Below are 288358 nucleotides of genomic sequence, written 5' to 3'. Positions count from 1 at the left end.
AACTTAGTATCTTGTACGTACAAGTTAGTATCTTGTTCGTACATCTTAGTATCTTGTACGTACAAGTTAGTATCTTGTACGTACAACTTACTATCTTGTACGTACAAGTTACTGTCTTGTACGTACAACTTATAGTATCTTGTACGTACAACTTAGTATCTTGAACATACAAGTTGAGTTGAACTGCTGTTCATCACCGCAGAATTGAGTCACCCGCCTGATATTTTTCGTAATTAAAGATAATCGGTCTACTTTGCATTGCTTCAAGCACGATCACAGGTTTATTAACTTATTTGACAATATTAAAAATACAAATATATATTAATGAGAACAATATCTTTTTCACAATCGTAATTTGAAGTCACTTGCATTATTTTGAAACTGACACTGTATAGTTCCTTTCGAGAAAACTGTATAGTCGTTTGTCTTATAGATAAGATACATTTAGTGATAAAATGGATATGAAACATCTCCGATTAAGTTTTATCTATTAAAAAGAGGAACAAACAAATTCGTAATTTTCTTTTAGTAATAAAAGTTAAATACTTCACAATGGTGTCATTATTGGAAATGTTTGAGCATTTATTTTACTTCAAAATAGTAGTATTGAAAATAATTAACTGCCTCCAAAAAAATCCTAGGCATTATGCCCTAATTCGAATGAGTTACTGATTGCACAGACAACAAAAGCAAAACAAATTATTTCATATGTGTTTTTGTGTTTATTAGACATATATAAACACATCAATAAGTGTCCAAATGATGATCATAGTAAATACTCTGTTATAAACATTTACATATATGTGTTCGGAAGGTATTCTTTTCTCCCTTTGGCTTAAACAAAGCTAACGTAATATACGTATAGCTTCATGCGATGCCATTGTGACAGTAAACCAGCCACAGCCTTTAATACCGAGAGTTTCAACAGTATACTATCTTGTACGTACAAGATACTAAGTTGAACGTACAAGATACTAAGTTGTACGTACAAGATACTATTGTACGTACAAGGTACTATCTTGTACGTACAAGATACTAAATTGTACGTACAAGATACTATGTTGTACGTACAAGATACTATCTTGTGCGTACAAGATACTAACTTGTACGTACAAGATAAATAAAACTTTGTAGTGGCCTTAATACGCCGCCGTAGTTAGGTAACTATGTAATATCAGAATACATTATATGTTTTCACTCATTCCAAGTCAATATCAATATTGATGGACAGATATTTACACATTTCTGACTAACCAAATGAGATAAATTATTCTACCATTGTATTATAATTTCAGAATAATTTATCACTCACAAATTTTAACTTTTTGACTGTTTTATTATCAATGTTATACATGGATGTTACTTTATATTCACATTTAAATCACAATGGTAAAAAAAACGAATAAATCAATACCCAATATGTAAAGCACAAAAAGTAGATTATATAATTTAAAAGTGCCGAAACAAGACAAAGTTAAATGATAAATGAATGAATGAAATAATTAAATTTTAATGATAGTTCAAGGCAAACGATGTTAAAGTTCATGCAGATTTCCATTGTTCTATTAGTAAAGTAAGTAATACGTAAATCACTGTTAGGAGATTATCTAAACGAAAATGGTATGAAAGTATGCTTACAGAGGTTAAATACGTCTGTTGGAAATATCTTCAACCGCATTATATCGTTTACAAAGTGTTTTCTAAAGCCAATTTTTAAAATAAGAGGAAAAATAATTGTTTGCAAGACTAAGGTTAGTTTTAACATATATACAGAACAAAATACTAGGAAGAAATTCTTGTTTGAAAATTTAGAAAAACAAAAACTGAACTGGTATATCGAAAATTGTTATATCAGATATAGGAATCGTGAACAGTATTGGGAAAATTCTTTGCAATATGTAAATGTTTTTAAGTTTATATTTTACTTCAAAATGGTAATAAATTACCATAATTAAATCCTTAATTATCCTTTAAATCGCTGCCCGAGTCGTTGGGGTGTCCAGACAGGTATTAACCGTACGTCAGCGCGTTTCTCCGGATACTCATGTTTTCATCACTTCAATTCAAGTAGATACAGACATTTATGGCATATTTAGCAAAAACTAAACGTCATGCAAAATAGGTTTTGAAATTAAACCATAATATGTAATATCAGGTTTGTAAAGACTATTATGACGTCCTTGGTCGTAGATTAAAAATATTACGGAATTTTTTAGTAAAATAACGAACTTCAGAAAATATTCTAGTTGGTCGCTTTATTAGTTTAAGTCATATTGATAGATAGTCATTGATGTCTCCACTATATGCAGTGTGTTTTTGTGATAATCTGTATATTTTAGGGGGCTGCGGTATGTTAGTGTTGTGTCTCTGCACAAGTGGAAAAATTTGCCCATTTTGTAGTGGTATCTCACTGAAGCATGTCTGGTTTTGTTAGAAGCAAGTACAGTACTTTAACAAGTTCCCCTGTATGTAGTTTTAACTTTTTTTAAGATATACGTATTGATAGACCGTCATAGTAAACGCTATTCTCACAGCAGGATGCTCTTTCTTTAGATATGTCCATATTCTAAAATGTCAAATATCATTCTTCCCACGCGTGACTATCAAAATGTCTTCAATGACCTTTAACTGACCTTGAGATTATTCAGGAAGTGCACCTCAAATTTCAGCCAATAATCAATATGCATGTTCTGTTGTAATATTTATCAGAGGTGCCAAATACTTCCTAGGTGATATAGGTATGCTGAGCGATAACGCAAAGAAATTGATTTCCTCACACAGGTGTATGGTGACCGCCGGATCCAATATATCAACTTTGTTATATAATTTACCTCACTTTATTAAAGTATGATCAACTGAAATGAAGAATGACTTTGCAAAACGATTAAAAGTCTAAGAAGCTTATCTGCAACAATTTTTTTGTAAGTATCATAAGTGTAATACGTGTTTTGATTATCCGGCTTAACATTACATAATAAATTCCAATTGATCAAACAACTAGTCTATGTAAAAATATCTATTAAGATTTCCCAAAACAGGCACCAAGCACTTCATTAATACTACACATCGCATACATGGGAGGCCGTCCTTACATGACCCTGGCTATTTATGAGACGTGATTAATCAAACACAGTAATAAGATTGATTTCGGTCAATTTTGTTTACCAAACAATCGTTATTTCAGCATTATATTTGAAAGAAACTACTGTTCATATTGCAATTGGTTACTGTTATTAGTGATCAAAGACTGAATACTCACTATATTATAGAGACACCTGAAATACAAAAAATGATATACTAAATGCAAACAATGAAGATATTGGTACCTCAGGGCCCTTAGAGTCATATCAAGTAGGTTGTTGTTCTACAGAGGTGATCGCTAAGACAGGATTTAAAATAATGATAAACATCTTGGAAAATAAAACAAAAACTTTTTATGGTGATAATGCAACTTACATGCAATTTACATAGCAATCATAATCACCTATTTATATCAACATAAATTCAGTTACTATAATAATTTCAAAATTGCTTTTGAAATATGATTTTATAGATCAATTTTGTGATATGTTTTGGTATGTGTTTATCTACTATTTAAATTCAAACCCATCAGGTACATTACAACCATTATCTTCATTTCTATTTTGTATGTTTATAATTGTTATTATTTGAACTATTTTGGAAACTTGAGTGAGCGCTCTCCTGGGTGAAAACAATTATAATGTTCAGGTTGCCAGCCGTCCTTACTTTGACAACTTTAGATTAAAGAATGAACTGATACTCCAAAAATAGTTTTAGTGTACGTGTTTTAGAGGGAACACAGTGACTGTTAACGTTCACTTTTGCATAACACCCTCTCTTATTCAGGAAGGAGGTACGAGGTCTATCTACAACTCATGATCTTCGAATGACAAAATCGTTAACCTGGACTAAAATAAACATTAATCAAACACAAGCTGAAACAAGTGCCAAACCTCTTAAATGGGTTGTTTTTATTTATGATACTTGGGTATCATTAACAATACTCACACAAGTTCTCTTTCGACTGTTGGTGACTAATTCTGATTTTGACCAGGAAGTCGTTAGAGATTTAGAATTTATGGCAAAGGAATGGTTAGTTATGTTATATATTAATAATACCGTTACGTCACATCGATTTACTGATAACAATAATTGACTGGAAGAAAAGGACATGACATTGGTTAATAGATTCAGTTAAAGCAAAATATATAAGCCAGCGTTTCATTTCACTTCATATTAAAGTGGATAAGGTGTTGTCAAGACACGTGCGTTCAGATTGGATACAGAATCGTGCCCATATTCTACGACGCAGGGAAGAATCATTTTGAAGTCTACTTTTGTCTTCTACGCTCATTGTTTTTTATTGTTTTTTTTTTGTAAATTATTGTGTTTCTCAAAAATGTTAATGTAAGTTACGTTAGGAGAAAAACAAGTTTTCACTATTTCCGCACGTTTGTTTCGAGAAATCGAAGTAGGCTCCTATAGTTGTTGTATATTTTCGGAGATAAAATGTTACTAGAATTATATTTGATTTAACTTGTTTGAATCTTTTAAGTATGTCTACGTACACGTGCCGATTATTTGGAAGTTGGGAAAATTGGTATTCGCTTTTTCAAATTACCGGTGTAGTATTGTCTGGATTCTTAGCATGAATTAATGACTTGACGTTACTACATTGATTCAATTTCATCAACATCAATTGGATGGAAAGCATGACCAAGAACCAATATTCGGTATGTGAACCATGCACAAATTTGAGACGATATATTTATATTGTTTAATTATTATATCATATTTATATGATATAAATATTTCATTTTTTTAATTTAATTGAGATAGTAATATAACCTAACTTACCAACATGTGTTTTGGAGTTTATGAACTTTACTGGAATTTACAATATTTTGCTTGTAATTATTGAATATGATTTTCCATACGATAGTTGCTTCTGTTGCAAATTGTACGATTGTATTGTTTCCGTATCAAGTAAAATAGGCAGGTTCTTTAATTTGCATTGAAAACAGTTTTATGAATTTGCCTTAATCACATGTATATCATATTTTTTCAGTAATATTTAACTTTTAAGGAATTACAAATTAATTCTACTTATCTGGTGTAAATCGGTCCCGTGGTAATTTGTTAAAATTTGACATTGATGTCAGTTTAATTCATGACGCTTTATATGTAAAAACAGATTAATTTTGGTTTTATTTTGATACATTAAGGTTATATGTTTGATATTTCGACGTTCTCCAAAATATAAATTGCGATGGTTTGCATACTTTTAAAAATGTCCTAATTTGTCTAAATCACTATTATGTCAAGGATTTAACTATATTGATGCTTTCCTCTGTTATGTCCTATCAATATAATCAAAGCCCTAAACTTTAAGGAAGAATATTGAAAATAAAACTGGACATGTAAAGAGTTCAAATACTGCCAACATAAGAAAGGTAATATCCATGGTTACAATGCAAATATATATATATGGAAATTATGAATTTGTATTGGTCCAAACACTAGGACAAACTATAAAAACTATCACCTTTTTATGCATTATTAACTTCACTTTCTTTTTACAAATTCATTACAAATACAAATCTGATGTATGTTTTCCAAAACTGAACATTTAGAGATTCTTTGTCTATAGCAGTATGTGAAACGATATTAAGAATACAAAATGTGCAACTATATTGAAAATCGCTTATTTCATCATATTACTAATTTATTTCTGAATATGAACTTGTTTTTGTGTCAGCATGATTGGTCTATTGTTTGTTTGATTAATTAATTAATTAACGTCCTATTAACAGCCAGGGTCATGTAAGGACGGTCTCCCATGTATGCGGTGTGTTGCTTGTATGTTCTGCAATGTGCGTGTTTTGGAAGACTGCAGTATATTCATGTTGTGTCTTCTTGTATAGTGGAACTGTTGCCTTTTTTATAGTGCTATATCACTTAAGCATACCACCGAAGACACCAAACAACACACCCCACCCGGTCACATTATACTGACAACGGGCGAACCAGTCGTCCCACTCCATGTTTGCTTAGCGTTAAGCAGGAGCAGAAACTACCATTATCATAAACTTTGGTGTGTCTCGGCCTTGGAACAGAACCCAGAGCCTTCATCACAGGGGCGAATGCTCAGATCAAGACCAAAAGTGAGGCCATAATTGGTCTTGTGACTTATGTTTTATTGGAAATTTTATTTCTCGGTTTTCTAACGGAAATATTTTATGAAGTGCTTTATCTATTTTCCTGCAAGCAGTTTTCGTTAATTCTGATTTCGTCTGTTGAATGGTGAATTTAATTTGCATACAATGAAATTTTTTGTTGGAATTGCAAACATTTCAAAAGAAAATATCAGCGACCATTCTTTTCTGAGAAACCATATATTATGTTTACTAGTACTCAAAAACGTTAAGAAAAATTATATTTGAATGTGTGTGTTGATTCTTCAAATTCATTTGTTATATAGATAATATAAATGCTTATTATCTTCCCATGTTTTTATAAAAAAAAACAAAGCAAACAAAACACCGATTTTATTATAAAATCCATTGTTTACCAACTTACATTAATAAAAACACTAATAATCAGTTCAACATGTAACTTTCAAAACAAAAAGGAAAGTTTCCTTAAAATTATATAATCACAAGAAAATACATATATCGATTTAAGATGAGATTACAACACCAAGCAAATACAAGATTTTCTGTGTAATATATGTTACAAATGAAGAATCACTTCTTTGTTTTGCTGTTTGGCGTAATGATAGTCATCTTACGCGCAATAATAAGGGAAACGGCAGAAAAATAAGCGAACCGCATTATGAAATCTGATATTTAATTTATTTTAATTAAATTGTTTGTATAGTGACATTAATCTGCGAAATCGGGACTAGATGGGTAAAATAAACTTACAATATCATACTAATTTTGATTTCTCGGTATTACGAGAGTGTTGGACATTTATAATGATAACACTGATTATGTATCTGTCACCTGGACCAGGAAGTTTAAATTCTAGCAAACATACCGTTATCTGGAGACCCAGGGCACTTATGTTTCAAAGTTATCTTTGATTGTTTGAACAATACCTGCTGTGCATTTCCCATAGAGTTGACATTAGATTGCTTTCGCTTGAATTCGAATGGTTGGTTTAATCCATGTTTCATGTCATTTGGGTATTACTTCGCTCTTAGCACGACGCTGATAACATTATTGCCGAAATAAAATTAATTTAGAGATTTGCATTGTAAACCCGAATTTAAGTCAATTTTATTTTCTCGCGTTTATTTTTTGTAGATTTAAAACATGCGGTTCGTTGACATCTGCATTGAAATATATTGTAAAAAGACGACACCCCTAGCCAAACAAAAACAGTTTTCTCAATTTTTCATCGATAGCAGGTTTGATGACGAGATATGTCGAACGTTTAGAACTATTCTCTCCGTTGGTTTGATTATAAATTAATTATAGCATAAGGATTTTATTAGGGGCATATTCAAATTTTGATTTGAACTCACGCCGCGATTTATTTCAGATTATTTTTGTCATATTTTTACTAAAAGTTAATGGTATTTTGATATTAATTATGTTAGTGATGAAATTGTATTCATATATCATCTTATAATAAGATATGTTGTTATAATAAAACGTTATCTGTTTCCTTTATATGTAATTGTTTTAATGTTTTATATGACGTTGGTTATATATAGCAATATCTTAATAAACAAAAACTAATTTCCCTGGCTCCAATATGGAATTGACGCCGTGTTATTTACATTTTATGATATGCGACACGTAAAAATATAAATGGATACTGATGTAACTTAAAATTTCATCTTATATTTATTTAGAACCAGTCTGTCGCTTTATAAAAAAATGATAGTCACAAGAGTTCATTCTAAAAAAATCGTCCCTTACATGAACGATAACCTCAAACTCATCCCAGTGGGTTTCACGAAATTGAGATTGCGTACTCGTAACTACACGTAGTTATCAGTGCATTGAAGTATTTGTTTGTATTAGATAACAGACTTTGATGGTGCACGACACACATCAGGGAATGTATTGACGATCAAACAAAAAGAATATATTATAGGAAAATGTTCCCGCTGTTTTGTGAACAGTTCATTACAGATATCACCTCTCAATAATATATCATCCAAGTACCGGGACTAGTATCGACATCTTTTAAACATGACAATATGGTACCTTTTTAACCGTTTGACTAATCTGATTGAAACGCAGATCCCTATCCTCACTGAATCTGATAAGGATCTAACAACATTTAATATGAGGTCACGTTCTGATGACATCTGAAATTGACCAATCAAATTACTTCCAAGACGGGACGATATAGTTTGAAATATACTATAGCTGTCAGAATCGTTTTCATATATAAAGTCATTTCGCCGAAAGTGCTCAACATAGTTACATATATATAAATTCTGCGATCCATTGTCGTTTGCAGTAGTAGTTGTAGCGGTAACATTAACGGTAACACATTTAAACTAAAGTACAGTGAGCAAAAGGTCATCCGAAAGTGACCTCGAATGGGATGTTGTCAGATCCTCTATATTGTAATCAAATTACAGTGTGACTCGCATTTTCCAGGGGTTAGTTTGGTAGAACTGACATCATATCAATTTTAGTGCAAATATATCAGTATGTTTGAACTTCATATCCCTTATTCTCACTTCGTTTTAAAGATTCGGGATTTGGCGCTGCTGACCTCTACTCCCTATTTGCTTCGGTTTAATAAAAAAAAATACACCTTCATCATCTAGCTATATCGCTGCAAACGACACTTCGTTCCGGCATAAACATGCAATATATAAAGTGAATGTGACTGCCCACTTAAAAGGATTTGCCAATTCCTGAATTCTATTTCTTCTCCTAAAAATACTTTCACGATTATGGAAGCAGAACATTGATTGCTCAACCCGAAAGGTTACCAGAGTGTTGGAATGTTGAGAGTAATTGCCGTCTATGAAAGGAGGCGAGAGGATTGAGCTGTATTTTGATAAGATTTGAGCTGTTATTATCATATTTGAAGACAGTATCAGTTATGACTTATTCGATCAATAATAAAAACAGTTTGTACGTAAAGATCTAAACGTGAGGTAAACTAAGGATACGTATCCACAAAGTCAATGGCTTTTTGTAACTTCACTTTTAATATTGTACGTATAAATTCATCAATAGCATGTGGCCTGTAAATGTTTCCCTGTGCATATAATTTGTTACTCAACTACGCCCAAAATTATTTTGCCATAAGTTTTCCACCAAGTCATTAGTTGTCGTTAGCCTATCAAACTTTTCTTATTCCACACGTGACCTTTTTGAACTGATCAGTTATCCGTAATGCTGAAAGCCAACCTTCTAGGATATTATCGCTTAACAATTTACTCTAATGCAATTATCTAGAATTCAATGGGTAGTTAGCTAGATTACTATTATAAAACAGGTGGGCTATTATATATTTTCACGTCTTTTCGTTGAAAGAAAGGAAGGGACTTCTTCTATCTTAAGAGAAATACAAGTGCGTCATCATTTTGCTTATAAATAGTTTCACATATACGTGATATATGGAACAGTACATTATACCTGAACTCTGGTAGACGGTCATTATTGATGTCCACCCACTCCGACACCCACCCACGGGTACCAATATTAATACTCTGAAATATGTAAACAGCAATAAAGTCCCTATCATCGTCATCATAAACTAAGACGTCCAGTTATAAAAGACTGTCTGATAATTCAGCCCTATGATATTATATATACACTTATACCTATCTTGACTTATTTAGGAGGGGACCTTAGAGTGGTAGTAAACTGTACACGTATAAACAGTTTTAGTTTCGAGACAGGAAAATACCAAACTTAACTTAAAAGAGTTACTGAAAACCTTAGAACTTCCCATCGGTAGGAATACGAGAATCATCAAACGGTTCCCAGATAATTGTTTTAAGATGTGAAGATGATCTGTTTAAGAATATAAGTCATAACTACAATCGTAAAGGTTCATAAATTCCAGAAGTCGTCATAACAACAGATTATGATACAAATGCAACACTATCCTCTCATATTGTTGGTCAATGCAATTACTTACAAAGTTTAAAAAAAAAATTATGAAATTAACACATCGAATAACTAAAGCAACATACATGTGTGAAGAATTCCGACGTCAAAATTAATGAGTTGCTGAGCTCTAGCGAAGGCCGTCATTTCATCATATGACATCCTCTAATCCTTACGTCATGTCAGTCTTTGTTGACGTCAGGTCAGCCAATGAACCTCGCTCCAAATTATATTTCACTTATGACATACGCGAAAATATTACATGGGCAAAGCCGCTTGATATCGGTGTGTTATGTGATTAATCAATGTTTGATTGATATGTTAATTTAAAGATGCTCCATCGCCGACAGATTTGTTTGTTTGTTTGTTTGATTAATTAACGTCCTATTAACAGCTATGGTCATGTAAGGACGGCCTCCAATGTATGCGGTGTGTTGCGTGTATGTTGTGCGAGGTGCGTGTTTTGGGAGACTGCGGTAAATTCATGTTATGTCTTCTTGTATAGTGGAACTATTGCCCTTTTTATAGTGCTATATCACTTAAGCATACCACCGAAGACACCAAACAACACACCCCACCCGGTCACATTATACTGACAACGGGCGAACAAGTCGTCCCACTCCCCGTTTGCTGAGCGCTAAGCAGGAGCAGAAACTACCACTTTTATAGACTTTGGTGTGTCTCGGCCAGGGGACAGAACCTAGAGCCTTCCTCACAGGGGCGAACGCTCAACGCAAGGCCAAAAGTGAGGCGGTGCCAATGAAGGCATTAGGAAAGATAAAGTCGGCCGACAGAGCAAAAATGATACCCATCATTTGAGCAATAATAGGTGTTTAATCGTGTGTATATATATATATATGTCTAATTAACACAAATAGTAACTCAAAATAATTAAATTTGCTTTTGATGCATGCGCAATCAGTACTGCATTCCATATAGGACATAGTGCCACGGAATTTTTCGGGATGCAATTAAATATTTTTGATATTTTATCTTGAAATTCAATTAGAAGCTCAAACTTTTCAATGGTGGTAATGGTGTAAAGTGAGTAACTTTTGCAACTTAAGAAAAATACTAAATTGTCCTCTCCTGTTTTTGATATGGAAAACAATCCATTTGTCAGCGGTGGAGCATCTTTAAACATATTCTCAGACAAGTCATTTACAGCAGTAACAAATACAGACATTAATTGACAGAAATTTTATTGTTTTAGCTAAACCCCTCCGGAAATTTGTTTCCTCATATATCAACACAAATGCCTGAGACAGTCCAGATGTCCGGCATGACGAATGGCCACGTGAACGCTGCCTATGTACTTGATGAGGACGAAGAGGATTCCGATGATTCTGCGACATCATCCAATGAAATGAATGATGACGTTTTCGACTCAGAACATGAAACGGAAGTAAAACCATCCGTGGTCACAGATCAAAAAGGTGACATGGCACGAAATGCATCCAAAAAAGAGTAAGTTTAAAGCGTATATTAGTAGGCAATATTATGAGTTTCTTTAAATAAACTTTTTCAGAAAATCTGAACCCATTTTTGAAAATCTACATTCAGATTTTTTTTTTTTTTTTTAAACTTATTTTGTTGAAAGTATTAGTTGTCTTTAATTATTTTCCAGTTTCCAACGTCAGAATTTTTTTTATTTGAAATTATTTTTTTAAAATATGCCTTGCGATGTATTCTTAAATTCTTGGTAATTACAAAATATACAAATGGCAAAAATGTTTTATTCTATATTTGAAATTCGAAAAATTGTCATTAAAGATATTTATTTCAAAAAATATTTTGTACCCTGGATTTATTCTCAGATAAGGTAACTAATATTTATTTCCATTCAAGGAAAACCATGTTCTGGGATGTATTTCGAACTGGTTCCGACGACAATATATCGAGTTCGGAGATAGACTGCTGGAACAAATGCACCGTCATCGCTCGAATCATCGTCCTCATCATTATGTTTCTGATTGTGCTGATATTTTCAGTATTGTCTAAACTCACTTTCGTCATGATGACGTCAAACATTTTCCCACCACGTAACAATACGATTGCATCTGCTCATAAAACGTTTAACGAGAGATTAACGTACCACAACGGTGGGGCGTTGAATGTCGCATGGATTTGGTCGTTCAATATGATACTGTCGGCGCCCTACTTCTTCACATTCTGTAAATACCTCTGGAGGATGTGTTTTAAGAAGACAGGGAAATTACAATGTGTGCCTCTTCTAGCCGTAAGTATAAAGATTATAATTTGACAGTATTATCCCTCATGTAAGGAAATACATCAAAATGAAATAATCCATTCACAAAATAATCAAAAAAAAATTATATGAATAAATGAATTAATTAATTTATATATCCATCAAATTACTCTTAATTTTACCCAAAAAAATGAAAAATTACAACTGGCAATCCTTTTATCTAGAACCAATCTAAGTGATTCGGAACCCCCATTTAAATTGTTTTATACAAAATTAGAGTTCAATTGCATAAGCATTCCTTAAACCTAGCAAACTTAATAAATTTTCAAAAGATTAAACGTATGCTAAACAGAACTAACGAAAAAATGAAGCCATGAGATATGCTAAAATATTGCTCGGTCGGCTGTGATTTCAAAATTTACTTCTCATTATTTTTGCAGTCAATGGTGACCGAGACGCTACACACGGTTGGCCTCTCATTCTTTGTTTTCCTTGTGCTGCCAAGTTTTGAACCAATCTCCGCTTGTCTTTTATGCATGAACATAGGACTTGTGCCTGGAATATTAAAGATATTTTACCCAGCGAGAACTGTCAAAAAGGTAGAGCCGAATAAATCAGTAGGATTCGCGCGGTTGATTAACTTCATATCGTGTGTGTTACATGCAGCGAGTTTGGCCTTCTGGGTTCAGTACGTATACCATGATCCAGTTAAAAAAGGAAGTCCTTATCTCATCGTAACTATGGTTGTCTCCCCTATATTCATCTCTGTTGTATATTGGGAGAATTATGTGCGGAAGGGCGATAAGGACTCCTCGGGACTGCCATATCTCAAACGGATGATCTCACGGGGACGTACTAAGATTGGACTACTGACCATGATGTGGAAGCTCGTGCTAACTTTCTCCGTCATGCCTTCGCTCCTGTTTGGGGTCAACTGCAATTCAACAGCATGCATTGATTCCATCTTTTACAGCTTTGAGGAGGGCGTTACGCCTATAATTCAGAACCCAATAGACGGCGACGGCGATTACATTGAAATGGATGGTGATAGGGTGACCGCCTGTTGGTACTTACCTCTTCTTATGGCAGTTGTAAATATCTTGTCCGACATAATCTGTTTCAAAGTGGCCAAAGCTGCTTGCAAAATATTGGCCCACAAGATAGGATATGCCCTTCCGGTTGCGCTATCGACACCTATCACTATTGCTTTGTTGTTTGGCAGTTTCTCCAGCACAACTGTATCCACTATAGCTGGGTGTACGATCCCCTTCCCAACATGGACAGGTGACGCGAGTATTGTGGTGGAACAGTTTGACTTCTTCAAGTATGCTATTATTGCAGGAGTCCTAGCGTACACCTCACTTCTTCTCATTACCAATCATGTATGGTCGCCAGGCAAGGAGAGGCTAGCTGCTACAGAGAAGTATGTGACCCTTCGTACAACCCTCTTTAATGAAATAACGCGCTTTGATTTTTTTCAAAATGCGTTTAACTTACACTTTGAAAGAGTTTTTTTTTAAATAATGATGTCATGACTTTTTTAATTTCATAGAATTTTATCCCGATACTCAATCAGAAAAACCAGATTTAATGTGAAAACGTTTAATCAGAATGTTTTCATGAAAGTGACTAAATAATTTTATGTTCATGTGTAACACTGCACATGACACTTTATGTTTAGAAAAATATACTCAGAAGAGTTAAACGTCGATGGTGTAGAATTACAGAACTGAAATCCACGCACTGTTCGAAAGATTTAGCAATTATCTTATACTGTTATTGTTATTAGCATGAAATATAAAAAAGACATTATTATGTACTTAAGCTTGTCTCTGTATTTGATTTCCAGAATCTTTGTAAAACCTCTCTACTGTGGAGCTTTACTGGACCAGTCACTGCTTCTCAACAGGCGACGCGTTGACGACGAGTTTAAATCAGTCAATGAAAAGGTAGCTTTACTAACCCGTAATGCCTTCTTGGTATCGATGTATAGAAAACATAAAAAAATATCACATAAAGTCAATATTGTGTACTAGTCCAAACTCTTTAAACATATCCGATGATTAATCGTTATGTATCAAAATCAAAATTACCACACAGATTGGAATTTGAAATCTGATAAAACAAGGACATAGTCATTCAGATCCCCCGCCAATGGAGATATCAAAGCTGAAGTAAGTTTGATTTAGAGACTTATGTGTATGAAAAAAAACCAGGAAAAAGGAAGTTGAGCTAAAGAAAGATGTAGTATAATTCAAGTAAAGAGGTCCTGCAATTGTTGAATCAGGTATACAGCCTTGACATTTATATTAGACTATATAAACAAAGATGGGTGGAGTTTTGCAAAGTAACATTTACCATGATATTTTCAGCAATGTTTCCATGGTAACGGAAAAAGTACAAAAAATGACAACCTAAAAATAGCAAAAGGTAGTACTAGACCATAAAAAGAATGTGTCTTTGAAGTTTCGTTGAAATATCTCTGCTGGTTTTAAAGTTATGCTCCGGAAATGAACCTGCTACAAAAATATGATATTTTCGGCAATGTGAAAACCTAAAAATAGCAAAAGACACTACTAGACCATAAGAACAATGTGTCTATGAAGTTTCATGGAAATATCTCTGCTGGTTTTAGAGTTGTGCTCCGGAAGCGATTCTTACACAAAAATCTGCCATTTTCAGCAATGTTTCCATGGTTACAGAAAAAAGTACAAAAAGTGAAAACCTTTAAATAGCAAAAGGCACTACTAGACCATAAGACCAATGTGTCTATGAAGTTTCTTGGAAAACTCTCTTCTGGTTTTAGAGTTATGCTCCGGAAACGAACCTGGTACAAAAATATGATATTTTCAGCAATGTTTCCATGGTTACGGAAAAAATGCAAAAAATGAAAACCTAAAAATAGCAAAAGACACTACTAGACCATAAGACCAATGTGTGTATGAAGTCTCGTGGAAATATCTCTTCTGATTTTAGAGTTATGCTCCGGAAACCATTCGTACGGACGGACGGAACCCATTTGTATATCTCCCGCCAACTTCGTTGGGCGGGGGATAATTATGCAAATCTCCAGAAAGTCAAAAGTTGAAAATATTCAAAGTTATGTAGGTTTTAGAATAAATGAGATTCTTTGCGATATGAAAAGTGACATCTGTAAGTTGTATCGTAAACTACTGCAAAATTTTTTATAAATTTTTGGTAGTCTATAAATTATGATTTGATACAGAAGGCACTTCTGATTATTGAATTATAATCATGATAATTGTGTGATTTCTAATCAGAAAGTAAAAGTGGACATCCCTATCCCGGATATTCCTACGGAACAGAAGACTGATGCCGGAGAGGAATGGTCCTTTCTCCGGAAAGATGACACACCGTACCTCTACCTCTGCGCAACTATGTGGCACGAAACGGAAGTCGAGATGACGCAGATTCTCAAGTCTTTGTTTAGGTAACGGTTGTGGTGACGTCACATACATTTTAATATTTGTTCGAAGTAATTGATCGCAAGCTATATGGCATGCTGATATGATATATTTTGCGAATATGTCAATTTTCCGAAATCCTCAATGTCTGAAAATAAAAAAAGGAAAAAAGTACCAATTTCATTGTTTTGACATTCGTGTTGTCTTCTAGATCACCAATATCATCTCGAGTTAGCAAAAATTTGTCCTATGATTTAATTGTTGACTTTGATATTCAGGATAAATGTATCAAATAAAATAAAAAAACGATGTACAATGAACTGTATTAAAGAACTTGATCAAGGTGTAAAAAGGTGTGCTGTATTAAAGGATAATTAAAAAGATAAAATAACTGCAATATGGATTACATAGAAATAAAGTTGGTTGCAACAGTTTAACCATCCAAATATACTGTTTTTAGAATGGACGATGACCAGTGTGCCAGACGACATCTCCAAATGTATCTTGGTATAAGAGATCCCGACTATTACGAATTCGAAGGTAATTATTAGTTGTTTTTTTTCAAAACGTTTTCTTATGATTAGAAAGAATGTTTTATGTAATGATATACAAACAGGGAGTATTTATTTTGTTTCTATGGCAAGGACACTGCATTATGTATTCATCATCAGACAAAGGACTCAGCATTAGCACTCAAAAGGGTTTACAAATATACTGTACGATGATCTGTTTAATCTTTTTTTACATGTACTACCATCAGAGTTTTTAAAGTGATTTGCATGTTTGTGGCATACGTTGCATAGATTGAATAACTTGTTTGATGTATAACGTATTTTCGTCCCTGGAATCATTAAAGTTTTAAATCTAGATAGTGTGATGAAATGGCTAGTTACAGAGGACTACGTCTAATCAGCATTGGGAAATAAACTAAGATGACAAATAATGGATGGTATTCCGTAGTACGTAAGGGAATTCGTAGATACTATTTAATATATGAAGCTAGCTACGAGTAATAATATATAACAATGAATGACGTCATAATGTAACAATAGATTACAATAGATGACGTCTATGATATATATATAATATGATATAAGAATGTGCTTTAACTCTGTTGATATAAACTTGTTACAGGTCATATCTTCTTTGACGATGCCTTTGACAGTCATGATGAAGACGGCACGGAGTATTATGCCAACGATTTTGTCAAGTTATTAGTCAATGTTATGGACATAGCGGCAAGGTAAGCTTTTATTATGAGGTTTGTCTCGATGAAAAGCTAACTTTCAAAACAAGAAATAAAAGATGAGAGTACAATACCAAACACATGCAAATTGTTATGTGTAATCAATGTTTAAAATGAAGATTAATTTCGCTGTCTTGACGTCTGCCGCAATGATAGTTTTATGAAAATTAACATGTAATTTGTTTTAATTAAATTTAAAAAGGATGACTTAATGAAAATTAATATCTTTTATATCAACAGTGCAGTTCATGGTAACATCATACATGTGCCCCCACCAACCAAGATTCCTACACCGTACGGAGGGCAACTAATCTGGAGACTTCCGGGAGGAAACAAACTTATCGCTCATCTCAAAGACAAGGCCAAAATACGTCACAGGAAGCGATGGAGCCAGGTAACTCGTGAAATCCGTCCTAAAGGCACATACGTCATAGAATTTATTTTGAATATTGGAAAAGGGCGGTTTTATCGCAATAATGGCAATAATGCGATATATCATTGTACATGGATATGAAATATCATTTCTTATTTGTCTGAAATTGAATTCAAACAATTTAAAATGAAACATGTTAATATGTATTGCTGAGTGTTTCATGATACATCACTGTTTCATTTAAACTATTCCATTTTCTATTAAAACCCTTCGGAAGGAAATAATATAAATGCTTAATATTGTTTTGAAATTAAGTGAACAATACGGTTTATCTCGCTGTTTGTGATCAATAAAGCATTCATGGCATTGCACTGAAAGAACACAGTGCTATATTTATATACATTCGAGGCAGAATGAAACACGGTGGTACCAACAAAATTACTTCGATATAAGATTAGTTCGTTATATACATATTGTAGATATAGGAACACCTTACCGGAGAAGAAATATTACGACATTGAGTTCGTTGTTGGAAGCGTCTTCGTTATAAACATGTTTAACTGTCACTATTTTGAAAGTTTCTAAAGTGTATATTGGTCATCATCAGGTGATGTACATGTACTACTTCCTGGGTCAGCGTCTAATGAACATCCCCAACAAATCCAGACGCCAGAAGGAGACTATAGCCAATAACACATTCCTGTTGGCCCTAGACGGTGATGTCGACTTTCAGCCGTCGGCGGTACAACTTCTCGTCGACCGAATGAAGAAGAATCCGAAAGTCGGTGCCGCATGTGGACGAATCCATCCTATTGGCTCGGGTATATAAAACCTATATGTATCAGCTATTGCCACTTGCTGAATAAATCCGGCAAATACAGTTACATGTGTCATCATTGTCGAATTTCATGAGGCAGATTAACCATTGTTTATAAACATCTTATGTGATTTACAATGCAACTTATGGTTGTGATTGGTACTATTACTTCCAAAACTCATAACCCAATACATCTTAAAAGCCGCGAACTTGATAAGCAAACGCAAAATATGTGATAGAACATAAAACTGAAAAAATACTACTAGACTATTCGTGCAAACGCTTACACTAAACGCGATACTCTTCACAAAGATTATTGTTGTATCAGCGAATATCTAACGACATTTTTCATTTCAAAATATTTTATTGTATAAATATAATATCATATAAGAATTATAAACATTATTATGATAAAGATGGTTAATATAATAAAGTACATTGTATTAACAATTGCATTGGATAACAGGCAAAGCTATACAAATCCTTTCTAAGACATGTGACGACATTTTCAATATAGAATGATCGCAAATTTGCATACTATTTTCTTTTTTACTCACAGGTCCCATGGTTTGGTATCAGAAATTTGAGTATGCCATCAGTCACTGGCTCCAGAAGGCTGCTGAACACATGCTCGGATGTGTATTGTGTAGTCCTGGCTGCTTCAGCCTGTTTAGGGGCAAGGCTCTCATGGACGATAATGTAATGAAACGGTATACCACACTCCCAACAGAACCAGCCCATTATGTCCAGTACGATCAAGGTAAGTCATATTTCTGAAGCATGTATGTGCAATGTTTATGAATAAATTACCATAAGATGTTGTCATTATTGTAGGTAATCTGGCTCTATATCGTTATCATTAATTTGGGTATGGGTGAATATATATATATGTTTGATATAGTCATTTAGTTTTAATTTATACGAATGTATTCATAACCAAGAGGCATAATTAGTCCTCATAAAAACTTCAATATGGTTTGATTTCGTAACTACACCAAAAAGAATAGCTGAAATAGCTGAAGCCCATGTATGATACATGCAGTCACTGAGAAAACAATACAAATTAAAAACTATTCGCACAACATTATAGCATGTATGTATTAGTGCATTGTATCTACCCCTGCGGGATGTTCAAAAACAAAAAATTTATACCTACCCGCAAGGGCAGATAACTCTGTAATCGGGTAACGTTGTAATACACAAAAACGGAATACTATTTATCAAATGTTTAAGTTATTTCACCATGTTTGTTTTACTAGGCGAGGACCGTTGGCTCTGTACTCTTCTACTCCAACAAGGATATCGTGTCGAGTATGTGGCGGCCTCGGATGCCTTGACCTATGCCCCGGAAGGATTTTACGAATTCTACAACCAGAGACGGCGATGGACACCGTCCACTATGGCAAATATCATGGACCTTCTAATGGACTGGAAAAACGTAACGCGGAAGAATGAAGATATATCTATGCTCTACATCTTCTATCAGATGTTCCTGATGGTGTCATCCATTTTGACCCCAGGGACTATTTTCTTGATGATCCTCGGCGCCATTACCACTGGCTTCCCGACTATCAATGTCTGGACTGCGTTTGCAGTCAACCTTGCACCTGTGATTTTGATGGTGATCTTGTGCTTCGTAGCGTCGTCCCAAACTCAGGTAAGTCAGGGTGGTGTTCCAAAATGAAACATGCAGCCATTATAGATGGTACTTTTCTGTCAACAAATTTTAGTTTGCTTATAAAATGTAGAATTTAAAGTCAAAAGCTTTGTCGAAGAATGGAATAAATGAATACATTTTTAGATATTCTGAAGAATACACATGCGCTCATCATGAGATATGTGGCCATTAATAGAGGCATGGGGACTTTATTTTAATGTATGAAATATTTTGTGAACAGTGCCTAGTCACATGAACATTTCTTAGGGCGGTTCCTTAACATAAAATTCCCCATGTGAAAACATTACAGATGATACGTGTTAAATAGTTTCCTAAGTTAAGAAATTTTAATGTTGGGAGCAGACACTGGATCGAAATTACATTATACGTATATTGTTGTGTGCCACTTACAGCTTGTAAAATGATAAAAAAAAATTAAACTGACAGTTTGAATAATTAGCTTGACAAAATATTTTGTGAATCGCAATATTATTAATTGTACATATACACACTTTTAAAACTTTTAAAATATCCAATTATAATTTACAACCCAACGATTATAATTTTCAGCTGGCGTATTCGGCTATCCTGTCCACAATATACTCCCTGTTGATGATGATTGTGTTTATCGGACTACTCAAGGAAGCTGCAGAAGCAGGGTTCTGTTCTGTCACCACTGTCTTTCTATTATTCGTGGCTGGTGTGTTTGTCCTAGCAGCATGTCTACATCCACAGGTTTGGGCTATTACATTATTTGCTTAAGATTTTTTATTTTCAAAACGTGATATATCGCCAAAATAACATACTCTTATCTTAAACCTACCAGGAAATAACCAAACTAAGTTCGTCATTTAACTTATGAAATAAACTATGGGTTATAGCTGTATATATGGATATACCAATGCTGCTAATGCGACTATATATGTTTACAGCAAAAATTGTTAGGAAGAAATGAATAGTTGCGGATTCTTGATAATTAATTATTTTGGGGAAAGCCGCATGTGATAGATTGATTCCTTTAGGCAAACCATGTAAACACCTCAGATATTGAATATTATATCATTTTAGGAGTTTTTCTGTGTACTTCACGGATTTCTCTACTTCCTGTCCATCCCCTCAATGTCCATGCTGCTCATGATCTACTCTCTTGGAAACCTGCACGTAGTTTCCTGGGGAACACGAGAGGCGAAGCAACCAGTGACGGCTCCGAAACCCGCAGAGCAAAAGAAAGATGAAGGGAGGCTAGGCCAAGTTAAGGACTGGATCAACAAACAAATGCCCGCAAGTGGGTCATCAGGGACCCCAAGCTCGGAATATGCGTTCTCGTTTGGGAATTTGTTCAGGTAAATATATTACATGTACCTTCAACTGATCGGTTTGACGCTTCATTGGTTGATTTGATAAACCTTGATCAACACGGCGATTTCGAAATCCCAAAACGACGTGGGTAAAGTACTATTTACCGTCGATTAGTCCCTCCTTCCGGTGGTTATTACGTCACGAAACTCGTCAATTGACGTGAGTCTCGTGACGTCATAATCACCGGAAGGTTGGACTAATCGACGGTAAATAGTACTTTACCCACGTAGTTTTGGGATCTCGAAAACCCCGTATTGGAAGCATGTTTTTTTAAACAAAAAATGCAGTATATGAGAACATGGCTTGTCGACATTTATGTAATTATATCTGTTACACAATCAGTGATTATTTAAATGTGTTTTTTATCATGATTACCACGATGTGTACACTGACACTTTCCTTAGACAAGTGACCAGGCAGCATAACTATAAAAACGTGTAAAGGGGGTACGAATTTTACCCGAAAAAATGTTAGACAACATGAAGCACATACTGATTTTGTGAGAAATATCCTTACATACTTTATTTTACATAACTTGTTGAATAAAATTGAGAATCGTTTTGGCAACAAATCTATTTTCATTTTAACAGGTGTTTCTGCTGCCCGACCAATAATCACAGTGAGGACGACAAGTTCAAGCAGATTCTGTTCCGCTTGGCCGAAATGGAAGAACGTATTACTGACGTTACACGTGTAAACTCCAGAAATGTTTCATCAAGCTACCTTCCGGAGGCCGAACCTGTGGAACAATCTGAAACTCCATTTTCTCAGGCGACAGGTCTATTCGAAGGAGCGGTTGAACGTCGTGAGTATTATATAATTGTGAATCACCTTCCAAGTTATTGAATGTTTTGATCAAACTACAGATAATAAATAGTAATATTCGAGTAAAGAAGGCATTTATTGTTTTTCATTACAGAAATACGTTTTGCTTAAATATTAAATATTGGTTTGTTGATTTTAGTTATCAGAATTTGCCGAAATGTTGTATACATATAAGATTCTGTAAACATTCACATTCTTCTTTTCCTAATTTGATACAATCAAGATAGAAAAAATACGTTATTTAAATCGACGTTTGGGTATCACACGGACGAGAAGTGGCCGAGTGGTTAACATGTCTCGTCAGTTTTCACTAGCAGCTCAGGTGATCTTATCCAGGTACTCCAGCTTTCTTCCAACTACATCATTTATAGATCTGGTATGTCCTTAACTGACCTTGGGTGGTAATATGTTTTTAAACTTATCAAACTAAACCAAAATGAATTGTATGCATACATTTTTTTTATGAAATTTTATTCACGTTGCAGACAATCCCATGTATCAACCACCAGTTGTTCCTAAAAGAGATGACTTAAGGAATCCTTACTGGATCATGGACAAAACCTTAAAGGATGGGGCCATCGATAGCATGGGCAAGGATGAATCGGACTTCTGGAGAAACTTTATCGACAAATACCTCTACCCTCTAGAGAAAGACGCTGAAAAGGAGAAAGTTATCGCAAACGAACTGATCGAGCTCAGAAATAAAACTTGTCTGGCATTCCTCCTGATAAACGCCCTCTTCGTAACTATCGTATTTGTGTTGACCGTGGTCAACGCTGCTGATAGCAGTCTCTCAATTCCTCTTCCGTGTACTGACGTAAACGGGGATGATCAAGGTAAAGTTGAACCAATCAGCTTTGCTTTCACAGTTGTGTTTGGAATGTTGCTTTTCGTTCAATTTATTTGTATGTTATTCCACAGACTGGCTACACTTCTACATATTTTGGCTGCAACTGAAATCAAAGCTAAGCGACGCATCCGGCAGTCGTTACAAGGTGATGATCAAGCCGAAAGATCTATCGGTGTCGATGAAGGTCTGCAACTCGTTCGTGACATGCAATCAGCTGCTATAGATGATGACGCACGTTCCATCGTGTCTGAATTCAGTACCACAAGTGAGCCTGAGGATGATGAACAAACCGTTCCGCAGACCAAAGGAAAACAACTCTGGAAAAAATTCGACCAAAGACGCCGTGAACAGCACAAGAGCACTCTTGGGAGAAATTTCCTTCGAAACTTCCAGAAACTTCAGAATGTTATGGAAGAGGATGACAATTTGAGCACAAGAGGCGTAGCTGAAGGAGCTGTTGATGAAGACGCAACAAAGATGAACGACATCCAGAAGAAATTCTCCCGTTTCGGTCGTCCGTCTTTATATACAATCACGAAAATGATACGGAACACATCTAATCGTGAAGAGATTAAAAGGCGTGGGAGCCAGTTGAATGCTAGAAATAAGTGGAAGATGGCTGTTAAACAAACGAAACTGAAGGAACTTATGGAAAAGGCCAGACAAGGAGCAGGGAGTTCCGGTCAATCGGGTGCAAATGGAGGTAATAGGTTCTCGGCGTTGGTAAATGCTGCTGTAATGAAAAGCCGAGAGGCCGAGCAGAGAAATAAAACATCAGAGAACGTCATCAAAGAGGAAGATGAGGACGACGTAAAAACAGATTCTGAAAAGCAAACAAATGCAGTTGTGCATTTCAACACCGATGCTGATTCGGAAAACGCTGCTCCTGATATCCAGGAACAATCTCAAGGTTTCAGTGGCCAGTCCACTGGACTAGAAAACGTCGACGTTCTGTTTTAAGGATGACAAAACATGTTATTGACGCATTCGTTATAGTGTAAAATATAGAATATGTGAGAAATAGAAGATTTTTTTTTGCAACAAAGATGAATATTTTTGTCAATATATATACTTTTTAACTTACACATTAATTCTGGTAGGAATCTAGCGAGTTATTGACGATTTCGATGCCTCTGGTACCTTGATTATGACCAGTTATCCTATTTCTGAGAATCTATGGACAACCTCTTATTACTTTAATACATCATGATTATCAAACTATTGACCTGGTCCCCTGCAGTTCAAATTTAATGGGTTTTGTCGTATTATGCAAATAATCTAATATTCCTGGCCCTGTTCCTAAAATTATATTATCATAATATAAAAAGAACAGTAATCCAACCCTGGTTATAATGTGATAATGAAATACTGTTTTACATTTATATTGTTATATGAAACTTTCATATGATTTATCAATATTCAATTATTGCTGTTTTAGTCATATGAATTGCTGTCATAACCAAGATCGTAAACTGGATTTCTTCTATCGAATGATATATATGTAGATGTATATGTAAAGTTTATATAAAATGTGATTTCTGTTGTGCAGCCGTTTGTAATTTTTCAGAACAAAAACTATTTTCTTTACTATCATTCATGATTTTCATTGTTGTACATAGTACATTATAATACATATTTTTTAAAACATTGTCATTGATGTATTATCATATATTTTGCTACTTTCCTTGTATAATCGTAGTTAGCGAAGAAACCTGTTTGTTGATTTCCCATCGCAATGAAATTATACACTAAACAGAAATAAGTGTTTGTGTGCACTCATTAAAAACTGTGATATATATTTTTTATGTTAATATACTGTACATGTACTTATTTTAAATTTCATTGCGTTTATTTAAGACCTACGCTGAAATGTCTTCTCTTACTCTGTACGTGTATGCTGAATGCACTAAGTTAGAACTCCGCTTATAAATCAAAATCCCCTCAGAGCACAAAAATATGAATGTGCTAAATACACGTACATTAGATAGTTAGGACTATATGTCACCTATGGAGACGAAAATGATTTTATTGTTAAGAGAGTTTTAAATTATGTATTGTTACTCTTATTTCAAATCCAATATGAGATGTCTATTATTGGTAAGTTTTTTCATATCTTATGCTACATTTTTATAATTAATTTGTTTCATTAACTAATAATGTGACCGTCGATTTTACATAAATAAACTTATCTATACATTTATTGATCTTCAGAAAAATCGATTGTACATGTAAATTCGTACTCAGAAAAATACAGATTAGATAATTCCGGCACATACTGCTTTAGTGTCAAAATCATTTCTAGTACATGTTCCAATACCGCATCCTTGATGCTCCAGGGGTTACTATCGCTGCTGTTATATCCATCGCTAGAATATGTCATAGCACAGCGGAAGGCTCGTTGTGTAACAACAGATGAGACAGGTAATTTAGTCCTTTCTTGTACATAAAATAATCAAATAATGGTACACTGTGGGGCTTTGAATGGGTATTGTTCCTTGATCACGTACACAACTTAAAAAATATAGTCGTACAAACATGTCTGACTAGATTTATTATCTCAATCCTTTTTAAGGATAACCAATAATAATGAGTTAAGTATTACGAACTTAAATATATGTTAATTGTACTATCGAGTAGTTATTTTTCATTATTTTATTTAGTACTAGGCGCTATTAAGCTAAATGAAAGCAAACAATTTAAACAAATAAAAAAGAAATATTTTTGCAACATCATTAAAATATAGTTTTTTTAATGAAACTATTACTATTTCATTTTTAGTATCGTTTTTATCTTGTGTTTATTACATGCTTACTAATTGTTGAAGTTGGAGGCAGGCCCTCCCTCACCAATATTTATCAGTAACAACGCTTTGCTGCTAAACTTAAAGTGTATACACAGACCCGTTTGCATCCAACGATTATGCATAATAAAAAAATTATCGAACTAAAAATTTATATAATATCTATGTGTCTGCATCTCAGTAATACTGTTTTGCAGCGACCTATCGTTCCGTTCCCATACCGAAAATATTTCCTAAGACGTTTATATTTTACGATGTAAAGTCATATTATTCTAATGTAAACTCGCTTGAAAAGAAATAGCGATGATAAATTATTATGGTTTAACTGCCCGCAAAATACGCAAAATTTGAACGGCACTCAAAACTAAGTTGTTTTTCACTTGTATTCATGACTTTGATGTGTGATGTTTTTATTTTTATATTGAATAACCTATGTTATTTAAATAACCATAAGTTTTGAATCAAATGGAAATAGTTATTCTTATTTGAAGAATATGCATATAGATCGATTGAACGATTGTTTATTGTATTTCTATAAATTAAGAAAAATGCGAAAAATGAACACGTGAATAGTTTGTTTTAGTCCAACTTTGTCCAATTCCATTAGATTTACTGACGTATGTGTCATTTTGATCATTGATTGATATATTGTTTTCTCTTTTCATTTCGTCTGTGTACACATTATTATTGAAGGCATTAAATTGTTCATTTATGTGAGTAAACAGACGTAGGCTTATTGTTCAGATGCACATACTTTATAATTCGCTTCGATTTGACGTGCATATTTATACAAAATGTGATAAAACCAGTTCCATTTCCGTTCATGTATTTCAGTAATAAAGGTTAATTAAAGTGTTGATAATCATTTTTTAATTTTCGTTTGTTTGTTATTCTCGCACACAAATGTGACCGCAATCGAAGCTTCCCCGCAAGGGAAACAATTGCAGTACGCAGATTGTCCTCGTTAGACATATAATAATAATAAAAATCTTCTATAACAGATACACACAGTGGGAAATGCGGCGTGTTAAAGTTACCTTCCTTTTTAAGTTCAATGGATTTAACCTGCATGAGGATAGAGCATGTATCACTGATATGTTTAATGGTATGGCATGCCAGTCATTGTTTTACACAAGTTATATCTTACAGGGATATTCAATGGGACATTGAAGGATAGAATATGTACTTGTATATATCAAATACATTTAAATACGTATTGAAACACAGCAATGACGTGCAAATTGGGGAAATAAGCCGATATGTGTAAATAAAAAAATAAGATTGTAAAAGAATAGAAAAGAACAGTTTATTCTACGTGTTATACACATAGTACCGTTTTTTTCTCCATATTGGCGCGCCTCATATTGACAAAAGTATAAAGGCATTTGAATCGCTATGATAAAGTATGGTAATACCGTCATACGTGTACATTGATATAAAACCTTCAATTTAATACTATACATTCCATACTGTTACTTTAATTTGTCTAATCATATACGTGTGATAGGAGCTATACCCGACCAATGTGTTATAAGTTAAATATGTGATTCGAACTTTGACTATTTTAAATAGCAAGAAGAAAACACATTGTGGGTACCAAATTATGTGTTTGTTTTTATAATTGCCATCGATTACTTATTTTTTTCATTATAATCAGCATATTTTCTAATTTTCCGAAACAGCAAGCTTGTTTGATTCTGGTAAAATAGTTTCCATACATGTGCTTGAGTAGGAATTACGCAAGCCATATACTTTGCAATATATATTACTTTTTGTCGACAGTACGACGTATGTTAGAAAAACAATTAAAGCATTAAACGTTGTGACATATCTTTCATGAACACGTGGGTAACAAATTGAAATAATAAGAATGTATTCATAAAACATCATATTGATTGAAACTTATTTCAATAGTTTTTTACATACATATGAAAACAATAATAACAGACAAGGAGTTACTAAGTCATTTACGATTGCAATTTGTTTATAATTAAAAAAGAATATTATTAAAGTGTAATGTAACACGAAATAAAACAAATCGTTTTATTAAACAAAGTTGAAGACAACCTTAATTTAATTTCAAAAACATGTTTACTGGTATAAACAAAAAACTAAGTGTCAATATAAAACATCCATACAACTTCATAAAACAATGTCATTACGAAAATAACACTTTGAAAAAGCTTTGTACATCCAACAAGTGATGTTCTAGCAAAAAAACGCTAAACATCATAAAATACAATATTATATTCAGACAAAAAACTAAAATGCCATAACCAAATATAAACAATCTGATTAAAATACAGATCCTTATTGTCACTACGTTGAATATGAACCTATATTGAACGGAGTGGTTATAAGGATCTGTATTTCAATCAGATTGCAAATATAAACTAAATACCGGAAATTATCCATGAAGCTAGCATAGGTATAACTAAAGGTATTGTTAAAACGAAACTACAGCTTGATACGGCAGCACTTGTGATGGATTCCAAAATGGCACCGACTCCGTCACTTTGTATGATGTTTATGCCTGTAAATGAATACATCATCAAATTAGCAAAATTTTATTAAAACTTTAGATTGATTAAAACGTCAGTCTAAATAGGCGGGGTTCATGCGCTTTAAGATTACACAAACTAACGGTACAATAATTGTGATTGTAAAAAGTATCCTATATACTGTAAAATCGCCATTGCTTCAAAGCTTCACCTATTTCGCCTTCATTCGGACACTGCTAACCTATCCACGCGCGAATACAAATAAAAATATGAAATTGACATGTAAAGTATTATAATATACCCTTGTATATGCATTTCGCTAAAATTACCGCATCGCGGACACTTGAGAATATTCAAGTTTAGAAATGATATGAGACGAGAAAATATCCAGGTTTAGAAAAAATATGACATGCATTTATTTTCAAGTTTAGCAAATACATGACAGGCGAAAATATGAACGTTTAACAAAAAATTGACACAGCGAAAATTTGACACGCTAAAACATCCCAGTTTGCAGTTTACCTACCATTAGAGGCCATGTCTGTAAGGGCGTCCACAGACGTAGAATTGGCGACACCACGACTTCCGTCCTTGACCAGGTATGTCGTGTACCCTGGAAACAAACAAATGAAACCTAGAAAATCTAGAAAATATGACATACTGCAAGCAAACCTATCATCGCTCGCGACTGCATTTTGTGTTTTTTGATCGACGTGAAAGCCTGGCCAAGTCTTAATGACATTTATACGCCAAAGGTAATGATACATAATGATAGCCAATGATAAGATGGTATGTAACTATGTTAAATTTAAATGAAAATGTTGAACAATTATCAAATAATTGAACGGGTTTTGACACAAAAAATTCTAGGTTCAACAAAATTACTTTAACACTTTTATAGCATATCATATCACGTAACCACGCGTGTAGGATTTTATTTATTACATAACTTTTGAATATATAGGCGACGTTTACACTTCCGATTCTATACAAGACAGTTTGTCTCATAAAAAACGTATTCGTCTACCGAGACAATTTGGCCATACGTAAAAATTACTCGTGATACAGTTATTACTTATTGTGATAAATAAGTGTATTGGAATGAAAGATGGAAGGAAGTTGGTGCTGGTATATTAGAACACAGCCTAACTGAGAGCACGAGGTATGATAAATGTAATGCTCATGTAGTGTATTTTGATGTTGACATCGGAAATATCACCAGATACCATCTGGTAGGGGAGGAATAAAAATGAGAACCAGAACGACTAAAGCGTGTTCACCATATTGTATTCCAGCGGAGGAGATAAGAGAGTAACTCCTTACATTTTAAAAGGCGTAGTGATAAAATTTTCAATGAGTACCTGAAATATAGTCTTTGCTAATAAAATGTCCTTATCAATGTCCTTGACTGGACAAACTATCGATATGTCATATTCTGTATCTGCACGTTACAGAGTTTTCTGTCTTTGCGGGTATATATTGATTGTGATGTGTTTCCGAGTGTAACGTCATACTTTTCAGAGAAAAGACGGAAATTTAGCTCACAACATAATTACGTCAGAATGGATACCTACTCGCAAGGGAGGTCACTCTGTAATGTCCAAAGACTATACATACCTAATCGCTTGGCGTCCGAGGACGTGTAGTATACACAATAGTCTAGTGCGAGTCCCGTTACAAAAACTGTTGAGATATCAGCGTCTTGTAAAATCTTATGAAGCCCTGTTTGACTGAATTTCCCATTGTCAAAGAATGCCGAATAGGAATCCACCTGCAGCATAGCAATAGATTATGTAAATATTGATGGCAAAACTCCTAATCAGTATCATTTGTTAAAATAGAATACGGCCATCCTTATCTCTAATGATTTTCACCAATTGATTGATTGCTGCTGTATAACATCTTTTTTTCCGGTTATAACCGCTTCTTTGAGCATATTCTCTTTCAGAAAATGACTCACCATTTTCCATAAATAACGTTTCTTAATTTTGACACATTATATGTACATCACTCTTTCCTCATTAAATATTTATTTAGTATTTACACTTTTTTTCACAGTGTGATAATTCACTTCCCTTCAAAAGAAATAATTATAGAATATTTTTTTTCAAAAATATGTGATTACTTATAATAAAAATAATATAGTACGGGAGACAACTCTTTTATACATAAAATAAACATATAATAGGAACATCTCTAGTTGATATCAATGTATTTTACATGTAATGGGAAAATTACACAAATGTTAAAAAGGATATTGTTTTAACTAAGTATTTAAAACTTTTTCTTCTTTCTTTTAATATAATTTTCCGTTAAAATCTTATAGCATTACATTGCTGATACTTATCTCATCCTCTCTAGATATTTCTCATTTCCCTTCATGAAATAGATAACGACAATACATATAATCTCATAAACATAAACGCCCCCAAGATTAGGACGCATTATCAAACGTGATGTAATTTGTTGTAAATATTATAACGGTAGAACTAATAACGTGCAGTTTATAGATTAACAACCTTAAGGTGATCCTTACAATTGTTAGACTGCCTCCTTTGTCAACATTTGTTTACCACTAACCCGCAGAAGACTTATCCCGAGCAACCTGATTAAACTTCAGATCTCTCCGTTTGATAGAGGATCTGACACAATCTCATTGAAATTTCACATTGTTGTGGCCTTTATACCAACAAATGCAGATTAAAAGGAATTTCTACACATAGCTATATCAATTAAAAACGACAATTCGTCCCAGTATACATATGAATTAAGCTTTGCTGTGCTCTTTTGGCGAGATGACTACATACATGAAAATGAATTACATAGCTCTATCAAACTATTTCGTCCGCTAAAATTCATTCCCAAGATTTAGGAATCAGTAATAATTCAATCGGCAAATTCGAAAGGTCACCAGAACATGACCCCTAATAGGCCATGGGCTAGGAGGGTCCCACATGCACCCCCCACCCCAAACCTTCGAACCAATATTTTTCTGAATTATGCATTTATGCCCTCATTAATGACCTCGATGATATCACCTGTGCCATTAATGGTTGCACGAGGGTCCACAAGATTGATGAATATTACTTCATACGAATTATGAAGTTATTTGCTAAAGAGAACCAATTCCACCATTGGAAGAATGTGCATCTAGTGTAATTTCCATTATGCCGGAGAAGTCTGAAACAGCATATACGTACGATATGTTAGAATCTGAAAGAGATCCCACATCCCTGAACCTGTTGTTCCTGATATGAACTCTGGTCATGGATGGGTCATAAAAGGCTAGAACAACACTGGTAATGCAGTGTCACATGATCTGGCTTTCGACGAATTGGATACTGATATCTCGAGTACTCTGATTCGGACTGCATATACCAGCTACCAGATATGCCGAGTCTCTTCAGTGGATAGGTCAGTGAGGCGAGAAAGCACGCACAATGATAATGGTTATCATTGAGAACCAGTGAAAGACATATTAGTGACATTGTAGTAACCATATGACATTTTGCTTATGTTATGCATAGGAAATAAACAATGAATATGCTCATTTTCAAAGACACAAACGCTTTGGGAACTGTTAATGATATTACAGAAACACATGTTAGCTTAGGTTACATTTGGTACGCTATCAGTAGGTGTTGTGTTATTTTTGAGACGCTGCTAATCTACAAAATTGAGGGTATAACAATAATTCTTTTTTTGCATTTCTATATATTTTTGTCGTTGTTTTTGTTTTTACTGATTGATAGGAGTTTAAATAACTGATTACGAGTAATAATTTGTTTTGGGGAACACTTCTGCTTCGTCAAGCCAAGTATGAAAAATTTGCTGAAAAATCACCATTTTTGAGCTTAAAAGCTTATTTTTTTATTTCTTCCGTACAAATCACTACACATATTGGATTATTTGGTCCTGATATGTATTTGTCGTTCTATTGTGGTCATTTTGATACCACATTTGTCTACTTTAGTTGAAAAATATTAGTGTTATGACTATTCTTAATTTTATGTGAAATTCGAGATGGTGGCCATCTTGATGACGTCATAACCGGAACCTATACCATGTTAACATTGGTTTTTGTTGTTGTTGTTGTTTAAACTGATTGATAAGTGGTCAAAAAACTTATTAGAAATAATAGATTGTTGTTGGGAAACATTTTTGCTGCGTCAAACAAAATATGAAAAATTTGCTGAAAAATCACCATTTTTGAGCTTTAAATCCGATGATTTCATTTCCTGCGTAGAAATCACTACATATATTGGATTTTTTGGTCCTGATATGCATTTGTTATTTTATTGTGGTCATTTTGATACCTCATTTGTCTACTTCGGTTGAAAAATGTTAATGTTATGACTATTTTTCAATTTTTAGTAAAATTCGCGATGGCGGCCATCTTGATGACGTCATAACCGGAAGTTCATCCCAACTTATGCAATGTTAACATTTGGATTTGTGATCAGTGGGTCATAAGGGTTTAGAAAAATATTGGTTCGGAGGTTTGGGGGGGGGGGGGGTGCATGTGGGACCCTCCTAGCCCATGGCCTATAATGGGAGGTTTACCAAACATAATACATATATATATCAAAATCAGGTTGCCTCCCGTGTTTAATTCATAGGATGTAACCAAACGAGATAACAACATAACTAAAACATCATGCACCTACATACGTAGTAAACCTACGTCACAGTTAAAGCCTTTTCTGATGATTACGTCACTGTCTTTACGCGTGAGTGTGTCGTCAAACTCAGCAGACGTAGAGTTGATGACGCAATGATCGGGCCACAACATCTGGGACACGTTGTAAGCTACAGTCTGACATGGGTCACAAATGTTGCCTGGTAGAAATAGTAAAAAATATCTGATAGTGCTGAATATTATTAGAAAGTTTATAATGCTACAAAAGTTTATCATTTTTCAAATTAGATTAATGAACGTACCACGTTGTATCTGATAACGTTTGTGCGGGACTACTGTTTCTATTCGTGATGGATTGATAACGTCAAACGAATATATCCCGCTCAAACTTCATTTTAAGCAGGAAGATTACAAAGCGTTGGGTTGCATTGCCACTGGAGATACTAGTCCTGCAAAAACGTTATCAGGTATCAGTTGGAACAAAAAATAGTCACATTAAATTCATTTTAATTAACATTCTACATGCACTTGAAAAATGTAAGCCACGTAAAAATGTAAACCTTAACCGAAACGTCTTTTATTTTTAAAACGTAACAGTGAAATCCCTAACGGTATTAACTTAACATACCGTTGGTATAACACTTATCATCAGTTGCTGAACTATATGAAATAGATGCATTGAATGTTAAATTTTATAGCACGGTTCGTTTTAAGTTTCCCGATGACGTTTTTTATTAACGCGTGGTAGATGAATATCGCTTTGTCACGCGGTAAACCATCGGAATCATTGTTTATAAAGAATTACATAGAAAATATTGCTTTCTTATAAAGGAGAAGGTATGTTAAAGGCCCATTACCTTTCCGGAGCAAAATATAAAGGTTTCTTAAAAACATTAATAACATCAGAAAATGCATACCGATGACCTAAAATAAGGTTACGACACCAAACATATGCAATATTTCATGCTTAATATATGAAAACAGTGGAGAGTTAATTTGCTGTTTTGCCGTCTGGCGCAGTGATAGTCAACTACCGCGCGGTATTTAGGACGACGGCGGGAAACATAATACGACCCGCGTTATGACAATAAACATTTTATTTATTTTAATCAAATCGTTCAGAAGATGATAGAGTAGTATTAACGGTAAGTTAATAATTTTTAAGACTCTACAAAATTATCGATCTTGTTTTACATTTCTATTTTAAAAATTAAAAGCCGTTTCGGAAAGGTAGTGGGCCTTTAAGACTCGAATATGGCCTCAAAATTAATTCTCCAGTAAAGAACAACATAGTTTGCCATATAACAGTTGAATACATTTGCTGACACATTACATCCCGAAAATATCCCGCCTGTGCCAATTATGTTCACTATGACGTCATCAACATGCAGTTTCCCGCCATTTTTCACAAAAATCCTTGAAAAATCATACTTTTTGAGTGGTTTTCTCTAAAAATGAATGTGGCCGCCTTCTTGGAGCAGAAAGAGATTTTCACACGTTGTGTATCGTGTATTTACGCATGTCCATGCAAAATATAAAGTTGTTCCAAGGTGGTGGCCAAATTCATTTCAAGCCTTTTCAAACCTAAAGATGATTAATACTAGCAAAATTTGGCAAGAAGAGGAAAATCATCAATTTGATGACGTCATAGGTGGAGCACATTGTGCACATGGTTATAAAAAGTTATGTTTTGACGAATGGCAAGTATGAGAGTATTTATGGATGTGAAATTGATGTGGATCAGAGTTAATATTTTTTAGGCCCGAACAATTAAGGCCAAAACTGGTCCTACTATATCTACTCCCTTGTTAATGTTGTTTTTTTTTTTTTTTTGAAACGTAGTTGGACTTTAACTGTCTTTTGCTATTTACAAATGTCTTTGTTTTAAAAGTTTAATTTTGAGCATTGATAATTTCATTGATTCTATAAGTATCACTATTTGTTAATGATACATATCATATAGATTTTTCTAAGTCATATTTGTTAATGATGATCTGTTTTTATTTGTTTTGGAAACGTAGAGGCCATAACTGTAGTTTGTTATTTGCTTACTAAGATATAAATATGCGTGTTTCGAAAGTTGAATTTCGATCATTGATAATTTCATTCATATCACAGAAATCTTTAGTTGATAATTTTAAAGTGTAAGTGACCATTTTTAAACTAGTTATCTGAGTGCCGTGTCGACCATATATATGAGATTTGATGTTGTTTGTTAAGTATGATACGTTACCCAAATGATATTTATAGCTCAACAATGGAGGTTTTTCCGAATTCAGAAAAAAGGTTGATTGATTTATGAGTTTTAACGTCCTATTGACAGCATTTACAGTTCAGGTAATGATATTTTCCTACTCCGTCGCCCTGTTATAGTGAAAATGTTGTCCCTTTTTCTAGTTCTATTGCAAAGAAGCAATGACATCGATTCAGAAAGAAAGCAAATACACAAGGATAACGAGAATCACTATTAACATATGAATGTAAAGGTCACACTGCCCCTGGTAAACCTGTTTTCAATAATCTAGCGATCATGTGCCACCTGGTAAATGGGCCGACCAACCAAAAGGAGTAGACCTCATTTTGATTGGAGACGAGATTGTGTCTATTTCAATAAGAATATACAAATACTGGAATTTGTCTCGCTATCCATTTCTCGAGTGTTTGATAAAATCTCTGTATCATTCGTACCGATTTCTTAAATGTCGTAAATAGCTCTAGATCGTCATGGTGGATAACGTGAAATCGACACCAGGGACTCGTTTCATGAGTGTTTGGAATTAGATGGCAAATCGTAAATGTAAATGCTTTACATAAGCCGTGCAGACAAAATATTTTCTTAAAGGGAATTGTATAAATAAAAAAAAACAGTTCCTTGTTTTCTCTTATGGCAAATCAATAGCGATTTTTGTCGGCGTGGATATTTCATACAACCATGAATTTGTTTTACGTTCTGTTAATGGTAAACAAGAACATATACACACACACCAGGGCTCAATTTCACGACCATTATTTAACTTTAAGGAACCCCTTAACTTTAAATCACCCCAATAGGAAAGCATTTCAGCAGTTAGGGAAAAATCTTACGTTAAGGGGTCTTCCCTTAATCTGTAATGTTTTCTTGTGAAACATTTTATGTACAGGAATTCCTATATTTTAAGGAATGTTCGTAAAACAGAATACGACTCATCCAACAATATAGCGTCGAAGTATACAAGGGTACATTCTGTATACTACAGATATTTATAATGTAGAAATTATCGGGGTTTTTTTTAGTTTTTTTTTTTGGTTTTGCTTTTAAATATCTACGAATATATCCAGGAGCCAACATATTAATATGTGTACAAGTCCATAATGTAAACTTTACAAGTCCATAATGTAGAAAGCTCAGCGCGAGCAAAAGCGAAAATAAAACACTCGCATACAAATATCCACCATTAGAGTACATGATTTTAAATTTGCATGTTAAGTGATTTTTCTTTCACTTTTAGTTTTCTGGTCTATTATTTAATGTAGCCATAGGGATTTGCCATAGTATACGAAAGGGTTGTATCATGTTAGAGTAATAAGGCCGCCCTTACACTCTGACTATACTTGTGATGTAACCTTACTGAAATAGACACCATTGGAACTAAGAGGTCACATTGGAAATTGAAGTAGGCGAAACCTAAATCCATTCAAAAATAAACTTTATTTATCTTTATATCGATTAAGAAACCAGTTTTACTACTTAAATAAATCACTACACCACCCGATCACCCCAACATTTGGGATGATTGTGTTTAAAAAATAAAATCCATTCTCCGTTGCGCCCTCCCCTCTTGACAGTACTTTCTGTCGCTGTGAAATACAATGCTGTGTGTTTTTATTATTCTTGAGTATTTAAAGTCCACTACCCTCTCGAAAAAAAATGAAATTTAAAAAAACAACAATAACAAGGAAATTGATATCGATGGCCTTATATTTTACAACACCAAACAAAATTAAGTTTCCCTGCGTAATGTATGTTTACAGTATCGATTCATTTCGCTGTTTTGCCGTCTGGCACAGTGATTTTCAACTTCCCCGCGGTAATTAGGAGGACGACGGGAATAATTCTATCCGCGTTATAACAAATAGCATTAAACTTATTTTAATCAAGCTATTTTTGAAGTTGTGATAATTGTAGCATTTAATTTAGGCTAATTACTCGTTTTACATTCCCTTTTTAAAAATCAGAAATCGTTTCGGAAAGGTAACGAGCCTTTAAGAAAACATTGCTTCATTATACATACCGTTATCATCATACGTTAATGTGATTGAATTATAGGCAGAGGTTTCATTGTGCTGAGATGCAAATGAGATATGATTGGAACAGTGCCAGTCCTGTGATAAAACAACCAATCGGAATTTGTTTTCGTATTTGCTGCGGAGTGTGTTGATTATGGGGATGACTTCCTCTCCGTTTGTCACAGCGAGACTTCCACCAGGAAGGAAACAGTTCTGAACATCGATGATGATGAAGGCAACATTTTCAGATAAAACTGCAGGAATCGTGGAAAGGATAAATATCCAATAGAACCTACAACAAAGACAAATAAGAAATGTAGTAATACAAAACGAAATACATGGTACGTCTGTATGATATTTTACATGATAAGTCTCGTTGAAAAGAAAATGCACAAGTCAAACATTGATAAATCATTTGGAGGCAATATTCCGTATTTGTATATACGTAGTTACGTCCCTTGTAGGTAGGTATCCATTTTGACGTCATTATCTGAAAACGAAATTCACCTAGTATTATCTGAGAAGTATGATATCAAACTAGCAAATATATGACGTCACCATCAATACCTACCTGCTGTTCAGGAAGATTTCATAAAAAGATATGCATTTACGATCGTTTGTGTTATTGTGTTCTGATACACATCAACACATCACATACTGGACTTGACTTAATTGGGATATTTTGCATGTAGCATGGATATAATGTATGCTAAGTATTTGTATTTTTCAATTCATTTAAACTTCGTAAGCTCTCTCATTGGGATCCTCGGGAGAGCAAGGATCGTTCAATATCTGGATGGTATTTTATTTTCCAATCTCCATTTTGATGATTATAATTAATTATCATGGTTAGCTACTACTTGTAGTGTCAATACGTATTTTCCCTTAAAGAAACAAAGCCAATTTTACGCACTCATTACGTGCCCAAAGAACAATATTGACAGAGGCGTAATTATTGAAATGTGTCTATAGGGAACGCATGATTAAAAACCGGGAATATGTACTTGAGACACGAAATGCAATGCTTCGCACGTGCCTGACTAGAGTGTCCTACAACGATTTCCACACGTTATAAATCGTCATCAGTACCCCCTGAAGACATGGTTTTACCAAAAAGATGTGACAAGAGAGTTATTTCTTTTAAAAGTAAACCTTTTTCCTTCAAGAAGAAAATCAATTTCGTAATTAAAGTCGATCAGAATAGAAATATCAAGCATAAACTGTGTGAGAGAGGAAACTGTGAAAGTCTAAGTAAATTGCATTTTTAATGAAAATGCTCTATTAACTTTAAATTAGATTTCAATGCGCAGAAGCATTATCTGGAATATTAGTTGTCTTTCACGATTAGAACACCATTCATATTGACATGTCGACGGAAATCAGCTACGCCTGAATGCGGTAAGTGGGGATATTTTCTCTTTTTTCCTCGGTGGAATTATAAGATGTATGCAGGAGCAGTAACTACAACTTTTCAAGACTTTGGTGTGTCTCCTCCAGGGGAAACGCACAACTCAAAGGCCTAACTTTAGGCGGTGTCAGTCAGTTTATGTGCATCAATCAGCATATACATTTATAAAGAATTAAAAAACGTATCTGTTGTAGTCTTCAATATGGTACGTGATATTTATTATTTCACCTAGGTTCAAGGATTTTCTTTTACGAACACTCATGCCCTGTTGCCTCAGTCAACAAAAGTATCCAAGATCGTTAAATGAACATCAACCATTATGTGGTCGGGTGGTAAAGACGGTCGGGGTTAGGGATCGAGTCACCTGCGTTATCGCGTAGGTTTTCTTCTGGCACTCAGTTTTCACATCCTACTTTAGGACCCCTTACATCCGGGTAATCAAAAGCAAATCAAAACAAATTATCCCCATTTTAAATATTTGCTATTTTCATTGAATAGTAGTCCTAAGATCAAATACACAGGTAGTCTCTCGCATTTTCTAAACATAATCGAAAGCTAATGATAGATAAAAATCATACATCAGAACCAGTCCATAATGCATTTCAAAAAATGATATAAAGCTAATAGGATGCCGCAATGGCACCGAGATATAATCTCGCAAAATGTGGCACTTCTGTATAAGTTTTAAAATAAGCAAAAATTCAATCGTGAGAAAAGCGGTACATTGATATGATATTTTAATACATCAATAAGCGGACAATAATTGACAGTAAACATAATCTATCAAGTGTCATTTCAGATTTAGACGATTTTGTGTAGGCACAAATCCGTTCGCCTTGCCTTTTCGTGACTAGGTATTATTTGTATTTTTATTCTGTATTTGCATATAACATAATTATCTGCACTTGCAGCTAGGAACTGATCATGTATGTGAGCGTAACGTCATTCGTTTTCAGAAGAAATGACGTAATTTGTGCTCGCAACATGATGAAATCGCTATCTATTCCTACCCGGAAGGGAGATAACTCTGCAGCATATCAAAGACATAATATTGGTCTACAGCCGATCTTGAACAATAGAACTGCAGAATAGTTCGGGATATTCTCACGGGAGCGTAATTGTCAAAGACTTAAACTGACAAACCAAATGTAAACTGACGTTCAAACGTATAAAAATTAAATAACGAAAAGGAGATCGTATTATTAAAAGATTTTAGTGTGGGAAGCCATATCGCCCAAAAGAAACAACATAGCCAGATGATGTTGCAAAATGTCGTTTTCAATGTTTAAACTGAAGTATATATATAGCCCTAGAACGTGACACTTAAAAAAATATCTTCAGAACCTCTATAAAATGATGTGGGAATACAGATCTGTATTTAAATCAGATTGAATTGAGCTATATATTTATATTATATGACCTTTATAAATATAGCTATGTACAATGTCGCAATGTCACGTAACATTGAACCTTCCCACCTCTTTGTTACCGGGTCATTTAGATGGAATACTCTCTTCAGTTGTGTACTTGTGTCAATGCCCTCGATGTTCTGGTAACATTGTATTCATACATCTAAAACTGGGTCATCCTAAGGTCTGGTCGATATGTCATTTACTTGAACCATTCAAACACTAATGAGAAGTGTTTGGAATTTCAACTTTAAGTTTTTGTATTTAAAGAAAACCCGATGTCGGACAGCTTGACTTAAATATATACACCTGACTCATGATGTTCATCTTATACCATTTGCCTTTTTTATTGCCAATGAATACCTTTTACTACATTTATGAACTACCATTGTAAAGGTATCTTGCCTTAATCGAAACGACTCATAGGTTTTGAAATGTAACTGAAAAAAGAATACAAAAAATTTACACATTACTTTCATATCAATCTTAAAAAGATAAATGTTAAAACTCCATAATGCGGGTCGTCTTATGCCTTTCTGGTTCTCCTAATTACTGCGAGTTAATTGACTACTGTAAACCATCTTTCTTCGCGACTATTAAATTTCGCGATTTCCATTTCATAACAAATTCGATTTAAAAATTAAATGAATATTCTTGTCAATATCAATGATTGATATATCAAATCGCGAGTTTACTTGGATCGCGAAATTCGCGAAATTTAATCGTACGTGAAAAACAATTGTTTTACAGTATTACTATATACCACACGACATAACAATGAAATGAACACTCTTTGTGTAGTAATACAAGGACATGTTATTAATTATAATTTAGAGTAAGTTAAATATGTCACTATAGCACACCATATGATAAAGACAATTTTATTATATATCTTCAGTCAGATGATTCAGGGACATCGTCTCAGGAAGTAGGAAGCAGATTCAGGAAGTTTTTGCATCATTGCCTGATATCACTTTAAGACTTGGGAGATATACAACAAACACAAACTACAGTACACAGGACACGACACCATACACACTGGGAAACATGGATACCAATTTACAGTATGTATTCTAGTTGACAGAGAAGTTTATTGGAATTCCCGACAGGATGTTTAGGGCTATACGATGATTTATCTATCTATAAAATGTACCAACCGTGCATGTTTTAACTAAATAAAAGCCGTGGAAACAGGTCAACGCCTCCAACTTCATTTCAGGACTACATCAACTCTCACCATTCAACAACAACAAGTAACCAACGAACACAACAAACAGTTACAAAACCTACTCTATCATATTTATAATACAGATTCACAAAGATTCACAAAGACAATTTTGCATCTGTTTGATTCAAACGTTATTTTACGTCATTTGTATAAATGTCCTGACACTTTGATTGTTATTAATGAACTTTTTGACTTTTCGGAAACGTAGCTGACTTTTAAAATCAAAATAAGTATTGAGTATTGAGATTCAAAATGACAAACACAAATAGAAGCATTAGGCATAATATGTTATCGATAACCATGAACAGTATGGCTTCTGTTTTTCTAACAATATATATTTGGTCCTTTTTTTGCTGAGATGCACAGCAGCATATAATGTGTGATCAGCAATGAAGATCTATAACTATGATGTATAATCACAATATCTCATCTTACTTTTATTAAATGCAGTCGAAAAAAATGAAATGTTTTACAATGATTCAGCTGAATGAAACACAGAACCTATAAGAAGTTACAGCGTTCTCTGTCAGAAAATAAAGAAGAGGCCCATGGGTATTAACGATCCTCTGATATTTGATACAATTTAGTTGTGTAATTTACTTGACATACCACTGATGTCTTTTGGTCATGAAATAGAACATACCTCTAATAGGTCTACATACAAAGTTCATTACGCTTGGTGCATATTAATGACATTACCATGTTCACAAGGTTCAATAATAATTATTTCGAAGGGCAATATGCTCCATAAATAAGTTAGAGCCAAATCAAGCTAACCAATGTTAGTCTATATGCAAAATTTCATTAAGCTCGGATCATATTTACTTGCAATGGGCAATAACTGTGTAAGTTACTATCTAATCATGTCGATTTTCAAACTTGCCAAGGATCTTTCTAATTTAAGTTTAAATACAGAGTTTCATGAAGCTGAGTGTATATTTATTCAGGTTATCATGTTCACAAGATTCAATAACTATAACTGCAAAGGGCAATAACTGTGTAAGTTACAATCTAATCAGGTCGTTTTTCGAAATTGTCTGAAATCCTTCCAGTTTTAGTCTAAATACAAATTTTCATGAAGCCGCATGCATTTTTATTCAAGTTATAGTATCAACAAGGTCATATAATAATTATTAGTGCAAAGGGCAATAACGTCGAATCAAGCCGATTTTCGATCTCGTCCGAGATCTGTCCAATGTTAGCCTATAGATATAATTTCATTAAACTCAGCGGATATTTACTCAAGTTATCGCGTTCACAAGGAAATGTTCACGGACGACGGACGACGCAAGACGACGGACAAAATGCTATCACAATAGGTCACCATGACCTATGGTCAGGTGACCTAAAACGTCTCGACACCCGCGAAGACATTTAATTGTCATAAAATGACATCTTGCTGCATTCAAATGAGTAAATCAAGTACTATTACGTCTTTTGTTACTTACCCCACTGTGATATATGCATATGGCAATGCACATTGTTGTTTTCTGATGTATCTAATGTATTAACTCATACAACAAACTTACGTTCATTTTACATTTCCCCATCTTCTGTTAAAAAACAGAGCTTTGTGATGAGAATTTCATTTTAAGACGACAACTTCTCACACCTATTTACTTGATAGCCAATAACAAGTGTCCTGTAAATATGGACAGCCGACATGTTTAAATACCTGCCTCCCTTTGTACTTACTTAATGAGCCGGAAAAGATATTACGAAACACGGATAATATAAACATGTTTGCATTATTTAAGGCTTCCATTATAGAAGGCATGGGTATGAGTATCTGTCTCAAGTACCTACGTCATGATGTGTTAACGGTCACAGGTCACAACGACCTTTAACTTGTCGGATTTGGGTTTCAGTTCGCGGAATCACTTTGGCCATGCATATAGCGAAATGCGTCTCCCGCTTATAAATAAACTATACAACTATACAGTTGATAACTAGAAGCTGTAATATTACAATTATATATCAAATGACTTCTGCCATACTATACATGCATATATTAGCAATGCCTTTCGTTGTCTCAGCAGTCCGAAATAGGAGATAAATGTTCAGAAGGTTTTGTATAAACACAGGTTAGATTACTTAACAGTACCACTTCGTTACCAAGCACACGAAAAAAATTCTAGTGGATCCTGTCATGTAATTGTGTCACAATATACAAGACCGGTTAAGGAATAGGACACGCATTTTCTCACCAGTCTTTTCGTTTGTTCGTCATTCTGTTCTTTCTTCTGAATATTATGTCTGGCATCTAGTACGCTGTATCAAGGTGACATTCTATCATAAAAAATATATGCAAATCAGAACAAATAATGTCGAAGTCTGTGAAATTCTTTTTATGGAGACAAAATTAGAAACAACCATTTCGTCTATAAGAATGACATACTGACCAGACGACCTTTGACCTTTTCTGAGGCTGTAATCAAATGTAATGTAATACGCCAACATAAAAATGAAACTTTGTATCTTGCAATTACTTCGATCTTAGCAGCTTAAAAATTAAATAACTATGGTCATGATGACAATTGTTAAATTTTGGACATCAGACATCAAGTAGAGACTGTATTAGACAAATCAAGATATTGATTTCTTTCGTTATATCCAATACTCCGTTATGTGCAGTTTATTTGCTTGAATGCTATCTATGATTAACCAGCCTATTTGCGGGAATGATGAACTGTAATATGGTTGTCATAAGCCTTTAAAAGCAGAGCACTGAAAAATCTACATCAGTCGGAAAATGTCGAGTCTTTTACCATATTATCATCTTAATGCATCTTTCAATCATTGTGCGTTTTCATTTCATTTGAAAAATATAATATTGTCAAAAAACATTATATATATATATTCAATTATACAGAATAAGGTATTTATAGACATTTGGAACAGAGAACAGGCTAGGCCTATACTACTCCCTTACGATCATTGTGTATAAATTATTTGATGACAACCTGAAATATAGCGAATGTGTCTATACTAAATATTGATTCAGTATATTGTTAATATTTTGAAGATTTTAAAGGGACAATTCATTGAGGCTAATTCGTTACATAACCACGAAGCAAAATATGACATAAATGTATTGTTCTACAATCCTTATGAAACATATGACAAGAAATAGTGACAAATTCCACAAAATTGTTAAGTATTTTAATTAATATCATTGAAATTCCAAATCGTTGATCAATACGATTAAGCAGGTACAACATGTACGCTGTACCCTTGCTCGAGTCAAAGTCACGCACGTTAAACAAAAGCAATACATAACCACTGAGGATTTGATGGAATTGTTTTTAGACAAGAACATGCCTCTAATAATGTTAACACAACTGTTAGAGCGTTTTAGAAGTTCTAGACAAAAAATCTTTACAACACAGGCAAGGGTCAGGGTTCGGCATACAAAGCTATTTGTAATGACGATTAAACAGTTCACATACATTTAACAACAGTGGGCTTTTCTGACATATCACAGTAAAACCAACTAATCTAACTTCCATTAGAACTGGTTTGTATCCGAAATATGTGCAAGTTTCAATGTACTCTTAGATCGAATTGTCTCTTTAATATGTTACCATATGGTCCTTCATTTTCGCAGCAATGATATTTTCGCGATTTTGCGCGTCACGAGCGTGATGGCGAAATTTTGATCCGCGAAATATTAAGAATTAGTTGAATTACATACATAATCGAGATGCCAAATCGCAATAAACATATTCGTTAAAATTGAATTTCCTAGTTTTTAGTCCAAATTTGCGAAAATTATCTGAAAGTGACAGTCAAATAGCGAAAATTTTATTCGCTAAAATTCATTTTTCCTAGTTTTAGGGTCAAATCGCGAAATTATCGATCCGCAGAATTAATATACGGTATCTTATGCAAATGTATTAGGCATTATGTCTCTATGTAAGTTTATTTTAAGTTATTATTGACATATCACTTGTGTAGGCGGGCCATCCACAGTACCGTTTGATATTGTTGATCCTTGTACACATAGGACAATTGCTATCTGTATGAGACGCCTCTCTAGACACAGAGCTCTAGGCGTTCACATTCAACCGGTCAATGTATATCAATATCTCGATCGTGGGAATACTGGTCCGTGTATAAATTCTCTGTTTCTACAAGACGTTTTTGAACCAAGGTCAAGGTTGAGTTTCATTTGAATAAAATGCAACGTCCTATTAACAGAAAGGGTCATTTAAGGACGTATCAATGTTATTGGTGGAGAAAACTGATGTACCTGAGGAAAACAACCGACCAGTGGTCATTAACTAGCACACATGGGAATCTAAGGTGCAACGCAGAGTTGAAGAGCTTGTGGTAATATAGCGGCAAATATGATCAAGCCGCCCATAGCTATATAAAGACAACAAATCAAATCTAAGCAAATACAACAACCACTGCAACAGCGAATTTAAGTTTACAATTTAGTAAATTGTATTTTGATTTGTTTTTGCGTCCTTTCAACAGTCAAAAAATTAAAGTACGTTTAGGTGGTATCGGGATACCGGAGTACCCGAAGAAACCTACCAACCTACGGTTAGTGCCTGGTAACTGCCCCAAATGGGATTCAATCTGGGGACCCAGAGGTTGGAGAAGTTTGGAATATATTGTAACAAATTATGTTTACAACCAAATAATTTCGTTACATTCGTGCCTCCGTAATATAAATTGTGTTTTTGTTAAATAATTGGATATGCCACGAGGCTATATATCACGACTATACTATTTTATTAATCACACAACTCGTAATTATAGAAATATATTATTATGGTAAGAGTGGCAAAATCAGGCTTGAGATAATTGTGGGACGTCATTGTTTGATCTTGACGTCACTATTACATGTGACGTCACAATAGTGTTATAAACTAGGGGGCTTACGGTGTTTATGACATGGTTGAACGGGTAAGTTATGTGATAAATTGAGGTCTGTTTTAACCGTTGGTTACTGTACATCTATATGACGTCTACATACGTCTACATCTACGTCGGGTTAGAAATGTTAATATTTCGAGCCGCGTTCACAGATTCGTTCATTAAAAAGATCCCCTTGTCTTTGTCCTTTGATATTTGTATCATTTGGTTCATTTGGCTATTTAACATCCTATTTATCAAGCCGTCAATGCTATTTAATGACGTGCCAGGTTTGTTTGTGGAGGAACGTCAGTGTACTCGGTTTAAAATCACCGACAGCGGTCAGTACTTGGTAACTGCACCTCATGGGATTAGAACTCGCTATCAGGAGATGGGGGACTTGTGGTAATATGTGACAACCACTTGATAACCGCCGTCCCGCATTTATAAACAGAAGCGACTGTGCTTATGTAGTTCAATGTTTTTTGTTCCTGGTCGAGTATCACAAATAATAGAGAAACGGCCTTACTACAATTACCAAACGTGAATAGGCTTCGCGCACGGTGTATCAGAAATGGAGACTTCAATAAAGAAAGTGTGATTCACTAATACATTTTCGGACAATTGTGTTTTGTGTTTTTTTATTTTTACCTGGCACTGGATTCACTTATTGTTGAAAAATGTTGTAGGATAGCATATTGCGTAATAATAACCCCTGATGAATAGCTCTGACACTTTTATGACGACTTATCTACTAAAAACCGGTCAGTTATATAAAAGTCTGAATTTAATGACAAAGTGTTTTGATTTATTTCAACGAAAATAACTTTTAAAACTGCTTCTGAAAAGTAGATTTATACGTGTTTATATAGTAGATGCGACTTTTTTTTATACAATACATATAAACATGTTTATACACATTTGTCCCACTTTTGAACGTTCGACACTATGAGGAAGGTCTCGGATCTGTTCCTTAACGTGATACACAGCTAGTCTTTGCTCGTCCTACAAGCTTTAGGACTTAAATTAGTGTTTTAATTAAATGATCAATAAAGGGACTAGGATGACTGCTCTCCCTTTGAACAAATTAAGTGTTTTGTTCGGTTCCGTAAGATAACACTATAAAATGCGCAATCGTCCCACCATTGAATGACGATGATATAACACAAACATACCGCAGTCTCCCAAAAGTCATGCCAGTTCTATAACAGCCAGTGCTACACAAAACACATTGTACGAATAACATACTGTCCTGAAAAGACATCAGCTGTTATTACCACATGGAGTTTCATTAACCCGCATGAAGATTTTATGTGCATTATTTTACTGATCGGTAAACGATCTGTAAATATGCTATTATTATTTAATGAATAGATGACAGGCAATACATGTTACCACAACTCCTCCACCCCTAGGTCGCAAGTTTAAATCTGATGTGGTGAATTTGACCGGTTGTCGGTGGTACACCAGCATTACATTTGGCACGTCCTTAGATGACCCGGCTGGCTACGTTAACCTTATCAAACCAAATGTACCCTGTAACATTCCACTCCGATATCTATTTGACGAGCTATGCTAGGAAAACGCGTACTTGATGTTCTCTCAATATCAAAATTTTAAAGCTAATTACACATATATGCTAATCGGTATATGTCATTTCAGTGGGAAGATTTCAAAAAGTTACGTTCCATCACCACTGGAGAAAATACATCCCATTGTCGGTATACCACGTGTTATCCGAGTCAGGGTCCTTTGGCCCAAAACTTAGTCTTAGTCTGATTAGCTTAGTATGATTCGCTGCAAATACATCTTCTCAAAATATGTGTTAAGGAAAGGGCCCTTTTGTTCAACAAATGATTGCCTTGATTAGTGATTTTTTTTTAAAATTTATTCATGCTTTAATAAAAATTAAAACAACAATGGTTACATCTTTCTTAAAGGGACAATTCACTCAGGATAATTCTTTTACATAATCAAGAAGCAAAATATGGCATAAATGTATTGTTCTACATTTCTTATGAAACATATAACACAAAATATTGACAAATTCCACGTCATTGTTAAGTATTTTAATTGATACCGTTGTAATTACAAATCGTTGATCAATACGATTAAGCAGGTACAATATTAACTCTGTACCCATACCCGAGCCAAAGTCACGCACGTTAAACAAATGAACTACATAACCAATGAAGAGGTAATAAAATGAGTTTAAGGCAAGACAATTCACCTAATAAGGTAAACCACTACTATACTGTCAGAGCGATTTGAGCAGTTCTAGACAAAAGTTCCATTACTCTACGAGCATGGCACAGGGTTCGGCATACAAGGTGTTCGACCACAATGTGTAATGGCGGACAGCTTTCGAGTTTGAAAGTTTCACACGCATTTCACCACCATGGGCTTTTCTAGCGTATCATAGCAAAACCGACTGATCTAATTTCCATAAGAACTGGGTTTTTTCCCGATATATGTACAAATTTTAATGTTCTCTTAGATTGAATTGTCCCTTTAAGAATGGGCATGTCGGTAAACAATATAATGTAGAATTTTGTAAATTTTTGTCAAGTTTGAGCTACAAAAACACGATAAAGAATGTTTTGCGAATCGTCGTCACATTGTGATTAGCCCGTTCATCTTTGAAGAGCTGAGCCCAGGGCATTTATAGTTTGATGTAAAACCTGTTATTCTATAAACTAAATCCAGTGAGTGAGTATTATATGATACCTGTTACCTCTTCTTCGACGTCAGTGGAATGAATGGAGTACTGAAGAGAATTGATCAATTTTGTCAAGTTCATCTTCATTTTTTTTAAATGTAGTTAAACTGTAATTTACCTATCCTGTTTGTTTGTTTGATTAGTTAATTAACGTCCTATTAACAGCCAGGGCCATGTGAGGATGACCTCCCATGTATGCGGTGTGTAGCGTGTATGAAGTGCGGGTGTGTGTTTTGGAAGACTGTAGTATATTTATGTTGTGTCTTCATGTATAGTATTAGTGGACCTCTTGCCTTCACCTATCCACCTGATCTATTTCGTAGACTATTAATATTTGTTTCCGAAGTTCATACAAACATCAAAGCTCAAGAAAGTCCAATCGTAGTAACATATATGTGTAAAGTTTCGAGAATATTTTTGTCCAATATCAAAGGGAAAACAAGAAGGACTGTTGTATGCCGACTAATTTTCGTGTTTTCACACCGAATGATTTTTTCTCCCAGATTTAATTTCGCGATATCAACGTACAAGGTTCCATTTGCCTAGGTTTAACACGTTTCGCGGCGATCTATCTTCGTGATATCTTCTCTTCCGTGGTATTTAAGTTGATTTACAGTAAAACTTAAAGATCGCCTCCACAACAATATGTTTTAACAATCAGTTTTACTTTCAGTTATACAATAAGCCGCCACTTCAGTTTTGTAAAGTTTTCCGGGTCCGGGTTCAGAGTGAAAAAATACATTAAAACTGCTCCTATATGCCTTGTTAATGCGTGGATATCTTCAACGAATTTCATAAATACCAAGACAAGTTTGGTGAAATATAAAACTGGGCACTTACCTCACAGAGACAAACATTCTTGTTATAGTGTGTAAATACACTTTGTCAACAATGCTAACACTACTGTCGGATCTGGACGCTCTGTCACGGTGTAAGTCCTAGTGATACAGCTATGTCAATCAAAAACCATCTCCGAGTGGCGCAGGCATAACGCGATCAATTTACACCTCTCGGTAAAATGAGTGTCAACAACGATTGCATTCTTCAGGTTATGAACCTCGTGAGAACGAAGGTTTAATAATGTAATCCAGTGGAATTCGTTGACTCTTTCCTAATGGCGCTTGCTATTAACATTGCAATTTTCACTTGTCAGAAACATCTTCAGAAAATTTAACAATATTTAGAACAGTTTATATTCAGAAATAAAATCAATCTAGATTGTCTAACAAGTATTTACATACCAGACAGAGACCAGCGACTTCATCACTGTACTCCAATGAGCCGGAAAATTACGTAATACCCTTGGCCGAACTCAGGATATGGATGAAATTACGGTCTTGTAAGGGGAAGTTTATTTTCAGCTCAATTATCATTTTTTAGAGATAGTCTATGTATATTCCATTGCTTGAACTTGAAAACAATATCTAGACAGTAAAGGACATACATGTACTGCAGTTTTGCAGTTGAAACGTTTAAATATTTTGATTATTTTGGGGGTTGATTAGAAATGTAATTAAGCTAACAATTCTTTCAATATGAGCTTTTGTATAAGAGGAATCCAGATAAAAGGAATTCGTTTATCTAACTACTATTATGCCTTTAGATTTTTAATACTTGTTGTAGTACACTTCTGGTCAGACGAAATTTGTTTTTTTTTTTCAAAACGTACGGTTAGCTTCAATACAATTTTGATATTTAAAGCACATTAGCATGTTTACATAGCAGAGAAAGCCGTTGTTATTTTTTTAATATAAGAAACATCACCTTTGAGAATGCATGTTGAAAGAAGTATAGACCGTCAAAAGATTGTTCATATTGTTGATGATATTTTACCATTCATACATGAACCTCAGGTAAAAAGTCATGTTACATCATGTACATGTTGGTTTACAAATCTAGATGATCCATTTAGTACCAACAATGAACATAAGTGTTCGGGAGACTTCACATACAAATTGTTTGCATGCTAATAGTTTGTTTATTTATAATATTAAGTCATGAATTATCAAAGATATATTTGAATGGCGATCTGATATTCTGGTATGCCTCCATTAATAATAGACCAGGAGCCAGGTAGGGTATACGTGCACTCACACACGCGCGACTCTACAAACCAAACTTTTTCTGAGTCCGTCTTACCCACTGATAGCAAAATCAACAAGTGATAATACATAAACTGGGACGTACAATGTACATCCGGTATAATAACGTCATACAATTTGCGGGAATATAGGATTTTGACAAATAATTGATCAATCGTTACAAATGTTATATCAGAATGATAGGAGAGGCGTCTTTTACTTCGTAAAATAGTGAAAAGTAAATATGCGTCTATTATTTCTTAAAATAGTTGAAAGTAAATAAAAATATACTAATTATATTCAATTACAAATATTAAGTAAAGAAAAATAAACTGATTCATGCATTGTGGCTAAACTCAAATTATTCTCTCATTTGAATAAGCTTACAATTGGGTGTAAAATACCATGTTTAAATGTTCCTCCTGTCATGATGTCATCCAGATAGCTGCCATATTGAATTTCAGTAAAAATGAACAGTTGACACAAATGTGTTATTTATGGACGAACTGTGACAAATAAGGTATCAAATAGACTGGAAATACTTTCCTAGTATTATATAAAATACAACGTTATGTATACCAAAGATATATGGATGATGTGAAACATTTCGTTGTGCTGATAATGACAAAAAGATATCCACCGTGGATATGACTCAACAGTTAAAGTTGTAGTGATAAAGATAGATTTAGGAATGTGTTGACATCTGAGAGATGTATATCCTTTATAGAGTTGAAATGAGTCTTATTTCACATCCCATTACATTCTAAGTCCATATATTCATGTCTAAAACATAATTGAGAACATGATGTATAAAGCAAGACAAAATGGAGATAAGAAATGCTGTACCAACAAATTATATAGCCATGATTAATCATTTAAAATCTTGTATGACTATGTATATTGGGTATATACAAGTGGTAATGAAAAAAATGGCCAGAATATACGCGGATTAACACAGTTTGAAAACCCTTTTTTCATACCCCGATGAAATTAAAACATAGTGACTTCAATGCTTATAATTCATTTAAGAATATATTTGGTAAAATAAAATATGTTTAAATGTACCATTTTAGTGGCTTGCAATTGATTCTTTTTCGAAACAACACCCAACGTCAATGTCTCTATGGTGACGTCACGTTAATGTCGGGGTTTGGCGGAATTCTCGGATTTCTTTTTTGTGGTATGTAATACAACATTAGTCAATCAGAAAGCCGGATTTAGTTTGAAAACAAAGAACAAATAGTTATGTATTGATGTGTTCATAAAACTGCTTAGAAAAATACATGATAACAGGTCATTGTAGTGTTGAAATTAGAGTTAATATAACACATGTCTATTGTTTGTTCGTTTGATTCAATCAACGTGGTATTAACAGCCAGTCCTTTAAGGACGGCCTCTTGTATAACGGAATTCTTGTCCTTATCACTGAAACATGTCGCCAAAGACATCAAGCAATGCTTCTGATTCCTTAATATTGAATTAGTAGTTTTTTTTAACAAAACCTATGATTTTTCATGTTTACCTATGTCTGTACAAATTTCCAGTGGAGTGGATTGTTTTACTTTGAAGCATAATATAATCTAACTTTCCCTACGTCAACACTTTCCGTTGCGCATACTAGAATTGGTGTTCGTGGATACAATTCACGGTCATCGCGAAACAATTGGCAACCAACATTCAGCACTATCCGTATAAGAGAAACTATATCTATTTATGGAAAGTGTCGATAGTTTCCAAATGCATTCCGAAGAAAAATGATAAATATATGTTAAATGTGTAAATGTCATACACAAGGTAGGCATATTGTGAATGGGAAAATTAATCTTATGGCACTAGATATATTCTTAACAAACACGTGTTAAAAGAAACTCAAAACGGGAGATATCTAGGTAACCAAGCTATCGGATCTAACTTACAAATGTCAATAACGTTTTAATACATATCAAAATGAAAAATGACCATAAATAACTAAAAAAGAGAAACTATTAATATTGTCGTTTCTCGCTAACATACAAATACGTGTTGGTTTTTTCCTTCCCATTGCAAGGTGCTGAAAATTTAGCAAATACTACGTTTCCATTAATTGCCACTACCTTTGACAAGGTAATCCCTATGCCTGCCGATACGTAATCGGGACAACACAACTGTCTCTTGTATCTATGTCTAATCGTGGCCGGTAATTATCATCTGATGAGCACATTGCTGAAGCTTCCTTTATCTGTGGGTGTGGAATCATTTTTGTTTACCATTCTCGTACATCAACGGCAATATAAAACTGTTTCGTCCCCACAAGATAAACATACAAAACTTTGTTGTCTCCATCATTGTTTGGGAAGAAATAACACAAATATTTAGAGGCATCCTTGAATGAAACTTATGGTCACTGCAAATGTGTATAAGGGTGTTATTGCATCACAGGCTATTAGGTATGTTTGTTTCTAGTGACTAAAAGTAGCAGACTATAGATTCATATGGTGATGGAAAGCCAGCGTACTTCAAGAAAAACATTCGACATACAGTTACTACTTGACATCGATGCCACGTGATTTTGTAACATAAGACAATTTTTCGACCGCTCCGGATTAACTGTTTATAATTAACAGTTTCAGTATTATACTATATATTGCACTACCATTCTTCCGTAATATGTCTACATTCTCAATGTTGGGGGGAAAACAGAAGGATTTTAATCTAAAAAGGGCATGTTTTTGTAAACCAGAAAATGAAGACATTCTACACCGTTTAAGTACGGCAGGGACATTCTAAACAATAAGATAACCGACATATTTGCAATATGATGTATTGTAACTGCTTAGATTTTCTGATACACTATACGCTGTGCTGTAAACCTGACTTACATTGCAGACAGTTTGATATTTATTACACAATGAACTACCAATATCATTTTGTAACGTAAAATTTTCAAGAATGGTGTCGTTCACTGTAGTATGATCCGCTGTTATGCTCAGTTAGGTTTGTAGCACCATTCCCCTAGCTGGAGGGGGAGTTGGGTGTGATTTTAATCACGCAGTGATAGCTAGTACAATGTAATGAAGTTTTCCTAACTGTATCAATACACATGTCCCCACTCCAATGTTCTTATGTAAAATCATATAATTATTTTTAACACATTAAAACATTAAAAGAGCACATAGCATAATCAAAATACATTTCACAAAACAGTGCAGTAAGCAAGAGGATAAGAAATTATCAAAAGATGTGCAGATGGCGTCGAAGAAAGTGTTAGATTAAAAGCCGATTTTGAATTATCCATTATGATGAACGGAGATCTACTAATTACTAAAAAAAATCATTTTTATTAATTTGTTTTACAACTGGCATACTTACATTTACTGACATATTTAAATATCCCAGTATTCACAATTTGATTTACTTAACGAGATTTAGATTACAGATACATTAACACTATTTCTTCCTTTACAATGAATGGTATCAGTTTTAGTTTTTATCCAATAATATCGCCGTTTCAGAGAACATTTTATTCGTCATAAAATTATTATATTGCATCAATTCAATCTGATTGAAATACAGAGCTCCTTCTTATAATCACTCCGTTCAGTAGAGGATCTGACAACATCCCATAAAGTGTCATGCTCGGACGAACTTTACTTCTACACTTTGCTATAGCTATTGAAAATACCGTTTCGTCTAAATATGCATATACCTTTAGCTTTGTTGTGCTCTTTGGACGAGATGACTACATCCATAAAAGTAATTTTGACTAGTTTTTAAAACGGTTTCGTCCTCCTGAAATTTACTTTCAATATTCTGGCAGCAATTTCATTGGCCATTTCTAGAGGTCATCAGGTCATAACACCTAATAGGATGTTGTTAGACAGAGTGATAAAAGGATTTGTATTTCAATCAGATTGTGCATAAATTCTGTGTTATTGCAAGTGTTTATAAAGTATGATACATGATTGCTTGTGCCTTTGAATGATCTTTAAAGCTTAGTTTATCAAAACTTGAAAATAGTTTTCAATTTGATTTTAATGAAGAAACAAATAACATGTTAAAACTCTCACCAGTTATGACACATGTAACTTAAATAATGAAGTGCAAATTCCTGATAACCTCCAAATCTGATTAAAATACAAATCCTTATTATCACTGCATTAAATAAGAGGATCTGGCAACATTCTATTAGGGGTCATGTCTCGGTGACCTTTGGAAATGGCCAATTAGATTGCTGTTGATTGCTGGAGAAATTGTTTGAAATATTTTTTTATTATTTTCGTGTACGAAGTTATCTCTGCCAAACACCACAATAAAGCTATTTGTTTATGTATACTGGGATGAAATGGCGTTATCAATTGATATAGCTATGTGTAGAAAATACATTGGATCTGAAGTACACGTGGTAGAAAGGTCATAATAACATGACCCTTTATGGGATATTGTAGCCTTCATACCCAGCCTAGTTTAGGTTGTCTATGTTAAACAGATTGATTCATCCCCTTAACTGTGTGTATTGGTACCGGAAAAGGAATGTCCGTGTAGATGGCATTGTAAATTATGTTACATCGCAATCGATGGTTTGTATTTTGCTTGCACACTCGTATATGAATCACAAGAGACCGAGACGCATTTTATCATTTTTGACATTTCAATTACGATGAGCATTGCACATGTATGCTTATCTCCTCTGTAGCGCATGCCATGCATATATGGTTTTATAATTGTCTAAATCCATAAGACCATAATTCCAAGACTTAGTTATTTGTTAGTTTGATTAAATTTACGTCCTTTTAACAGCCGGGTAATGTTAGGACTGTCGACCATGTATGCGATTTGTAGCGTGTATGAAGTGCATGGAACATATTTTTGGAGACTGCGGTATATTCATGTAGTGGTTGCATATCACCCGTCCCTTTCTTTGTACCACATGGATCTGAGACTCACACCAGACACACCTAAGAAAATATAAGGAGTTGTTCCCCAGGGCTTTATTCTTGATGTACTTTCATTTCATGCATTGATGACGTTGCATATATGTTAAATAAATAAAATTTATTTCTAAACAGGCTATGTGGCCGTTTTGTTTTAAAGGATAGGAAAATCCTAAAATAAAGCTGCTGGATTGTAATATTATTGTTACACAACTAGTGATTTTTTTTTTCAAATGTGACGGCTCTATATCTAGTATAAAGTATACATTGTCAACTTCATCAGACAAATGCTACTGGCGGTGAGTGCAACAGGGTCTCTTCTCATACCGGTTATATTACATTTAAGGATTAATAATTATCTTTATGGGAGATATATCACAAAAATAAAGTAATAAACTCAGTGAGATGGAACTGTTATATCTTAAAATATATATTGAAATAATACAAATGAGGGATGAATTTATACATGACACGGTTATCCATAAATTTGAAAACAAGTAAACAAAAGTTTTTTTTCAATATTTATTTGAAAAAAAAATGTTTGATATAAATATTGTTTCAAATAACCACGCATCATTTCTTGTGTACGAAACAAAATACACTTAAAATAACACAGTGACAACACATGAAAATTGAGAACAACAGTCAAAACAGACTGACACGTGGTATTATTTTGAAGATAAGCATCTTTACGGCTTAACATAAAACATATGTATATATATGGGTAAACGTTTATTGTATGAGATTGTATGTAATGTTTTAAGCGGGCCTTAGCGTGAATAAAATAATCTTTGACACGAGGTAAACACCATAGTGTGTGTATTAAAATAAACTAAACGACTTTAATTTGTTTTATCACTATGTCATATCTCTTAACTTAATCTTAACTGTAAATTTGATAGATATACCGAATATACGATATAGTATTGTATTTGACTTCATTTGCGACACCTACATTATGTACATATATGTCAAATAACATTAAAAATACTTTCGCTTATTTTTTTTCTTGAATTAAAAAACAAGTTTTAAATATTACAATTTGTTAGTATTGTACAGTTTAAATTCAAGTTACTTACTTTTGTTTAAAGATATATGTTTTACAATAAGAATTGTTTTGTTTCCTGTTTTTGATTAGGTATGTAACTTCATACATCAATGGGAATCTGCGAAAATTATTAAATTGTTCGTTTCACAAATATCATTGTCTTTTAATATCATATCATATGACACTTTTGTTTATTAATATCATAACATGTTACGCATTTGTCTTTCTATAGCATATTAAGACACATTTTGTCTATTAATATTATATCATTTGTTACATTTTGTCTATTAATATTATATCATTTGTTACATTTTGTCTATTAATATCATAATATATGACGCATTTTGTCATTTATATTAACATTCTGTGTTTTAATAGTACATTATGACATACTTTTATTTGAAAATATCATACGACACAATTTGGTAAGAAATATCATATTTTATTACATGACGCATTTAACCTTATAATATCATATCATATGGCACATTTTGATATTTTTGTTATTAATCTTTATTATTTTGTATATACCCTGCAGTTTAACTGATAATGTCAGAAATGTTTGCTTTGGTCATATATATATAGAATACTGATACATTTAATATTTTACAAATCATCTACTTTTCGCGGTTTGCGCAAAAATAATACACCACTATCATTAATATGTAAGTGTATAGTTTCATTATCCTGCTTTAAACACAATTAAAAATATAAAGGTCATAAATACTGATTGCAACACATATCTAAAAATTATTTTGGATGTAACCAAAAGCAGTTTCAAACAAGAAAGGTACTGTAAACGCAATTATATTCAGCGCAAAAATATTCTTAAATTTATCGCTTATTAGTAGTAATTGCTAAATTGACGATAGATAAAAAAACATGTCTAGCGCAGTCATATTTAGCGAAAAGCGCTAAAATATTTTTTTCCCGCTAAAGTCTGCACGTTTACAGTAAATCAAAAGAATATAAGTGTAGAAGCAAAATACAGACTATACAGAAAAATGAATATATTTCGGCATACATTCACACGTGTAATATCAAACAGACCCGAGGTATGCTGACGTCACGAGGACATACCTGCATACTAAATATCATGAGGAAAGAAGTTTAGGTTATAGGCATATAAACAGTGAAAATAATTTCGTTCATCGATCTGTAGAAATTTAAAATAAAATAAAAACAAAGAAAAAATAACGATAAAAGATAATGAAAAAAAAATAACAGATAAAACCCAGAAAATGTAAACATAGTCTTCTGATAAGATAAGCCTCAATTACTATTTTATTTTACATACAGTTTTACATATTTCATAGCGTCCCGTACTTAAATGGATTACGTTTGAATATATTTACAGAAGGGTTTATCATTTTATACAAGGAATTATTTCGTGATTGGAAAAAAATTGTTTCAAAGAAAATAAGAGCTTCGAATGTTATTTTTAAGAACTTTAAATAATAAATTCACTATGGAATTAATTACTGACTTATATAAATCGTTATTATATTGATTACGTCTAATGATACAGTTAAGGATAACATCACTTTATCCAAAACATTGAAATTACAGTCAATGTCGTACATGCCGAAAACTTAAACAAAGATTAGGAAACTCAATACACAAAAATTGCTATCATTCACAACAAATCAGTTTACATAGTTATAAACTGAATATCTTCACTACTGCGTGCCTGAGTAAAATGAAATAGTAATAAGGCTTCGCTTTTAGGTAAGTGACTTTGAAACAATATCAATTACAAAGCATATAATAATTATAAATTTAATATACAAATTCTGACCAAAGCACTATGCGAAACCTATACAAACTTAGACATTAACAACGAATCATATATATATATATGTTTAATACATATGATTAACGAATGTGAGGTTGGAATGAAGATATCAAAATATTTATACTTATAAAGCACCAATTGTAATAATATATATAATATATACGTGTACATTCACGAGCATGTGATATGGATTATGTGATAAATATTTGATTTAGATGATCATGAGCTTCTTTAAAGTTGCACTTTTTGAAAGACAACGAGTTTAACAACAAATCTTTATATAAGTTAACAAAGTCATTTGAATAAAACATCTACGAGACTAAGATCATAACTGTGTGTCTCCTGTGTCTTTCGAAAGCTTAGGATCTGATGGAGACACGCGCCTTAGTTCAAAGTCATTGTCACGTGACACATGACGCGAGGACGAGGCATCAGAAGCCTCAGTTTCAGAGTCTGATTCATTGACAATCTCTGCCCCACCATCGGCAGTGTCATAAATGTGTTCCGACTTCTGTGTGGGAGAGGCGCTTTCAATGATGACATCCATGTTCCTGTCATGTTTGCCGTTGTTTATCACGCCAATAGATTTACCATTGTCCCGCTGACGTGCGGCATCTGACGGCCCTATGCCGTCAGTAATGATGTTAAAGATAGGCTCAGCGTAGCTGTTCCTATTTGACCAGGCACCCATATCTGGCAACGAGAATTCGCTATTGGATCTGGTCATTTTAGCGAAACCTCGTAACCATGAATTACGTTTATCGTCTTCTGAAATTGTGTTTAGACTTGTGCGAGATTGTCCCATTACCGATCTTAACAACGAACCCCAGTTGCTACCATGGCCTTCGTATTTGGCCTTTGTGGCCAAGTTTTTCCATCTGTCCTTGATGATATCCGCCTTCTGAATTACAGACTCCTTGTCATGTTCCAGAGCTTCTACTGCTCTTCTTGCTTTTTTGCTCCTCTTTTTGTCACTTCCCTTTCTCTTGTTCCTCGATCCATCGCGACTATTTTCACTTCCACGTTTCTCTAGATCCTTAGCAAATTCAATGAAATTGGTAATAAACTTTCCACCGAGACTTCCAGCCTGAGGTGCTTGTCGGCGCTTTCTCTTCGTCAGTCGGATAATTGTCTTCCTGCGGCGGATTTTCGGGGAGTCATCTAAAGTGATGCTACTATCTTCATCAAGATCGCTCCCGATGGTGGAGATCGACCGAGTATCGTCGTCATCAACAAAACTTTGCATTTCTTTCACCAACTGTACCTTACTAGCAATATCCATCTGCGCGATTTCAGTCTGATTCGGCTTCATACAATTAGCTTCTGTTGATGCCATGATATGCAAGAACGTAGCAAGACGATGGAAGAACATAGCGATAAACTGAATGACAAGTGCAATTCCAAAAACACCCATGAAGAGAAGAGAAATTGGTTCAAGTGAAAGAAGTTCGCCAGTCTCTGTGTCTCTGCAAGGTAGTGGAATAGCAAGTCCTGATCCTTTGGTTCCATCTGCGTTTATACTCGTAGCATTGGAATATTGCAAACTGAATATGATAATCACAAAAAGGACATTCACCATGAAAAACATTAAACTGATCTTATTTCGAAGTTGAATGAGGTCCTTTTGCATCTTCTTCTTTTGCGCGTCGTTGCTTTCAAGTGGAAAGAGGTATTTGGCAACAAGATCCTTCCAGAAAGTCTTTTCATCCTTATTCAGGTAGCGAATCTTGCCGTGACCGATGTCTGGATCATGAATCCAAAATGGCGTGTCATCCTCATGTGGCATAGCTTTATTTTGATAGATCGGGTTATCTGTAGACAGAAGAAATGCCATCAGCCACAGTCAATACAAGCAACATATGTTATACATACGACAAAATAATGAATACAGGGAGATAATCAAAACAAAAAAATTACACCATTGGTTATGTGTTAAATGTTTTGATGAATATAAATTGTGGTTTTTCAGTTATATCTTGATAACATAAACATACAAAGTTAAAACGGCGCAGAATAAACAAATTTATTAACTTTCAGTATTCCATTAAGTACTTTTCCTTACAATCATACATATAAAACGTATGTATGTACAGAAAAAGTGTACATCTTGGTACATACAGTATATCGTGCGATTAAAATAGAATACGACTTGTTTGTCTCTAACTCGCATAAGTCGGGAAATTTATTTTCTTGGCCCAAACAGATTTTACCACTTTATATACATGTAAACACAAATCATTTGTTTTTTAGTTTGTCGTTGGACCCGCGAATAAGTGTAAAGTATACACCATTGAAGTCACGGACCGGTATGTGACTACGACTTTTTATAAACTTAGAATAGTTTGCAACTTAACAACCACGGAAATGAGAGCATACGAATATTATATGATATTCAGTACTGCAATGCTTAATATAATGTTCAAATTAATTTGTATGGGATTTACTATAGTACCACTTGGAAACTGAGAAACACCTTGTTTTATATTGGAACAATGTGCGCACGTATAGCTAGCTACCAGTGAGCCACACTTCATCTCCAATTAATTTAGGAAATATTAGACTTTGATCTACTTACATCTGATGCCGGATTCTTCCGGACGTTTCCGGTTATCCAATGTTCCCTTCCCATTAAAATCTTCATCTGTGACATGCGTCCCTGCATCAACTGCCTCAACAGTTGACTTTTTCTTATGGATGGCGGACTCAAGGTTATCCAACTTCTCCATTATCGCGGCAAACGTATCTCCAGTCTGGTCTTGTTGTGTTTTAGGGCAGCAGAGACACTTAAACAGATTTCCAAACGAAAATGCATAGTCACTATCGTCCTGGTTCTTGTTTTTGAACTTTTCCATTATAGACGAAATTTTGGTAGACTTTGAAGCCTTCTTTGGTTCCGCTGGATTTGTGGCCACAGCATTTTCACGTGTTCCCCACGACACGACGTGCATGTTGCATATGGAGTATATCATTAACAGCATGGACATGCTCGGTACGGCCAGGAAGTAGAGGGCGCCATGTAACAAGCACGTGAATTCCTGGGGATGAAACATGGCCGCTATTATGAATGCCCCGACGAGGAAGAGAAGGAAGATGGTGGTCGGTGAGCAGATTCCTTCCCGTTTGATTTCCAACCCAAGGCCGACTATGACGATCATCATCACCATGGAGTAGATCAGGGACAGAACGCCTGCCAGACGAAGCTGTCAAAGACAATGATACCGGGGTTAGTACATAAACAGAATTACCGGCTATCTGACACAGGCATGTAAAATTAATATGGAGTAAAGTGTTAATTCCAAAGATTTCCCATATTTACTACTTCAAATAATCCGTAGTTTGTAAAGGATCAAGTTTTAATTGTCCCGAATACAACCATTGATATCGCTTCTTTTACCAGATGTAAAATGTGAAAAATGGTGAGATTTCTTGAAAATAAATGTTAATCAATTTTATATTCTATGTCAGTAGCTAATGATTTGCTGTTTATTGGATTAATTATTAATTGTTTCCATATGGCATATAAACGAACTTTTTGTAGCGATTAAGAAGGTTAACGATACATTATTTCGGTGTTATTCATTGTCAGATTACGAAGTGTCTTACGATCTAGACTTCATAAGGTTGAATATATGTTTGTAGCATCAAATACATACCTGCCATTTCGGCTTGAGGAAGAAACATCCGATCAGAAACACGACAACAGGAAATAGATTGATGAGCATGGAAGTGACGAGATTGATTCGGAATGCACTGTTGAGAGCGCCAATGATCAGAAGAAAAATCGTCCCGGGAGTGACGAGAGAAGATATGAAGAGGAGAAGCTGATACAACATATACAACCCAGACACATTTTCATTTATTGAAATGACGTTCCTCCAGTCCATCAATAAATCCATAATGTTAGCCATAGTGGAAGGTGCCCAACGTCTCCTCTGGTTGTAGAACTCGTTAAACCCTTCCGGGGCATAGGTCAGCGCGTCGGCAGCGGCGGAGTACTCAACCCTGTATCCCTGCTGTAGAAGCAGTGTACACAGCCATCGATCCTCACCTACAATGTTATGTTTTACTTTTAGTATTATCATTTGCATACGGTTAAAACTAAAATAACGAAGTACTGCCTCCCTCAGGAGTGTAAGTGCTAAAATCTGGCTTCGAATTTTCAAAAACATCTTTCAAAAGCACTGACTTAAGTAAAATCTATAGTTTTAGCTGTATGAAACTTATGGGAAAAATTGAGTAAAAGCCGGTTTTGGCTTCAGTTAGTTTCGATGAATAATGAGCACAACATATACACTGTACCTACATGTACATGTATATATGCATGTTGTGATAGCATGGCGTTTTCAATAAATGTAGCTGGGTGGAGAATTCACAAATAAATTGAAATACAACTACTATAAATGTCCCCAGAACCTGACCTGAAACAGATGGAGAACAAGGATGGTATGTTTTAATCATATTGATACTTACCCTGATCGTATTGTACGTAGTGTCTGGCGTTAGACGAAAGTGTTGTGTATTTCCTCATAACGTTGTCATCCATCAAAGATGAGGCACGAAACAAAGAGAAACATCCGGGACTGCAAAGTACACACCCAATCATGTGCTCCGTAGCTTTTTGTAGCCAATGACTTATGGCGTATTCGAACTTCTGATACCATATCATTGGTCCTAAAATATACGTATTAGATATTGTATTTTAACACGATTGGTAAATAAAACGAAGATTATCAATACCAAATATAAGATAATGAAAGAAATCAAAGAGAAGTATTTTCTTCTTATATATGACACAGTATTATTTTCTTTTCGTTCAGATTAAGCAATTTATAACATTGCAGTCGACAATCATATCTAGAGCAATGTTTCACGTTTTTAAATAGGTGTAATGTTTGCAATAATAGCGCGTATAGTTAGCTTTCTAGTATATTTCTCTACCTGTTCCAATTGGATGAATTCGTCCACAAGCTGCTCCTACTTTCTCGTTTTTCTTCATCCGGTCAACAAGGAGTTGGACAGCAGAAGGCTTGAAATCGACATCCCCGTCTAATGCTAGAATAAACGTGTTGTCTGCAAGCTTCTGCTTCCTACGAGCGTCCAAAGGTTGTGCCACTAGTTTGTATCCAAGGAGATAGTACATATACATAACCTAAAATAAATGGTAAATCCGTGAGTATGATTTATACAGTTGAAATAACATGTATATCCTATATAAACAAAGTTGAAATTCCATGTGAATTTCGATATTATCTACAGGCACGCCCCTGGGTAACAGACAACAACAACAACACTTTTACATATCTGAAATGCTAAGTAAAATTCATATGGAATTGCAATTTTCCCAAAGTCATTTTCCTGTCAAAACCGAAACGCATGGAATTTTCTTTATATATGTATATTTATTTTTTTTTGTTTAATTAACAAATGAGTACATGTAATTAATATCATCATGTGAAATTATATTAACATAAAACTGTAGTAATAGTTTAATTCAATAAGTTATGCTTTAGAATCTTTACCTGGCTCCAGCGTTTCTTGTGACGTATCTTGGCGTTGTCCTTGAGGTGGACGGTTAGCTTATTGTTTCCCGGAAGTGTCCATTCCAGTCGACCTCCATAAGGAGTTGGGTACTTTGTTGGGGGCGATATTTTCACCATAACTCTGTGTACCTTGCTGTAGATAACACGTAGATGAAACAGTAGAATTTTAGGATTTAGTATCATTTAAGACATTCAAGTTGAAACGTTTAATATCAATCTAGAATATGAAGTAGGAAAAGAAGTAATTTATAGGTATAGGCTTATTCAATTATAGTAAATGTACCGACATCTATGTCAATTTTAGGAATTTAGTATTAATTAAGACATTCAAGTTGAAAGGTTAATCAAAAATCGGCTTATTCGATCATAATGACTGTACCATCACCAATGTCAAAGTGTGTTGGAATATTATAAGTCTTTATTCGTTAATCATGATATTAGATCAAAGACAACTAGTGGTTTATTTATTTTTGAAGTACATATTCTGTCTGCGATAATACTTTGCAAACTAGGTAAATCAACGTACTGACAAAGATAATACACATCAAGTCAAATAAATAAATTAGTTTATACTGTAGATAAGAAAAAACGTAAAAAGGAAGGGTGTGACATTTCATTATTATCATTGATAGCTATGTTTTACCGTGATATATGATGTAAACTACAATTTAAAAATTTTACAATTTTACACATGATTGTGCTAAAGCTATATGTACTTACCTAGCCGCTTCATCCAGAACGTTGATCATCTGTTTTACGAAAGTGTTTGCTCGGTACTCATATTCATCATCATCATGCGCTTCGAAAGCATTGTCGAAAAATATGTGGACTGTAAAATTTAATTATGCAATTAAAAAGAACAATAAAAATATATCTTTTGGCATTTGTATGAAAATTTTGTTTCGCGTGACTTTTGGCAAGCAACCTGTTTCACAATGATTTGTATTTCTAAACTTTACACCGATAATCCGTCTACTTACTAAACATATGACCATATTCTCAATAAAAAAAAGTATATAGGAGTTATCTCCCTTGCATTTGTTATGAAATACAGAGGTGGGTACACGGAATGAATTTTATAAAGTATGCTTACTTTATTCCTGCAAATGTTATTGGGAAATTGTTATCAAAATGAGTTAATGTAGATCGTTTGTATCGTGTTAAGAGTAAAAATTCTAATAAATATTTATCGATGTACATGTAGCATTTGTACCTTCGAATTCATAAAAGTCCGGATCTACAACATCGAAAAACTTCTGAGCATTCTTCCTGGCACACTGGTCGTTGTCCAATCTGTGTAAAATTAACAAATACATGATCAAAGATTTGTAAATAAGAGAGTATAATCCGCTGAAATACAAAAAAATGAGTTGAAGGAAACATCATTTTTTTCAAAGTCATAAGTACATTATCATAAGGAAGACATTTATATGGCTACCAATTAACTTTACCTAATTATTCAAAGTGAGGGGAGATTTACATAACTGGGCTGTTTCGTAAGAGATAGGATGGTTACAATATGGGCTATTGGCAAATCTTTCATGTTAAAATTATTTGAAATGAAACAGGCACTTCAGTATTATAAATAAAGAGATAAATACGTTCACTAATAAAGACAAATACATTTGTTTTTTAGAAGATAACAATTTGGCTATTTGTTTACATAAATATTAATAACCTGTTTTTTTGTACTATTTTGTTTGTAAAGTTTTTGCGATAAAATATCGAAATATAATCCTCTTGAAAAAGAATCATCTGTACGATGTTCATCTACCACGTACCTGAATAGCGATGTTAACATCTGACTCATCTCCTTTCTCGTCTCGTGCCACATTGTCGCGCACACGTAGATCATCGGTGTGATATTAGACTGGACAGAGGGAACCCTACTGGGCAGTTTGGGACCAAACTTATCGGCAGACATGTAGGTATTCTCTTCAGTGAACTGCTTGATCTGCGAATACAAATTTTACCTTTTAAATACTCAGTATAATACGTAATAACAATAAATGGATATTATGTGTTGTGGAATAATACACTTTATTATCATAGTAATTATTTCTAAATGCTCGGATTTTCATTAATATGAAGAAAAAATAACTAATCATCTATTTTGCCTTGTTTTACACAATGCCATGGTACAATACTAATACAATACATGTGTCTCTTAAGAAGTTATACAGGAGAAAATATCATTTTTCACTTTATTGTAAAAAATGTAAAAGGGAATTTTAAAGAGATAAATGTACCTTTTCGGAACCCCGCGGTTCTCGGTCTTTATCGTCCCGGCGTCTGTTTAACATTAGGGATTGCTCGAGTAGAATCCCACAGTAGAGAGGCTGGACGAAAAGTCTGAAAAAGAAGGAGGCATTGTTTATTTTACGTTTTGTTGAAATTAAATGATAAAAGTATACTTTGGTTTGGTTTGTTTATTTTTACGTCCTATTAACAGCCAGGGTCATGTAAGGACGTGCCAGGTTTGTTGGTGGAGGAAAGCCGGAGTACCCGGAGAAAAACCACCGACCAGCGGTCAGTACCTGGCAACTGCCCCACATGGGATTCGAACCCGCATCCCATGTGGAGGGCTTGTGGTAATATGTCGGGACATCTTAACCACTCGGCCACCGCGGCCCCCAATAAAAGAATACACGTCTACGTTAAATAAAAAGTATCATCATATTTTCTATATTTAAACTTTTTCAGAAATAATATACCGATCAGAAAACCTTTTTGAAACATGAATGTTGTTTCATTTTAAAATTTCTTCATAGTTAAGCATGTAAGTAATCGACAATATGTTTCTAATTGGTGATGATACAGTATCACTATATTATAAGTGGTAAGTTTGTATTGCTCCTATATGTTTCTATGTGGTGATGCTACTGTATCACTATATTATAAGTGGTAAGTATGTATTGCTCCTATATGTTTCTATGTGGTGATGCTACTGTATCACTATATTATAAGTGGTAAGTATGTATTGCTCCTATATGTTTCTATGTAGTGATGATACTGTATCACTATATTATAAGTGGTAAGTATGTATTGCTCCTATATGTTTCTATGTAGTGATGATACTGTATCACTATATTATAAGTGGTAAGTATGTATTGCTCCTATATGTTTCTATGTAGTGATGATACTGTATCACTATATTATAAGTGGTAAGTATGTATTGCTCCTATATGTTTCTATGTAGTGATGATACTGTATCACTATATAATATCAGTGGTAAGTATGTATTGCTCCTATATGTTTCTATGTAGTGATGATACTGTATCACTATATTATAAGTGGTAAGTATGTATTGCTCCTATATGTTTCTATGTAGTGATGATACTGTATCACTATATTATAAGTGGTAAGTATGTATTGCTCCTATATGTTTCTATGTAGTGATGATACTGTATCACTATATAATAAGTGGTAAGTATGTATTGCTCCTATATGTTTCTATGTAGTGATGATACTGTATCACTATATTATAAGTGGTAAGTATGTATTGCTCCTATATGTTTCTTATTATGTATGTATGATGACTGTATCACTATAATAAGTGGTAAGTATGTATTGCTCCTATATATGTTTCTATGTAGTGATGATACTGTATCACTATATTATAAGTGGTAAGTATGTATTGCTCCTATATGTTTCTATGTAGTGATGATACTGTATCACTATATTATAAGTGGTAAGTATGTATTGCTCCTATATTGTTTCTATGTAGTGTGATGATACTGTATCACTATATTATAAGTGGTAAGTATGTATTGTCCATATGTTTCTATTGTGTCGTCATAAGGTAATATATCTCCTATATGTTTCTATGTAGTGATGATACTGTATCACTATATTATAAGTGGTAAGTATGTATTGCTCCTATATGTTTCTATGTAGTGATGATACTGTATCACTATATTATAAGTGGTAAGTATGTATTGCTCCTATATGTTTCTATGTAGTGATGATACTGTATCACTATATTATAAGTGGTAAGTATGTATTGCTCCTATATGTTTCTATGTAGTGATGATACTGTATCACTATATTATAAGTGGTAAGTATGTATTGCTCCTATATGTTTCTATGTAGTGATGATACTGTATCACTATATTATAAGTGGTAAGTATGTATTGCTCCTATATGTTTCTATGTAGTGATGATACTGTATCACTATATTATAAGTGGTAAGTATGTATTGCTCCTATATGTTTCTATGTAGTGATGATACTGTATCACTATATTATAAGTGGTAAGTATGTATTGCTCCTATATGTTTCTATGTAGTGATGATACTGTATCACTATATTATAAGTGGTAAGTATGTATTGCTCCTATATGTTTCTATGTAGTGATGATACTGTATCACTATATTATAAGTGGTAAGTATGTATTGCTCCTATATGTTTCTATGTAGTGATGATACTGTATCACTATATTATAAGTGGTAAGTATGTATTGCTCCTATATGTTTCTATGTAGTGATGATACTGTATCACTATATTATAAGTGGTAAGTATGTATTGCTCCTATATGTTTCTATGTAGTGATGATACTGTATCACTATATAATAAGTGGTAAGTATGTATTGCTCCTATATGTTTCTATGTAGTGATGATACTGTATCACTATATTATAAGTGGTAAGTATGTATTGCTTCCTATATGTTTCTATGTAGTGATGATACTGTATCACTATATTATAAGTGGTAAGTATGTATTGCTCCTATATGTTTCTATGTAGTGATGATACTGTATCACTATATATAAGTGGTAAGTATGTATTGCTCCTATATGTTTTCTATGTAGTGATGATACTGTATCACTATATAATAAGTGGTAAGTATGTATTGCTCCTATATGTTTCTATGTAGTGATGATACTGTATCACTATATAATAAGTGGTAAGTATGTATTGCTCCTATATGTTTCTATGTAGTGATGATACTGTATCACTATATAATAAGTGGTAAGTATGTATTGCTCCTATATGTTTCTATGTAGTGATGATACTGTATCACTATATTATAAGTGGTAAGTATGTATTGCTCCTATATGTTTCTATGTAGTGATGATACTGTATCACTATATTATAAGTGGTAAGTATGTATTGCTCCTATATGTTTCTATGTAGTGATGATACTGTATCACTATATTATAAGTGGTAAGTATGTATTGCTCCTATATGTTTCTATGTAGTGATGATACTGTATCACTATATTATAAGTGGTAAGTATGTATTGCTCCTATATGTTTCTATGTAGTGATGATACTGTATCACTATATTATAAGTGGTAAGTATGTATTGCTCCTATATGTTTCTATGTAGTGATGATACTGTATCACTATATTATAAGTGGTAAGTATGTATTGCTCCTATATGTTTCTATGTAGTGATGATACTGTATCACTATATATAATGGAAGTATGTATTGCTCTTAATGTATGTATGTTTCTATTTCAGTGTAGATGTATCTGTATGTACTATATTATAAGTGGTAAGTATGTATTGCTCCTATATGTTTCTATGTAGTGATGATACTGTATCACTATATTATAAGTGGTAAGTATGTATTGCTCCTATATGTTTCTATGTAGTGATGATACTGTATCACTATATTATAAGTGGTAAGTATGTATTGCTCCTATATGTTTTTATGTAGTGATGATACTGTATCACTATATTATAAGTGGTAAGTATGTATTGCTCCTATATGTTTCTATGTAGTGTGATGATACTGTATCACTATATTATAAGTGGTAAGTATGTATTGCTCCTATATGTTTCTATGTAGTGATGATACTGTATCACTATATTAAGTGGTAAGTATGTATTGCTCCTATATGTTTCTATGTAGTGATGATACTGTATCACTATATTATAAGTGGTAAGTATGTATTGCTCCTATATGTTTCTATGTAGTGATGATACTGTATCACTATATATAAGTGGTAAGTATGTATTGCTCCTATATGTTTCTATGTAGTGTGATACTGTATCACTATATTATAAGTGGTAAGTATGTATTGCTCCTATATGTTTCTATGTAGTGATGATACTGTATCACTATATATAAGTGGTAAGTATGTATTGCTCCTATATGTTTTATTATGAGTACGTATCACTTAAGTGGTTATGTATTGCTCCTATATGTTTCTATGTAGTGATGATACTGTATCACTATATTAAAGTGGTAAGTATGTATTGCTCCTATATGTTTCTATGTAGTGATGATACTGTATCACTATATTATAAGTGGTAAGTATGTATTGCTCCTATATGTTTCTATGTAGTGATGATACTGTATCACTATATAATAAGTGGTAAGTATGTATTGCTCCTATATGTTTCTATGTAGTGATGATACTGTATCACTATATTATAAGTGGTAAGTATGTATTGCTCCTATATGTTTCTATGTAGTGATGATCTGTATCACTATATTATAAGTGGTAAGTATGTATTGCTCCTATATGTTTCTATGTAGTGATGATACTGTATCACTATATTATAAGTGGTAAGTATGTATTGCTCCTATATGTTTCTATGTAGTGATGATACTGTATCACTATATATATAAGTGGTAAGTATGTTTGCTCTATATGTTTCTTATGTAGTGATGATACTGTATCACTATATATAAGTGGTAAGTATGTATTGCTCCTATATGTTTCTATGTAGTGATGATACTGTATCACTATATATAGTGGTAAGTATGTATTGCTCCTATATGTTTCTATGTAGTGATGATACTGTATCACTATATTATAAGTGGTAAGTATGTATTGCTCCTATATGTTTCTATGTAGTGATGATACTGTATCACTATATATATAAGTGGTAAGTATGTATTGCTCCTATATGTTTCTATGTAGTGATGATACTGTATCACTATATTATAAGTGGTAAGTATGTATTGCTCCTATATGTTTCTATGTAGTGATGATACTGTATCACTATATAATAAAGTGGTAAGTATGTATTGCTCCTATATGTTTCTATGTGTAGTGATGATACTGTATCACTATATTATAAGTGGTAAGTATGTATTGCTCCTATATTGTTTCTATGTAGTGATGATACTGTATCACTATATTATAAGTGTAAGTATGTATTGCTCCTATATGTTTCTATGTAGTGATGATACTGTATCACTATATGTAAGTATGTATTGCTCCTATATGTTTCTATGTAGTGATGATACTGTATCACTATATTATAAGTGGTAAGTATGTATTGCTCCTATATGTTTCTATGTAGTATGATGTACTGTATCACTATATTATAAGTGGTAAGTATGTATTGCTCCTATATGTTTCTATGTAGTGATGATACTGTATCACTATATTATAAGTGGTAAGTATGTATTGCTCCTATATGTTTCTATGTAGTGATGATACTGTATCACTATATTATAAGTGGTAAGTATGTATTGCTCCTATATGTTTCTATGTTAGTGATATACTGTATCACTATATTATAAGTGGTAAGTATGTATTGCTCCTATATGTTTCTATGTAGTGATGATACTGTATCACTATATTATAAGTGGTAAGTATGTATTGCTCCTATATGTTTCTATGTAGTGATGATACTGTATCACTATATTATAAGTGGTAAGTATGTATTGCTCCTATATGTTTCTATGTAGTGATGATACTGTATCACTATATTATAAGTGGTAAGTATGTATTGCTCCTATATGTTTCTATGTAGTGATGATACTGTATCACTATATAATAAGTGGTAAGTATGTATTGCTCCTATATGTTTCTATGTGGTAATGATACAGTATCACTATATTATAAGTGGTAAGTATGTATTGCTCCTATATGTTTCTATGTAGTGATGATACTGTATCACTATATATAAGTGGTAAGTATGTATTGCTCCTATATGTTTCTATGTAGTGATGATACTGTATCACTATATTATAGTGGTAAGTATGTATTGCTCCTATATGTTTCTATGTAGTGATGATACTGTATCACTATATAATAAGTGGTAAGTATGTATTGCTCCTATATGTTTCTATGTAGTGATGATACTGTATCACTATATATATAAGTGGTAAGTATGTATTGCTCCTATATGTTTCTATGTAGTGATGATACTGTATCACTATATATAAGTGGTAAGTATGTATTGCTCCTATATGTTTCTATGTAGTGATGATACTGTATCACTATATATAGTGGTAAGTATGTATTGCTCCTATATGTTTCTATGTAGTGATGATACTGTATCCTATATAAGTTTATGCCCTTAGTATTATGTAAAGTGGTAAGTATGTATTGCTCCTATATGTTTCTATGTAGATGATACTGTATCACTATATATAAGTGGTAAGTATGTATTGCTCCTATATGTTTCTATGTAGTGATGATACTGTATCACTATATTATAAGTGGTAAGTATGTATTGCTCCTATATGTTTCTATGTAGTGATGATACTGTATCACTATATTATAAGTGGTAAGTATGTATTGCTCCTATATGTTTCTATGTAGTGATGATACTGTATCACTATATTATAAGTGGTAAGTATGTATTGCTCCTATATGTTTCTATGTAGTGATGATACTGTATCACTATATTATAAGTGGTAAGTATGTATTGCTCCTATATGTTTCTATGTGGTGATGATACAGTATCACTATATAATAAGTGGTAAGTATGTATTGCTCCTATATGTTTCTATGTAGTGATGATACTGTATCACTATATTATAAGTGGTAAGTATGTATTGCTCCTATATGTTTCTATGTAGTGATGATACTGTATCACTATATAATAAGTGGTAAGTATGTATTGCTCCTATATGTTTCTATGTAGTGATGATACTGTATCACTATATAATAAGTGGTAAGTATGTATTGCTCCTATATGTTTCTATGTGGTGATGCTACTGTATCACTATATTATAAGTGGTAAGTATGTATTGCTCCTATATGTTTCTATCTAGTGATGCTACTGTATCACTATATAATAAGTGGTAAGTATGTATTCCTCTATATGTTTCTGTTAGTTTGCTGCTATAATTTAAATGACGTCATGTTCATACACACAACATAGTGGCGTAAGAATCTATACCCTAACTCAAAAGTAGAAAAATCTTAAATTTTTGAAGAAATAATGGATCACGTTACCTTTCAGTTTGAGCTAAACGCTCTACACGAGGAATCCATATATGGAATGTGACCCACATGAATGACAGCCACCAGCCGAGGGTTACCGGAAGATAGTAGTCGGAAACGAGGCTATCCAGAAAGTCGTAGGAAACTCCGTGAATGTCACAGGTCCAGTAGAGGTAATCCGGCATTAGTGGACCCGTTGAACCGTTCAGTTTGAAGGATTCACAATTTCCCATGAAAAGACCCAACATTATTGGAGCCGCTAACATCAACGGTAAGGAAAAGCTGACAACTTGAAGGAGGATTTTACACGCTGATTTGGCAAAGGTGTAGCAAAACAGGCAAGCGAATATCTGAACTATGCTTATCCAAAAAGGATCGTTCATATAAGCTTTGCTTTCCACATTGACAGCATTTAACGGATCCACAAAATGTGGACAGCCCCTGGCCTTATCATCGCCAAGGTAGAGGAGTTCCGCAACACACGGCGCTTTAAATTCACTCATTAACGCGACCATAAATCCAAAAGTGACAAGCATCTTCCAGAAACTAACAATCATATAAATCCGAGTTCTCATGCGACGGATGTTCCTTTTAAATTCCTTCAAGGCCATTCCGAATCTTCCTAAATGTGTGAATTTGTTTATGTAATTCTCCCACCATCCTAGCGAGATCAGAAATAGTGACACCAGAATCGACCAGGATTCGTTCAGGTTTTGACCTCTGGTTAAGTTGATCGCTGGCCAGAGAATTAACACAGAGGCTTGAAACACCATTGCGACAAAGTCTGCAATGAGTAGGTAGACTGGTTTACCGGTCTCACTCTTGTTGTCAAATATTTTCAGAAGAGACGGTAAAAAAGCTACCCCGAAAGTCAGTAGTAATCCACGTATTGGGTCTAATGTCGGGAGCAAATAGAACGCAAAAATGCTTATGCCAAGGGAATGCAAGGTTTCAATTATGATAACCTGAAAATGAAACAAAAAAACTATTAAAATGCAATGATATTATTTCATTATTCTGTTTTAATATTTTCAACACTTTTCAGTCATTCAGTATTTTATACATTTATTGTTTATTGAAAACGTTTGATATCCGGAAAATAGTATATTCTAAATAAAGCGGCAAACCTGAAAAAAACAGTATATTGGGTTACTTTGATGGGTCAAAGTTTTCGATAGTAAGATCAAAAGCAAGAAAATTCATTTTTAGGGAATCAAAAATAACAATTCGATAAAAACGTAATATTTCACGAATCTTAATCACGCACCGATGTTGATGGCACGCAAAATTGCGATGATAATATATCAGCTAAAATAATCGGCCATTCGGTATCCATTCGGCATTATTAGGTATATACACATGTACTTACCAGTATCAGCACACGGAACTTGGTGTGGCGAGTTTTCTTGAAACAAACCCGCCAGAGACATTTCACACACGTAAATAGGTAGGGCGTGCATATGACAATAAATAATGCCCAGACCCATCTAACTTCTACATGTTGTGAAAACTGGAAAGTGTCTTTCAGTGGTTCGTCCGGAAGAACTCGACGACATGACGTCACTTCCCGCGGAAGCAATGTTGTAACACAATCCAAAGTCACATTCGTATAAATGTTTGATGTGATGAGAAACAACATACTTTTGCTAAGTATTGTCATCAGCATGATGAAAAGAGTAAGGAATATGCTGACGATCACCTTCACAACTTTCTTTAAAACGTTTACAAACAGGTCATCGAAAATAGAGTTTGATTTTCTTGGCATTATACGGAAAACATCCCATGGTTTGATGGCTGTCTTTTTGTCAAGGTTGGACGATCTGTATAAAAAATTATATCACCAATTAATTCCCGGCAAAAGATTTAATAATAATCTTTATTAAAACAACACTCATTAATATTTTGATATTGTTAATGTCTTATTTGTTATTATTTTATCTTGGAAAAAATACCTATTTTGGACAAGTGTGTCATTTGAAATTCATATCATGTTTTTCGTTATTGTCTATACTCAAAAGAATCCTATTTCAAAAAAGGTAATCCTATGATGAGAATAGTAATAATCAATTCAAATTTGGCTTATTCAATTATTTTCGCAAATTTGCTTATAGTCAGACTCATAATTTAACGTTTATCACGTTTATGTAAAAAAATTAATTTAAGACATATTCATTTGTGTATAAAAATAGTACATTAAGTACCTTTATTTATGATAATTATCTATTTCATGACATATACCGCATTAAAGTTTTGAAATTAAGGCGGATTTATTTATGATGACAACATACAGTGTTGAGTCCCTTGTATCATTGATAACACTGTAGTTCTTTTCCGGTTCCGGAAGGTGGTCACTCTCCATGTTTCTTGTTAGAGTTGACGCCCGTGAGCTACTCGGATCTTTGTTGTCACTGGTGCTACTCGTATCACTCCAAGATGGCGCCTCTGTATTGCCACTGTCGACATTCTCGGTGAAGGCGGGATTAACTATCCCGGTATGGTTAGCCTAAAACAAATAAAGAAGTTATTAGATTTCCTTTGACCCTAGATAAAATCAAAGATGTTGGTCTAATTTTTATATTCAGTATGCCATGATACGGTAAGCAGTAGTCTATGTAGTAGGCGTTAAGGCGTTTTCCAATAAGTCATTACGCTCTCTTGATGTAGTGGTCGATTCGAGTTGTTATCTTCACGTGTGGGTAAAACAAAGGATTAGCGGTTATAGATATGTTAACTACAGACTCTATCGTGTTATTACTAACTGTTAGAGTTTGTGAGTGTTTTTTGAACATCTTAATAGCGCAGTATGTGCGAATGTATTCTCCTGTGTCGTTGGTTTTACATTATGTTTGCCAAAACTTTTTTCCACAAGTCTTCAAAAAAATTTTATGTTTTAAGCCCAACTTCTATGGAAAAAAAAATTGCAAAGAAGTAACAAATATATTATGTAAAATTAGAATTTTAATTAGCATCTTAAATGTTAGATGAATGTTTTATAATAAAAATAGTATATAATACTATTTAGATATTTATAATAAATTACATCAAGTGATTGATAACGTTACTGTACGCAAATATCTATATAGTTTGAGGCAGTTTAACTGAAGGCAAATGAAAAAAGTCTTAAGATTTATCTTTTATTATCAAAAATGCCATACTTACTTGAAGCATACCGGATTTCATTACTAAATTTTCTGTGCTGGTAAATCCGTTTGTGTTCGGTAGTGGAATCGGTCTTTTAACTACCGGCCCCTCTGGCTTCGTCTCTGGAATTTGATCTGGATGTAACTAATAAGAAATGTCATCCGAATTAAATAATGTTTTTTTATCTCAGTATACTTAATTGTATTTAAATGCTAGCATTGCAGAGTAACTAAACAATTTCAAAGAAACACTTACATTGAAATTCCGACACCAGATGTTTATTTTATATTGTTGTCTATATTGCGATGTAGGCATTGCAAATCATCAAAACTATTTTTAGATACTGCTGGTCTTTTTTGTCAGTAGCTTTTAATTAAGTACTCAAATAAAGTTCAAATTTATGGCTTTCATTTCATTCTCTCCATTCACATTAAGGTTCTTTTGCTTTATCGAACAATATTCAACATGATAACTAATTATAGTACATCACAAAAATATGTGAACACTGCTAGATACTATATAGTTACTAATATTCGGGGGTTAATTTTCGCATTCGCGAAAGTGAAAACCTCAAAAATTAATCAAAATCGTGGTGCTGCATATTTGTAGCCTGACACTTTTAAAAATAAGATATAACTGCAAAAATAAAGTTTCCGAACAGTAAATCGCAATATTGTGCACCCGCGAAATTTCAAAGCATATACAGCAATGAATCTGTAAAAACTGAGCATTGTCATCAAAGTGTTAACATTACACAATTAACAGCTTAAACAATCAAATTCATTCAAAGAAGACGTGCCAATAAGAATGAACTTTACACGTTCGTTAAGGTTTTTCTAAAGTCTTACACAACCTAGTATAGTCTGGCCATTTACATTTACAAAATAATTGCATCTATAGTCAGTCCGAGAACAACTGAACTACTACAGTAAAATGCTGTTCCATTTTTACCGATTTAATTGATGATTAGAATGAATAGGTGTTGTATAATTTTATGTTTTGTTAAATCCTTTGAATAGCGGCTCTGTGGGTGTGCAAGCATTCCAGGGTTTCGAAACTTGTACATTTCCACAACATATTTTCGCGTTGAAGAATGAAGTGAGATCATGTACATAGGCTACGGACCGTCCGACTGGTAATTTTGATCTTCACTAAAGGTCAAGATTCAAAGGATACCTGGGTTGTGTGGGTTAGATCTAGCACAATGTCCGTTAGCGGATTGATCTGTCAAGAATTTGACAGCCTCCTTTCATTTGGTATTATTCCTTATCGATAATTGTGTCGTTCCGTGTACATCATTGTCAAAATATGACGAAATATCTAAATTGTTGTAACCGGTGATATGTTTAAGATCGTGTAAATTCAAATGAAGCGGGGTATACGTCTGACATGTCACAATGGATATTTATTCAGTAGAGTGGTACACAAATAATAACAGATGTTTGGATTATGAAAACAATTGATAAATTTAAACGAGGGTGTCATAATATTCCTAAAGATATGAAATTGAATGGAATCTAGTTTTAAGGGCAGTACGGTTATGAACCCTATTCAGATTCAAACATGACAGACACAAGAATAAATATATAAATAAATGAAAATTAGAATTACTTTACAACCAAGTAAGTTTAGACGTAATTCTAGTGACTTATGCAAATACTATATACTTTTATTTAATTTATGCTTTTCAATGCAATAACAAACGATCGTCAAATGAAAAGACAAAAAGGTGGCGCGACTTCAAAATAAACAGTTATGAAAGAACGAAAGTTTATGGGTTTTTCCATTAAATCAATAGTTAAGGATATTGTTTAATTAATCTTGTTGACCCCATTTGTATATGACGTTTGTGGCATAAAAGAAATCCGATCCTAACTTCTTAAATTATACAATATTTCTTGTATTTAAACAAAATAAATATGGACATTACATACATTATCAGAGAGTGAGTACAAAGAATATATAAATAAACCGTTCATAGAGTGATCAATCATTAAATGTCCACAGTCAGAAATAAATTTTAAGTGCTATATTTTGACACTTTTTGCAACAAAAATCTTTTCTTGTACACAGTATACACCGTATTGAAATTAAAATACAATGTACTTGATACTTACTTAATTTCCAAATGTTTTTGATAATTTTACATTATATATTTAAATACAAATTCTGAAAGTTGCATTAACTCACTATAGAATCACTTCTGAATCATATAAATATGAGTTATATCGTAATTACATATTATTTAATTGTAAAAGGAAAATTATGAAATAAGTTTGAATTAAACTTTTTGCATGATGAATATTATCATACCGTATTCGTTGACCTACTAAGTATTGACGAATCTCGACCTATGTCATGTCATTAACCCGGTTAATTATGCACATCATTTACTTACAAAACCTTCGTAAACCCTACGTAAGAGAATGGGTGTCCAGTTATCGTCCTCTTGAAGCAAGTCCATTATCAAAACAAAAAATGTCACTAATGAAACACAACATTACACTGAACATCATTCTAATGACAATGTTCATTTCAAATGGAACATTTGGATTAAAGTCTACACCTTGCTCCCTTGATGACCGTGCCAAACAACAGGTGCCTTCTTTGATGGAGACGGAAGGTACAAGGATGACATATCAATGTATCGTTAGTAACTAATGGTGAATTGTTGACTTTAACTGTAAACTGTTACTTATTCATAGCTAACCTTGTGTGTCATAGGGAGGCTGATAGCATTACTATCAGTGAGCCGGTCGTCAGCGGATGTAGATTTGGGCGGCGGTGGCGGGGATTCCTAGGCTCTCAACGATAAATTAAAGCCTGATGTTCGTACAGACATTCTATTATCACCATGACGTAACGCTTAATTGTACAGCATAGACACGACAAGGTGCATCTGTCTGTTCCACTAAATTCGTTTTGATAGTTCGTGCCTCCCAAACCCTTTGCGAAAATTTCAAAAATGTGACGTAATTGAAGTGTTTAATTTTGTGGTTGATTCTTTTATTTTAATTTGTTTGTTTGTTTATCTGTTGAATCGTGTTACCAGTATTATGTACCCGCCTGCTCTTAGTGGGTGTATACCTGTAGACTTCAACACCTTGGCGAATTTTTGCGCACCTACAGGCACAAATGTTTGTGGTGATTACGAATAGACAACACTCCGTATTTGGCAATTTAACGCCTTTTCCGGATTTAACCGTTCTAGAACGATTTTGCTGCGCCTTTTTTCCGGAGTTCTAATACAATGAAGAAATCTTTAATTTGACTGTAAATTACAATATTATTCAGTTTAATATACTGCTTGATAGTATTGTGATATATTGTTTCAACATTCTTTTTTTCTTTCATTCATCCGATGATAAGTATCCTCATCCATTTATCGGCTCATTAATTTTAATATTGTATTTTGTTCTTTATACCAACGTTAAGCTTTGAGCATGATGGGTTTAATCTTTCTTGATTTTTTCACCAGAGAGCTAAAGCAGCTTCCATATTTTGACGATTGTGCATAAAATTATATGCAGTATACCAGATAGAAATGTATTACCAAATTTTCCTTTGGGAAATTCATACGATTCAAAAACAAGGTTAAACTATTTTCGTTTCTATTTTAAATGTACAATCGAAATGGATATAAGGTCAACGGGCATACTTGCTGATTCGCGAAAATGATCAAAATATTCACTTGAAAATAATAAATATGACTATAATTGCATATTGATACATCTTAAACTTTTTCACGGCAAACCATGGCATTGCTTAATAGGTTCATAAAAGTTGGTCTGCTTTAATCATGCTACGATTGATCATTTTTATCTCGCCATTATAATGGGCGGGGGTGGTAGGTAGTTAAGTAAAAACACACCTGAGCTTCCTTATCAAAGCACAGTTAGGGTACGGCCTACATTGCATTCCTCGGTATGGCACGAGATGGAAAGTCGTGAGGGCCATTAATTGGAAGAATTATTGATCAGGTCCAATAAATTGACCCAACGTTTACTTAACACTTCACTCTAACCAAACACATGTACTACAAGAACTGTTGCTCTCAAATGCGATTTCAGAACATGTCTATCGAATGCTAATGCTTGCATTAAAGTCAATATAGCTCAAGCTATATACTTAATTATAACATTTTTCTTGTTAAAAAGAATGTAAATCCACACTTAAACAATTGGTATGCATAATATCTGGCAATGCCTTTAAATCCTAATTTTGTGCTTCTATAAATGCAGTATCATTTATAGTAATAGTATATATCAGTTACACTTTGTTCGTTTACAATTATGCATTTTACATTTGTTTTACACGGACGTATATGCTTTTTGTTTTGGTTTGTATCTAATACAATTTCTTCGGTTTTTACATTATATTTCTATATCTTACATTATATTTCTATATTTTACATTTTATTTCTATATTTTACATTATATTTCCACATTTTACATTTGGGTATTCCTTTGAGTTTACAGCCGTAAAATTCGTAAAACAGCTCAATTACAAATAGTTTAAAACGATAATAGATGTTGTAGAGGAAGGAATATGTTTAGTTTTTACTTCACGATAGTTATTTCTATAAATATTCATTTAATAACTTCCAAGGGGACAAAGAAAACTTGATTAGATGTTTACACAAATCTCGCCTTTCTGCCAGCAAGCACTTGATCCTATCAAACTTATGGTCGTTAACATAGGTTTTGTTGTACAGCTTTATTTTTTAGAATATCGACAAATTGGACATTTGGAATAGAGACATATTTGGTGTTTGTAACCAAATGACAAATTGTGGTGAAGTTTGCATTTCATGTCCCAAACTTTATGAAACGTATCGTTGTTTTAAAGAAGTGACCGTTTAGATAGGGTTTTATATGTTGTGGAATATAGATTTATATATTGAACCATACAACTGTATGTCGTCTGTCAGACACCGATCCTGATATTCGCTACCAATACATTATTACCGTGTAAATAGCTGAGTGGATTGTTTAAAGTTTTGAATTATCGGAACTGACCCACTTGATTCTTTATCAGATAGGGTCCCATTCTTGACCTTAAATATGAACAGGGCGACGTCTGCTGGCCCAGAAGGGGGCGTAATACACGCGCCTAAGACGACTAAATAACGTAATGGGGTGTGGGGGTTAGTTTTGTCATTTTTGTTATCACAACAAGTATATGAGTGCATTAAACAAGTATTGATTTGTGGTTTTTAAGTTGAAGCAATTGAAAGTAACCCTACTTAAAATATAAAGGATACACATTATGGTTTATGCGATATGCAATCTACCCTGAATTCTTATCACGACCTCCGCCAACGGAAGGTTATGTGTTACCATGATAGTTTATTAAACCGGAACTACGTGACAATGACATATGGATAGCCGGAAGTTCAATAAAAAAAATTTAATTCACTCCTTGTATTGCGACAATACTGAATATGTTTTTAATGAGTAAAGACATTTTACAAGTATACATTTGTGTGTTGTTCTGATGTGTAAACAGGTACAAACATGTTAGTTAAAGTAATATAGATTTGGAAGGAAATCTGTTATCATAATTATCGTGACATTTGTAATAATTTACCAATTTTGAAACTTTTTACATGGAACAATGAATGTAATGAGATATTCTTCAACCAGAGGGAAGAAGGTACATCATGCTATTATATGTTATTTCACATGAGTATAACAGATACACATTTTGGTGGCAAAAGCGAACGTATTTGCTGTATGACGTAACTATCTGGATTTGCACCTTACGCTACAAAATATCGAAATATATTTGTTGAAGAAGTATATTATGATTGTTGCTTCAGCAACCTTTTATAAAATGTATGGAAAATAGTTAACAGACGATAATAACATATATCATAATTATATTTATATTGCCATTTTACTATAGGAAGTCTCTATTTCACTCATTGGTATTAATTACAGTTGCATGTTATATTACTTCAAATATTTACAACTGAAATTGAAAATCTCCATAATTTGGTTTGCATTTTTTTACCTAGTGAACTGTTCACATTAAATATCGAGCAATATCCGGAACATTGTAAAGGAGAGGATAACAAAATTGCTATTAACCCAGAGTTACGTAACTTACACAATAAATTATAGTTCTCTTTTTAAGAAATATCTATGAAAAACGAATCACAGATAATAAATATTACACGAAGGATTTCAGCACGTCAATTTCGCCGAAATGGAGAACAATGCTCATTTTTAAAAAAAATGTGTGTTGTTTAAATATGTAACCAGTCAGAATAGACAGTAGAATATAATCTGTTTTGTTATTATTTGTACATGTAAATGTAATGTAATTACTTTATAAAGTTCACGGTAGAATATGATATATATATTATAATTATTTGTTAAAATATATCAAAATTAAATAAATACCTGTTCTAAACACTCCGCCATTTTTATACCGTCCACTGAAGTACCTGTGTACAGTCCCTTTGTTTAAATAAAATGGTACCTAGATTTGTCAGTGTATATTATCCCCAACTTACTTCCTAGATATCATCTTGAACGTCACCAGCATGACAAGTTTCTTCCTCAGTATATTCTTAATAGCTCTATAATAGTTATGTAACTATACATTCTCTGACAACACCACAATGACACAAGTGGAAAAAATACCTGTTGCTATGGTTACGATATATCAACATTCACAACAGATAAATACAGATCTATTATCAAACATCTGATCATCATGTTTCCAAAACAGAAAGCGAAAGTCCAAGAAAAAACGCGTCAAGTGGAATGTTAATCGAGTTTACCAAACATAGATGTGGCTGTTTGATCCACCGAACTGTCTATAACTTAAAAGATCTGTTCTAAGAATTACCTAGACAACGCCTTATTCTCAAATATATCCAAGTGTTTAAGTGATGAATGTTGAAAGTAAACATTTAGTGGACACACGACACATTACAGTGCCAAGCCTATGGAACAGGGATGGTATGGTTACTTAGCAACGCAATTACTATGACTGCAGAATTTTATGATTAAATGCACACTACAGCTGTTATAAAACTAACTTAAATGTTTTTGCTTTAATTGAATAGTATACCAGGAACGTAGTGATGAACATATGAAATATGCCTTATATCCGGACAGATAATGAAAGAAAGGAATAAGTTTTCCCGCATTATCTTTAGAAACATGATTATGACATCAACGGCATATCGAGTCTTATTGATTTATTGTATTTGTTAATGCAAATCAAGTAAAATACGTACATTACAAATATGTTTTGTTTTCGTATGTAAAAGGACAAAGGAAATAATCTCGTCACAAAAGTTTTGATATACCTCAAACATGGCACTAAAGACTAGTTATATCGATCGCTTTGTTCTTCTCCGGGCACTCCGGACTTCTCCCACTCTACGAGCTCTCCTGCGCTTACATCCGGGTCATCGGAAGCGAAATATTAGTTGTTTCGCAATGGATTTAAGATAATTAACATTTATATTTTATATATATCAACAATATCAACAATATCACTATTTCTATATTATTTCGCTTGTTTTCTTCATGTAAATTGCAGATAAATATTGTTTTTCAATACCCGAAATAGACCTTTTTTAAAAATTATTCAATATTACTTAATTAATACAGTGTCCCTTCAACAGAATACCTCTAGTACACATTTCCATATTTCTATATATCTTCCCTCTCTCCACAACTCTCAATTTGTCTATTTATATATTGATATAATCCTTGTACTTTTCTTAATTTGAGTTTTTAATTTTGTGCTTATTTGACCAGAGAAAGAGCGAAGGAGACCTTAACTTTGCGTATACATGTTTATCACGGCTTAAAAATCATGAAACGCTCATGTGTAGAATCACAAGTAGTTGAACTGATAAAGTTGACTTTACATCTTTATATCAACGTTTAAAAGGGATATTACATTTTGCAACATAATGGGCTTCACAATACATATCACGTACAAAGGCAAAATGTCTTCAGACAAAGCAAAATTAGAAAATAAACCGTAGAACCCAAACATTCATACAAGATATTAACAGTATTTGCGATCCATTCTAGTTTTGTTTTGCTTTAGTGGTTAAACAAGTGTCACGTATCACGTACAAAGTTTCACAACTACACGACACACCAAACATAGACGAACGGGCGAAAAGTGAGAGAGCACCAGACATTACCAAACAAGGGGAAAATACAGAAACCAAAACATCCAGACCAGAATTTGAAAGCATTTGCATTCTCAGTTAGGCGACCGTTCATTAAAGTTTATTTTGGTTTTATCGTTACAAGTTTGCCAACATATGTAGATCTAGTTATGGAGTATTGATGTCTAAGATAATAATCAGCGCTAAAAATATGTAATACACATTAACGGATGAGAGCCAATAGTCATGCTGTATAAAAGCTTTCAAATTACATAGCTTCAAAGATATGTTTTAAATTTCCAATTAAAACTAGAATATTTCGTTTTTATTAGCTAACCTGGCCCGAAGGGCCGGTGAGCTTATGTCATGGCGCGGCGTCCGTCCTCCGTTGTCCGCCTGTCTGATCGTCAACATTTCCTTTAAATCGCTTCTAGGTACTAAGTTCTGCATGAATTGTAACCATATTTAGCCACAAGCATCCTTGGGGGAAGAGGAACATAACTTGTATAGATTTTGGCTCTGACCCCCCCCCCCCCCCCCCCCCCCCCCCCCCCCCCCCCCCCGGGGGGCAGGAAGGGCGGGCCCAATAGGGGATTTAGAGGAAAATCCTATAAATTGCTACTTGTCCTAGAGTTCTGCATGGATTGTAACCAAATTTGATCACAAACAGCCTTGGGGGAAGGGGAACAGAGCTTGTATAAATTTTGGCTCTGGCTCCCTCAGGGCAGGAAGGGCGGGCCCAATAGAGGATTTAGAGGAAAATCCTATAAATTGCTACTTGTCCTAGAGTTCTGCATGGATTTTAACCAAATTTGACCACAAACATCCTTGGGGGAAGGGGAACTGAGCTTGAATGAATTTTGGCTCTGACCCCGTAGGGGCAGGAGGGGTGGGGCCCAATAGGGGAATTAGAGGTTAATATGCAAATTCCTTCAGAAAGTAAAAATGAACCTGTATTCAGAACATTACTTGGCATTAAAAACCAGGTGAGCGATAAGGCCCTCTGGCCCTCTTGTTCAATACGAAATACATAATTTTATGTATTACGCTTTTAAATTTTTCCAATCTTTGGCATCAAGTTTTAAGCATGCATGTTTTACCGACATGCAGCATTTATTTTTATGCCATAAGAAGACCGGAAAGCCTTCAACAGTTGAAGAAAATTTAAAAAGAGCATTATTTTAATGTATTTAGTTTTCAATGTTTAAATATCTTTTTAATAAAATTAGGGTATGTGCAAAATCAATTGCTTGTTGTTTGTTTTTAAATGTTAAGCTCCTAGATTCGCTGAACGATATATTCACATATAAATTCATATCAAGATTGCTTCAAGCGCGTGCGTTTTCATTAAATTGATAACGATGTCGGCTGGATATCGGAATGTGTCTCCTTGTAATTTTGGAAACTACTATTCACTAATCCTTATGAAATAGCTCCTCAAAAACTGTTTATTATAAATACTTAATAGCATCCATGTGAACTCTTCTTCTTAGAAATGCGGAAATGTCATTGGTGTTATAAAACAATCCTATATGCGTCACACGTACAAGTACATGTAAGAGGGTTAATCGAAAATTAAATATTTAAACATTAATTTTCAGAGTAGAAATCTGACGAAATACTCCACTATATAATGTATCTAGTCTATATAGCCGACATGTTCTGCGCAATCAACAATAGATAGACAGGCCAGAATGACAAACAAGAATCACAAACAGAAAAAAATGTTTTGAGTATTAGTTATAAAAAGGAAGACCAGACATTGGAGAAACTATATGTACATTTATGCTGTGCTTATATCATAATTGAATTGTGAAAAACTTAAGCGCGAGCAATGATATTAACAAAACAGAAACAAGCAGAATTTCTTCAAAAATGTTATGGTAAAAGCTTAACTGGAACTGAAGTAAAAAATAAACATTTTGACTATAGGACGGAATTATAGGGATTTATTGTCAATTGAATACCTTGGTTTAAATTCAAAGGACTAATTTGGTTAAGATCTTCCTACATTCGGGTTCGTTCGAACTCGGAAACGCTATTCAATATTAAAACAAATTCAATAGACTCCCCAAATACGGAGTGTAATACAACCTGTACGAAATATATATTAAATATTCTACCGGTTACTGTTATTGTTTAAAGTACTGAGTACCTACCTTTTGAAATTGGAACTTCTCTTGTATGTTGTTGTTTTCGGGTGTATTCATATCATTAATTGTGTATACCATCTTGTAGCCACCAATTCTGTAAAAAATCAGACGTATTTAAATATATAAAACGTAACAATAACGACAAGTATAATTTATAATTCCTTGTTATATACTTCACATATGATATAATGGTTTGAACCTGGCTGTTAATAGGACGTCATTTCATCAAACAAACAAACAAGCACCCCGGCTGTGATTGGAAATGTAGAGAATTAAAACAGAAGTAAAATGTGAATCGTAAAAATATCGTTTAAACTGTCCTGTGTCCTGTTTTTGTCGATCAGGACTTTATAAATAGCATTATTATTTTCGATAAAAATTCTATTTAGAGTAAATTGGAGACGGAAAAATATAATTTAAAACACCAATTATATGTGTTCTTTTGTAATATTGTTTTTGGTGTATTTTAGAATAGTGTATGGTAGCAAAGAGACAATGGTTTTAGTAAAACACTATTGAATATTTCAGAATATTATTTAAACATTTAAAACAATATACGGCAATTCAGTAGCTGAGCTTAGTTTCACTGCTTGGTATTAGCAATGACTAATTATTATTTTTCAGAATTAAATGTCACTTGCCTTGCGTGAAACCATTCTGGTAATCATTTTTATCTTGAGGTATATATAATGGTATCTGTTTACACTCCTCAACAAGATATGACGTCACATTTAAGAGTCACTGTTATATCATCCCACACGCGCATTCCTCGTGCTGGTGACGTCATAAATATACTTTACATACCAACTGCACAAAATTACTATCAGACTATCCATTTGTAGAAGAAAAACTAACGATCATTTTTTTATGTATTCCATTAGGAATTAAATAAATTGTTTCCACAACTCAGACTGCCGATAAACGAAACTGTGGCTATCTATAGTTTAAAAATGATCTAAATAACTTTGTATGAACTAACATCAAAGTCAGCGATCCATCACTGAAGGAAGCCTCTTTCACAAATAAAACTATTCATAGCAACAGTAAACACCAGAGCATCAATTAGTGTCTTTGCCAGGTGTAGGTGTCCAGATTCAGGCATAGTTTGGTGTCGCTGGACCTGTATCACAGTGAAAGTAGATACTCCCCCACTGATAACACCTATATCTATACCTACCCCTTGCGGTATTTCCTTGCTGACCCTTCGGGCGGATGTCGGTCTAGATTGTTCATGATGCTGGCCAGGTGGGGATGTTCAGTATATGTTGGGTTAGTTTGACGGGTCAGTTTAGGGTGTAGGCCTCTTTCACAGGTAAGACAAACGGGTATAATAGGTAAACGAAAGTATCCAATGGGTCTTTATCGGTGTTTGCAGATGAAAACACCCAGATAAGGCCGGGTGCGCATTCCTACTGTGGAGAGCTCCTCCCGTGCCTACTAGTGGTGGGACGCGGTATGTAGCCAAGCTTATCTCCGGAGACGGTCAGCTCGCCTGTAATGGATGGCAGAAAATAAGTTTATAATTTGACGATATTAAAGATAAACATACCGAGGTGTTATTGACATAGAGAAAGTAAAATGTTATGGATTTTCAATATAGAAATAAATATCTTTACATATTTGAGGTTAATTATTGGCCTATAAGTAGATCGCAAGAATGAACAGTAGTAGGGTTATCTTTGGAAATACAATGAAGTATGTTGTGAAAAAGTCAATTAATCAGCAAAACTCTCCTGTGACTATGACGATGGAATTGTATTAAGCGGCATTCATTTTTAAAACGAGCGTGGGAGAAATTCATTTAATATTGTTTTACATTCCATACAAAGGTGTGCTTGTATATTGTTTTGTTTATTCGACTTACAGTTACGATAGTTGTTGATTGACGACGATCGTTTCTATGATTGAACCGTCTGTTTATGGTACATGGGTGGGTGGGTGACACTAAGAGCTGCCTATCTCCTTGAAAAATGGCAAGGGCATTTTGAAACAACGGTTGCAAATTTTGTTGCAAAAACTAATTCAAAATAAGAAACATAAACATTTTGAGAGTTTGATCAAATAGTAATTTTTTCTGTTTGCATTACAATTTCTAAATTTCAAATTCCGTATCTTTTACTTTATAATACGTTTAATATATACAAACAACCCTTAATATCTTTCAATTATGTTTCCATTCCGTGAACAAATGATAGTTGCAAATTGTGTATTTGAAAATGATAAAATAGTAGTTTGATAGAATAGAAAATAAATAACGAGTTCTCTTTTCATTATAATTTAAAATCCTTTTTCCATCACTTTAAAATGCTTTAAATGCACTATAATAAACTAAAACAATTATTTACACCTTTTAATTAATGTTTACATCCTATAAACTGATTATCAATTCACCATTAATGATAGTGTAATTAACTTAAAAAGATTAAGGCAAAATGAGCGTGTTGACTCATTTGTAAATATATCAAACCATCTAGTTTTTGACCTGGATTTTGCCAAATATGTCACCACATATGTTTCTTGTCTAGTTCTTTATTGCTAGCCCCGGTGACGCCCTGTTGTGTTTACATTACGTGCTGTCCAATCAGAATTTAGGTTTTTATATGTTTTGTATCTTATATTACCATTGCGAGTTTCTAGTCAATATACTAGTACAATTCATTAGGCAATGGAACCATGATTTCATATTGCTGGACGGCAAATTCTGTGATGGTTTGATTTTTTGTTTTAGATTTACTTTAAGTATCTTAACATCTGTAAAATTTTGAATTCGAATTCCACAGAACATTGAATCTAAATAGAAGTATTGCATAGGTGCTTAAGGTCAGAATCGATCTACCACATTGAACTTATTCGCCCTTGAAAATTCACAATGAACTGATCTAGTCTTTGATTTAGAGTAGCCTAAATGGGACTGCACGGATGAATGAGTTACAATGTAAGTGCAGAACACTTCATTGTAGATGTACTATGGTTACAGGTTCCTATAACACATTGTCAAGATATTGGAGTAAATTTGTATACGCAGTTGCCATCCGCCAAGATAGTTTCGGAGGCATTAACTACCGGTAAAGCTTAGTAGAATATTTGACTCGGGTTTAACGTTTGCATACTTCTAACCAGTATGACACTAAAGGGTTGTTAATGTACTTTACTGTGTTCTTATATGTCGTATCTAAACTGTTTTACTAACCCTAGCATTATCATATTGATCATGGTCAAAGTTCTAATTTTTATCCCGAAAAATCTTAGGCATTATTCGATAGACAATAATTGCAGAACTTCTCCATCTATACATTATTCATATTTACTTAAAAAGCTAGCCGGACTCAAACTGTCAAAGTGACCGAATAAAATGTCATTATCCTCAGGTATCGAGATAGATATAATGGATAAAGATATCAAAAACGTTTCAAACAAAATTGCACAAATGATACAAGAATTTTGTTTTTAATTATTCATCAAATAACATGTATATATAAACTTAATAAATAGGAGAAATAGCAAACGACATTTCTTTTTAGATTTTGAAATGTTACTGATGATACAATGCTCATATGATTTTTGATTCAATTAAAATCTGCCTCCTCTAAGTTTTGCTTTTAAATCTAAGGTCAGTTGATATGTAAATAATGTATTCTCGTCGATTGTCTATTAAATAAATGCAACCAAACTCTTTGTTAAAATACTTTTCGAATCGTCCTTAAATGAATTATTACGGGTAATACCCGGATAGATTTACAAACAAAACACTTAATAGATGACAAAAATTATCAAGAATAGACTTTCTCTGAAGCATGCACCATGTGTATAAATAATTCATACGTCGAAACTCCATCCGGTAACTGGTGAAGTTTGTAACAACGACATCACGTGATGTTCTCCTCCCTTCAATGTCTAACTCTCTAGGCAAAGAAGGTACGATAGTACGTAGATATAGACATGAGTCAGACATCTGAACTTTGACCTACCTTGATCCAAAACATATGGATAAATTCGGTAATAGTTCATAATTGAAATCCACTTTATCCCCAGGGAATCTTATACATTACATCAGATGTCATGGTTTCTCTACAAAATAATTACTTAATATCTGGTTTCTGAAATATCTGTGTCATAATGATTGTTTGTTTTGTTTTAGATTTACAATCCCTTTGCTGTAAAATTCTGCTATCTGTAGTGAAACATCTTATTTAACTTCGGTACAACTCTGCTTCGAATAGTTTTAACGTGTCGAAAGGTAAACTAAAAAGCATGAGTAGCGCTTTAAGGGAAGATCAATAGAGTTTCGCGTTATTGTTAAAATTTTACTTTAAAGTTTTTGTGCCATAACTGGGCGAAGATAGTGACATATTATTTATTGTCTTGAGTATTATAATGTTACCCACATTTTTAATTAAGCTGTCAAAATCTCCCTCTGAGAGATACGAACACACATGTATGATGTTTTTAAACAATTTATGCACGTGATTTTAAGTAGATCTAAGATGCCACTTTTAATATCATATAACAGTGTAAAATGAGGTTAGAGATAACCATTCTTTTTTTCAAATGTTTATAGCTTTTCGTGGTTACTTTTTCTCGCAGTTATAAAATTACGGTACATATGATTGTAAACTTACCTTGCGTCACTGAAAATCCTATTTACAATAAAACACTCCAAAATCCAATATGTTTACATATCATATTATTTCATTTTATTGTACATTTATATATTTCGATGTCATCGGTTTGTGGTTGTATTTTAAAGATGAAAAAAAAATCATTGTCATCGGTTTGTGGTTTTATTTTAAAATTGAAAATACGTCATTGTCATCGGTTTACGGAAAATAAAAAACGCCATATTTTTGTTTTGTTATAACATTGACGTCAATTGTATAAGATTTACTTCTCAGGAGTTTTGTTAAGTATATTTGGGTAAGAATCTGGATGTTCATATATACAAAACATGTATTTATTTGTATTTGAAATTATTAAAGATGCTCCACCGCCGGAAGAGCTTAATAGATACTCGTCGTTTGAAGAATAACTGGTGTTTATTTGTGTTTATATATGTCTAATTATTGCAAAAATAATATAAATATTTAATTTTGCTTTTGGTGCATGCACAATCAGTACTTTATTCCACATAAGACATAGTGTAACGGAATTTTTGTTTTCGGGACGCAATTTATCATTGTTTAATATTTTTATCTTGAATTAAAACAAGAACCTTTCACTATATAAGTATAAATGCGTGGGTATTTAAAAAAAATCGGATATAAATTAAAAACTAATTCGATAGTTGAATATTCTTCCATTAAATATCTGCATCATTACGCGAATGGTGCCGATATTTAATTTGATTTCGTTATTGCGTCTAAACACTCTCAACGGAAAAATAATTAATAATAGTTGTGTCTCTTTATATTCGATAGAAAATCACAATAATGAAACAGATTCACTAACAAGAATGCTAGGTATGCATTTTTAAGAATAACATTGTGGTACAGCTGTATTGGTTAATTCTAAGAACATTATTTTCATTATGATATGGGTTTTTTTCTATCCTTAATTTGAACTTTTTTGAATCCAGATTACAGCATTCTACGGTGGCTGGGAAAGGACAAGAAAAATAAATTGTTATCGCGTGTGAACGTTATAGTATAGCAAGCTAATGCAAAAGTATCGTGTACGAACGCAATAATTGCGTTCACTCGCAAAAGTATGCATTCATACGCGTTGCTGTTGCGTTAACACGCAATACTATTACGTTCACACACAATGATAATTGCGTCCATACTCAATAGTAATGCATTCGCACGCAATAACTTTTTTATTGACCATATCCTTTCCTAGCCATCGTAGCATTATGATTGATTCTTGAGGTTGTTCAATTGACTATTGATCATTCGTTTTTAGAAAGGAAAAAGGCATCAAAACACGATTTTTATTATCCGAGCTGTTTTAGCTCTTAGACCACATTAATATAACGTAATAAATTAACCAAACGATAACTCTGATGGACGTCTTACTTTTGAGCCATTTTGTTTGATAAAAACAACAGAAAATTATACACCTAGTGGAGCGGCTTAGAATAAAAACCGTTCAAAATTTGAAGAATGCATGAAACTTTGTTTATGGGCTTCTTTGTGACATAAGTTTCCAGGAAATAAATGGACCCGAAAACATCACGGCCCTTGGCGGCAGCCATATTTGTTTTCAAAATGGCCGCAAAAATCCACCTTCTGTAACCCTCATCTCACGTTCTATACCAGCTAGGCCCAAACTCTGAACGTCTGTACCCATATTATTACTACATAAGAACATTTCGGTAGGCAGAAATTTCATACTTTGCGAACTATATCTGTATACAATATATCTAATTGGGGCCGGGTTATTTTGGAGTCCATTTTTTTCTGAAACCTTATGTTCCAAAGAAGACATATGCAAAGTTGCATGCTTTCTTAAAACTTTGAACGATTTTGCCGAAAAATCGACCTTAGCTGTTAAGCGTAAAACCTATAAATTATGTAGACAATTCTGGGTCAGTTGATGGACCAGTAGTCTAGTTAAAGTTCCCACACCTCTGACCCAGCGAATGGTAGGTGCTGGCCTGTCAGCGGGTGATCCTCTCAGTCACAATGGTAAATAGACAGAGATTATATAGTACTCTATTAAATTTGGTGGATTATAGAGTAAATAAACAGCATACCACTATCGATCGCCTGGCATTAAATCGCTAGGGCCACCTCAGTGCGCACGATAGTGGTACGATCATATAGAGCGTAAATGAAAATTAAATGGCTATCAGGTATACATGTCGCACTCGTTTTCTGATAAAACCCATTCACTGTATGATTAAGATAACGCGTTATGATATTAAATGGCAGAAGGGCGAAATATGTAATTCAAATTACTTTAGTATAAATACGATTACTAGTATTTGATATGAAAATGGAAAAATGTTTTATTTCTTAATATAAACTTGTGACAAAATTATCTATGTTAAACTGAAAAAAGAAACTAAAGCTAACATTCAGAAAGCGTTTAAGAATATTCTTTAAATGTGTGAAAAGTGTTATTTTTGTCAAATACTGACAATCAATTATTTTCTATGTCATACATTTTGTATTTCACATATTCCCAAAAGTAACAGAACAAACACGAAACCTGTCTATAAAGACCTGCCCTTGGGACAAGAAAACAGTTGGCTCATCGCCAAGGGGTCTTTTTACACAAGTAATATTATGCTATAAAAATCCATTTGAGACCTTAAAATTTGGTCGTAATTAGCAGGGTTTTTTGTACAGAAATGGTCGCTAATGCAGGAATCAGTGTACTTTGCTCTTGTTTTACTAACTTCGGTTTATTTACAGAACTTACTTTTCTACACTACACATTTAAATTCGACCGAAATCATTAGATACTTTGTAGATGTATAAAGTCCATTTAAGGATACTTAATCCGACATAAGTATCACAGTAATTGTGTGATGTAAACATTGACCACAGTGTGACCAAGTAAAAATTTCGGACACGGTCTTCGTCAAACAAGGGCGATAACTACTGTCCAACATATCACTTTCACTTGTGCTTGTCAAAGGTCCGTTATCTCATGTTTATAATTACTGAGGGACAAACAACAGCTCTCTATTCCTTCACGCCCAGATATAACAGCCGGCTCAGCGGCAGAACAGGTAGCCAACCAATCCCTGTTACCGCACTGTGACGTCACAGGAACACGTGGGTTTCAGGTAAATCAAACAGGAGTGCATAACTGCATTTTTAAGTCGCCAGCAGCTGAGGTATCCGGGGATATGTGATTGCATAAAAGGAGATTAGAAGATAGTTAAAATAAATTTGTTTTTCTTTAATGTTAACTTATCTTAGTCTTCTACTCTTAACTTGATCATTTGATGCAGTTTTTCAAAGTTACTTCTTCCTGTTCATGTTTTTTTATTTTCAGTTTTTTTTATTATTTTGCGAAATAATATTTTGAGATTTCTCAAAATGCGATGGGAGAAACTAGCACTTGTTACATTAATTACACAAATGATTTGTACGCTTTTATAATGTTTGATTATTTAATTTTAATTTAATATACTTACTTTTTCCAGTATTGTTCTCAGCGTTTTCTACTGCTAAGAAATACTTTTAGTTTGTTTCTTTGTTACTTAAGTATATAATCATTCAACAAACGGGGAATATTTCGCGGGTATGTATTTTCACGAAATAGAATCTAGGCATTTAAAAAGCAGTTATTATTTAAACCGTTACGGAAAACGGAACATATCTTTCCGTAAATGAAAATAGTTAAGCACATTTAAAACATGCTTAGAACATTGTTTTCAAAAGTTACTATTTTTAAAACACAGAGAAAGATATATTGCAAACAACTACGGAATTCATGCCTGTAGATATGTTTCTTTTAATACTTTGAGCACCTTTGTCTTCTGAAACAGACTGGAAAGTATCAGCAATGCTATTGATGATCACTTCCATTTCAACGGGGTTTTTTTCACATTAGTTTTTTATCTAAGGTTTTATTTTTGAAAATCAGTAACTCAGATATATGATTTATTCCAAACGTATTTCTAACGTCTATGGCTTTGACGCGACGGCAGACATTATTTAGGTAAATTATTTTGAAATTCAAATTAAAAAAATGTTAGCATACACTAAATATAAATCTTTAATTGGAACCTTAAACATGGCCTGTCCATTGAAACCATTATTTTAAAGCTACTGAAGAAATTTTTTCCACATTTTGAATTAAAAGTTTTGTATTGGTTTTCAGATTTGCAAAGAAAATTACAAAAACTAAACTAGTTCATTTTACAATTACTATGTGATCTTTTAAAAATTTAACATATGCACCAAAAATTAACATTAAATACACTAAGGGTAAAATGCTGGTTCTAAGAAAAACATACCCTAATTCTCAAACGGTAAACTTTGTTACACTATACACTGTACATGCCTACGAAACCATGATTTTGCATACAACGATAGCATAACATCTAGTTCTCAATCTACATAATATTTCCAAAATGTTAGCGATGGACTCTGCTACATTATACATGTCTACGAAACGACGATTTGTCAAAACAGCAGTGCATACAAAGCTAGCTTAACATCTGGTAAAGTAGATATCAAGTATACAGCGCACAAACCTCTTGAGTTGGAATCAACATGTATTGCCGTTTTCTTGAAACAGTCTGTGAAGAAGTATGTTTTATGAAACACGTTGGTAACGAATAACGTAAAACTTAAACATTTATAAACATATTTCGGTGGTAATTTGTACCGTGTTATCATGCAGTTACTGCATTTGGATATATTTAAAAAAAAAAAAAAATGACCTGTTAGACATACATTTTTTCTCGTAGATAATTGGCTTTTTTTTTGGATGGTAACAATCAAATATAACATTACGCTCATGCGGAAGTCACATTTTAAAGTTAAGATTGGAAAAGACACATAGGTAAATTCAGACATTTGATGATACGGTTTGCCAACGTTGCACAAATGTTTTTTTTTTAAACAAATCAATTACTATGCAAGAAAACCAATGGAGAAAATTTATAAAAAGAACGTATGATTACCATCGATATTAAAACAAATTAAAACAATACCTGTGAACAATGTGAATTACAAAACTATAGGAAAATATCATATAAGTGAAAATATTATATTGATTTTAACGAGTTACAAAAAAAACGCGTTTCAATTGCAATATGTTACGGATATGAACTATTAACTAGTCAGGAAAATCAACCAAACTATACCTTCCTTCCAGGGGAACTACAAGCCACTTATCCTCGGACATACAGAATCCAACTGTTTCCTTCAAAAGATCCAGTTGTCCACTATGAGACGGTAAGATTGGTGTAAAATACAGCCATTTACAAACAGTTTCTGTTTGTCGATTAGCACTATATAAGGATGTAGATACCATATACGTCTGTTCGGGATAGCTGCCTCGCTAGATACACCGACCTCTGGATGCCAATTCCCTAACCTGGCTGCTCGTCTTTACCAAGACATCAGCCGTCCACCGTTAAAAGTGTGTACTGATATAGGTTAGCCATTTTATCCAAAGCATAGTCATCTTAACAACATACTTGAATAATTCGTAAAATTCCAATGTTTCCCTCTCTAACTTAAATTTTATGATTTGATAATTTGTTCACGGATCACATTAAGTGGTAAGTTATTAATAAACTGTTGAGAAAAACATACTAAATGAAAAATTGAAAATTATCTACCAGAATGAATGCTGAATAAACTCCAGTACCGGTGGCTAATTTGGTTTGGATTCTACTTAGCTTAGGAATGGGTACGTCAAAATTGTTTGGCGCAACATACCAACAGAGACGATTAAGAGCCATAACATCTGATAAACAACTTACGTTTTACTGTTTGATAGCCAGAGAGAATCCAGGTCAATGAGAAAGTCTTCTCTGACTCTCATCATTGACGTTAACGACGGCCACACAAGTGTACATTTATCTAATAATGAACCGTATAAATGGCTTTACGATCATTGTTTGAATACTTCATAACTGTCACTGGTTCAAAATTGATAATGACATGTATCTTATTAATTTGAAGAATTTTTTGACGAGAAGATATCATACATTCTTCGTTAGAGAAAATTATTTACAAGTGTACACATACTTATTTGATCCATTAAGCGCCCAAGACGGCGCTTATTCTGTATTTGCATATTACAGAGTTATCTACCCTTGCGGGTAGGTATCGATTGTGACGTCAAATGTTTGCGAGCGTAACGTCATACATTTCGGAGAAAACACCGTGAATTGCGCTCACAAAATAATGACGTAACAATCTATACCTATCCGCAAGGGAGCTAACTCTGTAATATGCAAAGACGGAATATATTTGAAGTAAATTGAAAGCCGCTTAATAGAACAAAATTTCTACTACCCTTTCAGAACAGTATTGTACAGAGTGTCATAAGACTAAATCAACGCGCGAAAGAACTGCGACAGGGAAATCATTGTTTTTTGTTATTTTCAGACTACATTTAATTCGAAAGGAAGTGGTATTGAGACTTCAAAAAAATGGAAAGGGGCGCTTATAGGGATGGGGGCGCTCATTAGGTCGATCAGTATTTAATAATAAACTGTATAAGTGCCTTTATAATCATTGTTTGAATACTTCATAACTTACACAAGAGGGTGATTATTTTAGAAAATAACGGTTCTTATTTTATTTAAAGTTAAATTTGGCTTTTTATTATTGAACATCTTAAAATAATAAAATTAGAGACCGTCTTGTTAGGATAGTGATAGTGATTACTGTACAGTAATAAAACTATATAATAAAGGAATTGATATAAGTGTTCATATTATTTTCCGATCTCATATATTCATTGTAAATTTGCTTGTACACACATGCTGTAGAATAGAAAATAAGTAATGCAATTAACACCCGAACTTTCAAACTCATAAGACTGATAATTATAACTTTGTTTTTGTCCAATTTGGGTTTGATTGAATCTTTTTGGCGTGGTATCATCCGGTAAGGGATACTGAACTAGGCTTTATTTTTATTTCAAGCAATTTTATTGAATAAATCAAAAGGATTGGGCTAGGCCTATAAAACTAGGCTTTATATTGCTTAATTGAATTTCCAACTCGATTGAGTAGCATATGTTGATACACAACTGGGAAACATATAGCTCTTGCTTATTTCATAAGTAAAATATACCATGTTAGTTTAAGTACGACAACACTATGAAGAAAGTAGATTTCGATATCGCATGGAGACCAATACTAGTGTGAATCCCAGGTAGTTTACATCGTTGAGAGACTGAAGACGTATGTTAATGCAATGCATTCACCTAAATCTGTCCTGTAAATCGTCAAACAATACAAAAATGAACAAAAAGAGAGAAAATCAGAAACTTGCACAATGAATTAAATTCTGCCATTTTTCCAATTAAATTAGTATCTTAATTTCCAAGAATTAATACAAACTTTATCGGGAATATCAAAGATTTAATCAACGATTTTCAACAATCAATTATTTAGATATTTTAGTCTTTAATACTGAAATCTGCGTCATTTAGATAATTATTGTGTGGTCACAATAGTATTGTGTGGCCTCACAATAATATTTTGTTCCCTCACAATAAGATTGTGTTCCCTCGCAATAAGATTGTGTGGCCTCACAATAATATTGTGTTCCCTCACAATAAGATTGTGTTCCCTCGCAATAAGATTGTGTGGCCTCACAATAATATTTTGTTCCCTCACAATAATATTGTGTGGCCTCACAACAATATTGTGTTCCCTCACAATAATTATTGTGTTCCCTCACAATAGTATTGTGTGGCCTCACAATGTTATTGTGAGGGAACACAATAAATATATTTTTGGTGTGGCGCCAGACGGCTTCCGTAGTGGGTTTTTTCTTTGCTTTCTTTGTTTATTTTACGGATTTATTTTAAAATGGTGGATAACCATAGAACGACATACATTGAAAAAAAATGGCAATAAAACATAAAACGTCGGAGTATGGGACTCGGGTTTTACAACATTTTGTGTCCCTCGCTTGTCGTCTAAGAGTGCATTAATATGAAGAATCGGGATATTATACTGTCGGGATCACAAAATCGTGTATACAACCCTCGGCAAAGTACCCTTTTTCAAAATTTCGTTATTTTCACAGATGGTCAACATACATGTGTATTGGAAATGCCCTTTAACCCACAAAAAACAACAAAAAACAAACAAACAAAAACCGTGCCTGCAAATCAATTCTACATACATGAAAATTGCGAAATATTTTCAACGCAAATCCCGTTGTTTGCATCTTTTAAAGTAAGCACAGCCTATTGCTAAATAAATATTAAAGATGCTTCACCGCCGAACTAGCATAAACGATACTCATCATTTGAACAACAATTGGTGTTTAATCGTATATATGTGTGTCTAATTAACACAAAAATAATATAAAATAACTTCATTTTGCTTTTGCTTCATTTTGCATGACCATAGCTGTTAATAGGACGTTAATTAATAAAACAAACAAACAAACAAACAAAGCTTTTGGTGCATGCGCAGTCAGTACTTCATTTTATATAGGGCATAGTGTCATGGAATTTTTCGGGATGCTATTTATTGTTTTTAATATTTTTATCTTGAACTAAAATAAGAAGGTCAGAAGGACTTTTCAATGGTGGTAATGGTGTAAATAAAGTAACTTTTGTAAATAAAGAAAAATATTTAATCGTCTGCTCCTGTTTTTGATAGAGAATTAGTACCATTTGTCGGCGGTGGAGCATCTTTAAAAACGACAACTGTATGTATGCTTTATTTTTTTCCCCAATTTGTAAAAGCTAGGAAGCAAACAATTTAAAAACATGTTTTAATAATTAAATTGTCTCATTTGACGAGAGGTATTTTGAACGATTTACTTTTCTTAATGAAATTCTATACAACAAACTGCTTTATCACCGACTCAATTTTTAAACATACGTGTGTATTAAGAATTATTTGCCATGGAAATATTGTTAATCATTCACTTATTGTCGGTATGCAACAGTATGGCAATGCATGTGTTACCTAGTGCTGTTGTATGCGGCAGAAATGTGTGCAGTAATCTCCCTATTTGAAACCTCATATCATTTGGCTTTGTCTGTTATCGAACAATAATGCACAGTTACTGATCACTTAATGTTGTTGTTTTTAATGTCGACATTTTAAAATACAGATTCAGGTATCAAATCCTTTGTTCATACATGTAGGTACACCGGGAACAGTCAAACCGATGGCATCGTAGTATAGAAGCATTAGAGAACTTTTATTTGCCTTCGGTCTCAAGCAACATTCTCTACCCTGTTCCTGTGGTTGATGGTTTGACTAGTACTAATGGAAATCTAGATGTGGCGTGGACATAGAGAAAAAGTCGTTCAGTTAGTTTTATCTCACATTGAAGTTGTTGTTCTATTGAATTGGATGACATTGTTGTATTAATATACATGTAACATTTAAAATATTTATCAAGATTTTAATTAAGAAAACTGAACATTTCAGGCGATGATAATGACTACTTGTGTAAGAAAAAAGCGAAACTGATTACATCTGATTTTTGTTACCTTTTATTGTAACAGTGATAGAATTATTGTTAGATAAGAGTAATGACTTGATAAGCATTTCTACTAAATTGATAAAAGGGTTTACCTGGATGTTGGCTTTAATTCTCTTTTAGTTTCTTCCATCCAATCTGTTCCACACTGCATTTATATCATCTTAAAGATGAGGAAGTCAAACACTGATCAGATTTTTCCTCAAGAATTTCCATGCATGCTGAGCCAGGCCTTCATGTCTACGGCGAGTTGTATGAAAAATTTTAAGGATTGTAATTGCCTTAACTTACTTAGTTCTCAATGACAAAATGTTTTATTGAATAGGAGACAATATAATAAAGAGTTGCACTTTTTAAACAAACTGGCAGTTTCCAGTTATATTCTATTTGTAATTAAAATAAGGTGTTTGACTTATGGTTATTTTTTTAGATTAGGAATTTAGTTTGGTATCTTCTTTCAAATTATAACAAAAACAAATGTATTGATTTTTTCTGATGATGGTTTTATGCCAATTGTTGTGTACGGTATACATATCCTTTAAACATGAAACATTATCTGTAACAATACATGTTATTTTCTCAGTTTTGTTATTGTTTTTTTTTTCATTTCCCATATCGTTTTTAATCACATATTATGGAAAGGAATATATAGTATAGGTCTCGCGTGTTGTATGATACAATTGTTGATAACTTCATTCCAATATTTGCCGCTGTACGCAAGTCAACTTCACGCATTGAATATTATATATGTCTCATATCAAACAGGAGTCCCCGGCTAAATATAAAACGTTTAAGAATAATACCCGTGACGTCATTCACACATCATTGATTAGCAATAGACTCGTAACGACATTTGAATGATCATGTATGTAATATTAGAGAGCCACAGATGAACCCAACCAAATTACAACCTTTCGGAGAAAAAAAAATCTTATGATCTTATACACACGACCGTGTACACAAAGCAACACAGCTTTAAATACCCGGTTTAGAACTCGTTCAACTGGAACTGAAAGCCCTCCAATATATATATGCCTTTTCTATGTACATGTTCCCCATTAGCGTTTCTCTCACGCATTGGATGTCCAGGTACGATAATACATTATAGATTTAAGTGACACCAAGACTCGTCGGTACCATACATATTGTGGTTTGTACTGAAGGATATATTCTTTGTGGCAACACAGGATACCTTGTAATTGAATTAATTCTGCAAAACACGTTCATGTAACAATAGCGAGTCTTCAGGTGCAAAACAAAAGGTGACAGGGGGAATCCCATGAATAATTAATGCTAAAGACTTGGGTATATACTACAATATATGCTTTAAACGACAGCCAACATGGCACAACCAATACACCGGTATATCACAGTATTATTATTATTTGTAACTGGCTGTACACGAGTTTACCTACTTAAAATACAGGACAAATTTAAAGCTGAATTTAAAGGTAAGATTTGTAAAATATTTACATGGATACATCTCATGTCATTGTCTGTAAATGTTGTGTAATTGCCAGTAACTACTCCATCGATTTAGTAAACAATGGATATCTTTTATGAATTAAGCATACAATGTAGAAAAAACTATTTGTATGTGGAATAGGATTATGATAAATATTTGTGTTATATTTAAGATGTTTTACGGAAACTTTGATATTTGTCACAATTCTAAAAAGTATACATCCACTGTTACTGTAATTTCAATCGGTCATTATACTTCCCTGGTTCAGTTTGTAATGAAAATTCGGTATTCCATACTGAGTTATTACAAAGATAATATTGAATAAAGAACCATTTAGCACAAAAAACACACATCCTGATAATTTAAAATGAAAGAAGTAGGATTTTCCAAAAGCGAGTTCAGAACACAAATCTTCACATCAACTTTGACAGTACAAAGAAATATAGAGCGTTATCAAAATACTGTAAAATAGACGATCCAAAGTCTTGTTTAGGCGATTTTCGTTAATCATCATCATTTTAGTTTGACTTCACTGATATAATGTTAAGAGCAATATTGATATACCTAAAATCATCTGGAAAATATTTTAAATAGATACCCGAATTGTCGATGGCTAAGATTGTGGTAATAATGTTAGTTACCTACTTAACTTACTGAATTATATCTATTTGATTTTAGTTGAGATATTAGCTCCTATAAGTAAATAATGTCATGCTAACTAAAGATTCAGTCAGGCAATGAAAGATATGCACTTTTCAGCAGATTCCTGTATGATATTTCCGTGATCTGATAGTATCACGATGTGAAAAATAGTCCATGTATAAACCTCATTGTATTTTAATAAAACTTACCGGTAGCAGATACCATATTATTGGGTTTTATAACCTTACTCAGCAGTGTAAGGACAAACAGAAATGTAAAAAAAAATGAAGTATTTTTTGGACAATATGGTTATCGACATTTATCCGAAGATTATATCCATTTATTATACATTTGCCCCCCTCCCCCGTTATCATGTTTTTTGTCCAAATGATATTTTGTAACTGGCTTAACGTCACTTGTGTCCAATGACCATTTAAAGTTATTCATGGTGCTAATGGAGTGAAACAGTACTCGGATAGTGTTGATAAAATGCTACTTGTGTTCTGAGACTGATGATAATAACACACATGCACATCTGACTATTGTGTTCGTTTATAATAGATACCATCAAACTCGTTTTCAAAACCTTTCTAAACATATTTAATTAAATCCAATATGACAAAGAAAAGTCGTTTAAAATCACGAAGTCATTTTCTAAAATTTAAATATTTCTGTTTCCATGAAAGGATTAGGCTTAATAAGTATGCAAGAGGCTGTATTGGCCTTATTACGTTTACTATCATTGTGAGAAGTATACAACATACAAAACATATAACTACTTTTACAAAACGATTGTATACATGAATATGCATTGATGTAATAAATAATTATTTTGTTTTTCGATTATTTTTGAACAGAATATGTAGACATCGAAATAGAAAACAATGGCCGATATAGACGATCGCCAGAAGATAGGAGTCCATATCCTCGGAATTTCGGTGTTAGGTTCATAGCCTATAATGATGAAGTCAGTTTACCCCTGACACGAAATGATGATGTCGATCTAAATGTGCCCATTTACGTTAACCAAAATGGTGACGTCATCAAGGATTCCGTTCCAGTTCTGCAAGTACGTTCATATCTCTTGCAATGGTAACTATTTTGTTTCGTAAACCTATAAAATTCTAGTCATAGACTCTTAAGAAAAGTCAGCATATTAATTAGTAGTCCAGTTCGACCACGAGATTACTACTATAATCGTTAGCTATGTTTGTTCCTCTACTAATGCATTGAACCTATATTTTTGAAACTTTAAACAGGAACAAAAATAAGAAATAAAAATTGGCCGTGTTACAACTCTAAATAACTATACAAAAATGCTTGATATTTGTAGGTGAAGGCGAAAATTAATTATATACAACAAAATCATTACAAATGAAATAGGAATCGCGACAGTTTATAAGATTCAGTAATTTTAACATTCGAGTTTTATCTGTTAAACCCAGTGATTATACACATGTAACTTAACCCCGATATCGCAGACGCCATTATTTCAAATGACAAGATAATATCATATATAGTTATGTCGTATTACGTGTGCCAGTACGATCATAGCCCGACTGTTATAATTATATTCTTAGGTAACGTCGCTTCTAACACTGGTCTGCAATATAATTCATTCAAATCCAATGCACAAAGAAGACTAAAAGCCCTTGTGCAGTAAGAGCAAGCTACCTTTGGCGTTTTGATATAACCATGATAAACCATTGTGTATGTCCCTAAAGGAATTTGTATAATGGTTGATTACACAATGAGTAAACTGCATATATATGCAATGGTGGTAGCTCACCTCGGTAATATTGGGCATGTTTTTAAGTTGATTGATTGGTTGAGCATAACGTCTTATTAACATGCAAGGTCATTTAGGGACGACATCCCACGTATGCAATGAGGATATTATTTTTTTCAAAATTAGGTCAGGAGCTGTAATGAAAGTTATTCAATCATAAACGGCATACATTCGAAAAAAAATACTTTGGTTTAATCATTTTAACGTCCTATTAACAGCTAGTGTCATATAAGGACGTGCCAGGTTTGTTAATAGAGCAAAGCCGGAGTACCCGGAGAAAAATAACTGACCAGCGGTCAGTACCTGGCAAAAAAACATACGTATTTCTGAAATGCATATTTAGGTCACATATAAAAAAGATATGTATATGTATAAGAAATACGAATATGTAAAATATAATGGAGACTACAGGGTAAATACACTTTATGGGATATTTTGTCTGATGTGGGCAATGCTTAAGAATATGATTAAAAAAACCCACAAAAATAAGGTCAGGTGGTTGAAATATACAATTTAATATGTACGGTGATCTTAGAGTACGTACGTGTGCTTGTCACTACGTATTTCATATCACGTTTGACCTAGTTATCTGTTGACGTGATATACCCACCATCGGCTGAGAAGATTGAATTAGGAAAGTCTTTGTGAATCTAGATGTAAAAGTGCACAGAATTGTGGGCTGTAAGATACATACTGTATATACTGTCATCCATTTTCTCCATAAAGAAATGGAAATGGTTAGTATAATTAAATATTTCCATTCTACTTTCAGTTTCCCGTTTGATCTATGTTAAACCAGATGGGCAATATCACGCTATGAACTCCAATCTGGTCAAGCGTATGAATAGTTAACGTTTCCGCCGCGTCACGGACAGTGTATACAATATATACTTACGCCTATACATAACGGTCAAATAATTTAAAAAGTGGTTTTAAAGTTGTGTGGTCTATGAAATCTAATAGTATTATCATGCTTACAAAGTAGCATGTATTAAAAAATATCATCGCATAATTTTCATTTGTTCGCTTGTTTCAAACCGTTTTGTGTTGAACTATATTCAGAAGCTGATGATATGGCTGTTCCGTTTATTAAACTTGGTGACGTCAACACAAGCGCAAGCGGGAAAATTCAAAGGATATACATGTATAGTGTTGAATTTTAATAATCGTAATGGAAATATAAGTAATAAACTGTTACCAGATTGGACATACAGTTGATATGAAGCCCATCCGTCCGAAAGATAAATATTCATGCCGCCTTCCGGATGGGCTTCATATTAACTGTATGTCCAATCTGGTAACAGTTTATTGCTTAAATATTTCCATACTTGGTATTTGTTTATATGGCTATGAACAAATACCAGGTAAACATACTAAAACTATATATTATATAGTTTTAGTATGAATTGATATTTAGTAAAGTCAAATGTCAAATCTGTGTATTTTTGTTATTTACAGAATGCAGCATTTTATCAAAATCTCGCGAGAGGAGCGGCATTTATGGTAGAATTTAATGATTCGCATATAAATAATATAGTAAGTATGCTGAGTAATTTATCTCCCATTTCATCCCCGCCCTATATACATGCACGTTAAAAAATAACAACTTCCGAATATTTTAAAAACTTAGGAAAACGACTTACATTATTGTATTGAATAATGTATTTGTAGCATGCAAGGGATGCTACATTTGCTTGAATGTACACATTTTATATGTAACATTATCTTTGCATTAGCAATGCTGTGCTAAAATGATAGTTTACCAATAGTATCCTTTATATAAAAGTTATTGTGCTGATTGCGCAAATTCATCTTTGCAGATCCACTTTTGTAATGAGATTTCAACGCGTCAAAATAAGTGTTCGTTTGCAGTATAGATACTAAAATTTCTATTGTTCATTTTTTTTCAGTTTGGATCTTTACATTTACATAACGAAGAATACTTCCTTGAACAGACCAATCAAACAGAATCATTAGAGGAGCCAGCCAATCAAAGAAGACCTTTAAATCAACAGTCATCAGTATACAAATTGTATAAAACAAAACAGAAGAATTTGAAATATGACTACGTTTTAAAAGGTAAATGGTTTTGGTGATTTTTTATTGGTTCTCATCCACTTCTGTTTCCCTTCACTTCTCCTCTACTGTTCTTCGTGGTTTACATGTCAATTACTGTACAGTTTTATATCTGTTTGAACTGAAAATAAATTGATCTCCTTAGATATTTATATGTTATCGATAAATTACTGTAAACCAAGTTCTTTTCGCAGCGTCTTAATGTCGCGTTTTTATGCTCATCAACATGTTCACTGCGATTTAACTCACTTTAGCCTTCCTAATGCCTCTCTTGGCACCGTCTCACTTCTGGCCTTGAGTTCGGCGTTTGCCCCCGGGAGGAAGGCTCTAGGTTCTGTCCCCTGGCCGAGACACACTAAAGTCTATAAAAGTGGTAGTTTCTGCTCCTGCGTGGCGCTCAGCATTAAGGGAGTTGGACGACTGGTTTGCCAGTTGTCAGTATAATGTGACCGGGAGAGGTGTGCTGCTTGGTTTCTTCGGCGATATGTTTCAGTGATATAACACTATAAAAGGGCAACAGTTCCACTATACAAGAAGTCCAAAACACGCACCTCGAACTTCACACACTGCATACATGGGAGGCCGTCCTTATATGACCCTGGCTGTTAACAGGACGTTAAAATAATCAAACAAACAAATCACTGCGATTTACTTACGCGATTTACAGGTAAACCACTCTATTGTTCTTTTAGTTGAATCTTTTTCACGGTAATATATATTTTCCGTGAATTTTAATTCCCTGCTAAAATAAGCTGGTTACAGTATCTTCAATGTATCTTAAGTACATGTAAGACATATGTTTTATTTTACATTATTGAAAAAATCAACCCACGAAATATCATAGTCTCCCATTACACACAGAGATACACAACAAAAACATGAAATAAAGTTTGAAAAGTATTTGAGCTGTACATAAATGCTGATACAATTTTATATTAAAATACAAATCGATATTTACCAGTCTTTTCACAATTGAAAAATATCTTGGAATATTATACTTGTTGTAAATATATTTATGACCTGAAACTTTTTTTGCAATCTTCATACAAATACAGAAAGAATGTTATGCATCATTCTCAATACCAGTAGTGGCCCCTCCGTAAATACATGTACTAGATTTTGTATATAATGACAATGCGGAAGGACTTTGTTTAAGAATAGCACTGCTTCCATTACAATTATTGTACATGCATATCAATGAAGCTCTTAAAATGGTATACACACAATCAACTGTTCACTACATATAAGAGGAAAATATTCAGTTAATACACAGAGTATATCTAGTCTGTCTGCAATGTCTCCTGGCGTTTGACACAATAAACAGGCTATCATATTCCATACCGTATTGTATAGTTATTTAAATGCATTGACTGCATATGGAATTATAACAATGGGAACATAACATTAGTCTGACATTTGTTTTAAAAAAGTATTGCATGTAATGTACCGTTAAGGCAGGTGTGGACCAATGTATGGAGTACAGTATAAGTAAATGTGGTATTGAGATATTCTAAATTACAGGAAACGTGTACTAGTACCAAGTTTCATTGATATTTTATCAAAAACTGTCAAATTATGATTTCTTGGACAATTTTTACCGACAGATAATGGACGCAATGTACCATACCATACTAGTATTTATACCTCATGAAATAAAAGAAACTACGAAAACAATTCAATACAATGGAACGCTTTGACAAATGAGTTTAACAAGCACATGTATTTTAATTGTTACTCATGTGTTAAGTCAATTACATATCCATGAAAAAATGTGTTTTTCGGTGTTAAATTTTCAGGCAATTTAGTAGTTAACAACGTTAATAAAATGAATATATACACAGGCGACAATTGTGAAAAAATATTTAAATATGTTTACTTGAAAATGAAATGATTGTATCCTAAAACAGCAACACGTTTTACCCATGTTTCTTAGGTTTACATACATGCTTATCATATATTTGGTATGTGGTAATTAGACTTGAAGACAATATAATTGTCCATGGCATTTGATAGGCCACTGTTCGAACTTAAGTCTATTTTGAGGCGGAAGCAGTTTTAACAATCGCTGAAATATATTACCGCAAAAGTACAAATATACTGGACACGTTTTCCAAACATTGGAACGAAAATCCTCTTGCAAATATTTAAATACTTATTTTAAAACTAACGCATTCATGTAGTATGTCAATCACTGGGCATTGATTGCATGTACATTATATTTTCCATATCCCTAACTACATTTTCATCATATCTGATAAAGATCTGAATAAGGCAAAAATATCTGTTAAGGGTTACATTGGCAAAAAAAATAGGGTAGGAAGGTCGGTGTATTTTTTAATTGTCTTTCACTCTAAACAAATTGCCGGAACCGGAGTCTGAGATCGAAATCCTGACTGTTATTTTTTTCTTTTTCGTAGAAAAGTGGAAACAAAATCAGTGACGGGGATAAGAAATTAGGGTCGGTCGGGTAGCCCTAAACAGACATATATTTTTGGCCTAAGCAATATCCTTACGAATGATTGCAGGAAATGTTATATTGGATCTGTGTATTTGTTTGGCACATTTAAACAATACGATTTAGATCTAATAATAGCAACTGAACAAAGCGATCAGCCAGACAATACACATATATCCCTATAGTTGACTATATGATCTAAATGGGTTTTTTTATTTTTTTTTTGTATTTTGTGTAGGGTAATTGTGAATATTTGTAACCGTCCTTTATATGTTATTTCATTTGATCTCATTGTGTTCTGGTAAAGCGGCAGATCGCCTCGAATATTTGACAATATTACATTTGTATATCCACCCAGTTGGAATTTCTTTCCTGCCCCATATTTACTACTTCAAGTAATTTGTATCCTACAGACTTAAGGACCCAGCGTAATCTGGATTACATCTAATAATATTCCTTCTTTGACACAGAAACATATATTAGATATAATATGGAATAACCTTTGACCCATACTTGTATTTGCCAAGGTCATTTAAGGGCATACTCTCTGTATGCAATGCGTGATATTAAGCTACAAAACAAACAAATGTTTTCTCGACAATACCGCATTTGTATATGTAATAACGATATAAACAGGTCACAAAACATCATACTGTGTCATATATTATTAACAATGTATGAGAGTCCTAACTAAGGTTGCTATGACTACATGCGATATTAGATGCTATATTTTAACATAAACATATTACCATTCGATGACCTTATATGCTATAAATAATGCACGAGATTGATTCTTTTCTCGATTCTCTCAAACAGATGGCCAATCGGCGACGGAAGAAATGAGGCGAACGCTTGACCAGAACTTTGAAAGTCACGTAAGAAATAAAAGGGCGATAATTCCTTACAAGGTGGAGCTTCTGATTGTAACCGATTTCTCAGTTTACGAATAGTAAGTATGTAATGTCAAAGTAAATTTGATCACGTAAATGGGTTGTAATAAGTGCATTTCGCCCACATTACGCATTTGAGTTAACTTCCTATCGGGTAGATATCCGTTGTGACGTCATTATTTTGAGGGCGCAATTCACATCGTTTTCTTCGAAAAGTATGACGTTACGCTTGGAAACACATGACATCATAACTAATACCTACCCACAAGGGCAGATAACACTTCTACACGGCGACTCAATTTCGCGTTTTCACGCAAAATCATACTCCAAGACGATTTAATTTTGCAAACGATAATTCTTTGGCTCTAATTTCCTTTATTTGAAACATTTCCAGGACGATTATCTTCGTGGTTTTATTGCACATGAAATAGATTGGTGTAAAGTAACCATTTGTCATTTTACTGACTGTTTATACTTTATAATAACAACATCACGTGGCGAATGACGTCATTTTATACATTCTTAAAAAAGGTGAAATAATGAAATCTCAATATTTTCAAATTATGAAAAATAGCATTTTCGGTTAAAATTATTTGAATTAAACGAATTCAATATTTTTTAGAGTATTTTTCACTATTTCTATATTTCAACGCCTCAGAACATTTGATATTATAACAAATAGCCTATCATATTAACGTACAAATTATTCATAAAACTGATTGTTTAAGGCGATTTCATGTTTTTGCTGGCACTTCATAAAATAGTGATCATCTTTACGTATTGTCTTAGAGTCAAAGGGTGATACAAACATACATTTAAGTTTATCATTCCATCTATCTAATTAAGCAAATCTGTAGGATGGGGAGACTCATGCTTGTGTATGTTAATTCTAGATACCTACTCTATATGATGGCACGCACTAGAATATCCTTAAGGGAACGTACGGGTATTATTGCATTTTAAACGAATTTAGAATCGTTAAAGGGAAAACGTACTCAATAACATTTGTATAGTATCTATATGTGTTTGGGAGTGTTTTAGTCAGTTTAAATGTTTCTTGGCACAGGTTGTTATTTTTTGTAAAAGTAAGACTATGTAATTATCATACAATCTCATTGGCTTATCAATTGGCCGTTTGACTAGACAAAGCTGCATGGTGTCAAATATCTTCCGGGTTCTTGATATATTAGATTTTTATACCAACGCGTTTGAACCACATTTTTATATTCTTATGTTGAATAGGCTGATATAAATGTTCAACCAGACCACAATCTACAAATTTATTGTATCATAATGTGAAAACCTGGCTAATAAATACACAAACAAAATGGTTAAACGCACCCTCGAAAACCTAGTATCGGTTCGTTATTGACATAATTAGTTCGTAATACACAAATTACAGATATCTAATTGAAACCTTGGTGGGGAATGAATATTATGTAACGTTCTATGACTTCTGTTGTTTTCTCTTGACTAATCCCACTTCTGACACCATTTGTCGCGTTTCCAATAACCACAAATTCACTTAAAGTAATATTTACAATTTATTTACAACACTCAATGTACAGGATGACGAAACACAGTTGATACGAAATAAAACCTAAAATCATAACGTAACTACGTTGACGATCCCAACTATCCAATTAAGAAACAAATCTAAGCGGAATATCTCTAATTCCCAGCGAAATGATGAAAAATCCTAAGTCCCGCTCCCAGCGAAACACTATTATCCAAAAGCGCACTCAATTAGTCCCACTCCCAGGGTAAGCACTCTTGTAAATTCCTATGGAAAAAGCCCCGGTCCCAGGACCGCAGCCCTTTTTATACCCCTTCATTAATAAGCTCATGCATAAACATAACCTATATCTACAAAATACAAATATTGAATCTACCAGCATCTAAAATAAGGAATCTAAGTAAAGATTTAAGTAGATACCCTTCAACTAAATATAAGCTCAGCCGAGCATCTAAATTAGGGAATCTAAGTAAAGACTTCAGGAATTTCCCCTATACTAATTATACGCTCAAAGCATCCAAAATGAAGCTAAATATACTTTCCAAGCAAAGCTAAATAAAGACTCCAAGTGACCCCTAAAATAATTCTGTGAATTCCCCTAAACTAAATATATACAATGCCATCTCTCTGAGAATTAGGTCAACTGGGCCCTAAAAATACACACACACAGGTTGCCTAGAGTTCAGGCTCCTGTACACAGCCTCCCTATACACTAGTACCATTCCTAATTAGTTACGGCTACTTCACCAAGTGTTTAGGTTTCCCCCAGACCCAAACTGGACAGAACCGACCAATTTAACACCCTTTAATGAACATTTGACTCGGGTAATAAAATAATAATCTAGACACTAGGTAACTAATTTCTTGCTCTTACCACCAAATGAATGAACGTAACAATTACTTCGTTATATCCAAGATTATAAAAACGTGTTTAATATAGACTTTACATGTGTTTTACTGAATAGATATACCAGATATACTATAATTTGCAATAACAGTGACTTACAATGTATCTTCCCAGATTCAATGATTTGAGAAGCAATTTCATTGATGTAAGAATTTTAAATCTCAGAAATAATCAATTGACATGCCCTAATTTGTTTTGAAACTACATAAATATTTACCAATAAACAACTTAAAAACAGTCTCATGTAAAAACTTTTTTTATTTCAAATTATGAATAACTTAAATTTATCTATCGTTTACTGTCTGTGTGTAGAATGTAAACAGTTTCCAAATGTAAAGATAAAAAACCTTAAATCCGAAGAAAACACATTAAAGGACAATTTCAACTAAACAATTATTTCAAATACAAATCAAAGCGATAATGTAATGTTTATGTAGAAACGATTCCTTTCAAATTAGCAAGCAACAAGCACGATTAATCGAGATGGAGTCAATAAACATCTCCTGTATTGAAATTCTCAAATTCACTGTTTTACTATTTTTTAAGTTTTCACATACAAGTAATAAAATTGTTTTTATTATATCCATAAACAAAGTCTGTATGTACAGAAAAATGTATAAGGTAATCACGTCAATATCATATCTATACGTCTATCTACGTATACCTTAAACCTGACCAATTATGAAATCCTCATGTTAATTTTGTAGCTGGTTTGACGACAGCACAGCTCCCTCAGCATCTCAGAAAGATTTAGATGCCAAAGCATCGATCCGGCAGTTCTACGCCTTTGTCATCAATGCCGTAAGTATACCAACACTTAACAGTTCAATTGAAGCATGTACTGACCAAACCGATCTCATAACAATACTGCACGTGCTTAATTTGAGACAGAACTCCTTTAAATCTTTCTTGGTGTTTTTTGGGGGTCGTTTTTTTTGTTTGTTTTTATTTTAATTATTTTATTTATTTGTTTTACTTTTAATAAACATCCCAAATAGAATGCAGGACCCTTAAACTTATCTAAGAAGCCTATATATATAAAAAATACAAACATTACCTTAAAATATAACTTAACTGTTTAAAACAAATTGTATATAAGAAGAATTTTAAGTACTGCACATCACTCGCGTGAGATCTATTTTCGCGAATTTTGCGACAATGTAATTAAGTTCGCAGAAATTTCTCTCCTTGAAACAACATCTTCCTCCTACATTTCCATTTATTTTGAAATTCGCGATACTTAATCTTCACTAATATGCTTCGATATAGTAATAGCGAAAAGTAGCCTTGAAATAATGATGGTTTACAGTATAGTCTATATCTTCCTGATTATATGTTGATGTATTGTTGAATAACAAGTCTAAAATTCAATTGTACTATAATTCTACACAAGCTTTGGTGAAAAAGGATGTTATAATGGTCAAATAAGTTCTATATGGTTATGGGGAAGACAAACACGTATTTGATATTTTTGTTGAGTTATTATGTATATGAAATAATATTTTGTTTTATTTTTTTTTCAGATTGATGTTCGTTATAAAAACATAGTATCGTCTTCTTTTTCCCTAAGTATTGTTTTCGCTGGAATATACATATCAGACGTAAGTTCACCTTTTATTATTAATCTAATACAGTATGATGTGGAATATACAAAAGGCATTAGTCATGAAGTCATTTTATCATGCATTTTTATAGTAAAAATGAAAGTTTTTTTGTCGTAGGTTTGTTTAAAAATCAGCGTCAAGATTTGATTTATTTGTAGCAGTTTTGTTATTACGAGTGACATGCTTTCAGATAAATGACGCAATATCTCTAACGATTTAAACATGAATTAGAATTGACATTATTTAATTTTGCTCCTTTTATTAAGATGAAATTGCATAAAAAAGATATTTTATTTGATAATTATTATGAAACGAATTTGATTTGATAATTATTTGAAAATTAATTTTATTTGCTAAATACTCATTATGTCAAGACGATTTTACCAAAGAGGAATGTCACTCTTTAAAGATACTCCACCGCCGACAGAGCATGAATGATATTCATTATTTGAACAATATTTGGTGTTTAGTCGTGTATACATGTATATATGCCTAAATAACACAAAAATAATACAAAATAACTTGTTTCGCCTTTGATGCACGCGCAATCAGTACTTCATTCCATATAGAATATAGTGCCACGGATTTTTTTCGGGATGCAATTAATTAGTTTTTGTAATTTTAACTTGAAGTAAAATTAGAAGCTCAAACTTTTCAATGGCGGTAATGGTGTAAAGTATGTAACTTTTGTAACTGAAGAAAAATACTAAATCGTCTGCTCCTGTTTTTCTGTAAAATATCAGCGATGGAGCATCTTTAATAATCTAAATCTACTTGCAAATTATGAACGACACACTATAACATAGGACTCACTATCAATATTTGATATGTTAGAACATTGCGTCATCGTCTTGGACGGAAAATGAGAAGACAGTTATCGGTACCGGTTACGGCGTCAACATAAACAACGTCCTCACGAATTTCCGGAACTGGGAGCGTTCTACCTTAGGTCTTCCAGATCATGACCATGCCATGCTGTTCACTAAGTGAGTACCGATATCATTAACATACTATTATATAACTGGCCCGTTCAGCCATGTCATACGACCATGATATAAATATCGTAAAACACATGTGTTTTAACACTATTATGACGTCAAATATAGATTTCACGTCGTAATCTATATACGAGTCGCATGATTGTCTCCGTAGACGGAAACGTCACATTCGAGCCGGATTTCAACTGTTTTATATAGAGATGAAATTAAAAGTTTCACTTGTCTTTTTATTAATAAAAGTTTTCTGATATATAGAATCTTACACCCGTAACTATGTAATATGAAATTTATCAAACTCGTTTAAGAATATAATGAACATTTGCGATGAAATCTGACTGCGCTAAGTACAATTACAGTAAAGGAATTTGCAATTTAAGATTTGCCAGTGTTTATTTATATTGATATTATTTTTTCCAGATATGATTTCTTTGATGGAACTGATAATGGAGTTGCGGGTAAGTGGTGGAGAATAACAAATTAAACAAAGTCTGTCACATATTCAGTCTTTACATTTTACAGAGTTAGCTCCCTTGCGCGTAGGTTACTATTGTTACGTCATTATTTTGTGAGCGCAATTAACGTAGTTTTCTCCGAAAGTATGACGTTACGATCGGAAACACATGACATCACAACCAATACCTATCCGAAAGGGCAGATAACTCTGTAATATGCAAATATAGAATTCGAAAATACACAATAATTTTCATGATTTGAAATCTTAATTGCATTTTTAAGTGAAAAATTGTACAATGTATATATTCAAAGTATGTTTCTTGTCAATGTTGTTGATGAATTAGACCAAGTGCATGGAATTTTAACCTCATATGCACAACTTGGTGCCACAGTTTAGTTCATGAAGTTTATGGAACACAACAAGTGGTTTCATTACAGATTTTTTTTGGTCATATTTTATTTGTCTTTTTAAAGGTATCGTCAGAGTAATAGTTTATTGTTTTTGTACCCGCAAAATATTAAACGTATCCCGTTTGCTATTATTTTGGGTTTTATCACGAATTAAGCATGCAATGAAATATTGCGTTTTCTCTTAGTTGCGCAACGCCTTTGCGCTAATTCCTAATATAATTCGCTACATTTGCGCAATATTCATTCAATGCGAAACATCTGTGTAATCCAATGATATCAATGAACAATGTTGACATGCTTATACCAGAAGTGTCAAAACACTTTTAACGAAAATTAGTTTCACCTGTATTTGCCATGGTTGTAACATATAGATGCACTTTTCAGTTTCATAAATTTTTGTTTAATTCTTTTAATTTGTCCTTGATAAAGAGCTATCTTTTATATAGAGGTGTCCTTCATAGAGGGTTTTTCTGATATATATATGTATAGTAAAACTGAATATTATATAAAAATACTACATTCAGGTCTAGCCTATTTAGACGGTATCTGCTCATCGAACAAACAATCGGTGGTGGAGGATTTGTTTGATTTCGGGATGATGACTATAGCCGCGCACGAAGTGGGTCATAGGTGAATACATTTTGTATACATGTCAACATATAGTATATAAGATGCCAGGGCTGTAGGGTGTACACCCAAACCCAAGACTAACATAAACACATGCTAATATGCATTTGGCTTTTCCGGAATCGACTAAGTCCCTAATCTCTAAACACATGATATTATCTTCAACTTGTTGAAGTTGGTCAATACCAATTAGAAACAAACGTTGACACTATTGAATGATTTATATCCCTCATATTTCTCAGTTTATATATAAAAATAAGTAAAATTGCCTTTACACCAGATTTTGTACATTTCTTCATTATTTTCAATTTATTGACGTTAGTCATTACCAATTAGCACGTAAACACTAATGGATAGCGTGTATTCTTCAGATGCCTCAAAGTACGTAAAAATAACTAAGATTGCCTTTACACTAAATTGTGGACCTGATAAGAGAAGCTGCCAATTATATCATACAATCATTGTTATAACCAATTTCGTTCTTTTTAGTTTGAGTGCCGACCATGATGGTGTTGGAAACGCGTGTCCTTTTGAGGGTGGCTACATCATGGCAGCAACCAGCACTATTCAGACCGGAGATACGGCTACGAATCCATGGAAATTCTCTACTTGTAGTGTCAGCAGCTTCCAAAATCAAATAAATCTATTGAATTTGTAAGTACAAATGTAAAACAATGTTTTTGTATTCTAATGTTGATGTTACATGTCAGTCAAAGTTAATACATGTTTCCTGTCGGAAAGAAATTATCTATATCAATCACGGGTCCCACAGGGCCCTTACTTAGGTACATGTAATGTTATCGACACAAACCTAAATATGCTCCACCGCCGACAGAGCATATATTATATTCATCATTTGAACAATAATTGGAATTTAATCGTGCATGCATGTATCTAATTAACATAAAACATAATATAAAATAATTAATTTTGCCTTTGGTGCATGCGTAATCAGTACTTCATTCCACATAGGATGTAGTACCAAGGAATTTTTTTCGGGATGCAATTAATTAATTAAATTATAAAAAGCTCAAACTTTTCAATGGTTGTATTGTAAACTAAGTAACTTTTTCGTCTGCTCCTGTTTTGATAGAGAAAAGCTACCATTTGTCAGTGGTGGAGCATCTTTAAGTAAACATAGATTTAATTTAAAAATAAGTCAAAGATGCTCAATCGCCGACAGAGCATAAAACGATACTCATCATTTGAACAACAATTGATGTTAATTCATGTAAATGTATGTCTAATTAATACAAAAATAATATAAAATGAATTGTTTTCCGTGTAGTGGCTGCGCAATTATTACTTCATTCCATACAGGGTATATTGCCATGGACTTTTCTCGGGAATCAAATAATTATTTGTTATAGTTTTATAGTTTAAAATACGAAGTAGGAAACTAAAAGTTTTTAATGATGGTAATGGTTTAACATAAGTAACCTTTGTAACTGAAGAAACATACTAATTCGTCTGCTCTTGATTTTGATCGTAAAAAATTACAATATGTCAGCGGTGAAGCATCTTAAAGTAATACAAGGAATTGACTGACCTTTTTGACCTACGTCGGCTTTATTTGTTTCGAGAAATTGAAGCCAGTTCTAGACTTTGTACATTTCTTCAATGCTTTAAAATGGTTTCAGTATTCCACGCAGTCACGTTTAACCTTCCATATACATACTTAATGTTTATTTCAGTGCTGGACAAAACTGCTTAGCATCGTTAAGCACGAACTTTAACGCAACGGCCTTGACCCCGTATGACCAACAAATTCCGGGTCAAATCTATGACGCAGATGAACAATGTCGACGAATAGTGGGAGATAACTCGTATATGTGCAGGGTAAATACACCTAATAAAGTGACTTCAATTCTACTTTTATTAAGTCTGCCCATACTAAAATTACATAAAATATTTGTATTGAATGAAATTATACTTCGTTTTGTAAATAACATTTATGCACACTCCACATACAGAAATCAAAGAGTTAAATGAATTGAAAAAGGCCACCATAAGGTGACATATTTATTATAAAATTATATAAAACTCATATCAAAATAATTAAACAAATATTATGCAAACAAATTGAGACTATGCAAACAAATTGACACATAATTCAGTTTTATAGAATTATGTTAAAAGATTATGAAACATAACATAATCTAGAACATCTCAATATTGATATTAAGGTGGGGGTTCGATAGAACAGGGCCCAAAAATATGAAAAAATCTCAAAGAGGAACTAAAATAATAAAAAATTGGGCGGGTATACAAAGGGTGGGTTTTTGGCAATTTGTTGAGTTATTATCAATAAAATGTTGCACAAAATGTATGCCAATATGGCGCCCGTGAAAATTTTTTCTTAGATGAAGGGCTGATGGCTTAGCCAATCAGATTCTTTTACAAAAAGGTGACATCATACGGTACCCCAAATAAGGGACAGTCAAGCAAAGGGGAATAACTCCTACTTAAATTGTACACAATTACTTCTTTATGTGTCAGTACATAAAATTAGCTATAAAAAAAACAAAAAAAACAAAAAAAAAAAAAAAACAAACAAACAAACAGTTATTACATTATACTAAATCTTTCTGATTTACATGTACCTTTTCCCTTAGCAATACGAAATTTAAAAAAATTGTGACAATAATGCTTCAAAGTCAGAATCAATATCAATATTCTTCTCTAAGCTGATTTTGTTTTTGTGTTTTTGTTTACCATGTACCAAGATAGATGATATATAATTTTGAATTCCACAGGGGTTTTACTACCAGGATTACTCCAGTATATGTAGCAGGATGTACTGTTCCAAGGCGGATGGCACCAATTTCTGCTCCGAGCACGTCCCCGCTTACGGCACATCATGTGGGAATAAAAAGGTACAGATCTGATGATTTGAAGTTTGATATCCCAATGTACATCCCATCATCCTATTGACACCATAAATCATGTTCTATATAGGATCTAAAATATCGAGATTTATTAAAACTTCGAGATGAGTTCGAGACAGGAATTTAATAATTAAATACTGCAAAATTTCAGCGGAGGCAGATATTTTGTCCCGCTGTTCTCGAAATCCTGATGTCACGTTATTTTTCTGAGGTCATTTTATTGTTTCTGTCATGGCGTCACAATTGATTCCTTGCTCGGCACAGGCAATGGAAATTACTTCTGCTTATACAAATATTACCTGGTCGAAATCACTGGACATCAGGCGAATTATGTGATAAAATAATTATTTCGTTGTAAAACTATAGAAATATGATGTCGTTGAAATTAGAAGGAAAATCCCCCTGTTCTCTAAAATAATTTTAATTACACGGTGATTTGTTTTCCAGTGGTGTATGAGTGGAGCATGCGTATCCAACACTTCCGCTCCGAGCGTTTCTGGTAAGTAAGATGATATAACGACTACTTCCATCCACTAACTACATATGGTTACATCTAATTTGTAATATATTCTAATTTCCCCGGTGCGTATATTGTGCTTAAAAACATATTTCTTGAACTTAGTTATATTGAAACACTCGTATTTTATTCACATTTAGACGCCATCTTTAGTTTCATCAAGTCGTATTTTTTTATTTTCAATAAACATCCATCTATAATGTATGTATTGTAATATTAGGGTTATCTCCCTTTGTTTTATTGAATTCAGTATACAATTGTATAATCTTTACATACATGATAACTATAATCTAAATACTATTTATGTTTGACAGACACTTGTCCATTCGGAGATCAAGAGGGAATAGTATCTTCCGGTCACACATGCGCAAGCGTGGTTGCGCTCAATCAGTATAATTGTAACAGTACAGGATGGTACAGTTACTGCTGTAACACATGTGGCGCTCTCTACACCGGAGTTCCAGGTAAAAACTAAAAGTACATCTGTATATGTAATTGAACGCTTTGAAATACTTCTTGTAATTTTGAAACAATAGTTGAAAGACTATACGTGAATCTCAATGTCATGAAAAACACATTAGTGTAGGAAAAACAGAAATGCCAACAATAGGCGAACTTACGATATTGTTTTCATACAGGATGTGAGTATGGCGATAGAAGCTCGCAATGTAAAGCCGAAGACTGTCCGTTTTATAGCCAAGCAAATCTGGATATTTGCTGTAGTTCATGTGCTGTGACGACCATAACGCAGACAACAACCACCACCACTCCAAGAACCACTCCAAGAACCACTCCAACTACCGTAAAGGAAACCATCACTAGCACACCAATAAAAGACAGCACAACTACAACTGTATCCGATACCACTACATCTGTTTCTACAACACCACAATCAACTACAGTGTCAGGTTAGTAGTTCTTGAAACAACATAATACGACGATATGTTTCTCCCGTGATTTGATTAACACACATATCGCTATTACTTACTCTCACTTCGTTCTATAGATGATCTGATATCATCTGATTGAGGGGCATGTTCCGATGACCTTGTTATATTATCCAATCAAATTACTTTTCAGGTAGAATACATAGGATAGAATTATTCTCAGAGCTTGCAGATTGTTTTTAATACATGTTTGTAGCCGACTCGCCACGAACGTACAACTATTATACTATAAACATTACACCAAAAAGTAAAAGTAAAAAGGTGGCCAGAAATTTGCTGTCTGATCCTCTATGTGTTACGAAGTGAGATTAAGGAGATGTACTCTTTCTCATATTTAATTCAATTTCTTACATATAATTGTCTTTCTCATATTGAAACCGAATTCTCATAATAAATCCATTTTTTTATATTGAATCCACTTTCTTATTACATGTATCTTTATTCCACTCTCTTATATTGAATCCACTTCCCCATATAAAATCCGTTTTTTTCATATTGAATCAACATCCTCATATTTCTCTCTCTCTCTCTCTTTTTCTCTTTCTTCCCTCTTTTTCTCACCCCCTCTCCAAATTTAAGTGTTTGATGTATAGTTGATAATAGAAATGATGATTTTCTTTCCTTTGTGTATGAGTTAAGAGTGTGTGAAGGTATACAAGGGTGTGTAAGTGTGTGTGTGCATATGTTAGGGTGTGTATGTATGTATGTATGTGTGTGTGTCATATATGTATGTATATACCTTCGACACTATATAAGGCAGCTAAATGTTTAGCTTAATTTATGCATCTTAAACACACAGCAAGAGTACTAGTATTTTCGTATTTTTGGTACTTGAGTGTTTAGAGTTATCTCCCTTAATTGGCAATATTCGTTTGTTAGAGTTATTCCCCTTTGTAAATCGGGCGCCCCCCTTTTCACATAACTCGCACGCTGATTGGTCAATTACATGGTGGGATGCTGGAGCCCCACTTATCAGTCAGCCATATTGGATTTTGAAGAGAAGGGCTAAATTTTAAGACTTTTTATTCTGACTTTTTTCACAAAAATTACCCACCCTCTTCCTCCCATATTTAAGCTGAGTTCAATTTTTGTGTTTTAAAGGGCGCTTTTTGGTAACCCCACATTGGCCCCCTTTTTCAATATGTATATTTTTGAAATTTGTACCATGTATTTTTGATTATATTGTTTTTTGTGTTAAATATACATATTAATAAATTCTAAGTCAGCCTACTTTAGGTTGGCCATTTTCATTCATATTCATCGTTGTGTTATTCTTGCGACAGTGTGTAGATGCATAAATGTACCTGTGCATGTACGCTTTGTAAGTATGCTTGTATATGTATCTACATGTATGTATGCATGTAAGTATGTATGTTTATAAGGAAATATGTAACTACTATACATATGATTTACAATGTATGTGTGTATGTATAAATCTATGTAATAGGTGTATGAATGTATGTATGTACTTCATATGATTGCAATTAATAGACATGTATAATGTATATGGTATGTCGGAGTGAATGTGTATATCTTGTATTATGTTATGTACTATAAAATGTCTTGAAAAATAAAAAAAAAATATAAAAAACATCCTCATATTTAATCCATGTTCTCATATTGAATACACTTTGACATATTTAATACACTTTCTCTGATTTAGTTCACTTTGTCATAATGAATCCGCTTTCTTATATTTAATTCACTTTCTTATATTCAATTCAATTTCTAATTTTGAATCCACTTTCTCATATTGGATACGCTTTCTCATAAATAATCTGCCTTTTCATATTGAATGCACTGGTTCATAGGAAATCCGATTTCTTATATAAGATCCACTTTCTTATATCGAATCAGCTTTCTTACATTTGTATAAGAAGTATACAATGGTGCTATTGTATAAACATAAAATTCTATTTACCCCTACTAATACATCATAGAGCTCAGAGGTATATCATAGCTGTAAACGTGAAACGTGCTGCTGTTCAATTATTTGGGAAATTTAACATTCCTTATTGTTTTTCCTTTATATGACAAACATTTCCAAACCTGGTGTGAGCTAATAATTTGTTTCTATTGTTTTGGTTCGGCACTAAATTGTTCATGTCCATTAAGGATATATCTTGTTAATATAACGTTAACAGCTCCAATAAGCAGATTTTGTAACTTGTTTAGTCAAAATGAGCTTCAAATGCAATCATTTTATAAGGGGGAACTCAGTAAATATCCTCGACTGCGTTTTAGGTCGGCTCTTATTTAAAAAATCCGTCAACTTTGATGATGTCGGTGATTTTGTTTTCAGACGAACTCGTGAAGATGTTGATAATTGGCGCGGCAGTAGGAGTGGCAGGCTTACTGATTATAATACACATCGCTGTCTGTATATGTCTCATCTATACGAAGAAACAGACGAATAGTCCACATAATGGTTCAGTATCCCCAGTTGTTGATAATCCAACTTACGTACCGGTAAGTACAATGTACATTTTCTCCTCTCCTGTTACGAAATTGTCGCCAAACTCTAGTACCCACTGTGGTGGTATGTCTCCGAGATCAAAGACTTTGCAAAGAAGGGAGGAGTGTAGCGGGCTTGGATTGCGTCGATCATTGATGACCAAGTACATGTAGCTCAGTGGTAAAACATTTGGCTAGTGTTAGGAGGTCCCGGGTTGGAATCCCGGTCTGGTCGCTAAATATTTCCCCTCCTCTCACCAAATTGTAAGCAATGTAGACACACACAATTTTGACGTGCCTGCAAATGCTGTTCCGTCCATTCTTTATGAAATTACTTAAAACAATGCTCAAACGCTATAAAATATTTATCAAATATAGTTTTGCAATTGTAATGGTAAAGCAATTGTCATGTGGTTTCTGTAAATGTATTATAATTACTGTGAACGAGTTTTTTTCGTGGCTTTTACATTTTGTTATTTCAGTTCCATATCAATTTAATGGATGAAAACACTGAATTGAAATATATTTTAATGTTATCGGAGTAATTAACATTTAGCGGAGATAAACATTAGCGAATTAACCTTATTCGCGAAAGTAAATCCCACGCGAAAGTAAGTTCGTTTTAAGAACTTTTCTGACTGTTATATGTTGAGAAAACAATAGACCTGCACAAGTATGCCATATTGTTTTCAATTTACTCAAAACCTAACAAGTTCAGAGCACTAAATATGTAAAATTATGAATAGCCTGGTTGATTTGGGTGAGAGAAGTGAAATACCAAAAGTGTATTTAAGTATAGGTTTCAAATGTAAAGAATCAGGACAAGTCGTTGATGCAGTGGTTTTTTAACAAAAATAATTCAAGATAGTTGTTTTATGAAATGTAATTTTTCTGAACATATAGGTAAACTTGTTCTGCTGATCTAGCCTTACGTAAACACTTCCTTATGACAAATGGATATTTTTCATTGTTACATTGTCGGTGTAGCATTACGCATCCTAATTTGTTATTTATTTTCAGGATATGTATAACGGCAAGTTCCCGTCACGATCAGCAGCCCCGACACCTGTCATCATCAGCAGCCCATGCTTATCTGAACAGAGCCCCATGGCATCACCCCAGGTCCGAAATGGACGTGCGCAGTTACCTGCACTGTTTCCATCCAATCATCTCTCACCTCCGGCACAGAAATGGTACCCTGTTCTTGGCGTATATACAAACCACGCCTTACATGTCGAAAATGAAGCCAACCCTACAGTACTTAATGGGTGTAACGTTCCCTCGACACGCACTCGAAACGAAAAACGAAAACGAAAAACCAAACGCAAACGAACGAAAACTAAAAACGAAGAACGAAGAACGAAAAACGAAAGGTAAAAATCGCCGAAACCGGAATTAAACGTGATCATAGCAATCGATCCGCACAACGGTTTTATAGTGATCCGGATTAGTGTATATATAGTTACAGCTAAATATCAAAGAAACACAATTTAACAAAGCATGACAATTTATTGACTCGTGCCCTATCCGGGCCTCGAACTCGATCTACGACACCCAATCGCCTAGCCAAACAGAGCGGCGCCTTCTACCACTGCGCCACATCCAACACATTCGTACATATTCAAACACATTTTGTGAAGGAATATGGTATCCAAATAACGCTGAATGTTATAATTACAGTACATATTTCAAATTATTCAGAATAGAATTAATGAGGCATATAGACAAGAGGTTATTTACAATGTTTTTTACTGTAATACAACACATGGTATACTGTACAAACATTCAATTGATAATTTTTGTTATAATTTTATTTTACAAATTAACCTATTGTACATGTTGTGATTTAAATGAACTTACTTGATGATGAATATCACTTTCTATTATAATGTCCATTTTATGATGTTTTACGCCAAAAGTATATTAAGAAATAGTAATACAGAAGACCAAGTGTGTTGTTTTTTTAAGTTAAATTGTTAAGTGTTAACAACGTTAAAGAATTACAAGGATTTACAAGTAACAACACCAAGGACTTCGATGATCACACTTATAAATCCTTGATTTATCTATCTTGCTTTTAAGAAAAGTGACAAAGATGAGACATTTGCTGAAAATTTAATATCCATGGTATATGTATCAGTCTCTTTTGTAATATAAATAGTGTATTTGAGAAAAGTGACAAAGATGAGACATTTGCTGAAAATTTAATATCCATGGTATATGTATCAGTCTCTTTTGTAATATAAATAGTGTATTTGAGAAAAGTGACAAAGATGAGACATTTGCTGAAAATTTAAAATCCATGGTATATGTATCAGTCTCTTTTGTAATATAAATAGTGTATTTGACATGTTGTATCTTGCACTTATGGACCGTGAACGGTATAAAATGAATTAAAATAACTCACCTTTTAGAAGCTCGTCGGACCATGATCGAGACTGGGCTATTATATATGTTAATTAATTAGTGTCACCTGATCACACCTAGCGGCTACGGCTGCAAATAACACGTGTCTTACCTGAGTTACGGTCCAGATGTTACCTGTCTCACTGTACCGTAACGGGTAGTGGGTATTTCTACGAGTATAAATTAAATTTAGATCGTGATATATTATTAGTTTCAATTGACCGGATCGTATTTTAATGTAATGGAGTATCTTAGAATTCATAAGTAGATATATACGTCCTTGATATACAATCCAAGTAAAATATGTCCGTAAATTAATTTAATGTTACCGAAAATAGTTCATGAAATATAGAGATATCGTATTTGTTTTACATTTGTACTAGTGTAAATGTGATATTGATAAACACGTATTTTTAGGAAAAGATGACATATACCTACAGCTCGATCGGTTAAGCTTCAGACTACAGCTACATGTTAGTACATGTACATGTACAAATTAAATGTACAGTAACTTCAGTAAATTATTAGAAATCCTGCACCCTGTTACATATTCTATATAATTAAAGTTTCAAATGTTTTGGAACATACAGTGAAATAGGTCTAGTGCTACACCGGCAGTTGACTCCATTTTAAGTTTTTGCTTGCGCATGCGCAACTAACAATTCCCAATCAAAACAAAAAAAGTACATCCGGTTGACGAAACGCAAACGCACGCAAACGAACGAAAACGAATCCGAAAGCGCAAACGCAAACGAAAAACAATAAACGAAAGAAAAAGCAAACGAAACTAAACGAAAGGAACGCAAACGAAACCCAAACCCATAAAAAACACCGCCAGCCTTACACGGACTTTGACACAAGATATTCACATTGATTTTAGGATGGATTGATTTAGAAGTTTGGTGCAAAATCAGATGTCCTGACATTGTGGATTGAATAATGGAATTGTTGTGCCAATCACAAAATATAACACAATGTTGATGTGTCAAGACAAATATGTTTTATTTTTATTTAATTTGATTTTTTTTTTTTTTTTTTTTTTTTTTGGGGGGGGGGGATCGGGGAGACAAAAACAGAATGAGTCTCACAACGTTAACTCCAATGTTTTTGGGACAAAAGTAGAGTGATGGTCACAAAGTTCGTCATAACTACGTCTAGTCATATTTTTATTTAACCTATTTAACTCGTATAAAATTGTTTTATATTTACCAAATAAGAATATTCATACTAAGTATTTTATGATATAAATATGATTGTATTGAATGAATGTGTAAAAGTGACAATAATTGTATAATATAACGAGAAAGATGTTGTATGAAAGCAGCTGGCCGGTGTGGCTTGTACATAGTGTTAATATGCAATCTGTTACTTGGCTGACGGAGCATGCTTCTTTGGATCAGTCGGTACAGTAGTGTTTTTAGTGTAGTAATTTCTATTTTCCCCTCTTGTTCTATGCCGTCTTTGCATATTACAGAGTTAGCTCCCTTGCGAGTAGGTATCCATTGTTACGTCATTATTTTGTGAGCGCAATTCACGTCGTTTTCTCTGGAAAGTATGACGTTACGCTCGCAAACACATGACGCAACAATCAATACCCACCCGAAAGGGCAGATAACTCTGTAATATGCAAATACAGAATACATTGGTTATGATAATAAACATGACTTATAATGTGTTGATATCACATAATGATATGCAAGTCAAAGTCATATACTGTCTCAAATCTAATTTTGTTTTAATACTATGCATCTCTGCTGGTCGGAGATGCATTTGCCTGATTATATCATTACTACAATATTGTTTATTATGACTTGTTTTAATAAGAAATCCATTATTACAAATGTATTCCATTTTGCTTGTTCACAATTTATAGATGGTAAAGGAAAAAAATGAAATATTAGGTACAGAGTAAGAGAAAGTAACCTGATTATTTTTTTCTTCAACTATGTGAAGTAGAAGAAATAACTCTCACGTGTCAAAACGTTGGTGTTTCCGTTCCAAATATACACAAAATAAATTTGTTATTCGTGAAAGGTTATTCCGAAAAAAAATGAATAATTGACTGTATTTATAATACCTCGGATTGCAAAGTAGAAGAGCGTAACTGGTGGATATTGATATTAGGATAAAAGTTTAAATTTATACTGTAAGACAAGTAGTATCTGGATAGAGCTCGAGCACAAATCAATTATTATGCTAGGTTTATACTATGTTTCCGGCGGCCACGGCAGCCCCGTTTCAGGCCACCGTGGACAAAACGTGGTGACCGAGAGACAACGTGAGACAACGCAGAAGGACGTGATAGATAAACGTGAGCGATCGTGATTACCGTGGATGCCGTGCCAGATTTTTAAACTGTCAAAAAATTTGCCACGGCAGTCACGGTACAGATGGTGAACGCCACAGGACGTAATAAAACGGGATTGACGTAATAAAACGTAACAGTGCGTACGATGCCGTAACAGAACTTCAAGACGGTCCGTGGTGGAACGGGCATCAAGCACGTTCCCCAGAATCTCACGGTGATTTCAAGTTTTATGACGTTCTGTTGCGTTTTTTCTACGTTTGATCACGGTTGATGCAGATTGGCTGCACGTTTCGTGCCGTTTTGTCCAGGTTTGTCAAGGTTTTTACGGCAAGCAAAGGTGGATGAAAACCGTTTTGATGCGTTCTGACAAGGCATCTTACGGCTTGTTGCGGTTGAAAGTCCGACGTGATACGGCTTGTTACGTCTTATTACGGTCTTACGTTGCAAGCAAAATATGATAAGGGTATCATTGCCTGGCCTGCTACATATTTGCTACTTCATTGAATTATTTGTATTAATAAATAGGAATAGTCATTATCAAACACATTCAAACCCTCGAATTACACCAAAGCTATTATTGCAAAAGGCAGATTAAATGAGTACAGAAAAAAATATTTGCGTAGAAACACTTGGCTATAATAATTATATATTTATACCAAATATGCTTTTAACAAATTTTGTAATTAAAACGTGTTTGAAATGACATTTTCGGCAATAAATATTGTTTCAGTTGCTCCAAAAAGCCCGGCATCAGACTTTCATCCTAGTAAGCCTTGGCGGACCGTGAAAAACGTATTGGAGTCCGATCAAAACGTGTAAAACGTAGCAGACCTCATCAGATCGTAACAGGCCTAGAGAGAACGTAGTGGTATCCTTGATAGACCGAGCTAAAGCCGTAGTGTTCCTTTAACCTCCGGGAACAGCACTTTCCCCTTTATCCACGGTACACCACGTAAACCGTAAAAGACCGTGGCAGAACTTCACAAGACCTAACTCAACTTGAATACAGTTGCAAAAATAGCCAAAATTCCACGGCGCACCACGTTTCGGGCAAACGGGGATACCGTGGTCGCCGGGAACATAGTGTAAACCTAGCATTACGGACATACTTGTGTATGAATACACTATTATCATTAAAATAAAAACGATGACACGAAATATTGAATACGCCAAAATGAAGTGGCGCACAATACTTTTGCGCATGATGGGTTGATTTTATGAGATACTTTTCATGATACAGTAACTTTTGTTTTCGGAAATCTGTCCATGTTTTTCTGAAAGAAGACGTGTTATATTGGTGCTCTTTACAAAAATGAATAAATATGCCAAAAATAATACAAACAGTTAATAGGGTTTTTTTTGTAAATATAACGTACAATACAAAACATTGAATATAGAATTTACTTATTATTCTTTTTCTTTCTTTTTTTTGCAATTTCCGAATTACAGTGTAACATATATCATCTGGAAGCCTGATTGTGATTTAACTCACAGATATTAAGAGATGTTATTTGATTTGTTATAAATTTTATGTTGTATGTGCCGGTCACATTAAACTGTGTGTATTTATTGAATAAAATGTTACAGATAAATGAGATTTTTTTATTTTTGACATCTTAACGTCACAATGTAATGTGATGTTTTATCTTTTGGCTTCAAAGTTTAGAAAACTCTCAACAAAAATTCTACCAATCAATCAATGTACTATGTTGTAATTATTTTTATAATATAACTGTCATGTAAACGAACTTGACATGGATATCGTAAGACACACGTGTTATAACTAAATATGGGCCGCGGTGGCCGAGTGGTTAAGATCTCCCGACATATCAACACAAGCCCACCACCTCTGGCATGCGGGTTTGAATCCCATGTGGGGCATTTGCCAGGTACTGACCGCTTGTCGATGGTTTCTCTCCGCGTACTCCGGCTTCCCTCCACCAACAAACATGGCAGTCCTTACATGACCCTGGCAGTTAGTAGGACGTTAATAATAAAACCAAACAAATATAACAATATTGTGACGTCACATGCAATAATGACATCATGATCTAAAAGTGACGACGCGCGATTGTCTCGGTAGACGGAAACGTTAAATCCGAGTATGATTTCGCCACTGTAATATCTACAAATATAATATATTTTCATATCGATCAATTTTGAGAATATTTCAATATTTTTTTCATATAAGCTAAAGACAGCAAAACAAAACTACCGCTAAAATAGGCAGGTTTACAGTAAGCTGCATATTTTAATAGCGTTTATCAAATAACAGATAAACGTGTTTAATGCCAGCGAATGCTTTATTTACAGTTTATAGGTAACAATAAGGATGTGATAAATGAAGGTACTAGGTATCTTTAATAGGCCGAAATACCAATCGAGCGCGCCCCACTTAGAATGATAATGGGTATCTTTAATAGGGTGAGATACCAATCGAGCGCGCCCCTCCTTTATTGGATTATAACTTCCGGTTAGCCATTCGTCAAGGCACACAATTTATCAAACCCACCCTCCCTCCCTAATTTTGAACTTTCATGCTGCCATGATGTCTTGTATATTTCAGAGGTCTTGAATGTCAGGAAACACTGTTTGTTTAGAAAACCGGATCAAGCACAGAAGTGGGATACAGGTACATGGTCTATTTCTGCACGGTATACATTCTTACGGACTCAAAAGAATATCATTGTGCACTTGTCCATGGTGAAAATCCCAGGCTGGACACGCGTGTGAGATATGTGAACTGTCGATACAGCCTCCTGTGTTTTTGGTTCTTAATGGAACATTTTGAGTCTTAACAGTGTTAATATGATTAGGATGGTCACATTCCAGGTTTGATTTAAACCAAGTTTTATTATTTTTCGATATTATGCTACTATATCAGAAACAAATAATTCTGTGTGATTGTCTTATTGATTGGACATTGTCCAATGTTATACCTGTTGGATTCCTTTCCACAACAAATAGCAAGCTCTTAATTGGACTATTGGAATGTTCCACTAATTTGTTTGCTTTAATTTGGGGAAATTTTATGGGAAACATTTACATGATTATTAAGCCTTTCATGGCCATTTATATATGTTATGTCGCTGTTGTTATTAAGGGAGGGGGTGGAGCCCAGAGGGAGACAGAGAGGGACATGGGCTCATCCGGCTAAGTACTCGTACCAGCTTTGCTTTACAGCAGGCTGGTGGTTATCAGGCATAAAGAATGGGGTTTCTGTCGTTACCGCAGGCCCCCCTCCCTCCGTGGTACCTTGGAGGGAGGTGTCCACCTTGTTATATTTGACCGAGGTGGGCTGGTGGTGATAATGGGTTTTAGTAAACGGATGGGGGTCTCATTGTCCAGTTCGCCCTCAGAAATTTTAACCTAGGGGAACCGGTCTCTCGTGGTACCGTGGGAGACACTGGTATGCTCGGTTCTTTGGCTACCAGTTCTCCTTCTGGGCTCTTATCATACTGCGGCCATTCTTCCATAATACCTTTTGATGTAGTTGATGTAAATAAATTCAAAATTAACAGAATTATATTTGTTGGGTGTATTGTGCATGCAGTCTGTGTATTAAAAACCATCTTATAGCGGGTACTATATTTCTACTACAGATAAAGTAGATAGTTTATGAAATAAACATCAAAATATGTCATGAACATACCGCGGGTATACTATGTAAAATGATTTCAACTGGTCATTGTTACTGGACAGAATGGCTGAGATTGTCGTACTAGTCGTATCAGTTTGGTGTTTGGATTGGTTACACAGGTTATCATAACATGAGTTGTCGCAGTTCAATTATTGTGGTCACTGACTCCCCCCCCCTCCCCGCTTTAATTTCGTGAAATAATGATTTGTTTGCTTGATTATTTTAACGTCCTATTACCAGCCAGAGTAATGTAAGGACGGCCTCCCATGTATGCAGTGTGTAGTGTGTGAAGTGCGACGTGCGTGTTTAGGGAGACTGTGGTATGTTCGTGTTGTGTCCTCTTGTATAGTGGAACTGTTGCCCTTTTTATAGTGCTATATTACTGAAGCATGCCACGGAAGACACCAAGCAACACACCCCACCCGGTCACATTAAACTGACAACGGCCGAAAGAGTCGTCCCACTCCCTGTTTGCTGAGCGCTAAGCAGGAGCAGAAACTACCACTTTTATAGACTTTGGTGTGTCTCGGCCAGGGGACAGAACCCAGATCCTTCCTCACAGGGGCGATCGCTCAACTCAATGCCAAATGTAAAGCGGTTTCAATGGAGGCATTAGGAAAGATAAAGTCAGTTAGGAAGAAGAGAAAAGATAAGATCCTAAATTTAATCGCCTTTTACGATCATGCAATAGGGGCAGCAGGTACAATTCTAACGCCCTACCTGCAGTACCGAATATTCTTTTATCCTTTTTCTCTGTCCGTACGCTTTTATATACAAGGAAATACGCCTTTCTAAGTTGGAAAAAACCACTGGTTTCTACCAAGGGAGTTAGTGAAGTGATGTTTGTCTTAGCAATCACAACACAAAGTGATACGTGCAGGCATGGCCCATTAACGTTACCCTGGATCAAGGGAGGGTGGAGACAAAGTGAACGCTGGCAGACAGAGGATACCTCAGAGGATACATGCTGAAATGGACGATAAGGTCTAGACATGAAATAAAAACACAAAAATAATTTATTGTCGATGGAACAAAGATATTACTGTTATTTGGGATAAGACTCAGCAAAGCTTCTTTAACACAAAGTAACAGGAGAACCAGTTCGCACCGTTTGATGGAAATTCACACTGTTTTTAAACTATTTCATAATAATGTGTATGTTATCTATAAGGTTTTATTTGTTCCAATACAGGCAAATTTATCCTGAAACTATGTCAAATGCCTATCAGGATCAAAACATGAATTCCAATTCCTTGGCACAGATATATAATATAAGCATTCTTAGCTCTGGTCTGTTGGCCTAACTGTTTCCGTATGTGGAACGACTGACACTGAAATGTAAACAGTTGGATCAGTAAGGCGAAAACAACAGCGTTGAAGCATTAAGTCTGGATACAGCCAGGAGAAGAGAGTTCCTTTAAAATTGTACTTGGTTGTGATTGCGAAATATCTTATCCGACAGACAATATAACAGACCATTTCGTTTTTTGTTTAACGTGTGAGGAATAGCTTATACTTGTTTATGGTGCAATAGTAACAATGACATTTTGGCTACGATTGATAATATCTTCAAGATATGATAAGCTTGGTGCAATTTTTACCGTTAATTATTTTCATTTTTGGAATTAATTTTGGAATTGCCAAAACTATCAATATCTTAGATTTTAGTCGTTAATGACATTCCTTTATAATATACCTTTCCTAAATAGTTACTTTTGTGAAAATAATTCCTTATTTTAAATGTAGTTACTTTGATAACACCTTTCATGAAACACTTAATAGAGTACTAATTTAAGCAGAATAGCTGGTGTAAATACTATTATCTAAATGACACAGAGGTCAGTATTAAAGACTAGAATATCTAAACAATTGATTGCTGAAAATCGTTGAATACATCTTTGATATTCCCGACACAGATTGTATTTATTCTTGGAAATTAAGATACTAATTCAATTGGAAAAATGGCAGAACTTAATTCATTGTGCGAGTTTCTGATTTTCTCTCTTTTTGTTCATTTTTGTATTTTGTGACGATTACAGGACAGATTTAGTTGAATGCATTACATTAACATACTTCTTCAGTCTCTCAACGATGTCAACTACCTTGGATTCGCTTTAGTATTGGTCTCCATGCGATATCGTAATCTACTTTCTTCATAGTGTTGTCGTACTTAGGCGTACATGTAATATTTAACTTATGAAATAAGCAAGAGCTATATGTTTCCCAGTTGTGTATCAACATATGCTACTCAATTAATTTGGTAATTTAATTAAGCAATATAAAGCCTAGTTATATAGGCCTAGCCTCTTGCCTAATCCTTTTGATTTATTCAATAAAATTGGCGGAAATGAAAATAAAGCCTAGTTCAGTATCCCTTACCGGATAATACCAAAACAAAATTGGACAAAAACAAAGTTATACTTATCAGTCTTATGAGTTTGAAAGTTCGGGTATTAATTGCATTACTTATTTTCTATTCTACAGCATGTGTGTACAAGCAAATTTACAATGAATATATGAGATCGGAAAATAATATGAACACTTATATCAATTCCTTTATTAGATAGTTTTATTACTGTACAGTAATCACTATCACTATCCTAACAAGACGCTCTCTAATTTTATTATTTTAAGATTTTCAATAATAAAAAGCCAAATCTTGCTTTAAATAAAATAAGAACCGTTATTTTCTAAAATAATCACCCTCTTGAGTAAGTTAGGAAGTATTCATTGAATGATTATAAAGGCACTTATATAGTTTATCATTAAATACTGATCGACCTAATGAGCGCCCCCATCCCTATAAGCGCCCCCTTCCATTTTTTTGAAGTCTCAATACCACTTCCTTTCGAATTAAATTTAGTCTGAAAATAACAAAAAACAATGATTTCCCTGTCGCAGTTCGTTCGCGCGTTGATTTAGTCTTATGTCACTCTGTACAATACTGTTCTGAAAGGGTAGTAGAAATTTTGTTCTATTAAGCGGCTCTCACTTTACTTCAAATATATAAACGCCTTGAGCGTTTGATGGATCAAATAGGTAAGTGTACACTTATAAATAATTTTCTCTTACGAAGAATATAAGATATCTTCTCGTCAAAAAATTCTTCAAATTAATAAGATACATGTCATTATCAATTTTGAACAAGTGACAGTTATGAAGTATTCAAACAATGATCGTAAAGCCATTTATACGGTTCATTATTAGATAAATGTACACTTGTGTGGCCGTCGTTAACGTCAATGATGAGAGTCAGAGAAGACTTTCTCATTGATCTGGATGTTCCCTGGCTGCTATCAAACAGTAAAACGTAAGTTGTTTATCAAATGATATGGCTCTTAATCGTCTCTGTTGGTATGTTGCGCCAAACAATTTTGACGTACCCATTCCTGTGCTAAGCAGACTCCAAACCAAATTAGCCACCGTTACTGGAGTTTCTTCAGCATTCAATCTGGCAGATTATTTTCAATTTTTCATTTAGTATGTTTTCTCAACAGTTTATTAATAGCTTACCACTTAGTGTGATGCTTGAACAAATTATCAAATCATAAAATTTAAGTTAGAGATGGAAACATTGGAATTTTATGAATTATTCAATTGAAATGGCTACCCTATATCAGTACACACTTTTAACGGTGGACTGCTGATGTCTTGGTAAAGACGGGCAGCCAGGTTAGGGAATTGACATCCAGAGGTCGGGGTATCTACGAAAATCTAAGTACTAATGTTTGTTATGGCCTAAAATGTCCATCCTATGATATCTTTATTCAGGTTAAAATGGTGTGCAGAATAGCGGAACAAATAACAATATTGTCTCATTTGCTAAACTAAAAACGATGATAATATTTCTATTGTAAATGTCAACAACGAACCTCTCACGTTTTTGTCATTTTGACGATGAGATGAAGTTTGTCCATTTGAAAAATATTATCTTCTGAGTATCCTCCTTCTTCTTCTTATTCTGATGGCTAAGACAGGCATTATCATTCTGGTACTTTAACTCTGTAGTAAGGACATTTCTGATACATCGATCTATTTCCGTTTAATTTTCCAGTACCATTTAAATCCTGCCGGTGAATGTCGAACATTATTACATCTCCAAAGTCGCGACAATGTCATTTGTTTCAAAATTATTTGAAGAGTTCGTTCTCTAATAAAAAAAAAATGTTCTGAAACCAACGTAGAAAGTATTTCCCTTTGTAGCAATCCCAAATCAAAGTAGATAGTGGCCAATTAGGTAGCGTCCATCTTGACCTGGAATAACGTCCATCTCTAACGATCTTATTGTGTAGCCTCACAATAATATTGTGTTCCCTCACAATAAGAATGTGTTCCCTCACAATAATATTGTGTGGCCTCACAATAATAGTATTTACACCAGCTATTCTGCTTGAATTAATACTCTATTAAGTGTTTCATGAAAGGTGTTATCAAAGTAACGACATATAAAAAAAGGAATTATTTTCACAAAAGTAACTATTTAGGAAAGGTATATATAAAGGAATGTCATAAAAGACTAAAATCTGAGATATTGATAGTTTGGACAATTCCAAAAATATGGAATAATTAACGGTAAAAATTGCACCAAGCTTATCATATCTTGAAGATATCATCAATCGTAACCAAAATGTCATTGTTACTATTGCACCATAAACATGTATGAGCTATTCCTCAAACGTTAAACAAAAAACGAAATGGTCTGTTATATTGTCTGTCGGATAAGATATTTCGCAATCACAACCTACTAAGAACAATTTTAAAGGAACTCTCTTCTCCTGGCTATATCCAGACTTAATGCTTCAACGCTGTTGTTTTCTTCTTACTGATCCAACTGTTTACATTTCAGTGTAAGCCGGTCCACATACGAAAACAGTTAGGTCACAAGACCAGAGCTAAGAATGCTTATATTCTATATCTGTGCCAAGGAATTGGAATTCATGTTTTGATCCTGATAGGCATTTGACATAGTTTCAGGATAAATTTGCCTGTATTCGAACAAATAAAACCTTATAGATAAAATACACATTATTATGAAATAGTTTAGAAAACAGTGTGAATTTCCATCAAACGGTGCAAACTGGTTCTACTGTTACTTTGTGTTAAAGAAGCGTTGCCGAGTCTTATCCCAAATAACAGTAATATCTTTGTTCCATCGACAATAAAAAATTGTTGGGTTTTTTTTTATTTCCTGTCAAGACCTAATTCTCCATTTCAGCAAGTATCGTCTGAGGTACCCTGTATCTGCCAGCGTTCACTTTGTCTCCACCCTCCCTTGATCCGGGGTAATGTTAATGGGTCATGCCTGCACGTATCAATTTGTGTTGTAATTGCTATAGAAAAACATCACTTCACTAACTCCCTTGATAGCAAACGGTGGCTTTTTTTCAAACTTAGAAAAGCGTATTTCCTTTTAACGAACTTGCCTTTTGAGCATTGCACTTTGTATATAGTAGCGTTTGGATAGAAAAAAGGGAAGAAAGAATCTCATTATTATTTGGCTTTATTTGGCTCCTGATATGAGATGTTTTTTAAAATATGCTGCATACTGCAAATATTATTATATTAGCAGTAGTTTTATTTGGATGTCTTTAACTTATATGAACGAATATTGAAATATTCTTAAAATTGATCGATATGAACATATATTGTAATTAAAAATTTATATTTGTAAATTTTACAGTGGCGAAATCACACTCGGATTTGACGTTTCCGTCTACCGGAGCTAATCGTACGACATCACATTTAGACCATGACGTCATTAGTAAATGCGACGTCACAATATTGTTATTACAAGTGTGTCTAACAATATTCATGTCAAGACCGTTTGACATGGCTTACATGGCAGTAATGTGATAGAATTACAACATACTTTCATTAATGGATTGATTGATTGGAAGCGTTTGTGATGAGAATTCTGTAAACTATGTTGCTAAAAGTTAAACATAAAATATCACATTATATTGTGATGTTAAAATGTCAAAAAGAAAAAAAAAATCCCATTTATCTGTAACATTTTATTAAATAAATACACACAGTTTAATGTGACCGGCACATACAACATTAAATTCATAACAAATTAAATAACATTTCTTAAAATATGTGAGTTACATTACAGTCAGGGTGTCAGATGATAGATATTGAGGTTAAACTGTAACTCGGAAATTGGAAAAAAAATAAAACCAAATCAGGCAATCACTTCTTATAAAACTCTATATTTGATATTTATTGCAAGTTACATTTGCAGTAGGGAGTCGCAAATTTAAAAACCAAAATCCTCAAATTATTTATATCTTCTTTTCTTGTAACAGGTAATTGTTTGTATTGTTTTGGCATATTTATTCATTTTTGTACAGAACACCAATGTAAAAAATCATGGACAGATTTCCGAAAAAAATGTTGTACACTTATCATGAAAAATATATAAAACAAAATTAATATATCATGCGCAAAAGTAATCTGCACCACTTCATTTTGGCGTATACAATATTTCGTAATAATTGATTTGTGCTCGAGCTCTATCAAGATACGACTCGAAGACTTACAGTACAAATTTAAAAAAAAAATTCCAAATATCAATATCCATCAGTTACGCTCTTCAACTTTGCAATCTGAGATATTATTTATAAAGTCAGTTATAAATATATATTTTTCGGAATAACATTTCAAGAATAACATTTTATTTTGTGTATGTTTGGAACGGAAACACCAACTTGTTGACACGTGACACAGGTATTGCTCATCTATCACATAGTTGAAGAAAAAGATTATCAGGTTACTTTCTCTTACTCTGTAACTAATATTCATTTTTATCTTTTGTCATCGTAAATAATGTGAACAAAAATGTGAACCAACAAATTGGAATAATAATGGATTTCTGATTAAAACATATCATAATAAACAACAATATGTTGGTGATAATATTGCTAGTCTTATGCATCTCCGACCAGCAGAGATGCATAGTATTAAAACAGAATTAGATTTGAGACAGTATAGGACTTTGACTTGCATATCATTATGTGATATCAATACATTTATAAGTCTTTTTTATTATTATTAAAAATTATTCTGTATTTGCATATTGCAGAGTTATCTGCCCTTGCGGGTTTTGAATATTACGTCATGTGTTTGCTAGCGTAACGTCATACTTTCCAGAGAAAACGACGTACATTGCGCTCACAAAATAATAGATACCTACACGCAAGGGAGCTAAATTTGAAATATGCAAAGACGTCATAGAACAAGAGGGGAAAATAGATATCCATGTCGAAATCCCGACCAGGAATCGAACACGGGTCTCTAGTGTGCAAACACTACGGCACTACTATACCAACTGATCCAACAGATAGCGTATTAACACTATGTACAAGCCACACCGGCCAGCTCCTTTCATACAACATCTTTCTCGTTATATCATACAATTATTGTCACTTTTACACATTCATTCAATACAATCATATTTATATCATAAAAATACTTAGTATGAATATTCTGATTTGGTAAACATAAAACAATAGTTTTTCAAAATCATAAATATTGTGCAAACCTTTACCAAAAATAAATATTCCTTAAACGTTTTTAACACTTTTTAAGGAAATTTTATACCAATTGGAATATACAACATGTAAAGTCATTGATTATAATGAACACATTTAAATAATGAAGCTAGGCATTCAACAAGAAGACAACATATAGATAGTTAATTAGTAAATGGATTTGATAAAAAGTTTGATTTTGTATGATTTCATTTTAAAAACTTGCTGCATAACCGCTTTGTGGAATCATATTCATTCAATATGTAGTAACCTTACAAAATGTTGCAGTCTCTACACATTAAATATCAACATTGAGATTTAATAAAAAAAAACAGAATGGATTCAGCATCAGCAGGAAATCTATTATTTTATGTGAGTTAAATAGGTTTAATAAAAATATGACTAGACGTAGTTATGACGAACTTTGTGACCATCACTCTACTTTTGTCCCGAAAATATTTGCCTATATTCATACGGATTTAACGTTGTGAGACTCATTCTGTTTTTGTCCCCCATCACCCCCCCCCCTCCCAAAAAAAAAATAAATGAAAAATAAATAAAATAAAACAAAAATAAAACATATTTGTCTTGACACATCAACATTATGTTATATTTTGTGATTGGCACAACAATTCCATTTTTAACTACACAAAATTGGACTGTGACATAATACTCTATTATTCAATCCACAACGTCATGACATCTGATGTTGCACCAAACTTCTAAATCAATTCATCCTAAAATCAATGTGAATATCTTGTGTGAAAGTCCGTGTAAGGCTGGTGGTGGTTATTAGGGTTGGCTTCATTTTCGATATGTAAGGCGTGGTTTGTATATCCGCCAAGAACAGGGTACAATTTCTGTGTCGCAGGTGAGAGATGATTGGAAGGAAACAGTGCAGGTGTCTGCGCACGTCCATTGCGGACCTGGGGTGATGCCATAGGGCTCTGTTCAGATAAGTATGGGCTGTTGAACATGACAGGTGTCGGGGCTGCTGATCGTGACGGGAACTTGCCGTTATACATATCCTGCAAATAAACAACAAATTAAGATGCCTAATGCTACACCGACAATGTAACAATGAAAGATAGCCATTTGTCATAAGGAGGTCTTTGCGTAAGGCTAGATCATCTGAACAAGTTTAACTATATGTTCAGAAAAATCACATTTCATTACACAACTATCGTGAATTATCTTTGTTAAAAAAACACTGCATCAACGACTTGTCCTAATTCTTTACATCTGAAACCTATACTTAAATACACTTTCGGTAGTTCACTTCTCTCACCCAAATCAACCTGGCTATTCATCGTTTTACATATTTAGTGCTCTGAACTTGTTAGGTTTTGAATAAATTGAATACAATATGGCATACTTGTGCAGGTTTATTGTTTTCTCAACATATTACAGTCAGAATAGTATTGAAAACCAACTTACTTTCGCGTGCGATTTACTTTAATTCGCTTATGTTTATCTCCGCTAAACGTTAACTACTCTGATAATATTAAAATATATTTCAATTCAGTGTTTTAATCCATTAAATTGATATGGAACTGAAATAACAAAATGTAAAAGCCACGGAAAAAACCCGTGCACAGTAATTATAATACAGTTACAGATACCGAATGTCAATTGCTTTACCATTAAAATTGCAAAACTATATTTAATAAAAAATTTATAACGTTTGAGTATTGTTATAAGTCATTTCATAAAGAATGGACGGAATAGCATTTGTAGGCACGTCAAAATTGTGTGTGTCTACAATGCCTACAATTTGGTGAGAGGAGTGGAAATTATTTAGCGGCCAGACCGGGATTCCAATCCGGGACCTCCAATGTTTTACCACTGAGCTACCTGGTCATCTATGATAGACGCAGTCCAATCCCGTTACACTCCTCCCTTCTTTTGCAAAGTCTTTGATATTGGAGACATTCCACCACAGTGGGCACTATAGTTTGGCGAAAATTTCGTAACAGGAAAGGAGAAAATGTACATTGTACTTACCGGTACGTAAGTTGGATTATCAACAGCTGGGGATGCTGAACCATTATGTGGACTATTCTTCTGTTTCTTCCGACAGATGAGACATATACAGACAGCGATGAGTATTATAACCAGTAAGCCTGCCACTCCTACTACCGCACCAATTATCAGTATATTCACGAGTTCGTCTGAAAACAAAATCACCGACATCATCAATTTGACGGATTTTTTAAATAAGAACCAACTTAAAACGCAGTCGAGGATATTTACTTATAAAAATGATTGCATTTGAATCTCATTTTGACTAAAGGAGTTACAAAATCTGCTTATTGGAGCTGCTAACTTTATATTAACAAGAAATATCCTTAATGGACATGAAGAATTTAGTGCCGAACCAAAACAATAGAAAACAAATTATTAGCTCACACCAGGTTTGGAAATGTTTGTCATATACAGGAAAAACAATAAGGAATGTTAAATTCCCCCAAATAATTGAACAGCAGCACGTTTCACGTTTACAGCTATGATATACCTCTGAGCTCTATGATGTATTAGTAGGGGTAAATAGATTTTTATGTTTATACAATACAATAGCACCATTATATACTTCTTATACAAATGTAAGAAAGCTGATTCGATATAAGAAAGTGGATTTTATATAGGAAATCGGATTCCATATGAACCAGTGCATTCAATATGAAAAAGCAGATTATTTATAAAAAGCGAGTCCAATATGAGAAAGTGGATTCAATATTAGAAATTGAATTGAATATTAGAAAGTGAATTAATTATAAGAAAGCGGATTCATTATGAGAAAGTGAATTAAATCAGAGAAAGTGTATTAAATATGTCAAAGTGTATTCAATATGTCAAAGTGTATTCAATATGAGAACATGGATTAAATATGAGGATGTTGACTCAATATGAAAAAACGGATTTTATATGAGGAAGTGGATTCAATATAAGAAAGTGGATTCATTATGAGAATTCGGTTTCAATATGAGAAAGACGATTATATGTAAGAAATTGAATCAAATATGAGAAAGAGTACAAATCCTTAATCTCACTTCGTAACACATAGAGGATCAGACAGCAAATGTATGCCACGTTATGGCCACCTTTTTACTTTTACCTTTTAGTTAAATGTTGATAGTATAATAGTTGTACATTCGGAGCGAATCGGCTACACACTAAAAACAATCTGCGAGCTCTGAGAATAATTATATCCTATGTATTCTACCTGAAAAGTAATTTGATTGGACAATATAACAAGGTCATCGGAACATGACCCTCAATCAGGTGATATCAGATCATCTATAAAACGAAGTGAGAGTAAGAAATAACGATATGTGTGTTAATCAATCACGAGAGAAACAAATCGTCGTATTATGTTGTTCCAAAAATTACTAACCTGACACTGTAGTTGATTGTGGTGTTGTAGAAACAGATGTAGTGGTATCGGATACAGTTGTAGTTGTGCTGTCTTTTATTGGTGTACTAGTGGTGGTTTCCTTTACGGTAGTTGGAGTGGTAGTTGTGATTGCCGGATTGGTAGTTGTTGTTGTTGGAGTTGTGGTGGTGGTGGTGGTGGTGGTTGTAGTTGTTGGAGTGATTGTGGTGGTGGTGGTTGTTGGAGTGGTAGTTGTGGTTGTTGGAGCTGTAGTTGTGGTTGTTGGAGTTGTAGTAGTGATTGTTGGAGTGGTAGTTGTAGTTGTCGGAGATGTAGTTGTGGTTGCTGGAGTGGTAGTTGTGGTTGTCGGAGATGTAGTTGTGGTTGTTGGAGTGATGGTGGTTGTAGTTGTTGGAGTGATTGTGGTGGTGGTGGTTGTTGGAGTGGTAGTTGTGGTTGTTGGAGTGGTAGTTGTGGTAGTTGGAGTGGTAGTTGTGGTTGATGGAGTGGTAGTTGTGGTAGTTGGAGCTGTAGTTGTGATTGTTGGGGTTGTAGTTGTGGTTGTTGGTGTTGTAGTTGTGGTTGTTGGTGTTTTAGTTGTGGTTGTTGGAGTTGTAGTAGTGATTGTTGGAGTGGTAGTTGTAGTTGTCGGAGATGTAGTTGTGGTTGTTGGAGTGATGGTGGTTGTAGTTGTTGGAGTGGTAGATGTGGTTGTTGGAGTGGTAGTTGTGGTTGTTAGAGTGGTGGTTGTGGTTGTTGGTGTTGTAGCTGTGGTTGGTGGAGTGGTAGTTGTGGTTGATGGTGTTGTAGTTGTAGTGATTGGAGTGGTAGTTGTGATTGTTGGAGTGGTAGTTGTGGTTGTTGGAGTCGTGGTTCTGGTTATTGGTGTTGTAGTTGTGGTTGTTGGAGTGGTAGTTGTGGTTGTTGGAGTGGTGGTGGTGGTTGTAGTTGTTGCAGTGGTAGTTGTGGTTGTTGGAGTGGTAGTTGTGGTTGTTGGAGTTGTAGTTGTGGTTGTTGGAGTGGTGGTGGTTGTAGATGTTGCAGTGGTAGTTGTGGTTGTTGGAGTTGTAGTTGTGGTTGTTGGAGTGGTGGTTGTGGTTGTTGGTGTTGTAGTTGTGGTTGTTGGATTGGTAGTTGTGGTTGATGGAGTGGTAGTTGTGGTTGTTGTTTGCGTTGTGGTTGTCACAGCACATGAACTACAGCAAATATCCAGATTTGTTTGGCTATAAAACGGACAGTCCTCGGCTTTACATTGCGAGCTTCTATCGCCATATTCACATCCTGTATGAAAACAATATCATAAGTTCGCCTATTGTTGGCATTTCTGTTTTCCTACACTAATGTGTTAGGACATTAAGATTCACGTATTGTCTTTAAACCATTGTTTCAAAATTCCAAGAAATATTTTAATGCTTTTAATTACATATCCTTTTCGATTTTACCTGGAACTCCGGTGTAGAGGGCGCCACATGTGTTACAACAGTAACTGTACCATCCTGTACTGTTACAATTATACCGATTGAGCGCAACCACGCTTGCGCATGTGTGACCGGAAGATACAATTCCCTCTTGATCTCCGAATGGACAAGTGTCTGTCAAACATAAATAGTAATTAGATTATAGTTACAATGTATCATGTATGTAGAGATTATACAATTGTAAATTGAATTCGGTAAAACAAAGGGAGGTAATATTACAATTACATACATTACTGATGCATGTTTATTGAAAATAAAAAATATACGACTTGATGAAACTAAAGATGGCGTTTAAATGTGAATAAAATATAACTAAGTTCAAGAAATATGTTTTTAAGCACAATATACGCACCGGGGAAATTAGAATATATTACAAATTAGATGTAACCATATGTAGTTAGTGGATGGAAGTAGTCTTTATATCATCTTACTTACCAGGAACGCTCGGAGCGGAAGTGTTGGATACGCATGCTCCACTCATACACCACTGGAAAAAAATCATCATGTAATTAAAATTATTTTAGAGAACAGGGGGATTTTCCTTCCAATTTGAACATCATATTTCTATAGTTTTACCACGAAATAATTATTTTTATCACATAATTTGCCTGATGTCAAGTGATTTCGACCAGGTAATACTTGTATAAGCAGAAGTAATTTAGATTGCCTGTGCCGAGCATGAAATCAATTGTGACGCCATGACAGAAACAATAAAATGACGTCAGAAAAATGATGTGACATCAGGATTTCGAGACAGCGGGACAAAATAGCTGCCTCGTCTCGAAGTTATAATAAATCTCTATATATTTATAAATATGAAATGAGCTTTCATTTTAGATCCTATATAGAACATGACTTATGGTGTCAATAGGATGATGGGATATACATTGGGATATAAAACTTCAAATCATCAGATCTGTACCTTGTTATTCCCACATGATGTGCCGTCAGCGGGGACGTGCTCGGAGCAGAAATTGGTGCCATCTGCCTTGGAACAGTACATCCTGCTACATATACTGGAGTAATCCTGGTAGTAAAACCCCTGTGGAATTCAAAATTGTATATCATCAATCTTGGTACATAGTAAAGAAAAACACAAAAACAAATATTAGCTTAGAGAAGAATATTGATATTGATTCTGATTTTGAAGCATTAATGTCGCATTTTTTTTAATTTCGTATTGCTAAGGGAACACATTATTGGCAAACCGTGTGAATCATCGCGGATATCATTTTCATAGATATGCAAAAGAGAAAAGTTAAATCAGAAAGATTTAGTATGATGTAATAATTGTTTGTTTGTTTGTTTTTTGGGTTTTTTTTGAAAAATTAAGTAAACGCCAACATACCTGACGAAAAAAACGTTAAAAGCGTTTTAAGAAATCTACTAATATGATTATGAGTATTCAGTGAATGTCATTTTATTTCGACATATAAATGTTATTTACAAAACGAAGTATAATTTCATTCAATACAAATATTTTGTGTAATTTTAGTATGGGCAGACTTAATAAAAGTAAAATTGAAGTCACTTTATTAGGTGTATTTACCCTGCACATATACGAGTTATCTCCCACTATTCGTCGACATTGTTCATCTGCGTCATAGATTTGACCCGGAATTTGTTGGTCATACGGGGTCAAGGTCGTTGGGTCAAAGTTCGTGCTTAACGATGCTAAGCAGTTTTGTCCAGCACTGAAATAAACATTAAGTATGTATATGGAAGGTTAAACGTGACTGCGTTGAATACAGAAACCATTTTAAATCATTGAAGAAATGTACAAAGTCTAGACTGGCTCCGATTTCTCGAAACAAAGAGAGCCGACATAGGTCAAAAAGGTCAGTCAATTCCTTGTATTACTTTAAGATGCTCCAACGCTGACATATTGTAATTTTTTTCGATCAAAATCAAGAGTAGACGAATAAGTATGTTTCTTCAATTACAAAAGTTACTTATCTTAAACAATTACCATCAGTAAAAACTTTTAGCTTCCTACTTCGTATTTTAAACTATAAAACTATAACAAATAACTATTTATTTTCCGAGAAAAGTCCATGGCAATATACCCTGTATTGAATGAAGTAATAATTGCGCAGCCACTACACGGAAAACAATTTATTTTATATTATTCTTGTATTAATTAGACATACATTTACATGAATTAACATCAAATGTTGTTCAAATGATGAGTATCGTTTTATGCTCTGTCGGCGATTGAGCATCTTTACCTGATTTTTAAATTAAATCTAATTTTAATTAAAGATGCTCCACCGCTGACAAGTTATATTTTTCTCTATCAAAAACAGGAGCAGATGATTAAGCATTTTCCTTCAGTTTCAAAAGCTACTTAGTTTACACTATTACCACCATTGAAACGTTTGAGCTTTTTATTGTACTTAAAGTTAAAAATACAAAAAAAAACAAAAAAATGCATTCCAAAAAAATCCGTGGTACTATATCCAATATGGAAAGTACTGATTACGCATGCACCAAAGGCAAAATAAATTATTTTATATTATGTTTTGTGTTAATTAGATACATATATGCACGATTAAATACTAATTATTGTTCAAATGATGAATATAATTTATGCTCTGTCGGCGGTGGAGCATATTTAAGTTTGTGTCGATAACATTACATGTACCTAAGTAAGGGCCCTGTGGGACCCGCGATTAATACAGATAATACCTTTCTGACAGGAAATATGTATTAACTTTGACTGACATGTAACATCAACATAAGAATACAAAAAACATAGTTTTACATTTGTACTTACAAATTCAATAGATTTATTTTATTTTGGAAGCTGCTGACACTACACGTAGAGAATTTCCATGGATTCGTAGCCGTATCTCCGGTCTGAATAATGCTGGTAGCCGCCATGATGTAGCCATCCTCAAAAGGACACGCGTTTCCAACACCATCATGGTCGGCACTCAAACTATAAAGAACGAAATTGGTTATAACAATGATTGTATGATATAATTAGCACCTTATCTTATCAGGTCCACAATTTAGTGCTAAGGCAATCTTAGTTATTTTTACGTACTTTAAGGTGTCTGAATTAAATTAAAATTATGAAGAAATGTACAAAATCTGGTGTTAAGGCAATCTTACTTATCTTTATATATAACTGAGAAATATGAGGGATATAAGCCATTCAATAGTGTCAACGTTTTTTTTTCTAATTGGCATTGACCAACTTCAACAAGTTGAAGATAATATCATGTGTTTAGAGATTAGGGACTTAGTCGATTCCGGAAAAGTCAAATGCAAATTAACATGTGTCTGTGTTAGTCTTGGGTTTGGGTGTACACCCTACAGCCCTGGCATCTTATATACTATATGTTGACATACGGGCACAATGTCCTCACCTATGACCCAGTTCGTGCGCGGCTATAGTCATCATCCCGAAATCAAACAAATCCTCCACCACAGATTGTTTGTTCGATGAGCAGATACCGTCTAAATAGGCTAGACCTGGATGTTGGAGATGTTATATAATATTTAGTTTTACTATAAATATATAGATCAGAATATAACCTTTTTGAAGGACACCTTTTTATAAAGGATACCTTTTTATTAAGGACAGATTAAAAGAATTAAAAAAGTAATGAAACTGAAAAATGTTACAAATGTTACAACCTTGGCAAATACTGGTGAAACTAATTTTCGTTAAAAGTATTTTAGCACTTCTGGTATAAACATGTCAACGTTGTTCATTGATATCATTGGATTACACAGATGTTTCGCATTGAATGAATAGTGCGCAAATGTAGCGAATTACATTAGTAATTAGCGCAAAGCCGTTGCGCAACTAAGAGAAAACTCAATTTTTAATTGCATGCTAAATTCGTAATGTAACCCCAAAATAATAGCAAACGGGATACGTTTAATATTCTGCAGGGTATAATTACAATAAACTATTATTTTGACGATACCTTTAAAAAGACAAAGAAAATATGAAAATATTGTTTTTCTGTGATTAAACCACTTATTGTGTTCCATAAACCTGATTAGCTTAACTGTGATACCGAGTTGTGCATATGAGGTTAAAATTCCATTAGGTCTAATTCATCAACAACATATAAAATTCAAGAAATTAATTGTAAAATTTTTCACTTGAAAATGCAATTAAGATTTCAAATCATAAACAAATTATTCTGTGTATTTTCGAATTCTGTATTTGCATATCACAGAGTTATCTGCCTTTTAGTGTATGTATTGATTGTGATGTCATGTGTTTTCGAGCGTAACGTCATACGTTTCGAAGAAACCTACGTGAATTGCGCTCTCGAAATAATGACGTCACAATAGACACCTATCCTCAAAGGAGCTAACTATGTAATATGTAAAGACTGAATAAGTGACAGACTTTGTTTGACTATGCTATTCTCCACCACTTACCTGCAACTCCATTATCAGTTCCGTCAAAGAAATCATATCTGGAAAAAATAATATCAATATATATAAACACTGGCAAATTTTAAATTGCAAATTCCTTTACTGTAACTGTACTTAGCGCAGTCAGATTTCAGCGCAAATGTTATCATATTCTTAAACGAGTGTGATAAATTTCATATTACATATTCACGTATGTAATCTTCTATTTACCACAAAACTTTTATTGATAAAAATATAAAAGAAACTTTTAATTTCGTCTCTATATAAAACAGTTGAAATTCGGCTCGAATGTGACGTTTCCGTCTACGGAGACAATCATGCGACTCGTATATAGATTACGACGTGAAATCTATATTTGACGTCATGATAGTGTTAAAACACATGTGTTTTACGATATTTATGACATGGCTGTATGACATGACTGAACGGGCCAGTTATATAATAGTATGTTAATGATACCGGTACTCACTTAGTGAACAGCATGGCATGGTCATGATCTGGAAGACCTAAGGTAGAACGCTCCCAGTTCCGGAAATTCGTGAGGACGTTGTTTATGTTGACGCCGAAACCGGTACCGATACCTATCTTCTCATTTTCCGTCCAAGACGATGACGCAATGTTCTAACATATCAAATATTGATAGTGAGTGCAATGTTAGTGTGTCCTTCATAATTTGCAAGTAGATTTAGATTATTAAAGATGCCCCACCGCTGACAAATGATATTTTTTCACTATCAAAAACAGGAGCAGACGATTTAGTATTTTCTTCAGTTACAAAAGTTACATACTTTACACCATTACCACCATTGAAAAGTTTGAACTTCTAATTTTACTTCAAGTAAAAATTACAAAAACTAATTAATTGCATCCCGAAAAAAATCCATGACACTACACTGTGTATTCTATATGAAATGAAGTACTGATTGCGCGTGCAACAAAGGCAAAATATATTATTTTATATTATTTTTGTGTTAGTTAGGCATATATATACAAGACTAATCACCAAATATTGATCAAATAATGAATATTATTCATGCTCTGTCGGCGATGGAGCATCTTTAAAGAGTGACATTCCTCTTTGGTAAATTGTCTTGACATAATGAGTATTTAGCAAATAAAATTAATTTTCAAATAATTATCAAATAAAATTCATTTCATAATAATTATCAAATAAAATATCTTTTCTATGCAATTTCATCTGAATATAAGGACCGAAATGAAATAATGTCAATCCTAATTCATGTTCAAATCGTTAGAGATATTGCATGATTTATTTGAAAGCATGTCACTCGTAATATCAAAACTGCTACAAATAAATCAAATCCTGACGCTGATTTTTTAAACAAACATACGACAAAAAATTGTCATTTTTACTATGAAAATGCATGATAAAATGACTTTTTTAACTTTTTTTTTTCTTCTTTCACTATATCTGGGCCTGAAATCAACACTAATGCCGTTTGCATATTCCACATCATATTAGAGTAATAATAAAAAGTGAACTTACGTCTGAAATGTATATTCCGGCGAAAACAACACTTAAGGAAAAGGAGGACGATACTATGTTTTTATAACGAACATCAATCTGAAAAAATAAAACAAAATATTATTTCATATAGATAATAACTCAAAAAAATATAAGATACGTTTATGTCTTCCCCATTACCATATAGAACGTATTTGACCATTATAACATGATAACCCTATTTCACCAAAGCTTGTGTAGAATTATAGTACAATTGAATTTTAGACTTGTTATTCAACAATACATCAACATATTATCAAGTAAAAGGCAGCTAAGTATTTAGCTTAATTTATGCATCGGAAACACCAATACAAGTTTTATTTTATTAGATTTTTGTAGAATTTGTTTGTGTTAATAATGTCCTTTTATTCAGCATATAGACTAATTCGAGTTATGCCCCCTTGTATGGATTTTACATTTTGTCGGTACGAGTTATGCCCCTTGGGGATAGAAGAAGGGCATTTGATTGGTCAATGTGTCCGAAAGGGGTCCCAGACCCCAAATATTTCATCAGAACCCTAAGCGTCAGGCAGCCATGTTGAAATTTTCCTCCTCAACAGTTTTAACCTGTTATGAATTTGGCTTTTAGACTTTAATTTTGAATTCCCGCCCTTTCCCACCCTATAAAGGTTTTTTTTTTATTTTGTATATCTCACATACGGGCTAAACGGCGGTTTTTTACTTTGTAAACCCCACATTGGCTTTTTGGTTTATTTAATTCTTGAAGCAAATATTGTTTTATGTGTATTTCACATAAATTTTGTCATGTATTTTATTGATTATCATTTGATGTTGATTTAATAAATACCCTGTCACCCTCTGTGAGAGTGGCCTTATTCGTTTAATATGGTTGTTGAGTTGCTACTTGTAAGTGTGTAGATGCATAAATATAGACTATACTGTACACCATAATTATTTCAAGGCTACTTTTCGCTATTTCTATATCGAAGCATATTCGCGAAGATTAAGTATCGCGAATTTTAAAATAAATGGAAATGTTTTTGCAAAATATAGGAGGAAGATGTTGTTTCAAGGAGAGAAATTTCTGCGAACTAAATTACATTGTCGCAAAATTATATAAAAATAAATAGATATCACGCGAAAGAAAAGTGGTGTGCTGTATTTGTTTTAAACACTTAACTTATGTTTTAAAGTAATATTTTCTTGTATTTTTATATATATATATGTGTTTCTTAGATAAGTTTTAGGGTCCTGTATTCTATTTGGGATGTTTATTAAAAGTAAAACACCATCATTGCAAAAATAAATAAAACAATTTAAATAAAAACAAACAAAACAAAAACCAACCAAAACACCACCGAAAATGATTTAAAATAATTCTGTCTCTAATCAAGCACGTGTAGTATTGTTATGAGATCGGTTTGGTCATTACATGCTTCAAAAAAATTAACTGTTATGTGTTGGTATACTTACGGCATTAATGACAAAGGCGTAGAACTGTCGGATCGATGCTTTGGCATCTAAATCTTTCTGAAATGCTGAGGGAGCTGTGCTGTCGTCAAACCAGCTACAAAGTTAAGATGAAGATTTCATGATTTTAAGTTTTAAAGTATGTTTTCCAAAGATATATATATGGTATTGACGTGACGACGTTATACATTTTTCTGTACATACAGACTTTATTTATGGATATAATAAAAACAATATATGTTACTTGTATATGAAAAGAAAATAGTAAAACAGTGAATTTGAGAATTTCAATACAGGTAATGTTTATTGACTCCAACTCGATTAATCGTGCTTGTTGCTTGCTAATTTGAAAGGAATCGTTTCTACATAAACAATACATTATCGCTTTGATTTGTATTTGAAATGATTGTTTAGTTGAAATTGTCCTTTGATGTGTTTTCTTCGGATTTGAGATTTTGTATTTTTACATTTGGAAACTGTTTACATTCTACACACAGACAGTAAACGATAGATGAATTTGTGAGTGACGAAATGAACAATATTTAACAGCTTTTAGAATACTTAGTGACCGGGTGAACTTTGCACAGTGAATAGATCAAAGTAAAGTTTTCTCTAAATGTAAGTTATTTTATTAGAACATGAACTCAAAATGTAATTGCTAAGGTTCGGTATTCTTATACCTTATAAATACATCAATGAGCTTTAAACTTCAAATTTTATTAATATTGTAAGCAGATGGTAAGTAAACTAATATCCTTTTATCCATGTCACAAGTTGTGACTCATGAAGGATACATGTTATTAAGTAGAATTCGATCGAAAACGTTTACTCTTCACCGCATCACTAAGGTGCGTATATCCGTATGAAAGTGTTTAGTGTATATTGACGCCACTTATCGGGGGATCACTCGAAAGTGAGTGTATAAAAAAACATGTAAAGTGAATCTTGATAAAGAATAAATCTACATATTTATATATATCCCGGATATAAACTGTTTTAAGCGTGACGATAAGGCATGTTCTTAGCATGAACCTGTGTGACGTAAACAACTTATATAAAAACGAATTCATAGTTGTTCATAGTGCAAAAACAAAAAAAACACGTCTTTGCGTGACACTCTTTTGCGGATTATATTAGTTATTCATAATTTGAAAAGGAATTTTTTTACATGAGACTGTTTTTAAGTGTATTGGTAATATTTATGTAGTTTCAAAACAAATAAGGGCATGTAAATTAATTTCTATGAAACTGCATCTGAAATCATTGAACCTTAGAAGATAATTGCAAATTATAGTATACCTGGTATATCTTTGCAGTAAAACAAATCTATAATAAACACGTTTATAAATAATTCGTCGATATAACGAAGTAGAAAATGTAATATTCATTTCCCACAATAAGATTTCTGTAATATGTGTATTACAAACTAATGTATTTTAATGCGATTTCGCTGAAACCCAGAGATTCGTTTAACCCATCGTCGGCTACCCACGTTAATTAGCCTACGATCAGATGGAGCGTACGTAGTAGAGTTTCCGAGATTGTTGGTGTATTTACTAGCCAGGTTTTCAAATCATGCGTATGATACAATGAATTTGTAAATTATGGTCTGGTTGAACATTTTCATAAGCCTATTCAACATAAGAATATAAAAATGTGGTTCAAACACGTTGTTATAACAAGAGCTGTTGGAGAACACAAAAGCTCGCCTATTCAGAAGAAGTTGATGTTCAAGTATTTACTGTTTAAACATGGAAATATGACAAATTAACAGACTCAAAAAACCCCTAAAGGGCCCCAAATTGGTTGTATTATCACGTTCAGCATCCATACACATTAGGAAAATAAAATTATAAACATGAATAGGCGAGCTACAAATCTATTAAATCAAGAACCCGGAAGATAGCTTTGTCTAGTCCATCGGCCAATTGATAAGCCAGTGTGATTGGATGATAATGAATATGTGCATACACAGTCTTATATTTACATAAAAATAACGAACTTTACCAAGAAACATTTAAACAACTTTATACAGTTCTTTGTGGTTTTAACTGACTAAAACACTCCCAAACACATATAGATACTATACAAATGTTATTGAGTACGTTTTACCTCTAACGATTCTAATTTCGTTTAAAATGCATCAATACCCGTACTTTTCCTTAAGGACATTCTAGTGTGTTTCATCATATAGACTAGATATATAGAATTAACATACACAAGCATGAGTCTCCCCATCCTACAGATGTGCTTTATTAGATAGACTTAAATGTATGTTTGTTTCACCCTTTGACTGTAAGACATATACGTAAAGACTATGACTAGTTAATGAAGTGCCAGCAAAAAATAAAATCGCCTTAAACAATCAGTTTTATGAATAATTTGTACATTAATATAATAAGTTGTTTATTATTATATTAAATGTTCTGTGGCGTTGAAATTTAGAAATTAAAATATACTCTATGAAATATTGAATTCGTTTAATTCAAAATCGTTTATGATGTATATAGCTGAAACTTTAATAAAACTAAATTTAATTCAAATAATTTTAAGCGAAAATGCAACTTTTCTTTTTTTGAAAATATTTAGATTTCATTATATCACTTTTTTTAAGAATGTATAAAATGATGCCATTCGCCATGTGTAGTTGTTATTATCAAGTATAAGCAGTCAGTAAAATATTAAATGGTTACTTTACGACAATCTATTTCATGTCCAATAAAATCACGAAGATAATCGTCCTGGAAATGTTTCAAATAAAGGAAAATAGACCCAAAGAGTTATCATTTGCAAAATTAAATCGTCTTGGAAAATGATTTTGCGTGAAAAAGCGAAATTCAGTCGCCGTGAAGACGTGTTATCTGCCCTTGTGGGTAGGTATTAGTTATGATGTCGTGTGTTTGCGAGCGTAACGTCATACTTTTCGAAGAAAACGATGTGAATTGCGCCCTCAAAATAATGACGTCACAATGGATATCTACCCGATAGGAAGTTAACTCAAATGCGTAGTGTGGGCGAAATGCCCTTATTTCAATCCATTTACGTGATCAAATTTACTTTGATATTTCATACTTACTATTGATAAACTGAGAAATCGGTTACAATCAAAAGCTCCACCTGGTAAGGAGTTATCGCCCTTTTATTTCTTACGTGACTTTCAAAGTTGTGGTCAAACGTTCGCCTCATTTCTTCCGTCGCCGATTGGCCATCTGTTGGAGAGAAGCGAGAATAGAATCAATCTCGTGCATGATTTATAGCATATAAGGTCATCGAATGGTAATCTGTTTATGTTAGAATATAGCATCTCATGTAACCCTAGCAACCTTGGTTAGAACTCTCATACATTGTTAATAATATATGTCACTGTATGAAGTTTTGTGACCTGTATATATCGTTATTACATATACAAATGTAGTATTGTCTAAAACATTTGTTTGTTTTGTAGCTTAATAACACGCATTGCCTACAGAGAGAATGCCCTTAAATGACCTTGGCAAATACAAATATGGGTCAAATGCTATTCCTTATTATATCTAAAAATGTTTCTGCGTCAAAGAAGCAATATTAATAGTTGTAATCCAGATTACGCTGGATTCTTATGTCTGCAGGATACAAATTACTTGAAGTAGTAAATATGGGGCAAGAAAGAAATTCCAACTTGTGGACATAATATTGTCAAATATTCAAGGCGATCTGCCGCCTTATCAGGACACAATAATATCAAATAAAGTTACATATTAAGAACGGTTACAAATATTCACAGTTACCCTACACACAAAAAACAATAGATCATTTAGGTCAACTATAGGGATATATGTGTATTGTCTGGATGATCGCTTTCCTCAGTTGTTATCGTTAGATCTAAATCGTATTGTGTAAATGTGCCAAACAAATATACAGATACAATATAACATTTCCTGCAAACATTCTTAAGGATATTGCTTAGGCCAAAACATATATATATATATGTCTGTTTAGGGTTACCCGACCGAACCTAATTTCTTACCCCCGACCCTGTTTTGTTTCAACTTTTCTACGAAAAAGGAAAAAAATAACAGTCGGGATTTCGATCTCAGACTCCGGTTCCGGCCATTTGTTTAGAGTGAAAGACACTAAAAAAATATCCCGACCTTCCGACCTATTTTTTTTTTTTTTTTTTTTTTTTTTGCCAATGTAACCCTTAACAGATTTGTTTTATGATGAAAATGTAGTTAGGGATAAGGAAAGTATAATGCACATGCAGTCAATGCCCAGTGATTGACATACTACATGAATGCACTAGTTCTAAAATAGGTATTCAAATATTTGCAAGAGGATTTTCGTTCCAATGTTTGGAAAACGTGTTCAGTATATTTGTACTGTTGCGGTATTATATTTCAGCGATTGTTTAAACTGCTTCCGCCTCAAAATAGACTTAAGTTCGAAAAGTGGCCTATCAAATGTCATGAACAATTATATTGTCTTCAAGTCTAATTACCACATACTAAATATATGATATGCAGGTTTGTAAACCTGAGTAAAAGAAACATGGGTAAAACGTGTTGCTGGTTTAGGATACAATCATTTCATTTTCAAGTAAACATATTTTAATATTTTTTTCACAAGTTGTCACCTGTGTATAAATTCATTTTATTAGCGTTGTAAACTAAACTACTAAATTGCAATTTTTTCATGTATATGTAATAGACTGATCACATGATTGGCATGTATGTGCTTGTTAAAATCATTTGTCAAGGCGTGGCATTGTATTGAATTGTTTTCATAGTTTCTTTTATTTCATGAGGTATAAATACTAGTATGGTATGGTACATTGCTTCCATTATCTGTCGGTAAAAATTGTCCAAGAAATCATAATTTGACAGTGTTTTGATACAATATCAATGAAACTTGCAACTATTACATGTTTCCTGTATTTTAGAATATCTCAATACCATATTAACTTATACTGTACTCATTTGTCCATACCTGCCTTAACGGTACATAATAAGTAATACTTTTTCAAAACAAATGTTAGACTAGCGTTATGTTCCCATTGTTATAATTACATATGCAGTCTATGCATTTAAATAACTATACAATACGGTATGGAATATGATAGCCTGTATATTGTGTCAAACACCAGGAGACATTGGACACAGACTAGATCTACTCTGTGTATTATCTGAATATTTTCCTCTTATTTGTAGTAAACAGTTGATCGTGTGTATGCCATTTTAAGAGCTTCATAGATATGCATGTACAATAATTGTAATGGAAGCAGTGTTATTCTTAAACAAAGTCCTTCCGCATTGTCCTTATATACAAAATCTAGTACATGTATTGACGGAGGGGCCACATACTGGTATTGAGAATGATGCATAATATTCTTTCTGTATTTGTATGAAGATTACAAAAAAAAGTTTCAGGTCATAAATATATTTAGAATTTGTATAATGTTCCAAGTATTTTCAATTGTGAAAAGACTGATAAATATTGAGTTGTATTTTAATATAAAATTGTATCAGCATTTAGGTACAACTCAGAGACTTTTCAAACTTTATTTCATTTTTTGTTGTGTGTCTCTGTGTGTAATGGGAGACTATGGTATTCCGTGCGTTAATTTGTCAATGATGTAAAATAGATCATGTGTCTTACATGTACTTAAGATACATTGAAGATACACTAACCAGCTTATTTTAGCAGGGAATTAAAATTCACGGAAAATATATATTACCGCGAAAAAGATTCAACTAAAAGAACAATAGAGCGGTTTACATGTAAATCGCGTAAGTAAATCGCAGTGATTTGTTTGTTTGATTATTTTAACGTCCTGTTAACAGCCAGGGTCAGTAAGGACGGTCTCCCATGTATACAGTGTGTGAAGTGCGAGGTGCGTGTTTTGGGCTTCTTGTATAGTGGAACTGTTGCCCTTTTATAGTGCTATATCACTGAAACATATCGCCGAAGACACCAAGCAGCACACCTCACCCGGTCACATTATACTGACAACGGGCGAACCAGTCGTCCAACTCCCTGTATGCTGAGCGCCAAGCAGGAGCAGAAACGACCACTTCTATAGACTTTGGTGTGTCTCGGCCAGGGGACAGAACCCATAGCCTTCCTTCAAGGCCAAAAGTGAGACGGTGCCAAGTGAGGCATTAGGAAGCATAAAGTTAGTTAAATCGCAGTGAAAATGTCGATTGTATGAAAACGCGACATTAAGACGCCGCGAAAAGAACTTGGTTAACAGTAACTTATCAATAGCATATAAAAATCTAAGGAAATCATTTTATTTTCAGTTCAAACAGATATAAAACAGTACAGTAATTGACATTCTAATCATGAAGAACATTAGAAGATAGGTGAAGGGAAACAGAAGTGGATGAGAACCTATAAAAATCGCCAAAACCATTTACCTTTTAAAACGTAGTCATATTTCAAATTCTTCTGTTTTGTTTTATACAATTTGTATACTGATGACTGTTGATTTAAAGGTCTTCTTTGATTGGCTGATTCCTGTAATGATTCTGTTTGATTGGTCTGTTCAAGGAAGTATTCTTCGTTATGTAAATGTAAAGATCCAAACTGAAAGAAGAACAATAGAAATTGAAGTATGTATACTTCAAACGAACACTTACTTATCTTGATGCGATGAAATCTCATCACAAAAGGGGTCTGCAATGATGAATTTGCGCAATCAGGACAATAACTGTTATATAAAGGATACTATTGGTAAACTATCATTTTAGCACAGTATTGCTAATGCAAAGATAATGTTACAGATAAAATGTGTACATTCAAGCAAATATAGCATCCCTTGCATGCTACAAATACATTATTCAATACAATAATGTAAGTCGTTTTCCTAAGTTTACGTACATGTATATATGGCGGTGATGAAATGGATATAAATTACTCAGCATACTTACTATATCATTTATATGCGTATCATTAAATTCTACCATAAATGCCGCTCCTCTCACGAGATTTTGATAAAATGCCGCATTCTGTAAATAACAAAAAAAAACATATTTGACATTTTACTTTACTAAATATCAATTCATACTAAAACTATATATGGTTATTATGCCATGAACAAATACCAAGTATGGAAACATTTAATCATACGAACAATTTCCTTTTCTTTAGGGAGAAAATGTATGACAGTATATATAGTATGTATCTTATAGCCCACAATTCTGTGTACTTTTACATCTAGTTTCACAAAGACTTTCCTAATTCAATCTTCACAGCCGATGGTGAATATCACGTCTACAGATAAGTAGGTCAAACGTGATATGAAATACGTAGTGACAAGCACACGTATGTACAGTACTGTAAGATCATCTTACATATTAATTTGTATATTACAACCACCTGACCTCATTTTTTTCAAATATCATGTTCTAAAGCATTGTCCACATCCGACTAAATATCCCATAACGTTTATTTACTCTTCAGTCTCCATTATGTTTTACATAGTTTTATCTCTTATACATGTACATATCTTTATCATATGTGACCTATCATATGCATTTCAGAAATAAGTATGATTTGTTGTCAGGTACTGACTGCTGGTCAATGGTTTTTCCCCGGGTACTCCAGTTTTGCTCCATCAACAAACCTGGCACGTCCTTATATAACCCTGGCTGTTAATAGGACGTTAAAATGATAAAGCCCCTGACAAGACACTAAGCTGAACCAACCAATCAACTTCCAAAGATGTCTTATATCACTCAACACTGAGGTGAGCTACTACCATTGCAGATATATGCAGTTCACACATTGTTTAATCAACCATTATACAAATTCCTTCAGGGACATACAAAATCGTTTATCATGGTTATATCAAAACGCCAAAGGTAGCTTGCTCTTACTGCACACGAGCACGGGCTTTTAGTCTTCTTTATGCATTGGTTTTGAATGAATTGTATTGCAGACCAGTGTAAGAAGCGACATTACATAATAATATAATTATAACACTCGGGCTATGATCTTACTGGCACACGTAATACAGCATAATTATATATGATATTATCTTGTCAATTGAAATAATGGCGTCTGCTATATCGGGATTAAGCTACATGTGTATAATCACTGGGTTTAACAGATAAAACTCGAATGTACATGTATAGCGTTAAAATTACTGAATCTTATGAACTGTCGCGATTCTTATTTCATTTGTAGTGATTTTGTTGTTTTGTTTCCTTAATTTTCTATAATATATAATTAATTTCCCCCTTTATCTACAAATATCAATCATTTATGTATAGTAATTGAGAGTTGTAACATGGCCAATTTTTATTTTCTATTCCTGTTTAAAGTTTCAAAAATATAGGTTCAATGCATTAGTAGTGGAACAAACATAGCTAACGATTATAGTAGTAATCTCGTGGTCGAACTGGACTACTAATTAATATGCTGACATTTCTTAAGAGTCTATGACTAGAATTTTATAGTTTTACGACAGAAAATAGATATCATTGCAAGAAAAATTAACGTACCTGCAGAACTGGAACGGAATCCTTGATGACGTCACCATTTTTGTTAACATAAATGGGCACATTAAGATCGACATCATCATTTCGTGTCAGGGGTAAACTGACTTCATCATTAAAGGCTGTGAACCTAACACCGACATTCCGAGGATATGGACTCCTATCTCCAAGTGATCGTCTATATCGGCCATTGTTTTCTATTTCGACTTCTACATAATCTGTTCAAAAACAATCGAAAAACAAATGACTATTCATTACAGCAATGTATTTACATGTATACAATATTTTTGTAAATGTAGTTGTATGTTTTGTATTCTGTATACTTCTAGCAATGATAGTCAGCGTAATAAGGCCAATACAGCCTCTTGCATACCTATTAAAGTGAATAGTCGGGCAAGGATGACTAAAGTCGGTAAAAATGGTGTGAATGTATCCAGTATAATTTCTTATGGAATAGAAAAATAAACTTTCTCGTCAGAATCTGTCTGCGTAAGAAGAAATTAATTTAAAGTATAGGAATCCTAAAACGTCATCCCGGCTAACTATGTCCGTGGTTACATTTCCAAGCAGCCTCGCTTTCAATGCTTTCAACTTTCCTTTACTTTAATGGTCAGAACTGGGAAACATAAGCAGAACTTGGCCGTCGTATTAATATGTGAGAACTTTTGGAACGCATTTAGACTGGTTTTCTTTGCCCGACTATTCACTTTAAGCATAAAGGAACACAGTAATACTATCTTATTTGAAAATGCTTTATAACACGTGTCATCCTTTCATAGACACAGATATATCTAAATCTTTAAAAAATGACTACGTGATCTTTAACGGGTTTCCTTTGTTATATTGGATTTAATTAAATAAGTTTAGAAAGGTTTTGAAGACGAGTTTGATGGTATCATTTATAAAAGAACACAATAGTCAGATGTGCATGTGTGTTATTATTATCAGTCTCAGAACACGAGTAGCATTTTATCAATACTATCCAAGTATCATTTCACTTCATTACCACCATGAATAACTTAAAATGAGCATTAGACACAAGTGACATAAGCCAGTTGCAAAATAGTATTTAGACAAATGAACAGGATAACGGTGGATGTGTATAAAGGGATATAATCTTTGGATAAATGTCGACGACCATATTGTCGAAAAATTACTTCAAATTGGTCTTATTTTCATATTTTTTGTTACATTTCTTTTCGCCCTTACACTACTGCTGAGTAAGGTTATAAACTCCACTTATATGGTATATGCTACCGGTAAGTTTTATTAGCACATAATGAGGTTTATACATGGAAGATTTTTCACATCGTGATACTATCAGATCACGGAATTATTATACAGAAATTTGATGAAAAAGTGCCTGTCATTCATTGCCTGATTGAATTTTTAGTTAGCATGACATTATCTACTTACAGAAGCTAATCTCAACTAAAATAAAATAGATATAATTCAGTAAGTAAAGTAGGTAACTAACAACATTACCACCATTTTAACCATCGGCAATTCGGTTTCAATTTCAAGATATTTTCGAGATGATTTTAGGTATATCAATATTGTTCTTAACATCGTATCAGTGAAGTCGAACTAAAATAATGATGAATTGAGAAAATCGCCTAACCGTATGGTCGTCTGTTTTACAATATTTTGAGAACCCTCTGTATCTCGTTGTATTGTCAAAGTTAATGTGAAGATTTGCGTTCTGAACTCGCTTTTGAAAAATCCTACTTCTTTCATTTAAATTGTCAGGATGTGTCTTTTTCTGCTAAATGGTTCTTTATTCAATATTCTCTTTGTAATAGCTCAGTATGGAATACCGAATTTTCATTACAAACTGAACCAAGGAAATATATGACCGATTGAAATTACATTAACAGTGGATGTATACTTTTTAGAATTGTGACAAATATCAAAGTTTCCATGAAACATCTTATATATAACACAAATGTGTCTTGTAATCATCTTCCATATACGAAAAGTTCTTTCTATGCTTAATTCATAAAAAATCTATTGTATACCGAATCGATTGAGTAGTTACTGGCAATTACACAACATTTACAGACAATGACATGAGATGTATCCATGTAAATATATTTCAAATCTTACCTTTAAATTCAGCTTTAAATTTGTCCTGTATTTTAAGTAGGTAAACTCGTGTACAGCCAGTTACCATTAGTAATAATACTGTAACATACCGGTGTATAAGTTGAGCCATGTTGGCTGTTGTTTAAAGCATATATTGTAGTATATACCCGAGTCTGTGAACGTTATTGATCTGTATACACAATAATTACTGTTTTGTCGTTGAGTTGTATTCCTGGTATATATGAGTTCCAGGTAAAATATGTCCAGGTATGTTGACTGCAATGCAACACGGGTGTGAGACGTCCGATTCAGTTATGTATAGTAATTCGTACCAATAAATATTCACGTGTGATTTTGCCCCAGCATTAATTATTCATGGGATTTCCTTCGTCACCTTTTGTTTTGCACCTGAAGACTCGCTATGGTTACATGAACGTGTTTTGCTGAATTAATTCAATTACAAGGTATCCTGTTTTGCCACAAAGTATATATCCTTCAGTGCAAACCACAGTATGTATGGTACCGACGAGTCTTGGTGTTACTTAAATCTATGCATTATTGTACCTGGACATCCAATGCGTGAGAGAAACGCTAATGGGGAAAATGTACACAGAAAAGGCTTATATATATATTGGAAGGCTTTCAGTTCCAGTTGAACGACTTCTAAACCGGGTATTTAAGGTTGTGTTATTGTTATGTGTACACGGTCGTGTGTATAAGATCATAAGATTTTTTTTCCGAAAGGTTGTAATTGGGTTGGGTTCAGCTGTGTTTGACAAGTGGTTCTCTTTATTATTACATTCATGATCATTCAAATGTCGTCACGAGTCTATTGCTAACCAATGATGTGTGAATGACGTCACGGGTATCATTCTTAAATGTTTTATATTTAGCCGGGGACTCCTGTTCAATATGAGTCATATATAATATTCAATGCGTGAAGTTGACTAGCGTACAGCGGCAAATATTGGAACAGGAGATTAACATACATAGAGGTTTATGATAGAAATCGTGACACGAGAGTAAGGTCAGGGGAATATCGCGGTATAGCGGGTCATGAGTACGTCTTCTAATTGTACGCATCACTTTAAGCCACGACCATATATGGTCACAATTTTCATATTGGTGATTTCCACAATCATTTCAAGCCATGGGAACGAACATGTTTTATTGTCCGTAAACATTATAGATATATTCAAGATCAGTATACATAAGAATGAAGTTATCAACAATTGTATCATAGAACACGCAAGACCTATACTATATATTCCCTTCCATAATATGTGATTAAAAACGATATGGGAAATGAAAGAAAAAAACAATTACAAAACTGAGGAAATAACATGTATTGTTACAGATAATGTTTAATGTTTAAAGGATATGTATACCGTACACAACAATTGTCATAAAACCATCATCAGAAAAAATCAATTCATTGTTATAATTTGAAAGAAGATACCAAAATAAATTCCTAATCTAAAAAATAATCATTTATAAATCAAACACCTTATTTTAATTACAAATAGAATATAACTGGAAACTGCCAGTTTGCTTAAAAAGTGCAACTCTTTATAATATTGTATCCATTTCAATAAAACATTTTGTCATTGAGAACTAAGTGAATTAAGGCAATTCCAATCCATAAAATATTTCATACTACTCGCCGTAGACCTAAAAGCCCAGCTCTGCATGCTTGAAAATTCTTGAGGAAAATATCTGTTCAGTGTTTGACTTCCTCATCTTTAAGATGATATAAATGCAGTGGAACAGTGGTAAAACAGATTGCATGGAAGAAACTAAAAGAGAATTAAAAATGCTCCATCGCTGACAAATGATAATTTTTCACTATCAAAAACGGGAGCAGACGATTAAGTATTTTTCTTTACACCATTACCACCGTTGAAAAGTTTGAACTTCTAATTTTACTTCAAGGTAAAAATATGAAAAATAATTAATTGCATCCCGAAAAAAATCCGTGGCACTATATCATATATGGAATGAAGTACTGATTGTGCATGCACCAAGGGCAAAATAAATTATTTTATATTTCTTTTTGTGTTAATTAGACAGATATAGACACGATTATACACCAATTATTGTTCAAGTGATGAATATCATTTATGCTATGTCGTCGATGGAGCATCTTTAAAGCAAACATCCAGGTAAAACCTATTATCAATTTAGTAGAAATGCTTATCAAGTCATTACACTTATCTAACAATAATTCTATCACTGTTACAATAAAAGGTAACAAAAATCAGATGTAATCAGCTTCGCTTTTTTCTCAACACAAGTAATCGTTATCATCGTCTGAAATGTACGGCTTCAATCTTTCAGTTTTCTTATCTAAAATCTTGATAAATATTTTAAATGTTACATGTATATTAATACAACAATGTCATCCAATTCAATAGAACAACAATTTCAATGTGAGATAAAACTAACTGAACGACTTTTTCTCTATGTCCACGCCACATCTAGATTTCCATTAGTACTTGTCAAACCATCAACCACAGGAACAGGGTAGAGAATGTTGCTTGAGACCGAAGGCAAATAAAAGTTCTCTAATGCTTCTATGCTACGATGCCATCGGTTTGACTGTTTCCGAAGTACCTACATGTACATGTATAAACAAAGGATTTGATACCTGAGTCTCTATTTTAATAATGTCGACATTAAAAACAAGAACATTATGTGATCAATAACTATGCATTGTCTGATAACAGACAAAGCCAAACGATATGAGGTTTTAGAAAGGGAGATTACTGCACACAATTCTGCCGCATACAACAGCACTAGGTAACATATGCATTACCATACTGTTGCACACCGACAATAAGTGAATGATTAACAACATTTATCTGTGATTTTCATGAAAAATAATTCTCAATACATACGTGTGTTTAAAAATTGAGTTGGTGATAAAACAGTTTGTTTTATAGAATTTCATAAAGAAAAGTAAATCGTTCAAAAGACCTCTCTAAATGAGGCAAATTATTTATTAAAACATGTTTTTAAATTGTTTGCTTCCTAGCTTTTACAAATTGGGGAAAAACATAAAGCATACATACAGTTGTCGTTTTTAAAGATGCTCCACCGCCGACAAATGGTACTAATTCTCTATCAAAAACAGGAGCAGACGATTAAATATTTTTCTTTAGTTACAAAAGTTACTTTATTTACACCATTACCACCATTGAAAAGTCTGACCTTCTTATTTTAGTTCAAGATAAAAATATTAAAAACAATTAATAGCATCCCGAAAAAATTCTATGGCACTATACCCTATATGAAATGAAGTACTGACTGCGCATGCACCAAAAGCAAAATGAAGTTATCTATATTATTTTTTGTGTTAATTAGACACATATATATACGATTAAACACCAATTGTTGTTCGAATGATGAGTATCGTTTATACTGGTTCGGCGGTGGAGCATCTTTAACATCTATTTAGCAATAGGCTGTGCTTACTTTAAATGATGCAAACAACGGGATTTGCGTTGAAAAATATTTCGCAATTTTCATATATATACATGTACATGTAGAATTGATTTGTAGTCGCGGTTTTTTTATTTTTTATTTTTTTTTTTATTTTACGGATTTATTACAAAATAGTGGATAATTATAGAACGACAAACATTGAAGTAAAATGACAATGAAACATAAAACGTCGAAGTATTGGCCTCGGGTTTTACAACATTTTGTGTCCCTCGCTTGTCGCCTAAGGGTGCATTAATATGAAGAATCGGGATATTATACTGTCGGGATCACAAAATCGTGTATACAACCCTCGGCAAAGTACCCTTTTTCAAATTTTTCGTTATTTTCACAGATGTTCAACATACATGTGTATTGGAAATACCCTTTAAAACCATAAGTTTTAATGAATAAGGCTGTGAAAATAATTCAAATGGACAGCCAAACATATATAATGCCTTATAAACGTTAGTTGGAACACATAGGTTATGCACTGTGAAATTCTTGTTTTGTATGCCTTATACACGTTTAGATGGAAACATACCTTCAGAAATCACTTTACAATTATTAATTATACTGTAAAAATGTGCAATGAAATTGTGGACAATAATATGGCTTCATGGTCTGACCGTATGAATTCATTTCACTACACTAAAGATGTTAATATAATGATTTTTGGCAGTACTGCCAAAAATCATTTTCGGGTCTCTTTTGTACTTGTAAAATTAAAACCTATACATTGAAAGTATTGTGATTCTCAAAATGTTGGTAACTTTTGGAGTTGAATAACATATTAAAAGCTCTTCTTGATTCGTGACTATGAAAAATACGGCACATATAACTTTAAGTTAGAATTCTCAATTTTGCATTATCACTTTTTCGCCTGAAGTTTTAATTTTTGTTTTTTTTTTATTGTTTTGGCTAAGGCTGAGATGTTATTTGCATGATCACTTTTTCGATTAAAGTTTAAAAGTTTTTTCTTACGTTGAATAAGGATTTTTTTTTTTGCATTATCAACTTTTTCAGCCTAAGTTAAAAATATTTCGACTTAAATTTAAAAAAAAAGTGATACATTGTAATACAAAAATGTTTATTTTTTTTCAAAAAATATTTTTTTTTAACTTAAGCTATATCAAAATGGCTTTAATATTTAATACATGTGCTACAGTGTATATGTGCATAGGCTAGGGATGTGTGTGTCTAGTGCGGGTGATTTTATATAGGAGGATGAGTCGTGATTGTAGACGGCGTGTTTGTACTAGTGTTGGCCATTGGAGTGTGTATAACATGTCTGAGACTGAAGAAGTGTTATGATATCTGTTGTGTACATATCTTGCTGCTCTGCGTTGAGTTTTTTTCTACTTGTTGTATTTGGCCAGTATTGTGTGGGTCCCAGATAGAGGAGCAGTACTCTAGTTTGGGTCTAACAAGTGCTTTATATGCGTGTTCTTTAATGTGTGGTGAATTGATTGTGAGGTTTCGTTTTAGGAAACCTAGTGTTCTGTTAGCATTAATCTCCTTGCATTAATGACAACCGCGTTAAATGAAATAAAAAGATGTGAATGTCATATAGCATATTGTTATTAACAAAAAAAGTTACATTTACAATCCATTTTCTTATATTTTCCTTAAAGTAATATTTAATAACCTCAATCAACTTCAAACGTAAGTTACAGTACCCATTTCGATATCAACCAATTGCAACTAACTGATAAATTCATACGTCAACGTGTTTCTACAAAAATGTTTCTTTATTTTTTAGAATTACCTCCTATTCTCAAATGGGTTTGTTGTCAAGAGATGTAACCACATATAGCCTAACGTTTTAAGATAAACAAAAAAATAGTGTACCATTCTACCATTCATGACATCCGTATGATTTCGATTCTGCAAATTTTATCAACCGGAAACGTGTACCCATAATTCCTCCAATGCCACGTAGTGGCCATATTGGATCAACAACCGGCATCACCTGTGTAACTCGTCTGACATTCAGCCTGTTTTAAACAGCAGGATGGGTGGCTCATTCAGCACAGAAATCCCGGGCGGCGGAACAGAGGGATACCATGTCCTTCGAGTAAGTGACACAGTCATTAATGACCATGATGGAGGAAATATTGCGATGTGCATACCACATTTTAGTTTGTCAGATTCACCACGTCAAGTTTTCTGACGGGTCGATTGTGTATTGACGTGTACTTGAACTTGCATTAACATTTCCAGATACTGGATGCATTTAGGTTTAAAGCGTGTTTTATAAATATGGAACGGTAAGGATCAAAACTCGCATATATACCATCTTACATGTTGGTTCGAGTTGTATGACTGTAACGTGTCCCAGCTAGCTCAGTGCACTGTTTGACGTTTCGTACACGTGTGTTTTAGCTATGCCTACCATTCTTCACTGACAGTGACATCTGTGAATCTGTTAAATCAAAACAAACATATGCTTTATAAAAGTATCATATATCTCTTCAAACTTTGATGAAGCTATAACATGAAAACAATAATCAATGGGGATCATTTAATTTGTGAACAAAATATTGCAGTGATGAATGGCATCAGTCCCAAATGTTTTAATGATAAACAGTATGTATTCTTTCACATTAATTGAAAACTGATCTTATGAGCAATGTTTCATGCTAATGTCTGTAAATAAGTTGAAACACATCACATGACAGGCTGAGGAAAATAAAACATTGTATTTCCCATTTTCCCTTGAAGGGGGGGGGGGGCGCCTGTGAAATAAATATTGTATTTCCTTGGGGCGTGTGCCCCGATGGTGACCATATGTAACACTGAGCCCTCTCCACTTATTTAGACAAATATTGACAGGCGAAACGAAAAACAATTTTTACTCATCACAAATTTAGTTAATAATTACCCTACAGTACCAAATTGCGAATTTTGTATATTACAGACAATTTAACAGTGTGATATGAAGGTGTATTTAACCAAAGGTGTAATATTTCCCTCTGGGCCATAAATGCATAATATTTTAAGCATATAAAGACAGTTTAGGTGAATATTATAGGACAGTATGCTAATACTTTTTCCCTGACTGCTACCGACTGCCCGGTCTTTGTTTAAGTAAATGTAGGACTGGTTTAGAAAAGTTATTTATGATATATTCATTCTTTCAGGTACAAGAAGGCTCCCCGGGTCACAAAGCGGGATTGGAGGCATTCTTTGATTTTATTGTAGCTATAGGACACACAAGACTGGTAAGTTTTATGTTTAACTGGTTGGAGTTTATTTGATGTCACTTCAGTGATAAATCTATGTGATAGTCCCATGTCATGTAATCATAAAGTTCCAAAATGTCCCATAGAAATTTCAGAATTATTTTAATTTTACATAGAGCCATAGAGAGACCAATCGTTTTGAACAAATCAGCTGAAATTATCCCATAATTTTCAAAACATAGATTTATCACTGCACTTTAGTGAATTTTAAAAGAATCATATTTAACAAGGGATTTGACCTTACAACATAAGGATCAAAAACTTATTGGTCTTTGTGACCACTAGCTGTTGCATAATTTTTGTGTTGCAATCTTAGAGCTTATGTTCATTGTTTAACATATTGGATGCTAAATAAAGTTGCTTATATGTTACATCTTTCTAAAATTGTTTTGGTGGGTAAATTGGGAACATGTTTGAATAATAATGATAATCTTTATTTACTGAGGATGAGTATGCTTAGCCAATGGCAAATCTACCACATGGTCCTGTAGTTCGTAAAAGTATCAACCAGTATCTGTTTATAATTGCAATCAGCAGCTTAGGATTCTTACTAAATTGTTTTCACTTATCTGGCATTAAATTAAAAGGCAGCTTATATATCCTCAGGATGCAAATTAATATTCAAATTAAACTGTTAATGTTTTCTTAATATGTTATATAATAAATCACATTTATTTAAAATCAAAAACACCTTCTCCTGTTGCAGAACCAAGATAATGATACTCTGAAAGATCTCCTGAAGGCCAACATAGAAAAACCAGTGAAGATGGCGGTGTACAGCAGTAAAACTCAGTCTGTGCGTGAGGTCACCATTCTGCCTAGTCATAACTGGGGTGGCCAGGGACTACTGGGTGTCAGCATCAGGTAACTACCCCACTGTACCATGGAGTTATCTGCTCTTGGTAGTAGTACTGTTTAACATGAAATGTTGGTTGTGCAGAAACTTACGTTGTTTTCATGGTTGCTGTGAATATATTCTATTTATTCTTGCTCCATCAGCTAACCACAGATATTTCTATCCACAACACCACTAAAGAAGATACACACAAACATTTCATGGTATGCAGTAATAGATATTAGCTAAGTAGTTAAGTTTGTGCGAGTGGGGCCGCAGTGATAAAGTGGTTGAAATGTCTCGACATATTACCACAAGCCCTTCACCTCTGGGTCGTGAGATCGAATCCCTTGTGGGACAGTTGATACTGACCACTGTTCGGTGGTTTTTCTCCGGGTACGCTGGCTTTCCTCTACACACAAACCTGGCACATCTTATTTAATTACATGACCCTAGCTGTTAATAGGACATTCAACTAATAAAAACCAAATGTTTGTGGGAGAAAGATTTATAGAATTTTCATCTTAAACTTTCAAACTCATGATATCACAATTAATAGTCATTACTGCTTGTTTGATCTTTTATATAGATAAAATTAAACAAAAAACAAAATCCAATTAATTTGGTAGAGCAGTAAAACTCGATCAGTTTGCATCCATGGTCAAATTTCTGCTAAGTAGTCATAAAAGTAACTGTTAGCTATTAGTATTAAGCAACATAAGAGATCAAACAAAATCCATAGCTGTATAAGTATGTATTAGTTTTCAATTCAGTTCTAAGCTGTTGTCCTGCACCTTAAATATCAAATCTATACTTCATCCTCTGTTGAAGGAATGGTGTACTGATTTTGATACAGAATTGTTGATTTGACTGGTGTTTTTGTTTGAGGAGGATGAGGATGTTACTCAAGCACTTTTATGAAAAATACTAGAGTGATATGATTTATCTTAGAATGATATGAATTTTGTTAATTCTAGTATTAACCCTAGTAGTGCTGAGGACGCCTTTTGGCTGTTTACTGGTGTCCTGCTATTGACGCCTTTTGGTGTTCTGGCTATGAAGAGGGGTATTCCCCGGTTAATGAGCAAAAAATAATTATATACTGAGATATATTTTCTGAAACGATAAGATACCTAGTTAATCCCGTATATTTTCTTTCCATTCACATAGAAGTCGTGTCTTATAACATCTGGCATTTTCAGTACGGACCGAGAAATCCCTATACATCGGGAATTTTTCCGGAAATCGCGACATTTATAGATAGTTACGTCACCGGAAACAGATGTAATGTTTTCAGTGCAGTGTGCGCACAAAACCAATGGCAGGTGCACGTAGTGCTCTGTGTTACTGATTGGATATATCCACTTATTTACCACTGTCATGGCCGGGGAATAATGCGATTCAAATCTAAAGGTAATTTTTAATCGTTCTGATGCCTGTAAATTATTGCATGACCGTAAATTAGTAGAAAATTCAAGAAAATTGGGATCGAGTTTTAGGCGCGAGATTGACCTACTTTAATTACGTCACCACTTACTGTGTACGATAGATTACTTCAGTATACGGAAGGGTAGATTAGTCTTATTTTATAAGACTGGCTTTCAGCTCTGATTAATAAATGACTAAGACATCAATATAAGATATTTTTGTTTGTGTACGAATTGATTACCGTCGTTTGGAAATACCATAACCTGATTTATTATAACAAAACAGTACCGATCATGTGTGTCTGCTTTCGTCGGTAATGTAAACAAATATGGCGGAGCCGGAGAACCCCGGCGAGCTAGCTAATGTATTGCCGGAATTTCGTCAGATATTTCAAGAAATCTTTCTAGACGAAGATAGCGATGAGTTTGAGGGCTTTGATATTGAAGATATCGACAACATTGCCGAGGACGGAACTGGATTTAATGTCGATAATTGGGTTGAAGGCGGAAAGGAACCGTCTACTTTCACTTTTACTGGTAATGCAGGTATTAACACGGACATCTTGTCGGTACCTGAAGAAGGTAGCTTGTCGTATTTAGACTACTTTGAATGTATTATTACTGACAATATAATTCAGAAGATCGTGGTTGAGACAAATAGATACGCTGCCACATACAGTGAAACACACCCTGACCTCCCAAGTCACTCTAGGTACAGGAAATGGACAGACACAACGCTAGGGGAAATGAAAGCGTTCATAGCGATGACAATTGCGATGGGACTTGTCCAGCAATTGGATATTCAGGACTATTGGTCTGGTAATCCTGTTATAAATACACCATTCTTCAGATCTGTGATGTCTAGAGACAGATTCTTATCATTGTTGAGTGTACTGCATCTAGCAGACAACTCTGGGGCAGTTCCTAGAGGGCAAACAGGTTACTCGCCTTTACAGAAATTAGGTGAGCCTTACAAGGATATCCTTTCCAACTTTCAAAGTTGTTATAACCCTAACAAGAACATTGCCATTGATGAAGGGATGATACCCTGGAGAGGGAACCTCCATTTCCGTGTGTATAGCCCGGACAAACCCATTAAATATGGACTTAAGGTTTACATGTTGTGTGACTCTGACAATGGCTATTGCAGTCGTATGGAACTATACACTGGTCACGGAGGACAGAACAGTCAGTTTGGAGCAACATACGATCTCATCATGCGTCTTGCTGACCCTTTTCTAAACAAAGGCTACCATTTATACATGGACAATTACTTCAGCAGTCCACAATTATTTTATTCCTTATTTCTTAACGCAACCTTGGCATGTGGAACCTTGCGAAAAAACAGACGTGGTGTACCTCAGGATCTAAAGGATCGGCGTTTGGTTAGAGGCGAGATGTTTGTAATGAACAACGACATGCTTGTTGCAGTCAAGTACGCAGACAAAAAGGATGTACATCTTCTCACAACAATACACAAAGGTACGATACATGTATTGAGCACCATAACTTCGATAATACTCTGTTGAGTTCACATTCATATTGAAAAAACCAAACTGTATAATGGTAAATATAAATGTACTGAATGTGAATATTCTTTAACAGAATGTTTTATTGTGGCAATTTATGTTTCAATGTCACATTCAGTACTGGTATATGTTTAGATTCTTTAACTTCAAAATATTTTTGCTTTCCTATTCGTAATTGTTTTCATGTTGCCGTAAACAATATGATTATCTACTATAAAATTTGACAAAATGAATTCATGTAAACATTTTGTTACACTATCACATTTTGTGGCTTAAAATGGATAGTTTTACTATATAATAATACATTTAGGTGTCATGGAAGACTCTGGTAAGAGAGACCAGGAAGGAATTGAAATTCAAAAACCAGACTGCATTTTAAGCTACAACAAATATATGGGTGCTGTTGATAGATGTGATCAGATGGTAGCGTATGGCAGCTTTGAAAGAAGGACTTTGAAGTGGTGGAAAAAGGTCTTTTTCCATGTGCTCGGCCTAGCTGTTTTAAATTCGTACATTCTGTATAAAACCAGAAGTCAACAACCTGTCCTGCAGAGAGTGTTCAGAAGGGAGTTGGTGAATCAGTTGGTGACTGCATCAGAAATATCTGGTCCTTCATCTAGAGGCAGGAAGAGATCATCAGCTGAAGTTCTGCAAAGACTCAGTGCTAGACACTTCATCTGCCACTTGCCATCCTCAGGAAACAGGAATCACGCAAAGCGACGATGTGTCGTTTGTGGGCCTGCTGAAGCAGAGTTGTTCCGAAGCGCTAATCCAGAGGAACCAGTACCGAAACGAATGGGACGGGAAACCTGCTTCCAATGCAAACAATGCCAAGTGGCACTCTGCATTGAGCCATGCTTTGAACTTTTTCACACAAAAGCTGAGTATGTGCTGGCATACAAACGTCTGAAGTCTGTTCTGGAGGAATAAACTTTAAAACTCCATCAAAATTGTATATATAGTTCCACTGTGTTATTGTTAACAATTTTACTACAAACTGTTACTGCTGACAATTTTACCACACTTACTGCTGACATTTTTATCACAAGTTTGAACGTTCAATGTATTGGAATGAATCTCCCATAGTTTTTCAGGTAAGTGAGTTTACAGAGTTTCTGCTTTAACACTTTAGCTGTCTAACAGCAAAGTACACTTGGTACTATTTTCTGTCCTTACTTTAAAGGACTATATATCTTAAAATTGTGATTATGTCCTTTCTTGCAGTTTTGTACTTACAGATGTCTTTAGTGCTTTTAACACATACATTTCTCCTTAAAACCTTAAAAAAAAATACACACAGATACATGTAGGGACAACCTCAATTTAAACATTCCCAATGTTACTAAGTAACAGATTACCTAAATGACAAAGGAGAAACTATCAGCTCTGCTATGCATGACAGACATTTAGGCTTGGAAGAGATGAACTGTTGTTGGACATAAATTTCTACAAGGGAGATAACTGATTAATATCTTGGAATAACTCTTATATGAAAGATTTCTTATATATTTTATTGACTGCAGAATATTTGTTCTACCCCTGCTGTCGTAGACGATAATTTGTTGCTTGTTTGTCCGAATATGTGGCACAGTTGCCGTATGAATGGGCTTCTTCGCTAATCAAGCTTTTTCCAACTTTATGCACACCTGGGTTGACTTTGTGTCACATTGTAAAGCAGATGGATCTTAAATTAGAATTTAATGAAATGAATTGAAAACGTAATATTCGCAAACATACATACATGTACATCTATATCGTGCAAATTACAACTAAAAAATAAAGATGAAAGAATCTTGTGTAAAAATTTGATAAAATATGTGCATGATGTAAACGCCATTCATTTTCATGTATACATGTTCAAATAAAAGTGTTCCTTGTTATTATTAACCCTCCTTCAGAGGGAAAAACTTGTTTATAACTGTGGTTTACAATCAAAATTATAAAGTAAAACAGGTCTTTAACATTTTTAAGCATTTTCATTTTTTTTTTTTTTTTTTTAATTTTTCTGAACATTTCAGCATTCAGACATAGCCAGAATGAGACAATTCAGCACTACTAGGGTTAAGAACCCTGAGCAAGGGTATTGGAAATCAAGGGAGCTAACTCCCATATATGTTACTAATGCAAGTACATGTATGTGTTGTTTTTCATATTGATATTCTAGTCTCGAGAATTAAATCACATTTCGATATTAAAATGCAAATTTGAATTTTTTGTGTTTTGTTTGAAGGTTTTGTTCCTTTGAAGGGGCAAATGAAAACGTTTGGCATGTGCTGGTAAGTTTGTAACACGAGTTAATTTTAGAAAATTAAAAGATTACTTATTGTAACCAGTATGAAGTTAAATTATAGCAACATTTTGCCCATCCTTGATACTCCAAGGATACCGATCATGTACAATCTTTACACTCCTGGACTATCTCATAGTAAAACTGGAGGCAACAGAACAGGTAATTTAGTCCTTTAATTTTGATGTACATCAAAAGAAATGTGAAATGGTACACTGTAGCTGACTGTATGGCGTTGAAGTTGGGCGTTGCTCTCTCTGTAGTCTTCAAAGAAAATTTTTGCAGCCCTTTGATTGGTTCAGATTTGTTTCCCTGAGCTGTCTTCAATTTTACTAGGAGATAGTCCAGGCGTGAAGGGATTGTATGTGATCAGAACCCCCAGAGTATTGAGGATGCAGTTTGTCTACAAAATATAGTTAATTCAATAGAAGACTCCTCACCATCTCTATAGTTGATAAACCGTATATGAATTTTTTATCACTCTAGAAAATGTTGAACAATCTCTTTAAGAGCAAAAAAAGAAAACAAAAATCCAATTGTCAAAACATTGGTAGGAAATTTAAAAAAAACTTTTATATAGAAAAGTGAAAGCTATATATGTATTTGTATTAAACAGATTTTGTTGTCACATGGTATTAAGTGTGTTATATTTTCTACTTTAGGAAGTGAAGCCAAACTCCCCAGCAGATCTGGCTGGCCTTAAGTCCAACACTGACTATATCATTGGGGCAGACTCCGTTCTGCATGAGGTAAGAATATATACTAACACCAAATACCACATGGTTAGAATGAACTTCTCTTTAGCTTGGCCAGTTGAGTATTTGACTCGTAAACCGGTGGTCTTAAGTTTGGTTTCTAGTGGAGGTAGTGATTAAGTTTATATTAGAATTTGATTACCCTCTTTTACAATAGGGACAGCAAGAACAATTCAAATGAGAAAAATGTCTCCATATTTAATATTTCATCAGAACTCATTTAAGCATTTCCCATTGTTTCCTACAGTCAGAAGACCTGTTTACACTGATAGACTCCCACGAGGGTAAACCACTACGCCTTTACATCTACAACACAGAATCGGACTCGTGTCGGGAGGTCACCATCACGCCTAACGGAGCGTGGGGAGGAGATGGCAGGTATAATACAATATAACACTTTTATTTAGATTTCTATATCAATGCATATAACATTAGTTCATAAGGGCTATTATTTCAACATTAAATTTTTTTCTTGAGCTTTCATAAATACTATTTTCTACTGCATATGTCATATCAGCTTTCATTTAAAACATTAAAGATGCTCCACCGCTGACACTATCAAAAACATGAGCAGACGATTTAGTCGTTTTCTTCAGTTACAGAAGTTACTTACTTTACACCATTACCACCATTGAAAAGTTTGAGCTTCTAATTTTACTTCAAGTTAAAAATATGAAGAATAATTAATTGCATCCCGAAAAAATTCTGTGGCACTATATCCTATATGGAATGAAGTACTGATTGAGCATGCACCAAAGGCGAAATAAATTATTTTATATTATTTTTTGTGTTAATTAGGCATATATTTACACGATTAACACCAATTATTGTTCATATGATGAATGTCATTTATATTCTGTCAGCGGTGGAGCATCTTTAAGAGCTTTTTGATATATTTCACGTGTATATAATCTTTTTATATCAGAAATCTATAGCTATCTATCTATCTTTAACATTTTGATTGTATTTCCAATCTTTATTAGTACATTTGGTGAGGAGGGAAGGTAAGAACATTTCTATGGGTAGATGGACAACAAATTTTATTAAATCCCCTGCCTTTGCTTAAATGTCCCACACTTAACGAAATTAATTGCTCAACTGAAAATATATTGTTCAACAGAAAAGGTCTTTCAGTGATATGTACTAGATATAAAAGATAATTTAAAAAATTATAGTAAAATACATAGCTTATATGATGAAGTAGAAATATCTGGTAAAGCATGATTATAGGATAGGGTTATCAGCATGAGGTGGAGAGGTTTAGAAGTTTAAATTCATCACGGTGATAGGTAAAAGGTATAGTGTGAATTTTCAGCTATGAAAAATAAGTTTTATGAATTATGTTATTTTAAGCTTCAGTGAAAATTCAAGCATGCACACCAATAACTTAGTGAAATTATTCTCATATTGGTAATCTCCCCTTCCTTTGGTATAACATGTCAGGATATGGTATACTGTGTTAGTCAGCACACATATACTTCAGGGTCAACTATTCCATACATATTGAAACATTTAAAACCAAACATAAAAATGTATGATTAATTATATATACTTGATACTCCATCATCATGACTGAGCAGGGCCTCGGCAGAAATTCAAAAGTAATAATTTTAAGCAGAAGTGATAATTTGCACAAATTAAAATTTTTTTGTAAAACTTCAAATTTTAGTGATTTACTTGGACTATAAACACACATGCTATATACTGTTCTATCAAAAGAATATCTCTTGCATTGTACTATGAATTAAAAAAACCTTTAGATAAAATTTTAGATTATATGGTGATTGGAATTAAAAATTATTTTGCTTGCTTTAGTCCAACATCAATAAAAGCACATTGCATTTCTGCACTTTGGGAGATGAAACCTGTAAATTCAGTCATTATGTAATACACATGTTCAGCAGCTAGAAAGAAAAATATCCTGTCTTGCATGCACATTTAAGAAGAAAAAAATGTCAGTTTGTTGGTATTCCTCCTTGAAATGAGATTATATCTTTTGGAAAATGGAAACTTTTCTGTTCTCCATTTTGACATCAAAATAAGATTATTGGCTAAAATGTATTCAGTTGTTCTGGGTCACTAATACTTTTCTGCATTCATTTCAATATTGAAAATATAAACTGAATTTGTTATATTTTAGCTTTCATTCTTAGCTTTACCATGTTCTGATCACCTGTCTGATTAAACTTGCTTGTACAATTCTGAGATACCAATTGTTACCTGCCTTTGTGCTGGGCTTAAACATGAAACTCGGATGTTGAAGGTTAATTGAACAATTTCCTTGCTTTCTCTTGATCTTGTTTCTGCTTTAGATGGTATCAAAACAGATTTTCTATAGCAGTCAGTGTTTGGGATCTCTTAGCCTGTAAAATCTTTTCTATGTGGGATACAATGCATCGCAAAGTTTTCAGATTTTAAAAGATGATCCAACATGTAACAGATTAGTTGCAGAATTATAAACCTATACACACAACTTTTCTATGGCTAATGTCCATCTGGGTCAATTTAAATGTTGAGGCTTGGTGGTACGGTCATAACCAACTCTATAACTTTGTTTACTTTCAGCCTTGGATGTGGTATTGGGTATGGGTATTTACACAGAATACCAAAGAGACAGTTCCCCTCGAGTGTATCTCCCGAGAAACTAGCTACTACTGTTCAAACACCACAGAAATCTCCAGATGGATTTGCAGAGGTAGAGAAAAAGCATAATTTGTGAAGTTGACTAGCGATATTTCTAGTTTCATGAAAATATTTTACAGGGGTGTACAATTCCACTAGCCCGACGTCCGGGGCTAGTGAATTTCAGGTCAGGGCTAGTGGCTTCACGATCATTACTAGCCCGTGGGCTAGTGAAAATTTCTGTTAAAATCCTATATTCACATTGAAATTTTAGTTGTAAATCAGCAGTTTAGCCTTTTATTGCCGTTCAGAATTCTAAAATTCAGTAAATGTGTCGTCAAAACTGAAGCAAACAATATCGATGCATACCACAGGTGGTTCCCAAACGTAAATAACATTCTTCATCTAGGTGCATCAAACGTTTTGTTATGTAATTGATGAAAATTAAGCGCTTGAGTGACCCAGATGGCCATGTGTTTGCCGAGGATGCTGACAGACAGGGAAAGGGAAAATCTAGATTTCTTGACTCTAGATAAGAATCAATTATGAAGTGACAGTTTTATTATCTAGCATCATTATCATTTTAGTGTTATAAATTTGAGTATATGGGGGTTGGATTCAGAAAGTACTACTGCTGTGAGATGGATAGCGGATCATTTTGTATACACTTGCAGATACATAGGTATGCTTAGTTAACACAGCTGACACAAATAAACTCACTGAATGTTTTTCAAAATAACTTTAATAGAGGTTTCATAATTATAGGTACAATATTTTTGCATATTTTTCATCTTATCTTTCGCATATTTTTATGATATATTGAAAACTTGTAAATGAAAATCAGCAGTGCTAATTAATAATCATTTACAAAAATATTTTATTAGTAAATTGTAGAATTGATTTTGTGTAGTTCTTGGAATAAATCTATATGAAATTGGCATCATTTTATTCAAATACGAATGTATCATGCAAATGTTACTCGATAAAGGTTTATTTCAATGCTCAGAAAATTAGGGAAAATAAGTAAGTGTTCAGTAAAACAGTAATTTCAATTAAAGATTTTTTACAGAATTTCCATGAACAGTACTATTTACTAAATTCATCATACCTATAAAATGAACACAGCTAGCAGATAATAGATACTGATTGTTCACTTTACATTTTCCTGCTACATTTGTAAGCTTTTAATATCAAAGTTAAACTTTAATAGATATACTGATTATGTTTTCTTTCTAATGATAGTTTTAAAGGAAGTATCTGAGTGAAATAAGAACCATAATTTCAAATCTAAAGAATTTGCATGCGATGGCATTGTTGCATTATCAATATTGACTCAAGAATGTTTTTACTAAATGAATACCTGGTACCTGTGAAAAATTGGTGTGATATCTTTATTATTAGAATGGTATTTAACACACTGTTAGACATGTACTTGTTTTGTACAGGTTTGTAAAAAAATCCAGATAGAGTAAAATGCACATATAAAAACGAACGAAAAATAGGGCTAGTAGACTTCTGATCAGGGCTAGTGAAAAATTGATGCTACTAGCCCTTGGGCTAGTGCAAAATTTTCAGAATTGTACACCCCTGTTTTACCACAAGTCTTCATTTAATCCTTAAGAAAATATACAAGTTTTCTGATCTTTTGATGTCCTATGGTGAAATTTAAGGTTAAACTTTTTCACCCCTGAAAATCTATAATGAATTACTCCAACTTTTGAATATAAGATGAGCTCAAATGTGTTTTTAGGGGTAAAAGAGTTAATATGTAATATATTATAACTTACTTTTTGTGTTAAAGGTTTCCCTGGGAAATTCTCCAGCGGCTCTGCCAGTCAGTATGGCTCAGATGTCTATTAATACAGGTAAGAAAAGGTTAATTATCATGTCAATATCATGTCTTATACTGTAAGGTGGGACCCTGTTTTAGTCTTTAAATTTCAAGGGAGATAATCCTTAAAGGATCCAATTTTTCAAAGTCTCTTCAAAATAAGACAATCAACATTTCCTTGTATTGTGTATTATCAGTATGTGTTTCTGGGCTTCATTTTCAAAACAAACAAAAATACAACCAAACACATTTATGTGAAAAATGAATAATGCTTTCTCTAACCTAAAAGAACATATTACATTACGGAAAGGCTTTTTGGAAATTTCATTGAAAATACATAACACAAATTCAAAACGTTCTGATAAGTCAAAACATGTCAGAAGTTAAAGTTTTTAATTGCTTCTTGATTTCAAAATGTTCTACACTTCAGTTTTCAGGAAATTGTGAAGTTTTTGGTTGTATCTACATTTTGAACGTTTATGTTTTTATTTTCAAGGAACTCCGACGATACCAGTAATACCAAGTACAGAAGGAGGGGTTAGCCACGGACAGCCTATGGCCCCTACACCTATGCCAAACTTCTCTTCACCTATTGGAGGTGTTGGATGTATGTATCTTACTATTTATCATAAACCTGTCCTCTTGCTTATAATGAACATTGATTACTTTTAGGGCATAAATGGAAGTCCACTGTCAAAACTTAAGTCAATGTTTTATTATATAGTTTCTTACGTCTGAAGTAAACCAGATATTCATACCTGTCACTGTCGCCCATACACTTTTCATGTGCTTGTAAAAAAGTCCCTTTTCATTGATAATATCTGACCTGACAAAGTAAAAACTAGAGACCATATTTTACTTTAAATTGAACAAGTGTATTTATCTTAATAGATCACATAGAAATGTGGAGGTTCTGTATCAGAATTCGTGAAAATAAATTCACTAAAAGTTGCAATATATGGTTAATAACTAATGACCTCCCATCTATTTCAGTACCCGGGAGCACGATGCCTAACTTAGCAGGAGTACCTAACCTGGCCGGAATGCCAAATCTACCGCCGTTGCCTCCCTTTACGATGCCTATGTCGTTACCGGGGATGCAGCCCGCTGGGGCACTCCCAGCCATGTCCTCCTTACCTGTTAATCTAGCTCCTGTGCCAGGTTAGTACACGTTTTTATGGCAGTAATGAATGAATAATGACCATAAGAGCAGAAGAGCATGTTCCAGTCACAAATGATTGTATCTTGTTATTTGAAAGTCAGAAAAGAGAAGAAAAAAAATGATAATTTTGCACTTTCCTCATTCCTGCTGTTTGAAATAATTTTTCCTTCTAGGATATTTAAAACGAGGGGGGATCAATTATTGCTATGAAGGCTGATTTTACTGCTTAGACATCCTGGTCAGAGTAAGGATTATATTTTAACATAAACATACAGTGAAACTTGCCTTAGCCATCATCCCTGACCACCTACTTATTAAGACCACTTTCTAAGAGTCCCAATTAGTCAAGGATAACTTTTTTGACCTGTGTATAAAGACCATTTGGCTATAGAGGACACTCTCTCGCCATTTGAGTGATCTTTAAAGACAGGTTTGACAATATATCACTATCTTGTATTTACTATATGATGTTACATTATTTGTGTTTGTTGTATTACAGGTATGCCCCCCAGCAGTACAATCTCGCCCCCAGGTGTAGGTAGTGCCGCACCTCCTCCTAGTGTTGTGTTATCGCCCGGGGCTGGCCTCCCGATGCCCTCGATGCCAGCTCCTGCTCCCCTCCCTAACCTCACAAACTTTTCTCTGCCCACCCAAGCTGTGGGAGAGGCGGCACCAGTGTCACAGAGTGTTATTAGTGGTGCTCTGCCAGTACAAACGGGTGCCGCAGGGGAAGTAGGCACGGCCGCAGCAAATACATCAGCATCTGCAGTGTCACCTGTCGTCGCACCTGTACCCGAGTTATCATCAGAAACGGTCAATGCAGCTTCCTAGTAGTGCTTTAATATAATCTAATGAATTCTTTTTTTGTTTAATATATTTTTTTTTTTGAGGGAGCCTATATGTAATGGAGGAATGTGTGTGAATTGTGTATTAATGTATTGGTTGGAATATACTGTAAATATATTTATTTTGGCATTTTCAAACTGCAAAATGGATAGAAAGTATTTAACTAATAAAAAAAATGGAATCAGTAATGTTTTATCATAACAGCCTGGATAACTTGGGTGATTTTCTATCAAAAACCAATATAGCTATGATAAATGTATTTACAGTATACAAGTGTATCATAATAGTATAATACACATTATTCAACTTGAACAGATACTGTGATGTTACGTATGACTTTGTTTGAAAGATATCTGATTTGTGGGGTAAATATTGATATACATGATTGATTTCCTGTTTCTGGCTATAAACTTTGTTAAGTACAAACAAGACAAAAGTGTCGGTCATCATACAAAAAACAATTTCACGTTCTATGATGGAATTTGAATATCAAAGGTATAACATTACGTTTTATAAATTTATAGCAAAATAATTATAATTAAAACCTAATTTTTGAATTTAAGTAGAAAAATTAAACTTAATATCACTCAAAAGGATGTTTGAAATAGAAAGTGTGTTTGAAAGGGGATAGAAGTGCTGTAAGAAAGTCTAGCAACATTGTATTTATAGAAGTATTATATAACTGAGATTTTTATACAGGGCAGTATCTGTATTTTGTTGGATCATTTCATCTTTTCAAAATTTAGTGTTTTACATATTCTCAAAAATTCATTATTTGTGGGTTTAGATTTTTTTCCAAATGAAATAACTCTCATTGAGCTGAAGTTTGCAGTGTACATTATTAATAATTTGTAATTGAAGATTCATACATAATGTTTAATATTGTAACTGTATTCTTGGCTTACTATATGGTTACTACTTGAATTTGTGTGTTTGAAATAATTTTTTTTTTTTAATAAATAGTAATGACGGAAATGCATTGAAAAGACACGGACACAATGTCGAAAATTATCACATTCTTACAAAATAGAGATACAGCCTAGTATGGGTGGGTTGAATATTTACATCCAGTATATAAAGAGCCCTAATTCTTTCCTTTGTATGTATGTATACATCACAACTGCTGTAAATATTTTGCTCGGGATTTACGATATGTGAAGGATTTTCTGAGACATGTATATTATACGTAGAGTGATTGAGTGAGTTATTGTACGGTTCTCGTATGTGGAGAATGAATTGAGCGCTGACAAAAAAATTGTACAATACTATTAAATTTCATAATATCAGATTTGTGTGTTTGCTGAGAGAGTCGTGCATATTTATATCAATAACATTCTCGATTAAGTTATAATATTCTGTGGTCATATCAATTTATGATGAAGCTATTTCAGTTTCTCCATCTTGCTGGTACAGATTTTTAACTACACATATTATTTACCTTAGATTTGCTTGTATCACCGTCCTTTGTAAAAATATAAAGAGATGCTTCGAGTCTTCAACAGTTCTTGATTAATATGAGATTTTGGAGCTGATTGAATGTTAAAAAGCAAAATAATAAGAAAAGTGGAAACCTTTCAAAAGACACAACATTGCTTGTGTGAATTTCTTCATATGACATTTCAGAATAATTGTCTGAATTTGAAACATCACAGAAATAAATACAAACTGACAAATGTTGCTTCTACGACTTTTGAGGCAATAATTGAATAGTTCTGTATTTTTATGCAAACTACAAAGGTAGAAAACTCAAATTAAAAACTTTTCAAGCATAAACTACGCAGTCGCTATGCATTGAAAGTAATGAGCAAGATGTAGACAGTACATGTACTACTCAGTAGTACTGTAACAGTTCATAATCAGAATTTGTTAAGTATGTTGTGATATTCTCAAATTTATATTGTATGCTTTCCATCATGCTGATTCCAGTGATAAATATATACCTACCTTATCCAAGGACTAGAGATTGTGTTCAAGATGCACTATCCTTACAACTTATTTACTGTATTAGAACAGTAGAAAGGGAATCCAATTACGATCTGAAATGATAGATTTTTGAAGTCCTGAGGACTAGTAGATGTTTAATGGAATAGCTCTTAACATGAAACTAGATAACATTGTACATGTACATAATACAAACGGAAAGACAAAACAATTCATAATTATCTTGATGCCAAAACCCCATGCTGATTTTGTTTTGTTACATCAAATCATACCATGTATATGTAGAATATCAATAACTGTTCGGCCTATATTTTGTACTCGATGTTATTTCTTGATAATTCTTGGAATAAACTATTCTTTGAAATAATTCAAATTTTCTGAAAACCTGATTTTCTCATTAGAAGTAGAACATCAATTTGGATTAATTCCACAGAAGTACTCCAAACGTAATATGAAATACTCTTCAGATTAATTTCTTGTATGATAGCAACAACTATCTGTTTTACAACAAACAAATAATATGGTGATTACCAATCTGAGTGCAATGTAAGGTAGTAATAAAAAGATGACACTGCATAGAATTGTCATTTGTTGTATATATACTACCGTATGCGACCGAATAAGCGCTTCTCCCCAATTTAGAGATCTTTCATTTGCCTCAACACAAAGACCAAAACTATCAAAACTGCATATGTTTGCAATATTTTCGTCTTTTTCATTCTTATTTTTTTAAAAGCCCTGGGTGCCCATTTGGGTTGAATACATTATCTTTATATCAGTTCAGTTCTGTATTAAATCATCGTCGACACTCCAGGGGGTACTATGTATCTCTGGACTATCCCATAGTTAAAGTGGAGGCAGTTCAGTAGAAAAATCTGGCCAATCTCCGGCCTACTAATGGATGTACCAAACCGGAATTTAGTGCGTACACTATAGTCATAACATACTCGCTAAACATCATAGATAATGGCACAGAGGATGTATTTATGATAACTTTGAAGTGGTAGATAGTTTTTGTTCTATCCTAATTCTTCATTCAACATCTATCTTAAAGTTATATGTGCCGTATTTTTCATACTCACGAATCAAGATGAGCTTTTAATATGTTATTCAGCACCAAAAATTATCTACTTTTTTGAAAATTACATTGCTCTCAATGCATAGGTTTTAATTTTACACGTACAAATAAGAGCTGAAAATGATTTTTGGCTGTACTGCCAAAAATCATTTATCTACATCAATAGTGAAGTGAAATGAGAACATACGGTGAGACCATAAAGCCAAATTGTGGTCTACAATTTCATTCTGCACTGCAGGTAGGGCGTTAGAATTGTACCTGCTGCCCCTATTGCATGATCGTAAAAGGCGACTAAATTTAGGATCTTATCTTTTCTCTTCTTCCTAACTGACTTTATCTTTCCTAATGCCTCCCTTGGCACCGCCTCACTTTTGGCCTTGAGTAGAGCGTTCGCCCCTGTGAGGAAGGCTCTGGGTTTTGTCCCCTGGCCGAGACACACCAAAGTCTATAAAAGTGGTAGTTTCTGCTGCTTCTGCTTGGCGCTCAGCATACAGGGAGTAGGACGACTGGTTCCCCCGTTGTCAGTATAATGTGACCGGGTGGGGTGCTTCAGTGATATAGCACTATAAAAAGGGCAACAGTTCCACTATACAAGAAGACACAACATTAATATACCGCAGTCTCCCAAAACACGCACCTCGCACAACATACATGCAGCACACTGCATACATGGGAGGCCGTCGTTACATGACCATAGCTGTTAATAGGACGTTAATTAATCAAACAAACAAACAATTTCATTATACATTTTTACAATGTTTTTAGTAATTGTAAAGTGACTTCTGCAGGTATGTTTTCATTTAAAAATATTTAAGGCGTAAAAACAACAATTTTACAGTACAAAATTTCTGTGTTATAACACACGTTTATAAGTCATCAGAAGCCATTTGAATGATTTTTACAGCTTTATTCACCAAACCTTATAGTATTTAATAAATTAATGATGAAAAAATAGCATGTCAAAATTATCGCACAGTTACGGCACATTTTCTCAGTTTTGTATTGAAATACGATCCAGGTAACATGTTTGAATGCAAAAAAGGAGACTTTAAACTCATTTTCACATACAATTGTTGGACGTAGTAATTTTTTTAAGCTTTCACTGTTCTAATTATTATTAATATTGAGTTTTTGATGCGATTTAGCACGTACCACTCATTTTTTCGGGTACGATTTTTCCGGAAGTAGATACCAAACAACCGGAACCGGATCCCGTTACCATACAGTGAGAGAGAGTGACGCCCAACTTCAAAGCAACACATTTAACCACATTTTCTTTCGAAATAGTCTAGTGCTGAGGAGGATATAACGTCAGTGATAGTAACCCTTGGAGTATCGTGATTGGTTGGCATTTGCAGAGATATTACAGATTACTAAGATATAAGTTATGGAAATTAACATTATTAGTTCTTTGCTAAAAAAAGACAAACAATTATTTTTACCATTGCATCGTTTTATAAACATGACGAGTGTTATACGTTGGTACATTTGTATGGCATGTTAACGCTCTGAGATCTATAAAAATGTCAAAGATTTGGTTTTTAGAACATACTGCACAGCATAACAGGCCTAGGACCCAGTTTCTTAATTGAAAGACTGCCATGACTTAAATTATTCTTAGGAAAACATTATAGAAGTTAAGAGGAATATCTTAAATGAGGAGCTATCCTAAACTTCTGTAATGCTTTCCTATGGAGAATTTTAAGTTAAGAATTTTTAAAGTTAAGGAATGTTGATTAATGTGTGTCCACTGTCCATGTGTATACAATGCTGACTTCAGGTCCCAGTTTCATGAATATTCCTTAACTTTAAGAATTTCCTTAACTTAATATTCTCCATAGAAATGCATTTTAAAAGTTAAGAAAAATATCTTAAGCTAAGGAACCTTCCTTAAAATCTGTAATGCTTTCCTATGGAGAATTTTAAGTTATGGGATTCACTAAATTTAAGGAATGTTCGAACACCTAGGCCCTATCTAATTAATAATTTTGTAAAGTTAATTTGGCACCAAAAATTTAAGGAGCAGATGTAGTAAAGGATGACAAAACCATTACATGTATATATTTTCATGCTGAAAACAAATTATTTCATGTTTGAATATCTAACGACGGTTTGACAGGGCGATTGAATTCCACGATTTAAAGCTATAATTATTCTATACTTGAGATTGAAACATTTTCGTGACAGTTATTTTGTGAGATTTCTAATTGGTCGCAAAATCCGCGAATTTTAATCTCATGCTAATCAGCTGGTGTACAGTATGTGGGATTCACAATATTGAGTAATTGAGATCAATTTGAGATCAAATATGAAGTTAAATCCGGATTGTCTTTGAGCAATCTTTCAGACCCATCCTTGTTTTCGATTACATGATATACACCACAGCCTCCCCAAATATACTGACATTCACACATTGAAACACGCTGCACACATGGAAGGTCGTCCTTACATGACTCTGACTGCTCATGATCCAATTTGTTTGCTGAAGTAAAGCCGTCAATAAAATTGTCGTTCGGTATTTCACGATTCCCAATATTAAGGCAAACATTCATACAGAATAGTGGGCACTTCTGTTACTACCAGTACGGAGTATTGGAGTGTAAATTTCCCCTATCATGATAAGGCCTTTATCACATCCTACCCATACTCTCCCCCGATTGTCTGTTGCTATGCAACGTGGTCCCACTGTTCGCCTCTTCTTGTCAAGGAGCACCTTTGCTCTGCAGCCATCCTTTGACAGCGCGTATATCTTGTTGTACGACTCATCCGCTACGAGAGAGACTTTTTTGTGCCTTAGCGCGGTGACATCCAATGGGTCAATATCGCCTACCCCTTCTCCTCTCCACGTGTACATATATCTACCCTTATTGTCAATGCAAACGATGCGATGATCATTTGGCGCCCTGTCGACAACCACTATCTCACCAGTTGAAAATGCAGTAACCCTGTAAGGAAGCTGAAGCACATCCGGGTCGTGTTCATCCAATCGTATCTCCTGAAGCACGCGCCCTGTGACAGACAACCGCATAACAACATTCTTGCTCTTTTCAACTAATCCCGACGAACTTGGAGTATTTCCACAGGCGATAACTTCATTATTTCCTTCTTGAACACAGATACTTCGAGCGTAATGTGGGGACAAATCTGCAAATTGTGACAGCGTCTTCCCATCACGTGACATTTTACGGATTCGTGTGTCCATAAAACAAGTGATGAGGACTTCATGTGATTTGAACAAAGCCATGTTGACAACTTCCCGATCGATTTGACATGACTTCGCTTTTTCGCGAAGATTTTCATCGATAAGAACAAGTCTGCGATCGTTCTTGGCGTGGTTGGTTTTTTCGGCCTCGTCTCCATTATCACTATAAGAGAGCCATGTTTTCCCGTCGTCAAGAGGACATATGGCGATTATCTTCCTCCCAACATTGGTCTGAAGATGTGTAACTTTCAAATTCAACGACAAATCATTGAAAATGTTGGCATCTTCTGGCGTCTTCAACATTCCAAATAGAGCTACCAATTTCGGTTTGTGAAATGACATCTTTTCAAACGAAGGTGGCAAAACTCTGTATTCTTCTGGGGTTCGGTAATCTGAAGATTTTGTTTTCATTTCTTTCACCAAAACTTGAAGATGGAATATATTGTGAAGTTTGAGCTCTTTACCTATGTCTTCAATTGACATCTTCAGGTCTTTTGTTTCTGATGAGCATTTTTCTTGTTTGGCAAGATAACGCGACTTTTCTCTCTCTTCTATCGAATTGATCTCATACAAATACTCGTCCTTGAGATTCATAGTTTCTTCACAGATCATGTTAGCTGAGTCAGTAATGTTCTGCTTACAATCTTCAAGCCGTTTGATGATAAAATCATGCATTGTTTTGTCATTCTCTTCTACATCGCGATACTTGGCAAGTTTTTCATTGAATATCTGTGTAATATCACTTAAGACAGTTTTTAAAGTTTTTAAACTCTGTTCCTTTGTATTCCATTGATGAAGGCGATGATTTTCAGAGAGACAGTCCTGACAGAGAGGTTCCTCGCACGTTTCACAGTAAAAATCGAGCGACTTACCCCCATGTCTTGCACATGTGTCATGCTCGTTCTGGTTGATGACCTCAACATGTACCCTAGCGTCCCCAATCGGTACGATATTGTCATTTTGTAGTTTAGTGTTTTTAAGATGATATGCTTTACACCTGTCACAGAGTTTTTCCCTACAATCTACACAGTACCAGTTGATGTCCTCTTCTGATTCACATCCATCACAGTTTAACATAGAACTTCCGTCGACAATGTTATGATCACCCTCCGCCATCTTCTAATACGAGTATAACGTAACGGGACCCTCCTAAACTCGACCGTAATCACAAAATGGTACCGGCAAGTTGACACAGGTAAGTTTATATACATTCTTTTATCTGTCGTCTGCAATAGTTTATAGAGAAGAAAATAATTACGGCCAATTTCCAATTGTTCCCTTAAATCGACATACAAATGTATAATGTATGATTTCTTATCATTCACATCAAATTGTCAGCTATTCTGTATTTTGGTTTTAATAGTGTCCATGATATATCGAAAAATATCAACAAATGTGACTAGTAATATCTATTTTTTAAAAGCAGTCTTAGAAAATCAATCCAAGCATTAACATTTTGTATAAATTTCTTAAAGAGTTATTTTGATATAGATTTGTAAACACAAATATTTGTCCCTTATGTAAACTTATGCCAAACTATGGTTTAACGTTATATAGTGTAGTTACACGTATAGCATACCATACAGTGACTGTGATTTCCCAACGTCTATAAATAACATTAAAATTCCGCAGTGCAGGTTATCTGTTTACAATCTTACAATCATTTTAAAATGCGACGCAACCAAGTACTTATAGCAGACACATTGTAGTCAGGCCTTCTTGTCTATACCGATAGCATACTGCAAATTAACTTTTTTTTGCGGCACTTATATCGCGGTTTTCATAATGAAACAAGTTCACAAAGATTAACATTCGTGGGTTTTAAATGGGCTGGAAATTCATATATGTACCATTGATGTAAATGTTAATTGACAGAGCTAAAGTTTAATGAATTTATTTGGATCGCGAAATTCGCGAAATTAAATAGCACACGAAAGAAAGTTGGTTTACTGTATGTAACTTCGCATGTTTGAAATATTACTGCTATCTTTTTATCTATCATTTGATTAAGTAATAACATGTTACTGACACCCTAAATATAAGTCGTGGTTCCTGCTTAGCTTCGGCATAAAGGGAGTGAGACGACTGGTTCGCCCGTTGTCAGTATAATGTGACTGGTTGGGGTGAGTTGCCTGGAGTCTTCGGCGTTGTTTCAGTGATATAGCACTATAAAAAGGGCAAGCGTTCCATCATTCAAGAAGACACAACACGAATTTACCGCAGTCTCCCACCCTTCACACATTCAGCACACCGCATACATTGGAGACCCTCCTTACATGACCCTGACTGTTAAAATGACGTTAATCTAATCAAAATCTAAACAAACAAATACATAGTTCATATCAGTTTTGTCATTGCAACTATTATTATCAATCCATATGAAGTATGGAGAATTTTGGCTTGGTTTGATTAACGTCCCGTTATTAACAGTCCGTGTCATTCAATGACGGCCCCACATGTGTTCAGTGTGTTGCGATGTGCGGATGTCTGTATGTTTTGGGAGACTGTAATATATTCACGTTTTATCTTCTTCTATATTGAGGAACTCTTGTCCTCTGTTAGTACTATCTCAATTAGGCCTTTTGTCTTTATCATAAAACTTCAGTAAGGTCCTGTTGGACATAAGACCTGCACTTAATCTGGTTAAAATTCATATCCTGATGCACAATCCTTTTTATACCTCTATGAAGCAACGTATTTATATTTTAATCAGGTTGCACCTGTCTACTCTTGAACATGATCGGAAAGGCGACAAAATTTAAGATCGATAGGAATATATTGTTTGTCCCATAACTGTTTTTAACAAAAGGTATACTCGTCCCTGTGATAGCGCCAGATACATCAGTTATATCTATGTGCTACGTCTTAAATACCAAAATTTGATTTCAGTTTTCCATTCAAGATAAGATAAAAAAAACACAATTGTGATATGAATGAGTTTAACTCTTGATAACGTTAAGCTAACAAGCCTTGAATCTTCATCCACATGTGTGTATATTATTATAATTATGTCTAGATCATCACCTGCATTTAAAAAGCTATTATAAGCTATGATGATTTTATCTTCGTGTGTTTCGTAGGTTGTTGTGGTGTGTATAGATGTAGAACTCCAACGCAGATTCAGTGAATGGTACGATACGTTTATTGGAGTCTTAGGAATCGACTCTGTACAGAGATTATTGGCGAGTTAATATAGCAGTACATCAGGATAACATATGTCAATATTTGGGTATGAAAGCCAATACCTGGACCAGATGACCCAACGTAGTTGCTGTATTACATAGGGAAACATGGTTACTCATTAGAACTTACCATGTATCATAATTAATAACATGGCTAGGTAATTAGTAGTTATACAATGACCCTAACAGAAGTTGGTTTCCACTAGACTTTACATGCACGTACATATACTATTGTAAATATGAAACACATGTGCTTGACCTACACAGTGTAACATACCCCGTACGTGAAAGATATATGTGGATAATTATATATTAGTCCAAATTTCAAACTCTAAAATTCTTATCATTTATATGTATTATACTACATTCGTCGCCATGTTATACATTATATCAAATTAGATATAATTTGATATAATAAATTATAAAATTTCTAAAATTCTTATCATTTATATGCATGTACATTCATACAACGAAAATTTACAGTTAAGTTAAAAATGAAAGTAAGACACTTTCAAATAATTTTCAATATTTTGATTGAAAATAATATATATATAAAGAAAGTGAAATTATTGATATGAATGTTGCTTGAAAAGAATATATATATAGCATAATAAGTATAGTATGTAAAACATAGAGTTCCGAATAGATTATTAAAAACACAGTATTCAAAATATAACTTTAAAATGTCCAACGTAGATATAGAAATGTTTATAAATATGCCGTCGCGTGATGAAAAGTTAATGAGTGCTGAAAACGATGTACAACCATCTTGAATCCAACGGTGATTTCTTGCACAATAAGGCTAAGAATTATTTAAGATGAGAGTTCCGTGTAAAAATTGTAGAATATAAGTTAAACCAAGTGTAATGAGTCCTCTCCGGAGATGAAAATATAAAACACGTTTTCCCTGGCATTAGACTGCATCAGGTATTTCCGAATCCGTTGAGCACTTCGAAGATATATGTTGACGTGGAAGGTGTTGTGTTGACTTCATCGGAAAAGGAGATTCATACAATTTTCCCGGCATTAGACTGCTTCGGGTATTTCCAAATCCGTTGATGATAATTGTGTTGACGTGGAAAGGTGTAGTGTTGACTTCTTTGGATAAGGAGACTTTAGACAAACATTCCGGCATTAGACTGCATCGGCTCCTCCCTATCCGTTGAATATGTAGGTGTTTTTTGAGTGAATGTTTATGTCTTCAAGCACAGATATATAATTGAAAATTTGCGTGAAATAACACGTCACTATCTCTGACTCTGACATAGCCTGGCATAGTCCGTATAACAATTTTCACCTGGTGTTTAATCACTTCAGGGGGACTATCCAGAAAATATACGTATGTTGAAATAATAGATGTAAGTGTCTTTTGTGGAGATATATATATTAACAGGAACTCCAATGATAGAATGAAGACGGCATACACAAAACAAGTCATATACAACGAAGACACAATAAAGTCAGAATTTTGATGGACTACCGATCCACTTCTATAACTGGAGGCGGAATTATAGTTGACAGGCGTGGATACATTAACACTTCCGTCGCATGGGGTCCAGATCATATTTCGATTGGATTATGGCTGATTCTCAAGTCTTTTGCGTATCAAAGGCGACAAGTTTTAAAGATTAGACTTTTCACTCTTTTCCTTATAAATAATTGTACCAATCACAAATATACTACTAAGAATATCATGGCATCACCAGAAATGTAGAAAAACTATATAGAAAAATGAAAGATAATAAAATAATCACTCAATAACATTGTACGTATCAATCAATAGTTGTAATATTATCTGTTGATTTGCCTAGGGGATAGTTGGAGATATTTTATTTAATATATCTACAACTATCAAGCTGTTGTTATTTAGAGCCTGTGGGGGGAAAACCAAAGGGATATACGTTATAATGTAGTAAGCAGCCACCAAATGCATAAAAAACTATCATGAGCTTGTGGTGTTAAATGTATTAACTACTATTAATTTTTGTACAATGTAAAACTTAAGTTGTAAATCGTGCTTCAAAGCGATAATATAACCGTAAGTAAAGTATTGATGTATGGTCGTCTCATTATCTACGAGTAAAACTTTTGATACTTAACTATTTGATAAGAAGAATAAATCTAAAAACATATAAACGTGATACTAAGTGAAAAAAACTGATGGCATATATGCATGTTAGCAATTTATCAGTTCTTATTATATTTATATTTTGAGATAGAACAGACATTGAATCTGTGAAAACTAGATGAAAAATACAACACAACTTCTAGCATACATGCGTAATTTATGTACAATGTAGTATGTTTCTTTTTTTTAACATTGTGGGTTTTTCTTTTTTTATTTGCATTTATAGTTTTTTTTCCAGTAACTAAGTGAATTGTGTGAAATAAAATGTCTATGTGTGGTGTATGAGTAAGACATTAATAATGCTTGATCATTTGATGAAGATATAAAATGAATATGTGTAATTTAATGTAACTAGATTGATACAAATAGCTTAAACTTGTAGAAAATTTGATTGAAATACTTTTGAGAAAAAAACTACAAAATAATATATAAGCTAATTTGCACTTATTCCGACCTCGAGGACATGTTCACGATATGCTGTTGCCATAGAGTGAATGACAATCAATGAGAGAGTTTGATCGACGTACGTACTTCCGTCTTAAACTCAGACATGACGCTTCGTCTCTAATTAGATTGAGACTTAAATGAAACTAGATGATAAGTGAAAGAAAGTTCCGTAAGTTTGTAAATTGTATGTACAAAATATGTAATGTAGGAGGAAATTAAGAAGTGTTAAACTTGCATTCAAATGCATCAGGTAGTAATTTCCTCCAATAATGAAAAATAATATAAATAATATAATCATAATGTGTGTTATGTTGTATGGGAATGTTTATGTATATAAAAGTATAATGTGCGGGATATGTTATATGAGGATTAGAGCAACTAAAAATAAACGTGTGTGTTTAATCACATCACAACTCTGCCTCTAACATAAAAATAGACGAGTTTCCATGTACATATTTACCTCCGTGCTTTATCACGTGAGAGAAACTTGTCAAAAGTATATATTAAAGATGTAAAAATATTTTTTTTGTGTGGAATAGTAAATATTATATGTAAATAAACACTAAGGAACTTCTAAGATTTATGATACAACAATCAACTAAATTCATGAACATGTCACAGGAGAGGAATCATAAAATAATTGAACATTTTTTAACCAGTGATTTGAAATATTGTAGCTTATTGTAATTAAAAATAATTAGCAAGGTTATTGAATAAAAATATTCCCTCAAATATTTCCATAACGAAATTGTTTTAACTTATAAATTGTTTATTTTTATGTCTATATGTGTGCGTTATGTGTATTGATGTGGCCGACTCCTTGTGGTGCATGTCTGTGTTTTAGTGTAAGTTTTATGTGTATACTTCAAAGTTAAACTACATACTGGTAGTCTATTTTAGTTCATAAGATGTATGTGTGAATAAAGTCAAACAATAATTCTCACTAAGAATAAGACCGGTTCTCAGTGATGATAAAGCCATGATAAAACAGTAATATAATTTGTGCGAGAAAAATAAAATAAGTGGTACAAATATTTACATGTAAAAGAGCTAATAGGCCAAATCTACGTACCTGTGAAACCAATGATCGATAGTGGTAGTCGACGCAAAGTGTCAAACCCAGGTTCTTTTCAGCACGGCGCCAATATGATGATTTTATCTTCGTGTGTTTCGTAGGTTGTTGTGGTGTGTATAGATGTAGAACTCCAACGCAGATTCAGTGAATGGTACGATACGTTTATTGGAGTCTTAGGAATCGACTCTGTACAGAGATTATTGGCGAGTTAATATAGCAGTACATCAGGATAACATATGTCAATATTTGGGTATGAAAGCCAATACCTGGACCAGATGACCCAACGTAGTTGCTGTATTACATAGGGAAACATGGTTACTCATTAGAACTTACCATGTATCATAATTAATAACATGGCTAGGTAATTAGTAGTTATACAATGACCCTAACAGAAGTTGGTTTCCACTAGACTTTACATGCACGTACATATACTATTGTAAATATGAAACACATGTGCTTGACCTACACAGTGTAACATACCCCGTACGTGAAAGATATATGTGGATAATTATATATTAGTCCAAATTTCAAACTCTAAAATTCTTATCATTTACATGTATTATACTACAAAGCTTAACAGTTGGTTATGTTTCACAAACAATAGCATGATATAATAAGTTACTTCGTTACGGATATCTTTGTATTTCCCCGTTAAATTATTGAATACGAAGTTTTACTGCTCAGTAACTGACGAGGCGGAAAGCCTTTTGGAGTGGCTACAGCGCGCCGGACAAGGACAACTACGTATATATACAGTGTACTATGGCAGCCCAACCGTATCATGTGGAATGAAATACAAAAAAAAAGAAAAAAAAAGTACTCGATGTATTTCACAGTTCGAAATTAAACTGGTCACAGTGAAATAACATACAAGCAACCTTAACGCCTACCTCTGTATAAAGATCACCAAATTACTAAGACCACTTTCCTAGGGTCCAAAATATTCCACTATTTCAAAGACATAAAAATATACCGCAGCCTCCCAAAACAGACATTCACACGCCACGACACACTTCACATATAGGAGGTCGTCATTTAATGGTCCCAGCTGTTAATAGGGCGCTACAGCTAAAACTCCAAACCATACCAAACAGTGGATTATAACACAATGTGATACCTGTATAAAGACCGCTCTGCTATAATGACCGTTTTCTTTTTATGACCGGCTTGGCTGTAGCTTGATTATAGATAAGCCACTTAGACACTTACTTAGAATACACGAATGTTGGTTGGTTTATTTACGTCCTATTAACACTTAGAGTTATTTAAGGACGTATACAATGTATGTTTGTGAATATCTATATTTTAGGTCCTGTCTGCTATGTGTCTCTTTGCGATAATAGAAACTCTTGGCCAGCAAATCACCAGAGTCACCGGACAGCATACACTTCCGTATTTGTCAGAGTTATAAAGTTTAGTTATACTTAAAATGATGATAAATGAAGGCACTTTTAATCATTACCTTATACTTCGATTGGTGAGCAGCAGATTATTTCTATTTAGGTTTTAGCTGGTTTGACCTGAACTTGTACTGTAGATGAAAATGAAGTAGAAAATATATCAACAATAAAAATCATCTTCATGAAATGCAATTATTTAAGTGACAGTTTTTCACGCATAGCGATTTCACGGCGATTTTATTCCGCTTTACCTTTATTTCAAACATTTTCGCAAAGCCTCACTGCCTCGAAATACGCGAAATGTAAGTTGGTTTTCAGTACACCATAGTCTTTTAAAACATACAGACAATTCCATTCAGGACGCATTACATACAGGGGAGGCAGTTATCAAATGGCTTGATACAATATGTATGTTATTAGGATGTTGAAGCTTTATAAACCAATTCAATGAAACCGAATCACACACCGAAAGAATATTTTATGCTATACAATTGTATACTACATTACCGCAGTCTCCCAGTACACTCACCTCGCACAACATACACGCAACACACCGCATACATGGGAGGCCGTCCTTACATGACCATAGCTGTTAATAGGACGTTAATAAATCAAACAAACAAACATTGTATACTACATTTATATTTATCGACATGAGACGGAGTAACATAATTTGAAGCATGAAATACAACCCTTAAATACAAATTTATTGATATATACCGCACACGTTTTGTATAACTGTTTATTTTCACGATTCGATCAAAAAACAAGAAAATCAAACATTGAGCAGTTTTACATTTTCGCGATACGGATTTAAGGGTACATGATTAAACCATTGCTTAATATTTCCGGATCATTTTCGCGATCATAGCGATTACTGTGCTGCGAAATCGCGATAATATCCTCCACAAAAAAAAAAAAACAAAAAAAAAAACAAAAAACTGGCTATACGGTATATGACAATGAATAGTCCTATATAGTTCATATTCATTGCTGTTTTAGGGTCATATTTCATACTTTGAAGGTCTTTTATACTAATTACATGATAATGAATACTCAATCCTATATACTTTTAGATTCAATGTTATATTAAGGATTACATTCCCTGCTTCGAAGGGCTTCCGTACTATATGTGTGAACATTTAAAAAAACATGGCCGGTAAGGATGTGTGTGATGGAGACAGTAGTAGTATCAGTGTCCCTGCTCTCATGTGTAGCGACTGTGAAACCGAAGAACAGGTGGGTTTGTTTTGTCAGGAATGCCAGCTAAACTTTTGTGAACAATGTAGAAATCATCATTTGAAGAGAAAGAAGACAAAATCGCACAATGTTGTCCCGGTACGGCAGGCTTTATACAGGACTTTATCTAGAAACCGACATATGTGTTTAGTGCACTCGGGTGTGACCGCTGACTGTTGGTGTGAAACGTGTAACTCTTTTATTTGTTCAAAGTGTATACCGAGTCATAAGAAACATAACTGGAGTACAATTGACGATTACATGGTCCGCGGTAAGAAAAATATAAGGGCAAAAATAGATGCCTTCAGATCAACATTGATGAAGTATAGAACTGCTATGAACGATGACGTACGATGCTCGGAATACGTGATGCAATGCACTTCCCATCTCCGGGAGGACGTATGCAACCAAGCAAGTATCATATGTCAGGAAGTAAACAAAATGAAAGAAGATCTTCTCAACGAAATTACGATCTTTCAGAATAAAGAAACAAGCAAACATACTAAAAATGAAACGAAAATGATAGCTGAAATGACTGCCTTGAATGGTTTGATTACCAAAGCCGACCAGGAACTGAAATGTTGTGACTCCGCTCCATCAGTTGCTGCTCTGTTACAGAAGCTACGCAGTGATGAAGGTACATTTGAATGTCCAGAAAATAACAGAAGTCAGCCACCAGTCTTAACTAGACCTAAACTGGTTGATCGGTCGAAGTTAGTTTCATTGTTTGGTCAACTCGAATTTCCATCCACCGACAAACACGAAAAGGTGGTATATGAAGTTAAAGCGAAATACTTAAAAACCAACACCTACAGGAAAATATTGGCCATTTGTGTACAGGAAGATGGAAACATTTGGGTCTCCATCGACGGAAACCGATTTTTAATGTTAATAGACGAATATTTAGAAACTATAAAGAAATCTTGTGATACAGAATTCAATGTGGTTAGTATGGCACTGTACAAAAATACTGATATCGTTTTCACACGATTTATGAACTCGTGTGTGCAGCGACTGATGGGCAACGGCGATAGAATGGTAACTGTTGCAGATTTATACCCTTATTATGCCAAAGGAGTTTGCGTTAATAGTGAAAACAGAGTTTTAGTCTGTGCTGTAAGCAATTCCAAAATGCCGCCTTATAAAATTTTTAAAATGACCGCCAGAGGTCAAATTCTCATGGACATTTCACCCGGGGATGACGTAAGAGAAAACTTACATTCTCCATACAGATTAACAAGTGTTGATACAGGGGAAATTTTTATTGTCGATACAGCTGCGGATGACCATCGTGTTGTTTGCATTGACAAACAAAAAGATCGTTATCTTACGTGGGCATGGCGAGGGGAGGGAATAGGATCAGTTGACCCATTAGGAATTGCATGTGATAAGCATGCGTGTTATGTGACTGATGCGCAACACAACAAGATTTATGTGCTACCGAAGAAATGCAACACAGCAGCCGTTTTACTGGATGAAAGCAGTCGGGAAACTGGACCAAGATGCATCACGGTGGACCGGAAGGGGATTATCTGGGTCGGGTGTAACAATGGAATTATTCTGAAAATTGAGAGATAAATTGTCCTCAACAGTTTGTAAATTTTGTTTTAATTTGCTTTTTTTCTGAAACCTGCGAGCCATAATCGGACGCAAAACAGAAAAATACAAATATGACCTAATATCAGCCATAAACTAAACGTACACAATATTGGTAATTATATATATTCGCGGTCGGCATTTTGTGCAAAATATGATAGATGATGGTATTTCCTGTTTATCCTTAGTAAAACAATTACAAAAATGTACTATAATTGCTAACCTGATTAAAATCATTTTTTGCGCAATAATAACTGTTTGGTTAATCAACGTCCTGTTAACAGGCAGTGCATTAAACAAGATTACGTGTGAAATATTATAACGAGAACGTGTTTCAACATAATAAGGAAGGCTCTATGATAGACACCGTAGTCGATAAATGTGGTAGATTCTGCTCCTACAGCGCACAACAAAACCATAATAATGCCCAGTGGATGTGTTGATCAGCGTCTTTGGGGTATGTTTCAGTGAAATAGCACTACAAAAAAAATTCAATAGTTCGGTTATAACAATGAGACACGACGCGAATGTACCTTCAAAAACACACCCATCACAGAAATGTAACACGCCGCATACACGAAAGACCATCCTTAACTGACCCTGATTGTTTTTAGTAATGGTTTAGTTTGGTTTGTTTTATTATATTTGTGCAGTATGTCGCGATGTGTGGATGTCTCTATATGATTTGGGAGACTGCGGTATGTTCGTTTTGTGTCCCCTTGCAATAGTGCGACTCATGTCCTGTTTATAGTGCTATTGTTTTGGCGTCGACGACACCAAAGCCTAATTATGATTTGGTTAATTAGGTTAAACGTCAGATGAAGATTTCATTAAACCGCTTTTCGTCAGTAATTCCTTGAAAATCAACTATAGATTAATCTCATTAACGCGATTTCGAATGTAATTAAATATAAAGAAAATTAAGGAGGGAGGGAGGGGGGGGGGGTAAAGAACACTTCGAAATAAAATGATCGTAATTCGTCCAATTAACAGCTATGGTCATGTAAGGTCGGCCTCCCATGTATGTGATGTGTTGCGTGTATGTTGTGCGAGGGGCGTGTTTTGGGAGACTGCGGTATGTTCATGTTGTGTCTTCTTGTATATTCGAACTGGTGACCTTTTTATAGTGCTATATCACTGAAGCATGCCGCCGAAGACACCAAGCAACAAATAATTCAAGTCAACGAGATTCATAGTAGTTAACAATCATTCATGTTTAATTTAACCGAGAATCATTATTAATTCAAACGGATTACATTTCAGATATTTTAAATTTTAATGGTGATGATTAAAACTGACACTAGCCTAGCTCAAATTGCATACTCATTGTTTACAGTTACCGGGTGAGTGTCCGGAATCCCCCTCTTAATTTCTCCAGTTTATAATAAGTGTTTGTTCCGGTATCATGATTGTATAATATATATTTACATTTCCGGCGTGTATTCGCTATATCCTTTCGACGGCCGGCAGGATTCGAACTTGACTCAATTTTGATAGTAGGTTATAAAAAATGCCAACAATGAAAACAGTTTAAATTGCATCTAGATTTCGGTTTGATGCCATTTTCATGAAGATAACAAACAGTAAACATTACAAACAAGCAAAAACAGTCACCGGAAGTCCCCTTTAGGTCACCACGCACGGGTCACGGGAGGCAAAAACCTGCGCGTTGGACTTTTTTTTTTTTAAATTGGTGCTATTTTCCCCTTCCTTTTCCCTTTCTCTCTATTTTCTCTTACTTTCATATCTCTTCTATCGTTTAAGACCATCTGCATGTCTGTATCTTGATAATTAAGCTCACAACGACAGGTTTCCGGGCACACACAAAAATCCGGCTTCAGACCTCAATTTTGACTTATTTGGGCATGTTCAAAGGTGATTTGTGACGTCACTAATGCAATGACCGAATCAATATTGTCATGCTATATAGGGATGAACATCTCCTTTTCAAAAAACAAGTATTTAGTTTTCAACGGTCTCAGTAAGGCTCCAGAAGGGTGCATGAAATGGGGCAAATGAATATGTAGGCATATACATGACGATCATCCAAAGAATATATAATTGCCAACGAAATTTGAAGTTCAATTTTTTCTCGGCCCTGCAGGTAGGGCGTTAGAATTGTACCTGCTGCCCCTATTGCTTGATCATAAAAGGCGACTAAAGTTAGGATCTTATCTTTTCTCTTCTTCCTAACTGACTTTATCTTTCCTAATGCCTCCCTTGGCACCGGCTCACTTTTGGCCTTAAGTTGAGCGTACCGCAGTCTCCCAAAACACGCACCCACAACATACATGCAACACACACACAGCATACATGGGATGCCGTCCTTACATGAACTATTACTGTTAATAGGACGTTAATAAATCAAACAAACAAACAAACAAAATTTGAAGTTCAATTTTGTATGATTTTTTTCTGACGCGTAGGCCCAAATTATGGTTATTTTTCCAAAATGTATCATTCGTACATTGTCGGTTTGTTCATGAACAGTGACAGCTACGTAACGGATCATCCAAATAGTGAATTTAAGTGTCATATGATAATATAATATACATCTTATAAACAGTGAAATATAGATATCAGAAAAAAAACGTAAATTGCATTTTATCAACAGTGAAATATGAATATCATAAAAGGCTGTAAATTGCATTTAACAAATAGTGAAATATCAGTATCATATAATACCATAATTGATAGGTTATATAGGTAGTTTAACATGTATAAGACATTATTTGTGATATACAATATTGTCAATGCAGAACTGAATGTTCTGCTGTGCATTTTGATAATGTCTCATTACTACACGACAGTACTGAACATAATGTTAAATATTTTCTCAGTCATATTAAAAAGCACGTTTGATATATGGGAAATAACCATGAGGAATAGTTGTTACACATGTACGTGTAATTGTTAACATACATGTATTACGTTTCGACTCTGACGCTATCCAACACCGAACTTTTGCTATGAAATGTATTTTAATATCCTTGATAAAGTTGTTTAAGTTACTTCCCTTTCCATATTCATATCGTCTCATTACTTCCACACCACAAGGACTATTGACTAAAAAACAACCATCCACTGTCTGGAGAAGTAAATAATATATTTCTGCTTTTAATCAGTCTCGAAAAAATAACAAACCACTTTCAGGAAAAGCAGATAATAGAGAATGCTTTTAATTTAAGATTTGATTTTGATTCATATTACAGTTTAACATGACATCAATATAAATATACACCATTACGACGTCAACAACATAAGTATCTGTTATACAAAGATTATCAAGCACAAATATAAAACAGCATACAAACTCATGCTGTCAACACAATATCACATTAAACGATTTTCGTTTATAGCCAACAAGTGATCTTTAACACACATATATAATTCAATTTTGTTTGTAACGAGTATTTCCATTACCTTAAAAATTACTTTATCAACTCATAAAGGAAAAAATGGCGTAGCTGTTTGAAACGTCGCTTCTAATTGGATAGGATATAACGGCGCAATGATTTCATAGAAGAAAGAGTCCTCAAATTAATTGGTAATTTTGAAGAGACTCTCTGCAGTAAATTGCATCAAAAAAAAAAAAAATCTTTGACACTTAGTCCCATAGAGAATGAAGAACGGTTTGCGCATGCACCAAAACCAAAAAATAAATTATTTCATATGTACTTTTGTGTAAAGTAGACACATATATACACGATTTAACATCAGTTATTTTTCAAATGATGGGTATCGTTTATGCTCTGTAGCATGCACTATCATGGACATTTCGTGCTACGTCCATTTCATGCTATTTATATACAGGTTATTGTAGAATTGACCGTTCCAAAACACGCACGCATTCCACATCACTGTACACAAGGATGTCCTTACTCAAAAGAATCGTCAATCAACTGTTATACCACATTTTCAAATACGATGATAAGTTTGGGTACATGGAATCAATGTGCACGCATTGACGTCATAATACAAATATTGTTTGATCTATTTCTTTAAAAATGAAACAATATAGAGAAAAAATGAATTGCAAAAAGAGGTTACACGTGTAGGAAAACGAACGAAAAGTCTTAACAAATGATTTTTGAGATAACAAAAAGTGGGTAACAAAATCGATACATAAAAAACAACGAAGCTTTCTTGAAAATAATCAAATGTAGTCAATGCACATTTAAAGATTTCGTTTTTCGTACAAATATATCGGTTTACCATTCAAAGGTAAGCACGATCTCAAGTATGAGAGTAGAACACTTCGATAATTTTAAAACAATTTTTGATATTAATATTGAAGAGAAAAACATTTATTTAAAGCAAAATAACACGGTAATGATAATAGTCTTGAAAACATTGTGAAACACTTCATCATATGAATCCGCACACAACATCTTATTTCCATTACAATCGTAATAGCACGATTTGATAACTTAACCTAAATATTGTCTGTGACACATGAATCATTCCGAAAACGAATCATTTGTTTGTTTGTTTGTTTGATTAATTAACGTCCAATTAACAGCTATGGTCATGTAAGGACGGCCTCCCATGCATGCGGTGTGCTGCGTGTATGTTGTGCGAGGTGTGTGTTTTGGGAGACTGCGGTATATTCATGTTGTGTCTTCTTGTATAGTGGAACTTTTGCCCTTTATAGTGCTATATCACTGAAGCATGCCGCCAAGACACCAAGCAACACACCCCACCCGGTCACATTATACTGACAACAGGCGAACCAGTCATCAACGCGTTAATTCATATAATTTGATTAATGAGTATTATCTATGGTATTATGCTTTTTAACCATAACGTACATATACTATATAAAATAAAGAAAAAAATATCAACAAGATAACTTTCTTCATCGGCTTGGTTCATCATGTACTATGCACATTAGAACGAATATACGTACCCGGCCTACTATACAATGTACCTTTCGGCCGATAGACGACACCATTATCTGTCCAAAAGTCTTTTGGGGCTACGATATTGCAGCTATATGCACAGGTTCCATTTTACAGAGTATAAAATATAAAATATCATCAACGTAACATTTATCGAATAAACAGACACAATACGAATATACAAAATGTACTGCAATCTCCCAAAACACACACCCACACTTCACATACACAGCACACCGCATACATGGGAGGCCTTCCTTTAACGACTCTGGCTGTGAACAGAACATTAATATAATCAACCACAAACAAAATATTATAAAACAATGTGCGTGTTTTGTACGATTTTTATAGTAATGAGGTGATATATCTTTGCATGTTTTGAACTGTTGGTATGAAAAATCATGATGATGGCGAAGGAGTACTAAATAGAATATGTCGGATAAACACTCGTTCGTGATATTTGTAGATATCAAACTGTATCCAAAGCAAGACAGTTCAATATAATTCATTTATACAGAAGTTCATTTGTATTTCAAATAAGATCTCCACTTGATCACGACAATCAATAATAAATCTTATTTGTAATGATTGTCTCATTATTACATGCGATTGATAAAAGTTATCCTAGACATCCACGCTAAACAAATAAAACTGTAAAACTAAAATAAATGAGATTTTGTCAGTATTTTTCAAATATTTCCTGTTCCTTGAGAATAAATACACAATTATTATTTTTCTTTAAATATTTACTTCTCATGCTCTGACAAATAGTTCACATTGGTAAATAAATGCAATGTAAATGCTTTTTCTTAAAAAATTACAAGAGCTTTTCATATTTCAAGTATCATGCTTCTAAAATAGTTCACATAATTAACAAACAGATGTACTGTATGTTTCTTTTTAACGTGTACAAGAGCTCATAATCGATAAATGTTTACAATACTTCTGACTCGCATATCGTATTAGGCGGTCGCTGTGTCATGGATTTCAACAAATTATTGTCTTCAAAAGTAATATTCCGTTTTACTAACGGCAAACCAGAAGGTCTACGGTAGCCGATCGGTTTGAACTCCTGACTACTACTGGAAATTGACCTTCTAAAATGCCCATGCTGCGACGACCCCCTCGGATACGCATGTCTACCGGAAGAGAGTATAGTACTTTCAGAGTCGGAGAATGTTCGCCGGACACCAGGACGACGGAACTTAGAGGTGAAGGACGCATCCGTCATATAGGTGGGGTCGTTCCATGACGTCGTGTGTGACAGTCTACCGCTGACGCTGCGTACTTTTTGACATCTACACAGGGCGTTAGCGATACAGTTAACCACCGGGATACGTCTGCAAAAGTCAGTGAAAGTCAAACATTATATACCAAATTCATATTGTGATTGAAAAAAAACAAATTAATATTTTTAACAGGTTATTGCTCTTAATAAGATAGTAAGAAACACATTTGAAAGTGCTGAAAATACTAGGAACGTTAAAGAGTAATTTTGCGTATTTTGTTTTTGAATTCATATATATTTGTGACCAAAACCTCAAAAAAAAAAAAAAAAAAAAAACTGATTGATTATGGACAAAGGTTTGTTAATACTTATTTGATTTCGTTTTTAGTTGAATAAATAAGTTTGCATTTATGAAGCGGAAATATTTATCATAAGAAAAAGTACAGAGACGTCGATATACTTGTAACTTCTGAAGTGTTTTCTGAAGGTTTGAACAACTCGAGTACAGCTTCACATGTAAACTAATGGATATTTTTTGTTTTATTTCTGTCAACGGTTGAAAATACATGGAGGGATATGTAAATCTGCCAGAAATATATATGGATAAAGGTGTTTCGAGTTACCAAAATAACGTAAATGAAGCATGATTTACGGTCGATTAGTCCTACTTTACTGTAATTATGACGCCATAAAAACGACATCATTATATGACGTCACAATCATTAGAAGGTGGGACTAAATGTAATTGATTGTAAATCGTACTATAATCGCATTGTTTTGGCTTCTTGAAATCGACCATAATATTATTAGCATATAATATTCTGATATATATGAAATAATATACTAGAACAACTAAATAAATATAAATATATCTGAAATTAATACATATGTTAGTAGTTGGATATATGTAGCATTGCCCAGTTAAGATATAAGAACAAATCATTCTGAAATATAAACATGCATGATTACTTAAGTAAAGCATTTAATATTGTATGCTTTTGAACCTCGTTAATTAACTCTATCTTGTTCAACTCGAATATTGTTTAATTCGATATTAAAACTTTCATTATACATTTAACGCATGCACTGTGATTCTAGAAGCGAAATAATGTTTTCGTAGATACGTAGATCTTTTAAGATTTGAATAATGAGTTCTTGCTGTGTTTGCTTATTCTAGAATGACATTTCTTTACTGCAACGTATAATACTAATTTCTTATGTATTTCTTTCCCGTCCTTAAACGGAAAAATATATAGCAAGAAAATAATGCGAGGAAACCGAACAGCGAAAGACAGGTCATTAGGAAATTTTGTTTGTTTGTTTGTTTGTTTGAGTTTTACGGCTCATTGACAATTATGGTAGTTTCAGGCCATTATTTACAAAAAAGTATCTTAAAACGAAAGATGTGTGTAACTTAAAACTAATGTAATCTGCCAAGGGCGTTTTTAAATGTGAAGGTTAGAAGCTGTTATCATATAATAAATGTATGGTAATGTGAAAATATTGAGACCTCGATCAACATTGATATAATTTGTATTACTAATGACCTTCATTTTCATATATATATATATATATATATATAAATATTATATCATATTATATAAAAAAAAGTCAACAACAAAAAACTAAAGACCTTTCTACCTTCACACGCGTTTTCGGGTGGAATGCTTGTTTATTTGGCGTTGCTGACGTCAACATATTATATTATAATTTTATTAACGTTTTTTAACGACGTATATTTTTTCGCGTAATTGACGAGATATCTCGAATCCAAATTCAATATAAGTAAGTGTATAAAACGTATATATAAATTCATGATGATCAGTAAGAGCTAACGAACGTGATATTATATATTCCCGAATAAGTTGAAAATAACGAAACATTGAATACGCGAACAGAAAATGGTTTCTAGTACTTCTGCTAGACACGCCAAAACATTAGAAATAAAACAAATAAGTTAATTGAGTGTTAGTGAATATATGATATTTAACGACATTATTCATGCATATATAGATACAAAGTATTTCTTTCCATAAATCAGTTTACATACATGCACATTAAATGCAAACTTTACTTATATATTTGAAACGATAGTTTAAATATGAACGTGCAATTCACCTGCGCTAATGAGTTCTGTGCGCGTGTGTAATAGTTAAATTCTGTGTCACTGAATGATATGGACGCGATTCTGTAAGAGGCACAAAGGGCCTGACATATCCAGTTCCTATAATATGTTTCCTGTTTCCTCTGTAAATTGAATAAATATAACAATCGTTTTCTTGTATATAACGTCATCACTTCAGGGGACAATGAATACGATGATACCGCAACAATTCGTCAGTATTTCTTGTTTTCCAATATTGGAACATTTAAAGATGCTCCACCGCCGACAAATAGTATTTTTCCATTATCAAAAACAGGAACAGACGATTTAGTATTTTTCTTCGGTTACAAAAATTACTTACTTAACACCTTTACCACCATTGAAAAGTTTGAGCTTTTAATTCTACGCCAAGTTAAAAATATGAAAAATAATTGATTGCATCCCGAAAAAAATCCGACGCACTATGTCCTACAATGTATATGGAATGAAGTACTGATTGCGCATGCACCAAAGGCAAAATGAAAATATATGTATTATTTTTGTGTTAATTAGACATATATACACACGATTGAACACTAATTATTGTTCAAATAATGAATATCATTTATGCTCTGTCGGCGGTGGAGCATCTTTAAGTAGTTCTATCTCCGGTAACTATTTGTATAAAATATTCCATAGCTTTATATTTTGATGTTTTGGGATATATTATAAATATTGATTTATCTAAAATGAATTTTATGGAACACCGAAACAATTAACAATTACAGCCTTTAAACATGTATATTTATCTTTATTATCTTGTGTTAAAAGCTCTTTATTTCAATTCAAACACTTCACTGCGATTTAGTATGGGATGGAAGCAATGAAAGAAGCCAAGAATGGCATAATATTGAAGCGAAAAGATTTTTGATATAGAAAATGTGCGAAACTCTAATCGATCACAAAAAAATTCATATTCATCAAGGACGTAAACTGTATACTGAATACAACTCAATGTTACTCTTACAATGTTTTAACAATGAAACATTTTAGAAGTTAATGATACTATCTTGTCACGGCTGGAATAGGATGTAGAGGAACGGAAATTATTTATAATCAATGTTTTGAGCTATTATAGGATAATTATTGTCTCATTATTATGAGATATTTCACAGCATACCTGAGATTGCGGCAGATCCGCGTGCTGAACACCCCGTAGATGATGGGATTAGCGGCGCTATTTAAGGGCGCCAGACTCTGTATCCAGGCGGTCACAGCCTTCAGGACTGGAGATTTCGGCTGCTCCTCCGTGAAGGCGTATAGGTCGAGGAGGTTAAATACAATGTAGGGACACCAACACAACACGAATACTGCAACATACATCAATAACATGTACAGTCTATATGAACACGAATACTGCAATATACATCAAATACATATACAGTATATATGTACACGAATACAGCAATATACATCAAATACATATACAGTCTATATGTACACGAATACAGCAATATACATCAAATACATATACAGTCTATAAGTACACGAATACTGCAATATACATCAAATACATATACAGTCTATATGTACACGAATACAGCAATATACATCAAATACATATACAGTCTATAAGTACACGAATACAGCAATATACATCAAATACATATACAGTCTATAAGTACACGAACACAGCAATATACATCAAATACATATAAAGTCTATATATGTACACGAATACAGCAATATACATCAAATACATATACAGTCTATAAGTACACGAATACTGCAATATACACCAAAAACATACACAGTCTATAAGTACACGAATACTGCAATATACATCGTCTCCGATCAAGATTCTGAATGCAGCAATTTGATTGGCCATTTTCAACGGTCACCAGAACGTGATACCTAATGGGATGTTGTCAGATCGTCTTATCAAATTTTAATAAGATTTTTGTTACACAATTATATAAGTTTAGAAAGTATTATTACCGGTATGTTAAAGGATATCTTGCAATAGTTAATATGGGACAATTCAACAATCTTATTTTGTGTATATGGGGCAGGCATCACCCTGGTTTGTTGAATTAGGAAAGTCAGAGTACCTGGGAAAAAACACCGACTACCGGCCAGTACCTGGCAAATGCCCTAAATGAAATACTAATTCACGACACAGTGTTACACAATGTCCACATGGGGATATAAAAAGTAGCTTTTCAATCAGATAAAGCAACATTCAAGTATATATTTGTAGCAATGTGATAAAGAAAAGCTTATTCGAATTTTGCTATACATGTATGAAGATAAATATGTTTTAAATGGAGATGCAATGCAAGACAATCTCTTAGCGATTAATGGTAGTTTATAAAGATTGGTGGTCTCATTTCCCCCCGAGAACCCATTGTGCTGTTGTATGAACCAGCTTACAAAGGGATCAATCTGTCAAAAAGACATGTAGCAAAACAAAAGAAACCAACATAACATACTACATATTGAATACTCGTTTATCAATATTTGCTATCAAATACAAGAATTGGTCTTGTTTCCTACATTTATATCCACGAATTATTATATCTGCTTAATCACTTGTATTGGTAGGGTTTCCTAACATTTTTTGTACAAATCCGCGAATGTATTCGTGAACTTGTTTTGGAACCATTCATTCAGGCTTCCTTTTTGTCTTACCTAGCACAATGATGAAGGTCATTTTGATCGTTCGTATTTTGGCTTGCTGTATGACAGTCGTTCCTTTCCCGTGCCTGGCCCCGCCGAACCCTCGTCCTTCTATAAACACTGTTTCAAAGACAAACGGTACACAAGACGGAAGCACTACAAAGACAGTTCAGACAAAGCCAATCAGACAGACAGATGCATGTTAGAATGTCTCTGTCTTATGTGTTCAATTTCAATTTTAACAGTAAATACATGAATGTTTTGATACAACATGCATGATACAATTTACTTGACTTTGTGTTTTTGAGGAATAAGTAAGTCCGCCCGATTTAAAAATAAAATATAACACGGATTAATGATCAATTTCGAAATATATGTATTAAAAGTATGTCTGTAGTACCTATTTATTTGGCTGTTGTGTATAATTTAATAAAAAGCCAATACAAAACCAGTTGGATTTCTTCATCAGTTTATATAACAGTAGATCCTGATGTGTTGTCAGGGATTACTGAGTAATGTGGTTATAATTGAAACAAGACAATGACCTTTCTGTTAAAGTTAAATGACCTTTGCAAAATACAAATTTTTCCCGTAAATCTATGGTTACTGAAAAAAAATCGAATGATGGATGTAAAGAAAATTAGGAGACCCAAGCGACTTATTGCTAGACGTATAGATTGTCTTAAGTTTGTCGCGAGGTAGAGGGATCGTGGTAGAAAGTCAGATCACAGTTGAATGAATATTTCTTAACTTTAAGGAATTCTTTGACTTAAAATTCTCCATAGGAAAGCATTACAGAAGTTAAAGATGCTCCACCGCTGACAAATGGTATTTTTTCACTATTAAAAACAGGAGCAGACGATTGAGTAATGTTCATCAGTTACAAAAGTTACTTACTTTACACCATTACCACCATTGAAAAGTTTGAGCTTCTAATTTTACTTCAAGTTAAAAATATAAAAAATAATTAATTGCATCCCGAAAAATTCCGTGCCGCGATATCCTACATGGAATGAAGTACTGATTTCGCATGCACCAAAGGCAAAATAAATTATTTTATATCATTTTTTGTGTTAATTAGACATATATGTACACAATTAAACACCAATTATTGTTAAAATAATGAATATCATTTATGCTCTGTCGGCGGTGGAGCATCTTTAAGGAAACATTCTAAGCCTTCCTTCAAATCCGTACTGCTTTTCTATGGAGAATTTTCAGTTAAGAGATTCCTTAATTTTAAAGAATGTTCATGAAACTGCCCAAATACCTTAACCATTCCTTAACTCTTCAGTCGTTACCCAGGTGGGGGCTATAACACACAGGTTATCACGGCAACTAATTGACCATCACAGTCACGAGTTAGTCTCCAATATATCGGACACTGTCACCATCCGATAACAACGAATAAAAGTATCGGGTAGAATTTTCTTCAGCAATGATATTCTATGTATGTTTCAATTATTTATTTCATTTACTGACTTATTCTACCAATGATGGCGTACTTGTTCTACTTCTAGAAAATGTTCTACTCGTTCAGTTTATAATTTTAGTATAATTTTTCTGTTGCATTTTAACAAAAAAATGTGCCCTATCGATATGCAATTTACATCAACATAATATCGGATATATGAGAGAAGGAAAAGACCCGTTCAAATCCGTTGGAGGAAAATATAGAAAAAGATATAATGAAATGTATAGGGGAAATTAACAACTCGCTAAAAAAGATTTGACACGACACTGTTGTATTAAAATGTTGGACATCTTAATGGTTTCATCTTATCATGAAGGATATCGACCATTTAAATAGTCCATAGCTATGGAAGAATATCGACCATAGCTGGATGACTTGTAGAACATCAGACTCTTATCTTTATGACATAAGTAAAATAACAGTTATAACAACTTCAGTATTTACCAATCCTGGTTTACATTATCTATTAACGGGAACCTGTCGCCGTAACAGTACGATGACATTGCTTCAGAAAACATATTAACAGCGACACTGAATCAACACTGACATAAATCGATAATTACTAAGCATAGCGCGGAGTAATATATTGCTATAGTAACGGTGCCTTTGGTAATCAGGACATTTCAAGTTAAATTAGATATGTACATTATTGTACTTACGAGTGAATGAAATAGATACTTAAAAAACGGGATTGCTTTTATATATTATTATATTGGTTACAATTTTATCAATGCATCATACAGATATATCAAACTATTTACCGCGAAAAAGTCCAGCAGAAGCAATATTTGTAACTATTATTGTGATTTATCCTCTAACCAGTTGCAGGCAACCAATAATTCTCGCCATCGCATGTGCATTTGTATGAAACCACACGACTTTTCGTGAATAAAGTCATGTTCTGATAGAAGACGCTTCAATGTAGGTTCAATTAGCCCGTTGTCAGTACAATGTGACCGTGTTGGATGTGTTGTTTGGTGTCTTCGGTGGCATACTTCAGTATTATAGCACTATAAAAATGGTAAACATTCAACTTATAAGACACAACAATCATAATATGTTATGTTTGAATGTCATGAATAACTTACCTCCGCATTCACCTATGATGGAATGTCCTGACTTACAAACTTATCTCCCCCATCACCTTATGATTGAATGCCCTGAATAACTTACTTCCCCCATCACACTATGGTGGAATGGTCTTAATTACTAACTTACCTCCTCCATCACGCTATGATGGAATGACCTAAAACTTCCCCATCACCCTATGATGGAATGTCCTGACTTACAAACTTATCTTCCTCATCACATTATAATGAAATGCCCTGAATAACTTACCTTTCCCATCACCCTATGATGGAATGCCCTGAATTACTTACCTTTCCCATCACCCTATGATGGAATGCCCTGAATTACTTACTTTTCCCATCACCCTATGATGGAATGCCCTGAATTACTTACCTTTCCCATCACCCTATGATGGAATAGCCTGAATGACTAACTTACCTCCCCCATCACTCTGTCGTGGAATGGCCTGCTTGGCGTTGTTTTCATCTAGTTTACTCTTCTGACAGATGATTATGATGATGACGCTGTAACACACGGTGATGATGACGGCGGGGATAATGAATACACTGAGTGCTACTAGTGTGAAGTAAACCTGTGTAAAAATACAACAAGGACATAGTCATTCAGATCCCCCGCCAATGGAGATATCAAAGCTGAAGTAAGTTTGATTGTAGAGACTTATGTGTATGAAAAAAAAAACAGGAAAAAGGAAGTTGAGCTAAAGAAAGATGGAGTATAATTCAAGTAGAGTGGGGCTGCAATTGTTGAATCAGGTATACAGCCTTGACATTAATTTATATTAGACTATATACACAAAGATGGGTGGAGTTTTGCAAAGTAACATTTACCATTTACCATGATATTTTCAGCAATGTTTCCATGGTAACGGAAAAAGTGCAAAAAATGAAAATAGCAAAAGGTACTACTAGACCATAAAAAGAAAGTGTCTATGAAGTTTCGTGGAAATATCTCTGCTGGTTTTAGAGTTATGCTCCGGAAATGAACCTACTACAAAAATATGATATTTTCAGCAATGTTTCTATGGTTACAGAAAAAAGCACAAAAAGTGAAAACCTAAAAATAGCAAAAGGCACTACTAGACCATAAGAACAATGTGTCTATGAAGTTTCATGGAAATATCTCTGCTGGTTTTAGAGTTGTGCTCCGGAAACGATTCTTACACAAAAATCTGCCATTTTCAGCAATGTTTCCATGGTTACAGAAAAAAGTACAAAAAGTGAAAACTTTAAAATAGCAAAAGGCACAACTAGACCATAAGACAAATGTGTCTATGAAGTTTCGTGGAAATATCTCTTCTGGTTTTAGAGTTATGCTCCGGAAACGAACCTGGTACAAAAATCTGCTATTTTCAGCAATGTTTCTATGGTTACAGAAAAAAGTACAAAACGTGAAAACCTTAAAATAGCAAAAGGCACTACTAGACCATAAGACCAATGTGTGTATGAAGTTTCGTGGAAATATCTCTACTGGTTTTAGAGTTATGCTCCGGAAACCATTCGTACGGACGGACGGACAGACGGACGGACGGACGGACGGAACCCATTTGTATATCCCCCGCCAACTTCGTTGGGCGGGGGATAAAAATTTATATGAGCTGTCGCTATGTGGTCTAATGAAAGTTTGAAAAGTATTAAACATGGTTATAACGAACCTTTGGGTATCAACGAAATTACTCTGTGATAATCGTCATTCGTTTTAACACACAACTAGCCCTTAACATCTTAAGACACATGTGTAATAATACAATTATGACATCACAAGCAAATTTAACGTCTTAATAAATAGATGTTCCCCAACAAGCGACTGTTGTTTAGCATGTTTATCAAACTCGAGTTAGTTAATTTTTTAATTTTTAATAGACATGAGCTTTAGCGAGTGTCTTTTGAAAATTTGAAAAATAACTAACGAGAGTTTAGATAAACATGATAAACAACAGTCATGCGTTGGGGAACTTATTTATCCCATAACTTGAACTCCATATTTATACCGTGGTGACCATTTTTTTGTCTTCATTCAGGGAAACTTACCACCATACAATGTGTAATGATATCTTTCCGCCATAAAATATAGTGCCTTAATAGTGAACTAATATTCTATTGTTTAATACTTTTAATAAACATTTACCTTATACAGTAAATACAAGACTATTTTAAAGAAAATGTACTATGAAAAGTATCCTGAAGTTGAAAGGCAATCGAAATCAAGAGATCTTGGCATTGACCAATCAGAGGCGCCATAGGTGTTAAACATAAGCGATAACCAACTACTATGGAATTTATCACATGTTTTTTCCATTGTAAAACATGCATAGTTATAGGATAAATATATATAACGTCGCACGATTGTTTCAATAGACGAAAACATCACATCCGAGCCGGATCTCCACTGCTTTATACAGAGACGAAATTTAAAGTTTTACTCAAATTTCGATTGATTAAAAATATGTAATCAATAGAATCTTACACTCGTGACTATGTGACATGAACCACTCATGTACACAATGGACTCGTTGTAAACGTATTTGTTATTGACGTGTTTTACTATATATTAGTTAAAATACGTTTTGGTTTAGACTATCAGTACCAGGGTGTCGAATAAACTTCTTTTTCAGGTTTAGGATATACCAAGAATAAAGAAACTCTAAGTGCAACACAACTCTTTAAAGTGAGACTACCTTGAGTTTAAATATGAAAGTTGTGACCTTTATATTAAAGGGATCACTCGGTCTAAGAGAACATTAAAATTTGTACATATATTGAAGAAAACCCAGTTCTTATGGAAATTAGATCAGTCGGTTTTACTGTAATATGCCAGAAAAAGCCCATGGTGGTGATATTCAAACTCGCTCACTGTCCGCCATTACACATTGTGGTCAAACGTCTTGTATGCCGAACCCTGTGCCTTGCTCGTAAAGTAAAGCAACTTTTGTCTAGAACTGCTCAAATCGCTCCGACAGTAGTGTGTTTACCTTATTAGGTGAATTGTCTTGCCTAAAAATCATTTTATCATCTCCTCAGTGGTTATGTAGTTCATTTGTTTAGCGTGCGTGACTTTGGCTCGGGTACGGGTACAGTGTATACATGTGCCTGATTAATCGTATTGATCAACGATTTATAATTTCAACGGTATCAATTAAAATACTTAACAATAAAGTGGAATTTGTCAATATTTTATGTTATATGTTTCAAAAGAAATGTAGAATAATATATTTATGCTAAATTTTGCTTCTTAGTTATGTAAAAGAATTAGCCTGCGTGAATTATCCCTTTAAAGGTTATGACTCTTTGAATATTTTCATTTCGGCTGCATAATTACACCAAGTGTAACAAATATCGGTAGATTATTTTCAAGTGAAAGGTTAAAATGAGTTGAGTGTTCTGATTATTGACAAGACACTGTTTCCTGCCTTTTTTCTAACATAACCAATCATCACCAGAGTTCAATGAACTTTCCTCAAACCGACTTTCTTTAATGTTTATGTTGTCATCTTCCATATATTTTACCTTTGAATAACTGCAGTAGTTAGTTTGTCTTCAAGCGGAACTGTAAGTTTAAGATCTTGACCAATCACTGGTAAATTGGTAATTTGTATTTCACATAATGTCCATTTCCTCATTTAATGTCGTTTTCATGTAAAAATCTACCGTAAGCGATTGCACCAAAATCACAATCAACAGACCTTGCACTAGAACATTTAAATGACGAAGTACAATTTAATCCTGCGGAATGGCAAAATTTTGGTCAACAAATATTATGAACTAATATTCATTCTAATGCGATTTTATTTTGCGAATGATTTAAGGTCAATCTTCCTGAAAACTTATGAAAAAAAAAAATCTTTCAATACCATTTCATTTGGTAAAACGAGACTTTGTAACCAAGAAGAAAGTGAGTTGGTTGGTCATTCCGGGCGTCCTTTAAACATCTATGGTCATTTAAGGATAACCTTCCCTATATTGTTATATTCAATGCTTGCGAGTGTACTTTTGATTACGTTACTTATGTCTCCTTGTGATAGTAGCTATTCCTTCCGATTTGACCGCAGTCGCCCACAACACGCGCCGTGTACTTCATACAAGCAACACGCCGCATAAACGGGAGGCCGTCATTTCATTATCATGGCTGTTAATATGACGTTAATGTAATCAAACAAACAATCAATTATTGTCGACTTGTTGGTTATTTATGTTTTACGTGCGATGTGTTGCGTGTATTAAGGTCATATGTGTTTTTGGAAGCTGCGGTATGGTGATATTATTTCTCCTTATACTAGTAAAATCTCATGTTTATTCCATGTTGCTCTCACTGATAAGCATACTAAAAAAAAACAAGCAATGCAGAACTGGCAGCTGATCATTTTGACATCCAACAAACTAGTTATATTCCTTATTTAATTACATTTCAGATCTCTTATTCCCGTCTCGTCTTAGAGATCATTTGACAACATTTCCTAAGCGTCAACCTCTGGTCACCGTCATGTACTTTAGTTTATATCCGTGTAGCATCATCTGCTGAATACGACATTTCGCCGCAGACTGCAATGTTGCACAGCGAGGGCGGAATAATTACATACACAAAAACGATTCTGCAAGTTCTAAAACTAGTTTGTCCTTTTCAATTATCTTTCAGGAAGCTAAAAAGTAACGCTTTGGAAAATCCTAAAGGTCGCCACAACGTTCCTTCTAATGATATTTTCTCAGAACCTCTAGGAATCGAAGTGAAAATAAGAACATATCTTTCAATAATTTAATCGTTATATCTGTAATTAATGTGAAAGTGGTGAAAGTTTGTGTTCAAAATTAGAATAATCAATTTAAATATGGAATGGGTAAGAGTCCTTCTTTGAAAGAAAAACGTTGATATTCACATGTTTATTGAAGAAATACAAAATTTGTGGAAACATATTGTCACATTTCCTGACAGATACGTTAGGCAGTAGCGGAAAGTACTATCTTCAAGCTATAGTTAGTTTTGGCAGGAACATAGGGGCGAGATCTGAACTCAGGGAAATGTGCAGTAGTGTCAAAGGAGACGTTAGAAGGCACCAAGTCGGTTTTGAATAGACGGAGAGATCAAAATTGAATTAATATCGTGTTTTACGATCATGCAATGAGGGCAGGGGGTATTGTTTTTGAAAACATTCGAGTCAAACGACTTAATTTGATATACTTGTCAAAACTTGAAAATCAATAATATATCTTTCTTTTGTTCTGTTATTCAGTAGGCATATTGCAAATCATGCAGCGGTGTTATCTTTGGGTCAGAATAAAAAAATGATATTTTTTCTTCATTTGTTACGACAGATATATACCCGGAAGCATGCAAATATAAAGATATTTGATAAAATAATATTTAAATGAATAATGCATTATATATAACCAAGATATGCTATTTTATTTTTTAATTCCGACATGTCTGATCCTTTGTTCTTTGAACGATTACGAGATATGTTTTCGTTAGGTTTCTATTTAGTGCTATGATAAATCAACATGCTTTGGATAATGGATGGTATCAAAGTCACTTTCCTCCGTGAGCAGTATTAACTCTCGTTATTAACATTGGTTTATTAGGTTTAACGCCTATCAATAGTTAGGATCATAAAAGAATGTCATTCCATGTGTGCACTGTGGCACTGTATGTAAATATCTGAACATTTTCGGTCGATTTACAACAAATAAGGGACCGCAGAATCAAACCAAAAATAGATTCCTGGAAATCCTCGTTTGGGCACAAGATTTCATAGAGAGGTGAATGTTTCAGAGCCTGCAGATTGGGTATTCAGGGCTAATCAGTTTCAAATGTTTAATTTGTGGGTTGGGCAATACATGTAGATGTCAAATATGTAAAGAAATCTTAAAATTATGCCAAGTGTATTTCTGACAGGGGGAGGTAATCAGTTTTGGAATTTCATGAGTATTTTTTGGTGCGGAATTCAACACAAGATGACACCCTTGCATAAAAGTTTAGCAAGATGGTAGATCTAAATTTCTTTTTATTCACAGGTATGCAAGATGCCACTCTTCAGAATTAGTTACAGATGATCAGACTTGAAAACTCCTTTAACCTGGACAGTGGCAAACATTAACATATCTTATATATAGTGCTATATCACTGAAGTACGCCTCCGAAGACATCGAACGAGCATCCTCAACCTATCACATTATACTGAGAACGGTCAAAGGGACAAACAAGTCGCGCCATTTCCTTTATGTTTACACCTACTTTATTTTACACCACAATTATTTTTACACCTACCATTATTGTTGCTAGCTTATAAATGAAAAGGGCACGGGCTGTTAATAGGACGTTAATATGACAAACAATAAACAAACAAACAATATGGCTATAACTAAATACATACCTTCCAGTGAAAGTCTGTTAGATAGATCGTACACATTTTCATGTTGTACTGTGGTTCTGTTCTAGTCTCAAAAAGAACAAGGGCGGGCATAGAGAAGATCCCTGCCAGGATCCAGGCACTGTAAATCAGCATACGAGCCCGGAACGCTGCAAAAAAGGCAAAAATAGGGAAACATCGGGGATGAAATCACTATTGTTAACAGATAAGCTGGTGTAAGGACGGCCTTTCCTATGTTTGCATGGTTGATGTGTGATTTTTTTCATGTTTTCGGAGGCTGTGATTATTCTTATTTTTCAAATTGTCTTTATCTGCACAATTTAAAGCGGACATACTGGTTAAATATCGTTATATATAACGGGATATCGCCAGACCAAATTTCATATAATTCATTATTTTACAATGATTCGGTAAAACTTATAACGACTCCCATGGGACCAGAAAAAATGATTTGTTATAATAGAAATTCGCTAGTTTCTAAGTTAATGTACATGTACCTGCTGCCCCATATTGCCTGATCGTAAAAGGCGACTAAATTTAGGATCTTGTCTTTTCTCTTCTTCCTAACTGACTTTATGCTTCCTTATGCCTCCCTTGGCACCCGCCTCACTTTTGGCCTTGGGTTGAGCGTTCGCCACTATGAGGAAGACTCTGGGTTCTGTCCCTTGGCCGATACACACCAACGCTTATAAAATTGGTAGTTTCTGCTCCTGCTTAGCGCTCCGCAAACAAGGAGCTGGACGACTGGTTCGCCCGTTGTCAGTATAATGTGACCGGATGGGGTGTGTTGCTTGGTGTCTTCGGCGGCATCCTTCACTGATATAGCACTAAAAAGGGGGAAACAGTTCCACTATACAAGAAGACCTAACAAGAACATACCGCAGTCTCCCAAAACTTGTAACTCGCACTTCACACACGCTACACACCGCATACATGCGAGGCCGTCCTTACATGACCCTGGCCGTTAATAGGCCGTTAAGATAATCAAACGAACAAACAATCTAAGTTAATTAAAGTCATAGGCGGGTTGCACACCGAATCAAAGTCAGTTACAAAGCTTTAACTCACAAATTACAAAATCGGCAACACTGTCTTCTTAAAGAAATTTTGCATTATTAAATATTAATTGTATACTTGTTTGATCGTATTTGAATTTTTATGAATCAATTCCCTTTTTATCCCCAAGATTCGTTTTAAAACAATGCTACACCCAGCACCTTCGGAACAAAATTAAGGGGGAAATATTTGCTTGACAGAACCACGAAATTACTTCATATCAAAAGATAATTCGTTATAAGAATTGTACCTGCTGCCCCTATTGCATGATCGTAAAAGGCGACTAAATTTAGGATCTTATCTTTTCTCTTCTTCCTAACTGACTTGATCTTTCCTAATGCCTCCCTTGGCATCGCCTCACTTTTGGCCTTGAGCGTTCGCCCCTGTGAGGAAGGCTCTGGGTTCTGTCCCCTGGCCGAGACACACCAAAGTCTATAAAAGTGGTAGTTTCTGCTCCTGCTTAGCGCTCAGCATACATGGAGTGGGACGACTGGTTCGCCCGTTGTCAGTATAATGTGACCGGGTGGGGTGTGTTGCTTGGTGTCTTCGGCGGCATGCTTCAGTGATATAGCACTATAAAAAGGGCAATAGTTCCACTATACAAGAAGACACAACACGAATATACCGCAGTCTCCCAAAACACGCACCTCGCACAACATACACGCAACACTACGCATACATGGGAGGCCGTCCTTACATGACCATAGCTGTTAATAGGACGTTAATAAATCAAACAAACAAACAAACAAATATAAGCAAATTCGTTATACGTTTATCAAATAAGTATAAATAAAGAAAAACCAAGACCGGGAATTTGGATTTACTTTCTATCGAGACAGATTAACTGTATAATTTGATTATTTTTAAATAGGGTATTAATAGATTAGCTATGATGCTACTTGTCAAGTAGTTGCTTTTTCGATTTATAGCATTTATAACTTTGGTAGTTACAATGATATAGTTTGTATACCTATGAATGTTTTTCGTAATGATATGTTAACTTCCGAATATAAATATAATCCTAATGTGTGACCAATGTGATAGCTGGTTGGGTTTTATAAATGTAGTTATGTTTGAAAGCAGAGCATGACAAACTATCCTGTTGTAGAAAGTGGAGGGGTTTATTTACAGCTGTTTATAATGAAATGGTGCTGTCTTTAATTACCACACTTTGTTTCTACTGGTTAGCCTATCTGAATTCCCAACACAATTATGTCACTGGGTTATTGAGGCCGATGTCAAAGCGAAATAACACCGTTCGCCATTTGCAATTAAATAGAATTTAATAAATAAATAGTCAAACGGTTCACGATCCCGGTTATATTAAACCTTTATTGATTCTGAATAACCAAAATTGAATGGAAATGTGATCACAAGTATGTGGCCTAATGAAAAAAAGCCATTTAAAAACCGAAACAATAGGAAAACACTAGTACTGATTTAGCCTCCTGAATTAGATAAGTTCAATGCGTGGTCGCTAAACGATGCCGTACTCTTTAGGGTTAGCAACCTATAAATACATCATATCAAAGACAGAAATGACGTAATTATACAGAGGGCACGATTACAGAGATGCAGACATCCATCAATGTATATGCATGCGTGCACAATAAACTTCTATCAGTTTATATAATTGCTAAGTCAACCAAATGAATTTGGTATTCTGAAAGCATGGAAATGTAACAACATATGCAATTGTCATGCCGAGCAAAGGAATTATAAATAGAGAATATCTCTATTTTGTATATTTTTAACGGAATGTTGAATTCTCAAAGCGACGAAATGCAACAACTACGGCAAATTACTGTCATTTAGTTTATGTAATTATGATGTCAAGAACACGGAGATTGAAATTATTATACACAAAAAGAGCATATTTACATTTTTATATAAAATTTTTAACTGCAAACGCATAATCAACGCTACCAAGCCCACATAATTCCACGACCGGATTTGTCAATAGAATGAGCAAATGTGCAACGCCTTCATTGTCAACGAGACTACAAATTAATGTGTGTTGTAGAGGGGTGTTTTTTGCTCTGATGTAACGTGACAAATGCTTTGATGTGTGTAGCGAGAGCGCAATGCTTGGTCGAATTGCCACAATTGTAAATCCGAATAGATTTCAGTCAATATATCTTAAACAATCGATCCCAGAGGGAACTTGACGCCTAACATTTATGGATCTGTATCAGGGATCTCTACTTACCGTTTGCTTTTACATTAAAAATTTTGATAAAATGTGGACATTACACATAGATATTTAACGATTTTGTCAACATCCCAAGATATGTATACATATGCAATAATAAGATTGATACCTTAGTACCTTCTGAGAAATAGCGGTTACACACTTCAGTTGTCGAATTCCAATTGTAAAACACGGTAGTCAATTATTTAAACGGGTCAAACCTTTTGTGATTTTAAGTTCAAACGAAAATATTAAATTACAATCTAGCTTTTAGGGTTTATATGATTCAAGCACTTGTCAATATTTTGCGGATCAAATTTTTGCGATGTTTAGGTTTAGTTAGTGTAACGTCCTATCCACAGCGAGACATTTAAACCACTTTTAGTCACCGCGACCCCTTATTTTCGTGATCATAGTAAAAAAAACAGCTTTACGGTATTAATAGACTTAAAATGGAACATGTTTTTTGTTTCAACAAGACAATTTTTATGTCGATATTCCTCACGTTTACATGAGTGACGTAAGTTCATTAGCTACCAATAATGGTAATTACCAAAAACGGGTAATTTTTCAACGGTACCATAGTCACTATTTCGAAGGTGAATGCTTGACCTTGATCCAGTTTTGGCTAGTAGATTATAGACCAGGGCAACAAATTGCTTTGTTGATTTATTACATTGATTTGTATAAATATATTTACCGCTAAACTCTGACTCATTGAACCTATCAAGGCTTGCACGAGTCGTTTCTCCGTGAATTATCTAAAGTTGGGATGGAAATATAATTGACGAATATTATTCCTTGGCCGAGATTTGTTTGTTTTATTCAGTGAACGTCCTATTAACAGCCAGGGTCATTTAAGGACGGCCTCCCATGTATAACGTCCTATTAACAGCCAGGGTCATTTAAGGACGGCCTCCCATGTATAACGTCCTATTAACAGCCAGGGTCATTTAAGGACGGCCTCCCATGTATAACGTCCTATTAACAGCCAGGGTCATTTAAGGACGGCCTCCCAAGTATAACGTCCTATTAACAGCCAGGGTCATTTAAGGACGGCCTCCCATGTATGTGGTGTCGTTCATGTATGAGGTACGTGGTGTGTAGTTTGGGAGACTGTGGTATATTCGTGTTGTGTCTTCTTGTATAGCGGAACTTTTGTATAGTGCTTTATCACTGAAGCATGTCGCTGAAGACACCAATCAACACATCCCACCCAGTCACAATATACTGACAACGCTCAGATATACCATAGTCTATAAAAGTGGTAGTTTCTGCTACTGCTTACTGCCAAATTAAAAAGGACTGGTACGACTGATATTCCGTTGTCAGTATTCCGAATTTGCATATTAGAGTTATCTGGCCTTGCGGGTAGGTATTGATTGTGACGTCATGTGTTTGGGAGTGTAACGTCATACGTTTCGGAGAAAACGACGTGAATTGCGCTCACGAATGATGACGTAGCAATCGATACCCGCAAGGGAGCTAACTCTGTAATTTGCAAAGACGGAATATTTTAACAGGATGGGGTGTGCTTGAATAGTGTGTCTGGCGGTATCATTCAGTGAAGTGGCACTATATAAGGAGGTTCACTATTACCAGGAATCACAACACGAACATACTACAGTGTTCCAAAACACATACACAAGAGGCCGCCCTTAAATGGCACTGGCTGTTTATAGGACTTAAACATAACCAACTACTCAACGTCATCCGTGTATTTATAAAATCATAGTGTGTGCATTAGGCCACAGGCTAGGAGGAACCCCGCCAACCTCCGAACCAATATTTTTTTCTGAAACCTTATGACCCACTGCGCACAAAACAAAATGTTGTCATTTTGTATCTCTATACATTTTATTGTTTTACCGATTGATAATAGGTCAAATAACTTAATAACTAAATAAATTAATAGTTTGTTGTTGGGGAAAAATAATTTAAAATAAATTAAAATACAGACCCCTATAACCGAGTGTTCAATAGAGGATCTGACAACATCCCATAAGAGTCATGTTTGGATGACCTTTTACCAAATGTACTTCAGATCAAATACACTTTCTACACATTGCTTCGTCAACTGATACCGCCAAGTCGTGCCAGTATACATATACACTTAGCTTTGTTGTGCACTTTGGACGAGATGGCTACGTACGCGAAAATAATTTGGACAGCTTTTTTCAAACTATTTCGTCCCCAGTCAAGATTCTGGCAGTGCCAATTTGATTGGCCATTTCCGAAAGTCATCTGGACGTGACCCCTAATGGGATGTTGTCAGATCCTCTTATCAAGCGTGGGGATAATAAGAATCTGTCAAGCCAAATATGAAAAAATGCAGGGGGGGAAATTACCATTTTTGCGCTCAAAATTTTTATTTTCCTTCGTAGAAATCATTACATATTGTATGGTCTTCTGTCTAATTCGATTGAAAAATATCAATGTTATGACTATTTTTTTCACTTTTAATTGAAATTCGAGATGGTGGCCATCTTTATGGCGTTATAACCGGACGGAAGTTTTTCTGAACTTATGCAATGTCATCATTTTGATTAGTGGGTCATAAGGGTTCAGAAAAGTATTGGTTCGAAGGTTTGGGGGGGGGGGGGGGGTGTGCATGTGAGACCCTTCAAGCCCATGACCTATATAGGTTGTGGAGATTTTCGTGTGACTGGTCGGTTTGGTAAATTTTCTGAGAAAGCCTTCTTTACAGTTACACCATGCCGCACAATTATAAAAAATACTTCCGTGTCATTTATCCCGTATCATTGCCCCTTACCTAGGAAAGATATGAATAACGCGCTATGAATCGTTATAGTTGTTTCATAATAGAGTGGTTCTTAAATTGAAGTAATAGCGCACGGAAGAAACCATGAAACGTTTTATCGACATATTTGGTGACAAAATAGTAAGGAAACAATAAGCAAAGTCAGTGATGACCTTGATGCACTGAAATAATCTGCACGTGCTTAATTTTCATCTTACGGTCATGCGATAAGGCGGTTAATAGACCCAGAGAAAAGAAATATTCACATAATGAATAACATGAGGATCAAAGTTTTTGATACTATTTCGATTGCAAAGCTCATCTTTCAGCTAATTGATAAATGATGGCATTGACACAGCAACGTGACAAAATTCAATTAGCCGTCAATGGTTCACCTTGTTATGATGTCCTGCTGATCTCAAATCGCAATTATAATTAACAAGCAATCATTGTTCAATAGATGGCGCTGTCCTTGTACATTGTAACATTGTAGCTGTCGGCAAATTGACACCAATGTTTCATAAGTGTAACACGATTTCGCTACATTAACAACAAAAGGAACACTATTTCTACATCTGAACATGATTTCACTTAAGAATAAAAATGAAAGGGAATACATTGGTTACACGGATTGTTCATGGGACTGGTTAATTGTGTATCTTTTTTTTTTCAAAACTACACTGTACCGACATAAATTGATATTATTTGTTTTTATATTGCTATTGATCTTGATGATTATCACCACTCAAAAAAATCATTTTTCTCTCATTTAAATAAACAAAACATCATTCTGTTTTTGGTTATAAAACATTGCAATATCTTTCCCGTGTCAAATTACAGATCACATTGTCCTCATATTCATTAATGATGCCAAAACGACGTGAGTATAGTACGATAGTTGATTTGTTCCACCTTCTGGTAATTATGACGTCACCAACCGGCATTGGAGTGATGATATAAATTATACTTCCCGGTCCGACGGCAAAAATGTGAATGACAAAGCAGTACATACCTCGCCTGGAGAAATTCATTGGTCTAGCTATGGCATCAAACCTATCGATACTGAGTGAAACCAGGACATAAGTAGAGGCATAGAGCACGACGATCTGAAAGGAAAATCACAAAAAGTAGGGGTTATGTTTATACTGTAGAGGCATAGAGCACGACGATCTGAAAAAGACAAATTATAAAAAATAGAGGTTATGTTTATACTGTAGAGACATAGAGCACGACGATCTGAAAAGACAAATTACAATCAAATAGAGGTAATGTTTATACTGTAGAGACATAGAGCACGACGATCTGAAAAGACAAATTACAATCAAATAAAGGTTCATCTTCATACTGTAGAGACAGAGCACGACGATCTGAAAAGACAAATTACAATCAAATAAAGGTTCATCTTCATACTGTAGAGACAGAGCACGACGATCTGAAAAGACAAATTACAATCAAATAGAGGTTCATCTTTATACTGTAGAGACATAGAGCACGACGATCTGAAATGATATATTACAAAAAATAGGGCTTAATACTGTTAAGCACTTTATTTTTGCGAGACAATTTTTTGCGTAATTTTGCGAGAGTTCGGACGCGAATTCAAATATTACGCAAATAATTTATTATAAGTCATCGCGCCCCTGTGAGGAAGGCTCTGGGTTCTGTCCCCTGGCCGAGACACACCAAAGTCTGTAAAAGTGGTAGTTTCTGCTCCTGCTTAGCGCTCAGCAAAAAGGGAGTGGGACGACTGGTTCGCCCGTTGTCAGTATAATGTGACCGGGTGGGGTGTGTTGCTTGGTGTCTTCGGCAGCATGCTTCAGTGATATAGCACTATAAAAAGGGCAAAAGTTCCACTATACAAGAAGACACAACATGAATATACCGCAGTCTCCCGAAACACGCACCTCGCACAACATGCACGCAACACACCGCATACATGGGAGGCCGTCCTTGCATGACCATAGCTGTTAATAGGACGTTAATTAATCAATCATACAAACAAAAGCTCTGTCGGCGGTGAAGCATATTTAAGATTTGAAGAATTAACAAATATTAGTATGATATCGTTAGCTTCAAAATAGAAATGATAATGTTAATATAGAGCAAATGTCAGCTGAATCTATGCCATTTCCACATTCGGAAACTCGGCCAAATAGGAATTGGACAACAGTATGATGAGACGGCATGAAAGGATTTAGTTTAGAGATCAGTAACTTTATTTTGCCTGCTTTCGTTTTAAGTCGATGTCGACCAAATACACCAAAAAGATCGTATAGAAAGACCATTAGCTGACGTTATCGACAGATCTTGTACACAGTTCATTGCAAAAAAGAAATATCGCGTATGTCTTCTTTAATCATGAGCTAAATCTCCCGCAGAATCAAATATATTGAAATAGTGACATGTAGGGGGTTTTCATAGTTTAAATCAATCGCTAATCGTATGAACGGTTAAGTAGCTCAGACACGTTAAAAGGAAGTTTATTTCTAAAAGATGGCCAAACATGGATTAGATATGATTAAATAGGACTCCTGATTTATGGTACAAATCCCATCGAGTTTTATAAAACTTTTAAACAATAACATGTCATTTCCAGTTGAGGTATGTATATGCAAAAATAAATTGGAACTGTACAAAGGTCAGCAAAACCTCAACCCCTAATGCAATGTTTTCAGATCTACTATGAAACGCATTAAAAAGAAGGATATGTATCTTAATCCGATTAATAATACATTTGAAGAATTGACATTAAAACAATTTAACATTTTATACAATGTCCTTTTCAATTGATGCATACGTATGCAGAAAATATATTTCAAATGGGATGTAGTCATCAAGGATATGGATTTTAGTCAAATTGACATTCTTATGTTTACCTTCAAAAATTGTAGTATTTTACAGAAAACGTTCCCAGCCAACCATTCTACAAATATCTTCTCAGCGAGGTCAATAGACACTAGAAATATTCCAACAGACAGATCTGCAAAATATCAAAAGGAAATATATTTCATGATTTACAAAAGCCCTTGATAAATATCAATCGTAATACTTATCTATATTTGTGCAACTGTCTTTGTTTTAGAATCAAGATCGGCAGTTTTGCTATTCGGCACTTAAACAATATTCAATCAAACTATTCTTTAATCTAATTTATTATTGTATTTGATATTCACTATTCTGATGTGAAATTGGACTTCGGTATATCATTTGATTTTGTTTTAAATCGGTACATTTAGAAATAAATTGATAATTTCATTATTGGTTAATTTCAACTTCAAAACATGTCCTCTGTAAATCCATTCATACACTGCATGTTCCTTGCATTGCCTTACTGTCTTATTTTTTTCATTTGAAAACATTTTGTAAGCTTTCTCCACAGGTATGTATAATAGTAGAGAAGCAGATTACAAAAAAAAAACATATTATCTCACTTGGCAGAAGTACTAGCGCTTTCTGGTCACTAAAGTGTGTTTTAGATAACTTATTACAACAACGACAGCTTTCATATTAGTCAAATCTTAAGTAAAGAATCCTTAATTATAAACGTGCGAGATGAAGTTGCCGCTAATATTAATTGATATTTATACATTATTAATTCAGGTTAGTCACACTCAGTTTTACCGGGATTCTGCAACTGCATAGTTATTATTCCACTATAGCAATAATATGTTTATTAAATAAATTGGAAATACATTTGAAAATGGATCAAATCGCTGCTTCCAGAATCTAGGAACCGAAATTTATTTATTTTATTATTATTTTCTTGAATATAGTCATTTTGTCCAAAGCACACAACAAAGTTTAACATATATGTTTACTGGGACGAATCGTCGTTTTCAATTAATGTAGGAAGGTAAATAAAATTTAATTTTATCTGAAGTTTAGAAAATGTAATGGTCACGAAAACGTGTCCCAAATCGGATGTTGTCAGATCCTCTATTAAACGGAGTGACTATACGAATCTGTAATTTGATCATATTTGCATTCACACAGCGATTATTCATGTTTTTTATGAAATATATATAAAATGGTTTACCTGATATTGCCAAATGCATGATGAAAAAGTTCATTCTCGTCTTTCTTCCATTATCAGACAGCATTATAGCAGCCAGTACGCATGCGTTTCCTATTACTATTGTCAAAAGCATAATTGACAGAAACGTAATCTGGGGAATCTGAAATAACAAAAGACATAAAATGATACATTGAAAGCAAAATAGTTGTCTGATGTATTCCCAAATATACAGAGAGATCAAATCAGCTGAAATTATTTTACAGCTGAAGTCTCAAATGGTTTCGTTATTGGTATGGTTCAATGAATATGTTCAACATGATTTCAGAACACAGAACTTGAACTCCTCAAACTTCCCTAAAGCCATATAAAGTTTTTAAAACATAATCAATTTACGCATAGCAACGACTAAAATGACAGTATCTGCCATCACTTTTACCTGAAGTTAATACTTTGAAATTATTTGAAAATTAAATAATATGAAAAAATGATTAATTCAAACATGACTTGTCATAGTGGCGATACACAATGTATAATCGTAAACATCTAGACTGCTCTGGTTACAAACTATGTTGATTTTGAAATATTGTTTTGGGAATACGATATCTACATTTGTCATTCCGCAGTGGCAGAAAAAATGATGACAACGATATGTTTGTTTGATTTATTAACGTCCTATTAACAGCTATGGTCATGTAAGGACGGCCTCCCATGTATGCGGTGTGTTGCGTGTATGTTGTGCGAGGTGAGTGTACTGGGAGACTGCGGTATGTTCGTGTTGTGTCTTCTTGTATAGTGGAACTGTTGCCCTTTTTATAGTGCTATATCACTGAAGCATGCCGCCGAAGACACCAAGCAACACATCCCACCCGGTCACATTATACTGACAACGGGCGAACCAGTCGTCCCTCTCCCTGTATGCTGAACGCTAAGCAGGAGCAGAAACTACCACTTTTATAGACTTTGGTGTGTCTCGGCCAGGGGACAGAACCCAGAGCCTTCCTCACAGGGGCGAACGCTAAACTCAAGGCCAAAAGTGAGGCATTAGGAAAGATAAAGTCAGTTAGGGAGAAGAGAAAAGATAAGATCCTAAATTTAGTCGCCTTTTACGATCATGCAATAGGGGCAGCAGGTACAATTCTAACGCCCTACCTGCAGGGCCAGATGACAACGATATCCATCCATTTGTCTCAAAAACCAACAATTACGAACTAGCCATCGTGATCACGTATAATTTAAATATTAAATTTGCTATTGATATCTAAAAGTCCTAATACACGTTTAATTTGAAAAGGGACGGGGCTATGACCGAGTGTTTTGATTTGTCTAGGCATGTTTCCACAAGCCATCTATGTCTTGGTCGCGAGTTCGTGTCCCATGTGGGGCAGTTACCAGGTACAGACCTTAGGCTATAGGGTTTTTTCCATGTACTCTGGCTTTCCTCTACCAATAAACCTGACACGTCCTTAAATGATCCTAGCTATTTATAGGACGTTAATCTAACGCAACCAAATCCTATCCCTATAGGAATATGTTTGCGTATGCAAATCGACAATGTCAATTTAAGACAATTCAAGAAAGAATTTCGATTGAAGAATTAAAATGCAAATACGAACAATTTAGTATCCACACGGCAATACACTGTATGCTAATTACAGAGCATAGGTAATGAGCAGGCAAAATCGGTGTAATGAAAGAATTGACAACGTCGTCGAAAAATCCTTCGCAAAACACCGTATAAATGACGCAACGATTAAGCAAACCCGTGATACGTTAATGTGCTCGATACAAAACGGTATATGAGGTTTGCATATTTTACATCATATCTTTACTGAAGTCGGTGATTTCATTTATTTCGAAGGCAAAACATCGTTTATACATAGCTTTGAGAGTTCAAAAACATGTTAATAGTTAGAGCTGTTTTGAACAGGATTCATGACAGAAATGGCACACAAATAGAAATCTGAAGCTCTCATTTTAAATCCATTAACTTTCGAATTCGCAGAAGCATTTGTTTGATAAATTGAAACATCGTCTAAATTAATCCTCCATTATGATCATTAAGGCAAATAAAAATAACTCTTAAAACCATAAAACCTTACGCTGTGATGATTGCGGGGTTCTTTATGAAATAGTAATATCGAGCTTTTTTACAAATAACTATATATAACTATATATGAATACAGTAAGACTAAACGGGAAACGAAGAAATTACATACTGCAAACCAATAACGTCATTCCTGTTCTATAGTACTTTCACTTACTGTAGTTGCTAACAACTGGCATATCCGTCGTCCTTTTAATCTTAATATTTTTAATCTGAGCGTTGAACACAGTGCTCAGCATAAAGAGACTGGGACGACTGGTTTGCCCGTTGTCAGTATAATGCAACCGGATGGGACATGCTTAGTCGGTATCATTGGCGGCATGTGGCAGTGAAATAGCTTACCAAAACGGACAATAATTTCACTATTTCAAGGAGCCACAACATTAATATACCACATTCTCCAAAAACATACAGCCATTCACACAACGCAACACATGGGAGGCCGCCCTTTAACGACCCTGGCAATAATAAAACAGCCAGACCATAAAGGGAACATACAGAACTTAGAGCTTATATCACAAGGAAAACATTTTCCTCCTTAAGTGAAATGTAATAACGAATTAAGTCAGTAAATAAAAGGAGAAAAATACATTGATTGTATAATGGCCGATTCATATACAATTATTGTAAGACATTTGTCTAATGACACCATTGAGCGTCATTTTCAATTATTTATATTTATTATGTAAACATCGCATCCAAACCTGATTTCATCTGTCTTAAATATGCAATATGTAATCCTGTACTAATTTGATTGGTAGTTGCAAAACATGTTATTAGTTTCGTTTAATATATTTCATTTGTGGATTGATCTTCATGCATATTGGCAATGCGTATCTATTTGCATGTGTTTAGAGCATGAGAATAGGTCAAATTGAATGTCAAGTAAACACTAAATATACAAAATATATAAACTCCTGCGGAGAAATTTACAATTGTTCTGTTGGTCTAGCCAAACACGACATGTACATCTGAACACGATAAATATTAACGTTACATTATAAACTCATACAATATAAATCCTAGATGGGTTAACAAAAGTCCTTAGCATTTGCTTTACATTGCAATGTAAATAAGATATGCAAGGCACGCAGCGATGGATAAGAAAACTTGAATGTCGATTTATACATTTGGTGCTGGAATCTTTTGTTACATCAGACAATGTTGACAGCCGCAGACTCCAACAACACTTCCATAGACATGCTGATAGAATAACAGAAATTTGATTTTCGCATTGTGTTTGTACTTAGTTATGTTTCGACAGTTGAAAGTGTGTGTCCTTATTCTATTACACAAAAATGAAAACATCTGAATACATAATGTTGTGTGCAGTTTTGAAAATTATTTTATTTACACATATCTAATAGTTAACACGAATAAGTAATACTTGAACATTGCACTTCTATTGTACAGTATAGTTTATATCGAAAAATAATATTAAGATATACATCTGCCAAATAATTTCTGTCATGAATACATATGAAATCAGCTATGAAAACAAATGTAAAGAATGATTCAAATGTATCCAGCATAGTTATTTAGAAATATTTGTTAAAATAAAATGATAAACTGCCTTTACAAGGCGAAGTCGGTGCTTGAAGCGTTTCTCTTCATTGGGTTGTCTCTCCTTTTTAAAGTACAAGTATAGTTGAAAGCAAGAGTGAACTTTCTACTAATTAAACATCATTATTCCTAATAAATTTATCTTCACTTAGTTAAAACTAGACCTGACACCAGCTAGAAAAGTAAACAGTATTAGCGTTCATGACTTAAAGTGATGAAAAAATACCAGTTTTAGAGAGTGCATTTTAAGGTCTCACTAATTGATAAACGAGAGTTTAGATGAACATAATAAATATCAGTCACTCGTGAGGGAAGTGAGGGTGATCTTTGATTCTCGTCACATTCAGAGGAGTTTACCAACACATATCGCATCATAATGACTTTCGCCATAAAATATAGTGCCTAGATATTCTGTTGTTTAAATTTAGGTAACTACCAGTTATAAATGCAATATAAAAGAAAAATCCTCCATACCAAGTAGTCCAAAGTCGAAAGTCATACACCACCCACGAGAGGACCAATAAGGGGCGCTGTAGGTGTTTATATATTTGTGTGTGTAAATGTAAAAGATAATGGAGTTCCTTACATACGCTTTGTGATAAGTGCTTAATATTTACGATACATACATCTCGAGGTACGAAAATAGCTAATAAATCAAAGTCCGTGTTTTTGTGAGGACATATATATTTAGAAGCAAGACAATGACAACAGCATAAATCAAACATCTATGCGATACACATAAATTCCAGGGGTATCCAATCAATGATTGGAAAAACGAATGTAACTGGTTTCCGCTTTCCCTCTCCCATTGAAATATTTAATAAAATCTTCTTACTACATATAACATAATACATGTATATATATCTTTTAAAATTTGATATTGTTATGCGTCTGTAATTTTCCTAGTCAGTTTGTCAAAGAAATCTGGACAAATACAAGCCAAGGACGACCTACAAATAAAATTCCCTTCAACATACCACGTGAAATAGACATAACAAATATTGTCAAAATCCAGTGTCATGATGGTTGGTTAAGATGCTAAAAATACATCCAGGAATTAGCTTCGTTCGCACAAAGTGCAGCTACCATCAACAGTATTCGATATAGGATCGATAGGAGACTGTAACCTAACACCAAATGGGTAACTTGGCCGCCCGGAAACCGCTAACACCGTTAACACATCCAAATAAGATGGAACGAAGACCACCATGACCTTGATTGTGACATGTATAGTATGGTTATACATGTAATGTATCAATTTCAGACATCTTAACAAAGACCTATGTACTCCCTAAATGTTGCGAAACCTACCATCGCCGCCATTTTATTGATTCATAGACATGCATTCTTTTCGATATATTACCAAGTGTTTTCCATTCTGGACTGCAGCAAAGTGGTCTGATTAGGTACGTGGTCTTTATATAGAGGAGGACGATACGACAGGTTTTAGTGCAACTCGTAATTAAACGTGAACCATATTTAAATATTTCGGGATAACCGCTTCTAAATAGAAACTGGCCTAAGTAAACATAAATAGAACCACATTTGACAACCAATTTTTTGGTCAAAATAAAACTTTGAGGAAGGATTTGGACTCCCTGCCCGAAACACACCATGGTCTATAAAAGTGGTAGTTTTAGGTCCTGCTTAGCGTTCATAATAAAGGGAGCGGGACGACTGGTTTACCCGTTGTAAGTACATGTATAATGTGTGTGTGTGTGTGTGTGTGTACGTACTCGGTATCTTTAGCAGCATGCCTCAGTGATATAGCATTAAAAACACCAAGTGTTCTACTATTACAACAAGAAAACAACATAAATACATTGCAGTTCCCAAAACATTAATTCACATACCGCAACACTTTGCACACTTCAAAAGGTCGTTTTAAAGATCTAGTAAACAAAACCTCCAAAATAAATCGATCGAGCAAGTAAATTTACAATGACCAAACATTTATTCGCTTAAAATGAAACAAATGGGTTGTGCAGGGAATAGTTTGACATGGAACAAATACGAAGAAAGTAATATTTCAGATATGTTAATGTTACTTTTATTGCTGGTTTCTCTAAAGATTATTCATAGCAATCTCGAAGAACTACTTGAAATCAATATAGTATATTGTAAAAGTACATACTTAAGATAACTTGTGTTAGTTATCGCTTTCTTGACAAACCTCTTATGGAGATATTTTTTGAAGATCTGCTTTATTTGATACAGTGTATTTCACTCTGAACGACTAATGGCATGTTTTACTAAGCAATGCATTTGGAACAAGAGTAAGGACGGATACCATATATTATCTTTTAATTACACTGTCAACAGTTTGGTTTGATTTATTATCTTAACGTCATATTAACAGCCAGGGTCATATGAGGACGTCCTCTCGTATATTAAGTGTATTGCGCGTGAGAAGTGCGAGATGCGTGTTTTGGGATATTGCGCTATATTCATGTTGTGTCTTAACAAAGTTCTAAGAGTGGTTTGGGGTTTAATTAAAGCTTTGTTATCGTTCTATTAATAGTCAGGGTCATGCAAGGAAGTGCCAGGTTTGCTGATGGAGGAAAATTGGAGTATAAGGAGTAAAATCACCGACAGGCGGTCGGTATCTGGCAACCGTTCCACATGGGAATCGAACTCCAGACCTTGAGGTGGAGACCTTGTGGTAATTCATTAGGACATCTGAACCACATTTTGTATTTTATTATGATTTGAAAATTGTCATTAAACTGTTATTAGCCTTATCACGCTTTGAAAAACGGGGTCTTGATAATTTTTCTTTGAACTTAAGTTTATTTATTGATAACGTCCATTTCAGGACGACCTCCCTTCTGTGGTGTGTTTTACGTGTGTGGCTATATTACATTTTAGGACACTGCGGTATACGAGTGTATTGAAAAAGTTGGACCATTTTCAAAAAGGTAGCTTATGTTCCTGCATAAGAGGAAAGAGTGTGATGACTGCTTTACCCACACCGTCAGTATTGTGTGACCAGAGCGTTAGAACCGTATTGCATGATCGTAAACGGCGACTAAATTGAGACTTTTCTTTTGTTCTTGCTTTGGCATTCATTTGAGCACTCGTCACTGTGAGGTAGGCTCTATGTTCTATCCACTGACCATGACCCACCATTGCCTGTAAAGGTGGTAGTTTCTTCTCCTGCTGTAAAGGAAGTGGGACGACCGGTTTGCCCAGTATAGTGTGATAAGTTGGGGTGTGTTTGTAAGTGTCTTCGATACCATGCTTTATAAAGATACGGTATGCACATTTTAACATCTGTCAATACAGATTATATGAAGTCTCGTGAACTTTGGTGTTATCCGTTGAACTCCAAGTTTCAATACATTTCCATGCGGAATAAGTTTTATATAAAATTCATCGGTTTATTTTTGTAATGAAACACGGGCGAGATGTCTAAAAAATCATCGGTTTATTTTTGTAATGAAACACGGGCGAGATGTCTAAAAAATCATGTGACATAATGTTATATTCACTTGGTGCAGAAATGTTCCTATCATGACGGTTTAGTGATTACTGTGCATTTCATCAGATTTAAAGTCTAATCCTTATGCATCTAGATGCAATTACTTCATACGACGTGTCAATGATACGATTCGAAGCATTCCGACTACCGATTATACGCTTAACCAGACACGCAGGGATATAAATCACTAATTGGTATTCCGGACGAAGCTGCAGATTCCAGGGATAAGTGAATGCAATTGAGCTCCCAGACAGACAAGCTGTGAATATTTATAGTTAGGGTAAGCCGCTTGTCATTTTCTAAATATAAGTGTTACTGAAAATGTGTGACTTTCATGTGAATTTTCACAAGCAACGTCGTGCGAAACTGGATTTACGTATCATTGTTTAAATTTTGCGTTATATATTTTACGTATAACTACACAAAATAAAATAAGCAAGATGATTATATTAGGACTTTGTCGTATGTTAAGATTTAACGCCATTAATGTTCTATGCGACGTTGATATTTTAAGATCAATCCTAAACTTCTATTATGTAGTGTATCATTTGAATGCCTTGTCTAAGTATTAAATTACCATAGAAACCTAACGGAGTCGCCTGATTGGTCAACATTTTTTCCCGCTGAATCTGAACATGACTATATAGCTTTTTCAGAGGACGATAAATACGATGGTAGCGGTTTGCAAGACATCAGATGTAACTGGGTTGACAAGGATGCCAAATGAAATATTAAAATTAACATAAACTGAATTAGATCATGAATCATTGGTGAGCATATTTGAAAATTTCATAGGATGGTCATGGTCTCAAATGTAGAAAAGCTTTTGGATATTTGCCAGTTCTGTTTTAAACAAGGAAACAAATAACTCGGATCGCCATGCATTCGTGTGCGAAATATATATTTTTTCATAATATGTGCGATGATTTATAAAATTGGTTTACTTTTCTTTATGAATACATACTTTTGGGAACGCCAGACAATGGAACATAATACAGAGTAGATGTTCCGTTAAGATGTAAATGGACTTTCTGATATTGTTTCCATGGTAACCATATGTTATATTCATAAATTAGTCTTGGTCATTTCCGTGTCTAACATATGTTTCATTTAAAGACGAAATCGTTTGTAGAAGTTGCATTTGTGACAAATGAATAATATTTCAGAAGAGCGAGCGCTTATTATTATCTAGTTGGGTTTCGTCAACCAAAGTCAAACAGTGTTGCCCGGCCTTATTGCCAGTAAGCCCGATACTCGTCGAAAGAAGATAATATCACAAATTATAACAAGAATTAATTTCAACCAAACAATATTAATTATTAAGTAGTTTTTATTTAACATTTTTGTTTTATTAGTATTTTTCAAATTGTTCCTGGTATTTAAATAATTTAGTGATATTTTACTACCATAAACAATGATAGTGACGATGCTTTACATTGTTTATTTACGGTTACCTAATTTTAGAGTGAGCATGTTTCGAATAAATAATGCATTAGTAGTTATTGGTATATTAAAAACACATATTAGCCATATAATCCACGCTGGATGTAAACATATGTCCATGTCATCAAAACGCATCACTTAAAGTGTAGTCTAGGAAGGAATGTCTACTTACTAATGTCAAACCTAATACCAGAGTTATGTTTGTTTTCCTTGGAATTTGAATACAATATACATACATGATTAATTCGTACCCGTGTTTATGGTAGAAGGAATCTGGAATGAAATGTGATTATTTTAACTGAAGTGATCTTACAAATGGAAAGTTACGTAAGTATTGGTGTAGTTTGAAAGATTTATGTTAAGAGAATACCAATGTCAGCATTCTGGATATTTTTTGTTGTCCCCATTGAGAGCATGTGTTATTATTACTATAATTAATGCGTTTGCAGTGAACAAGTGAAAAAGGATTTTATAACATTCCTTTCTGATTTCCCTTTACCATACCATCTCCTATGTTTTATAATGTATACTAGAGAGATATAAGCAATCTATAAAAGGCATTAGTGAGCGTCGTACATCGCTCTCACAATATTGAATTGAAGTGTTGTTTTATTAAAGCTTGATAAAGGGTTGTTTCAAACCAGTCTATTAGGTTTGGGCATAGTTCCACGAACATGCATTAATTTAAAACAATTCCTTAACATAAAGATGCTCCATCGCTGACAAATGGTATTTTTTCACTATTAAAAACAGGAGCAGACGATTTAGTATTTTTCATCAGTTACAAAAGTTACTTACTTTACACCATTACGACCATTGAAAAGTTTGAGCTTCTTATTTTACTTCAAGTTAAAAATATAAAAAAATATTAATTGCATCCCGAAAAAATTCCGTGCATCTATATCCTATATGGAATGACGTATTGATTTCGCATGCACCAAAGGCAAAATAAATTACTTTATATCATTTTTTGTGTTAATAAGACATATATATACACAATTAAACACCAATTATTGTTCAAATGATGAATATCATTTATGGTCTGTCGGCGGTGGAGCATCTTTAAATGTCTCACAGGAAACCATTACAAAAGATCTGGAAAATCATCTTCAAGATATCTTAAAGGTTATCAGATAATTTCATTGTCTTTTTTATAGTGCGTACCTCACTACTGCGTTCAAATCTCTATTAACTAAGCGCTAGGAAGGAGTGGATCTTGACCTTTTATAAACACTGATACAACCTGGATCATGGGACAATACCAGAATCAACCTCAGTTATATAAACGTTAAAAGTAGAGCCGTCCCAAGGAAGCAGTTCGTCTAGTCACGAAATCCTAAGCAAATGTATATATTTTGCCTATCCTTTCTCAGGAATAAAGTGTTTGATCTTTAGCATATATGTTACCGCATGTCGCAAATGGTTCTACTGTTTACTGAAAATTTAACAAACGTTCTTTCGCGGTTCATTGAATTAGCATAGTTTTTAATACTATTAAGTTGATATGTATTTATTTACGGATATGGCCAGCCGCTCATATGTTTAGAGAAATTGTGAGTTTATAAAAGCATGAAAAAGATATTTGAAAATAATTTGCGCTGTTATACGCGTGCATTGATGTCAGTTTTGAATACATCCTACACAAAAAAAAAAATTGTTTGTTTGTTTTATTTATTAACGTCCTATTAACAGCTATGGTCATGTTAGGACGGCCTCCCATTGTATGCGGTGTGTTGCGTGTATGTTGTGCGAGGTGAGTGTACTGGGAGACTGCGGTATGTTCGTGTTGTGTCTTCTTGTATAGTGGAACTGTTGCCCTTATATAGTGCTATATCACTGAAGCATGCCGCCGAAGACACCAAGCAACACACCCCACCCGGTCACATTATATCTGACAACGGGGCGAACACAAAATGGCGGTGGCCGGGGTGTTAAGATATCACGACATATTACCGAAATTCCTCCACTACCTGGGTCGCGAGTTGGAATCTGATGTAATACAGTTGCAAGGTACAGACTGATTTTATTGTTTTTCTCCGGGTACTCCGGATTTCCTCACGCAACAAACCCGTGTATAGCGTGTGTGAAGTGCGAGGTGTTTAGGCCGTCCTTACATGACCTTGGCTGTTCAAATAATTAAATAAATAAACATATAACAAAAGTTTAAAACCATTAATAACCCTAAAACGTTTTATCTAATCGATTCAAATACTTTAGAAAGTAACTTATCATATTAACAGTTACATAATTGTATATTTTCCATACAAGATGCATAAACATGTTTGAAGTAAGTATACCTAAAATACAAAATTGCAGAGAAGTATGCAAATATTATTTAGAATGATAATTGAGAAGGCTCTTAACAGTAAGCAAGAATACCTTTACGAAAGTGAACTATGCAAACACAATTTTTGAGCCATGATTGTGAAGGCTCCAGACAGTATCATATAGTGAACTGAAACTATGCGGAATGATATCGGATGAGTGTGATCAGCCAGAGACAGCGCGGAAGTAGGTCAACTGTTATGTTGACATTTTTGATTGACACGTTCTCTTGTGCCGATTGACTAGGATAATTACTATGTTTGGTCAGATCAAAATGGCTAGAACATCCAGTGACATGCGATTATCTGATAAATCCCAGTCTCCGTCATAGCTGAAGATTCCGGTTGAGAAAATTGGACGATAGAGGAAGAACATCGGACAGATTAATCCTCGAATAAGACATTTTCCTAAAGACATTTTCTTTCCAAAACAAGAAAAGGAATAGCATTTGTCCATAGGCGGCTCTTACTTATATCGTAATAAACATGTATATATGTTGTTTATTTCCCTGACAAGATATAAACCTTTTGCGTCTGGTATTACAGATGTGTAACAATTCGTTTAACATTTGTGTGTGGTAATTGTGGTTTACCTCCATGAAGAAATGTGTCCAAGCGACTTTTCGCGAGAGCGTTCTTCCATTTTTATTATATGCTTTTTGCCAATGGGATGGCAAAATTAATGTAAGAACTACAAAATGTCATTTTAATAATAATTAAATCATTTGCCTTCTACTCAACAATAAGTTTTAATTGGAAATCACATAGCAGCAGATATAATATATGTACTTAAACGTTGTCCAACGTTTATAACCTAGACACTTGCTTTTGCCTGTTAAAAAAGTTTTTTTCCCTACAACATGTTTATCCGATGTTTTTTACCGAAATATCTAGTAAGTATTCAAATATTTGTGAGACAACTTGTCTAACTAATGATCTCTCAACGATTAATATTTGCAATACATCTCGCGTCAAAATGAATATTTACACATTTTCACTTCGCTCCGCCTTAATGAAACTAGTATACTCCGATCACTTTGATGCTTAATCACATGCTGACCTCTGACCCGCGTGTGAATACATTTTGACATTGTTTGCATTGTAACCTAGTTTTACGCCGCTTCAGTTTTGAATGAACTTTCTGCGATGTGACCTATCGTCGTATAATGTATTTAGAAACACAGACAGAAATGCTTGATAAAATGATATTAAAAATTGTCAGTAATATAATAGTATAAAGATATTTTTTACATAATTTGATGATACGCTGACTTAGGCGCAAGCCCCAGGAAAAAAAGGCAGTTAGCTATAGGTTCATCACTCATCGCAAGTAGGCATAAACGAACGCAAATCGTTACGATAATGTGTACAATATATGTGTAATGGTGACATAAATGTAAACATAGAAACGGTAGATTTCATGAAAATGCGCTCAATTAGCAAACAGGATGATTTCAGTGACATTGTTTCTCTAATTACTTAATACATAATTTTAATCCCAATACTCCAGTTGAGAGCGAAATTATCACATTTCAAGAATAACGCAGCAGTTTTACGGTGATCTGCAACTAAACCCCACATTTCACAAGTTTTATTGAGCCCTGACAGTATGGTAATGGACTGCATCGCATACCATAGACACAATATTTAAATGTCAGTTACAAATAATGACCAGACGGAAATACAACACTTAGTAACATTACACAATAATTGCAATTGAGTTTAAAAGGGTTTGATTATGTCAAGATACCAACTATTCAGCATTTTCACCACAATCGTCATTTTCTTCGAAACCTGACCCCTGCTAAATCGAGCAACCGCATCACACATTGATTCTTCTACATAAAAACAATATTTCAGAATCGCCGTCTTTAATTGTAACATCGCACAAAGAATGAAGTTATTTTCGGAACTACATTTTATGTTGCCTTGGTGACGAAAAGAACTGACTGGCGGATGTTCCGTAGCTGTACATACATGTACGATATCTGTTACAATGTTGCACTTTTGTATAATAATGTTGTACGGAATATTGATAATTTGACTTTTTTTTATCGGCGTAAATTCGTTAACGTAAATATATGGATTGATTATCAATTTTGTTGCTTGCATTGACTGATGAAGAAAGTTTATCTCGTGCAAATGTTACATGAACTGCTTCGCAGTTCACGTTATTTGCACGATATTAACTTTCTTCATTACTCAATGCAAGCAACAAAATTCCCAATCAATCCTTAAGTAATCAACTTTGAAAAACAATACATTTACATATTTGTATGATTATAATTAAATATTCATACTTTGCTTAAAAAGGCTTTCATGCCAAAAATATATTGACTTGCTAAAAAAGGCGAATTTAATAAAATGAAATATTTTTTTTATATTTTTATTCATTTGTTTAATTCGTAGCAGCATCATTCGAAATGGCTGAAAATGACTACATACACAATACAAAATAAGTAAACAATATTTATCTGCTGTTATCAACGTATTACATACACATATTGACCCAACTGACACTGGTTACATCGGTTACCAGATGGATATTTGAAAAGGAAAACCTCCGACACAGCTTCAGTGTATGTACAAACGTCGACGGAAACCTCAGATAAAGTACACCTTTTAATTTCCATGTCGTGATATATTTGTTTTACTCCTCTTCAGCGGGACAAACTTTAATACAAATACTTTTTTTTCATTTTATGTGCTTTCGCAAATGTCACTTAAGTCGAAGTGTTTGACTCTTAAACGTCTTAATTAGTCAACCAGTTGTTGCTTAATAAAACAAAACAAATGTTACACAGGAGACATAACTTTATCGTTTAAAAAAAACCTGCCTTCGAAAAGGTTACTCTCAATCGACCCCAAACACAACCACAAGTGAGAGAATCACCAGACGAAGTTCTGATATTTGAGCACTGAAACATTACCCTCATTTTTTGTGCTGCGGTTGATTAAAGTCAAGAACAATTTGCTTTTTTCATCATAAAAACACACAGTACTGACGTATTAATGATTAAAGAATCGTCTTCCTAGTCAAACGTCGCAATAGTTGAAGTATGTGTTATCGAGTATATATTAGTATACACAGTGAAATATAACCTTTGGTTTAGCTTTGTACAATTTGATTCAAAATACAGAGATTTTTATACCCACTCCGTCCAATAGAGGATCTGACAACATCCCATAAGGGGTCATGTCAAATGACCTTTATGCCACGTGTACTTCAGATCAAATACATTTTATACACATTGCTACGTCTATTGATAACGCCATTTCGTCCCAGTATACAAATACTTTTAGCTTTGTTGTGCACTTTGGGCGAGATTACTGCGTCCACGAAAATAATTCTGACAGCTTTTTCAAACGATTTCGGTTGATTGCACCTTGCTGCATTTCATTCTGTCAATTTGTGCATGAACATGCTGAATAAATGGCGATTTTATTAGCTAAAGATGCTCCACCGCCGACAGAGCATAAATGATGTTCATCATTTGAACAATAATTGGTGTTTAATCGTGTATATATATGTATAATTAACACAAAAAATAATATAAAATAATTTACTTCGGCTTTGGTGCATGCGCAATCAGGACTTCATTCCATATAGGATATAGTGGCACGGAATTTTTTCGGGATGCAATTAATTATTTTCTTATATTTTTAACTTGAAGTAAAATTAGAAGCTCAAACTTTCAATGGTGGTAATGGTGTAAAATAAGTAACTATGTAACAGAAGAAAAATACTCAATCGTCTGTTCCTGTTTTTAATAGTGAAAAAATACCATTTGTCAACGGTGGAGTATCTTTAATACGCAGTTTGAAATTCATACATTTGTAATAAAATTCTACGCTGCAGGTGGCTATAAACGAAAAATTGCCGTTGCCAGAAAAACCAATGAGCCTATGCAAGGTAACCTCAAGAGAATTATTCAAAACGGAACCACTGCGGAATTAAACTTAGATCAGTAACACGATATTTGGGACGGAAAGATATTATAATGTCTGACTGAAGGAAATGCCATGTTGTTTGATTTACGATCGGTTGTTTGCAGTACACCTGCCATTTCAAATCCAACATTATACTGTAAATGTAAGAGTGTGAACCAATTATTCACTTTTGATGACAAAACATTTTTACTGTACAATTATTCATATGAATGAAAGAGTGAGTCATCAATAACAAGAGTCATTGAGGGGTATCAATTTGATAAAAATACATATCATATAGATACAAAATATGGGAGGGGGTTGTTAGTTAAAATCTTGGACTAGTATAAGTCTATTCCAACCAGATGGGACGTCATCGTGTATTGTGTATTTGTGTACCAACATGTGTTTTTGTCTTTATTCTCACTTCGTTTTATAGAGGTTCTGAAAAGACCCGTTAAGGGTCACATTCTGGTGACATTTACGCCCTATTTTTCAGTTGAAATGCACATTCACTGTGTAGCTGTATCATTTGAAAACGCCATTTCGTCACAGCTTGCAATATGCATGCATCTATGATGTCCTCTAAAAGCGAAACGACTGCACACATCAAAATAATTTTGTAAGTTCTAAAAACTGTTTCGTCCGAACACATTTACTTCCAATAATGTGTACACAATTATGTTAAGACCAAATGTGAATAATGATACGATTTTATTGTTGTTTTAGGACGTTAAACTAATAAACCCAAATGATAGATTTTTCAATAGTTCTTTTCACTGTTTAACAGTAATAATTCATAATGCCCTACTATACAAGTACACATATTAATGCAAGACGTTTAAAAGTATGTAAATTGTAAATGTACAAATAAGTATGCAGAGTTCAACACACACAAAAAAAATTAAAATGTTTGAAAGAAAAAAAGCTTCTCGTTGCAGAACCTCTTTTTTCGCAAATGTCTCTGTTCGTTGATATCAAGAATGCCTCTTTGGTATCATAATGAATTTGGCTTTCTGATTGGTCGATAGTTTTTCCCCCATACCAATATGAAAAAACAATCAGAGAATGGCGCAAAAAATTCGACGTCATCGTGGCCTCAAAATAGAAACATTGATGTCGCGTATTCATTTGAAAAGCCAATGGAATCATGAATAAAAACGTGTTTTATTTTATCAAATTATCTTTGAAAAATTATAAGCAAAGATGTAATACATTTCACAAACAATATCAAAAATGATTTGTTTTATACTCAGTGTTCAACAATTTTTATTGTTATAAAGTGTCAAACACGTCATCATGTATGCAATAACATATAGCCATCATGTATGACAAAAACTACTACAATGATTTGCTAATGAAAATAACGTAAGGAGTAATACGAATGTTGAATGGTTTCAGAGTCATGGTAAATTCACTAGTTTAACTATTCATTGTAACGTCAAGTACTTTAAAAGTAGGATGTTATTAAAATCCATGGTTTAATTCCACATTGTTTCTAACAACTGTGTATAAATAGCTATTTTTGTCGACAGCAAAATATATAAGCATACTCCTCTTCCGACACAGACATCAAAATCCCTTCATCTTTAAGAATTAGCATACCTGGTATCCCATAAGCGCAACATGAAGCAGTCTGCGAATATTTGGTAAATGTATACCACAACTCCTAGCCATGCATTTGCAATATATTTTGTTACTTAAAATTAAATCTTACATGTAACAAGTATTTTAATTGGCCGAGACATTTTCTTCACCAATATATAAAGTAAAAACAAAACGTCACCGTTTGTGTTGAAACTTTCGATTGGTTGATACCGCGGTGTAAAGATTTTAAAGGAAAGTTTGTCTCGGTTAATACACCATTTTTTTTCAAATAGGAGTAACATAAAATCCGTGTACTCAATGTAAACAGTTTTTTCCGGTTATCCAAAGAATACTTAAACGTTCGGTATATCTTCAGAACATAACCACTTCATTCAAGACGATTTCTTATCGATCCAAGAGCTGTAGATATACAAACACATCTTTCTGAATAACTTGGACCCAGTATTACACACACATATATATATGTGCTTGTATAACTAAAGCGTGGTTGTTTGGCCATCGTGTTTACGTCCTATGAACAGCTAGCAACATTTAAGGACGATCTTCCCTTGTTGCAATGTGTTTTTGTGACTGTCACTATATTTTGAGAGGCTGTGGTATGTTCTTGTTGCGACTGATTACGATAAGTGGAAAGTGTTTCCCATTTTATAATTCTATTTCACTGAAGCATACCGATAGAGGCACCAAGCAACAATTTCTCCCGGTCACATTATACTTACACAGGCGAACCAGTCGTCCTACTCCCTTTTCTCTGAGCGCTAAGCAGTACAATAAACTACCATTTTTATCGACCATGTGTCTTGGGCAGGGAACGTAACTCAAAGCCTTTCTCACGAGTACAAATGTTCAACTCTAGGCCAAATATGAGGCAGTGTTGATGGAGTCGTTAGGACGCAGGTCAGTTAGAGTTAGGAAAAGAGAAAAGATAAGATACTAAATTAAGTTGCATCTTACGATCATGCAATAGGGGCAGCTAACGCCCTACCCGCAGGGTTATGCATGTCTATAGAATGTATATGTGTATGAATGCATATAAAACCAGAGTCTCTGATTGATCATTCCGTTTTCTGACATTTTGCTGTGAAGTATATCGCATCTTAAGGTTGTATTCTTCTGAGGTTTCAGTCCCGTTGAAGTCTCGTTTCGACATAGATCAAAGAAGTTATGAGATTTTAAGATAAAATCTATCAATATCTTTAGCAAGTTGCCAGTTGCAAATTCTGTCAAAAAATTACATTTCTATTTTTAGTAGATTTTTTTATACGGGGACTTTAAGAAATGGTCCATTTGGCGGCCATTTTGAAATTGTGTCTTTTTTCGCTTTGAATAGCGCCACAGTTTTACCATTTTTAGGTCATCTGACCGAAGGTCAGGATGACCTATTGTCATCGTGTTTCGTCCGTCGTCGTGCGCCGTCCGCCGTCCGCCGTGCGCCGTCCGCCGTGCGCCGTGCGTCGTGCGTAAGACTATTTATACAAAAGCCTACTCCTCCTTCATCCTTTGATGGATTTCATCTATATTTGGTTTGAAGCATCATTAGGGAAGGACAATCATATTTTATATAAATGAGCCTGGTCCGACCCCTAGGGGCTGAGGGGTGGGGCACCAAAAGAGCAAATTTTCTTATTTTAAGCTTTAAAATCCTACTCCTCCTTCATCCTTGGATGGATTTCATCCATATTTGGTGTGAAACTTCATTGGGGAAGGACAATCATATTTTATATAAATGAGCTTGGTCCGACCCCTAGGGTCAGAGGGGCAGGGCCTCAAAAGGGCAAATTTTCTTAATTTTAGCTTTAAAATCCTACTCCTCCTTCATCCTTGGATGGATTTCATCCATATTTGGTGTGAAACTTCATTAGGGAAGGACAATCATATTTTATATAAATGAGCCTGGTCCGACCCCTAGGGTCAGAGGGGTGGGGCCACAAAAGGACAAATTTTCTTAATTTTAGCTTTAAAATCCTACTCCTCCTTCATCCTTGGATGGATTTCATCCATATTTGGTTTGAAACATCATTGGGGAAGGACAATCATATTTTATATAAATGAGCCTGGTCCGACCCCTAGGGGCTGAGGGGTGGGGCCCCAAAAGGGCGAATTTTTTTATTTTAGCTTTAAAATCCTACTCCTCCTTTATCCTTGGATGGATTTCATCCATATTTGGTGTGAAACATTATTGATGAAGGACAATCATATTTTATATAAATGAGCTTGGTCCGACCCTAGGGGCTGAATGGTGGGGCCCCAAAAGGGCAAATTTTCTTAATTTTAGCTTTAAAAACCTACTCCTCCTTCATCCTTGGATGGATTTCATCCATATTTGGTGTGAAACTTCATTAGGGAAGGACAATCATATTTTATATAAATGAGCCTGGTCCGACCCCTAGGGGCTGAGAGGTGGGGCACCAAAAGGGCAAATTTTCTTAATTTTAGCTTTAAAATCCTACTCCTCCTTCACCCTTGGATGGATTTCATCCATATTTGGTGTGAAACTTCATTAGGGAAGGACAATCATATTTTATATAAATGAGCGTGGTCCAACCCTAGGGGCTGAGGGGTGGGGCCCCAAAAGGGCGAATTTTTTTATTTTAGCTTTAAAATCCTACTCCTCCTTTATCCTTGGATGGATTTCATCCATATTTGGTGTGAAACATTATTGATGAAGGACAATCATATTTTATATAAATGAGCTTGGTCCGACCCCTAGGGGCTGAATGGTGGGGCCCCAAAAGGGCAAATTTTCTTAATTTTAGCTTTAAAAACCTACTCCTCCTTCATCCTTGGATGGATTTCATCCATATTTGGTGTGAAACTTCATTAGGGAAGGACAATCATATTTTATATAAATGAGCCTGGTCCGACCCCTAGGGGCTGAGAGGTGGGGCACCAAAAGGGCAAATTTTCTTAATTTTAGCTTTAAAATCCTACTCCTCCTTCACCCTTGGATGGATTTCATCCATATTTGGTGTGAAACTTCATTAGGGAAGGACAATCATATTTTATATAAATGAGCGTGGTCCAACCCCTAGGGGCTGAGGGGTGGGGCCCCCAAAGGGCAAATTTACTTAATTTTAGCTTTAAAATCCTACTCCTCCTCCCTTGGATGGATTTCATCTATATTTAGTGTAAAACATTATTGGGGAAGGATAATCATATTTTATATAAATGAGCGTGGTCCAACCCCTAGGGGCTGAGGGGTGGGGCCCCAAAAGGGCAAATTTTCTTAATTTTAGCTGGCTCACTTCCTGTTTTAAGGTTTCAGTCTCCGATCTCAATGAAAATTGGTCTATAGGGGTTTTAATTGATGCCTAACAACATGCAAACATTTTCGTAAAGATTTTGGTATTCCAAGATGGCCGCTGGCCCACTTCCTGTTTTAAGGTTTCAGTCTCCGATCTCAATGAAAATTGGTCTATAGGGGTTTTAATTGATGCCGAACAACATGCAAACATTTTCGTAAAGATTTTGGTATTCCAAGATGGTCGCTGTCCTACTTCCTGTTTTAAGGTTTCAGTCTCCGATCTCGATGAAAATTGGTCTATAGGGGTTTTAATTGATGCCGAACAACATGCAAACATTTTCGTAAAGATTTTGGTATTCCAAGATGGCCGCTGGCCCACTTCCTGTTTTAAGGTTTTAGTCTCCGATCTCAATGAAAATTGGTCTATAGGGGTTTTAATTGATGCAGAACAACATGCAAAAAATTTCTTAAAGATTTTGGTATTCCAAGATGGCCGCTGGCCCACTTCCTGTTTTAAGGTTTCAGTCTCCGATCTTAATGAAAATTGGTCTATAGTGGTTTTAATTGATTCAGAAGGCGGAACTTTAGGTAAGAACAATCATATTTTATAAAGGACAGAGGTAAGACCCGTGGGGATAGTATGACCGAGGTCCAAAATGGGAGCTTTACTGAAATTTGGCTTTAAAATCTGACTCCTCCTTATATTAATCCTTGAATGGGTTTCGACCATATTTGGATGAAGGGCTACCAAGTTTGGTCAACAAATGACATTTACCTTTTTCAGAAACTTACATATTCAACTAAGGAGTTCCTTGTATTGTTTATATTAATCGTTAACCAATACTTTATACTGTGACTTTGTTGTTTTGTGCCATGAGTCAGATGACCGTTAAGGCCCATGGGCCTCTTGTTTACTGAAATTGTTTATACGTAAATCATCACTGCGCCAGTATTTTTAGCTGTATCGAACTAATTTTTGCTGTAAATCGTTACTGGGTTCGTGGTAATTAAAATATTGAGCATTAATGTGTGAAATGATACACTTTTGTCACTTTATTTTGACATTTAATGGTAATTTGGGCATTTTTATTTTTTACTCCAAAATACTGAAAAATAACAAATATTCAAATGGGGCAAAAAAGTAAGCACACGGACCCCTTATTTTTCTGCCTGATTTAGAAAGAACAACCCTTTCCCTGTTGATATGCAAAATATGAACAAAAGTTTAATACCAGAACTTTTTCTATAAAGGGTTAAATTTGGCAAAAATGGCTGAAAATGGTGCATTTTTTAGCTCAAAATTAAGGGGTAGGGGTAGCATATGTTGTTATTCTGAGAAAAAATATTAGTCTTATTAATCAAAACTGGTATGTTTTTAAAGAAGACTACTGGAAAATAAATTCTACAAACATCCATACATATCAAACACCTCGATAGGAAATTATGACTTTAATCTCATGTGTATATGGTCAAAACCGCAAAATTCCCATAAAATCCAATGTTTTGTCAACTAGGTATCTTTGAGTGACAATATCTCAAAAACGAGCACACGGACATGTTTTTTCTTCCATTTTCGTTTATAACATGAACTCCTATTTCCAAAAATCTATATGAGAAAAAAAGTTTAATACAAGAAAATTTTGACTTCTCAGAGGAGTACATCCTTAAATAACTATAAATATTGCAAACCCATGGAAAGATCCTGAAAGTCATGCAACTTGTTATGGATATTGGTTTACCACAATCCACTGGAGACTATCATAGATAGTAAATAGGAAGATGTATTATTGTTGTGTATAGCTAACTCATCATGAAATCTGTTTCAGTTTTACATTTCCGACTGGTGAATCTTTTTATATAGAAACATATCAATATCTGCAACAATTATATCAAAATGTGTTTTCTTATGTCACGATTTTCGCAGAAGTCGTTTAATACTTAATGGAAGCCTACCACTTGCTTTTCCGCTCCTACGGTGGGGATAGTTTATGAAACTAACACGCTTTAAATTAAAAACAACAAAATACATTTATGAGTCTAATATAAAGATTTCATATTAGGCGTTCAATGTTTACGGAACAGTTTGTAGATGGTTCCTGCTATTAAATTCGCAATAATTTATCAAACCAAATGCACGTCAACTGTACATGTCTAACGCCGATGTATGTGTCAAGATAGACTTCTCGTAGCGGAACAACATTAATATAGTTAAACAAAGCGTCTCTTGGCACAAAGCGATTTTCCCATTTTTAGAGATCCACTACTTCTGTCATTCTTATCTTTAGTACTCCCGAAAATGCATTTGTCTTTTATCTAAAGTCCCACGAGTCATCACATCTAAATTCTACGCTATACCAGTATGTTTAAATCAGTTAAGTATCGTAGCATATTGATTTACTGGACGTACAAACTCTTAAAACGGCACAGATCATGATACATGTTATTTAGCTTTGATTGTATTTCTAGTAATGGCTAACGATTTATAAAATTTAACAGTATATCAACAGTCAAGGATAGATAGGCTCTCCTACATATACTTTGTATGGTGTGATGAGTGTCTATGTTTCGTGGAACTGATAAAGTGTCCCCTTATGATAGCGGAATCGCTCAATTGCAAGAAATCCAGTATTTCAAGAAGACACAATACGATTATACCGCAGTATCCTAAAACACCACGCACGGTTCATACATGTTAGACGCCGCATACACGGGAGGCCGTCTTTACCCTAGCTCTTCAAAGGACATTAGTTTATCAAACAAACACACACACAAATAGATCCATCTCAAAGAGATAATATAATGCAGCCTCCAAAAACATAGAGAGGTAAAAACGGTAAAAAGGTAGTATATTCATAATCCGAAATAAAAGGCTAAATAAATTCGAAGTATAATCTAAAATCATTTCTATGGAATATATATTCAGCCACTATATGGCCTTCTTCAGTCCAAAATAACACTAACAAAACGCGTTCGTCTACAAAACATAAAGACATTCACACTTACACAATCAACTGTTGATAAAACGTTTACCCTAATCAACTAAACAACTAATATTTAAAGTGTGTTTTTTACTGAAGCATACTTTTTACCAACAAACATACCTTATATGCGTAACTCTTCCATTCGCATTTAAGACGTGCATCTTACATAATGGATGAATCTCATTGGCCTTATATTGTAATTGCAATTATGAATATATTTTTTTAATATTTCAAATGCAAGTGGGGACGTTTGGTCGGTTTGGGTTTTCATATATACTTCCTATTAACAGCCAGGGTCATGACGAAAACCGTTAGATGTTGATATAATAGTCGTCTATCGTTTATAATTCAGGATAATAATCCGTCCTTATCATATTTTACCCCTCTGTCGAGTAACAGTTCATGTGACAAATTTTAATGTGTATGTCGATGATATTGGTAATTTATTTCCTTCATTAGGATAAGGTATTCATTACCTATGGTATCCAAATCCACCCGAGGGATGCAAACCAATAAATGATATTCCTGAACGAGTTATATGATGAGTAAAGCTGAAGAATTATATTGGACTTTTGTGAAATTGAATACGATCAGGGGCATTATTTTATTAGAAAGCAATGGACCAACAGCTAAATTGTTAGTTCAGATTACACGAGATTCAAGTTTCTAAAACTTTAACATGAATAGGCCAGAATCAACGAATTTGATGTAAATTTAATTTCACCGGCAGAAATAAACAATAAATATCACATTTTATGTTAGGAAATCATCGATTTCAGTAATGCAAAATGGGTATATCAGCACAATTTCACTTGATTTGACACCTTTGGTAGAATTATAAATAAAAAAAAATCCGTCTTAAAATTTGGCTACATGAAAGAGGAAAATGTAAACATGTTTTTACACGAAATCATCAATTGCGTCGTTAAGGAATTTCTGATGATATTATGCATGTTTATAGCTGAATGCAGGTCAATCCTATGGTGGCATATTCCTGTCACCACTTAATATTTAGTGAGACAATCGTGATAAATAAGTTGACCTGTCATGATAATTATGTCGACTTGTCATACTAAAAGTCGACTTATCGTGATATTTGTGGCGAGATGATTATCTCGCAAAATATTATCCGGTGGCAGGCATAGTATTGTCTATTTGATTTAATTAACGCCCTATTATCAGCCTGGGTCGTGTAAGGACGGCCTCTCATGTATGCCTGTATGAAGTGCGTGGTGATTGTCAATGGGAGATATGTACATATGTATGCGTGTATGAAATGCTGGCGTGTGTTTTGGGAGACTGCGGTATATTCGTGATATGTCTTCTTGTATTGTGGAATATTTGAGTTCTGCATGGATTCTAACCAAATTTGGCCGGAAACCTCCTAGGGGAAGGTGAACAGAGTTTGTATAGATTTTGGCTCTGACCCCCGGGAGCAGGAGGGGCGGGGCCCAATAGGGGAATTAGAGGTTAATCCTTTAAATCGCTTTCTTTCATAGAGTTCCGCATATATTCTAACCAAATTTGGCCAGAATCATCCTTAGGGGGAAGGGGAACTGAGTTTGTATAAATTTTGGTTCTGACCCCCGGGGGTAGGAGGGGCGGGGCCAAATAGGGGAAATAGAGGTTAATCCTTTAACTCGCTACTAGTCATGCATGGATTGTAACCGAATGTAGTCAGAAACATCCTGGGGGGAAGGGGAATAGGGTTTGTTTAAACTTTGTCTATGGGCCTATTGTTGTTGTTATATTATATGATATGACATACTTAACCATGTTTTTGTGTACTTAACGTCAGACAAAAACCACGCGAGTTTCGCCCACAAGGTAATGACGTCAAATCTTCATAAAGATATTTTCATTATATGCGAAGACGGAAAAAGTTAATAACGTCATTTTCTTCACCAATACTTTTGTTTGTTTGATTATTTTAACGTCCTATAAACAGCCAGGATAATGTAAGGACGGAGTCCCGTGTATGCAGTGTGCAGCGTGTATGAAGTTCGAGGTTCGTGTTTTGAGAGATTGTGGTAAGTTCGTGTTGTGTCAGGGGACAGAACTTCATGCCACCATACAATTATTGATTGTCGAACAAATCGACGATGTTGAAATACATGATAATATATATTTGCATATTCAAGAGTAATCTACCCTTCCGAGCACTTATTATTGTTAGGTCATCTGACCCGAAGGGTCAGGATGACCTATAGTCATCATGTTTCGTCCGTCGTCGTGCGCCGTCCGCCGTGCGCCGTGCGCCGTCCGCCGTGCGTTAACTTTTCACATTTTGAACTTCTTCTCAAGTTCTATCGGTGCGATTTGGCTGAAACTTGCATGAAACAATCCTGACATGGTCCCGACAAAGTGTTGTTATTTTTTCAGGTCGATTCGAAATCCAAGATGGCCGCCACAGCCGCCATCTTGAAAACACATTTTGAACTTCTTCTCAAGTTCTACCGGTGCGATTTGGCTGAAACTTGCATGAAATGATCCTGACATGGTCCCGACAAAGTGTTGTTATTTTTTGGGTCGATCCGAAAACCAAGATGGCCGTCACAGCCGCCATCTTGAAAACACATTTTGAACTTCTTCTCAAGTTCTATCGGTGCGATTTGGCTGAAACTTGCATGAAACAATCCTGACATGGTCCCGACAAAGTGTTGTTATTTTTTCGGGTCGATTCGAAATCCAAGATGGCCGCCACAGCCGCCATCTTGAAAATACATTTTTGAACTTCTTCTCAAGTTCTACAGGTGCAATAAGGCTGAAACTAGCATGAAATGATCCTGACATGGTCCCGACAAAGTGTTGTTACTTTTCGGGTCGATCCGAAATCCAAGATGGCCGCCACAGCCGCCATCTTGAAAACACATTTTGAACTTCTTCTCAAGTTCTACCAGTGCGATTTGGCTGAAACTTGCATGAAATGATCCTGACATGGTCCCGACAAAGTGTTGTTATTTTTCGGGTCGATCCGAAATCCAAGATGGCCGCCAAAGCCGCCATCTTGTAAACACATTTTGAACTTCTTCTCAAGTTCTACCGGTGCGATTAGGCTGAAACTTGCATGAAATGATCCTGACATGGTCCCGACAAAGTGTTGTTATTTTTCGGGTCGATCCGAAATCCAAGATGGCCGCCAAAGCCGCCATCTTGAAAATACATTTTGAACTTCTTCTCAAGTTCTTCCAGTGCGATTAGGCTGAAACTGGCATGAAATGATCCTGATATGGTCCCGACAAAGTGTTGTTTATTTTTCGGGTCGATCCGAAATCCAAGATGGCCGCCAAAGCCGCCATCTTGAAAACACATTTTGAACTTCTTCTCAAGTTCTACCGGTGCGATTAGGCTGAAACTTGCATGAAATGATCCTGACATGGTCCCCGACAAAGTGTTGTTATTTTTCGGGTCGATCCGAAATCCAAGATGGCCGCCAAAGCCGCCATCTTGAAAACACATTTTGAACTTCTTCTCAAGTTCTACCAGTGCGATTAGGCTGAAACTTGCATGAAATGATCCTGACATGGTCCCGACAAAGTGTTGTTATTTTTCGGGTCGATCCGAAATCCAAGATGGCCGCCACAGCCGCCATCTTGAAAATACATTTTGAAACTTCTTCTCAAGTTCTACAGGTGCAATTAGGCTGAAACTGGCATGAAATGATCCTGACATGGTCCCGACAAAGTGTTGTTATTTTTTTTCGGGTCGAACCGAAATCCAAGATGGCCGCCAAATCCGCCATCTTGAAAACACATTTTGAACTTCTTCTCAAGTTCTACCGGTGCGATAAGGCTGAAACTTGCATAAAATGATCTTGACATGGTCCCGACAAAGTGTTGTTATTTTTCGGGTCGATCCGAAATCCAAGATGGCCGCCACAGCCGCCATCTTGAAAATACATTTTGAACTTCTTCTCAAGTTCTACCAGTGCGATAAGGCTGAAACTTGCATGAAATGATCCTGACATGGTCCCGACAAAGTGTTGTTATTTTTCAGGTCGATCCGAAATCCAAGATGGCCGCCACAGCCGCCATCTTGAAAATACATTTTGAACTTCTTCTCAAGTTCTACAGGTGCAATAAGGCTGAAACTGGCATGAAATGATCCTGACATGGTCCCGACAAAGTGTTGTTACTTTTCGGGTCGATCCGAAATCCAAGATGGCCGCCACAGCCGCCATCTTGAAAACACATTTTGAACTTCTTCTCAAGTTCTACCAGTGCGATTTGGCTGAAACTTGCATGAAATGATCCTGACATGGTCCCGACAAAATGCTGTTATTTTTCGGGTCGATCCGAAATCCAAGATGGCCGCCAAAGCCACCATCTTGAAAACACATTTTGAACTTCTTCTCAAGTTCTACCGGTGCGATTAGGCTGAAACTTGCATGAAATGATCCTGACATGGTCCCGACAAAGTGTTGTTATTTTTCGGGTCGATCCGAAATCCAAGATGGCCGCCAAAGCCGCCATCTTGAAAATACATTTTGAACTTCTTCTCAAGTTCTACCAGTGCGATAAGGCTGAAACTTGCATGAAATGATCCTGACATGGTCCCGACAAAGTGTTGTTATTTTTCAGGTCGATCCGAAATCCAAGATGGCCGCCACAGCCGCCATCTTGAAAATACATTTTGAACTTCTTCTCAAGTTCTACAGGTGCAATAAGGCTGAAACTGGCATGAAATGATCCTGACATGGTCCCGACAAAGTGTTGTTACTTTTTCGGGTCGATCCGAAATCCAAGATGGCCGCCACAGCCGCCATCTTGAAAACACATTTTGAACTTCTTCTCAAGTTCTACCAGTGCGATTTGGCTGAAACTTGCATGAAATGATCCTGACATGGTCCCGACAAAATGCTGTTATTTTTCGGGTCGATCCGAAATCCAAGATGGCCGCCAAAGCCACCATCTTGAAAACACATTTTGAACTTCTTCTCAAGTTCTACCGGTGCGATTAGGCTGAAACTTGCATGAAATGATCCTGACATGGTCCCGACAAAGTGTTGTTATTTTTCGGGTCGATCCGAAATCCAAGATGGCCGCCAAAGCCGCCATCTTGAAAATACATTTTGAACTTCTTCTCAAGTTCTACCAGTGCGATAAGGCTGAAACTGGCATGAAATGATCCTGATATGGTCCCGACAAAGTGTTGTTATTTTTTGGGTCGATCCGAAATCCAAGATGGCCGTCACAGCCGCCATCTTGAAAACACATTTTGAACTTCTTCTCAAGTTCTATCGGTGCGATTTGGCTGAAACTTGCATGAAACAATCCTGACATGGTCCCGACAAAGTGTTGTTATTTTTCGGGTCAATTCGAAATCCAAGATGGCCGCCAAAGCCGCCATCTTGAAAACACATTTTGAACTTCTTGTCAAGTTCTACCAGTGTGATAAGGCTGAAACTTGCATGAAATGATCCTGACATGGTCCCGACAAAGTGTTGTTATTTTTCGGGTCGATCCGAAATCCAAGATGGCCGCCACAGCCGCCATCTTGAAAATACATTTTGAACTTCTTCTCAAGTTCTACAGGTGCATTTAGGCTGAAACTGGCATGAAATGATCCTGACATGGTCCCGACAAAGTGTTGTTATTTTTCGGGTCGATCCGAAATCCAAGATGGCCGCCACAGCCGCCATCTTGAAAACACATTTTGAACTTCTTCTCAAGTTCTACCAGTGCGATTTGGCTGAAACTTGCATGAAATGATACTGACATGGTCCCGACAAAGTGTTGTTATTTTTCGGGTCGATCCGAAATCCAAGATGGCCGCCAAAGCCGCCATCTTGAAAACACATTTTGAACTTCTTCTCAAGTTCTACCGGTGCGATTAGGCTGAAACTTGCATGAAATGATCCTGACATGGTCCCGACAAAGTGTTGTTTATTTTTCGGGTCGATCCGAAATCCAAGATGGCCGCCACAGCCGCCATCTTGAAAATACATTTTGAACTTCTTCTCAAGTTCTACCAGGTGCGATTAGGCTGAAACTTGCATGAAATGATACTGACATTGGTCCCGACAAAGTGTTGTAACTTTTCGGGTCGATCCGAAATTCAAGATGGCCGCCACAGGCCGCCATCTTGAAAACACATTTTGAACTTCTTCTTAAGTTCTACCGGTGCTGTTTGGCTGAAACTTGCATGACATGATCATGATATGGTCCCGACAAAGTGTTTGTTATTTTTCGGGTCGATCCCGTAATCCCCAAGATGGCCGCCAAAGCCGCCATCTTGAAAACACACATTTTGAACTTCTTCTGAAGTTCTACCAGTGCGATTTGGCTGAAACTTGCATGAAATGATCCTGACATGGTCCCGACAAAGTGTTGTTACATCTCTGGTTGATCCCAAATCGAAGATGGCTACCATGACACTATATCTAATTAATTTCCTACATGTTAAGGCCCTTTGGCCTCTTGTTTGAAATAAAATTTGTTGAAAGAAATTGAAAATGATCCTGACATGGTCCTGACAAATTGACACCATGTTGTTGTTATATTAAGGCCTATATTATACTATATGACATACTAACCATGTGTTTGTGTACTTAACGTCAGACAAAATCGACGCGAGTTTCGCTCATAAAATAAAGACGTCATATCTTTATAATATGTGAAGACGGAAAAATTTAATGACGTCATTTACTACACCGACGCCGTCTTCCACAGATGATCAATGAACTTTGACGTCAATGTAAAATCATCTCTACCCCATCACATCATAACCACTCCCAAACATAATGTACTAATCAAGTCGTCGTAGACTTCAATACGTGGGCCATCACGACATAAACACGTAATGCATTATCTTTACCACCCCCCCCGTAAATCACAACACCCTTTGTAGTGTGTTTATACTACCATGAACGCATTTGAAGTGCTATCTCCATTTTGTGTGTGACTATCTAAAAATAGTATTCTTTTTTATCTTGTGTTACGTGTTGGTTGCGTTTTAGCAATTTCCTGATTTCGGTTCTGATTTTTATTTGAGGAGTTGTGCTGTTATTCGTTTCTGAGGATGGACCATATAAACTTTTGTAGTGCATTTCAATGTATTCATCTTTGTAAATAATTATCTTTTTTATTAATTTTAGTGCAAATCGATAAGATATACATGCGTATTGTCTTCTAGCTATAGGATGGTTTGCATCAGCTAATGCCTAATTCAGACTATCTTTGATTTGTTTGTTATTGTTAACGTCATACCTATACACAGGGTCAGTTGAAGGTATAGCAGAAGCCGGAGTCTCATGCGAAAAACTACCGGCCAGTGGTAAGTGCCAATCGTTTGTTAAAAATCCATGGAAAGCTTGAAGTTTGTCATGATGTCATAAACATCCGGCCAACGTTAAGATAAATGCGAGTCTTAAGTTATTTCAAATCTACATTAATCAGTTTATTTGTTTGATTAAATTAACGTCATATTAACAGCCATATAAGGACGGCCTCCCATGCATGCAGTGTGTTGCATGTATGAAGTGCGTCGTGCGTGTTTTGAGAGACATTAAACAGCCGATGTACTCTTTTTCTGTGCCAAAGTGTTTAAAAAGTTGAATATTTTCTAAGCCTATCTTTTATCTATTTTAATATCTAAAACTGCTTAGTAAAGCATGTTATTAAACGTTCAGAGTGTAAACCATTGTATGAAATACAGCAAATCTTCGAAAAAAATATGTATAATAGGTGCGTCGAGAAACGGATAATAAATACATGTCATTTTGAGTATGAACTCTTAAAATTTGCAATATACTATATTGATTTCCAGTGCTTCTTCGAGATCGCTATGAATGATGTTTTAGAGAAACCATCAATAAAACAACACTTACATCTCTGAAATATTACTTTCTTTGTTTATTGTTTCATTTCAAAATATCTGTACAACTTGTTTGGATTTTTTGAAAACGAATAATTTCATGATCGTGATAAATGTACCAGCTCGATCGTTTGGGTCTTATGTTATACATAAACGTCCTATTAACAGCCAGGTTCATGTAAAGACGGTCTCACTTGTATGCGGTGTGTTTCTAGTGTTTCTATTGTGATTTGGGAGACTGGTATGAATATACGAACTCTTTTGAGTATAGCGGAACTGTTGCCCTTTTTATTGTTCTATATCGCTGAAGACAAAATCAAGCACGCCCACCCGGTCAAGCCAGTCGTCCCACTCTCTATGCTGAGCGAACAGGAACTTCCATGTTTATTGACAAACGTGCGGGGACAGGGGACAGAACTTAGAGCCTTCCTCACAGGGGTCAGCGCTTAACAGAAGGCCAAAAATGAGGCGGTTTCAAGAGAAACGTTAGGAAGAAGAAATGAAAAAGCTAAAACCAACCAGTTTTAACACTGGGGGTACAGGCCGTTTAACCAACGGAAAGAATGATCGAAAACGCACATAAGAATAAGTAGAACATCCGTATTAGTTATTTGTACAGATTTTGTTGACATTAATTCTGGATAGCATCAAAGACACATTCAAACATTTATAAATTGATAAGTAAAAAAACAGACATTACAGAAGAATAAATGTTTACCTGGAAACAAGTATTCATAAAGATGTAAAACGTGTAATATGTTTGGTACAACTCTACTTGTCAGTTCGATGCAGATGTAAATATCATAATATTCGACATTCCAAATTCAGTATTATGACATGTGCAATTGAGACGGATCCATTTCACTACTACTATAACGTGAGTAACCTTTGGTGGCAATAAAAGGATTTATTATTTACTAATATAGACGTCATGACAAATGTAACATGGAGGTTATAGTGTATTTCGGTCAGGGAACACATAGGACAATAGTATTAACACACGCCAGAGCAAAACAATCTGGTATATTGTTGTGTAACCTATGCTAATTTTCCAATTTCAATTTCGGTACCAACAAAAACATGGATTAAACAAAATCTTTTAAACGTGATTGTTTTTTTGTGAAATAACACATAGTCCTTGAGCCGGATTTGTTATTTACTGATAGAGTGGAGATTAAGCTAAATTCTTGGAACGTGCTTGCAATCTAACAATACTATATAGATTAAAGGCAATCCAGGAAACACGTTTGCTATTTCTATTAGAGACAAAGGCTTACAAAATTCGTATGTCTAAAACAATTTCTCCTCAGTAGTCCATAGTTATGTATATCACCTCATTTAAATCCTCAATGTATGGCAATTAAAAAAAAAAGTAAATAAACCAATACAAGCAATAATGAAACTATATACTGCAAAATTTGGTTTAGTTTATTAGGTTGAAGGTACAATACGAATATACCGCAGTCTCCTTAAACACACACTACACACTACATTCACGCTAAACACTACATACCAGGCCGTCCGAACATGACCCTGGCTGTTAAGAGGACGTTGATTCATTCAAACAAAACTAACATTCAGTGATACTTGAAAATTCTGTGTTGTAGAGAAATGAGTTTATAAATATCTTCACATGGTTTGAGGATTTTTTTTATTATTAATATCAAATAATTAAAGTGAGCAATAGTGATTAATTGATCTGTTAATGCAAACCCGTTGCGCTAAATATGTTGATTTGTATTTACAGAAAATACAAAAGGAAATCACCTTGACGCTACATGTCATTAGTGGTTGCCAAGCGAAATAATTCTCGAACAGCATTATATGATTTTAATCATAATTACATGTAAATACTATATATATCCTTTGAAGATGCTCCACCGCCGACAGAGCAGAAATGATATTCATTATTTGAACAATAATTGGTATTTAATCGTGTATATATATGTCTAATTAACACAAAAATTAATATAAAATCATTCGTTTTGCCTTTGGTGCATGCGCAATCAGTATTTCATTCCATATAGAATATATAGTGACACGGAATTTTTTCGGGATGAAATTAATTATTTTTCATATTTTTAACTTGAAGTAAAATGAGAAGCTCAAAGTTTCCTATGGTGGTAATGGTGTAAAATAAGTAACTTTTGTGACTGAAGAAAAATAATAATTAATCATCTACTCCTGTTTTTTTGATAGTGAAAAAATACCATTTGTCGGCGGTGGAGCATCTTTAATCAGGTAATACCATTAACATGATTATTTAATCAGGGAGCATTTTACATAAGTAATTGATAAACTATTCTCATTGAAGGTCCAATTATTCGATGTACCTACATGTGTTTAGAGATTGACAACATGTATATTATGATTAGATAATACATACTTATAATGGTGTTGTTTTCTATCAAAATTCCCTAACCTCTTATATCCGAAAGCAAAGCATTCATTTTCATTCGTAATGGTTTTTAATAACAATGTTTAATTTGTTCTACCGCCAATTATAATCATCGTCTATGAAACTGGTAGTTTCTGTTTGTCTTTCAGCATAAATGGAGTGGAACAACTGGTTCACCCGTTGTCAGTGTAATATGACCGAATAAGGTACATTTTTCTGTTTTTGGTGTCTTCGGCTGCATGATTAGGTGTAGAACGAATATAAGTACCCGGTCTACTATGCCTTTCGGCCGGGTACGAAATGGTCCCTATGTGTCATAGTGGAGCACTGCCTCCGGAAATCACTCGGGAACAATTTTCTATACTTTTTTGTAGGTTTCCTATTATTTTGTACGAATACATGGATTTATATATTATCTTTGTCTCATTCAAACATACATGTAACGACCATTGTTAATATCTATCGTACCGCTCACAAGAGGTCAAATTCACAATTTTTAGACTTGCCGTATAATTGTCTTCCGAAAAGGGCTTTGTCCCGCTTTGAATTTGATATTTTATACGGTTCCGTTTTATTGCTTTGCAGGTAAGCGATATAAAACAAGTACTATAAAATGCATACAAACTCTTTATTAATGATTTACATGATCATTACTTTACTCCATTAGCAGTAATAGGCACCAATTGTAGCTCTAAAGACGACATCATAATTTGTCTAAAAGTCTTTTGAGCTACAACATTGCAGCTAGTGTATGTAATATATCACTATAAAAAAGTAATAGTTCCATTATACAAGAAAACACATCACGAATATACCGCAGTCTCCCAAAACATATACACACAACGCACCACATACATGGGAGGCCGACCTTACATGACGCTGGTTGTTAATAGGACGTTAATCTAATCAAAGAAACAAAGTCCTAATCTGACGACACATTCGTTTTAGTTTTCGTTTGGTTGTTTGTTGATTTAAGGACGGCCTCTTGCGTAAGCAGAATGTGAAATGAGTGCATGTTTTGTAGACAGCAATATGTTTTTGTCGTGTTTATTTGTAATATTTAATTTCTTGTCCTTTTTATAGTGCTGTCTCGTAGGAACATACCGCCAGACAAACAAAACAACTTTTCATACATGTCGTTCTATCTGAGTGTCTTACACTACAACAAAGACAAGTGTGCTCGTTCTCAGGACTTGCCCAATGTCCCCATGCCTACACATAAAATGTCGCATGTCAATACACATATTTACAACACGAACATACCACAGTGTCCCAAAACACGCACTTCGCATACTCAAGACCCCACATACACGGGAGGCCGTCTTTAAATGATCCTGGCTGTTTCTAACATGTAAAATCAACCCAAATAAAACAGCAATTGTTGAGATATGTTCTAACGAATCATTCTTGTACAGAAACAGGTAATATTCGTCATATTTTACCCCACAAATGTTCAAAAAGATAGATTTAGTCTTAATCTTTGGTTTCTCTTAGACCTGATTAAGATTCAGATAATTATTTTCACTTTGTTTCATAGAGAATTTGAAATCCAATTAGATGATCATATTCTGGTGACATTTTTGGTTGTCCAATCAAATTATTGCTATTGGTTACGAATCCTGCAGACAAATGTTAGGCGACGAAAATGTTTTCAGATCATGAAGATATTTTTATTTTGTATATTAAGTCATCAGAGAACAATAAAGCTAAATGCATTTATGCTGTTATAAAATGTCGTAATGAGCTGATTTTGCAGTTAGAAAATAAGAATTAAAACTGAAGTACAGCGGACATAAAGATCACTAGAACATGAACTCTAATGGGATGTCATCAGAACGTCTATGGAATGAATTGACAATCAGAATCTGAACTTGGTATTTTTCGATGAGTAATATTATAAAAAACTAAACTAATGTCTGTTCCGTTAATTATCTGGCGTTTTTGAATCCTTCTAATATGAGTCACTATTCCTTTGCCAGAACCAAATTCTTATTATGAAACAGTGCATATATGAAATTGTATCCGCTCACACATCAACTTCAATAGGGATTCTAAGTTGTGCTGAAGCTATATGTATGACCACTGATAATCTGTTTTTAAAAACTAATGGAAAAATAAACATAATACAGTAATCCTAATGTCTCCAGGGCAGTTTTCAAATAACAATCAGCTTTGGAGATGGAACACCGACTTCTCTTTGTAATTGGGTTATATCTGAATGTCATTTTTAATTCAATTTTATACTACGGTAGGTAATTGATGATTATATTTTTTGTTTATGTCAACTTGGTTTTGTATTTGGTTCAGATAAAGTATATCTTGTTATACAAATTATCAATGTAGGTTTTCATGTCTTGTTCGTTTGATTCAAATCAGAGTCCTATAAACAGCCAATGTCTTGTAAGGACGGCCTCCCATATATGTTGTGCGTTTTCGTGATGTGTCTTCGTGTATAGTGGAACCTGCCCTTTAAATAGTGCTATACTACTGACGCATGTTGCCGAAGACAGCAAACAACACATCGCATCTGGTCGCAGTATACTTAAAACGGACGAATCAGTCGTCCATATCCCTGTATGCTGAGCGCTAAGCAGGAAAAGAAACGACTTTTGTTTGTCTCGACGAGGGGACGGGACCCAGAGCCTACCTAACAGGTGCTAGCTGAAATGCTAAACGTCCTTTTAACATCTAGGGTCATTTAGGGACAGTATCTCTCGTGTATGTGGTGTGTTGGGCAAGAACATAAATCACTTTGAAAATAACTATGCAGTGAAACACGTTTATAACGAACTGGCTTATAACGAATTCATAGTTATAACGCAGTAATTTCATTCCCATTCAAGGTTAGACATAATTATGTTTTTAACCAACGAATTTTATTGGTCGTTATAACCATGTTTACTGTAAATTGCCACACAGATTGGGTAGGAACTTACTATAACTACATCTTAATTGACAATTAGCTGACCTGTCGTCGATCACATTGGAATTAAAACATACTCAGATCGGCACAGCATGTGTCTTATCTGCTTTAACCTTTGTCCCTATGAGGACGATTCAAGGCATATCAAAGTCAACGCCGAACGACAAATGATTGAGATGACTTTTGCCGATGTCCTGATGCGATTTCTTCCAAGTGCATTTGTAGGTATGCTTCTGTAACAAAGTTCTGGCAGTCGTCACATGGGACGGGACACACAGATAAAGCATAGTTGTCTAAATCAGATACATGTCATAAACATAAGAAGCCAAACAAATACGACCTCAGTCGTTTATCAGGTTTTAAATCAGAATGAAGAGTGACATATTAATGAATAAACTAAAACTAAGAAATCTTCCTGAAGACGTAAATGTATCCGTATAAGTGATCCCCCCCCCCTTTGTTGTTGAAACAACATACCAATATGGCTCTTCGTCAACAAAGGACTATATATCATCATGATGAAAAGCCGATACGGACCCACGCGATCCGTTGTCTGTGAGGATGCCTGTCAAACACAATGCCTTGGGACTGATCTAATGATAATGAAAAAGGTGACGGATCGCCCTGATTCCGGAAACATTAAACAATTCCGTTACTTTCTTCTGTAAATATGGCATCACCTACAATAACAAGTCTATACCAAAATAGCTTAATTCGTTTTTGGGTTATGTCCTTCTTAGCTTGGCTTTGTTTAGTTTGATATTGATTAACATCATATTGAAAGCTAGGGTCATTTCAGGACGGACGACTGTGTTGTCTATGTGAGCGGGCTTGTACGGTTGAGATACCAAAGTATCTTCCTATAGCACTTTATGATTTAATTTTTGACATTTACGTATTCGGTGTCAAACCGATTGGTCTCGGTTCCACCATGTAATCTAATGCTGATTTTGAATCGTAAGATAAAGATTGGTTTAATATTAAGAAAATAGAAGTACATATCTTGTATATCTTGTCCAATACTAATGGCAAAACTGTAAATGCTGCAATTAAGTTTTAGCCCAGATTCAATATGTTACAGGTAAGAATAATGTATATATATGAATTTCTGCAATCATATTTTAACTCAGCATTTTAAGCGCACTAAACGATAAACGCTAAAATACTTACACGTAAAATCATTTACATAATTTGTTTTTATGTTCTATTTCATTATACTACACTATACTACCTCTTCTGATGAGACAGTGTCATGGACTTATTATAAGCGCAATATTATCAATTCAACAATCATACCCATGATACATACATTTCGTCCTGTTGGGAGCAGTACGAAAACACAAAATTGAGTAGTTCAGTCACTGATATAAATACTTTTTTTTCGTTTTAATAGCATGAAATGTATGTATAATTACTTCCACTCATCTATAATCAAAGGCAGAGAATGCGGGTATCACACCAATTTTCGTTTATTGGTAAATTTAAATATCGTATAGCGGAGATAGTTTCACGGTTTGCAGGGACATTCCTATGATTCCGAGAATTTAATCAACAAAATATTGAGAAATGGTTGAATCAAATATACCCTTTTCAGTCAGATCATAAAAAATTGAAACTATTTTTAGTTAAAATGTGCAAACTTTTGAGTTGTGAAAATAAACGTTAATGCTGTCGACCACATGTAGTGATTTCGCTATATAGCTTAAATAGATGAAACATGTCATAAATAAGTACAATTATTGTATCTTTTTTAAATATAATTAGAGTAAAATTATTTTTTCTTTATATATTTTATAACTTAAAACAATAAAGATACCCATGTAGGTACTTTGGCACTTAGGTAACACTTATAGTTTCGGATTTTATATATCTTATTATTTTAAATGTATACCATATTTGTACAATTTATATGCCTATCTTTATAATACATCTCCATGGCATTGCGTGTTTGAGGAATATGAGGAATAAAAAGAATTGAAAAAGAAAAATATAAGTCAAGTCTTGTTTCATAAATACGTCTCTTTTTCTCGGACAGGAACGCCAAAGCGTAAACCGCCTGCTAAATAATCCAAACGTTAGTGGCAGGCAGTGGAACGCAAAATTGGCAGCTGTAGCCGAGCATTTGCAATGAATTTAGCGGACAAACGAGACAGCTCCCTAAGTGATGGCGTGAGAGCGATGTCTGAATGAATGAAACTTCCATTAAAGGAAGCAAAAAATCATCACGTGATTTTCTTTCCGGTTGCCTTTGATACAGTACGTTTAGAAATGGCGCCAAGCACTTTACAGTTATGCTGCAGTTTCTTAGGAACTTTTATCAACCTTTACCCAAAAGTTATATGTAGCTAATTCAGAACTAATCTTTACGTTGCTTCACATCTTTGAAATGTGAACTAATTCTTTGTAATATTGTAATATAAAAAATTACAAATATATGGTAAAAATTCCGATCAAATGCCATATGAACACTAAACTTATAACCAACCGAAGCTAAGTTTCTTGTAAATGCTATATAACTAATCGAATTGTTATATTCAATAACAAATGTCATAACAACATCCGACTAATAACGTTTTCCCCTGTATTATATCTCGTTATATGGTGACTTAATTTCCTTCGAATTATTTCTTTCTCGTTATATGGTGACTTAATTTCCTTCGAATTATTTCTTTCCTGCTTCGAGTCAGGCAATATCCCACCTTTCAATATTCATTTAACTTAATTGTTATAGTTAACAAAGACACTGGCTGTTTTATTTTTTTTATCTTAGAGGCAGTCAAAGCAGTGCGTACTAGAGGCGTTTCAAAATTTTTAAATATCGAGGAGTTCCGAAAATTGTGAAAATATGCATTTCCTTGCCCCCCGTTCGGATAAACGAATCGCATGAGTAATGCTAAATGCATCGCAAAATATTAAATGGTTTGTGAGATAATAAAAGAGAATCCATCTCCGCAGAAAAAAATTCTCTATGATTTTTACCATCAAATTCTAAAAGGGTATAATGTTATTTTCATAATATGGACGGAAGGATATTTTCTATCAAATATATGTCAAAGTACCTAGACGTGGGAAAAATCAATTCCCTATGACAGAGCGAGATTAAGTTGTCACAGTCTACTGAGCAATGTTGGTTATGGAAGATATCCACTGATAGACATTTCATACAAAGCATCATACTGTCGTGTCCATTTTGGGCAGAACCATTTTATGACCAAGCAAATTATATTTGGCGGTACGTTTTATTTTTAGAGAAACAGCATCGAGTGGCTAATGGATATATGTATTTATTTCACTAGTCTTACTTTCGTAGATAATTTGTAAGGGACACTTTCTCATGAACCAATCATGCATTAAATAAAATTATAATGTGACAGTGTTGGATGTGTTGATCGGGGTCTTTGGCAGCATGCTAAGTGTAATGCGTACAGAAAGGAAATATACTATTAAAAAGACACTGTACAATGTGGAACATACTACAGCCTTCCAAAACATAGACATTCTCAAACGCACCATATAATATACACGCTGGGCTCAATCAACTAATCTGCCAACAGCCATAAGCAACACGTGCATACAGAGCATTTCTTAATGAAATAATAAAGCAGCTGTTACCAAATAGAAAATGTTAGAAATATCAAATCCAATTAAATAAATTTAAAGAAAGCATTATGTTAGTCAAGGTCCGTAGACTCTGCCATTAAATAACTGATACAAATTTTGATGGCTTAAATGAACACTATACACCGTTTAAATAAAATAAAACATCAAAAAAGTTAAATGTACTTGATGAATTTTCTATCGCAGATGGAAGATAACAAGTGTTATTAGAAGGCCGATATTGGTAAAGATAACCGAGATTTGTAATAATGAGATATTAATTATACTGACAGTCACAGTTAAGGTGATTGATGGTAAATACAGATACAGTTAATGCTATCGTGTGATCGTGTTAGCTGAAATTAACACAAGTGGATGTAATAATACACCTGGCCTGATGCCAAGAGTTACAGAAGATAAATACTCAAATAGAATCTTTATCATCAAACTACAAATCGAGATTGAAACAGAGAAAATAGATTCCACACGAAATATGCTGGTATGGAACCAGGAGAATGTGGAAGTTTTCTGGAAAAGGGAATCGCTCGCGGATACACTGATGACTCGATATGGTGAAAATCTGGAGTTTTATCGCTGATGATATCCAGATCACGTAAACTACTGAATGATACATTAAAGAAACTCTCCTGAAAATAGAAATGAATACAATGATACGGTTATACAAATTATTAAGATTATAAGTGTATGAGAAAAAGCGTTTGTTTGCAGTGTGTAGTGTGTTGCAGTGTGTTGCAGTGTGTAGTGTGTTGCAGTGTGTAGCATGTGTGTAGTGCGAGGTGTGTGTTTTCGGAGACTGTGGTATGTTCGTGTTGTTTCTTGCATAGTGGAACTGGTATGACATCAAAACGGCTTTATTATTTGTGATTACTAAAGAAAATAATGAAAATATGGAAGGTAAATTAAAAAAGTAAAAATATGAATAAAACTCCAAATTAAATCAGACAGAACGGGTGAGACGGAATAACTTTGTGCTGATTCCTCTCCAAATATACAAGGGATGTAAAATACCAATTGGCGCCTATCATATTGCACAACTAACCAGCGTTTAGACAAAGAGCGAGTCAACGGTAATTTGTGAAGACCTCAGCAGACCTTGTAACTTTCATTAAGTGTTATACTTCCACTCATGCAGACACTGTTAATGAACCCTTGTCATTGATTTCACATCAGGCGCATCTCCTTGACAATTACGCCACGACGACTATCGGCACCTTTGGCTCTTCAGTATTGATATTTTGTGCGACGGCAAAACGAGGATAAGTTTGATTCAACTTTAAGTATTGTTAAAACTAATCGCTGCAATATTTGCTTATTATAAGCTTGATAAACATGACGAAAATGTTATTGTCATGAAAAACGTTACTTTTTTTTCTTTAATTATCATTTGAATGATTGTGTAACATTACAGCAATGTTAATTGTTCTATGATAAAATACAAAAACAAAATCAGGATTTCACCAAATGCTGTGAACAAATTCGCAACTGGCCGGGTGGAGTGGAGGTGGGGCCTGAATTACCAACCACAACCGGGTATATGTCATAGCGTAAACGTTTTTCTAACCTGCATTGTAGAAGGCAAACTCACTGTGAATGATCGTAATGATTGAACAAACTTTGATATTGTGAACAAATCATTTTCGTGTTTTCACTTTACTTAGCGAGTAGCTCAGGTTTTATCTCATAAAGCTTTCGAAAGGTTATTAGTCGAGCAATTCTCTTAACAATAAAAATCGTAAACAATCATTAATATCATTCCCTACATAAATTATAAAATTCAGGGCATTGCATTAGTTTCACAGAACGTTCAAATGAAAAAAAAAATGTTGACATATATCATTTTGGCATTTCCCAATATATGCATTGGCGATATAAATATGCAATCACCTACCTATGCTTAAAGGCCCACTACCTCTCCGAAACGTCTTTTATTTCTATTGTTTTCAAATTGGAATGTAAAACGAGATTGATAATATCACTTCCTCAGACGGCAAAATAGTGAATAACTGTTATCATATATTACACAGGAAATATTGCATATGTTTGGAGTTGTAACCTCATCGTAGACAATCAGTATATATTTTCTGATGTTATAATGTGTAAGACACCTTTATGTTTTGCTCCGGGTAGGTAGTGGGCTTTAAATAACATTAGAACAGAGCAATGCCTCCTGCCCATTACGCTGATTTTCTCCGTGTACACCCATGTCCCTTACTTCTACCACATTGACGGTTGACAAGACATGAAGTCTAAATCCAACCATACTATTCCCGTTTACAACCAGTTAACGATACTTATATATTATTAATAAACTTCTCGTACTAGGCGGGTAATATATCAATCCACTTCCGCCAGAAGTTGGTTTATATATCATAACAAATCAATGTTACAATATGAACAAATTGTGATAAATGGGAATTCTACAAATTACTACGAGGTAACAAATGCCATTATCATCATACAAAATAAATGATATGAATTCCCATCGGTATCTAATATAACGGCGAGTAATGATTAATTTCTCTTCATTAATTTTAACACGATGTATAATAATTAGCCAATGGCGAGGGTATCATTAATGCTCATTAACTTCATTCATTGGTATAATTATTATTCGATATATCTGACACAGGAAAAGGAGCAACGCGCATATACTAAGTCTAGAGACTTTCATTTTTTCTTGTTTAAAAAAAATTAATATACAATATACATTTGTAAAAGTATTGGATTTATCCATACTTAAGCTCCGTCATGCGTGACAAACCATGTGTTGTGGTACACTGTACAGGCTACACATCGGTGACGAACACCGGAATTTTTACTACACATTATTCATTATCGCATCAACCGAATTGTTAAGAACAAGAGGCCCAGAAGGCCTGTATCTCTCAACTGATTTTTTTTTTTTTTTTTTTTTTTTTTTTTGAAAAATTCTGTAATTAATAATTTGTGATTAAAAAAAACACACAAAAACTTTTAAAATAGCAAAATTGATCCCACGATTTGTTTAATTTTGAATCCCAACCATACAATGATGCTAAAGATACCATACGAATATGCTATCCAATACACAGTTTAAGAGAGGAAGTAATTTATCTGAAAGTAGTAGCCTAATTAACCCCCCTTGGCCCTAAATGACCTTAGTTGTCGATGGGCCGTAAAACTCAAACGAACAAACCTTTTGGCCCCGCGCCTAATTCTCCGGGGGTCAACCGTTTAATTTTTACAATTTTTAAACTATACCATTGCATTATGAGTGCTCTCCCATACCTAGTTTCTTAGAAGAAGTCTTTTTAAATGGAAATAATTCTATTGACCCCCTTTGACCTCGCCCCTCACCCCCGAGGATTCAGCCCCATCATTCGTACAATTTGGAATTCCCATCCTAGAAGGATGCTACCATTGCAATATGAGTGCTCTCCCAAGAGAGAAGAAGTCATTTATATGAAAATTGTCAAATTGACCCCACCCCTCAGGCCCCGGGGGGTCAGCCCCATTAATTGTACAATTTTGAATCCCCACCCTATAAGGATGCTATCATTGCATTATGAGCACTCTAGATCTCCCATGCTCAGTTGCAGAGAAGAAGTCATTTATATTGAAATATCCCAATTGACTCCTTTTGACCTAGCACCTCAGGCCCCTGGGGATCACCCCAATCATTTGTACAATTTTGAATCCAAACCCTATAGCGATGCTACCATTTCATTATTGGTTGCATCCAATGTTCAGTTGCAGAGAAGTCGTTTATATGGAAATAGCAAAAATACCCCTTTTGGTCCCGCCCCTCAGGCCCTGGGGGTCAGCCCCATCATTTGTACAATTTTCAGTCAGTAACCCATAAGGATACTACCAGTCAAATTTTGTTGAATACCGACCAGCGGTTATGGAGAAAGGTAGATTGTTGACGGACGCAACGGTATGGCATAAGCTCACCTTGGTCCTTGAGCTAAGAATGATGACAATAATTCACTTTTGTGTTATGTTTTATTTGTATGATCACATACAAGAAACAAGGATAGGTTTGGCATATGGGATAGGCAGTGTTTGAAGACAATATTGAATTAATGACGGGAACGAAATGGTTTGCAAGAGATGTCGGATCCATCATTGTGTGTGTAGTAATTTCGTCCACACAACACAATACATGCATGCATAGACGAAATGTCAAAACAAAATCCGTCTGAATGTTCGTCCTAGAATGGGCACTAAGTAAGCCGGACCTACAGCAGATGGAAAAGACCAAGTTCTGATATATGCGATATTTTAAAAATGTTCATCCTACTAACAGTCGTTTAAGGACGTCTACCATATTTGCAACGTGATGCATGTTTTGGGAAACTGTAGTGTTCAAGTTGGGTCTCTTTGTACAAGTAGACCTCTTGCCAATAACCACAAATTACCTCACCCGGTCATATTGTACTGACAATGTACGTGAGAAATACAAAGGTGCGGTTATCGATTTGGTTGGAATCTTCTTTTTGGAAAGTTTACAAATTAGTAATAGCATAACAAAAATGAATTTCAAATAAATCGTGATATGTTAACTTGTTTCCAGGTTGTTCAACCATATGCTCAAGGCGGGTTTTCTCGTTACCATGGAAGCTTTACACATGACCTAGTTATGCGAAGGATAGCTAGGTTAATATGTCACAAACGGTGATATTTAGACAAAATGGGATGGGGAAAATGGACACTGTTGCTTTCTAACACATTTTATATGTGCATATATAAGTAAGGAATGAAACCATAGGGAAGAGTGTTAATTGGAAATATAGGTTTTCTGTCAATATTTTACAACAATAGCTTTTTTTTCTCCCCAACGCTTATTACGCTCCCGTTTACACGGTTTCATGCCGGCCGGCAGGATGCGTCCCAAATACAGGAAATTGATACAACTTGGATGAATTGACGTTGTCCTTTCGGGTTGTTATCCGGTCGGAAGCATATATATATATAGCCTGAATTCAGAATATCACCTAGAATATCAGAATATCATAAAGCATACGTTACGTCGTGTGTACTATATTCTCTCTATGGTTAAGTTCTGGTTTTTTGAAATTAATTAGGTATGAACATTAATGATCAACATTTCTGATATTGTGCCTGGACCAAAATTTTGGGAAATTAAGAGTCGCATGTAAAAACCATAGGTTAAAAAAATGTTCATGAATTTGTTTTTATATCATTATATTTGAAAGATACCAAATTGATGCTGTATGGGATTTTAATAAAGCGCTCCACTTACGGGACGGTGGTTTTTCACTGGATCCTCCGGCTTTCCTCTTTTTCCTCATCATACAAATCGGTATCCTTAAATGACCGCGACTGTTAATAGAACGTTACACAAATCAACCAAACCAAAAGATTGTAATGGGGTGTTACAGGTTTTTTTTATCATATTAACGATAAATAACTTCCATATTAACAAAGTGAGGTGATGACTCGTTGCAGATTTTAAAAATTATGTGATATAAAACTATTTCAGTTACCCTTAATCAGTCCAATATAAAAAAAATATACACTGAGTGGCAATATACTTGTACTTCTTAAGTCCTAAAAACCAAAAAGAGCCATTCTTTATAAGTTTGAAGGATACTCTCTTACTGCTCTCTCTAAAATCGGTAACAATAATTAAGGTTTAGAGCGCTTACGTCTTTTCCCCAATTAAAACATTGTATGGTTTGTTTCTGTTTTTAAATTGCATCCCTTGAACAAACAAAAGCGTTAAATGTAAAAGTATAATGTCAAATGTATATATCTTTATAGGCTTTACAGTGTAATACTTAATGCTACCGTCACGGACTGTTTGAACATATGAATTTACGTAATATGTCAAAAGTGTATACATTCAAACTGTAATATGTAATGCTACCATCATAGAATAGTGTGTTTTTTAGATATGAATCTAAATACTAATTGATTTTGACCGAATTAAGTTTCATGCCAACATCAGCTTTAAGAAATCAATTCTGTCCTCATGTATGCCAGTCGTAGCGACATTTATATAAATTATCACTGACGGTAGTGACCGCTGAAATCATTTATATGAATTACATGAGGACGGAAAGGGGGGCTGGTAAAAATAGCTCTTACACATCCATTAAAAGTCAGATATTGGCGTGAATCCTAATCATCGACTGACACGTGGTTTGATTGAAGAATATTGAATAAAATTTCGGAGGTTTGCTAATAAAGATATATCAACAAATAGAGAAAAAAATGGATTTTTTGTATTTATTTTTGTTTAACATTGTATAAATTGCATTTCGAGTATTTTACGGAGGAACATAATTTTGAAAGTTTAAAAGTACTTCGAAATCTGGCTCTACAACACGTATCACTTTTATGAAGTGGGATAAAATGCAATGAAACAGCAGTTTGTGATGATCCGAAAATAGAATGAAAACATCCTTTATTTAGGTTAAAGTAACATTTCCTGCGAATTTCACTGTAACGATCGATATGGCGCTTAAACATTTGATATCTGAACATGGACAATTTGAACTTGATGACTTAGTTCCCCATAAGTATATGTCGGCCTATAAGAAAGCCGAAATCTAGGGATCATATATTCCTCGCTTTGAATAAAGCGCCTTCAATCACCGCCATGTTCAGTATCTTCGTGTGTTGTCGGAACTCCGCATCGCATCACGTGACTGACGTCGACACGACCTGCACGTGGTGAGCCATGTAACTATCGTAAGCGCACATGTGTTTGTTTACGTTTTCCCTCTGGCTAATATGAGTAAATAATGCAGGTATATACATGTATGTCCACAGAGTGAGTATTTGAACCATCTAATTCAAACATTCATTGTCATTGCCGTAAAATATTGTGTGTGTCAAATATTGTAATGTGCGAGCATAATTTTCTTTGTAGAACCAGTCTGCTGAGGTCGACCACAGGTTTTGTTTTTGATTTTTTTGACATTTTCACTTGGTTTCGCAACTATCGTGTTCCTTCAAAGATTGTCGCGACGATGATCGGAAGATTTCAGAATGATTCGGCATCTTTCGAGCCTATTTTTCACGTGTACACGTTAAAAAGATATTTTTTTTTACTTTTATAATTAAAAATACTTCCAGTGTTCTTCCAGTGTTGCAACTTCAAAAAAAGTGGTAAAATTAGAAAGTTTAAACCTCAGACAGACTGAGAAAAATGGGTATAACGCTTTTTAACAGTTTTCACTACGACAAAAAGAGCGAAAGTTATAGACCATACAACTTCAATATAAAAGAAACAAAGAACCATGTGGTTACCATACCTTAAAGCAAACTTTTGTTTCTCATTTGATTGATCTGATCCATTTTCTTTTATAGAAACATCGACAACAGCCCGAAATGTCTAAAGATTAATTCCATCAAATTAGAAAATGATTGCAACCATCATCAAATAGTATAACCTTGAATATTGAAATTGTTTACTGATTAAAAACATCTCCAAATTTTTGCATGATTTCTATTTATTCAATATGATATATGTTGTAGTCCATATCTAAAACCCATCATATTCAAATAACGATTGATTACTTCCTTTTAAGGTACGTGTATACAAAAAGAGTATTAGAAATGCGTAACCTTAATTTCAATATACTATAGAGGATCGGACAACATCCCATGGCCATTAGGGGTCATGTTCTGGTGAACTTTCAAATTGTCCAATCAGATATCTTGAAGGGGGTGAAATAGTTTACAATATATGTTAAAATAATTTTTGTGTATGAAGTCATCTCGCCCAAAGAGCAAAACATATCTACATGATTATGTGTGCTTTGACGAAATGTCGTTTCCAGTTAATGTAGCACTTGAACTGACATGTACAGGGTGACCTTTTTTAATGTAATATAATGAAATATTTAATATAATAAACGTTCTACATTTAAGTACGGCATTCCATGTATGTGGTGTGTTGTGTTTGTGAAGTGCGTGTTTCGTGAGACATCGCAGTATAATCGCGTTGTGTTTTCTTCAAATAAAGGAAATCTGGCCCTTTTAATATTACTATATCCTACTTAAGCACAACACAACCCGTTACATTAGACTAACAACGGGCAAACCAGTTGTCAAATTTCCTTTATAGGAGTAGAAACTACCACTTTCATAGACTATGGTGTGTCTCGCAATGGGACAGAACCTAGAGCCGACCTCACAGGGGCGAGCGCTCAACCGAAGTTGAATAGTGAAGAAGAAAGTTACTTTTAAAAAGTAAATAAGATCCTAAAATTAGTCGACTTGTACAACAGGCATAGGAAAAGTTTGTGCCACTATAATGTTATACCTAATAGTATCAACCTTGCTTCCACACTCACACTGTTACTAACATGTATTACATCACTATTATTAAATATCTTTGTTTGAAATAATTTATCTGCGTATGTTCATTCGTGCAACATTATCAGTAAACATTCAACGTTTTCTTTTTCAGTGGAACGGTTTAAAGGTAATTATTTTCACAATTAACTGAATTAGTTTTATCATAATTGGATAAATACTTAATGAGTATATCTATTAAGAAGCAATCTGATGTCATACGTTGATTGAAATCACGACAACATTAAGCATTACATAACTGCATAAAAATGTACAGAACAAACTTTTGATGATGTCTAATAGGCTTTAAAAGCATCTGCCGCCACATTGAAGTATGCAACGTCTTTCAAGTAAAATACACTTTACATATTTAAAAAGTTATTTGTGTTTTTTGGAAAGCTCTGTGTAAAACAGTATGATTTCGACTAGGAAGCTATTGTATTTCATTAAATTTCTAAATACATTGAATGAACGTTCTAGCCGGAAACTTAGCCGTTATTTAGCCTGAAGACCAGATGGAATATTTCTTCCTGGTCGTTAGCATATGCTAAATTTTAACAATTATTTCTAAATTCGTGGCAATGCACATAATATTATAGGCATAACAAGATCATTCTATTTAAATGAAGGGATAGAGCGGTCGTATTCCCTGTCACTCCATATGTACCATGCCTAACACAACGTCAGTGAGATACTGTATACGTGGATATTTTCGCGAGTGTTTAATTTCGCGATTTGCATGCATTGACCATTCGTGGTGTTGTTCTTTTCGTGATAGATACACTTTTAGACTTTAAACAACAAAGTTTATACACGTATCCTTCAGTACATGTTAACTCTTTGACTCGAATGGTTGGATACAATTTTATTTAATTTATTTTTATTTTTACACAAGCATTTCTTTTTAAAATTCGTCTAATGTGTGAATATGAATGTATACATATGATGCTTTAGATCCATAAATGCACCAAAATACCATTCCTATATAAAAGAATTCATTAACTAAATTAACTTCCTATTTTATAAAAGTAATTGTTATGTAATTGTAAACAGGGTCATGTAAGACAGTCTCTAATTTTATATATAATGCATGCGGTTTGTAGCGTGTGTGAAGTGTAGGATGGATGTTTTGGGGGACTGCAGAATATTCGTGTTAATTAATCAAACAAACAAACGTCTTAAAGTTCCAAACATAGTTGTTTGACTTGGTAATTCATCAGGTCACCAGTAACTGAGTTGCTGTCAGAACCAAGTCTCTCACCAACCACAAGTCAGAATCGGAGTATGTTGTTTTATTTGACTTTCTCTTAGAAAAGTGGTAATTATTTGTTCTTATTGCTCTCAGAAGAAACTAAGAAAAGTTCTTCGTCTTTATTTTTTAGAAATCATTTGGAAAGACACACGAGGCCTGATCTTTATAAGGAGTAGCCCATGGCAATGATAAGAGTTCACGGAGAACATAGAAAAGAGTTTAAACATGATAACAACCTTCCGAAACCTCCAATACGTCTTCTCAAAACCGCAAGAAAAAATGAGAATCTGACTGGCGACAATGCTGTATGAGCTAATGAGTGTCTTGTTTCTAGCACACTACCATATAATGCTGTTATTTAAGACAGATATGGGGATAATGAGGTCCTCTAGGCTGGCTAGCTCCTACACACTCTACTGAAGTTACGATATTTATTTCAACATCACATCATCCACTGATACCGAGGACTTTTCGTAGGACGTTAACATCATAACGTATATTGTGAGAATAATAGCTGCGTTAACAGTTTGTATTTTTGTTTTATTATAATTACGTCATATTAATAGCCAGGGTAATGTAAGGACGGCCTCCCATGTATACAGTGGTCTTCGTGTATGAAGTGAGAGGTGCGTGTCTTGGGAGACTGCGGTATATTGGTGCTGTGCCGTCTTATATAGCGAAACTCTTGCCGTATTAAAGTGCTATATTTCTGAAGTATGTCGCTGAACAATTTATGAATAAATATTTATAATCAATGTTAAATTGATATCAAGGGGGACTCAACTCGATTTTTCGATTTTTAAAGGAATCAACACATAATGACTTCAAAGGACAGATAATTTGACAATATTACATTTTGTATCTGCAACCTTTAAACATTAATTTCTGTTGAGAGTTCACCTATAGGAAATGAGTTCAGCAAATGATTTGATGAGTATATTTTCAGACTTTAAACTATATCATTCTTGTTGCCAGGTAACATATAGTAAGTGAAAAAGGTTACTTCTTTTTGCTTGCACTTTCATGTCATAATCTAAATTCAGGAAAAGGAAAAAAACAACATGTCATAATCTAAATTCAGGAAAAGGAAAAAAACAAATCTGCGAATTACAGTTGGTTAAGTAGATGAAGGTCCTGATTACAGTGTCATTTAAAGATGGCCTCCCGTGTATGAACTGTTTTGTGTAAGTGAAGTGCGTGTGTGTGTTTTGGGAGACTGCAGTATGTCTCCAAATTAATAGCTGCCTCATGCCAATTGAAACATATATCATTGATATTCTTTTTCCTGAAAGCTGTAATGATAAAAAGGCTTCAGGCGAACAGATAACAGATAATTTAACGAATTTATTATGTATATTTGCGGGTGTGACTGTACATTTGCAATGGTGGACGCACACTCCACTCGGTCACATTATTCTGACAACGGGCGAACCAGTCGTCCCACTCCTTGAACGTAAAGCAGCGTAAAATTATTCACCACTTTTATATGTTATGTTGTATATTGGCTTATGCGATTAACTATAGACAAGAGCTATAAAGACGGTAATCGAAACTATTTCAGCTGGTTTAACTTTTGATAACTTCGATTGCATGTTAAGTAATACATTTTATTTCAATGGCATTTGAGTTAATTTAGTGAAACTATAATATGGAATCATTCAATCATCCTTTAGAAAGTTGTGAAATATAAATTATATCCAGTCTCGGAGATGTTATTCGTAAATAACTGGAGAAGTAGAACAGCTGTCATTTTGATGTTTGGATATTCATGTGACCGTTCCACTAAACAGTATTATACTGCAGCCGAGTTGCTGTTACAGTCTGTTAAATAACACCAGCGGGTAGTAGTAAGGGATAATTAATCTTCACATCAGCACCTCTTTTGTCTGTTAATTAACCACACTGTATGCGAAAATTACGACTGTGTCAATTTAGACTGACCCGTTTTATCTTGGTTATTTTGAGTGACCTTGAGTTAGACATATAGGTTTTAATTAGTACCATGCTTAAATTAATTTTTTAAATCCCCATTTCACTACTGGGAATCTGAAACTGATTACCACATATGACATCGGAAGTCTGAGTGACCTTGACTTAGACAAAAACATTCATTAGTACAATGCTTAAATGAAATGTTTTAGATTCCATTTGACTATTGGGAAGCTGAAATCGATCAGCACATATGACATTGGGAATTATTTATGAAGAAGATAGGTTTACTCGTACTCCGTCAGCTGGAAAACGTTTACACACTTTATTAATTCTTAATTTACCAATTCACAGCAACACTGGACACGCTACCCTTGTGGGACTAGATCGACACAAGGAAGTGGATATACCATGGAGTTAATAAATTTCACGATATGAGTGGAGTGAAAACAGCTTAAGATAACTGAAGTGTAATATTCATGTCCCTTGAAGACAGTATTTTATTAATTTTTAATTCAATAATTACCTATGCACAAACTCCTTCTAGTTTTATTTGATACAGTACAGTTGGAATATGCTTAAATTATATTTTTAAGAAAATGGGAACACAAAACGCAGGATTGTTTCAAATTCGGCTCAAATATATCCTAATATCAAAATATCTATAAAACACTTGGTTAGTTGGTCGATTCTGTTTAGCAGCTGCAATTGTCTTTCAATCAACTTTCGCATGCAATTTGTGAGTATTGTTAGTGCGGTGAATTTTGGTAGACTGCGGTATATTTATATGTAAAGCTAAGATGCAAATGTTTTTCGGTCAGGACACCCAGTTAAATGTCAAATTTGAGCCTTTGTGAAGGGAGTTGTTAGGTAAAAACCATTTACAAATTAAAACGATAAGGTCACCTTTTACGATCACCGACTAAGAAGCCTCAGGTTGACTCGTTGTCCCTCGGGTTGAGATATCCTTTACTTTTATACTCCGGAGAGAATATCCACAATTTTATCGGTGTGAGATATTTTTTTATCTCATTCTAGGGTTAATACAAGATACAAGAGATATTTGCACGTTCTCATACAGGGTAAGAAAAACCCCATTCATCCTCCTGGTATTTAACAATTAAGAATATTATCCCTCGAGTTGAGATTCTCCTGTATCACCCCAAAGATTATATTAGTCTACATGGCCTATGTAATATGTTATCAATCCATACCAAATATATGTATATATCAGTAACAAACTCTGATTAAATCGTCATTTTTAGTTTAGAATACTATCAAGTAATGAATCAGTATTTCAACTTATAAATGCACACCAAGGACTCGACGATCAATGGAATATTTACAATATTAAACATCCTTCTGATGGGACATATAGCAAATCTAACGATGATCTACAAGATATTGACTCATTTCATATTTGGTTTGATTAACAGTAGAAAACTTTACCTTAGGTCATTTGACTACGCTTCATGTATTAATGTGGCATGAGGGAGTTGGGTGCTCCATATCTAACACAGTTGGTGTAAGATGGGTATTATATTACTTTACAATGGAACTACACTGTATATACGCAATACGCTCTTTTGTCTTTCCATTGGGTTGGTTCCAACATAAGGTCACGGGTCACGAGCTAGTCAATATATAGGAATTGTTATAGATACACATATCCCTAACGTAGACCTAAACATCACACTTTGTTTCATATACATCTATTGTTCGATGATTAATACGTTGTCCATCGACCACGTCGGTCAGGTGCACGTGGCTACCTCAGGCCTGGCGTGAGTCGATTAGTAATAGAAGTACTGATATGTAAATTCCTACATATATAAATAAATGGTCATCCGGAATGTTTTCTAAACTCTCGGGGCATTGTTTATAAAGATATCGTACGACAGAGATAACGGTGAACTTCATAATTTGAATAATGACTATAGAAAAGGCATTAGATATATCAGTAATTAAATCATCAAGGTCCGGTCTAAGTGTACAATTGTATTTGATACAATGAATGACCCTGACGAGAATAGACATAATTATACACAATATAAAACTTGAATTGTCTTTTTTTATTTTCATCTGTTCGATAAGACTTTTGTTCTTGGATACTGGAATATGTGTCTTAATTACGGAATATTCACAACTTTGATTGCACAAAGATAACAAATGGCTAAGCGCGACATTCAATTTCAAATTATTCATTTATTACCCTTTTATGATGCTGCTTTTCCGTATTGTTTCTATTTTGATTTAGAAACGAAAGTAAAAAAAAAATTTTGAGTTTTGAAAAGCTTTGTTTCGGATATGACATCTAGACAATAATTAATGACCATTTCAACACATTTGAATAAAATACGGTGTCCATAACAGTTGCACTGAAACAAAACAGCAATTTTCAAAAAAGGAAAAAAATACCATTCCTTACCTGCCAATAAAAGTTGAATCTGGCGTGTGCTATTTCGCTTCCGTTTTCCGGGCGTGAAGAGTTCCATAATAAAGTAGTGTTTGGTAAATAGGAAATAGAAACCGTCTCGTGGTCGTTATACGATGTCAATGGACTGGCCATTGTCGAAAACATGTTTCAGATTGTTTTTATTCCTTGGAAGCACACCAGTTTACAAAATGATCACTTGCTTTTCCTGACAAAGTTAACAAATCTTAAGGTTCGTGTGGGGAACTTCTAGAAGACTTACTGATAGAGACTTGTCATTTTGTCGCCACATCTTTGTTTTAAACTATATCGGTAATATTTATCCCGTATTCGAACACTGGCATCAATTTAGAATACGTAATCACCAAACAGAATTCATGATGACGAATATCGTCACTTTTCGTCAGGGTCTGCAAACTTGATGCTTATATTTGAAGACCTGACAAATCCCGTCTCGGAAACTTCATAAAACTACTCTTAAGACCATTAAATATTCTCACAATCTTTTAGTTGCACACGTTGAAATTAAATGTGCGCCGCTTACTGAGTCAATGAACATTAGAACATTGCGTTTTTGTACTTCACATTTAAATTGAAACTAAAACGTGAGATATTTGCCATTCACTTAGTGGTGCAACCGGAAATTAGCTTTCCAGACAGATACTAAGTGCCATACTGCGTCCTGTTACTAGAACAAACTCGAGCATTCTGACCAAGACATACCGGATTTTACAAGTATTTTATAAATAATAAATTTCAACTTATTTTATTCTTCAGATTAGAGAAAAAATAATTTGATTCTACTAGATCTATCCCGCGTAATATTGAATTTATAATGCAGTTATTATACTCCGTGAAATTTAAAATCCATAATAGTTCATCTGGCATTTATCCAACACTCTTAGAATGAGAAAACGTATTAAACCTTAATTAAACACACGCGTCGTGAATTAGCGCAAGAAAACATTATTATACTCCTCATACATCTCTGTAATACACACAATTCAATTCATAACTGCAGCTATCCCAGGCGCAGAGTTGATTTTTTCGGATGGTTCACTCCAATCACATCGCATCAGTAATGTGACAGTGTTCGTTGTATCCAACGACGAAGTGCTCTCTCTTGATACACAACTATCAGCACGTGAACAGCATAAAATCAATAGGAGAACTGCTATGGACTGATTGCATCCATGAGTCTATTTTCTCTCCCCTTGTATTAAATGCGGCACTCTATGAAGATGTCTTGTCATTACATGCAATCGTGTGAAAGACCAGGAATTGGCGGGAATCTTATTCAATTAGAAGCTTCATGATAGATACTAATTGGATGCAGACCAGTCAGAATTGGGGGCATTTTCGTGGCGGGGAAACAACTTTACTCACCCATTTGGATTGCAATTCCAAAACGCCTCGGGAAACGCTTCTTTGGCCCAGGATTATTTCCCTAAGTGCTTAACTTATAATTATTATTGAAGTTTTTTTCTGAAGGGTAAAACCCGAACCACTACAAAATGATTGACAATAAAAGATGCCATTCTTTGTTCAAAATTTCTTTCTCTCTGTATTTATATAATTACAGTTACAAGAGGAATCGTGAGCTTTGCATTTCCTTTCGACAAGGCCGTCTAAAACGCATCATTAAGAAAATGATTATTTGCTTTAAGGAAAAACTAATAGACTTGTAGGTTTAAGGATAATACTCAAAAGAAAATACAACTTGTATTTATAAACAGTTTTGTTGGAGGTTTATAGTCTTTTTCCTATTATTTATCTTTTATCTACCCCTAATTTGACCCAAACTATAGAAATAAATGTCCGTGTCAAGCACAAATATCAGTCTGTGTACATTAATTATTAATAAACGAAATCAGGTCACCGCCACCGCTAAGCTAAATATGTCTCACCTAGGGGATGCTAAGGTGCATTAAACTAATGGAAATATCACTTTCAATCACAATGCGATAACACCCTGTCTGTCTTAATGGTGGAGATATATTCAGCAGCCTACTAGATCATAACAATTAGTTAGGTCACCAATTCGAGTAGGATATTCCAACTTAAAGGTAAATGTGCCTTAACTGTGCGAAAGTTCGACATCTTATTTTCTCTTCAGCAATCCAATAAAACTAGCATTTTTTATGAATTATGCTGTGAAAATCATTCAAAGTCACGGACATACATTATGATATTTTATTGACATAAGCAATCTGATAAAAATATAGATCCTTATTATCACTACGTTGGATAAGAGGATCTGAGACCATCCCATTACGGGTCACGTCAAGATGACCTTTTGAAATGGCCAATCAAATTGGCACTGCAAGAATCTTGACTGGGGACGAAATAGTTTGAAAAAGCTTTCTAAATTATTTTCGTGTATGCAGTCACATCGCCCGAAATGCACAACAAAGCTAAATGTATATGTATGCTGGGGCGAAAAGACGTTGTCAATTGATGTTGTAAGATGTAGAAACTGCATTTGCTCTGAAGTACACGTGGTATAAAGGTCATCTGGACGTGACCCTTATGGGGTATTGTCAGATCCTATATTGAACGGAGTGGTTGTAAGAATCTGTGTTTTAATCAGATTGTTGACATCAGTTACATCATAGGAAAATGTATGTACTGTAATGGTTCTTGTTTATAATGCATTATGTATGTTTAGATGAAAATCTATCTAAAGAAGTTACTTTTATTTAATGATATCACTGAAAAAATGTAAAGTGGAATGGTAGACCAAAACTTGGACCGTGTGCTCTACTTCAATGAAGGCATGAAACATCGTGGGTTTTGGCAGCACTCCTAAACTTTATATTGAAATCTTATTTGTGTTTGTAAAATTAAGCCCTATGTATTGTAGGTATTGCAATTCTCAGTAATATTTTGTCCACTTTTGGTGTGGTGAATATGAACACCATATTAAGATCTCTTCTTGATTCATGAGTATCGAAACGTACAGCACAAATAAAATTTAGCGGTCACTTATTTTATAAAATCATAATAATCAGTGGGTTTTTCACTTACTATTTTCAACAGCCAATGCCTTTTCAATTGAGAAAATAACTCAGAATTTGGAAGAAATTGGGAAAAATTTTAAGGTTGTAAAAAATATTCAAAATCACTTGCCACGGGCAAGTAGAGCCAAATAATTCACTTCCAATTGCCCAAAATAAATTTCCACTTGTCTCCTCCCCCCCCAAAAAAAAAAAAAAAATTTTTATCACAGTACTGTACTTACTAGAAAATTGAAAATCAAAAACTTTAGAATTATTTAATAAATATTTCCAATGCTATTTCACAAGATATTTTTTTTTCGTTTCTCTATCAATTTTTTTCTAAATTCCTGAATTCCGGAGACCGGATTCCGACTCCATTATTAGATCTCAAGTGATACTTCCTACCTTGAACAGAGATTGTTTTTACACAGAAAAACTCCTTTTTTATGTCGTAAAAATAATAATTAGATGACTAATAATGTAAGTTAACTCTGGAAATATTGTTGTATAACTTAAAAGCAGTTAACTATTGTTTTTTTTTTTTTTTTTTTTTTTTTCTTGAATTTCTGTAAAACGTATCTGAACTGAAAGTGACTTAGCGACCTAGTTATGTAGTAAGACTGAACCTACGTCCGCCTCATATACCCAGGTTCTGTTTGGAGTTCCGTACTGACAAATTAGCAACACATTTAATAATACAGTTACAGACTTTATTAACAAATATAACAAGGTTCACATGTACAGTGCTCACACACGGCAGGTCAGCTCATGGTTTTGCCTGTATAACTTACACACACACCATGGACACATTACAGGTAAGTCACAGGACACAGGGACATCACACCATCTCAACGGTCAGCTAATACATAGCTACTAATGAGAACAAACAAACACACGCTCTACATATAGACAACAGGATAGAAGGAAATAGAGAAGAATTAGTCTGACCAGCTCGAGGAGCTTTTCCAGACTAAAGAAATAGATGTAAAACCGTCCCTTTATAGCTAGCCGTCCCAACGACAATACAGTTTAGAAAGAACCAATAAAAACACAGGATAGAACTGATTATGAAAGTAGAATTTATGTATATATACTGTAGTTACGTGCACTCCCATAACAATACATTATATAACAATACATAGCCATATATGTTTAAAGTATTAACATTCTATAATGTCCTTTTCTCATACACTCACACTTCACAGTTGTGCTCATTTCGATTTTGTTTTCATTTTGTGAAATAAAAATTGTTTCTAATCCCAAATTATTTGTTTAAGCAATGTAGACTATATTTACACATTTTTAAGAATGAGAATCTGGTACAAATTAGCAACACAAATGTCACTGAATTTGAAATTTTTTTATTGGGAAATTTGACTTCAAGATTGAAAAATAAGGCATTTATTGGCTAGGGGAAATAGCCGAAGTTCGGCTGAAGATTCGGTCAAAAAACACTGCAGATGCCTACGAGGGTTAATCATATCATGAAATCAATCTCAATATAAAGATACAATGTATATAATTCCGTAAGATTTACATCGGATTCAGACGCAGGGCGTAGCTATTATTGTATTGAGTACCTTACGTACGATTTTACCCAACTATACAAAAAGGTTCCTTAAAAATAAGTGGATAACGAAAGATGTTTACATTAACAAAGACAGTGGCAAGAATGAAAAGGAGCACCCTGTGAGACATCCTTATACCACTACTTTGAAATTTGAAATTCTGCCAATCTGGTTAAATGAAATACGGATTTTTATTACTACTGCATTTGAAAAAATACCTGATAACATCCCTGGGTAACGTTCTGGTGACGTTTGAAATTGATCAATCAAACTGCTTCGAGAATTTTGTTTGAAATTGTAGTCAGAATTATTTCGTGTACATAATCATTTCGCCCAAAGAGTATAAGAAATCTTAATTTGTATGTATACTGAGACACAACGTGGTTTTTCAATTGCTGTAGAAACAACCTAATTAAAACACAGCTTCTTATAACCACTCCGTTCAATAGCGGATCTGACAACATCCCTTAAGGTGTCATGTTCGGTTGACCTTTTTATGAAGTGTACTTCAGGTCATGTGAATTTTCTAAACATTGCTACGTCAACTGATAACTATTTCGTCCCATTCTACATAAACATTTAGCTTCATTGTGCTTTTTTGGCGAGATGACTACATACACGAAAAATAATTTTCAAAGGTCAGATCTTCAAACGTAGTGATAATAAAGAATTTGTATTTTAATCAGATTGCTGTAGAAAATGCATTTGATCTGAAGTACATTTGGTGCAAAGGTTACTTATGGGAAGTTACCAAATCCTTGAAATGACTATTTAACCGGGTTGTAATGCTACCATGTCCTACACATTCGTTTACACAATGTAGTAGTGTATAATTAGTGTTGTGGGGCAGTGAACCTGGGGACCCAATCTGATTGAAATACAGATTCTTATTATCACTACGTTTGAATGAGGATCTGACAATATCCCATTAGGGGTCACGTCAGGATGACCTTTGGAAATGGCCAATCAAATTGGCACTGCCAGAATCTTGACTGGGGACGAACTAGTTTGAAAAGGCTGTCCGAATTATTTTCGTGTACGTAGTCATCTCGTCCTAAGGGCACAACAATGCTCAATGTGTATGCTTACCTGGACGAAATGGCGTTTGCGATTGACGTAGAAATGTGTAAACATGTATTTGATTTGGAGTACACGTGGTAAAAGGTCATCCGAACGTGACCCATATGGGATATTGTCAGATCCTATATTGAACGGAGTGGTTATAAGGATCTGTA

General features: G+C 34.3%; 10 protein-coding genes across 14 annotated transcripts in view; 5 read left to right on the top strand and 5 right to left on the bottom strand.

Annotated features, from left to right (window-relative positions):
* LOC138310208 (chitin synthase chs-2-like) overlaps positions 1-26549 on the top strand; it is a 39212-nt gene extending 12663 nt beyond the window's left edge. The window contains exons 1-16 of one of the 2 annotated variants that reach the window (XM_069251327.1): positions 4264-4754; positions 11329-11582; positions 11964-12354; positions 12765-13747; positions 14174-14273; positions 15606-15775; positions 16210-16289; positions 16884-16992; positions 17236-17389; positions 17976-18189; positions 18745-18945; positions 19445-19842; positions 20413-20577; positions 20911-21185; positions 21792-22006; positions 22512-26549. In XM_069251327.1, the coding sequence (XP_069107428.1) occupies positions 4725-4754; positions 11329-11582; positions 11964-12354; positions 12765-13747; positions 14174-14273; positions 15606-15775; positions 16210-16289; positions 16884-16992; positions 17236-17389; positions 17976-18189; positions 18745-18945; positions 19445-19842; positions 20413-20577; positions 20911-21185; positions 21792-22006; positions 22512-23836 (5064 nt within the window). In that variant the 5' untranslated portion in view covers positions 4264-4724 and the 3' untranslated portion in view covers positions 23837-26549. Of the gene's footprint in view, positions 1-4263; positions 4755-11328; positions 11583-11963; positions 12355-12764; positions 13748-14173; positions 14274-15605; positions 15776-16209; positions 16290-16883; positions 16993-17235; positions 17390-17975; positions 18190-18744; positions 18946-19444; positions 19843-20412; positions 20578-20910; positions 21186-21791; positions 22007-22511 lie in introns of those variants that run through there. The other variant, XM_069251326.1, reaches the window with a different exon arrangement.
* A 416-nt stretch (positions 26550-26965) lies between these two features.
* On the bottom strand, positions 26966-49989 carry LOC138310210 (nicotinamidase-like). 2 transcript variants are annotated; one of them, XM_069251328.1, is made up of 6 exons: positions 49954-49989; positions 37088-37374; positions 32862-33016; positions 29795-29948; positions 28704-28790; positions 26966-28209 (listed from the first exon to the last, which is right to left on the bottom strand). In XM_069251328.1, the coding sequence occupies exons 1-6, from the start codon at positions 49974-49976 to the stop codon at positions 28070-28072; spliced, it is 846 nt and encodes a 281-aa protein (XP_069107429.1). In that variant the 5' UTR covers positions 49977-49989; the 3' UTR covers positions 26966-28069. The 2 variants fall into 2 exon arrangements, with proteins under 2 accessions (XP_069107429.1, XP_069107430.1); XM_069251329.1 differs by lacking the exon at positions 49954-49989 and adding an exon at positions 49553-49936.
* A 7183-nt stretch (positions 49990-57172) lies between these two features.
* LOC138310580 (chitin synthase chs-2-like) lies at positions 57173-88110 on the bottom strand. Its single transcript, XM_069251851.1, has 16 exons — positions 87841-88110; positions 86670-86757; positions 76383-76508; positions 75512-75726; positions 74593-75043; positions 73236-74188; positions 66336-66438; positions 65868-66040; positions 65300-65379; positions 64807-64915; positions 64066-64219; positions 63485-63695; positions 63017-63217; positions 62200-62594; positions 61122-61746; positions 57173-60358 (listed from the first exon to the last, which is right to left on the bottom strand). The coding sequence occupies exons 1-16, from the start codon at positions 87894-87896 to the stop codon at positions 58872-58874; spliced, it is 5427 nt and encodes a 1808-aa protein (XP_069107952.1). The 5' UTR covers positions 87897-88110; the 3' UTR covers positions 57173-58871.
* A 13692-nt stretch (positions 88111-101802) lies between these two features.
* On the top strand, positions 101803-131922 carry LOC138310332 (A disintegrin and metalloproteinase with thrombospondin motifs 6-like). The gene is made up of 18 exons (XM_069251500.1): positions 101803-102210; positions 103724-103935; positions 106114-106191; positions 106566-106734; positions 110003-110135; positions 113207-113300; positions 114023-114100; positions 114938-115089; positions 115519-115556; positions 116490-116595; positions 117082-117246; positions 118287-118431; positions 119349-119468; positions 119928-119979; positions 120312-120461; positions 120636-120905; positions 123247-123413; positions 124419-131922. Exons 1-18 carry the CDS (start codon positions 102102-102104, stop codon positions 124773-124775), a joined length of 2595 nt encoding a protein of 864 aa, XP_069107601.1. The 5' UTR covers positions 101803-102101; the 3' UTR covers positions 124776-131922.
* Positions 131923-137751: 5829 nt separating this feature from the next.
* On the bottom strand, positions 137752-162658 carry LOC138310204 (uncharacterized). 2 transcript variants are annotated; one of them, XM_069251321.1, is made up of 18 exons: positions 162079-162658; positions 159979-160190; positions 158404-158481; positions 157891-158059; positions 154572-154704; positions 151499-151592; positions 150047-150124; positions 149009-149160; positions 148543-148580; positions 147510-147615; positions 146912-147076; positions 145685-145829; positions 145058-145177; positions 144571-144622; positions 144100-144249; positions 142679-143938; positions 141289-141455; positions 137752-140312 (listed from the first exon to the last, which is right to left on the bottom strand). In XM_069251321.1, exons 1-18 carry the CDS (start codon positions 162185-162187, stop codon positions 140028-140030), a joined length of 3513 nt encoding a protein of 1170 aa, XP_069107422.1. In that variant the 5' UTR covers positions 162188-162658; the 3' UTR covers positions 137752-140027. The 2 variants fall into 2 exon arrangements, with proteins under 2 accessions (XP_069107422.1, XP_069107423.1); XM_069251322.1 differs by having other exon boundaries at positions 162267-162658.
* A 4767-nt stretch (positions 162659-167425) lies between these two features.
* LOC138310930 (Golgi reassembly-stacking protein 2-like) lies at positions 167426-184598 on the top strand. Of its 2 annotated transcripts, XM_069252259.1 has the most exons (12): positions 167426-167614; positions 168681-168761; positions 169489-169646; positions 174804-174849; positions 175523-175609; positions 175863-175993; positions 176599-176619; positions 178181-178310; positions 180039-180102; positions 180565-180675; positions 181062-181229; positions 181730-184598. In XM_069252259.1, the coding sequence occupies exons 1-12, from the start codon at positions 167552-167554 to the stop codon at positions 182059-182061; spliced, it is 1392 nt and encodes a 463-aa protein (XP_069108360.1). In that variant the 5' UTR covers positions 167426-167551; the 3' UTR covers positions 182062-184598. The 2 variants fall into 2 exon arrangements, with proteins under 2 accessions (XP_069108360.1, XP_069108361.1); XM_069252260.1 differs by lacking the exon at positions 176599-176619 and having other exon boundaries at positions 167445-167614.
* On the top strand, positions 169705-174765 carry LOC138310929 (piggyBac transposable element-derived protein 4-like). Its single transcript, XM_069252258.1, has 2 exons — positions 169705-172526; positions 172884-174765. The coding sequence occupies exons 1-2, from the start codon at positions 171374-171376 to the stop codon at positions 173501-173503; spliced, it is 1773 nt and encodes a 590-aa protein (XP_069108359.1). The 5' UTR covers positions 169705-171373; the 3' UTR covers positions 173504-174765.
* A 1929-nt stretch (positions 184599-186527) lies between the features above and the next one.
* On the bottom strand, positions 186528-189477 carry LOC138310428 (uncharacterized). The gene has a single exon (XM_069251645.1). The coding sequence runs from the start codon at positions 189411-189413 to the stop codon at positions 187644-187646; it is 1770 nt and encodes a 589-aa protein (XP_069107746.1). The 5' UTR covers positions 189414-189477; the 3' UTR covers positions 186528-187643.
* A 7577-nt stretch (positions 189478-197054) lies between these two features.
* Positions 197055-199368, top strand: LOC138310299 (uncharacterized). The gene has a single exon (XM_069251439.1). The coding sequence runs from the start codon at positions 197682-197684 to the stop codon at positions 199344-199346; it is 1665 nt and encodes a 554-aa protein (XP_069107540.1). The 5' UTR covers positions 197055-197681; the 3' UTR covers positions 199347-199368.
* Positions 199369-202605: 3237 nt separating this feature from the next.
* Positions 202606-283718, bottom strand: LOC138310300 (neuropeptide S receptor-like). The gene is made up of 9 exons (XM_069251440.1): positions 282551-283718; positions 229221-229359; positions 228061-228164; positions 226197-226290; positions 219180-219325; positions 213236-213389; positions 210268-210411; positions 208757-208946; positions 202606-205605 (listed from the first exon to the last, which is right to left on the bottom strand). Exons 1-9 carry the CDS (start codon positions 282701-282703, stop codon positions 205200-205202), a joined length of 1530 nt encoding a protein of 509 aa, XP_069107541.1. The 5' UTR covers positions 282704-283718; the 3' UTR covers positions 202606-205199.
* Positions 283719-288358: the final 4640 nt, after the last annotated feature.

This window comes from Argopecten irradians, chromosome 16 (assembly GCF_041381155.1).
Source record: "Argopecten irradians isolate NY chromosome 16, Ai_NY, whole genome shotgun sequence".
In the NCBI taxonomy this organism is placed as follows: Eukaryota; Metazoa; Mollusca; class Bivalvia; order Pectinida; family Pectinidae; genus Argopecten; species Argopecten irradians.
The sequence above is the reverse complement of the archived record's forward strand: the minus strand, read 5'-3'. Positions and strand labels throughout refer to the sequence as shown.

Bases quoted from the DNA above. Each gene is read 5' to 3' on its own strand.
- LOC138310210 (XM_069251328.1), bottom strand. From the start codon at position 49,976: ATGAAGTCGCTGGTCTCTGTCTG. The intron at 33,017-37,087 runs GTATGTATAATG...TATTTCTACCAG, and splicing joins ATTAACGTATGATGATAACG to GCAACATTTGTGACCCATGT. The intron at 28,210-28,703 runs GTAGGTAAACTG...ATTCATTTACAG, and splicing joins TACAGACATGGCCTCTAATG to GCATAAACATCATACAAAGT.
- LOC138310300 (XM_069251440.1), bottom strand. From the start codon at position 282,703: ATGTTTTCGACAATGGCCAGTCCATTGACATCGTATAACGACCACGAG. The intron at 229,360-282,550 runs GTAAGGAATGGT...TTGTTATTTCAG, and splicing joins GATTCAACTTTTATTGGCAG to ATTCCCCAGATTACGTTTCT. The intron at 213,390-219,179 runs GTATGTATTTAG...ATTTTTACACAG, and splicing joins TAACAGACTTTCACTGGAAG to GTTTACTTCACACTAGTAGC.
- LOC138310930 (XM_069252259.1), top strand. From the start codon at position 167,552: ATGGGTGGCTCATTCAGCACAGAAATCCCGGGCGGCGGAACAGAGGGA. The intron at 169,647-174,803 runs GTAACTACCCCA...TTTTGTTTGAAG, and splicing joins CTACTGGGTGTCAGCATCAG to GTTTTGTTCCTTTGAAGGGG. The intron at 176,620-178,180 runs GTAAGAACATTT...GTTTACTTTCAG, and splicing joins ACATTTGGTGAGGAGGGAAG to CCTTGGATGTGGTATTGGGT.
- LOC138310580 (XM_069251851.1), bottom strand. From the start codon at position 87,896: ATGAACAATCTAGACCGACATCCGCCCGAAGGGTCAGCAAGGAAATAC. The intron at 66,439-73,235 runs GTAACGTGATCC...CTTCTTTTTCAG, and splicing joins CGTTTAGCTCAAACTGAAAG to ACTTTTCGTCCAGCCTCTCT. The intron at 65,380-65,867 runs GTACGTGGTAGA...AATTTTACACAG, and splicing joins ATGTTAACATCGCTATTCAG to ATTGGACAACGACCAGTGTG.
- LOC138310929 (XM_069252258.1), top strand. From the start codon at position 171,374: ATGGCGGAGCCGGAGAACCCCGGCGAGCTAGCTAATGTATTGCCGGAA. The intron at 172,527-172,883 runs GTACGATACATG...TAATACATTTAG, and splicing joins TCTCACAACAATACACAAAG to GTGTCATGGAAGACTCTGGT.
- LOC138310428 (XM_069251645.1), bottom strand. From the start codon at position 189,413: ATGGCGGAGGGTGATCATAACATTGTCGACGGAAGTTCTATGTTAAAC.
- LOC138310332 (XM_069251500.1), top strand. From the start codon at position 102,102: ATGGCACAACCAATACACCGGTATATCACAGTATTATTATTATTTGTA. The intron at 103,936-106,113 runs GTACGTTCATAT...TGTTATTTACAG, and splicing joins ATTCCGTTCCAGTTCTGCAA to AATGCAGCATTTTATCAAAA. The intron at 110,136-113,206 runs GTAAGTATGTAA...TTAATTTTGTAG, and splicing joins GATTTCTCAGTTTACGAATA to CTGGTTTGACGACAGCACAG.
- LOC138310299 (XM_069251439.1), top strand. From the start codon at position 197,682: ATGGCCGGTAAGGATGTGTGTGATGGAGACAGTAGTAGTATCAGTGTC.
- LOC138310204 (XM_069251321.1), bottom strand. From the start codon at position 162,187: ATGGCTCAACTTATACACCGGTATGTTACAGTATTATTACTAATGGTA. The intron at 158,060-158,403 runs GTAAGTATGCTG...TTCTTCTTTCAG, and splicing joins ATACGCATATAAATGATATA to TTTGGATCTTTACATTTACA. The intron at 151,593-154,571 runs GTAAGTATGAAA...TTAACTTTGTAG, and splicing joins GATTTCTCAGTTTATCAATA to CTGGTTTGACGACAGCACAG.